General features: G+C 57.6%; 8 protein-coding genes across 18 annotated transcripts in view; 3 read left to right on the top strand and 5 right to left on the bottom strand.

Annotated features, from left to right (window-relative positions):
• LOC111154736 (potassium voltage-gated channel subfamily A regulatory beta subunit 2) overlaps positions 1-38,196 on the top strand; it is an 80,838-nt gene extending 42,642 nt beyond the window's left edge. For 4 of the 7 annotated variants that reach the window (XM_022514619.1, XM_022514618.1, XM_022514616.1 and 1 more), the window contains 13 exons: positions 12,294-12,337; positions 13,169-13,206; positions 20,094-20,173; positions 22,652-22,696; positions 24,730-24,774; positions 25,413-25,456; positions 26,581-26,667; positions 30,447-30,532; positions 32,304-32,424; positions 32,604-32,698; positions 33,541-33,661; positions 34,035-34,123; positions 35,416-38,196. In XM_022514619.1, coding sequence (XP_022370327.1) covers positions 12,294-12,337; positions 13,169-13,206; positions 20,094-20,173; positions 22,652-22,696; positions 24,730-24,774; positions 25,413-25,456; positions 26,581-26,667; positions 30,447-30,532; positions 32,304-32,424; positions 32,604-32,698; positions 33,541-33,661; positions 34,035-34,123; positions 35,416-35,505 — 985 coding nt within the window. In that variant the 3' untranslated portion in view covers positions 35,506-38,196. Of the gene's footprint in view, positions 1-6,519; positions 6,732-12,293; positions 12,338-13,168; positions 13,207-20,093; positions 20,174-22,651; positions 22,697-24,729; positions 24,775-25,412; positions 25,457-26,580; positions 26,668-27,500; positions 27,546-30,446; positions 30,533-32,303; positions 32,425-32,603; positions 32,699-33,540; positions 33,662-34,034; positions 34,124-35,415 lie in introns of those variants that run through there. The other 3 variants (XM_022514612.1, XM_022514614.1, XM_022514617.1) reach the window with 3 other exon arrangements.
• A 3,401-nt stretch (positions 38,197-41,597) lies between these two features.
• LOC111154741 (chromodomain helicase DNA binding protein 5) lies at positions 41,598-97,672 on the bottom strand. Its single transcript, XM_022514624.1, has 42 exons — positions 97,581-97,672; positions 88,696-88,823; positions 83,258-83,437; positions 80,701-80,819; positions 79,937-80,175; positions 78,215-78,339; positions 76,283-76,406; positions 75,607-75,773; positions 75,206-75,427; positions 73,885-74,091; positions 73,457-73,668; positions 70,856-70,987; positions 70,663-70,771; positions 69,473-69,664; positions 69,181-69,381; positions 66,649-66,786; positions 66,427-66,548; positions 65,426-65,599; positions 64,883-65,024; positions 63,679-63,810; positions 61,336-61,453; positions 60,149-60,273; positions 58,855-59,086; positions 58,578-58,688; positions 58,091-58,263; positions 57,306-57,480; positions 56,866-56,958; positions 56,557-56,645; positions 56,116-56,249; positions 55,576-55,720; positions 55,014-55,170; positions 53,315-53,394; positions 52,939-53,056; positions 47,588-47,677; positions 46,774-46,911; positions 46,404-46,512; positions 44,683-44,815; positions 44,070-44,265; positions 43,105-43,268; positions 42,869-42,980; positions 42,712-42,765; positions 41,598-42,165 (listed from the first exon to the last, which is right to left on the bottom strand). The coding sequence occupies exons 1-41, from the start codon at positions 97,657-97,659 to the stop codon at positions 42,758-42,760; spliced, it is 5,844 nt and encodes a 1,947-aa protein (XP_022370332.1). The 5' UTR covers positions 97,660-97,672; the 3' UTR covers positions 41,598-42,165; positions 42,712-42,757.
• A 6,448-nt stretch (positions 97,673-104,120) lies between these two features.
• Positions 104,121-112,556, bottom strand: LOC111154793 (ribosomal protein L22). Its single transcript, XM_022514707.1, has 4 exons — positions 112,501-112,556; positions 110,500-110,604; positions 107,237-107,361; positions 104,121-104,321 (listed from the first exon to the last, which is right to left on the bottom strand). Exons 1-4 carry the CDS (start codon positions 112,510-112,512, stop codon positions 104,177-104,179), a joined length of 387 nt encoding a protein of 128 aa, XP_022370415.1. The 5' UTR covers positions 112,513-112,556; the 3' UTR covers positions 104,121-104,176.
• A 4,284-nt stretch (positions 112,557-116,840) lies between these two features.
• LOC111154735 (ring finger protein 207) lies at positions 116,841-128,846 on the top strand. The gene is made up of 17 exons (XM_022514611.1): positions 116,841-117,031; positions 117,685-117,817; positions 118,937-119,081; positions 119,185-119,266; positions 119,341-119,416; positions 119,489-119,614; positions 119,976-120,022; positions 120,244-120,316; positions 120,405-120,473; positions 121,306-121,374; positions 121,458-121,555; positions 122,165-122,351; positions 122,495-122,680; positions 122,980-123,031; positions 123,354-123,471; positions 127,240-127,320; positions 128,134-128,846. The coding sequence occupies exons 1-17, from the start codon at positions 116,841-116,843 to the stop codon at positions 128,300-128,302; spliced, it is 1,902 nt and encodes a 633-aa protein (XP_022370319.1). The 3' UTR covers positions 128,303-128,846.
• Positions 128,847-129,379: 533 nt separating this feature from the next.
• On the bottom strand, positions 129,380-138,626 carry LOC111154890 (isoprenylcysteine carboxyl methyltransferase). The gene is made up of 5 exons (XM_022514835.1): positions 138,408-138,626; positions 137,477-137,565; positions 136,432-136,601; positions 135,442-135,659; positions 129,380-132,762 (listed from the first exon to the last, which is right to left on the bottom strand). Exons 1-5 carry the CDS (start codon positions 138,600-138,602, stop codon positions 132,580-132,582), a joined length of 855 nt encoding a protein of 284 aa, XP_022370543.1. The 5' UTR covers positions 138,603-138,626; the 3' UTR covers positions 129,380-132,579.
• On the top strand, positions 138,601-147,181 carry LOC111154846 (hes family bHLH transcription factor 3). The gene is given in 8 exon segments (XM_022514774.1): positions 138,601-138,763; positions 138,874-139,103; positions 139,106-139,178; positions 141,722-141,765; positions 141,767-141,820; positions 146,153-146,248; positions 146,349-146,430; positions 146,808-147,181. Coding segments are annotated over 8 exon segments (1,116 nt in total).
• A 3,435-nt stretch (positions 147,182-150,616) lies between these two features.
• On the bottom strand, positions 150,617-155,291 carry LOC111154774 (G protein-coupled receptor 153). The gene is given in 7 exon segments (XM_022514673.1): positions 150,617-150,889; positions 150,891-151,092; positions 151,094-151,476; positions 151,633-151,817; positions 152,338-152,530; positions 154,095-154,524; positions 154,881-155,291. Coding segments are annotated over 7 exon segments (1,836 nt in total). The 5' UTR covers positions 155,237-155,291; the 3' UTR covers positions 150,617-150,802.
• Positions 155,292-162,546: 7,255 nt separating this feature from the next.
• LOC111154684 (acyl-CoA thioesterase 7) lies at positions 162,547-257,581 on the bottom strand. 5 transcript variants are annotated; one of them, XM_022514512.1, is made up of 9 exons: positions 257,445-257,581; positions 227,525-227,642; positions 221,383-221,539; positions 217,137-217,228; positions 212,752-212,866; positions 208,270-208,356; positions 188,172-188,288; positions 177,985-178,169; positions 162,547-162,935 (listed from the first exon to the last, which is right to left on the bottom strand). In XM_022514512.1, exons 1-9 carry the CDS (start codon positions 257,573-257,575, stop codon positions 162,837-162,839), a joined length of 1,101 nt encoding a protein of 366 aa, XP_022370220.1. In that variant the 5' UTR covers positions 257,576-257,581; the 3' UTR covers positions 162,547-162,836. The 5 variants fall into 5 exon arrangements, with proteins under 5 accessions (XP_022370220.1, XP_022370214.1, XP_022370215.1 ...); XM_022514506.1 differs by lacking the exon at positions 257,445-257,581 and adding an exon at positions 244,063-244,196; XM_022514507.1 differs by lacking the exon at positions 257,445-257,581 and adding an exon at positions 236,718-236,800.
• Between the last annotated feature and the right edge of the window lie 20,973 nt (positions 257,582-278,554).

The raw sequence follows: 278,554 nt of genomic DNA, 5'->3' as shown, positions 1-278,554 counted from the left end.
CACAAGCCGGCTCGACCACCAGACAGCATTTGGTTTGTGGCCAGGTTCACTGAGCAGATTCTGCCTAGCCGCTGGGTTGTTCACAGGGGATCCCTTATAACTGAGGCATCAGAGAGGGCCTCCTGGAAGAGCTGAGAATCCAGGTGTGTCTCCGAGGACAGACGGGCAGGCGGATAGGTAGGCAGGAGGACAGGTGTGTCTCCGAGGACGGGTAGACAGGACAGGTGAAAGAGAACGAGCAGAGACCAGAGAGGGACGGTGTGTGGACCAGTCTCAGAGACTAAGTGGGGATAAGTCCCCCTTGTGAAAGGTCCCATATTGGTTTCCTGCAGCTGTCTGTTGAAACAACAGACACGGAATCTGTCACAGCTCTGGAGGCCCAAAGTCTGCAATCCAAGTGTGGGCAGGGCCCCATTCCCTCCGAGAGCTCTAGGGGAGGAGCATTCCCTGCCTGCCTCATCCTACTTCTGGGGGCTGCCAGCCAGCCCTGGCACCCCTCGGCTCACAGACGAGCCGCTGCAGCCTCTGCCTCCAGTTTCACGTGGCTCATTTCCCTCTATGCCTGTCTGTCCCCAAATCTCTCTCCTTATAAGGACACCAGTCATGGGATTTAGGGCCCTCTACTCCAGTCCGACCCCCCCATAGCCTGACATCATCTACAAAGACCCTCCCCTCAAGTAAGTTCACAGTCACAGATAGACGAGTCGGGACTCAACATGTCTTCTTGGGGACTCGTTTCCACCCACAGTAGGTGCCAAGGGCTCACTCCACTCCTTGAGCCTGCCCGAGCGAGGGTGAGTGCCCTGGGAGGAAGTCCGGCTCCCTGCGGTACCTGTATGACCTTTGGTGGGTCACCTGGCCTCTCTGTGTCTCCGTTTCCCCCTCTGGAAAGTGGAGACCGTGTGCACTTCCTCACGGAATTGTCCGGAGGGCTGTGTAAGGCAGTGACGTCACTCGGAGCTCCAGGCATGGCCGCTGGTGGGAGAAAAGCGTGGTCTTGAAGGCAGTCGCACTGGGAGGTGTAGCCCACGTCCCATGTGAACAAGGAGCAGGCGTGGAAGGAAGGGAGGAGGAAACAGGGAAGGAGGTTAGGTAGGCAGAGACCAGCCAGTCACTCAGGAAGAGCTGTCCTGGCAGGAACTGGGGCTGGGAGGACAGCAGGCGTGGGGTGTCTCGTGGGTCTCCGTGGAGGGCTGACCAGGACCACAGCGTCAGCAGATCAGCCCCCCATCATGGGGCAGAAGGGGCTGCAGCGATCCTAATGCCCCCACTGGTGGGTTCTCTGTAACAGGTGTTTTCCCGGTCAGCCTGGCCTCAGGAATCAGGGGCCACGTCTGTGAGCAGTACGGATCCCTAGGCCTCCACCCCAATATTTGGGGGGAACCCACCCCCAAGAGGCTCTTCTCCTTGGGCAAGGATGGGGACCAGGGTGGTTGGTTCTGTGCTGTCCATCTGGAAAGGCAGGGGTCAGCACAGCCCAATCAAATCCATACACAGCCCCAGGCAGCATCCCGGGTGGACCCCTGGCCCTTTAATCACCCTTTAATCAGAGGGTCCGAGAGCAGGAGCTCCTCTGCGGGCCAGGACCCCAACACACTGCTCCCCTCCCAGCCTGTCCCCTCTGTGAATGAGGGCGGACCCAGCGTCAGCCTTCCCTACTTGATCTCTCTGTACCTCAGTTTCCTCGAGTGTGAGTGGACCATCACGGCATCCACCCGGCGGGGTGCGGTGGGACGTAGCTTGCACCGGGAGCACAGTTTCTGTGTGAGTCGCTGGCCCAGAGGTGCTCTGGAAGGTGCCAGAAGCACTTACTCTGGGCCAGCAGAGCTGCCCCGTACCAGGTGTCAACTAAGAAGTGAAAGGAGAAAAGTTGCTGATTGGCCACTGGTTGGCCTTTTTCCCACTCTAGGGCCATTAGTGCTGGACGTGACTGGGGTGTGACATCCTGAAGGAAGCCCCCGGGAGGTCTTCAGCTCTTACCTACCAGACGACACCTCCTCCAGAAGGCCACCAGTCTGCCACCCTTTGCTTAGAAATTCAGGGGCAGGACCTCCCATTCACTGGAGAAACCCCCAACTCATCAGCATCCACCCCCCTCCCCTGCGACAGGAAGTCACCTTTGGGGGCAAAACATGCCTCATTCGGGCAGCCTTGCTGATGCAGGGGAGGCGCCCCGGCCGCTGCGGGCACAGCTGCTCATCTTCACTTTTTTTTTTTCTTTAGATTTATTTATCTTATTTTAGAGAGCGAGCAAGCATGAGCGGGAGGGGCAGAGGAAGAGGGAGAGAGAATCTCAAGCAGACTCCATCCTTAGCCTGGAGCCTGATGTGGGGTTCGATCTCATGGACCATGAGATCAGGACCCGAGCAGAAACCAAGAGTGGGGCGCTTAACCCACTGAGCTACACAGGCACCCCTTGTCCTCACTCTGGAGTGAAGACTGTAGTCTGCGCTCTTGAAAGTCATCTTTACAACTTCTACTCCAGGCCTCGAGGCTTCCAGGGGCCTCGCTGTGGATGGGAGAGTGCCCGTCGCCTCCCACCTTGAGCTTGTCCCCATCTCGGAGGAACCGGCCTGGCTGGGCCGAAGCTTTCCTGTCTCTCCGGACCTCCTGGGTGGCTGGGCCGGAAGCTTCTCTTCCAAGAAGCTCTCTGTAGCGGCATTCTGCAGACAAAGAAGAGAGCTTTAAATTGGGGTGGGCTTGTCTCTGAGGAGTCGCAGCTGGAACTAGCTGTTTTGTTGTAACAACAGCAGCTACTAGAGAGGCCGAAAACCCAGAAAACTGTTATGTGTCAAAATCCACCAGCCACACTCAATGCTTCTGCTCAAAGCCCATCTCAAGTCGACCATCGCAGGTCTGAAATTCACTCTCCTCCCCTAAACCGTCCGAAAGAGCGGCCCTTTCGGGATGACTTTTCATCATGGCCAGTTTGGTTCAAGGGATAAAGCTTCCAGCCTTTCCACTCTTGTCTAATTCCTGTGACCGCCTATGAGTATGGCAAGTCGTGAACCCTGTTTTAGGCAAGCGAAAAGTTACAGACTCTGGTCAGCCTTTAAACATCCCCCTGCCCGTCTTCTCCGCATGACAGTTCTCTGCTGAGAACAGCATCTCTTTGTCCTGGATTTCCACAGGGAGTTCTGACGTCAAATATTCACATCCGTCATTTCCGTGATACGTAACAATGGGATGGAGCAAGGACTAGCTCAGGACCAGCGCAGGACCCTGCTCAGTCCTACCAACGTCTGGGAGGGGTGCTCCTTTCCACCAGGAACCAGCAACTGGTTCCTCGCACCATGGTGTATCTCTGGGTAGAACGTAGTTGGTGGCATCTGGAGGAGGGAAAGGTTACTGGTGCTTGGGGGACTGGCTTCACCCTGCACGTGTTATCAGAGGGTGAGGAGGACTTCCGAGCCAGAGAAACAGGAAGGGCGCTCTCACAGGGAAGTACGAGAGTATGGCCCAGAGGCTTTTGAAGCAGATGACTTTTTATTTTTTTGCAACAGTTTTATTGAGATGTAATTCATATACCATACAGATGCTTAAAGTGTACAATTCAATGATTTCAGTACGTTCATAGAGTTGTACGAAAGTCAGCACAACCAATTTTAGAACATTTTAATCTCTCCAAAATGAAGCCCTACACCCACGAGTCATCCCTCCCCAACTCCCCACTCAACCTCAAAGCTACTTACTGTCTAAATGGATTTGCCTCTTCTGAACACTTCATGCAAACAGAATCCTATAACATGTAGCCTTCTGTGACTGGCTTGTCTCACTTAGCGTAACATTTTCAAGGTCCGTCCACGTCGGAGCATGTGTTGCTTATTTTTTTCCCTCATATGGCTAATAACATGCTGTTGTGTAGATGGACCATATTTTGTTTTTCCATTAACAATGGATGGACATTTTGGTTGTATCACTTCAGGGCTGTGATGAATAATGCTGCTCTGGACCTTCGTGTTTAAGATTTTTGTGTGGGCGTATGTTTTCGGTTCTCTGGGCACATACCTAGGAGTGGAATCGCTGGGTTGTACGGTGAAGCAGATGATGTTTGACACATTGTGGCGACTAAGTCTCTGTGAGTCTTACTTAACCTGGAGCTGCTTAAGGCACGCCGTCTGAGGAGGCCCTGGGGAGTAGTAAGATGCCAGATCTGATCGTTTGCCAGAGCGCAGAGAAATGAAATATCTAAGGAAGAATGAAGCAGGAGAATTCTGCCTCCGCTAGAGCAGGTGCACAGCCCCACTAGAAGCTCTTGATAAGAAAGCAAGCTTCCCAGCCCCAGCCCCACAGTTGCTGAGTCTGTAGGTCAGCATGAGACCTAGGAATCTGCAACTGTAGCAAGTCCCCCCCCACCGCCCCCCTCCCCAGCATCTGGGTCAGACAGCTGAGCGACCTTGCCCTAGACCATTAGCTCATGAGCCCTGGAAGAAGTGGAGGCAGTCTCTGTCCTCTGCAGCCTCTTTGGCAGGCCTGTGGGCTTCCTAAAGGCCAGAGCCCAACTCAGGGAAGGGCTCAGCTGCTGAGTAGGGTCAACACTGCAGACTGCCCTTCCACCTTCCGGCCCTGGCACTCGAGAGCGGCAGGGAGGGCCAGGCAGGCCTGTGCCTTTGTGGGCAGGTAAATGAAGAAGGCAGAGCTGGGCCTCTGGGTCCTGAGGCGCCCCCAGTGGCATCTGAAGGTGGTGTCTGTGACCTGCCAGGGCGCCCTTGGCAAAGGCCCCAGCTCTGTCCTTGGGTCTGGGTATCGCAGTCAGGAGGTGTCTCCTGCTGCTACAGCAGGCCCAGGGAGGACAAAAGGGGTACAGTTACCAATGAAGAGGTGGGGGTAGAGCAGGCCTATACTGACTCCCACCTCCAAAAATCCTTCATGCTGCGGGATCATGGGAGTCCGTCAGACACGGAGAACACTGAGGCCTGGAGAGGAAGGCACTTGCCCTAGGCTGCACAGCTCAGGAGCAGAGAGGCCAGGAGAGGAACAAGATTTCATTCTTAACATCCGTGTCAAAAAGGCAGGGCCAGGGCTGAGAGCAAGTTCGGGCACCCTCCGTCCTGAACATCTTTGGGTGGATTCTTTTCTGGGTCCTGTCAGAGTAGAGGGTGGACCGCCAGCTGGTGCGGAACGGCCCTATGGGTCCAGGCTGGGAGAGACAGCATCTTCTCGGACCATGCCCCTCATTTCGTCAGTGGAGGCCCAGAGAGGGCAAGCCCCCTGCCTGTCATCACACAGCAAATTAGCTGCAGAACCTGAACAAGACCCCACCACCTGCTCTCTTCCTCTCTCTCTCTGCCCCTCCCTCGTGGCAAGAAAGAAGCTGAAGAGTAGCTTTGGCCAAAGCTCACCTTGCAGGGCAAGGGCGGCACACTCAGGGTCAGGGCCCAAGCCAGCCCCTCTTGCCACTGGGGGCGTCTCCTGGGGGTTTGAAGACACCCCATGAGCTTTGTTCCAGGAGGAGAGCCTTGCTCCCAGCTTTAGCCTGAGCCCATGAGTGTGCTCGAGGAGGACAGAGTAGCAGGGGAAGGTGTCTTTCCTCATTTGCTCATTCACGCATCCACTCCAGAAGTATTTACTGCGTGTGTGCCGGGAGCTAAGGACGGGAGAGCTAGAACGTCTCCGGTCTCTGGCTCACGACCCCCAGCTTTCTCTCCTCGGGCTGTCTGCGTTACACCATCTAGACAGAGTGGTCTGTTCTCCACATTCCGGGTGATTCGGCTTCTGCTTGTGCTGAACTAGTGGAAGCCCCACATCGCTGGGTGCGAGCCACAAGCAGCTAGAGTTGGCCGCGGCCGCCTGTCGCCTGTCTGATGAGTCCCGGCTGTCAGCCTGGAGCAGCCGGAGCCAGCCTCCCAGGGATCAGCCCAGGGCAGACGGCTGTGCATCCCGTGTCATTAATAATGAATCGCTGGATGGCTCCTGCACTTCTCACCGGTCACCTAATTGACTTGGTGGGAGCCCCGACAGCCCGGGGTGCGCGGAGCCAGGAGTTGGGCTCTGGGAAGCCTGGAAAAGCAGCTGCTCCCCGGTCCCCCCGACCCCACCCTCAGTAGCAGCCTGCTCAGCCCCCAGGCTCTCACCCTGTCGGGAGGCGCCCTCCCTTCTCCCTCGGAGGACAGCGATGTCATGCAGAGGTCGGGAGTAACTGGCAGCCCCGCCGGGCCGAACGCTGGGACGCTGCTGGGCTGGGGGCTCGGACGGCCGGAGCCACGCCAGGGTGAGGGCAGGGGAAGGACCTGCCGAGCCAGAGAAAGATGTGAGGGGAGAGGAAATGCCCCCCCCCCGTCCTGGATTGCCGGGTGCCCTCCGATGAGGTCTTTGCTAGCAGGATTCTGGACATTTGATTCCCTTCCCTCGGACACCGCGCCAGGTTTTTCTATCGTTGCTTTGGGAGATCCTCGCCCCTGAAGGAACGCCTCGCAGCTTCCTGGCGTTCTGAGATAAAGTCTCGTCCTGGGAGAAGGAGGGCTTCTGGAGGCCTGGAAGGAGGGGGGCGCAGCCTGGAGCGGGGCGTCCGACATCGGCATGCAGGTGTCCTTCGTGTGCTCGGAGCACAGCCTCAAGGGCCGGGGCACCGAGGAGCGGCTGGGCCGGCCAGCAGCCAGCAGCCCCAGCCTGGGCTCCCGTGGCCGCTTCCACGCCGTGGCCATGGTGGCCCGGAGCCTGGGACATCTGTCCACGCAGAGCCTCCCGTGCGCCGGTGACGCCAGCGTGAAACAGCTGGGGATGAAATATAGGTACGGGGCCCCGGGGGGCTTCAGGGGTTCAGGCTGCCCCCCATCTCCTGCCTCAGAGAGGGCCAGGAAAATCTGCAAATCCGTGGTCAGATGTGGGCACTTGGCATCCTGAGAGGCCGGGCGGGGGTGGGGGGTCTCCTAGCGCTGCACGGACTGGTGAGAAATACTGTCAGGGCTCGGGCTCAGCCCCAAGTTTCTTTCTTCACCACCGCGGGGTGAGGGGGTTGCAGGGGGACAGGAAGGTGCTTGATGGCTTCTCTTCCTTCTGCCTGTTCGTTTCCTTTGATGGGGCTTGTGGGGGGGGGTATTGGTAACAATAACCAAGCCACCCACGGAGGACCCTGGGATGCTTTCTCTTCCTGGGAACCCCCAGCACTGGCCACAGGCCTTCTGCCCCCCTTGCCCTCCCTGGGGCACACAGGACCCCAGAAGGTGCCCCGTGGGTGGTCTTTGCAGTGAGGGTATCACGACAGGCGTTGGTGTGATACTCAGGGAGCATTGAGTGAACCATGTGATGAAATTAATTTTCCCTGCCAGACCTGAGCTAGACCCCTGGCCCGGGCTCCTCCACGGGCAGGACTATGACTCCGCAGGGCACAGAGCAGCATCGGAACGTCCCTGCTGGCAGCTGAGCCCCGGCTGTCCCATGTGCCTCTGCCTGGGCTCTGTCCACCACCAGGCTTGTATGTGCCGAGGGTGTCAGCGGCAGGGACGGTCCCCCTGCTCCCCGCATGCTCCCCTCGCCCCACCCTGGGCCTTGCTCAGATGTGCAGCAGGTGCCCCCGGCTGGAAGAGAACAGTCCCAGCTTTGTACAAAAGACCCCTGGGGGCAGGGGCATAGGGCAGCTGTCTTGGGGGTCTGGCCTTTCTCAGCCCTTCACCCTTTCTAGAAGGATGCTCCTGGGAAATGATGTTCTTAGAGCAAACAGTCCGTGTCAGCTAGACCCGGAGAGTCACACAGGCTCAGAAGGAGCCACGGAAGGTTCTAGCTGTCTCTGAGGACAGTGTCTGGGTTTCTAGCTGGTGGCGCGGCCAACTTGGAAAGTATTGAGAGGCTCACTCCGACACCCAGAGGTAGAGCTTATACCTCCCCAAACCGGTGCCCAAAGTCGGACCAGACGTGAAAGAAACGTGTGGAGTCCCAGGCCGCGTGATGGGGAATTTGGGGAAAACTCTGAGTCCTTCTGCCTCTCTGCCCATACCCTCTCCTCCCTTGGGTCCTCGGGGCGTTTGATTCTCTTGTATGGGCCTCTGGAGGAAAAGCTTGGGTTGGAGGATGCTCCAGAATGGACTTCTCTAGTCTAGAAGCCCTGCTAGCTTGTGTCTTGTGTTACGTGGGGATCCAAAGCTAAGAGTAAACACTGTATTTCAGGTTAGATACCTGTTACCTGCTGCTATTTTTAAGTCAATCCCAGAATCGTTAACGGAGCTAATGTAAGTGAGGCCATTTCTAAAAAAACCTGAAGTGCCATGTAATGGAAAGTCCGGGTATTAACATGATTTCCAGCCGAGGACCCTATGGCCCGTTAAGGAGTAAATCTTGAAGAGCCTGGGTGCTCGAGATAACGGTGTGCGCATGTGTGTCTATGTGTGTCTGTGTGTGTTTGCCTGTGGGCGCGTGTGTGCTGTGTATTTGCACAGACGTGTGCATGTGTGTGCACTTGTTTGTGCAAGAGGCCAGGAGGGTGAGACGGATGGTAAGGGGAGATGCTCCTTAGGCTGGGGGGTTTGCAGCGTGAGGAGCTGGGTTCAGATCCCAGCCTCAGCGCTCCCTAACTGGGGGACCCCATCTGTCCTTGCGTATGCCCCGCTGAGCTTTGCTCGACAGTGTGGGGGAGGAAGGCGGCTTCATACACCCGCAGGAAGTGTGGTTTCACAGAGGCTGAAGTGGGAGCCGGAATCCCAACCACTGGGTGCCCATGTGAGTACAGGCTGCCTGCCTTATAGCTGGGTGCCTGCCCCACGGGGTGCCTGCCCCACGGAGCTGCTCTGTAGTGACCATCCCAGGGCCACAGCTAGGATGCAGATGGGGGCCGCAGGGGGCCTGATTGCTCATTACCCCCCACTCTGACCGCCTCCTTAGGAAGCTGGCCAGGAGGTGCCTCCAGCCACACCCTTTGGCGTTGAGGGAACTAAAGGTGGGTGGCCAGAGTGCCACATTCTCGCTGGGGGGCCCAAGAGGGGCTCACTCGGTGTGGGAAAAGCGCAATGCCAAGTCCTGTGGATAAGGGGAGAGGCCAGCATTCCACCCCAAGGGCCTGGCGCCTATGCGAGGGCTTCTTGCCCCCCCCCCCAGTTACCCAGCAAACACCCCTGAGACCCTGCTGGCCGCTACCATCTGAGGCCGAAGACCTAGAAGCCCGGGCCTGTCGTAGGGAGCCTGGAGACTGGGCACGGGACGGACCTGTCAACGGGTCATCACACCCCCATTTTAACGGCTGCCCCGCAAACACCCCATCTCCCACACTCCTCCACCCGCTCATTAGGACCACGTTGCTCTGTCACCGGCTCAACGTGTTGTCCTCCACCACTTGACTGAATTTAAAGGCCTTGGACTCTTTTTAAAGGGTCAGTAATTCCTGGGGTCCACAGTGCAGTGTCAAGGGGTGAGGGCACCTGGTGGCTAATATCCTGGGCATCGGCGCTGTCCTCCGGCAGAGGTTAATCCCACGAGTCCTCCTTAGCATTTTTCCAGATGGCAGGAGAGACATGAGGCAATCCGTGGAGGCCAGCATCGCTTGGGTTTAGAGACTTAGCCAACTACTTTGTCATTAGGTCGACCGAATTAGGGGAGAAAACTATAGGAGATGATGTTCAATGTTCGAGTCTTGGGAGTTTCAAGGGGCAGCGTGTCCCCAGCCCCGGTCCAGAAGAGGCGGACTTGGTGGTGCTCCCCAACCCCACTGAGCAGCCGTATTTATAAAGCATTTTGCCTGGAGATATCCTGTCCCTTCTCATTCCTTCTCCTGAGGACTGCCAGCGGATGGCAGAACTAATACCGTCATTTTATTGGGGAGACAACTTGAGCGGGGTAATTACAGCATCACGCGGTGCCCTAGTTTTGTTAAATTACTCCTGTGGGCAGTGGGCGGGGAAGCAGCTGGAGAGCTGAATGCCCTGGGTCCTGGCCCACTCTGGTGGGCAAGGGGTGCCAGGCGCCCCTTTCAGCTACAGACCCAGGCGAGCTCAGTTCTGTGCTCTCATCTGTCTGTTGCTAAAGCCATTCATCCCCCTCCCCGAACACTCGGCGCATGCACGCATCTGGTTCCACACTGGTGAAAGGGATTTTCAGGAGGATGTACCTAAAATGCAGCCTTCCACAGAGCCTGGCCAGGAAACTCCTTCCCACGGTCACTAGTGGGAGTTTTGCCGAGTCGGGAGCTCAGCCTCCCTTCCAGCACCTGCATTTACGGAGACCGGCGGCCCGAGGCCCTGGGAGCGCCCAGGCATTGCACACAGGGTCCAGTGATCTTCGTGTCCTGCGCATTTCCAGGGAATTGGTCCACAGTCTTTATCGTTTCTCAAAGGGGCTGTGACCCCGAGCAGTGAGGAACTACTGATCGGAATCTTGGATCCCTTGTTTCTTCCAGGTTACTTGCAAGCAAGGCTCTGGTTTTCGGCCACAGCTACTTTCTAGCTAACGGGGGGGACAGTCACCTGCACTGTTGAGCAGGCCTGGCCCGATGCGCGGTCTATAGATGATACGGTGGCGCCTTTCTTCCTTTTATAAAAAAACACGACTTTTTAATTCCAGTTTATGTATAGACAACAAAACACAAATTAACTTTATGCTTAGAAGCAAGATCAATTCAAGTGTGATTCGAAGTTCATCCAAAAAGCTTTAAGTCATGTCTTCGACTGCTCAGCCCTTACATTTCGTGCATGGTGTATTTTAACTCTCTCATGGCAAATCGGAAGCTAAATCAGGAATGTTCTGAGTATGTTCCCACAGGCTTGTAGAGAGGCGATAGCACTGTGCGCGCTTACAACATGATAACGTGTCGCCTTCTTTTCTGGCAGCCGCAAACCCAAGTTGCTCTGGGTCGGATCATACGAGCCGTGGGCTGAGGGCACCGTCAGATTATTTCACTGATTTTTAGGGGAGAAGAACAGGGGAGGCTTCCGTTTTCTTAACTCAGTAGCTTTGCAAAGCTCTTTGATTTGTCTGTTGCTTCTCGCGTGAGGAAAAGGCAGGGTCAGCGTCCCGTGACAGCCGCTCACCTGTTACCTCGTTTCACCCTTGCGGCCGGCCCTGGGAGCCCCTTCTGCAGAGAGGTACACTGAGGCAGCAGGTGACATCACGCACCCAGGGTTTCAGCTGTGGCTTCAGAGCCTCTGCTCGAGCGGCTCCCCTCCCTGACAGGTACCAGCAGCTGTTCTGAACTTGCGTAGGGAAAATTCCATCGCTCCCTGCAGGAACAGTGGGCTGGCAGCCGGGCCGGTTTCAATGGGAAATTTGAGAAGAAACCTGGGCCTTCTAGAACTATTTTAAATTTGGTGACTCAAACCGTTTACAAGTTTGTTACATCCCCTCCCTACCCCTTGTGACCCCCTGTGACATGGGCAGGGTCCTAGGGTCTGGGAAGCAGGAAATCAAAGCTTCAGAGGGTCTGAGGGGGCCGGGTTTGGGTAGAGACACTGAGGACACAGGGAAACGCTGAAGCCCTCAGGGAAGGAGGCTGGGGTTCACCCTCTGAGTCTGTCACAACTCCCTGACTTTCCACTGCCTGGCTGGGTGTTGCACCCAGGGCTGGTCCCAGGACCGGGACGCTGGCCGCGGGGGTGCCCCGAGGGGAGCGGACTCCCACCCTGCCCATGGACCTCACCATGTGAGCAGCTCACATCCTGCATCCACCGTGAATGGGGAAAGGGGCGCGCCATCGTGGTGGGGAGCCCAGTGGACTCCTGGCCCCTCGGCTCCTGGGCAGGTCCAGTGTGCTCTTGTGTAAAATGGGAATGTGGGGAAAAGGAAGGCCCCTGACCCACAGAGCAGTGGGAGATAGAGGACGTGATGCTTGAAGACCTTCCGGCCTGTGGCTGCTCCTGCAGGCCCCAGCCAGCCTATGCCAGGACAAACAGGCCAGGACAAGTGGCCATCCCAGTCCTCAGCAGAGCACGGCCACCCTCCGTGACCTCCTAAGGACATTAGTGATGGCTGTGGCCCCTTCACGTGGACCCTGGGATCTTCATCCGGCAGGTACCGCGGCAGGCCCGTGATGACCGGGTACCACCAGGCCTCAATCAGCCCATTCCCCTGATCTCTTTCAAGGAGGCTCTCCAGGCCCCACTGTGGTCACCAGCGTGGCCTGGCCATGTGGCCATGCTCTGGCGTGGGCATGGCAGGCAGGGGGACGGACAGTTGGCTCTTTATGCCTAAAGGCCGGTGAGCCACAGGCCTCTCTCCAGACGACCCCTTGCCTTCAGAGTCTCAAAAGATACATTGAATGGAGGGGGCGTTCAAGCTGGAGGTTGGACTTTGGGAACAGCAGAGGGGGCAGGGCTGTGCTTGGCTGGCAGGTCCTGTCCCTGTACTCAAGAACTCACACCAAGTTTGTTTTCCAGGAACTTGGGCAAGTCAGGCCTGCGGGTCTCCTGCCTGGGGCTCGGTGAGTGTGGGGGCTCCCTTGGTCCAGTGCCATCCAGGGAGGCTGGGGCTTTGGGAGGGCTGAAGGGGCCAGCCCTGGGGGGAGGGTTGGGAGCCAGGATTAGGGGGATGGTGAGGCTCAGTTGCCACGGCAACCAGGAGGTTGGGGGGTGCCTCAGGAGAGGGATAGGGGAGGCGAGGGGAGCACCAGAAGCCTTGTGCACGCACAGACCCCTGCCTCACACCAGAAAATCAGAGAAGGCCCCTGGCTCCAGGTGTGTCCGGAGAGCATCTTCTCTCTTTGCGAGACTGAGTCCTCATAGAGGGCAGATGGCTTGCTCCCTTTTATCTAGGCTTTCCCCAGATGTGAGCTCTGTTCCCAGAATACACTGTCCCTCCCCCTCCCTGGTACCCACAGTATGCTCCCGACACACCCCTGAACACAGACACAGGCGCACACGCACACACACGTGCTGCCCAGGAAGCACGAGGGCGTGGCTGTCAGACTGGCCCGTTTTCAGGGGGGCATCCCTCGTCCTGCTCCCTGGGGCAGGTCACCAGAGTAGGAGCCCATCAGCTTGAGCCCCAACAAGCATTTCAAAGACCTGCAGTCCTCTGCCTGCTCCGGGCACTTCCTGTCCCCTGGTTTGGTGTCCCCAAGAGAGGGAGACTTGCCCTGAAGGCCTAGTGTCCCCACGTGCTGAGGACGTGCTCACTGCAGAGCAAGTGGCATGGTGGCCTGTGGCTGTCCCCCAGGCCCTGCAACCTGAGGGCCGAGCACCCTGGGTGTGGAGGCGGGGTGGCAAGCTCCCTGGAGAGGTTCTCTGACTTGAGCCCATGTGTCTCCTTCCAGGAACATGGGTGACCTTCGGAGGCCAGATCACCGATGAGGTAAGACGGGGCTCCCGCAGGCTGCAGGTCCCAGCAGAGGCTGGCCACGGTGGGCACCTGGTTGAGTCCGCCGCATGAACCACCGGGCCGGCGCGCACAGTGGCCGCCACTCAAGGGTGCCGTGGCCCTCTGGGGCAGCAGGAAGGGTGAGGGGAGCCACGGCAGCGTTAAAAGATGCCAAATCCGGTGCCTGCCCTTTGCAGCTGGGTGCCTTGGGGGGTCTGTGATCCCCAAAAGGCCCAGAATCTCGGGTTCCTCACCTGCATAACACCCAGTCCCCCGCTAGCCGGGAAAATCCAGGGGGCCCCTCTTCTCCCAAGTACACAGCTGCGTGTCTTTCTAAGCTGCTCAGGCAGAGTACCCCACGGGATCTGCAACTTCAGCCCCTGCTGGGGTTGTTTAGAAAGCAGAGTCTGCGAATACCCAGCCCCCCCCCCATTTCCCCTCACTGTCATTCAGCCTGTGCTCGCCAGCCCGCCAGCCCTGTGCGCTCACTGGGGCTCCTCTCTGCTCGCTGTGAGCAGGTGCCCCCAGAGTCTGTCGGGGAGGGGCCTGCGCACCCCCAGGCTGGGCGCACTTCTGGGCAGCAGAGTGATTCTCTGGGAAGGGAGGGCAGTGACGTCTGCTCCGAGAGCCCTGGACATCTGCCCGTGGAGCTGTCCTCACGTCTGCCCTGCTTACTCTCGGGAAGGTTGCATTTAAAAATTAATAAGTGCGCTCATCTGAGACCTCGTTCGCTGTGATTGCCCAGTCAAGTTTCCAAAGGAAAAGCTTTGCTTCTGTCAAAATCTAAATGTATTTCATTTGCGCTTTTATCCCTTTTTCCTTTCATGACGGCAGCCGGCTGTAGAGCGCCTTGCCCTTGTTTTGAGGCTCTAGCTCTGGACGGTCTCAGGGGAAAGGAGTTTTTGAGGTTCGGGAAATTGCTTTGCCTTTAGCCACCGGATTAGTGGCAAGCACTTAGCATAGAAGGTCGGAGCCCCAGAGCCCATGTGGTTCACCCAAAATCACTATGTCTGACTCGTCTCTTCCCCTTTTGCTGGGTGGGGGGGTGACTTCATTTCCAAATGGCATTCGCTACCCCGTGCGCGATGTCCTTGTGAGAAAGACCCAGAGAAGTGGCTGGGTGTTAAGCGTCCAGCTTAGGCGATTTTTGTCACCAAAGGATGCCTTGCACCCAAAGAGTATTGATGAATGACCCAGCGACCGCCCTGTAGGCTCCGGCCTCTGCCGTGTCTCCATCACATAGTGACTCATATGAAGATACTAGAAGTCATTTCTTGGTGACACAAAGCTGGGAGGACAGCAGCTACAATACATGACAGATTCGGGGTTCTCAGAGGTCCTGGCAGGTGAAAAGGATTGAGCGAAGGAGCAAGCAGAATTTTCGCATTAAATCCTACAGTTAGTGTCCAAAAAAATCAATACGTCAGGGAGGAGGGGCCCACCTTGCCACGGTTCAGATGAAGAATGGCCACGTCTTTTTCTTTAGCTGGCTGCCTGCCCAGTCTGAGCTAGCAGGGTTGGAACCACAGGGAATCAAGGGCCATCCTGAGCTACAGAGGAACATGTGTGCTGACCTACACTGGGGAGACCACGAGCCCCCCGGGCATCCCCGATGGGTGCACCATTGGGAGCACCATGTTCCTTGCTAAGCCCGTGTCAAGAAGAAGGTGGGTGGCCTGCTAAGGAACCCAGAAACACAGTCCTGGTTTTAGAGCAAGACACCGCGATGCCAGGGAGATGCAGAAATGAGGACTGGGTAGATTTCATGTGGCAAAGGGGGGTCCCGTGGCAGGACCCTGCAGATGTCCATGAGCAGCAACCCACAGGCCAAATCTGGCCCCCGGCCGAGCTTTTTTCTTTTATGTTTTTTGTTTTTTTACTTTTAATCAAATATTTGAGACATAAAATTGGCTATTTTCACCATTTTCGTTGTGGTTAAAATATGCGTAACATTAAATTTACCGTATTAACCATTTTTAAGTGTACAATCCTGTGGTATTCAGTACATTCTCTCTGCTGGGCAACCATCACCATGGTCTGCCTCCGGAAGTTTTCATCACTGCAAACAAAACTGTAACCGTGAGGGAAGAACTCCCCAGCCCCTGGTAACCTCTACTCTACTCTCTGCCTCTATGAATTCCACAACCCATTTTTTACAAATAAAGTTTTATTGGCAGGCAGCCACGCCCATTCATTTGCATACAGTCTGGGCCACTTTCCCGTTAGAAGTTGCTGCAGAGACTGTCCGGCCTGCAGAGATGAAAGCGTGTTCTCTCGGGTCCTTTACAGAGAAAGTCTGCCATTGCCTGTCCTCTGTCTGCAGATGTCTGTGGGGCTGTGGCCTTGGGGACAGAGTCCTTGGGGGCCGGGCAGAGCAGAGCCGGCCCTCGGAGGAAGCAGACGGTGTTAGCTAATTATGTAGCCAAGGGTGGGAGCTGGCCTGGTCAGAGTCAGGTTTCCAAGTTGTAGTCCAATGCCCTTTCTGTGACCTCACTGGCAGCTCAAGGAAAAAACTCCTTCTCGGACCATGTGCTCAGAACAGCCCGGGCATCGGAAATCCAACAAGGGTGGTAGTTACAAACTTTACATTTACTGTGACACTCAACCCTGTATCAACCCAGGGAGGCAGGTGCCGTTACCCTATTTGGAGGAATTAGAGCCCCAGAGATGAAGCAGGTGCCTGCGGTCTTACCTGGAGACTCGTGGTCGGGGAATGGCACCCGGCGCCTGCCTCAGAGCCCACGGCCAGCTCCCAGCTCGGGGGTGGGATGGCTACCCCTGGCTCCCAAGTAGGGACGGCAGGGAAGTGGCCCGCATGTCTCCTGAAGTCCCTCCTGCCTTTAGTTTCGGGACTCTGACTCTGACGTTGGAAAAATCCGGACAGTCTCAATATAAAGGCTCCGTCCCGTAAAGTAGGACTCATCCACAGAGCATAAGTCTGTGGGACTCACGTCTTACAGAATGGCATGGGGACAGACCCAGGAGCCAGCGTGTGGCAAACAGCACCAACACTGGTCTGTATGTGAGAGCCACAGTCTTACAGGGAAAAAGCATATATTCACGTAGGAAAATCTGCAAGAGAGGGCACCTGGGCGTTTCAGTCAGCTGAGCATCAGACCCTTGATTTGGGCTCCGTCACAATCTCAGGGTCGAGATATCGAGCCTCACGTTGGGCTCCGTGCTCAGCCAGGAGTCTGCTTGAGATTCTCTCTCTCCCTCTGCCCCCACTCACGCGCGTGCACGCACACACTCTCTCTCCACATCCTGCCTCTAAAATAAATAAATAAACCTTTAAAGAAAAGCATGGGAGAGGAATGATACAAAATCAGAGCAGAACAGTAAAATAAAAAACACAGCCTGGAAATTCCCTCCCCTCACTCTCTTTTCTCACTGGCCTGGTGTCGTTGGGGTGGTGTTTCCATCTTTCTGGTTAAGCGACAGGTGAGATGGGGATGGGTATCCTCTACGCCCAGCCTGCTGATCTCTCCAGCCTGGCCGGCCTCGCAGCATCAGCCGGTAGAGTCAGCCAAGGACGGTGCCGCTCAGCTCACACCTGCTCCGCCCCTGCCGAGTGCCGTCCCCGCCATGGGCTGCTGTGTCTCTGGAGTGGGGGGACAGACAGTAAGCACACCTTACCTCCAAGGGCTAGAAGTGTCCAGTGGCTGCATTAGCAAATGACCACCATCTGTGTGGTTTTAGAGCGAGAAACATTTATTTTCTCACAGGCCTGGAGGTCAGAAGTCCAAAGTCAGGACCACAGAGCTGAAATCAAGGTGTCAGTAGGGTCGCACTCCCAGGGGAGCCTCTGGGGAAGAAGACTGACTTCTCCCACGCCCCTCCAGCTTCTGGTGGCCACCTCGCTCCAGTGTCTGCCTCCCTCCTCTAAGGACACCCGTGGTAGCGTTCAGGGCCCACCTGATAATCCAGGATTGTCTCCCACCTCAAGACCCTTCATGCAGTCATATCCACAGAGATCCTTTTTCTACCCAAGAGACCGCTCACAGGTTCCAGGAGCCCTTATTTAATCAAACACAGAGAACACGGGCACAGAGAAAGGAGGCCTGAGGTGCAGACTCCCGTTTATGCAGGACGGTCAGGGAAGGGGGAGACAAGAGTGAGCACGTGATGACTCAGAGAGAGAGCAGTCCAGGCCAGAGGAGGAGGCCGCAGGAGGAGCGCCAGGTTGAGAGATGGGGGCAGAGGTGAGGGAGCAGATCTGGTGGGGACCTTGGCTTTGATCGTCTGTGCCATAGAAGTCACAGTGGAAATTTGACCTGACTTCACTCAAGAGGCTCACTCTGGCTGCTCCACGGAGGATGGCAGTCCCCCAAGGATGGGGGAGGGGTCTCCTCAGATTGGAACGTATGCACGAATCCCCTGGAAGGCCAGTTAACATGTAGGTTCTGCTGGGCCAGGCCTGCGGCAGAGCCGGGGACCCGGCATGGCTGGTGCTGGTCCGCCGACCACCCTTGGCCCCGTGCAGGGTGCTGGGGTCAAGGACAGAGCAGAGAGAGGGGCTACCACAGAAACGCCACGGAGGGCACTCTGGCTGGGACCACTTGGTGGGGGGCGGGAGGGTCCGACTCTGGGTCAGCTTCCGGGAGGAGCTGGCAGGACTGGCCAAAGGTGCCGATGCTGGAGTAGGAGAAAGACGAGTGAAGGAGGGTGCCCGGGTGCTGGACCGGAGCACAGGATGGGTGAGCACGGCGCGCCACCCTCCTCCGCACATCCCAGCCTCCCTGCCTACAACTCCTGCTCCTCCGCCTGCCCCACCACTTCCTGCCGGACAGACCCCTGCCCACCCTCCAGACCCAGCCCCGGAAACGCTCGCACACCCTCCAACATGCAGGAACCCTGAAGGCACCCCGTTCAGTTCAGCAAGTCACCCCATCACAGAAAGACAGATGCTGGAGGACGCCCCCCAGTCCTTCTAGAAGCAGATGGGCGGGCGCCGGGGGCTGGGTCAGGGAAGAGTGGAAAGCTGGTGTCTCGTGGGGACCAAGCTTCTGTTTGGGGAGGTGGGGGCGTTCTGGAGGCCAGCGCGGGTGAGGGCTGCACAACATGCCTGTCCTTCATGCCACAGAAGGGCACACATGAAAATGGTTAAAAGAGTCAATTTTAGGTATGCATGCCTTACCACACTTTTTAAATTGTATATAATTTTTTTGAAAAAGAACGAAGCAGATCTCTATGAACTAACATGGGTTGGTTTCCTAGATGTAGTGGAAGTGGGAAGAGCAAAGCTCAGATCCCCTGTAGCGCGCCGTTCTCCGGGTGAGCAAGGCGGGCGTGGGGGGAGAGATGCAGGGTCTGAATTGTGAGGCTAAAAGCCGTGGTGCTGAGTCACCTCTGCTCAGAGCCCTCCCCAGGAGGCAGTGGGCACCCCTGCGTCATCTGTATACCCTGGCTAGGGCCCCAGCGTGGGGCGCTCTCCGGGCAGAGGTCAGGGGCTTGGTGGGACACATCCCTAAAAAGTCAGGTTGAAGACAGAGATGACCTGGCGAAGGAAGCTGGTGTGCCTGGAGGTTTGGAGGGGAGGAAAGGGGCCCCAGGATGCAGAGAGACGCAGGGGAAGAGGGGAGCCGGCTCCCTGGAGGGTCATGGTTGCACCTGATACATGATTACACTTGAGCTCCACTGGAGCCAACCAGTCCTGTGGATCCAGAAAATTCCTCCACCAATGGCCTTTCTTCCGCCCTGGGCTTTCTGACTCAAATGACAGCCGCTAACTAATGGGGTGCACCCTGGCCTGCTCGGTATCAGAAATCTTTGGGGTTCATTGCCAGCATTTGAAAAATCGGGAGATTTTTACCACCTCAAATACCCTGGTCTCTAGCTTCTCTTGAAAAATCATAAGATGTAGCCACGCTGAGCCGCCTTCCCAGGGTCCGCAAATGAGCATCAGTCCCCCCCACCCCAGTGTCCCCACAGGCCAGCAGCCTCACTCTCCGTACCTGCCTGGCCCAGGGGGCTTCTGAGTTTGGTATGGAGAGAACTTTCCACGACGCCGAACAGGGCTGGTTTTTCGTCCCACCGTTTCTGAGCGTTGTTAAGTGTGACTCACCCGACCGCGGGTAGCTGGGGAGGGAGGCTTGGCGCTCTGAGCTGAGCTTTGAGAAGCGGTGGGGGTAGTTTGCATCTGTGACTCTCTCAAAGGGGCACCATCCAGAGGACAAGCAGAGATCTCTGCCGCATCCTGGAGGGGCTGTTTGTGGCGGGGACGCTTGCCCAGCCCCCGCCCCCAGCGGCTCGAGCCTCACCCCCACTAGCAGGGCGTCATTGCTGGTGGGGCACAAATGCATCTGGGGAACCAGCTAACTCTGGTGGCAGGCGCGTGCCCCTCGGGCATCGGGCGTCAGCCTCTGCCTGCCTGGCTGGACACGCAGCCAGCCGAGGCCGGAGTGCTCGCTGAGCGCGGCAGTTTCTCCATCTGCAAACAATAATCTTTTCGTCCTGGTATGGCTGCTGGGAAGGAACTGGGGGGTGGGAGTGTGGCAAACAGCCAGAGGACACTCCAGCCATAGCTTTAAGAAAGGATTCATTCTGCCGGGATCTGTTGCACCTCTGCTGGGGGCTGTGTTCAGCCCAGTATAGGGGCTAAGCTTTGTGATGACCCAAGGGACGGGGTCCCTGCTCGCAGGAAACTCACAGCCCAGGGGCTGTTCCTTCATTCATTTTGTCTTCTTTCCTCCCTGTGAGTCCGCTCCTGAGGGCTGCCTCCATGCCTGTCCCATGGCAGGAGAGGACGAGGGGAGCCCTGGAGGGCACGGCCTGCACACACAGGAGGCACCCCAGGCCACGAGATTATGACCTGGAGCTCCCCCCACCCTCGGCCTGGTGGGCCTGTGCTGCCCACAGCAGCTCTGGTTTTCTCGTTTCAGATGGCAGAGCAGCTAATGACCTTGGCCTATGACAATGGCATCAACCTCTTTGATACCGCAGAAGTCTACGCAGCTGGCAAGTACGTGTCTTTTCTCGTGGGGACGATGTGGTGCGGGCCACAGCTTCCCTGGGAAGAGCCAGTGCTTTGGTCCTCGGTCCCAAGCGCCCACAAACATGCCTCACACTCTGGCTGCTTTTTTAAACTCAGAATGGCCTTAGAAGGTGTTGTTTTCCTGGGGCCAAAATTACAGGACGCTTGGACACTGGCCACTCGCTAAACTCCCCGTGTGTCCAAACCCCGAGATGACCACAGTCCCTCTGGTGCCTCAGATGCCAGGCTGGGTGAGAGCCAGATCAGGCTGCGGTCCCGGGCTCTCCCGCAGCCAGCCCCGCGAGTCTGACATACTCATGTGTTAATGGTACCGTGAGGCCTCTCGAGCTGCAGAGAGCAGAGTCTGGCCAACCTAGCCCTGCAGGAAGCACTCCCATCTTGGCAGTGAACTTCCCTCCTCAATTATGTAAAAGCCCTCTTCAGCCAAGGCTGCTGGCTCCAATTTTAAAGACTAGCGGTAATCAAATCATCCACTCTCCGGCATCGGGTTTCCAAAAGTCAGCTTTTGTTTGTGAAGTCATTTGTTGGCTCTCTGTTCATCCTCCCTCCGGCCCCTCCTGCCTGGGCCGAGCCAAGTTCCCATCAGCTGGCTTGGCGGCAGCCCGGCTGGCTGTGCACGGTGGCCCCAGGGCTAGCACCTGCCTCGAAGGCTCTGGGTCATTACCTGCAGCCTTCGATGGGGCCCAGAGCCCTGAGAATGGGAAGCCAGCTGGACATGCTGTCCAGTCCCTACCCAGGGTCTGAGGACCTAACGGCTCTGGGGACCTCCCCTGGGAGCCCCAAGATCTCCTCCAGCCCCCGTCGGCAGCCCTCAGCCCCTCCGGATGCGCCGGCCCCTCCCCAGCGCTCCGTCCTGGCGGCCTCTTCCCAGGAAAGTGAAACGCTTTCCAGACAGATGAACTAAAGCCGGAGGATCAGAGGTAGAACAGCCCTGCCAAGCGCACAGGCGCTCCCCGGGCTCTGCACCCCAGCCCGTGCGCCAGCCCCGCTGCCCATGAGAGCGTGCAGGAAGCCACTCCGTGCCACCGCCTCTGGCCCCCAGGGGCCCAGCCCATGCGCATTGACCCCACACACTCCACACTCTCTGTGTCCCCCTGATTAACTGGACACCCAGGGCTGACTTATCAGCAATAGGCAGCCTCAGGGACTCCGAGAGCGGCTTCCCGGGGGGTGGTGTTGCCCCTGGCGCCCACGGCCCTCATCCCGCCTTCCACTCCTTCTGGGGCCCCAGCGGCTCCTTCTCAGGCCAGCCCGGAGCTGGACCGGCTACCCACCCCCAGCCATGCCTCGGTGCCAGCAGTCACCCATGGAGGAGGCTGGGTACTGTGCCCCAAGGGACGGGCAGGAAGGCTCTGGGCAGGGGGCTGTCAGGCAGCTCCAGGAGCCGGTGGGCCAGGCGCTGTGCCTCTTGCTCCCCCAAGTGCCAAGTGCCCATTCTGCTGAGCCCCCTGCTGCTGGCGCTAACGCTAATCCGGGCATTTAGCAGAGAGCCACCGGGTTCCTGTGCCCCGCTCCTCCCCCGCAGATGTCAGGCTCACCAGATTTCAGGGCCACGGGAATTCCTAGCCACAAGCCGCAGGCTGGGATTAGCTGCTCTCCTCCAGCTCCCATCACCCCCAGGACCACCACTGGCTTTTCTCCCTTCCTTCTTTTCCGATCCGTTTGTCCCGCAAACAAGGGACCGAGGAATCAAAGGAAGAGGCCCGGGGCTGAGTGAATTTCTGCACATCTTGGCCACAGACGAAGAGCGTTCACAGTGTGCGCCGAACAGCTTGCAAATTCGAGCCCATTAGTCCTGAACGCATGACTCAGGCACCTTCCTGACCGGGATGTAGCGCTGGGTACGGATCGTTCTCCGTCTGTTGCTTTTGCTCAGAGACATTGTGCTACAAGCAGAAAGTTCTTCAGAGTTAATCCAGCCCCGCAGTGCCAAGCAGGGCTAGGGCAGCCCGCCCGCCACCCCGCGAGCCCGAGCCTGGGGCAGGGCCAGAGCGACGCCAGAAAGAACAGAGAGCAGGCAGCGCGGCATCTGTCCCTCTACTGTCCAAAAGCAAGACAGAGACGCACGTGCCCACACACGTGAACGCACGCGCCCTGCAGGAAATTCAGCCCCTGGCCCCGGACACTTGGGAATGGGATGGCGCTGGCCTTGCCAAGCAGGACACCAGCTCCTTCCTTCTCTGAAGAGCGGGAGCGACTTCCACTCAGGCGCCCGAAGGGTCACCGCCCGCGGCCGCCTTCGTGGGGAACGACAGCCTCCCGCAGGCTCTCTCCTCTTTCTGGAGTGAAGTGCCCAAGCCAAGACGAGCCTTGTTAGCAGCCTGGCCCTCTGGCCTCAGTGGCATCCTCACGGAGGGGACCACGTGGCCGGTTGTCACGGTGGGGCGAGGTTGAATGTCTCTGTCACGCTCTAATGAAATCCCCACGTCTCGGTCTTTTTTGCAGGGCTGAAGTGGTATTAGGAAACATCATCAAGAAGAAGGGATGGAGGTAATTACCCTATTCTGTCTGGGTCCATGTCCGGGGTGCACAGAGGGAAAAGCCCAAAGGAGGCCGGTGGGAGGGAAGGGGGCACAGTGAGGGGCAGATGCACACCGGGTCCTGCGAGAGCGTTGGCTCGGGTCCCGCTGCCGTTCTTGCCTCTTTGGCACCAGGGGGCTCAGGACTGCCCTCGGTGACCCTTGGGCGGCCGGCCAGTCCTTCTAAAGCCTGGAAGTGTCAGGATTTTTCTCACCGGGAAGGGGAGAATGTTCCAGAAAGGAGGCAGCCCTGTGCTCCCTCCGCAGGGAGAGCGTATTCGCACCGTGTGGGGCTGTGGTGAGGTGGGAAGCTTCTGCCGGGTCCGTCAGTGGGGTGCTGCACTGAGTTCTGCAAGACCAGAGGAGTCTGTGCTGGAGAGGGAAGTCGAGCTGAGGCCCTTGTGCCCTGCTCTGCCCGCTCTGCCTCTGCCCTCCACCTCTGGTCCAGCGGGGATCCAGAGGGCCAGGGTCCTGGGTCGCACACTGACATGTGTTCAGCCAAAAGAGATGAGCACTTCCCGGGTGGCCTGGGGGAAGCAGAGGGTACAGCTGCTGAACAGAGGGACAGTCCTTCTCTGGGCTTGGAATCTACACATTCTCACTGTCCCTGACTAGAGAGGGACCACGTCTGAGCTCTCTGCAGGGCTGTCCTAGGGCTCAGGGACCCGAGTCTGTAAGACACCAGCTCAAGGCTGGACATCACACTCACCTGGGGAGGGGCAGCCCCCTGACTGGTCACCACAGCCCCCCACCAGGTCCCCCCACCAGGTCCCCCCACCGGCCCCCAAGCAGCTCAGAAGCCTGAGGTCCCTGGTCAGGCAGGATTCCCACCCTCCTTGGGACAGACTGGGCTGGGCCCTTGCCCACACTTTGGGACCCCCTGGGGCCCACGTGTCTTTATTTTCAGGGACAACAGAGGCGTTGTAAAGCTGGGCCCGTCCTCCACTCCTCAGCCCCTGGGCACAGATGACTGACACCCCTCTTCTTGCCCCAGCAAAGTACTTTGTTTCTTCTCGGCTCTAATTCATCACAGAACAAATTCCTCCTGACTCCCTAACTAACGGAAATGGCTCATGTTACTGAATGCCCCGATTCTGTCTTAGGGGAGCACACAGGGAGACACACATTAGGTCACAAGCCCCCACCCCCACCGCCTGCAGTTGCAGCCCAAGGGGAACACAGCTTCAGAGCAGCCCCCCTGCCCCCACGGGAGGAAAGCGCATTGGCAACCCCCTCTTTGGGAAGGATCTCGACCACCTGGGGCCTGGAGGGGCCATCATTATGGCCACCCATTGCACCAGGACCAGACAGATGTCACCACGTGGCTCCTGAGGGTTTCCTGCAGGAGACCTGAATCCATTCCGTTCCCTCTGGGCTTTCCATCACCCAGACCCCGACTCCCTCTCACCCAGGGTCCTGCCCCACCCAGCAGTCCTTCCCTCAGTGTCCCCCTCCAAGGCTGTGTCACACAGCGCTTTCTGGAAGCCTGTCTTTGACCTGTGGGGGGACAACCAGACTGCTCGGGCCCCTCACTGCCTCCTTCCATCCTCACCAGAGCCCCTCCGTCTGTCCGTCCCCTCTGTCCGCAGCAGCCCCTCCCCCTGACCTCCTGGCAGTGCGCTGCCTGCACCTGCTTCCTCTCAGACAAAACCCACTGGAGCCGGGGCCTGGGCGGCGGGGGCTTCCGTCCCCCAGGCCAGGTCCGTCTGTGCCTCCCCTGGTGCATCTCCTGCTGGGGCTCCCCTGCATAGACACCACCCTCTCCTGGCCCCCACTGCCGGACTCTGGGTTCCACGGTGAGTTAGTTGCATCCGTGGCTTGTCTCGGGGCTCGACGGGGAGCCCCAGGACCCTGGGCTCGCACACCCCAAACATGGAACGATTGAGAGGTACCTGCGTCCCACCCCAAGCTCCCAGAGGAGAAGGGTGCTCCAGACCTCCGAACGCTGGTGACACCCCCCACCGCGGCCGCGCCCGGTAATGCCCTTTCTCTTCTTTTCCGCAGACGGTCCAGCCTGGTCATCACCACCAAGATCTTCTGGGGAGGAAAGTAGGTGCAGTGGCAGGCGATGCTCCGGGCTGGGGGCAGGATCCGGGGGCTCCTGGGGGCAAGTGGGCAGCCATCTCCCCTGGCTGGTGCCCGTCCCTATTGAGCCCACCTTCCAGAAAAGCAGCTTTGGCTGAGTCGCCTTTTACTCAGACCTTGTTGGTTATTTTTACTTTTGTGGATTTGTTATTTTTTCTGATGACAAAGGTAACATCCTAAAAATTCTGGAAAACACAGGAAATTTACGAACTGTCTAAACTCTTCCACCCTCCCTGACCACAGACCACCCCTGCCAGTTTCCCGGGGCTGGGCCCACATTCTCTCTAGGGCTGGACAAAATCGGCTTCATAGGAATTCTAAATGGGCCTGATTCTTAATTAAAAAACAGAAAAATCCAAGGGAAACAGAAGGACAAATTGAATCACCTCCTCCTCCCCCTGTGGCGACCCTCTGCCCCGACCTCCAGGCAGCCCCGGCCCTTCTCCCAGCCTGAGCGAGCACATCCTTTGGCTAATCCCCCACGTGGAATCACACTGCACGTGGCATGCACTGACCTACTTTTTTTTTGCCTAACATTGCATCATAAACATTTTCCCCAAAACCGCTTGCAACATCACACACACTGTTGTCCTGTTTTTCAGAGCAGAGACCGAGAGAGGCCTTTCCAGGAAGCACATCATAGAAGGTGAGGGGGGGCGCTCTGGACCCACACGGCCCCCCACACCCCCGGCATCCTCCCGCCGGTGCACGAGTGAAGAAAACCAGGTGTCCCCACCCCACCGCCAATGCACCCCATGCTCGGGGGCCGACCCTCTCCTTCTACCCAGTCTCTGCAGCACGAGAGCAGGATCCCAGGCGCCCTCAGATGGGCAGTGACGCCTTGGAGAAGACAGGACAGGCCTGGGCTGCACGCGGGGCTGGGCCCTGTGCTGACTAGGGATCCTGAGCAAGGGACCTCGCTTCCCCAAGCCCCTGTGGCAACATCTGTAGAATGGGTGTGGGAAGAGTGCCCACCTCTGGGGTTTGGGAGAATTGGGAAGAACCCAGGAGGGGCATGTCCGACAGAGCCCGGCGCTCTGAACACAGGACTATTGAGAGGGAGAGGAGAGATGGGGGGGGTCTGTCATGTTGTCTGGCTTATCCTGTGATTATATTGTCTTCGTGCTTTTTCCATCTGTGCTCATTTTCATCAAGGTAATACACTCCCTCCTCTAAAAATCAAATGATAAGGGACACCTGGGGGGCTCCGTCGGTTGGGCGTCTGCCTTCGGCTCAGGTCACCATCCCAGGATCCTGGGATCGAGTCCCACATCTGGCTCCCTGCTCAGCAGGGAGCTTGCTTCTCCCTCTGCTCCTCCCCCTGCTCATGCTCTCTCTGGCTTTCTCTCTCTCAAATAAATAAGTTCTTTTTTTAAAAAATTAAATGATGAGGAGGCTGTGCTCCCCACCCCCAGCCCTAGGCCTTAACTCTGCAGCCCTGTTTTGCCCTGTTGCTAAGGGCTCACTGGTGCGGGGACACAGGCACAGCTTCCCCTCCATGTGGGATGACCCAGCTCTCCCTGTCACCCCATGGGTTACCTGGGGGACTGGGAGGCCACCCCTTATTCAGTCACAGAGCATTTGGCCGACAGACCCAACCACCACCAGCTTTGGGGTGTGGGCCCCATTCAGTCCTGGCTTTTTTTCCGCTCAGGTGGGGCACATCAGGTGCCCACACATGTCCCCACACAGTCCGACAGCTCCCGGCGCCATGGGCCTCGACTCCCCCCTCCTGCTGACGGTGATGGTCCCCTCTGTCCCCTCCCCCAGGTCTGAAGGCCTCCCTGGAGCGGCTGCAGTTGGAGTATGTGGACGTGGTGTTTGCCAACCGCCCAGACCCCAACACGCCCATGGAAGGTAGGTTCTCTGAAGGCTGCTACCGCCGGGCCCTGCGGGGCACCCAGGCTGCTGGTCGCAGGCAGCTGGTGGGGGCGGGCGGGGGCGGGGTGAGCTCAGCCGAGGTGGTGGGGGGGCCGAGGGGGGCCCTCACTGCCCAGAAGTGCGCCCTGGCGCCTCCAGGCTCACGCCCGCCCCGTCCTGGCTTTGGGTCCTGGCTTTGGGTCCGCGCCTGCTCCCCGTGCCCCCGCCTGGGTTTAGAACTGTGTGCAATGTTCTCTCCTCTCAGCTGTTCATATTCTGCAGCTAAACGAAGTCACGAGATGATGGCTCTTTGCAATGCTGTGTTCCTTTCAGTCACATTCCCGTCCTGCGGGGTCTTTCGCTCTGGGGAATAAATTGTTACTTAGAGGAGGAAAAAAAAATGTGCCGCGCTTGGAAAAGCAGTTTGGATTTCTTTGGCCCTTATTTATTCTCCCCAGTCCTGCCAGCTCCGCAGTCCCCCACGCCCCCCCCACTCCCCCCACTTCCTGCTTCAGACTCATTTGTGCTTTGCTGCTTCAGGGATTTGGAAAATTATGTTGTGTTCAAGTTATCTTTCCTTCATCTGTGTCTCTATATATACCGCGCACGCGTGCGTGTATATATACGTGTGTGCGGTGCGCGGGGTTGGTTTGGTTTGGTGTGTGTGCTTTGGTTTTGGGGGGGGTTTGTTTTGTTTTGTTTTGTTTTTGACGAAATGAGTACTCCGTGACGGAGAGTTGTGCTTCCCTCCCCGCCCTCTGTCATACCGCGCCTCTCCGTGTTCCCGCAGCTATAAACTCTGGTCTCTCTAAATCTTTCTTTATCACCAGGGGACCCATTTAGTTCCTCCAAGTCAAGGACATTCATCATAGAAGGTACACAGTGCCCTTAGCCTGAATATTGACTCCGTGTCCGACCTGCATTTTATGAGACGGTGGTTTTATTTACGCCACTCTCTTGCCCCCCCAAGACAAACTTCTCCATAAAATGCATAAAGGAAACATAAGCGCCCTATGAGAACATCTTGCAAGTGAAGGAAAAGCAAAGCGGTGTGGAGCCCCTGCCCCTGCCCCTGCCCCTGCCTGGCCCGCCTGTCATTTCATTCCTCCCCTGCCCCCCCACCCCCGTGCATGACCCGTGCCCACCCGCCCCACCCCCGCCTTGCACTGCCGTGATCCTCGGGGTGGGGGTGCGGCTGTCTGTCTGCCAGGGCTCCTCTTGATTTGGGGATGCTGTGGTCGGCGCCTGAAACCTTGACCCTGGATGGTCTGGGAGAGGGTTGGAGAGACCGGGGCCCACAGGAGCAAACATCAGGGACCCCGGAACATGTGGCTTCCAACAAGTCTTCACTTCATGGGGCACATTTGCTAAGCTCCAGCCTCAAGCAGAAGCAAAACCCACCAGAAGCAAGCTGTGCCGTCACAGCATGCCGTCTCCACCATGAGCATCGTGGCCGCGCGTGGTGCTCGCGTCCCCTGGACGGGCTGAGCCACCGGCCGCTCCCCCCGCCCTTGCCGTGCAGCCGGAGCCCTCCATCAAAATGGAGTCATTTCTTTCCTTGAACAATACGTCTGCAAGCTGCCAAAACTCCAAGACCTGGAGCAGCCCCTGGCCATGTCCGGTCTCTGCCTGCCCCAAAGCTAAGGGCCTGCCCAGGACCCCACACCATGGGCAGGCCACGGTCTCCCCGGGAGCCAGGCTACGGCCCACAGTGGACGGGCTCCTGCCTGCCAACTGGCAACTGGCACCTGACCCTCCCATGTATTATTTGTGACGAGACAGTAGGTACTGTGGGTTCTGGCAGTAGCTGGATGGATTCGGTCCCGCTTCTGTTCAACGGCATTAAATATTGAGGGGAAGACTGTTGTCCCTAGTTGTCCCTGTTCCTGGGGCCGCCGCCAAGGGCACAGCAGCACAGAGTGCCGTGCTTCGGGTGTGGGCTGCACCCCCGCCGGCCGCTGCCCTGGGGCCCCTTCTCTCTCAGGCCAGCCTCCAGCTCTCGCAGGCTCCTGCCCTGGTGGCCGGTCCCCCCAGGCCCTCGGGGGACTCCCATCTCTGCACGGGAGGGGCGGTGCAGGAGAGATCCATGCTCCCGGGACAGACAGGCAGCCGGGCTAGTGGACAGGGGAGTCCCCCACTTCCCTCTCAGGCATGTAGGCCCAAGCCTTGGCTGGAGAGAGCCATGTGATGCTGGCTGGTCACCAGCGTCCCCTCAGGGTGTTCCTAAAGAGCGTGGCAAGGACAGCCAGCAGGGAGCCTGGGATGTAGGTGGATCCCTTCCTGGGGCCCCCAAGTCTTCTGACGGGGCGGGTCTCCTTCGACTTGGGTGGTGTTGGCATTCAAACCCCCGCGGCCTGTTGGCGGTCCCCGGGCGTCAGGGCGGGTGTCCAGGCTTCCCTGCCAGCCCTCCTCCTGAGGAGAGGCAGAGAGGAGCCCAGTCCCTGATCTTGGAAGGAAGGAGAGAGCAGGACTGGCCTGCAGGCCTGGAAGCTGACGTGTGATTTTTCAGGGGTCCTGGGTGAACCCCTGACACCAGCATCCCAGAAGCCCCGGCTATCTTAGCTCTCTACTGAAAGAGGCCCTCGGCCAGAGGGGCGCCCAAGGACCCAGGGTGGGTGGGAAGTGACGCCCCCAAATAGGGGCAGCTCTCAGCAGGAGAAAGGGCCCGTGCCATGTGCTGGGGGAGCTTTGGGAACAAAGCCTGCCTTCTCCTTCCTTCCTTGGGCTCTCCCACCCCCTGCTGTCTCGGGGACCCCAGCCCCCACCCCCATCTCGGCAGATGAGGAGCCGGCCACCTGGGGAGACACGGGACTTCCAGGGGTCAAGGTTGCTGCTTCGTTTCTGGACACACTTGTTCTTCAGCCCTACTTCCCGCCCTGCCCTTGGCCGTGGGACTTGCAAGCACTGTATGGGTCAGTGAGGGATCTGACGAGTAGCCCTTCCCCCTGCAAAGCTGCGAGACAGTTCGAAATTTTTCAGCTGGAGGCCAAGTCTGTTTTAAAAACCACAACGTCTCCGTGGACGGAAACCGCCTGGCGTGGGAGTGGTGGGAAGGCTGTCACCGGCAGATTTTTATTTCTCAAAAACTTTTCCGAGTACTAGGAAGAATCGATCGTGTCGCGGGGGTGAGGCTCCCTTGCCTCACACCGGGAGGGTTTGAGAACGGGGTGGATACAAACAGGGCTTTCCGTGTCTACTTCCGGCTCTGGGGGACACGAGGGGAGCTCCCCTCCACAGCCCCCATCCTCTGGGAGCATCCAGGGCCCTGCCCTGCCCTTGGTCGTGACAGAGGCCGCTGTGACCTCTCCACTCAGTCTCAGATCCCAGTGCGGATCTGGCGTAGCCTGAATCGGAAGACTTTCTGATGCCTTTTGCCGGTCTGTTTCGTCCCCAAACGAGAGAACCCGCCCTCCCCACTCGAAGTCCAAACCCACATTCTCTGATCTCACCTTTCCCTCGTCACTCCAGTGTGCCACAGAGACGCCACAGTCCGTCTAGAACCCGCTTTTCAAAGATCCTTTACAAAGACTTGTAACTGTTTGGGGAAATTTTTTCCGAGACCAGCTTCTTGGATTGTGGTTCGCTTTTCTTCCCGGGGTCCCTGAACGGCCCCGCCACACCCAACTTTGGAGCCAGGAAGTACACTGCTTGCAAGACACCTTTGCAGCTCCCCCTCCTCCCAGTGCCCCAACTGTATTTGCAGAATGTCCCCAGGCTGCGCCCCACGCTCCTGGCCACCTGACCCCCGACCCGCAGTTTCCGTTCTCTCCCTGCAGAGACCGTGCGCGCCATGACCCATGTCATCAACCAGGGGATGGCCATGTACTGGGGCACGTCGCGCTGGAGCTCCATGGAGATCATGGTACGGTGGCGACCTCTCCGCGTGTGTGGCTCCGTGGGACGTGGGCTCCCAGCCCCCTTCTAGGGATGAATGGCAGATCTAGGGCCACTGGTCCCGATGGCACAGATAACTGGCTCCTACAGCGAGGGAGGGTTTGGTGACGTGTGGCAGCTACCTCCGCAGGCAGGGCTCTTGAATCCCAGCACTGTGTGACCTTGGGCAGATGGCTTGACCTCTCTGAGTGTGGTTTCCTCACCTGTAGAACAAGACCACTAGGACGACCTAGCTCCTCCCCTCCAGGAGGCTGTTCTGAGAGAACAGGTGTGACCCTCTGCACAGACGAGCTTGGGCTCAGCCACCGGCCCTGAGCTTCTGCGATGCTCCTGCTGCCGTTAGATTTGAGGGCTCGTGTGGACTGACTCCCATTTAATCCTCACAGCACCCTACAAGGTCAATGTTGCTGTCATCCTGTGTTTCCAATGTGGGTGTTGAGGCACAGAGAGGTTAAGTAGTACACCCAAGGTCACCCAGCACGTGCTGAGGTCAGTCTCCAAACTGCAGCTCTCTGGGCCTGGGCTGCCTCAGAACATGAGCCGCGGCTGGGAGCCCAGCTTCCGTCTCCTAATCCCTGATGTTTCCCCTCACCCACACTTTCAGGAAAGCCTCTCCTCCCCAGTCCCTTCCCTCCAGGGAGCCAGCAGAGACAGAGGCCAGCGGATGTTTCTTGGTATTTCTGGGTATCCCAGAAGGGTCAGCGGGGTGCCCCCCACCCTCAGAGGCAGGCAGCTGGGAGCCCAGGGGGTTGGAGAGCAGCAGTCTGGGTCTTGCCAGAACCGCCTCCAAGCTGACCTTCCACCCCTGCTTCCAGATGCCCTCCCAGCCTCCACCCTTCCCATGCTGCTCCTCCCAGAATTCCCCACATCCTGGGGTCCTTGGGAGGGGGTTTCGCCTCTGGTGAGTCCCAGCTTTCTGCTTGTTCAAAAATATTAAGCAGAATTTCCAAGCTAACACAATTCTAGATTCCGGCGGTTTTCATCTGCCTTTGGCACTGGCAGCATTCGTGAGCATGTGGCATTTTCCTGAGGCTGCCTGGAGCCAGCACGGAGCTCACCGAGCTGTCTGTGTCTTACCCCGATTTTACAGATGCAGTAGCTGAATCTCAAACCAAAGGGGAAAGGGCGTCTCCCGCTGGCAGGCAGGGCTTCCCGGTAGTCTGTCTGGAGACCTCAGCCCTGGCTCACGCCCATCTGGTGGAAGTGGAGGGAGAGTCTCCGGAGTCCGGGCCTTGAGCTCCAAGTCCCAGAAATGGGCTGATGCCGGCCATTCTCCCCTCCTGGCGTAGCATTTCCTGCCACGGCCACTGTCATCCCAGGGCTGGGGCTCTGGAGTCATGACCCTGATAAAAACAGTAACCGCACAGCAGGCAGGCACTGTCCTGAAGGCTGTGACCAACATCAGCACAGATGGGGAAACTGAGGCAGAGAGGGGCGAGCTCCTTGTCCAAGGCCACCCAGCCAATAAGTGCCAGAACCCGAGTCTCTCTACTGAGTTGTGCATTCCCCCCGTGCCTTCAGCTGTGGGGTTCACCCCCTTTCCCAGTAGAAGGGGTGGGGGGACAGGCTAACAGTTTCCCAGGAAAGCCATGAATCTCCCCAGAGAGGAGGGCGGGGGGGAGAGTAGGCGGGCCAGCTGCTTCCCGGGGAGGCTTTTGTGTCTCCCGCCCCTGCTCCCCCAGGCAGCCCCCAGACCTGCTGACGGACGGGGACCATCCGTGGTCTGTTTGCATCCCTAGGAGGCCTACTCCGTGGCCCGGCAATTCAACCTGACCCCGCCCATCTGCGAGCAGGCGGAGTACCACATGTTCCAGCGCGAGAAGGTGGAAGTGCAGCTGCCCGAGCTCTTCCACAAGATAGGTGGGCTCCCCCCCCCCCCCCCCCCCCCCCTTCCCCTCCCCCCCCCCCCCCCGTTCCTCCCCCCCCCCCCCCCCCCAACCCACCCCTCCTCCTCTCTCCCTTGCTCTGTCCCCTCACCCTCACCCCCGCCCCCTGCATTGGAGCCCTGGGCCTGACCTCGCCTGGCTTTCCTCTCCCAGGAGTGGGCGCCATGACCTGGTCCCCTCTGGCCTGCGGCATCGTTTCCGGAAAGTACGACAGTGGCATCCCACCCTACTCAAGAGCCTCCTTGAAGGTGAAGGAGCAGCCAGGCTGGGGGGAGGGGACGGGCAGGCAACAGGCATTCGGGGTGGACGGGACACTTCGGGGCGGAGCCAGGGCAGGGGAACCAGAGCCCGCCTCCGGAAGGGCTGCGCTCGTCACAGGATTGCCCTGGCTGAAAGCGCTTCCGCTCCCTCGTGGGCCCCACCATGCTCCCCCCCAAGGCCTGGGCCGGGTCCACACGTGCTGTTTGGGATGGCCCCTGCCGCAACAGATACCGCCCTGCGCACTCTGGGGCCCGGGCCCGGGCCTGCAGAGCTGCTTCCTTCGCTCCCCAGAGGTGATCCGGAGCAAGTCCCCCCACCCACAGACACATCTCTGCAGTGGGAACGCAGGAGGGTCTCCAAAATGCAGGGTTTGGGGGAGGAGGAGCAGGCAGAGAAAGGCCTACCCAGGTCAGGGCAGATCCAGCCCCAGAGCCCCCCTGCCTCGGGTTCGAGGATGGCCTGTCCACCCCACTCCTGCCCAGTCCACAGCAGAGTCAAGGAGTCCCCTAGAAGGCACTGCAATGCCAGGGTTGGGGGCAGCTGAGACCACAGCTCCCCAGAGCTCTGGTCTCAGGGCCAGAGGCCAAAGCGTTCCTTCCCAGGCTGCCAGGCTCCTCGTCCTGGCTCAGGGGCCCGGCCTCAGCAACCCCACAGACTCTGGGCTTCCCCTTCAATGGGCCCCGTCCTTCCAACTGCCCAGCTCTGTTCTACAGGGGGCACGGCTGGTCTGGGGGTGTGGATGCTGCCGTGGCACAGATCGTCAGCCGTCTGCAAACACGGGTCCAGGTGACCTGCCCTCACCTGTGTGCTCTCCACACCCCACCACCAGGGCTACCAGTGGCTGAAGGACAAGATCCTGAGTGAGGAGGGCCGGCGCCAGCAGGCCAAGCTGAAGGAGCTGCAGGCCATCGCCGAGCGCCTGGGCTGCACCCTCCCCCAGCTAGCCATAGGTATGAGGACTTGGGGGGTAGGTTGACTGTTGTCCCCGGAGCCATGTCAGGAGTCCCTGAGGGCCGGGGCCGCTCCCTCCATTAGCCAGCCAGAGGTAATGGGGCTCCAACTTTCATGGGGAGAGAAGCATGGGGGGTCATCCCTGAGCCCGGGGCCACCTCTCCCCCTGGAAGCAGTTGGTGCCAGGGCTCTCCCAGAAGCCTGTCCAGCCCTGTCCCGGGCAAAGCCCCCCCCCCAACATGCTGGACTCTCCCAGACACCCTCAGCGCCACGACCAAGAGGCCGGGTCTCTGTGGCCCCATCAGGGACAGGGCAGAAGGAGGGGCCCCTGCACTGGCTGTGTGTCCCTCACCTGTGGTCTTCCTGCCCCAGCCTGGTGCCTGAGGAACGAGGGGGTCAGCTCCGTGCTCCTGGGTGCTTCCAGCGCGGACCAGCTCATGGAGAACATTGGAGCCATACAGGCGAGTTGGGAAGGGGGCTGCTGGGCGTGTCCCCCACAGGCCCTGGGGCCGAACTCAGGGTCGCAGTCAGTCCTTGGTTCAGCCCGTGTTTGTTGGGCACCTCCCGTGGGCCAGTTCTGCCGTGAGCATCTGGGCTACCGCAGAGCTCCCTTAGAAGCCGCTCTGGAAGAGCAGACAGGGGGCACCGAGCACAGGACGGGAGGACATGAGACTCTGACAGGCCCTAGAGCAAGGAAGGGCAGGGCTAGGGTTAGATTTGGGGGGCGCAGGAGGGCCGTGGTGCCGTGCACCCAGGCTGAAGGGGGCCGTGGGGTAGGCTTGCTGAGAAAGTGACCTGCGGGCAAAGGCTCCAAAGGTGCGACGGTGGGGAGTGGGACCTGCAAACACCTGGAGGCGGGGTGGGGCACCGGTAGGCGGGGCCTGAGGTGGAGGGGGTGGGGCCTGGAGCGGAGGAGGCGGGGCAGTGCCCAGGGGCTCTAGGGACTTGGGTGGTTGTTGAATGAGACAAGAGCAAAGGAGGGACCCAATGCCCACCTACATTTTTTTTTAAGAATTTATTTATTTATTGGTTTCTTAAAGATTTTATTTATTTATTTGACAGACAGAGACCACAAGTAGGCAGAGAGGCAGGCAGAGAGAGGGAGGGAAGTAGGCTCCCTGCTGAGCAGAGAGCCTGATGCCGGACTCGATCCCAGGACCCTGAGATCATGACCTGAGCCGAAGGCAGAGGCTTTAACCCACTGAGCCACCCAGGCGTCCCCCACCTACATTTTAAAAGGATCCCTCTCTTCCTTTGCTGTTGAGTGGAGGAAAGGCTTTAGGGACCAGGAGGGGGCGCAGGGAGATCCTCAGGGAAGTGACCTGCGCAGAGAGGTTTGGATCCTGGATGTTCAGGAAGGTGAGACCAACAGGACAGAGGCACGGTCAGAGGCAGCCTGTGGGGTTCACCTGGACGGGCGGCCTTGCTGTTGGTTGAAGTAGGGAAGGCTAGGAAAAGTAGTTTGGGGGGGCAGAAGTCAGGTGTCTGGCCCTGGAATCTGTATTTTGGGCCTTCTAGATGGTTCTAGAGCACTCTGGAGCTTGAGGCGCAGAGATAAACCCCAGGGGGTGTTCCTCTCTGCCCCAGACCTTCTAGAACACGGAAGCAGCATAGCCCACCTCTGCTTCTGCAGAAGCACGATGTGATGAGGCAGGACAGGCTGACGGTGGCCAAAAGATTGTCACCAGCCTCCCCTGCAGGTCATACCAGTCCTGTTGGTGGGATTCTAATTAGCTCTCGTGCTTGCACACAGGTCCTTCCGAAACTGTCGTCTTCCATTATCCACGAGATTGATAGTATTTTGGGCAATAAACCCTACAGCAAAAAAGACTACCGATCCTAAGAAGCCCCCGGCCGCTCGCCTGGACACTTTCGTTCCCCCTCGTCTCTCTCGTTCGCTCGCTTAAGCTGTTTTGAAGCCAAGTCCGGGGTGTGGTTTGCCTCAAAAAGAAAACATCACGGCGAGATGTCCTTGGGGAAAAGATCTCAAAAGCTGCTGCAAGACGCCATTCGCTGCTTCGCGGACTGAATTCAGATCCGTACGGGGTGACCGCACGGACGGGGCAGGGTGCTGGAGCGCTCCCGCCCAAGCCCACCTGCAGCCTCTGCTCACCCCCCAGGAAGAAACCACTGCCGCTGCTCCCAGCCTCAGCCCTTCCCAGAGACACCTCTAGTCCAGGCCAGGCTGAGACCCAGCTGGGTCCTGGGGGCAGCAGGGCTGGCCTCTCCTCCCCTGAGAGCCCCCAGCTGGTGTCAGGGTGGGAAAGAGGAAACCAGGTCTGGCTCTTCCCGCAGTGCCCTCCGCTGGGGCACTGGACGTTAAGGCGGGGCCTCCCCGGTGGGTGTCTCCTTCACCTCCCTCTTGTTAAGGGCTCCCGGCGTTTTACGTTAGGCCTGACCCCAGATTCCTTCTGCAGCCCCTTGAGCACCACAACCTGCCCCCCACGGGTCTCCCAGGGGCCTTCCAAGCTGTACCTTGACCCCCAGCCCCCCCCTTGCTGGCAGGGGCTGAGATCCAGGGGGACCCACTACTGAGTGGGGCCCACGGGAAGTTCGGGGGTCTAACCGAGCTCATGGCTCTGCCGGCTTCCTCCCTGCCCACAGGCCATGAACCCCGTGCCCAGAGCAGCCCTGAGCAGCCCTGAGCACTGGGGAGGGGCACGACAAGCAGGCTCAGCCCAGGTCCCTCCAGGCCCCCAGCCGCCCTCCTGGCCAGGTTCTCTGTCCCACTGCCCCTCAGTCCTGGCCGCAGAAGGCCCTGAGGTCGCGGGTACATAGCTGGACTGTGGCTACCAACCACATTCAAAGGGGTGCACCTTGGCTCTACCTGGGGGTGGACTTCGGGTCTGCACAGACACCACACTCAGGCCCGTTCAAGGAGGGCGGGTCCCTGGGGGTTCCTGTGCTACGTGCCCTGGGGCTGGGGGACCTACGTCTAGCAGGAGCTCCCACAGTCTAGAAGACCCCAAGATTCTCTCCCCAGAGCCGTGCCTTCCTCAAGGCCTCCTATCCGGTCGGGGTGTGAGGGGGCTAAGTCTGGGTGCCCCCAACCTCCACACACACCCCTGTGAAGAGGTCAGGACCGCTGGAGTCAGTGGTTCCCTGCTGCGCACCACCACCCCCCACCCCACCCCAGCCTAGAACAGGCCGATGACAGGGAGTTGGGGAAGGACGGACAGAACTGACAGCCACAGGCTGGGAAGGTAGAGAACGGGAGGGGCCGGCGGCCAGGAATCCCAGTGCCCACGGCCCCAAGCTATGGGCCTCTGCTGGCCAGGTTGGGGGCTGGGGCTAGGAGCCCACGCTGCCATAGGAAGCCTGTGTGCCTCCAGTCCAGGCAGCTCCTCACCCCACCACCCCGCACACCCTCACCCACCCAGGCCTGCTTCGCCCTTAGACGGGCCACTGTCGGAAGAGCTCCTCCCTGCCATTCCCAGAGGGCCTGCTGGCCCGTCCAGGCTGGGCTGAGGCCTCAGAAAGCCACACGCACAAGCAGGGAGGCAGGGAGGGACACAACTTCCATTCCTGACATTTGTGCTGACCCTGGAGTCTAGAACCCTCCCCCCGCCTCCCGGACCAGGCCCCTGGGGGTTCACCTCCACCAAATCTACAGGCTGCACACTGTGGGTGTGGGGAGGGAGCGAGGGCACCCCTCCAGCCTGTGGCCAGAGGGACCAGGTCACCTACCCCTCATTGGGGGGAGTGGTTGGGCCCCCTTCACATGGCTGCCCCCAGCCTGCCCACTGCGGAGGATGGACCATGGGTTGCAGTGGGGCCGGAGGGAGGGACCACTGCCCCCCCTCACCAGAGCCACACCTGGGAAGGCCACATGTCTGCCAGAGGGTGGCCTTCAGGGTTTAGCAGGGCTAAGGCCGAAATGCCCATGCCAGGACCCAAGCAGCTTCCTGGCCCCGGGAGCGCCGTCCACAACCCCGTTCTGAGGGGTCCTCTCTTTTCCACGGTCACTGGCAGGGAGGACAGGGCTCTGCTTCCTGGGGGAGGGCCCCCGACTTAGAAGGGGGCTGGTGTGGGGGAGGGGGTCGGGGGCGTCCCAAGGGCAGCGAGATTCTGGAGACAGAAGGCCAGGCAGAGGCAGGCCCTGGAGTGACCCAGGCCCTACCAGGAGGGGCAGCCCCCCAGGAGCCCCAGCTGACCCCCAACCAGCCTCTGGCCCTCCCCTTGGGGCAGACCCCTGGGGAGTGCCCCACACAGGACAGGACAGAGGCCCAGGCTGAGGGCAGGGCTGGGCTCAGTCTCCTTTGCTGACACGCAGGAGCCCCCATCGTTTCTCATCCCAAACCCCGCAGGAACCCGAGGTCCCGAGGAATGAGAGAGGGGCGGATTCCGTCTTCTGTCCTCTTCCCCTCGTGTAAATAATGCGCTTTTCTTCTCTCCCCTCTTTTTTAATGACCACGGCTCCTCAGCTAACCGCACTCCCAGCTGTAGGCGGAGACCGCCTCACGCCTCCCGCTTCCAGACACAGCTGAGATACAGCCACTGTAGTTATGGAATGACAAATAAAACCCCAGCCTGTCGGGGATCTGCGGCGTTCTGCTCCTCTCGTTTCCAGGGGCCGGGCTATGGGCAGCGGGGAGGCGGGGGGAGAGCCTGGGGGGGATGCTGCCACCTGCAGGGCCCAGCAGCCTGGGCCCCCTTGAAATCCTGACCCTGGGGCAAAGGGTCCAGTTGGGGAAAAGGGCCCCAGGGGATAGGCTGAGACTGAGGACTCTGAGGCCCCCCATAGCCTCACGGGGTGATTCGGGGACAGGGGTGCCCCCCACCACCCACCACACACACATTCTGTTGCTGGGAGGCAGCCGTGCTCTCCGGGTGCAGGGAGATCAGGATCCAGGGAGGCCCACAGGTGCCACTGGGGGCTCAGGGTTTCTCAGATACCATGTTGTGTCTGCATCTGGGGGTCCAGGCAGGAAAGACAGGCACCACCCCCTCTTGGGGCTCCCCTTTCCCAGCAAGCCCCTCAACTTCATGAGGCCATGTCTTCTCAGGCGGGAGACGACTTCGGGTGACCTCCCCCATCCCCCAAAGGCCTCCTCCATCTCCAGCTCCCACCCCCATCCCAGATGAGTGAGAATCTAGGAAAACACTTGGATTGAATCCTTTCCCAAAGGATTTATTAAAACACAGAAAACCAAGACACACACACAGAGTACAAAGTAAAGGGGATTGTGTCGGCCGCCGTCCCTCCCTGTCCGGCCGCCCACGTGTCCTGCCAAGGACTGGACAGGTTGCCATTCACAGGGGCTCAGCTTCCAGCTCCAGCCCCTTGGCCGGGACCCTCCCAGCTGGGACCTTCCCAACTCACCCCAAAACCCCTAGTCCCTTTGCTGGCCTGAGGCTATACCCAGGGCCAGGGGTCTGGCCCCCTTCGCTGGCCCAGATGTCATCCGAGGGGGGGGCGGGCTTGCTCCTTCATCCCCCCACGCTCCCAATGCACAGGGGGTTAGGACCGTTCCCTCATTTCCAGCACACAGGAGCCAAGGGGGGCTGAGGCTCCCCATCTCCATGTCGGGGGTTCGGGACATACACACACACCCAACGGGCCCTTTCTGGGTTATCTCACCTAAAAAAATACTTTTGTTTAAAAAAAATCTGAAAACTAAGAAAAAAAACCCAAAACACAATGCCAATGACTTTGGGCTGATGCACCACAACCTGTAAACTTGCAGAAATATAAAATGGGGCAGGAGCCAGCTTCCTCGCCAGAGACCACGGTGGGCACAGGACAGCGACAGGCGCAGCGGGGCGGAGGGTAGGGGGACCAGAGTCCAAGGCCAGGACAAGACCTCAGCCCCCAACCCCGACAGAGCCCCGCCCTTCCCAGTTCTGGAGGCAGTCCTACCCTGAGCCCACCCTCTACATGACCGTCTCGTGCCCTGGGACCCGACACGGGAGCAAGAGCTACAGTGTCACTGCAGCACGACGTGGCCAACCAGTGTGGGCCGGGGAGGCCCCAGAGGACCCCAGAAAGGGACCCCTGAAGAGCAGGAGGGGGGCACCTGCACCAGCTGCGGGTGTCAGCAGGACCTCGGTCGCAACCTGCAGAAAGCGAAGGAGCCCCCGAAGGTGGCTTGCAAGGAGGGTCCCTTCCCGGGGAACACACTTCCAGGGCAGGCGTGTGCGAGAGCGGGGCCTTCTGGACACGCTCGGTCCAGCCCGAGCTCCCCTCGTCACCTGCGAGCCCAGCAGGTAATGCTTTCCGAAACCATGGCCCAAAGCCTACTCAGCACTGGTTTAAATAATAGGGTGGCTGGAAACTAAAACGCGGGCTGCCGCTGGAGGAGTCCGCCTGTGCACGAAGTCCCTCCTGGTGCCAGCAGCTAAAACCAAACCCAGCCCAGAGAGGCCGAAGACCGAGAACGCCCCGCTGCCCCCACCACCACTCGCGGCAGGAGGTAACTGGTAAACTAACAAGAAAACAGTCTGAGATCCATTTTCCTCTCCCAAACCAGCCGACCGGAAACCCACTCCCCAACGCCCCCAAGCCTCCCTCTTGGGCCTCCGAGTGCCGGTCGTGGAGAGCTGAGCCCTTCCCAGACCTGGCCATCGCAGACACCCAGTAGAGGAGGGGAAGGCCTGGCATGGAAGCAAAGATGGGGGGCAGAGGGAGGCTGACAGCGGGGGGACCACTGGCCCTTGGGGCAAGGCAGTGGAGATGGGGGCCTCCTGGCTGGACACTCAAGACCCAGTCACTGTGGCCGGGGGAGGCCAGCACTGTCCCCAGTGAGGCCAGCCACCGGGCTACCCAGAGGTCTGGGAGGGGAGTGTCTCAGGGCTCTGGGTTGGGAGAGGGCTCATGCGGTCACCTTGCCTGTGGCCTGAGCGAGAAGCCTGTGCAGGGAGGCACTGCAGGAACCCCAGGGGACTGGGGCAGGCCTGCCCCAGAAGGCAGGGCCAGCACTGCCGCACACACGTCCTGGAAACCTGTGGGCCATCCTCAGGACTCTGCCCACGGGGCCGGGGCCAGGCCGACTCAGCGTTAGAGGTTCTGAGACTGAAGCAAGGGGACACCAAGATGAAAAGGCTTTGGGGTCCAGCCATCAAGGGGTTTGGAGAGAGCCATTTACAGAGGACACCCGGGACCCCAGAGGGTTGGCTGATTGCCCAAGAGGCCCCCAGACAAGCCCCCGAATCTTGGCCCCTCCCGGATTTCTGTAGCCAGGACACTTCCCCAGGAACCCCCACTCCCAGAAAACCCTTCCAGTCTGAGGCAGGCAGAGGAGACATCGGACACAGGCCCAGGGCCTGGCCCACAGCTCCCCCCCAGCAGGGGCCCTCGTGGGAGACCACCAGCTGAGTGCAAGAAGGGGGCCTGTAGAGGTTCCCCAGAGTAGACAAGGCAGGAGGGCTGGACGACCATCAGGCAGTCCCCAGCCTCCAAGCCCAGATGTCCCCAGGCCCTCTGACAACACCGCTGTGACCAGATCAGGGCCTCTCCAGGAAGAGGAGGACAGGGCTAAGTCCGGGCCCCAAGGGGTGGCCCAGTTTCCTTGCATCTGTGGCCGTGAGACTGAACAGGGAGTGTGTAACTAGAGGGGGGTATGACGGGCCTCCCAGGGCACAGAGCAGGACCAGGTTTCCGGGGCCCCTTCCAACAGAGGACAAGCCCCTTCCCGCAGAGTCTGAGACTAAGGCTCTCGCAGCCGCTGTGGGACATGCGCAGGATCCTCCCCTCCCTCCCAGGAGCACAGGCCGCGTGTGACCTGCCATGCAGCACGGCAGGCGACACAGGCCCTGTGCCGCTGCTAACAAGTCCAGGGCCTGCAAGACGTGCTGGGTCAGGGACAGACACCTGCTGATGGGCGCTCCTCCCCCACCTAGATAGCACATACCTGGGGGCCTCCAGCCCCGGCAAGAAGTGGGGAGAAAACACCCCTAGCCCCGGACACCAGCCGAGATCTCTACCTGGGGGCTGGGCAGCCACTCCCCAGTCCTGACCCATCCAACACTGGAGAGCCCCGAGGGGTGGGGGGGATGGGGCAGAACACGGGCAGTCAGGCCACACAGATGGGATGGGGAGGGTGGGGGCACCCGGAGGGCTCCCCAGGCGGGCTGGGTCCGCGGGGCGGCAGCCGGGTTTCCAGGCTCTTCCCTTGCGGTCTGGAGCCCGCCGGCAGAGAGACATGAGGGCTGCAAGTGGCCCCTCCAGTACGTCCGTCACTCAACGCTTACATCAAGACAGACTCGTTCAAGTCTTCAACAGGAAAGTGCAAAAGATGTACAAGTAAATGAAATCTCCTCTAAGAAGTTTTCCAGCAAAGGTGGCCAAGGGGCACGTCCCGCTGTGGGGTGGATGTGATGCTGGGTGGGACGCGGACACGGTGGTGAGGCGGCACTTCCGGGCTCCAGCCCAGCCGGGCTGGGCCTCGTCCCCCATGTGATGGCATGACTCAGTTTCCCTTTCCGTCCCAAGGTGGCATGGCTCCTAAAAAGGCAGCAGCTGTTCTCTCCTGGGGGGGTCGGGCAGGTGACCCGGCAGGCGTGGCTGTAAGAGGCCCATGACGGTCACCCCACTGAGCGGCCGGGTCCTCGTCGGGAGACCCCACCACCTGTCCCCGCCGACTCCCGTCACAGGGCGCTCCCAACCCAACACCTCCCTGCCACACTCCGAGGGCCAGAGAGGCCGAGGAAGAGAGCATTCTGAGGGGACCATCAGCCGCGAAAGCCCCTGCGCCCACACCCCCAAGCAGCCGTTCCTACAAGGACACTCAGGGCTCAGGGGGCCGGGGGAAGAGGCCCAAGTGAACTGGCGGTTTCTCAGGTGTGAGCTCCTCTCTCCTTACCCCCTCCGACCCCGAGCCACCCCGCTTGCCTGGGCAGGGAGCTTATGTCCTGGGGTGCCCGCCACCCCGCCGGGAAGCGGAGGCCGACCCGTGCAGACCGGGTTTGGGGCCGGCTCACTGCGGTGGACACAAGTGCACACGGACACGCGGGAGCACGCCCAATGGCCTCGGGGCTGACCCTGGCCCGGCCTGACTCACCGACCCCAGGAGGGGGACAAGCAACCGCAGGCGTGCAGGCGCGGGCTTACCTCAGCTGGAAATGAGCACTGCGACAGGGGGACAGCGCGGGGACAGCTAGATATCTGTGAGAGAGACAGAGAAGCTCGGCTTGCCTGGGGTGGCGGTGGGCAGGCCGGGCCCTGAGGGGCGCCCCTGCACGTGCTGCCAGGAGCGGCGGGCACCTACCGGTCACATAGGGCCCCGGGGGCATCTGGTTGTAGTTGACGATCCGTCCCGGTCCGGGGCCCCGGACGTTGGGCCCAAAGTTGTTGTACATCTGGGAGTTGCCGAAAGCGCCCTGGAGGCAAGGACCCAGGTTTAAAGGTCGTAGTCCCACACCCCCTCCCCTCCAAGCCCCAGCCCGGGGGCACCCAGGGCTGGCGGGACAAGGGACCGGGCCGGGCGTGCGGGCCGAGCCTGACCTGCTGGATGGTGGGGTCGCCGGCCCGGTTGGTCAGGCGGCTCAGGATGCTCCGCTCGGACATCTGGAGGCGGGCGGCCACGGGGGGGATACGCGACAGCATGGAGGGCAGGCGTGTCACGTCGGCCTTCATGTCGCTCAGCAGCTCCTCCAGCTGGTTCAGGACTGCAGGAGGGAGAGGGGGACGCGGGGGCGCTGCTGACCACCGGCAGGGTGATCACACTCCGCGGGCCCCGGGCACTGAGGGCGCGTCTCACCCGGCCCGCCGGGCCCAGGAAGCGGAGATGGGCCACCAGACGGGCCACCAGGGCGAGCAGCAGGTTTCCCCAGGGGCCCAAGGGCTGCGGATGGGAGAGCCAGAAACCGGGCTTCTGCTGGGCCCTCTGCCAGCCCCCCAGCTCCCAGGGAGGCCCGCGGCCTTGGCCCAGCGCTGCCTCAGGAGACATGTCCCAGACACAGCAGGGTCCAGCAAGTCCAGGGCTCTCGTGGAGCTTGGCCTTGGCTCCCCCTGCCCCTCCAACCAGCCTGGGAGCTTCCCAGAGATCCGCAGCAAGGGGCCAAGGGTCTGAAACCCTGGAGGTCTGTGGCAATTACTCCGCCCCTGCGTGTCAACCTCCCCATCTCTCAAATGGGCTCATGAACCTCACCGCTCAAGGGTATTACGAGCGTTACAGAGATGCTGTGTTTAAAGCCTATCGTCAGGGCTTGATAAACAAGAGTGGGTGAGTGGAGCAGACGTCTGTTACCTACCCCCAGCCCAGGGCCTACAGGAGGCCGACTTTGAGAACAAGTCCAGAGGAGGTGGGGCCGAATGTCCCCGGGGCTGGATGATGGACTGTCCCACCCTGGAGGTGGCCACGCCCTCCAGCCTGACTCCCAGCCCATCGAGGGCTGCGGCGGGGGCCCAGGACCCACGGGGCAGGAGGAAGGCAGGCAGGCCGGCCTTTGGGAAGCAGGCTGGCTCACCCTTGTGCAGGACGGCGTTGGCCGGCTTGTTCCCGGCAAGGGACTCCTTGGACAGGTGCTGGTGGCTCTCGGCAAGGCACTCCACCTCAGCCAGGCGGGCATTGAGGGCCATGGCGGGGTGGTTGGGGTCCTGGGTCATGTTAAGGTATGCAGCCCTCCGGAGCTGCTCCTCGATGACCAAAGCCTGCTCCAGCAGCTGGGGGATGGAGCAGGAGGGACTGAGCGCCGCCCTGCCCCTCCTCCACCAGCACCCACCCACCCCCAGGCCCAGGATCTGGCAGATAGGGAGGAGGGAGGACGCTTCCACCCATCTGCTCTGCCTTTTCTGCTCTTAACTCCCCGCTTAGAGCTCTCACCAGTCTGGGTTCTCGGCACCATCACCCAGGGGAGGGACACTCACCCAAGGGGACCCTTGGGTCCCCTTGATCAAGGACCCAACACACTGTTTGTTGATTGACTCTATGACTGACCATGGTGGACAGCCCGGCCCACATCCAGATACGTGAGGAGGGGGCTGCTGGTCGGTCACTGCCTTGCTCCGCACCCCCCACCCCGTGTAATCTGCCTTCTTACAGCAGTTCCTCCCCTGTGGGCTCTGGCCTAGGGGACTGACCTTGAACCTGCGGGCCAGAAACTTGTTCTTCATCTCCAAGTAGTTGCCCTTGTGGATCTCGGACTTGAAGGGCTCATTGAGGATCATGTATCTCGGGTCATTCTGGATGTCTTGCCAGCGGGCATAGCCGTGCCTGGGTGGGGCACCGTCAAGGGCAAACCCGGCCATGGTGGGAGGTGGGAGGGTGAGGGGGGGACCAGCCTGGGTTCAGCAACCCGGCTTCGTGCTTTCAGACCAGATTAACCTCGACAGCAAGGTGAGCGAGGAGATGATGAAGGCATGACAGCGGACACTCACAGGTGCCCTTAGGGGCCCAGGCGGCACTGAGGCCTCAGGGGCCAAACCCTTCGTCCTAACAACCTGGAGGGCAGAAACTTCAAATCCCAACACCCACACCTGTAACCGCACCCACATTTGGAAATGGGGTCTTTGTAGATGTAGTCAAGTTAAGAAGGGGCCATCCTGGATGAGAGCAGGCACGAACCCAGTGACTCCTGTCCTTCTAAGGAGAAGAAATTTGGACCCAGACACACAGACGCCCGGGAAGAAGGCCATGTGACCATGGAGGCAGAGACTGCATGGCAGCTGACCAGAGACCCAGGGACGGACGGCCACCAGCAGAAGCTGGCAGGAGGCAAGGAAGGGCCCTCCCCGAGGGCCGGCAAGGGAACAAGGACACACAATAAAATTATCCTGCCCAGGGCCCCACAGTTAGTGAGGGGCGGGAGCAGGATTTGAACCCAGGCAGGCTGTTTCCAAACCCCTTCACCTCCTCAACGACAATCAGTACGCTATGGTCCCCAGGCCACACTGGCCCCAGCCTGTTTTCTTAAACTTTTACTGGGCCGCGGTCACACTCGCTCGCTCACTCGTTGTGCGTGGCTGCTTCTGCTACAGCAAGTGGAGTCATTACTCTGCAAAGCCTGAAAGAGTCACTCTCCGGCGCCTTCCGGAAGGGTTTGCTGACCCCTATTCTAGAACACTCTACCCCTCCTAGAATCAGGTCAGCTTTGCTGAGGGGCTTTCCATGCACAGCTGTGTGGCCCTCCCCATGCCCCTGGGAGGTCTGTGCTCAAAAATCACCTCTGACCACCTACTAGAATATGCAGGCACCGCCCCCAGCACTCCGTTTGCTCCTCGCCGGCTCCCATCCTGTTGAACACCACACTCCGCACACTTACAACACTCTCCGAATGTCCCCAGAAGGATGTGAGCCCCGGGCAGACAGGGACTGGGGGGTGCTACTCAGGGTTGTGTCCTCCATGCCTGGCAGGTGGGAGGCCAGCAATCAAGATTGAATGGATGAGTACAAGCCCCCCAGCCAAACGGCAATGCCCCCCACTTCAGACGTCCTTGCTGGGAGGAGGTGAGGTGTGTACCAGACAGGAATTAGACAGGTTTGTGGTGGACTCAGGGGGACAGGCTATGACTTTTTAGCTGTGTGTCCCTGGGCAAGTCTCGTGGCCTCTCTGAGCATCATTTCCTCCCCTGTGTAATGGGAATCACTTTGGTGCCCCTCGGAAGGCTGCTGTGTGGACAGAGCGAGCATTGGGCAGGAGGGGACGAGCCGCCACCAAGGTCACCACCACCATCTCCATCACCACCAAGATCGTCCTCAGCACCTGACTCCTGACTCCTCACCCCACACACCCCATGTCCCTCCCTGAGGTCCACAGAGGAACAGGCCGGAGTCCTGCCTGGCCAGCCTTGGCCAAGGATACGTCACGATGCCCGCCAGCAGCCAGTAGTCATGGCGCCGGTGCCAGATGTCGTAGATTTTCCCCGAGGACACAGCGGCACGTTCCTCATTCTGCCACAGTGTGTGCAACTCTGGGAAGCCAGCCAAGGGGAGCAGAATGAGGTGCCCCTAGTCCCTCAGAGAGGCAGGTAGGGAAGTCTCTTCCTCACCACCCACCATCTCCCCACCCCTGGAAGTGCAGCAATCCCAGGAAAGGTTATATAATGCACGTTTATCAGCCACTCACAATTTAGTATAAAATAGCCATCTGCCCAGACTCCCAGGACCCGCATAGTTAGGAAGCCCGTGACAGCCACCACCCCAGCTCTCTGCCCACCACCTCAGCCCAATACCTGTGAAGCCCCCGTCTGCAATATTGAACATGAATTTGAACTTCCCATTCTTGTCTTCCTTCTTCCCCTCCTCATCTTCCTCTTTGTCACCATTTTGCTGTGTTTCAATGGGCTCCTTCTCCTCCACTTTTGTGTCATCTACGGGAGGTCAGACCCATATTCATTCACCCATCCGAAAGGTGCTGCCCAGGGGGGTCTCTGCCAAGGACTGGGGACTGAGGACCCAAAGGCAAGTAGGAGCCATGTCTCCTCGTCCCCAAGGGGCTCACTGTCGAGAGGGATTTTAAACAGACAAACCAGCAGCCCCTCTCTCTGCCCTGAGCTGGGAGGATGGGCTCCAGGCTCAGGTGCTGCTACCCCACTCAATCAGGACACCCTGGAAACACGGGGCAGAGTGCTGTGAAAAGTGTACATGAAGTTCGTGGCCAGCAGTGATGTCCTGGGGGATCTGATCTGAGGATGAGTATTCCAGAACATTCCAGGATCTACAGGTACACAAAGTCTCTGACTGAGCCCCAAATGCTCAGGCCCAGCTCTGTGACCAGCTCTCCTTTCTCCCAGTGGTGGCTGGGGCCACAGGAGGGATTAGGAGAGGGGTGGCATCTCCCCCTGGCCGAGGGCTGGGGAGCCCAGGCTCCAGCCCACCAGTTCCAGTTGGTTCAGGGGTGGGAGGGGCTTAACAGATGGATAGTGGTGCCCACGGAAGCTGCAGGAGGCCCATCGGGGTCCAGATGATGCCCTCAAGAGCCCAAGGGACATAGGGCAGAGCACACACAAGAGCCCCAAACATTTAAAAGAAAAAAGAGCCCCAAACCTGGCTTGAAATCATTGCCATCCCCTCTGCTGTGAATCAAGCTCAGCTCCAGCTTGTCCAGAATCTTCTCCTTCTCGGGAAGCACTTCTTCTGCAAGACAAAGGGTGTTGGCAAAGGAGGGAGAGGTCCAGGACAGACAATGGGACCCTGGGCCAGTGGCTTTCCGACTTCCCACGGCAGCCACACACAGACTCCCACCTACCACTTCACCGAGGAGTCCGAGAGGGGCCATCAAGGATGGGTCCTCGGGGAAGGCAGGGATGGGGGGCACGGACCCCCCGACACCCTTCGGCTTGCCCCTTCCCTCTCACCACCCCCCAGCAGCACCCCACTCCCAAACTCTTCAAGGCACAGTCTCGAAATCCTCCCTACCCCAGTGATAAACAGAGGACTCCGTGTGCTGACACCACGGCAGGACCTCACTAACACGGACGCTCTATGGACACCCAGAACCGTCAGGTGGACCAGATCCCCTTGGAAGAAGACACAGCGAGCTCACAAGGAAAAAAGGAAATTGTCAGTGCCATAAAGGGAAGGGGTGAGTGGATGCCAGGAAGAGACCTGGGGGGCCTGGGGCTGCATCTCGACACCCAGACCGGGAGGATGAGACCACAAGCCCCGAAGACCAGAGACCAGAGTCCAACACCCTCCAGCCACTGTGCACTTAGCCAAAGAGAGGAAGTTCCATCCAATGCCTCACGGCCGAGCTGCCATGACCGTGACCGTGACCGTGACCGTGACCGTGACCGCAGAATCTCAACCACCCAGCAGGGAGGGTGCAGCCCGACCACCAGGGAGACTGCGTGCCCCAGGGCTTCTGGAAATAGAGCAGGGACATTCCTGCTACTCAGGTGACACGGGGTTCCCATGGATAAAACAACCCCCGATAAGCAGCCAAGCAAAATTCAGAAACCATTTACCCACGCACCAGAGAGAGAGAGAAACAAGAAAGATGAGAATCCACAGTAAGACAAGTCACACAAATAAGACACACAAAGAAAGGGAAAACTAGAAAAAGCCAGCTAAGCCTTCTAGAAATAAAACACACAATCATTAACATTTTAAACATTTTTCGCTGCCAAAATCAGAGATGTCCCCCAAGACTTCCAGGCCTCAGAGCACAAGCGGGGCATGGGATGGGGCACAGGTGACCTTCCAAGAGGGAGATTATCTGGGTGGGCCTGACCTCATCACACCAGCCTTCAAAGAGCAAGGTTTTCTCCAACCAGTCACAGAAAAGAACATCAGAGAGATTCGGAGTATGAGAGGGGTTTGGCCCACAATGGCTGCCTTGAGGCGTGAAGACCAAGTGGGAAAGGAATATGGGCCGCTTCCAGGGGCTAAGGACAACCCCCATTTGACAGCCAGCAAGGAAATGGGGCCTCGAGCCCCCACCCGAGGGAGCTGACGTCGGCCAACAGGAATGGGCTTAGAAGCAGATTTTTCCCCTTGAGCTGCCAGAGAGCTCAGCCCAGCCAGCGCCTTGAGGTCAGTCTTTCGAGACCCTCAGCAGGGAACCCAGCCGCACCAAGCCAGGCTTCCGACCCACTGAACTCTAAGCTCATAAACGGGCGTTGCTTTAAGAACGGAGATCGTAATGGTTTGTTTTGCAGCCAGAGAAAATAACACAAATGGGAAGTACGAAGAAACAAAACAGTATAAAGAAAAAAGCAGAAGCTAGATCTAAAGATGACTCAAAAAGGCTTATAGAGGGGCACCTGGGGGGCTCAATCGGTTAAGAGTCTGACTTCAGCTCTGGTCATGATCTCTGGTCCTGGGATCGAGCCCTGGGTCGGGTTCTGTGCTCAAAGGGGACTCTGCTTATCTCTCTCTCTCTCTCTGCTTCTCCCCCCTGCTCGTGCACTCATGCACATGCTCTCGCTCTCAAATAAATAAATAAAAGCTTTAAAAAAAAAAAAAAAAGGCTATGCAAGAGAGACAGACAAGAAAAAAGTAAAAGACGTGAAAGATACACCGGCCCCCACCTTTGGCTAACCCTGTACCTGCTTTCTTTTCTTCATCACATTCGGAGTCTGTTGCTGAACAAAGACATATTTCTGTTTATTGCTGATCGCCTGCCTGCCTCACTAAAAACAAACTCCATGTGAAGGCTGTGGCCATTTGGGCTCACTGCTGGTGTCCCCGGGGTAGAACCCGACACACAGCAGCCTTCAATGCAGGTTTACTGGATGATTGAAGGAATGGACGAGTAGTAGGAAGGCCCGGAGAACACAAACAAGATGGGGACAAAGACAATACTCAAAGAGGAAATGACTGAGAATTTTCTCCCAACTAATGAAAGACATAATTCTTAGCTTTACGAATCGCAGTCACAAGCAAGATAGGATAAGTAAGAGCAAGGATAAGATAAGTAAAAATTTCACTATAGTGAACCCACACATGACCAAACACAAACAGAAGGTCTTAAAAGCGGTCTTAGCGTGTCAGGCAAGATAGAAAAGGCAGATTTCCCACAAAGGAGCAACAATTACCTCGAGAGCAGCCTTCTCGGCTCGGTGGAAGCCAGAATATACAAGTAATAAGCATCTGCAAAATGCCGAGGGAAGGGGCACCTAGGTGGCTCAGTCGGTTAAGCATCCGACTCTTCTGATCTTGGTGCAGTCCTTGATCTCCGGGTCATGAGTTCAAGCCTCGTGTTGGGCTCCACAGTGGGTGTGGAGCCTACTTTAAAAAAAAAAAAATGCCGAGGGAAAACCCTTCTCCTATGTTGTGCTTTGCTAACTATTATTCAACAGTAAAGGGGAAAAAAAACACACAATGAGAGAATTCCCCACACACAGAAATTTGCTGACAGCACCACTAAAGGGTGTACTTTAGGAAGCAATGATGAACAAGGAAACAAACAAGAAACTGCTAAGAATGGTAAGATCTAAATAAGGATTAAAGATTTAGAAATAGGCACCACAACAAATTTAAGAAATGAAAACAAGTTGAAACTAAGACACTGAGCAGCAGCACATGGAAAGGGGGTGGAGCTACACACAGCCCTTCTCTTATTCAAGAGGGATACATGTTAAGAGCTTAAGAGTATAAAATAGGATTGACTATAAACTTTCTGAGGGAGTTGGGGGGGGAAAGGAAATATAAAGAAAGCCTGATCAATCCAAGAGACAGCAAGAAAGGAGGAAAAAGAAGGCAAGGGTAACATAAAGCACAAAGGAAGAGAGTAGAAATACATCCAAATATCTAGTATTACAATAAATGTAAAGAGATCAAACTTGCCAGCTAAAAGGTAAAGATTTTGTGCCTGGACTTAAAATAACAAATCCTGCTATACACTGTTTATAAGACATATACCCAAAACATAATTACACAGATTACAAGTAAAGGAATGAGTGTCAACCATACTTCAAGAAAAAGTGTTTTAAAGTAAAGGAATGGAATAAATGCTTACAGAACATATATCTGATATAGAACGTGTGTCTATAAGGAACTCCTATAACTCAGTAATAGAAAGACAAATAACCCAATTTAAAAATGGGCAAAGGACCTGAAAAGACATTTCTCCAACAGAGATAGACAAATGGGACATAAAAAGAAACTCAACATCTTTATGCATAAGGGAAACACAAATCAAAACCTTCTGAGATTCCCCTTCTCGCCCAGTAGGATGACTATAATCAAAAGACAAATGCCAGAGGCACCTGTGTGGTTCAGTCAGTTGAGTGTCTGACTCTTGGTTTTGACTCAGGTCATGATCCCAGGGTTGTGAGATTGAGCCCTGCGTGGGGCTCCTCACTCAGCAGGGGGTCTGCTTGGGATTCTCTCTCCCTCTCCCTCTGCCGCTCCCCCTACTTGTGCTCATTCTCTCTCTCTCAATTAAATAAATCTTTTTTAAAAAGAAAGAAGCACTGTCAAAGGAACGGACGAATCAGAACCCTCGTACATTGCTGATGGGAATGTGAAATGGTACAGCCACTGGAGAAAACAATCTGGCAGTTCCTCGAAATATTAAACATAGAGTTCCCATACAATCCAGAGACTTCACTCCTACGTGATACAAAAGAACTGAAACCGACATCTACACAAAAAAATGGTACATAAATGTTCATAGCAGACAAAAATTAAAAACAACCCAAATCTCCACCAACTGATGGCTGGATAAATACAATGCAGGATATTTATACAAAGGATGAGGGGATGAAGCTGAACCTGGAAAACATGATGCTAAGCGAAAGAAGCCAGACACAAAAGGAGATCTATTTTATGATTCCATTTACATGAAATCTCCAGAACACACAAATCCATAGAGACAGAAAGTAGACAAGCAATGGCTGGGGTGAAGAGGAAGAAATTGGTAATAAATGCTAATGGACATGGGGTTTCTTTTTGAAGTGATGAAACCATTCTAAAATTATTTGTGCTGATGGTTGCACAACTCAGGACCCTGGGATCCAGCCCTGTAATGGGCTCTGCGCTCAGGGGGGAGTCTGCTTGTCCCTCTGCCCCTGCCCCTCCTCCCCCTGCTGGTGCTCATGCTCTCTCTAAAATAAACAAATTAAATCTTTAAAAATAAATAAATAAAATAAAATAAATGAGTGAATTGTATCCTGCATAATTATAGAACAATAAAGTGTGTGCGTACCTGTATTTTTTTAAGTAAAAGGACAGAAAAACATACACTAAATATAAACCCAACAAAAATAAGATCCATCCAAGCAGCCTAAATAAACAAAGCAAAAAGTATCAAGAGGAATAAAAGGGTCATTATATAAGAGGCATGCTTCCCCAGAAAAATACAAAAAACCTAAACCAATATGCACCTAACAACCCAGTCTCAACGTGAGGTGCACTCTGGTCTTACAAAGAGAAAGACCCCAACCCACAATCATAGTGATAGATGCTAAGCAGGCCTCTCAGACTTGACAGATCAAAGAATACCAAAAATGAGTGAGGCTGTAAGAAACTTGAACACCACAATGATCTAAGGCGTGTATTTGGAACCTTGCATGCAGCAATTAAGAGAGTAGGCATTCTTCTTGACCACATGTGACCATTTACAAAATCTGACCATTTAAGCCAGGAAGCAGGTTTCATCGACACCATGTGTCCCAACCACAGGGCAACAGAGCTAGAAATCACTAATAAAAAGACAGCCTGATGGCCCCCCGAAATCTGCACCATAGGAAATGTTGAGATCCACTGTAGAGACCGAAGCCCCTGCCTCTCTCCTCATCCTGGGGATCCTATGGTGCTAGGACAGAGCCCGCCCCCCAGCCAGGGAGAGATGGAGGGGAACACACCCTGGCCGCCCTCCTCTCACCCAGGGCGGCCGAGGCCAGAGGCTATACAGGGCAGGGAGGGCAGGAGGTGACCATGGGAAGCCGTACCTTTTGGCAGCTGCTCTGGGGATGGCGGGGCCTTCTCCGTCTCCTCCAGCCGCTCCTTGCCATCCGAGCTCTCATGCTTGTCCTCGCCCTCCACTCTGTCCAGGGAAGCTGGCAGGGCCTGGGGAGGACAGGCTAGGCATGCTGCAGGGCCTGAGGCCTCAACAGCATGGAGGGCAGAGGACAGTCACTGGGCTGGAAACTCACTCTCCAGGTTCCCATCTGTGTTCCCAACCTGCTCCCCAAAACCCAAAGGCCCAAACGTGGAGCCAAGAGGCCTGGGTTCCAGCTACCCAAGCAAGGGCTGAGAAGGTTCCCCAGACCCAACCCCCAACCCACACCCCGCCCCCAGGGGCCTAGATACCAGCACCTTCCATACCTGGATTTCTGGGGGCTTCTTTGGCTTCTGAACCCCCAGCTCCTTCTCGTCCATGTAGCCCAGCTGGGCTTCCATTTTGTCTGAAAGGTCAAAGGACAGAGGTGAGATAGGCAGGCAGGCAGGGGGTGAAGGGCAGGAAACGAGGGTGCCAGGTGGCTCTATCTGGGCCAGGCACCTTCAGGAGAAGGACAGGTGAGCCAGACACCCCACACTAAGGCTGCAGACATGGGGTTCCTCGGAGGACCTTGGGCCCAGTGAGGCCAAAGCCACAGACTGACGGGACAGGGCCGCCCCCAGCAGGGCCCCCTTCTGAAAGCAGGAGCTAAGGTGGGGGAGGCAGGCCTGGGAGCCGCAACAGCTGGATGCGGGAACCACTTTCTGGCTGGCTGACAAGCCACGTGCCCTCCCACACTGAGCCACTTCTCAACACACCGCCGAGAGCCGGGGACTCTCGTACTCAGAGCAGCCCGGGGAGGAGGGCACTAGCTTGTCCCACATCATGGATGAGAAAGCAGGAGCCAGAGAGGGCCAGGGAGCAAACCCAGGCCCATCTAATCCCAAGGGCACACTTGAGCCCAGAAGCGGCAAGTATGTCCTTGGAGGCAAAGGCTCCCAGGACTTCACGTGTCACCCGGGCAGCAGAAGGTCAGTGCCAAGGCCTTCAAGGTTCCTCTGAGGGAAGAAGATGCTTTGCCCAAATAAACGTATGGGTCACCAAAAAGACACTCAGACAACCCACAGAGAAGACCAAATGATCTGAAAAAACATTTCACCAAAGAAAAGTCACAAGTGGCCCAGAAGCGCCTGGAAAATTCTCAACATCTTCAGCCGTCAGAGGGACACAAACCAAGACCACGGGGTGACAGCTCTTCACATCCGCAAGGACGGCTACAAGCAAAAAGTCAGATGACAAACGTCTGGTGAGGGTGAGGGAAACCGGAACCGTCCTACGTGGCCGGGGAGAACGTGAGATGGCGCGGCCCGGATGGAGAAATCCGGCAGGTCCTCCACACGTCCCGCCCGCGATCCGCACCCGCCATCCCAGCGACGCCCCAAGAGCTACGCAGGGAAGAGACGCGTCCTCGCTTGAACACGGACGTTCACAGCCATGCGCCACTCGCAGTGCCCCTCGCGTTATTCACACCGGCCAGAAAGTGGAAACCACCCCAAATCCATCAGCCGACAAACGAATAAACAAAAACAAGGTCCACGCATACAGCGGAGTAGTATTCGGCCACAGAGAGGAATGAAACCGTGACCCACCCTACAACATGGACGGACCTGGGACACACAGCCAGCCGGGCACAGAAGGCACATAGGATATAGTTCCAGAACAGGCAAAGCCACAGACCCCAAGTAGATTAGTGGCTGCCCGGGGCTGGGGGGAGGGGAGGAACCAGGAGTGACTGCTAACAGGTACACGTTTTTCTCTGGGGGATGAAAACTTTCTAGCACTGGAGGCCGTCCAACCCGCTGAGCACACTAGGAGCTCCCGGACAGTAAAGTTTTTGAAGACTGTGTTGTGATATGTGACTAGCCGTTAAAGAGAAAGTCTGAAAAGAGCAACATTTCTGCAGACAGAAGCTTGGGGGGGACAAGGAGGCGGACCATCATGGGTTATGAGGAGGACCCAGGCTCTCCAGGGACCCTGTCACCCACCATGACCCGGGTGCCCTCCCCCACTCGTGGGAGCCCAGACCTGGCAGGCCCAGTGCCGGGAGGAGGTGGGCAGGGCTGGCGGGCACTGGCGTGTTGGGGTCCGAGGAGATGACCTCGCTCGGCTTCTTGCCCTCAGGCCCTTCGGGGATCAAGTCCGGGGTGCTGTACTTCCCGTTAACATGCTCAAACTCCTGAACCTGGGGCAGGAAGCAAGGAAGGAGAGAGGGAGGTGGTCTCAGCTCAGATATCGGGACCTCAGGGCGGCTAGTGGGTCTGGGGTGTCCCAGGCTTGGGATGAACGCCAGCTCCCCACAAGGCTGAATCAAATATGCTTCTTACCACAAACCTCTGTACCAGGCCCCACCGGCACCCCCATCTCCCTGTGTGTCCTCTGCCTTGCGACCTGCCATCCCCCCCCGCCCCCGGCCCCTCGCCAGCCTCCCCACCCCCACTCAGACAGGCCTTCAAAGCCATCCCTCTAGCCTGATTCAGCATTCCGAGCTGGACACGTGCCCTCTGCCTGCCAACCCTCAGGGGGTGCACGAGAGCCATGGGGTTGGGGGCCCCGCCAGGAAAGGCCCGGGCAAGGCTTACTCACCCACCTTCTTCCTAACTAGTGACATGACCCCGATGCGGGTGAGAACGTGCTGCCTTGAAAGGCCCTCACGGGGCACGCCATCTGCGAAGGTCTCTGCGCCGTCAGCCCCCGGCTCACACAGGTGCCGCATGAAGAGGGACACATAGGCTCTGGGGTGGGGGGGTACTGGGGCTCAGGGAGTGGGGGGCCAGCAAGGACCCTCTGAGAGGGCTGGCAGGACTCCCCCCCCCAGCAGACCCCCTGGCATCCATCACCTGCCTCCCAGCCTGGCCCGCTGGGTCAGGCCCCCAGGGAGGACAGAGCGGGGCCTCCCCTGGGAAGGGAACTCCCTAGGATAGTGCTTGCCTGGGATCTGGTCTAGCAGAGGTGGCTGGTCAATGTTTTCTACAAATGAGCCCTGCCCGGGGCCTGGTCCCCGGGCACCAGAAGCCAGACAACAGCGAATCCTCCAGATAAAGGATGGCCATTGCGCAGTCTGGCCCAGGGGAGCTTGGCCACTCTGCAGTGGGCAGCTACGCCCTGAGCCGCCACTCAGCCCCTTTACCTAAATTCCTTCTCGCTCTTCCCGCGTAGGTCCCGCACCAGCCAGTGGGAGTTGAAGGCGTCCTGGGGGGGCATACCCCAGCGCATGATGGCATTCAGAAAGGCCTTCCGCTGCCGGGCATTGAAGCCCAGCACCTGGGTGGGCAGGGAGTGGGGGGGAGGAGCAGAGAATTCAGGGATGGGAAGAAAGGCCTACAGAGGGGAGGAGGCAGGGAGGAGCACGAAAAAGGCAGGGGCCTCCAGCTGGGACAGAACCCAGAGGGCAGAGCCCAGACCCAGGGCCAGTCCTGGCCCCCCCTTCTACACAGCTGCGACCCTGGGCAAGCCTCTGGCCCTCCTGCCTTCACCCCTGCTCCATACCCCAGAGGTGTAGCAGGGGTGAGCTCTTTGTTCTCAGGAAGGGGAAGGGGAGCTGGGGAAGGGGTGTGCAGGGGGGCCCCACCTCGATATTGCCACCCACACGGGCGAGAAGAGGTGGCAGGGGCTTGTCCCTGTCGCTCTTCAGCTGCCTCCGGGATTGTCGCCGTCCACCTGGGAAGTAGTCCCACCACAACACTCGCTGGAGCCCCAGGTGTCCTGACCCCACCCCCTACACCCCGACTCACCCCGGGACAGCAGGAGGATCCCTCACGACAGCCCCCAAAGGATGGATGACTGTCCTGGTGCTCCCAGGGGACCCCTGGTTGACCATCAGCCTCCTGACACGGGTCTGGGTGGGCCCCAGTCCAGCTTCACCAGCCCTGAAACTCACTCTGCCCTTCTGGCCTTTCCTCAAAGTCCTCATCCTCATCCTCAGAGCCGATGGAATATTCGGACTGGTTATCCGAGAGCTCGTCCTGCCACTCTGTGAGGGCCGCATGGACAGGCACAGAGTGAGCCCCCAACACCCGGAGCCCCTAACCCCAGCCCAGGAGGGAGTGACAATGCCAGCAGCCCCAGGGGAACTTCCTGTGAGCTCACTGAATCCCACCTGCCCTGCTCTACATCCTAAGGTACCGCACCCTGATCATCCCTCTTTCACAGGTGGGGAAACTGAGGCTGGCCCAAGGTCAGAAGCCAGTGGACCACTATCCATGCAGTTCTCCCAGACAGCCAACAGCCCACACCTGCTCCAAGCCCCCTTTCCCCAAGAAGCCCCCACACTCCCCGCTCTCGGTGTCCGCGGGCCCCCTGCCTGCGGGAGCCACGCACCCTGGTCCTCCTGGGAGGCGTCGTTGTAGTTGACCTGCTTGCGGACCCGCTTGCCCTTGCCCAGGTTGCGGGCCAGGTCCTCCTGCTGCTGCTCGTAGTGGTGCCGCAGCAGCTTCTCCCAGTAGTCGGGGTCCACGTTCTCCTCCTGCTTGATGATTTCCCGCTCTACCTCCTCCTAGAGACACGGGCACGGGCCCTTGATGGCAGGACCCACAGGCACAGGGTGCCGGGGCTCCGGGGGCTCCAGGGGCTCCGGGGCTGGGGGGCAGCAGTGGGCATCGCTGCCCCCTGGGAGCCTCGTGCTGCCTTCACCAACCTTACCCTCTGGGAACTCAAGGAGGAACCGGAAAGCCTGCCTACTCCAGGAAGCCTCCTTGATCACCCCAGCCCCAAATGGTCTTCATCCTGCCCCTGTCACAGTCGCTCGTTCATTCATTCGTTCATTTATTTGCTCAGGGCGTTTAAGTATTTTCTGGCCTTGGGCGAGGCGTCGGGGTACAGAATTGAATAAGCCCCACCCCTGCCCTCGGGAGGCTCCCGGTTTCCTGAACGATCAAACCCGAGTCTGCGTTGAGGGCGGTGGGACTAGAGGAGGACGTGGAGAGGCCACTCAGGAGAGGCCCAGAGGCTGGCCCTCAGGATATCAAGGTTTGCTGGGTGGAGGTGGCTGGAGACCGAACCGCGGCGGGGAGGGGGTGGGGCCGCTGCGGGAGGGGAGGGGCCACGGCGGGGGCGGGGCCACAGCGGGGAGGGGAGGGGCCGCTGCGGACAGGGGCGGGGCTTACCACGCCGTCCTCCTCCCGCACCACGTACTGCGCCACCTTGAAGGAGCTCAGGTACTCGTTCATATTCTGCAGCTCCGTGTCGTCCGTGGCGTCCTGGTTCCGGTCCAGCAGCTTGGAGATGGCCGCATCGTCGTAGTGGATCACGCTGCTGTCCTCCACGTCCTTGTTGTCGCCTGGGGCAGAAAGGGAGCTGAGTGAAGGAACACATGGGGGTGCCCAGGTCCGACAGTGGGGACCCCGCAGGGACAGACTCCCGACCCTGGCCCTTCTCAGCCCCCAGCAGGAGGCTGCAGCGGGCATGGTGCCCGGGGGGCATGACCTGACCACCCACCGGTCCGCGGCTACCCAAGTGGGGGCCAGTGGGGGCGGGCACGAGAGCCAGACAAAACGCAGAGAGGACGGAGCTAGGTGGGGAGAAGCCCTTCTTCTCCAGGAACAGCCACTCGAAGCACAGGAGGAGCGGGGAGCTAGCCGCGTTCGCCCCTACCTGGCGGGGTGCTGCCGTGCTTCTTCTTGGCGCTGGCAGCCAAGGCTCCCCCTTTGGAGGACTGGACATCAGGGATGGGCGTGACAGGCCTCTGGCCCTGAGACATCATGCCTGGGGGACAGAGTCAGAGGGGCTGCAGGGCTGGGGGGACGGTGCCCGGAGAGGCCGCCCTGGCCAGGAGGCAGGGAGCAGAGGAGAGAGGCCGGGGGTCCCGTGCAGGCCCTGGGAAGGGAGTGTCTGGAGCGGCCCCCACCCCCTAGGCAGCAGGGACGCCCACCCTCCACATCGTCCTTGAAGAGCTCCTCGGTGCCGAACTTGAGGATGTCGTCCAGCTCCTGCTTGGTCATGGAGCCGGACTTGGAGCCGAGGCCGGGCCGCACCACCAGGTGGGTCAGCATCATCTTCCGCTTGGCCACCTGCGTGATGCGCTCCTCCACCGAGGCCCGCGTCACAAAGCGGTAGATCATCACCTTCTTGTTCTGCCCGATGCGGTGGGCGCGGCTGAAGGCCTGGGGGCAAGCTAAGGCTCAGGGCGCGGGGCTCGGCCCAGGGCTGGGGGTGCAGGGCCGGGCACCCCAGGGGGAGAAGGTGTGTGCACACGGGTTCACAGGGACATCCCACATGGAATGAATGCCCGCGTGGCTATTCCGCATGTGACCCCACGGAAATGTGCCCGCATCTGGGCAGCCGTGCTGGCTTCCTGACTGTGGGTGGTCTCGGGTGGGCCTGGGTGCCTGCCGGGTGGAACAGGGCAGGGCTGTGGGTGGGCAGGGGGGTGTGCAAGGGGCAATGGGGACAGTGCGCTGGATGTGTGGAAGCCAAGGGGGCTCTAACGGCCGTCATGGGGAGATGCTGTGAGTGAGCCGCTGACGGGACTGCACGGCCACCTGGGGAGGACAGCGAGGCCCGGAAGCCGCCCAGGGCGTAGGACATGCCTGGGGCTCTGCACGTTAGGTATCTGCATGACATGACCCTAGTGTGCTTCTGTGTGTGTGGGTGACTGTGCCTGGTGCACACGTGTGCTGGGGACATGAGTGTGTGCGTGTGTCCATCCCTGCCCCGGGGGTGGCGGCCATGCAACAGTGTGCGTCTCTACTCCCACAACCCCTCCCCCCACAACCCTCCCATCCTTCCTCACCAGCCCCTTTTGCCCCCTCCTTCATCACTTCTCCCACAGGCTTCCCCCCACACACACTTTATTTCCCTTGCTTCCTCCCAGACGGGCTCCCTCTGGGTCCCAGGCCTCCCTCCTCCTGCCTCCTTCCATGGCCTTGGTCGTAAGAGTGATGGGACAGACCAGGGATTACCAGGCGCACAGTTCATAGTGTGTCCTTGGACACGTTGCCTGTCCTCTCTGGGCGTTTCCTCTTTGGCACAATGAGGGATCCAGAGGGGCGGGGCCAAGCTTCCGAAACTCACCCCCCAGGGTCCCCTCTCGGGGCTGGGATTCCATGAGGCTGGCCCAGGGGCAGGTGAAACGCTGAGACACAGTGGGAGGGGAGGGGTGGAGAGCCCACAGAACCAGGGGTGGCAAGAGGCTGTCTGAGGGTTGTGGTGTCAGGGCCACAGACCTGGATGTCATTGTGTGGATTCCAGTCCGAGTCGTAGATGATGACGGTGTCTGCTGTGGCCAGGTTGATGCCCAGGCCCCCCGCTCGGGTCGAGAGGAGGAAGCAGAACTGCTGTGCCCCAGGGGCTGAGGAAGAGAGGCAGGTGCCCAGGGGGGTCAGAGCGAGGAGGAAAGGGACAGGTGGATGCAGAGAGCAGGGCGGGAGGGGATACAAAAAGGAAGGGAGCTGCTGGGGACTATGACCCTATCACGGACAAGAGCCCCAGCTATGTTCAGGGAAGCTGGAGGAGGCTGGGGGCCCAGGGTGGGCACAGAGCAGCCCACCCGAGCCTCACTTAGCCCCTGGCTGTGCTCTGAGCCCTGATCCAACAGGAGGGAGCCACAGTGAGAAGGAAGTTGATTTTCAAAGCCCAGATGGGCAAAGTACAAACTTCAAATAGCCAGCAAATACGGGCAGAGGCCCTAATAAGGGTCGGCCTTGGAGAGCCCGGTCCTTCGTGCCCTCCCGGCTTTGCCTAGCCCATGGGGCTGTCAGCGTGGCAGGGGACACTCAAGATCACAGCTCCAGGGCCCCAGCCACCCTGCTGGGCAGTCCCCACTGTCGTAGGACAGCTGGTACTCAGGCCCATCTGGGCCCTTCATACGGGACCTGGGACTGCCCTGCACGCCCACGAGAGCAGCACACAGGTCCCCAATCCTCCCAGGGCCTTGGGCACTCCCACTTCCATCTAGATCCTGAAACCCTCTACTTGCTCTTCCTCCCACACAAGTGGACACGGCATCACTCCTTGGGCATCTGGGTGACGGCGTCTGTCCTGCACTGCTCATAACTGCTGGTTTACCTGGTGTCAGTGTCTATGTCCACAGGTGTCAGCCGGACCCTCTGCACCAGCATCATTTAGTAACAAAGGTGGAACTTTCCTCCCTCTCTGCCTTTCTCCTTGTCCGGTTCTCAGTTCTGAACAGATGATCCCTTCTGGGCCCCTCAGCACCCCAGCTGGCCCCCAGAAGTTCCATAAAATTAACTCCTTGTAGCCTTTAAACCTAAGGGGCAGGTGTCAGGACGTAAGGACTGGTCTGCTTTCTTCAGCCACTTGCGGGGAGCTGGGGGACCTGGCTAAGATCCTAGCCTGGGAGAAAAGGTAGACATGGGGTCCCCATCAAGAGCCCCAGGTGAGGCAGGGGTACCGTTGAATCTGTCGATCGCCTCTTGTCGGAGGCCCCCAGTGATGCCACCATCAATGCGCTCATACTTGTAGCCCTCATACTCCAGGAAGTCCTCCAGAAGGTCCAGCATCTTGGTCATCTGCAGGGGACACGGTATGCCTGAGGGGCTGCCACAGAGCTAGGAAGCCCATGGGGCTGTGGGCAGGAACCCCATGACAGTTGGGGGAAGACAGAACCACCTGCTGAGTGGCGAGACAAGCGGGGCCCAGGCGGACCTGACACGGCGCTCTCTGGAAAGCAATGCAGCCTCCAACCTCGACCCCCGGGGCCACAGCGTCCCCCATGCCAGCCCCACAGCCATCTGCCTAAAACACAGCTCTGAGCCTGAGCCTCCCTGCTCTCACCTCACAGAACAAAGTCCCGGCTTTCCAGGCTGGCAGGGCTTGGTGCCCAGTCTACCTGGGTTTCATTTCTCAACGCTTCCATCATACCCCTGTCACCCCAAATTACCTGGACTCTCCTCTGGAATGCCCACCCCCTACTGCCTGGGGAACTCAAACGGCGCCTCTTCTGTGAGGTCTTCCCCAATGTCACTGCTCCTTATGAGAAGATGAAAGCAGTCCATTCTGGGCTCCCACACCCCTGCGTTCCTCCCTTCATTCTGAGGGATAGTTCAGCTGGATATAGAACAGTCTGCCCCCACAGGGACTGGGGATTTTACACTTGCCCCTGCCCCTACTGTTGCTGCTGAGAAGTCTGAGGACAGCCTGATCGCCACTTCCCGTAGGTACCGTGTGTGAAGAGCTGTGATTTCCCTGCCACGTGCCTGGGGATCCACTGGCTTGGATCTCTCTCTCTCGCTTGGTTCTCCAGAGTGCACGTGAGACCTGAGACCCCGCATCCTTTCCCAGGTCAGCAAACACTCACAGAGTCTAGCTTCACCACCGTTTTCTCCACTTCTTCTACGGCTCATGTCAGAGGATTACGGGAGCCTCCCAAGGGGTCCTCCGGGCAGTTTCTCATTCCTGAGCTCCGTCTCCCACGGCCACATTCTGGAGACATCCCTCCAGGCCGGGTCCCTGCGTCAAGGTTGTCTTCACCAGGGTTGAGAGTTTATCCGATCGTGAGAAATATTTCATTTCAGGTCCAGGCAGACCCTTTTCCTGTCCAGTTCTTCTTGCCGTACTTCCTCCTGCTCGTGCTTCCCTGATTTCTTCTGGATTCGTGGTTGTTACTCCATTAATTTTGAGGATCCTAAACATGTTTGTCTGAAGTCCTTTTCAGGCTCTTCTATTCTTCTTTTCATCTGGATTCTGCCTATTTTGTGGAATGTCTTTCTGTCATGAGTTTTGGAGGTGGGGTTTGTTGGCTCGTTTTGGATGGGAGGGCTCTGTCTCTGGAACTTTCCCTCTGTGCACATGTCTAGGAGTCATGCAGTTGCTTCTACTTGGTCCCTTGAGGCCTCAGCCCAGAATCCTGTCTTAGGTCGGCAGGGAGTGGGGGGATCTTGGGTGGTGTCTCCAGGCCGGTCCACTGTCCCGGGCTTGGTCAGCGTTCCCCAAATCCCTCAGCTTCCCTCGGGCCCATGGTGGGACCGGGGGCCGCCAGCAGGAGCAGCTGTTACCACTTTAGTATAAGAGGGTCACATCCCCTTCGGGGGCTTCGAGCAAGGGGCCTGGCTCAGTTCCACCACACGGAAGCAGCATTTCTACCACCAGGTTCCCACAGGAACCCTGCCATGACTTCTATCACAGAGATGCCCCAGAACTACATAACCATGTCTCTTCCTCTGTCTCCCACACCGGACTGTGAGTGTCTCAAGGACAGGGACTGGCCCTGTGCCTAGCACAGAGCCTGGTGGAGGAGGACACAACCAGGCAGGTGATAGAACGAGGACACAGACCCGCTGGCCCCCAAGGCTGCACAGCGCGCCTCCGACCGCCCAAGAGGCCATTCTGCGCACACTGGAGAGGGCCTCCCGGCATGGCCCCCACAAGGGCTCCTCCCAAGCCAGCCCCGGGGCCCCTCTGTGGGACGCCAGGCTGCAGGGGTGAGGGGCAAGGGCTGTCGTGCCAGCCTGGACGCCAAGTCCGGCTCCACGCCTTCGGGAGGAGCCGGCCAGAAGCAGCAAGTGGTGAGGAAGACGCTGGTCCTCACGGCCGATGTGCCTGAGCGCCGCAAGCGTGGCGCCCGGCCAAGGCTCCTTGGCCGGGTCAGGCCAGGCCACAGAGGCGTGACTTTTGACACACGGTCCCTGTGGGAAGAGCACCAGGCCACAAGGGCTGCCGGCAGGTGGGGGTGCCCTCCGCAGGGCACAAAGGGGAGGCTGGGGGAGGCGGAGAGGTGGGCGCAGGGCCAGCTCACCTGGGAGAAGATGAGCACGCGGTGCCCTTCATCTCGCAGCTTCTTCAGCATCTTCTGCAGCAGCATGAGCTTGCCTGAGGACTTGACCAGCGAGCTGCCATCGTACGAGCCGTTGGGCAAGACGGGGGCCTCCTGGAGACACAGCAGAAGCTGGGGCGCTGGGGCACTTCCCCTCGCCCCTCGGGCTCTGCACCAGAAAGGCCCGCAGGGGAGGACAGAGGCCCAGGGATAGGCTGAGCATGAAGCCCGGGTCAGGCCAGGCTCGGCAGAGGCAGGCGGGCCCCTTCCCAGCACCGTGTTCCCAGGCAGACCGAGGACCCGCCGGCCCGCCCTCCGTCTCCCCCTGCTGGCATGCCACCAAGACACGGGGGACATCAGCGAACAGGCCGGTGACAGTCTGAAGCCAAGCCGGGCCTTCCCAGAAGAAATTGGGCCTGGTCTCTGCGGTCACTGCAAGGCGCATCCTGGTCGGGCCGGCCCTGAACCCCAGCTGGGCAGGACGTCAGTCCCAAGGCCCCTGCCATGCCAGAGTAGTGAGAGCCATCTGGGGCGGCCTCAAGTGCAGCTCGCCCGCACACAGCCCCCATGCCTCACTCTGCTGTTCGGGGAGGGGGGACGTAGTCCCTGCACAGGGTTTCGGTGAAAACCAGAATAATCGTGTGGGGGGTGACAGGACAGCCGTGCCAGGCTCTCCAGGAAGGCCCACTTCACATGCACTTCTGCATCTGGTCCTTACCCTCTCAGGCAGATGCTACTGTCCCATTTTAGAGAAGGAAAAGTAGAGGCTCAGCCGGGGCCAGCCTCTCACCCCGGGCTACCAGTCACAGTCACCTGGGGCTCCACTCAGGCCTTGCTGACTCCCTCGGGGACTGAGGGCAACCAGATCAGCCTGGGATCCCCCACTGCTGAGGCTGAAGGGTGCCCCACTGCCCCCTGAGGTCACAAGGACGGGCCAAAGGAAGGAGAGGAACTGCCTGAGCCGTGGATGGAAGTGGGTGTTCAGAAACCTGCACTAACAGGGACCACCTCTATGTCCTCCCGCCCGGGGAGGGCTGAGCACCTGCCACCACAGCCAGGGGCCCCAGGACAGCCACGCACACTCACCACGGCGGGCAAAGGGAGCCTATGATGGCAGCCTCACGCCCTGACCGTGGTGGTCATGGGTACCTGCGACGGCGGCCACGGGGCGGCCACGGGGACCTACCACGGCAGCCACGGGGAAGAGGTAGGGGTGGTTGCAACACTTCTTCAGATCCATCATGATGTTGAGCAATGACACCTGGTTCCCTCCGCCCTTGGAGTTGAGCGCTTCGAAGTTTCGTGTGAGGATGAACTTGTAGTATTTCCTGCGGCAGGGCAAGGAGGGAAGGCGGGCTGGACGCCGGGGCCACGCGGCCTCCGAGAGCGCGCTCTCTGCTCTGCGGGGAGGCCAGGGGCCACCAGTCCAGCAGCGCTCACGGAGAGACCAGGGGAGACCTACAAAGGGAAGCCACCGGCCCAGAGCCACCCCGCGAGTTCCTGGGGACTCTGCAAGGACTCGGACAGCCCCAAGCCTGGCCGCCGAACAGGTCAAAGGAAGAAGTGCGTGTAAAAGGTGAATCAAGGCCTCGAGGTGAGTCCTCCTGTCCCCACCACCCCAGGAAGCAGTGCCGGAAGGCTAGGTCAGACCATCAGGGACAAGACAAGCCCAGGGGACGGGAGGCACGCTGCTCTGCGATGGCCCCCGACGGGCGGGGTGCCCACTCACTTCTGCATCTGGCTCAGCTCCACACGAACGATCAGCTCGGTCTTGGCCGGCATGTTCTTGAACACGTCAGCCTTCAGCCGCCTCAGCATGTGCGGCCCCAGCAGGTCGTGGAGCTTCTTGATCTGGTCTTCCTTGGAGATATCGGCAAATTCCTCCAGGAAGCCCTCCAGATTGCTGCAAGAAGGAACTGGGATGAGTGCCAGGAGCAGGGGACAGAAGCAGGCCAAAGCCCTCTGCAGAGGGAGCCATGATTGGGGTGGGGGGACCAGAGGGTCACAGGGCAGGCCGGTGGGCTGGTGGGCGTGGGAGCCTTAGCCCTGCCCAAGGTGTCCATCTGAGCCCACGCTCACACCCCAACTTTCCAGCACAGCTCTCTCAGCCACATAGGATACCTTCCTCTTTCTCGAAGCTGTCCAGGGCACAAAGTCTCTAGAACTCTTTACCCATGTTACAGAAAAGGAAACTGAGGCTGATGGGGGCCCAAGGTTGTATGGTACAGCCTGCCTGCAATCTGCGTCTCCCGATTCCAAAGTCAGCACTGTCGACCCTGAACCCCCCCATTCTGAGTCGGAAAATAGGGTTGGTGAAGACAGGGAGGTCAGGGAAGGAGACCTTAGGACTCCCACCGGCCGCGGCTCCATGTTCGCCCCCGTATCCACCACCACTCCCCATCTGCTGCCCCCATCACCATCACCCACGGGGTCACTTGGGTTTCCGTGGAGAGGAAGGCACAAGCCAGGGCATGGGGGCAAGGACAGGAGCCCCAGAGGACCCCCGGGGTTCTCCTGGGGTGGAGCCAAGAACAGTCGCCATATTCGGGACCACCCATGTCCCCCTGAGCCCTCTGCACGCGCAGCCCCACAGACCCTCCCGCGCAGGTCCCTTCACCTGGGCTTTACTCATTCTACTGATGAGGAAGCCGAGTTCCCGCGAGCCATCCGGGCACCAGCCTCTATCCTGCCTGCCCGCCCGCCCCTGCGCCGTCCAGGCCCCCGACTCACTTGAACCGCTCTGGAGTCAGGAAGTTGAGGAGGTGGAAGAGCTCCTCCAGGTTGTTCTGAAGGGGGGTCCCCGTCAGCAGCAGCTTGTAGTCGATCTTGTAGCTGTTCAAGACCCTAAAGAACTTTGGGGGGCAGGAGGCCCGTCAGGGGGAGTGGGGCGGCCAGCCGGCCCCCCCACCCCACCCCGTGGCGGCTCCAGGGCCAGTGGCCGGCACTGCCCACCTTGGACTGGTTGTTCTTCAGCCGATGGGCCTCGTCCACCACGAGGCAGGCCCACTCGATGGAGCCCAGGATGGCCTGGTCGATGGTGATGAGCTCGTAGGAGGTGAGCAGGACGTGGAATTTGATCTGCACTTCTTTCTGCGGGGGAGAGGAGCATCTGGGAGGGGAGCAGGTAGGGTCTCCAAAGACAAGGAGGCATGGAGGAGGGGTGGACAGGACCCCCGAGAGCCCAGAAAGGCCCTGGGCCTGAGAGGAAGAGCAGAGGGGTCTGCTGGGGCCCAGAGCACCACCCCGCCTCTGGCGGATGGCCACGGGGGGCAATCCCGCACTGAGCTCCTCACACCCTGCTCATCCTCACAGCCACTCCCGCCACACCGTCCCTGTCCCCACGTACAGCTCGCGGGTCTCAGGCTGGGCAAGATCACCCAGGTCCCCATGGCCAGTAGCTGGCAGAGCAAAGATTCGAACAGAGAAGTGGTCCCCGCACTTGGGGTTAAATGCTCTTTCAAATGACTTGAAATTCTGAGCGTTGAATTTGTGTTTTGTAAGAGGAGGCCTGTGGGACAGTGGGGCCCTGGGCAGCCCTGCCCAGCAGACCCTAACACCTCATAGCCTCGTGGGGGCCAGGCCCGGGCATGAGGGGACACGCATCCGGGAGCAGCCCCAGGCTGAGGGAGCACGGCATTACACAGCCAACGGAAACCACCACCACAGGGAGACAAGGAGCGCGGGAGAATGGGAAAAGCTGTCCCCTGCGCTTGAGTCAAGAGCCCTGTGCCTTCACCCTTCTCTGGACCCCACAAAGGAGGGAGCCCATCCTGGCCAAACCAAGCCTGCTTCTCCCCGCGACCGGCGTCCCTTTGGGAGGGACCAGAGAGGGGCAGAGGGCGTCTCTGGGGCTGCACCCGGCCCTGTCCTTGGGAGCCAGACCTCAGTCAAGTTAAATAACCTCCCAGGCCTCAGTCTCCCTTCCGGTTAAAAAGGGCACAATCCTGTCTACATGAGCAATGCCATGAGAACCCAGAGAGCACAGGCAGATCCCACAAAATGACACGCAGAGTCCCCCCGGAATCCAACACGGCCTCTTCCGGGTACAGACCCAAAAGGCCCCAAAGAAGCAGAAGCAGGGATTTGACCAAACATCGGCACATTCACGTCTACAGCATTTTCACAAGAGCCAAATGTGGCAACAACCCCAGCATCTGTGGACAGATGAATGCACGCAGATCGCAAAGTGCGGCCTTTTCACACAGTGGGAAGTTATCCGGCCTTAAGAAGGGAGGACGCTCCGCCCCCGTGTTACCACAGGGTGAGACCAACAATGTAATGTTCAGCAAGGGAACCGGGCACCAAAAAACATATACTATACCATTTTCCCCGAACAAGGTACTGAGAGTAGTCGAAATCACAGAGGGAAAGGGTTGGGTGAGAGAGAGGGTGCCAGGGGCTGGGCAGGGGGACGGGAGTTCCTGCTTCCTGGGGGCCAAGTTTGGGTTTTGCAAGACGACAGGGTTCTGGAGGCAGAGGAAGGTGATGGTTGCCGGACAAAGCGAGCATGCTTAATACCTCCGAACGGCGTGCTTCAAAATGGTTATCACGGGAAATTTCTGTTTGCGAGTTTTACCACAATTTCTTATTTTTATTAGTTTTTTAAGATTGATTGATTGTAGAGAGAGGGAGAGAGAGAACAGGAAGTGGGGAGGGGTGGGAGGGAAAGGGAGAGAAAAACCTAAGCAGACACCACACTGAGCACGGAGCCCGACATGGGGCTCAAGCCCAAGATCCTGAGATCAGACCTGAGCTAAAAATGAGAGCTGGACGTTTAACCCGGCTGAGCCACCCAGGCTCAGAGCTGCTGTCCCCAGAGCTGCTGGATCCCAATGGGGCCCTTCAACAAGACCCCTGGAGACCCATGGACACAGTCAAGACAGGCCCTGCCTAGCTCAGTCAACCCTCCACAGCTCTGTGGGCCAGGTCTGTTAGCTCATTGGCTGAGCAGAATGTGAGGTCACTCAGACAGTGTCCTAGGTTGAATCGTGTCCCCCCAGTCCATGTCCACCCAGCAGCACGGGATGTGACCCTTCCAGGAGCAATGATCTCTGCAGGGATAATGGGTTGTGATGAGGTCATCTGGATCAGAGGGGTCCTGAATCCAATATAAGTGGCGTCTCTAAGACACACTAATACAAAGGGGAATGGCCGGGGGCCTGGACGCCGAGATGGGAGCAATGCAGCCATGAGCGCAGGAACGCCAACAGCCACCAGAAGCCCGAGAAGGCAGGACAGAGCCCCCCTAGTGCCTTCAGAGGGAGCATGGCTCTACCAACATCTAGCCTCCAGAACCAGGAGAAAGTAAGTCTCTGTTGTTTCCGGCCCTCTGGTTCATGGTATTTTGTTACATCAACCCCAGGACATTGATACAGCCGGCAATTCTGCCTGGAGAGAAGCCCGTGGTCAGCCACAGGGCCTTGTGGCCCCAGGGGCAGGCCGAGAGCTTTCCTGGGGTTCCCCTTGGGGACGAGGAGCACTCACCTTCATACGGAACACCTTCTTCCCGCTCCGAATGGCGTTGTCCTCAAAAGAAAACTCATTCTCCCGGATCACGGAGCGGCTCTCCTTGTCCCCCGTGTAGGTGACCACATAGAAGTCGGGTGCCCACATCTCAAACTCACGTTCCCAGTTGATGATGGTGGACAAGGGTGCACTGACCAGGTAGGGTCCCTTGGAGTGCCCCTGGAGACAGAGGCAGACGGATGCGGTGAACCTCCCTGCCCGCAGCCGGTGCCAGCCCCCCCTCCCGGGACTCCTGCCCCAGCCTGCGCACCTCCTTGTACAAGGAGTAGAGGAAGACGATGGTCTGCACGGTCTTGCCCAGACCCATCTCGTCGGCCAAGATGGTGTCCGTGCCCTGGGCCCAGGAGAAGCGCAGCCAGTTGAGGCCCTCCAGCTGGTACGGGTGCAGCGTGCCGCCCGTGGAGTCAATGTACCAAGGCTGCTTGTCGAACTTGACTGTGGGCTACGGAAGAGGCAGATGCTCAGACACACCCTGAGTCCTGGGCCCCAGAGCCCACCCCCGGGGTTTGGCACACACTGCCCCTCTGCCGGCAATACTATTCTCACTCCTCTCATCCCTGCCAACGTATCCATCCTTCTGGGCTTGGCTAGAACACCTCTTCCTTCAGGAAGCCCTCCCTGACTCCCAATCTGGCTTGGGTGTTTCTGTGTCCTCCTGGGGCAGCCCTGTACATTTCCAAAGGGGTCGCTTCCTGATTGTTGGACTCTCTGACTTGGAGCCCAGGCTGTGGTCATCGCACTCGTCCTGTTCACGACTTGTCCTGCTCATGACTCTGAGTCCCACATGGTACCTGGGACATGGTGGGCACTTGGTCAACATTTGTTTGCTGCCTGCCTAAGGGGCTTCCTCTCCTTGAACCCTAAACATCCCCTCTGTCTCCTTTATATCCTGCAGCTCAAGGCTGCCTCCCCCAAGAAGTCCTCCCTGACATCCCCTAGTTCCAGGCTAAGCCCCGAGGTTCTGTGTGTACCCACTACAGGCCCACGGGGAGATGGACACTTCTTGAAATGGAGACAGAGTCCTTGTTCCAACGGCTGGCAGACACCCCAGAGAAATTTGCTAAATGAATAAAGGTCAACCGTCCACACCCCGACGGGCTCGCGGCTAGGCGTTAGGGTGTCGGGGGATGTATTTTGTACGCTGAGCAGAGACCATGTGCTCCCAGTCTGTGCACAGTGCAGACTCACAGGAGGCCAAGGCCTCTGTGCCCAGGGAGCTATCCCTCCGCATCAGGCTGGGGGACCCCAACTCCAGGGTTGAGCTCTCCCCGGCAGGGAGGGCCTGGGTCTCCGTCACCTTGTGCCATCAGACGCCTGGCTGAAGTGGCCGGAACCAGAGGGGCCGTGGCACACCGCTCCCGCAGGACATGCCATCCTCCAGGGCCAGGCCTGGGGTGCCAGGACCTGGCAGCACCACCCCCCACCCTCACCCCCACTCACATCCACAATGGGTGTGTCTGGCGGTTTCTCCTGCTTATCGTCCTTCAGCTTCTTGCCCTTCTTGGCCAGTCTCTTGGGGAGCCTGGCGTCTTCACCCAGCATCAGCTCCCTGGGAAAGAGTGGGGGAGGCAGATGAGCAAAGCTGAGGCCAGCAGGAGGCGGCAGTCTGGGGACAGCCCTGTGGCCCGCGCACCTGTGGCCCCAGTAGGCCTGCTTCAGGTTGTCATAGTAGGGGATGTCGATGTCGTCGATCTCCCAGGTGCACTGGTCATAGGGCAGGTCTTTCCACTTGATCAGGTAGTGCACGTCTCCCTTCTTGTCAAAGCTGCAACACAGCACATGGGTGGTGGGGGAGGGGCGGGCCAGGCCACTGGGCCAGTGGCTGCGGGGGCAGGGGTCTGGGGGACACCTCACACGATGCAAAACCCCCACTGCCACAGGCCCTGGGGAGCTAGTGTGAGGATGAGCAGCAGAGCCGGAGAGGGACAGGGGAGAGGCCACGCTCACAGAGGAGCAAAGAGCCAGCGACAGTCCCACCCTCTGTCACCGTGATGAGTCCCATCGAGGCAGGGTGTCTGGACACTGGGATTCTGCATTTCTGAGTTGGACAGTCCTCTCCCCAGACCCTAGGCCTTTGTATTTTCACTTAAAAAATTCAAAGGCCCAGAGCCATGCCCATCCTGGTCCCACCTCTGCAAAGTAAATTAGGACAGAGTCCCACACGTGCAGGCAGGATGACCTCTTCTGGAGACCCCCCGGGGACACAGGGGCTGGATGAGGAAGCTAGCAGCCCAGAGGGGTGCTCCAGAGAAGCTGCTCGGACTTCACCTTGATTCTGGCCACGGGGAGGGTCCCTGAAGCCTCCCACCCACCCCAAGCTGAGTGCGCAACCAAGCTCAGGGAGCACGGCGGGGTCAGCAAAGCCATGGCTCCCCAAAAGGGCTGAGCCTACAGCTACCCTGGGGACCATTAAGAGGAAGATCAACCCCCCATCACCATGGAAACAGTTTTTTTAAATAAATAATTAGTCATTATTCGGACTTGGCCGAGTAATGTGGGGAAAACAAATGTGGGGAAAATTCACCCGGCCTGCCTTGAATGCAAGGGGGAAGACCAAAATGCATGTTTTTAAAATGCAATTTAAGAAAGGTTAAAAAAAACCTGTGGATCAGTTCAGTGGGGGAGGGGAGCTCAGATGTGCATAGGATCTAACCCTCTTTTCAAGAGTTGTTCTCAGGTGCGCCTGGGTGGCTCAATGGGTTAAAGCCTCTGCCTTCGGCTCAGGTCATGATCCCAGGGTCCTGGGATCAAGTCCCGCATCTGGCTCTCTGCTCAGCAGGGAGCCTGCTTCCCTGTTTCCTCCTCCTCTCTCTCTGCCTACTTGTGATCTCTCTCTGTCAAATAAATAAATAAAATCTTAAAAAAAAAAAAAAAAGAGTTCTCAGTGGGGGGGCGCCTGGGTGGCTCAGTGGGTTAAAGCCTCTGCCTTCAGCTCAGGTCATGATCGGGGGGGTCCTGGGATCCTGGGATCGAGCCCCCTCTGCTCAGCGGGAGGCCTGCTCCTCCCTCTCCCTCTCCCCCTGCTTGAGTTCTCTCTCTCACTGTGTCTCTGTCAAATAAATAAATAAAATCTTAATAAATAAAAAAATAAATAGAAAGACTTGTTCTGGGGTGGGGGGGCTGGGGACAGGCAGGGGCAGCTCTTCCAGGCACTCCTGCCCACCTCTTAGTGAGGCCAGCTCTAGCAGGGGCTGGCGTGCTCCCTCTGCCCTCGCCCTCGCCACAGCCTGGAGGGAGTTACTCCTGCGATCCCACGTCACATGAGAAACACAGAGGCACAGAGCCCAGGAAACGGGGAGCCAGGGTTGGAATCTGGGTCTGGCTCAGGTTCTTACCCTCTGCACTACCCAGCCCCTGCCACTCAGGACACCCGGGGTTGGCCGTCAGACCCTAAGCTCCTCTCAGGCAGACCCCATCAGGCCGAGACGGAAGGCAAGTGAAGACTCCGGTCCTCACCCTGTGCCCACCTGTCTGCCACTGCCGGTTCTCAAGCCCCTGAGCTCAAGAATCATCAAGAGCTCCCACTGTTCCCCAAACCAAAGCCAAATTCCAAGGACCCACAGGCTGCCCACCCTGGTCTCCGTCCAGCTTTCCGCAGCCTCTGATCACAGTCACCTGGGGCCACCAAGAGTTATCTCGGGACATGGGCGTTTGGGACAGTAGCCAAGAAAGCAAGTCCTACCACCCTAACTCACTACGTTCAAATCCCAGCTCCACCGCCGCTTGGCTGTGTGACTTGGCCAAGTAACTTAAACTCGCTCTGTCTGTTTGCACATCCATAAAAGAGACAGAACCGAAATGTCTACCTGTCAGGGTAGATAGTGTTCAGTAGCATTAGCTATTGTTCTAAAGGAGGATCAAATGTGCATACACCCCCACACTTCAGGCCACCTTGGTCCCCAGGACCCTCCCGCAGGTATCAGGCTCCTGAAGTCAGGAGCACACGCGTCCTGACCCACTGATGTCCCACTCGGTGCAAGTGTCCCAGCCTGTGTATCAAGCTGCCCCCTTACACGTATGACTCTGGACCTGCACTCCCACGAGTGAGAACACACATGTGTGCACGTGCCTATGTGCCTCAGATGACTCCCTCCAGCGGGGCAGTCCAGTCGCTGGCAGCTGGGGGCTCCCCATCTCTTCTTCCTGCCCCCACAGCTCCCACGTGCAGTCCTGCGCCTGCGCCACAGAGCGTGTCCCTGCCCCATGGCCATGGGCCCAGGCAGCAGGCACCCACCTGTGGTTCAGGATACGGTGGATCATCATCCACTCGGGCTTGATGCCGTAGCGGTAGAAACGTTCCTCCATCTTGGCGTAGAGAGGGTCCTTGTTCTTCCTTTTCTCGCTCTTGCCATCCTCATCGCCGGAGCCATAGTCAAAGGGCGGAGGCTCGTCCATGTCGTTCTTTCTTTGGTAGTTGCGATACATCACCGTGTGGTAGAGCTCCAGCTGCTTGCGCACCGGCAGAGGTTACAGGGGGCAGGTGGCCGTGGCTCCCCAGTGTCCCTGATGCAGCTCCCCCAGCCTGGGTCCCGGGCAGGACAACCTCACCGGGAGCCTCCTGCTCCCCGCCTCCCAACAATGGCCCGCACTCAGTGCTAGCCGGCACCTTTCTGGACCAGAGCCTTGGCACAGCCATACCTGCCCGGTGCCGGGGGGCCTCACCTGTAGCTCCTTCACCCAGGAGCAGTGCCAGTAGGAGAGCCCCGCCCACTTGACAAAGAACTCTCTCTCCGGAATGCCTTCCAGGGGCTTGGGTGGGGGGACACCGGGCTCCATGTCGGGCCCCGGCAGCCCCACCATGAAGGGGGCAGGGGGCTCCGTCCACCTCCAGTGTAGGATCCGCTGGACTTTGCCCTTCAGAGGGGGGCACTGTGGACACAGGAGGGTCCCCAAGTTCAGGGCTTAGCCACAGGGCCCCCCCCCCACCGAGGCCCCAGGGACATCAGGCTGTCACTAGGCTCTCTCCAACAAGCTGCCCTGCTCCCCAGGTCAGCCCCACCATAACTCCACCATGCTGCCCTGTCCTCAGGAGCCCGCACACGCAGCACACACGGGAGATGGGCAACGCAGGTGTGTGCACATGCACGCACACACACGCACACACACCAGAAGCCCAGACGCACACCGGGGAACTGGGGCATGCCACGGCACAGCCCAGGATCCGGAGGGTGGGGAATCCAGCACTGGGGGTGGGCCTGGGGGCCTTCAAACGCACTCGGCCACTGGGGGCAGGGTGTGGGGCACTCTCCTCCCCCTGACTCCTCCCCTCTCACCACCCCCAGCCCTGGGACAGCAGCCAGGTCCGGGAAGGGGCTGAGCGGGCAGTTCTGCTGCTGTGCGGCTTGAGACAAGCATTTTACCTCCCTGAGCCTGTTACGTCATCGAAAAATGGGCATAACAAACGTCTGTACTCGGAAAGACGGAAGCGGTAAAGGGATGCCCAATGGACAGCGGCTGTGTGGCTGGTGTCCCTCTCCGTTATGGTTCAGGGAAAACTGCGTCTGGGTCTCAATGGGGTCTCAATGGGATCGAGCCGCAGAGAGGGTCTTAGTGAGGCAGGTGGCGGGACTCGGGGATGGGTGGGGGCACTGTGGAGGACGGGGACTCCCGCCTTTGTTGGCGGCCGGCAGAGCGGGACCTGCAAGGAGCGGGCCTCGGCTAGCGTCTCGGGAACATCGCAGGTGCCGCCCGGGCCCGCGGAGACTGGGCCTTCGGTGGGCGGGGCTTTGTGGGTGGGCGGGGATTAGCCCTACAGAGGCGGAGCCTTTGGTGGTCGGGCGGCTCTGGTGGGGCGAGGCCTGGAGCTCAGCGGCGCACTCGTGGGTGGGCGTGGCCCGGGCAGGCGTAGCGAGGCCTTTGTGGGCAAGGCCTTCTGGGGGCGTGGCCTAGGTGGGCGGGGAAGTGCTTGCCGGGGGCGGGGTAGGGGGCGGGGCGGGTAGGGGGCGGGGCGGCGCGGGCGGCGCGGGGCGGGCGTAACACTCACAGTACAGCGCGGGCAGAGCCATTCACCGTTTGGGATCTCGGGCAGCGGCGGGTTGAGGCAGTGCAGGTGGTAGGAGGAGGGGCACGCGTCGCAGCAGAGCAGCTCGCCGCCGTCCTTGCACACGCGGCAGAACTCCATGTGGTCGTCCTCCTCCTCCTCGCAGCCGCCCTCCTCCTCGTCGTCCTCGTCGTCCTTCGGCTCCCACTGGATCCCCTCCTTCTCCTGGAGGGGAGCATCCGGGTGGAGGCACCTCGGGCCAGGGCCCCCTCCGCGCCGCACGGCTCTCTCCCTCCCGCGCGCCTCTCCCCTTCTTCACCGCCCCGCGGGCAGCGCGATCCTGCGCCATCCGGGAGCCAGGCACCGGCCGCGCCCCCGTCCCAGAGCCTCGGCCGCGGGCTTACACAGTGGGGACAGCTCCACTTGCCCTCCGGAGCCTTCTCCAGCTCTGGGTCAAGGCAGACGAGGTGGTAGGCCCGCGGACAGGTGTCACACAGGATTATCTCCCCACCCTGCTGGCACACCTCACAGTAGTCCTGGTGGTCCGTCTCGTAGCCATCCCCGTCGTCAACTGGGGAAGGGCAGAGGCGGTGGTGGAGGGCCCGGTCCCCACTCCCAAGGTGCAAGCAATCTCCACCCCAGGCAGGACCGGTACCCAGTAGGTGCTTAATATGTGTTGGATGGATGGATGGTGGATGGGCAGGAGGCATGAACCAATGTCTGAGGAAAGGCTGAGGGTGGGGAGGGGGTTGGAAGTAAAAGCGGGCGGGGAAGAGGGTGAGCTGGGGACTGGGAGGGAGGGGAGAAGGCGCAACAGGGCAGATGGCGCAGGCGGCTGCGGAGCACTTCCTTCTCTGGGGCCCCCTTTGCCAGTGCACACACACGCCCCAGGGGCCTACACCAAAAGTCCGGGATTTAGCCTCAGTGGGACAAGACCCCTCCCCTGACCCCAGAGCCCTCTGGGGTGAGGAAGCACAGGTGAACTGTGTAACGGAACACGAGGAGGCCCTCCCCTGCTGACCACGGGGCGCTCGGCACCCCGCCCCTTCTACCCGGCCGGCGGCGCCCCAGGAGTCCTACTCCTCCTCTTCTTGCGACGCCTCTTGCTCTTCTTCCCCAGGGCGGCGGAGCCCTCGGAGCGCACGGAGGAGCTGTGGATGCTGGCGCTGTCGAAGTCCGACTCCTCCCGCTCGTCCTCCTCGCTCTGTGGGGGAGGGGGGGCCGTGAGCCTAGAGCCTGCGTTGGGGGCTCATCCCAAGGGCCTCCCTGGCCTGGGCAGAGGATGGGGTAGGGCAGGGCATGGTGGAGGCTCCAAGTTCTCTCCACCTGGCTCGCAACCCCAAAGGGCCCCACGCATCAGTCTAGCCTAACGTCCTACCACCTTCCCCAAGCCCTCCTCTCCAGCCCTCAGACACAACTCACATTTTCCATACCTCTCCCCTAAGCCCTGCTCTCCACCCTGCCAAACTCCTCCACCTTCCTCAAGGAAAAGCCCTAAGGACACCTCCTCCAAGGAGCCTTCCCAGATCTCTCCTTGACTGGACCTGTTGCACAGCCTGTGTGCCAGGTCTGGTCTGTCCCATCTGCCTGTTTTTAGCTCTCCCTCTGTGTATCTCCCAGACACCCTCCAGACCATGAACATTCCCTGAGCAGGGCCCACCATGGCTGAGCCGAGAGCCTGGCACAAGAAAATGTGCTCAACAAAGACTTGCTGAGCTCAGCGGGAGCAGCAGCTGCGGGCTGGGTCACACGTGCTTCTCCGTGCTCCCCTCTAGAGCAGCTAAACTCAGATCCTGTCATCTGCCTCTACCAAGGGACAGAGGAGTGGCTTCCAACTCTGCCCCTCTACAGAGGTGGGGCAAGGTGTGGCAAACAGGTGCCCTGCGGGGGTGGGAAGGGTATGCATGCTCCCTTCAGTGCAGAAGGGAGGGCCAAAGGCTCAGACGGGGACTTAGGGTCAGTCTGAACCTGGTGCCAGAGCTGACCCTGGAAGGGCAAGGGAGGGGCAGAGCTCCAGCCCAGCCTGATCCTGCCTACTTGCCACCCCTCCTGGGGTGACCCAGGCACGCAGGCCCCATCAGGACTCTTAGGGGCCAGATGACACTCCCACCTGCTACCCAGATGCAGCAGAGCCAGAGGTAAGCCCCCAGCCCAGCGGGGTGGAGGGAGAGCTCCCCACCCGGAGTCCTGATTCAGGAGCGCAGGCTGACAGCCCTGCATCCCGACCACCCTGCCTTCGCAAGGCACACACATGCACACGCGCACTCACACATGCGGAATGCGGAAGGCTGCTCACACACCCACACACGTGGCCAAGTACATGTGGTCTCTCTGTCTCTCACACACATCCCAGTCCACCCTATCACACACCCACACATTTACACACACATTTATGTTCTCAAATACACACTCGTGTTCACACACATTCCAGTCCACTCATACATTTACACAAGCACATGCTCATGTTCACATATACACATACTCTCATTCACACTCATGCCCACACACATTCCAGTCCACTCACACATTTACACACTCATGTGCTCATGTTCACAAATATGTTCCCATTCACACACACTTGGATTCACACACATTCCAGTCCTTTCACATGCTCATGCTCACAAATACACATGCCCACACACTCATGTTCACACATTCCAGGCCACTCACACATTTATACACTCATATGTTTGTGTTCACAAACACACATGCTCCCACTCACACACTTATCCTCATACACATTCCAGTCCACTCTCACATTTGTACACGCTCATGCTCAAAAATACACACGTTTCCATTCTCACACACTTGTGCTCACACGCATTCTAGTCTGCTCACCTATTTACACACTCACACGCTCATGCTCACAGATACACGCTCATATCCATGCTCGTGCTCACGCACATTCCAGTCCGCTCACATACTTACACACACATACGCTCATGCTCACAAACCCACATTCCCATTCACACTCACACACGTCGCAGTCCACCTTCTCACACACACACTCACCGAGGAGCCTTTCTTCCTCTTGTTGCTGATCCCTCCAAAGCGGAACTTGAGCCCGGCCACCTTTCTCCCCTTGCCTTTCTTCTTGGCATCCTTGGAGCCTTTGATCTTCTTCCTCACTCCTGGCCCTGCAAAGTGACAGAGGTCATCCACACGGCTGCGGCTGGCTCACCTGGTGCCATGATTCCAGTCGGCCCCGAGGGACTCTGTTAGGGAAGGGTCACTCTGCCGCCGCCCCTTGCCAGATGAGAAGTCTGAGCGGTGATGTTCTTGCATAAAAGTGACACAGCAAGCCCCCTTCCGTCTCCGCTCCAGCCACCACTGCCCTGTTCCATGAATGGCAGAACTGCCGGCCATCTTGGGAACGGCCCTGTCCTGTCCCCTCTCCCAGAAATGAGCTGTCCCCAGTGAAGCCATGGCCCCCTGTGGCCAGCAAGGCCACCATGGGCACAACCACTCCCCTGGGGTCCAAACCTGGGCTCTGGAAGACAAGTAGCCCTTCCCCAGCCGCCAGCCTCCAGGTGGCCCCGAGGTCCAGGCCCCCCCCCGTGCCCAGTCACCCACGTCAAACACCAGCTCCCAAGCAGCCAGCAAGGTTGAGGTTGCTTCTGTGGGGCCAGCCACAGGCCAATCAGCCACCAGGGCAGTAATGGCCCCTCAACAGCCTCTCCCACTGGGCCGAGTGGGGAAGACAGAGCCCGGGCGGCAGGCGGACTTGCCCCGCGCCCTCCTTCAGCTGCATCACACCCAGATGGGGCTAGGAGCCCCGCTGTAACCTCCATGATGCCATAGAAAATCTATTTCAATTTCTCAGGCTCTGAATGGGCAGCTCCAAGAATCGATAGCTCAGTGGCTGGCACCCAGGAGGAAATGAAAAAGCGAGGCAGGCTGGGGAGGCCCAGGAAGGAGGCCAGCCGGAAGCGGGGCAGGAGCAGGTTCTAAACCCCATATCACTCTGCCCACCGGGCCCCCGCAGAGACCTGGAAAAGGGGTTCAGCATCCCAGAAACCAAAGCTCCTTGGGGCTGAAAAAATGGGTGCGCAGAACCCCCTTAGCCCCTCCATCAAAATCCAATCAGAGTACCCGGAAAGGCTGAGCTACTGGTGACCCCACCTTTGAGCACCCTGGGGAGATGCAGGTCTCTACCCCAGTGGGGACAGAAATCCTCCACCTAGGGGAGGTCCCTCCCTCGGGACTCGAAGTCACAGAGAGCCTCTGCTGTCCCTCTTCTCCCAGACACCAGATACCCACCACTGAATCCGATTATCTATCTGGACCTCCTTCCAGGCCTCCCAGGGAAGCCAGCCCGGACCACAGCCACATTCATGCACGTCCATCACCCCGAGGGCTGGGTACTCAGACAAGTGGGGTCAGGGGGCCAACCTTGGGACCCCTTCTCCTCAAACTCAAGAGCCCCCCCCAACTCCCAGCAGCAGGGACCTCCCCCTTCCCTTCTTCCACACCAAGTCAGAGGGGGCCAGGTGCAAAAGTCCCAAAGCTCTGAGCACACCGTCTCCCCTGTTTCTCTGCAGCCCCGAAAGGGGAAGCGGGACAGAAGCTACGATGCCACAATACAGCTGAGAAAGGACGAGTGGGTCCAAGGTCAACCGAGACACTAAGTCCTCGGTAAAGCCTGCCTCAGCTGTCCCAGCTGCCCGAGGCTATAGGGTCTGGAGAGAGACTCTGCCAGCAGAGCTGGGTGCCCACCCCCGCCCACAGCCTTACCCTTGCCCTCCTTGGTCTTGGCCTTGCGGATAGGTACAGGCTGGGGGGCCTGCTGGGGACTGACAGCCAGTGGAGGGGCGATGGCGACTGTCTCCACGGCCGCAGCCACGGCTGCCGCGGCGGCCGCTGCTGAGCTGCCCTTGAAAGGGTTGTTGGCGCTGAACTCCCGCCACTTGGCTCCCAGCACTGTCATCATTTTGGACATGGGGATCTTCGGGTTCTTCTTGGCGATGAGGGGCCTGTGTGGGAGGAAATCATCGCCGTGAAGGGGATGATACCCCCTGACGACCCAGGCACCCTCTTCTTCTCTCACACCTGGGGGAAGCCCCCTGTTCCAGGCTGGGCGAACCAAGCAGACAGCAAGGCAGGGCACAGGGAAGAGGACACGGCCCGGAACTCCAGTCCGTCCCCAAACATTTCTGATTCCTATTTACGTGGTTGGCTGGCGATCTTCCCATTGGGTTTCCAGACCCTGTACTACCTGAAGGACCAGAGGGAGAAGCCTCCCGTGGGCCACCAGGTGTCTAGTCCCATTTCTTCCAGAGCTGAGAGAGCCCATGAGGGCTTAAGGGGACTGACCAGGAGCACCATCCCCAGGGCTCAGGGCAAGCAAGAGAAGGCTGGACCATCTGTTAAAATGAAAGGGGTTCTGCCCAGGGCTGCTGTCAGCTGGATGGCCCCCTGCACCCCAGGAGCCTGGGGCTCTGTCCCCTAACTTGCAGTTCCCATGGACGCCTGCCACGACGGCTGGGGGTACGGCCCACCTGAGGAACTGGCTGAAGGCCTTGTAGTTGGTCAGCGTGCGGTAGTCAGCCTCCGAGAACAGGTACTCCACGTCATCCAGGCCCCACTCGGCCATCAGCTGCCCTGAGGACTTGGGCTCCTAGGGACACCCAGGCCAGAGGTGGGGTCAGAGCACGGGCCTCTGACCTGCACCCCCACCCCAGAGCCCCTACCCAGGAGGCCTAGGAATGGGCAGGGAGCCTGTGTCTGCCGTTCCTACCTGCCCTCCCCCTCCCAGCCCACCTGCCCCCTGGTCAGTGGCAAGGGCTCAGACACCAACGTGTGAGGGGGTTGCAAGGCCAAGCCTGGGGGTTTAGTGTAAGTGTTCTGGTGGGCGGATGCTCTGTGCACACCCCCTCTATGCAGAGACAGTAAGAGAGCTCATTCTCTGGGAAGAATGTGTCCTGTGAGTTTGGGCCCCAGGCCAGAACAGCAGCCTGTGGGGTTAGCCTAAAGGCTAGCTGTCCCTGGGGAGGCAGGAGGTCTGAAGGGCCGCCTGAGGCTGGGGAGAGATGAGGCGGCCTCGGGATGTCCCCCCGCAGAGTCACACATGGAGCCCATGAAATGACAGACTGCTCTTCTCCAGCTTCCAGGGCCAGGGTGGGGGATGGGGCAAGGGCCCAGCAGAAGGTGGACACATGCGAGGGCCCCTCGGCTACTGCTTCACTTTCCAGATGGGGCATGAGGCCCAAGGAGGCGTGTGACTCCCCAGGGGCACACAGCTGGGCCAGCTGGAGTCAAGTGGGGATGGGCGTGCTGGCCATGAGCCCGGGCTCTAGAGCCACACAGCCCCTGGTTCTAATCCTGGCTCTGCCCCCACACGGGCACCTGTCTGTGCCAGCTTCCCTGTCTGTAGAATGGGATAGCAGCACCTGGCTCCCAGGAGGGAACAAGTTAGCACAAGTGCTTGGAATAGGGCCACCCCTGCCCCCTGTCACACTGGTTCCAGGCAGCCCTATCCCAGCCCCACCCGTGGACCCACTCAGCCAGTCAGCACCAGCCACACCCAGGAGCGGTCACTGGCCCAGGTCACCATCGCCCCTCCACTGGCCGTCAGTCCCCAGGGCCAGGTGCCACTGGGTCTCCCATGTGGACAATGAACGAGGACTCAGGCCACTTTCCCAGCTGCTGGAGGGGCCATGGGTAGCCAGGAAGCCCAGAGCTGCAGTGACACCCACGCTCAGCCACCAGGGTGCCGGAGCTGGAGCTGACCCCCCAGAGGCAGGGTGAAGGATGTGAAGACAAAAGCCCTGGGTAACACCCCAAGCTGGAAGCCCCCTGCCCTCTCAACTCCTGGGCCACCAATCCAGCAAACCCCGTCACTGCCTAAGCCCCTCCGAGCTGGGCTGTCTGCCCCCGCAGCAGAAGACCACCCGGGAGGGCACCCAGCCTCCTGAGGTCCCGGGAGCTGGGAACAAGGCCTGCCCATGCAGAGGGGCTCCCCTGGGGGATGCCCTCCCACGGTCCACCAGCCCCACACACGCAGCCATTCCTGGAAGCCTCTGGAGCCTTGCTCCCAGCAGGAAGCAGAGTGGCAGGAGCCTGAGCCGGTGACAGTGCCGCGGGAGAACCCCGGATCGGGCCCACAAATTCATCCTGCAAGCTGTCTGCCCTCAGCCGCCATTAGTCACAGATGGTTTGCAACACACCTGCTGGCTAATGAAATCCTTCGGGTGCCGGGATGCCACAGGCTTTCTGACTTCAGGGGCCCACGGCCACCATCTCTGCCTCACCAGCGGGACTGGTATATACGGGCCCTTATCTTCGAATCCATGACTAGCCCAACCTGAGCTTGGGGCTGTGTGGACTTGCTGACACCTGTGGCTGCCCGAGAGCTGGGCCCAGGGCCCGTCCCCTCCCCAAGGAGCCCTGCCGCCGCTCCGAGACCTGTGGGGCCTAGACCTGCTTCGCATTAGGCCACATGTGCATGGAGAAGCCACTTTTCCCCCCAGGGAGACCCGCAGGCCCCTCCATGCCCGGACCTGCGCTCATGGGACACCCTCTCAGATACCCATGCGGCCAGAAATTCAGAACACACATGGAGTCACCAAGTCCCCTTCCGCGGGAAGCAGGGCCGCCTGGCCGCCTCTCGCTGGCCGGGGCTCATCCGATGGCTTGTTTCCCCAGAACGCTCCAAGGGAGAGGCTCCTGACCCACAACGTGCGTGAGAACTCCACTGTCCTCAGACAGAGCTGCGCACCCCAGCAGACAGAGGGGCAGAAAATACGTCAGCAAGTGGCCGCTCCAAGTCTCCCTGCCCCCAACTCCTAAATGTCACCCATCGTTATTGCAAATGTGTCTCCAGAACTTGGGCACAGTGTTCCTCACACACCTGCGTCCACACTCATGCCGACAGGCCCACCTGCCCCGGCAGTCGCCCCCCCCACAGACACACACACACACACACCCCCCCAGAGCGGAAGGATGCTCTGCCCCTTTGCTTGTGGGGGCTCCCAGGCCAGAAAGCAGAGGAGCGGCCCATCTAAGCCGGGCGTCCTACTCGAGCCCAGGCCCCTCCGGCCGGGACCCAGGGGTTACCTTCAGACACCCGTCGTCATTATCGTCCTCATCATCATCCTTCCTTTTTCGCTTGGCTTTTTTCTCCTTCTTGTCCTTGAGCTTTTTCTTCTTCTTTTTATTAGGGGAGTAGTCGCTGCCCTCACTCTCTGACTTCTCTTCCAGATCCTCTTCGTTCTCTGACAGCTCATCGTTGCTCCCCTGGAAGAGAAAGGAGGTTGGTGAGGGCAACAGGGGCCAGAAGAAAACCCAGAGTCCTGGGTGGCAGGACTGCCCTCCACGCGCCCCAACCCCGCCCCGGCACCCTCAGTCGCCCACGCTTCGCAGATCATTCAGCATTAGGCTGCTCACAGCCCGGCACAAGCCCAGCCTCAGGGGCTGCCCCAAGCCAGCACTGGGCCAGGGTCCTGCCCCCGGTGCCTGGGCCCCCAGTTCAGTGCAGCCGACCTGGACCCCCCCCAAGGGTGAGGCTCAGGCTCTGCTTCAGTCTGAATCAGGTTTGTATAGACTCGAGGATTTTAACCAGTGTGACGGGAGAGCACTGGGCCCCAGGAATTTGTGCAGGACGTGATGTCCAGAGCCAAAAAAACCAAAGTGCACGGGGGTGGGGGGAACCCCAGGGAGCAGGCGGGCAAAGTTGCAGGGGGTGTGAGCTAGCACCCGACCTCCCTGCAGGCGCGTGCACCCCCCTGTTGAGCAAAACCCGCAATTACTGTAGACCGCACTTCCCAGCTTCGTCTGTCTGTGGGCCCTCCAGAAGCTGCTGCGGCCCCAGCCAACCTCCTCCACCTCCCCTCCCCCGCCTTGGCTCTGGAGGAGACGAGGTAATTTGGGTGGCTCTCAAGCTTGGCTTCCTTGATTTACTTTCCCGTCTGCACAGGCACCAAATGGCCCATTTATATGGAGATAAGGGCGTTCACAGCCAGAGCACCCCCACCAGAAAGGCACTGCCCCTCCAAGGAGGCTGTATGTTTACTCTCCGCCTCTCCAGATGCAAGTGGACTGCAAAGCCCTTCCCAGCCCCCTCCTGGCCTGGGTCTGCAGGAGAGGCTGGGCAGAGGCTCTAATTACCAGCACGGGGCTTGGCATTTTCGAGTTGGCTGTTGACTGTTTTCAAGGTGAGCAAAGAGAAGTATGGAAACAACGGAGAACTCGAAAGGTGGCAGATGAGCTTGGGAAACAGCACTGGGGGTCGGGGGGGGGGGTGGGGAGAAGGCTGCAGATGAGGTGGGGAAGGGGCAGGATGGGAGAGGGGAAAGATAGAAGCAGGTGGGAGAAAGGAAGGGGAAAGCAAAGGCAGTGGGTCTGTCTGGAAGCTCTGGGGAGGGTCCCACCGGATCTCTGCCCTTTCCAGGCACTCCGTTAAGAGGTGAGAGTCTTTCCCCAGAAGGGAGGCTCTTCCCAAGATACAGCTGGGAAAGGACTCCCCCACAGGCTCCCTGCACTTCCCGACTGTCTCCCACCGGGCTCTCAGCTCCCAAACCTTTTATGCTCATTAAGCCGCTGAGTCATTGAGTCAGTGTGCTGGCTGGCCGTTGGCAGACAGCAGGGCCTCTGCGCCTTTCCGGAACTGGGTCTTTCCCGGAATACTGACTTGCTGTGCGGGGCCCCAGGGGCGAAGCCGGTCCTCGCTGCTGCTGGAACCTGCCTGGGGCAGGACAGCCTAGCAAGGGCTCCTGCTCCCAGGGCAGATGCCAATGCAAAGCCTTGGGGCCACAGCTCCCAGCTCTGCCACAGTCCTCTGGGGAGGCAGGGGTCAGACAGGGACATCTATTTTCCCGAGGGTGTAGTGTCCGGCCAGTTTCAAGAAACCACCCTTGAAGACACCTGAGAGGCAGGCTTTACCCCAGCCCTCAGCCCAGCCAAGGTAAGGATGGCAGGAGGCGGTCATGGATTTCAGCACCTCGGACAGAGGCTGTGGGGCGGCCGGAGGGAGGGGCATGGGGCCCAGCCCTCAACCTGCCCTGGGGCGGACCCCACACACCAGACTGGAAATGAGGCAGGACGACCCATGCCTGATTGCACTCGAGTAGCCCAGCTGTGGGTCCTGGGGCTCCCCAGGGAGTCTGCAGGACACAGAATGGCCTAGGACCTCTATCCCTTGCTAGCCTGGAGCCAGGCAAGTCCCTAGGGCCTGACCTCAGTGTCCTCATCTGTGAAATGGGGATTTGACCAAGGGTGGCAAGAAGCACAAAGGAGATGGGGTGAGAGGAGGCTGCACACATTCTGAAATGGGAGAGACCCAAGCACCCATGACCCAAACTGTGCCTGGAAGACAAAGACACAGGCCAGATGACAGACTTCGGGACAAGCCCAGCCTCACCCTTCTGGAGTCTGCAAGTCAGGACCTGGCTAAGCCAACTGCAGAGCCCGTCCCCGCAGCTGGGTGACACTGCGGTGCAGCTGGGCAGCCTGAGGCTGACCGAAGAGGCCGTTGTGGCAACAATGGAGGGAGGACCGACCTGGGCATCTGATGGGAAGTAGGCATTGCCATGACCCAAGCCCAGGAGAGGTGAGGAGCAGCGGGCACAGCTCCACCCGCAGGGCCCAGAGAGAGCTGGAGGGAGGGAGGGAAGGGAGGGAGGGGAGGGCATCTCCAGCACACTGTCTGTGTGTGTAGCCTGGATGCCAGGCCTGGAGAAAGGCCCCAAGCTGAGCCTGCCAGAGTGCTGGCCCAGCGTCCATTCCAGTGCTAAGTGGCAGAGCAGGGGCGCCAAGATCCCCCCCCGAGGAATGAGTGAGAGCTATCGAAGGGCACATCCACCGCTCACTGGTGCCCCAATGGCCCCATGGGTGATGGCAGTGGTTGTAGCCCCTCATTTTAGGGACAGGGAGACTTCTCCCTCCACTGGTTGCCTGCACCAGGGAAAGCCTTGTCAGAAAGAAAGCTCTGATTCCCCACTTCTCCCAACTCACCACCTTGACCCTCTCCAGCAGTGCCTTCTTCCCCCTCCACCAAATGAAGTTCACCCTGCCCGGGCCCACCCCCACCTGCACCTGCATCTCATCCAAGCCTTCCTGATTGATCAGGGTGGGGTGGGCGTGCAGGACAGGTCTTCGGAAACTGGTTTCCCACTGGCATCGTAAGCCTACACCCACAGCAAACCTCTGCATCCAGCTGTTTGGACCCTACAAGACCCGGGCCTCCTTTATTCTCCCCCCAAAATCTTTCCTTGCAGAGCAAGGGGCGAGGGGAAGGGCAGCAAGTAGTTCTACAAACAACGTGAAGAGGAGTGGCCCAGGAGCAGGACCTGGAGGGATGTAGCACTGGCCGGTGGCGAGAAGGAAAGAATGACCGAGAACCAGGGGTAGACCAGGCGGCTCAGTATCTTGGAACTTACAGAAGGGGTTTGGGGCCAAGCCATGTTCAGGGGAGGAGATACAGACACCGTCTTGGTGAAGCGTGGAACCAACCTCAGCCCTAAGCCACAACACAGGCTGTGAACCCTTCGGGGCTTTGACCTTCATACTGTCCTTTGGACTGTGGCCACCCCAGGCGTGACTGCAGGGGAGACACCTCGTGGTAGAAGAGTCTTCGTGGACCCCGAGGCCCCAGCAGAATCCATCTGCTTCATCAAACACCACGCCCAGGCTGCCTGTGCGGAGCTGGGGGTAAGCGGGAGGGCACCCTGCCCCGACCATGGCCCACTGAGGCCACCGCATGCCACCAATGTAGGCCCTGGGGACCCCAAGTGGACCGCCCCCACCCGCCCTTCCTCCTCCCCAGCTCTGCGGATGCCTTTTATCCAGGCCTCCCATCTCCCTCTCCCTCCGGTCTGCAGCCGGTGCACACATCTCCCAGCATCTCCCGATAAAGGAGGCATTTACACTCCAAAGGGAGGATTCAGAGAGTTGGTCATTCTCAATTTGGGGTCCTTCAAGATTGAGAGGGAAAAAGAAAGAATGAAATATGAGCCTTCCCATTCACGAGTGTTATAAACAGTTATAATTTCGCACTGAATAATTGGTTGCTATGGTAACCGCTGCAGCACAGGTTGAAGTCATTTCTCCCTCCTGCGCTGGGCCTGACAAGGAGCTTCATCTACATATGCTCAGGTTCTGGCCGCAGCCCGGTTGTTTTATGTAAATCACGATCCACGACTCGCTGCCGGTCCCCACGCCCCACCCCCCACTCCCCCCACCCTGCCAAAAAAAAACCTGTTGGGGCCCCTCTTCTCCCTCCACCCACCGCCTTATCTTGGGGCCACCTGGTTGGAGATGATGGGGAGCACAGTGTGAAATCCCCCACCCCATATCCTGTGGACCCAGGCAGGGGGGCGGATGGGTGGGGGGTAGAGGGTCAAGATGCTGCTCTCCAGCCACAGCCCGCTCCAGACCCTCTAGGCTAGGACAGCTGGCCGAGCCAGGCTCTCAGGAGTACAGGGGAGGGGGCAGCAATGACCTAAAGGTCACCTTGGGGGCCTGCCAGGCAGCATCCGGTCATCGGCCTGCCTCCCACCCACCTGGCCTTCCACCCTTACTGAGAAGCAGAAGGAAGGAGAGAGGGTGAGCAAATGAGGGGAGGGGAGTGGGTGGGGCTGGAAATGGGCCTGGAAATGGGGCTGGTGGGGGGGGGGAATGGAGAGGTGGAGAGGCGGAGGGGAGAGAGTGAGGGACCAAGAGGCTGAGGCCAAGCCCCTGGCCAAAACAGCAGAGCAAGACACAGAGAGGGCCAAACACATGCATCATCAGGTAGGTCCTGGGGAAGAAGGGAGGGGTGAGACCTGAGTGAGCCCAGCCCTGGGTAGGGGGAGGCCAGCTCCAGCCCCCTCAGGCTCTGGACACCACTGGTCTTCCCAGCCCCGGTCTCACCACTGTACAGACACTGCCCACCTCTAGCCTCCTGCCTGGCCAGGGCAGGGTGGGGAGGGGATGTTCCTGCTGCACTGTGTGCCCAGGAAGGAAAGGGAAAATTCAGCCCAGTCTGGGGCACCCTTGGTGGTCCTCCATCTGCATTTGGGAACTGGGCCGAATCGGCCTGAACTGGCCTGGCGTCCAGTCCAGGACCAGTGCCCGTGAAAGCTGCTGCCAGAGAGGAAATGCTGAGGAGGAGCTGGGACGCGGGCTGTGCAGGGAGCTCCTACCCTCGCACAGGGCACAGCACGGGGACCTGGGATCCCAGACTCCATGTCCTCCCACAAGGTCCACAGAGCCTCAGGTCTTGTGGCGGGGGGGAGACGACATGTCAAAGCCTCAGCCAGGAGGTCTGTGCCAGCATCGCAGGGTCCTGCCTGGCCTGAGCCGTCTATGCTCTGCGGCACAAAGACAAAGGACCCTGGAATGTCCCGCTCAGGAGGACCGGGCTTTTCCGATCTTGCCCTCCAGGGTCTGTACGTGCCCATCTCGCGCTCGAACCAGGCTCTCAGGACACCCCCTGGGCAGAGCAGCCGAGACCCCTTGGGGCCTGACCACCCCTCCCCCCCACCGCTGGCCTGACCCCAGCAGGGCCCCCCACGCACCTCTTTCTTCTTCCGCTTCCCTTTGGACCGGTTCTCCTTGAGCTTCTTGGATTTCTTCTTCTTGGGAAGGCCTACGGGCTCCTCAGGGAAGTAGTCGTCAAAGCCTCCAAGGCCACCATCTTCTTCCTCTGGAGGAGGCGGAAGTGGGGGCGGGGATGACTCTGCCGCTCCCCTCAGGGAGGCCCCCAGTGGGACAGCCAGCCCCACAGGCCTCCCCCTGCCTCCTATGCCCCACCCCTTCCCTGCACACCCTGGCCTCCCCCCAACCCCTCAGAGCCACCAGCCCAGACCCAGTGAGCCGAGTCCCAGCTCAGGAGGGCTGTGTCCCAGGTCCCCACTGCTCCGGGCCTCTCCTCCCCTCACCTGGCTCCCCAGCGGGGAAGCAGCCCCCGGAATCACCAAGCCACCTCTGGCTGGCCCCAGTGAGGGGTCGGGGCCTATTTCTGCCCTCCAGAGGCCCGCAGTGTGGCCAGGAGATGGGCCGTGAATGCCGGCGGAGGGGAACGCACGGGTCACATCACCCAGGACCACCTGGAGCCACACGGGGTTTGGAGGGAGACCAACGAGGAGGAGGCCAGGCTCCCCCTCATTGGGGATCAAAGACCCCCATCGCCTCTCCTGCCCGAACCCGCACACACGCCCACACAGCACAGCACACCCCAGTCACACACGCAGCGCGCCAAACCCTTTCCGCCTGGGCACCCGGGAAGATGTGAAATTCCACGGAGAGAAGCCACATCCGCCACATGTGGGTTTCCAAAAGCGGCCACGAGTCCCGAGCTCCCCTCCCTCCTTCGTGAATTTGAAAGGCCAAGAGGGGAACAGGACCAGCGTGAGTGTGCAGTAGGATTGTCTTGGAAGAAGCAGCTGGCTTCGAGCTTCATGCCACCGCCGCCCTCCCCCCCCAGCAAGGAGAAGGCTTGACGTGTGGCCCTGGGGCCTCGATCCCACCCAGGAAATCAGAGGTGAGAAAGGGCAGTGAGCCCTGAGTTCCCGGGGTCGCAGGGGACAGTGTTAGAGCAGGAAGAAGGGGAGAGTGGGGAGAGTGGGGAGGGTTCTCTTGGAGGCAAACAGCAGCAAGAAACAAACTCCCCAGAGTAGAGATATATCCAGAAGGAAGCCACCAGACCTCCCGAGTTCACAAAAGGGGGGGGAGGGGACAAAGAGAAGAGCCAACCAGGGTTCCACCCCCAAGGGGGTTGGGGGGACACACAACAGGGAATCTCAGCCTGACCTCGTCTGCCACCCCGTGACCCAGGAGACTTTCATCGGGAAAGGGGCAGCGTGTCCCTGCTGAGTCAAGTTCAAGGAAAGAGAGCTAGCCCCGACCGGCCTAGGAAACCCGACACAACTCACAGCAGTTGATGACCGCGTCAGCCGGACAACAGCACAGTGCAGACAGGCACACGCAGGTGCTCAGACACGCATGTGCACACCCAGGACACACCAACATCAGGCCTCCTGTCTTCCACACAGGTACCCCTCACGCCCCTCCTGGGGTCCCTGTCCCCTAGAGTCCCCAGGGTCCTGTGGCTCCCATCGCCACACTCTGGGTGCAGCTAGAGGGCGCTGGTGACAGCTGGCCAAGTAGCAGTCCTCCCTCCCGCCCCAAGGCCTACAGGGCTGGCTGCCACCTGTACCACGTCCCTACCAGGCGCACCACCATCTGGGCAGCCCTCTGCCCCGAGGCCTCCCTCCAGGGTTGGGGGCTGTTGTACAAGCCCCCCAGGAGTCCGTGGGGTCCCAGTCCCCTCCCCATCCTGCTGGACAAACACAGGTGTGGAGAGAGACTCGTGGCAGGACTGGGAGCCGCTGCCAAGGTGGCGAACTCAGCCGTCCTGGCTGGTGCAGGGCGGGGCGGGGGCGGCCGGCCCAAAGCTGAGAATAATGTGGGCCACGTCTTGAGCAGATGCAGGCTGAGCTGACCCAGTCCTGTCCTGCCCCTCTAAGCCCTGGCACGGGAAGGGCAGGGAGGGATTTTTCAGACCAGTTGAAAACCCATACGGGGTCCCCCAGAGTCATCCTGGAGTGGCGGGGTCCAGAGGTTGGGCCAGAGCTGTGCATCCACCCCTGCCCACCCCCACCCCTGCCTCCACCTCCCCCAGAGGCACAGGGAGACTGCCTGAGAGAGCCACCCCTGCACCCTGGCAATGCCCAGCCCTGGTTATATAAGAGGCAGGCTGATGCACTCGGGGGGGCCCTATCCCTCCTGCCACCTCCCCGAGTCCCCTGCTCCCCCAGAGGGGCAGCCCCCCACATGGGGAAGGCCCCTGGGCACCTGGTCACTGAAGGACCAACCTGCCAGCAGAGCTCACAAGGGGATGAGCAGGTGGCTGTGGGAGGTTATCTGCCGGGGGCGGGGGGGGAGGGCGGGGCGGAGAGGGGGTGCCCACACTCTAGCCCTAAGCCACGCCCAAAACAAGGCTCAGAGGATGAAGCCCCAGGCCCTCAGCCACGATCAGAGCCCCTCCTCCACTCCCAGAAGCCCTCCCGGTCCAGGGCCATCTGCTGGATTAAATCCCTCCTCCGGGAAGGTTCCAGAGCTGGCACACTAGGATAGGGACCCCACACCCCGCCCACTCCCCATCTCTGACAGACCGTTCTTGGCCCTGCACTGATTCTGGCAGCCTGGAGGACCCCCAGGGCCGAGCTCTGTGACACTCCCTCCCAACCCCTCATGGTCCACACCCCGACCCCTGCCATCTTCACCTTGGCCTCATCTCCCCCTCCTGCCTCTTCTGCAACAGCCTCTGAGCTTTCTAAAACCAGACCTGGGGAGTCACACCCAAGTAACCCTGCCCGGGGCCCCAGAGCAGCTCCCCAAGCCCCCAGCCCCACGGCCCCTCCTCAGAGCACACAGTCAGGGGTAAGGTGGGATCCCACTGGCCCTGGGGTGAGGGTCTCAGGAAAGAGCAACCCCAGGACTCCCTGCCACCACCACCCCCACCCCCCGCCAGTTCCCAGCCCCTCCCAGCCGTCCCCATAGCCCCCGGCCCAGCCGGCAGTGCCCTCCCGCACCAGTCCTGGCCCTCCAGGCCTGAGGCTCCATCGATCCAACCTGGGCTATAATTAGGACCCATTAGTCTTGTTATCTCTGCTACCTCCTGAGCTTCGAGGTCGGGAGCAGGCCCTGGGAGGGGGCAGGGGAAGCTGCTTTGGAGACAGAGACGGGCAGGGGGACAGAGGGGTGGAGACAGAGGGGCAAAAGAGAGATACCTCAGCTGCTTCTTCCTGAGCTCACCCACAGCCCTCTCCCTGGCTCCACCCTGGGGGACCCCCAGGCTGGCCTCATAGAGCCACTGAGAGCTGCAGCCCCCGTGCACTGGGTGGGTCCCTCTCGTGGCAGCATGCTGGCACAGTGCCAGGACCCACGGGGTCACCTGTGAGGCACTGGGAGGGGCAGGTAGATGTTGGTAACTTGTATTTATTCATCGACTCCACTCGGGAGCCCTGAGAGGTGGGACCGCCACCCCTGTTTGTGGAAGAGCAGACAGGCTCGGAAGCCTCCTGATTTACCCGCGGAGCTTCACAGCCAGCAGGCGGCAGAGCCCGGGGGGAGCCCGGACAGGTGGTCCTCCCCTCTGCCCTCTGCGGGCACCTGACCTCCCCCCAGAATTCAGGCCTCCCCGCATTTACCCAGCGGGCACTTGAACAGCGTGGCCCGTGTACCGAGCGTGGGCCTCACCCTAGGACCCCAAGGTGACTCAGGTTGGCCATTGGTCTGGAAAGTCCCACGGGGCCCCTCAGGGGATGAGGGCTAGTCCACCCCACACTCTGCCCAGCTCCTGCCCCCTCCAGTGGGAAAGAACGCAGCCCCTCGGGGAGCTTTGCAGATGCAAGGTGATCAGAGAAAAAGGACGGCACGCAATTGTGGAGGGAGAAGTTAGGTCCTCTGATCTGAGAGTGCTTGAAGGCCCAGTGCAGGGGCAAGAGCTCCATTGCCAGGTCCAGAAAGACAGGCCAATCTGCTAGCAATGGGGACCCAGCCCAATACCCGCCATCCTCTCTGGGGCCTTGGGGAGAAGGCTTCTTCTGTCCTCCACCTCCAACCCCTGACCTAACAGGGGACAAGATTGCCTGGTGGCCAGGAGGGAGGGAGGGACAGGGAGTGCAGACCTCAAACCACCACCCCTTCCTGGCCTGTTGACCCCAATCCCTTCCCAGTTGAGCCCACCTCTTCTTCATCCTTAAATGGGCCTAGCAGTGCCTGTGTCATGGGGTGATAGAGAATTAGAAGCCGTGAGATGCACAGTAAGGGCTGGGCGATGGCAGGTAGAGCTCAGGGCCCCCGGTGGGGTGGCAGAGGGTGGGGGTCTCCAGTTGGCACACTGCTGAGCCAGGGGTTCCCAAGGCCTCTCGAGGGCTAGCCTGGGGGGGGGCACCAAGATGAAGGTTCCCATCAGTCCTTGGAACACCCCTACCCCACAGGCCCTCCTGTGATAATGGGGGGGTGAGCACTCCCGCCCAAGTGAGGGTTAGTAATTTATTTATGACATTTAACAAAACCCAGACATCACCTCATTGGCGTCTCATCAAAGAAAGCATCGGTTCTGAGCACTCTGAGGCTTTTGCCCTAAGGGACTGAGGCCAGGGAGTGGGGATGAGGAGGACAGGGACCCAGGGCCAGCAAGGACAGGCCCCCCTGCAAACCCAGAGCACAGGCGGGCCGGAGGAAAGAAAATCTAGGAGGGAGGGGATGGGGAGACACGGCTGAGGGTCAGGGAGAGACAGAGGCAAGAAAGGGAAAGCAAGGGACAGCCGAAAAGAGAGAAGCAGAGGCGAGCACTCAGGGAAGACAGACTTGGAAAGAGACAGACGGAGGGACAGACATGGGGGCAGAGTGAGAAAAAGAGACAGGGAGAGAGAAATAAGGACAGAGCCAAGAAGAAGGCAGGAAGGCCTCAAATGTTTTACCTGCAAAAGCCCCAGGACGTTAGAGACCACATACTGTGCTCTGTACCTAGTTTGGAGAAGATACTGGGCAGATCTGTGTTGGGGATGTGGATGGACGGATGGATGGACAAGGGATGGAGAGCGGGCAAGATGGCTGGCTGGTGAGTGGTGGGTGCATGGTCGGTCGGATGGTTGGCTGGTTTGCTGGTCCTATGGCTGGACGGAGAGATGTTTGGTGGGAGGACAGACACATGGGTGGATGGATTCATGGGTGGTTGGTGACTCAAGGAACTGATGAAATGATAGATCAGTCTGGAATGATGTGAATATCCCACAGCCCAAGGCACTGGGCAATGCATGCTGGTCACTTTGCCTCCCTCTTCCCAGCAAACAGTATCACCTACAGGCCCCCTGGGACCCCAAAGTCCGCATTTCCCCACGGGGGGTGGGATTAGCTAAGAAGGTGTGAACCTTGGGAATCATGGCTATTACTCCCTCCTGGTTCCTGGGCTGCAGGAACCCTAAAATGCTCACATGGCTGGGGCCAGTCCTACGGGCAGGGGGGACACGGGCCAGTCAGGTGACTCTGGGACCAGAGTGGTCACACTGCCCAGCCAGGCGAGAGGCTGGGCTCACCAGCTCTGGGAAACCCAGCCCTCTGGCTCAGATGCCAAATCCCGCCAGACTGGGAACTCGAAGGAAAAGGCGGGGAGCACTGAGCCCCAGCACAGGGGTCACACTCCCAGCTCTCCTCCAGCCCAGGCTCCCACGCCCCCCAGCTTACGAGAAGAGGGCACAAGTCTCAGAAGCATCTCCTTGGGGAAGGCAGGTCAACGGCGCCCCTTGCTAGGTGCTAATTACAGCAGTCACACCTGTTATGTGCTGGGCACTGTGACCTAAATGTTCCACGTGTCTCACCAGTCCTCACAATATCCCTCTGTGAGGTAGCGGGTGCCATATCCCCATTCCACAAGTGGGGACACTGAGGCAGAGGGCTGGGGAAGCGTGCCCGGGCTCAAGCGGCAGAGCCAGGATCCGTCTGAGCCAGGAGCCCGCGCTTTGACCAGCGCCCCCAGCCCCCGCTGCACTCCCGGCGGGATTTGGCATCTGCCGGGCCCTGAACCGGGGAGGCAGGCACCCACCCCTGCCTCCTCCTCCAAGCAGGCTCGCCCACCTGCCTCAGAGCGCTGGCCGCACGGAGCCCTGTGTGGGAAAGAAGGACCCTGCCGAGGGGGAGGGGAGGAGGGGGCACAATGGAAAGCAAGATGTGACGAGCCCAGCTCCTGCAGATTTGAAAATTAGCCTGAGCGCGCTCAACACACCAGCTCCTCCAACCACACACCGAGCTCTTCTGGACCAGCTGGTCCCAGGTCCGAGCAGGTGACAGCCAAGGGCTCAGGCCGAGGGCCGCAGAGCAGCTGTGCTGGAGGGCTAGGGGGCCAGCTGGCCGGCACTCGGGGAGAGACACGAGGCCTGTGCTGAAGCTGTCACCGTGTCCAGAGGCCGGGGTGAGCTAGGGACTCCCCGCCTTCAGACACGGAGACCACAAGCACCTCTCGAGCGCCCACAGGGCCGGGTGCCAGGCAAAGGGGGTGATCAAAGGAGTCACACTGGAGGGGGGAGCCCAGAGACAGAGAAGCAAGCTGGCGGTGATATGCCAGGGTATGGGAAGAGCCGCTAAGAAAATAAAGCAGGAAAATGGTCCTGGGGCGGGCACACTTGGGCCAGGAGTTCCAGGAGGGCCGCCCCATGGAGACGTGTGGGCTGGGACCTACAGGACAGCAAGGAGGCAGCCATGAGCAGAGAGAAGAGTGGGTGAGACAGAGGTCACAGCCCGTGCTCAAGGGCGGGATGGAGTTTGGAGTTTGGGGGGGGGGGTCCAGAAGCATCAAGGAGGCCAGTGTGGTCACAGTTTAGGAGCAAGGCGGGGTGGGGTAGATGCAGGTAGAAAAGGAGTTCCGCCACCGCCCAAGCAGTGGAAGCCTAGGCCTGACTCATGCTCACAAAGGTGACCCTGCCTACTGAGTGGCGGGGGGTCAGCGAGGTCTAGTTAGGATGCTCTGAAGTGGACCAGAGCCAGAGGACAGAGCCTTGGGCTGGGGACAAGGAGAGGGAGCTGGGAGCTTGGGAAGGCTCAGGACATTGAGAAGGCCAAAGGGGCTGGGGCAGGATGGCTTCTCTGCAGGGCTTTGGGGTTGCTCCCTGAGGCCCTGGGGACCTCACCCCTCTTCCCCACCTTGCCCTGGAGCAACGGACACAAGCAGGGCAAACAGGTAGTGAGCAGGTGACTTTGACAGAGGCCCAACCCCTCTGGCCCAAATAGAGTGAGACAGGTGCCCATCGACGCTCCCCATGCTCTAAGCCCCAACACAGCCAGGAAGAACCAGAGTATGTGGGGGAAGCAGACAGGGGACCCCATCAGGGTTCAGTGAAGACCCAGAAATAAGCCTGTTAATGCATGTTCCGCTGCCCACTGCCCCATCAGTGCCACAAAGGGGCCACGCCCCAGGCACCACTGGGAATTACTGAGGAAGCCAAAGAACAGCTTAGGGAGGAGCCAGCCTCCTGGGTGGAAAACAGCCACGGGTTTCACTGCCTCTCCTGGGCCTCTGTGTTCCCTCCCAGGAAATGGGCCTAATTCCTGGCACCCAGGGTTATAACAGTCAACTATTTTCCAAGCAACCCCTCCCATAAGAGACCACCTCACCCCCACTCCCCTAACTGGAGCAGGCTCTTGGCAAACTTGGCCAGACTGTCTGAAGGGTGGAGGGAGGCCAGGCTCTGGAGGGGTCCTAGCCACAGTGTTAAAGCAAGCAAACAAGTGGGGAGTGGGGAATGGGGAGGAGGCCCCCCCAGTGGGCGGGGCCACCTGGTGGGAATCCCGTCTCCAGGAAGGCTCAGAGCAGCCCCAGGGGTCCTGCGGGGTCCTCCCCCTAGCCCCCCTCACCCGCAGGCAGGAGATGGGGGTGCCAATTTGCAGAATGTCCCATCCCGCCTCCCTCCAAGGACTCCTGCGGCCAGACAGCACAATCTTGGGCTCGGCAGGGCCCCCGGACCTCCCACAAGTCTCTCAGGAGCTCGGAAGGGGCCATAGACTTGGTGCCGGGAAGCTGAGAAGAGTCCCCCAGAAGGGAGGGAGGGAGGGAGGCGGGTGGACGGGGTGAGGCCCTGTCCTGCCGTGCGGGGAGGAAAACCGTCCCAAACAAATGGTGAGCAGTTAACTAAAGAATCATCCTGCAAGGTTACCCCTGACGCACAAGCCCTGTTTATGCTGAATTCTGAGAGGGACGGAGAGGGCCGGGGCGGCGGCCCTGGGCGCCAGGCCCGTGGCCAAAGCTGGATGGGCTGGGAGCGCCACTGCCCGGGCGATCTCGGGCTGGGGGCGCCGGCGGCCCCGGCGAAGTGTTTGGGAGCGGCGGTCGCAGCGCCCCGCGGCCGGGAAGGGGAGCGGGAGTCCGAGCCCGCGCGCCCCGGCCTGGAGCCCTGGCGGGCCCGGAGGGAAACCGCCCCAGCCAGGGCGCTCGCGGGGTCCCCCCAGCACGGCCGGTCCTCGAGCCGCTCCGAGCCCCACCCAGCGCGCCCCGGGGGCCGAGACGGGCGGGGGCCGGGTCCCGCCTTACCCCCGCGAGGCCAGGGGCGCGCGGCGCGGATCCACAGCGCGGGGTGCGCGGCGCCGGGAGCCGAGCGCGATTCCCGCCCCCTTCAAGGGCACGCGGGGCTGAGCCGGCGGCGGCGCCGCGCCCCCTCCCCGCCCCGGGCGCCCGGCGCAGCCCCCCGCGCTCCTCCGCCGGCGCCGCGGCCCGGGGGCCCCGACCGCACCCCGCCCTTGGCCTCCCGCGCGCCGCGCCCCGGTGCTCGCCCGGCCCCGCGCCCTTGGCCGCGCGGCGCCAGCAGGGCGGGAGCGCAGCCCCGCGGCCCGGGCGCCCCTCCTGCGCGCCCGGGCCCCGAGCCCGCCGCCGCCCGGCCCCGGGCGCAGCCGGAGCCCCGCTCACCTGACATCTCGTCCTCGTTCTCCATCTCGTCCGCGAACAGCCGCGGCAGCTCCTCCTCGGTGCCCAGCGGGCCCCGCATGCCCGGCGCGGGGGGGAGGGGAGGTGGGCGCCCCCCCTCCCGCCGGGCGCGGTGCCAGCCTTAACCCGTGCGCGGCCGGACGGGCGCGCGCGGCGGGCGAGGCGGCCTCGGCGAGAAGATGGCGGCCGCCTGCCCCCCCCCCCCCCCCAACCTCCACCCCCCCGTCTCGACCCCCCTCCTCTCGGCCGCCTTCGCCCCGCTCCCCGCAAAGCCCGGGCCGCTCCGCCCACCGCGCCCCGCAGCCCGAGTCCCGCAGCCGGCCGAGGGTGGCGGCGGCAGCGCCGGCGGCACGGCGGCACGGCGGGGGGGCGGCACACATGCCCGGATTGTGACGTCCAGTCTGTTGCTGTGGCAACCCCATCCCATCGTTCCGGCAGCGCGACTAGTTAACAGCCGAGAACAAGTTGGGGGGACTAGTCCTGAGCCCCGGGCGCAGGGGGGCGCACCCGGTGCCCCGGCAGGGGGAGCCGTCGAGGCGCCCGCGTGCCCGGGGACCCGACGGCCGAGCGGGCAGCGGGGACTCGAGCGAGCCCGGCCCGGGGGCAGGCGGGCAGCGCGCCCCCGCGCACCCCCGGCAGGACCCGGCGCCGCCGGCCGGGAAGGCGCCCTGCCCCGGGGTCCCTGTGCGCGCAGGGGCGGGGTCCCGTGGGCGGCGAGCAGCGAGCTCCGCACTCCGCTCACGTGCGCCGACAAGCTGGTGCACGGAGAATCCCGCAGCCGGCGCGGCCCTTCGGAAGGAAGATCAGAAGGAAATGTCGTCTGCACTTGGGGCAGGGTCGCTCTGGAGACCCGGTCTGATTCCTCCAGAAGAAAGCGCGCAGGCTGGTTCCTCCCCCACCCCATGGCACCGCGCTCCCACGGCCCACGAGCCCTCTGCCAAACGCCCCTCCAGGCGGGGTCCTGTTGAAACACAGCCAGAGCCCCCGGGGTGATGCGGATCTGCGTTCTCTGTGCCCAAAACTCCCGCTCGGAAGCGACACCTGTCGCAGAGCGGTAAGGCGCCTCCGCCACCAGCCCGCGGTTGTTAAAGGTGAAGATGGAGGCCGGAGCCCTAGGGAGCGAGGCTGGAATTGTAAATGAGGACGGCCCGTCTGGGTTGCGGGAGGTCTTACGGCTACTCTGAGAGGATCAAAGTTTCAGTGGCCCTTAGGACGGTCAGCTCTCCAACCCAAGAAGAGCCAGTAAAGGCAGGGCACCCTTACCTCTCTGCCTGGGGCCAGACACATCTGAGGGAGCCCACTGGAGACCCATGCGACTGCCTGGGACCCACAGGTTCTGCCTGACTTAGGAAGCAAGAAAGGGTCTGGGCTCTCCTCTCCAGTACCAACCCCTCTGGGCTTGGCAGAACATCTGGCTCATCCTAGCAGGCATTACCAGGACCCCCAGCACTGTGACAGCAGCACGAGGGCTCTCCCGGGGGTCTTTGGGGAACCAGGTGAGTTGTGACTGCCTGGTGAGGGCTCCCCCAAGCAAGGCCTCTGGGCAAGATGGCCATGATCCAAGCCATGATCAACCCAAGCCGTGACCAGAAGGCCACGGATGGTCTAGGGCAGTTGGAAAGATGTGAAGCAAAACTTTCCTCCCCCTTCCCATCCAAATAAATTGCCAGCAAGCCCCGAACAGAAGCTGGTCTTCATTCATTCCTGGGCACAGGCAGGTCTGTCCAGCCTCCGGGACCAAAGTGCAGGGTGCCGGGAGTCCCTTTTATCTCCCGGATCACTTTTAAACCACACCAGAGAGAGAGAGAGGTTGGAAGCATCCCAGGGAAGGCGGCCTGGCCTACAAGGGCGAAGGAAGAGGCAGCAGGGCAGTGGGCTAAGCCAGCAAAGGGCTTCTCCGGTCTAAGGCTGTATTTCACATCACTGAGCATCTAGCCGAGGGGGCACCAAATCACTGTGCTTTAGCAGGCCTGCCTTGTCCCTGGCAAGGCTGCCTTGTTCTTTCCAGACCTCCTGTCTTTCTGAATGTTAACCATCCAAGAAAAACCCCTAAGCACCAGCCAACCTGTCCACCCTCAGCAGCCCCGCCCCCGACCCCTCACCCCATCCCAGATGGCGGGGAAGACATCAGGACACTTCCAAAGGTTCTCTGTCCCTCTTGAGAGAAACATTGACTGACAGCACCTCCCATCACCAGAAAGCCCCCCCCACTCCGGCACACACCCTTAACCTTGGGTCCAACTGCCAAGGCGAGGCTGAGACAGACAGCTCGACAGCAGAGAGCGTGGGTGCCCGCAGTCCCAGCCCTCCGTGGCCGTCCCGCCTTGCCCGGGCGGCCGCTCACCCGCCCTGCTCGCTGACCAAAAGCAAAACGAAGCGAAGCCTGGAACGGCAGAAACACATGGATTTGGGACCAGGAATCCCCAGTCATATTTGAGGGAGAGCTCTGGTCGTGGTCAGACCCTGAACAGTCGTGACAACGGGCCCAGAACGTCTGATGTTGAAAGCCGTCCCTAAAAAGGTGAAAATTAAGTAAATTCTCCGATGCCGACAACAAGCCCATCCTAAGGTGTCAGTTTCAGGAGACAAGATGCTCCTGGGGACTGATCACCCAGCTTGGAATCGCGCTCCAGGGACGATTCAAAATCAAAATATATATTTTTAAATATACTGGTTATGAAAGCACCAAGGAAAAATTGCTTTTCCAAGAGCAGAGTTACAGGAAGTGGTTATCGTCCACACACGCCCCTAGCCGTCTCCGTCCCTGGGTTCCAGGAATTTCTCGGATGCCCCAAGGTCTGTTCTTTACCAACGCGCCCCATCTTGACCACCTGACGGCCCTGTGAAGTGGAGCCCCTGTCCCCACACGGCTCCCCGCAGGTCAGGACTCTGCCCCAGGGACTGCAATGCAGGCAGGATCCCAGCGTCTTCTGAGGTGAGCAGTAAACATCCCCTAGGAACCAAGGTCTCCCTTGTACGTGGGGCCTGTGTCTCAAGATGCGGGCTGCGCCCCAGCTGAACCCAAATCACTTGGGTTGCTGGGGCTTCTCAAAAGGCAGACATCTGGGCCACAGCCCTGAACCTGAGAAGGTGACTGTGTAAGCCTCAAGTCATCTTACGGGTTCTTTCTGGGTTCTAGGTGTGGGAGCCGCTAATTCAGCTGGTCAGCACAGCATTAAGACTGTTTTAGTTTGGCCAGAAATAGCCTAGAAAAAAAGAAAGTGAATTCTCAGATCCTCCCAAAGATAGGAAAGAGGAAAATGTCTAGATTACAAATTCCTAGTTTTTTGTTCCCTGCGAAAAGCAGCATGAGAGCATCACTTAAAAGGCAGCCCCCCCCCTTCCCTCAGCACCGCCTCCTTGCTGGGATGGCAAATCCCACAGACCAGGCCTCTTCCTTACCTTCCTCCCTTCCGGAAAGGGAAGTAACCTCCACAGCTCATTACCCCATAGAGACTCCTTACAGCTTAGTCCACAGCTCCAGCAGGACCCGACCCAGGCTCTCCCCAGCTTCTGACCCAGCCAAGGTTACCACAGGGAGGAGGTCTGTCCCCTTGGTACTCCGGAATCTGTCATCTCCTCCATGACCCACACCACCTAAGCGTATGCCCCTCACAGGGAAAGCCTGCATCTCACTCTGCTTCTAACACTTGATGAGCTTGGGGCAGAGTCTAGGGCAAAGTCACGGGAAAGACCACGGCACCAAGAGGAACAAGTGGAAGGCTGCCAAAGCTGATTTCCAAGCTCCCCTGAGGTTAATGTGATGACCAGGGATAGAACCCGTCATCACCTCACTGGGGTCCTGCTCACCTTCCAAGAAACCAAGTGTCCTCTAGAAAAGGCTGAGGTCTGCTTAGTCCAGAACATTCTGTAATTTTTATTTAATTTGTCTTTAAAAATATTTGACATGGGGCACCTAGGTGGCTCAGTAGTTAAGCCTCTGCCTTTAGCTTAGGTCATGGTCCCAGGGTCCTGGGACGGAGCCCCACTGTCAGGCTCCCTGCTCAGCGGGAAGCCTGCTTCTCCCTCTCCCACTCCCCCTGCTTGTGTTCCCGCTCTCACTGTCTTTCTGTCAAATAAATAAAATCTTTAAAAAAAAAAAAAGTAAAAAAAAAATCTTAGGAAGAATGTTTTATGCTCAAACTCCCCCACCGTGCTGCATCTTCCTTAGACCCAAGTGTTTCTCACACCTCAGCCCGGCGCCACTGGTGAGGACGGGATCCATGCATTTCAGCACTTGGCCCTTCCCGAAGAGTCGGGAGGATACACTACTCAGAAAAAAGCACTTTCACCACCGCAAGTCACAGGAAAAGGTGGGTGTCACTGAGGCTTTTGAAAGGAAAACAACAAATACTAAACCTTTAGCTAAGAGATGGTGTCGGTAACCAGAGCCAGCTAAGAACGAGCCAGCAGCAGCTCCCTATTCCACCACTTTTGTGAACGTGCGGCCCGGCCCGAGACCCTCCCGGACCCACCCACTCTGCCCGCACCGGGACCACTTCCCATCAGGCAGGCAGGAAGGTCCTGAGTCAGGAGCTAAAAAGGAACGTGGTCTAAATGTGGTCCGGACACAGCCGGTATAATGGATGTGAAGTAATTCGGGTTTCCCAGTACAGAGCCTCCGTCAGAAAAAGTCATGTTTGCAAAGTTGTTCTCTGGGCTCTGGATCGGAACAAATTCTACGTGGACAGTTCAGTCATGACCAACTCCAGAATCTCACCGAAGCACAACGAAAGTAAAGAAAATGGGAATAAAGGACACATTTTCCTCTCAGGCTTAACAAAGACCAAGATCACGGTTGGTACAGCGATTAGTAGGAAAAACAATGTTGCTGAACAGATTACCATGCCGATCCTTAAAACAAAACAAAACAAAAAATACCTTCCACAATAAGAGTAGCCATGTGTTAGCCACTTTAATATAAAATGTGATCAAAACTCAATTACAAGAGTTCAAAAAGGCATAGAAAAACCAGTGTTTCAGTTTTATTACAAGTTTTAAAAACCTGGAAATAATCTGGGGAAAAAAAAAACCCACACCTTCTATGATGATTTCAGCCCAGGATTAATCTTTTTACAACCAAACTAAAAATCACTACAGGTGAACATCGATGCAACAAACAAGTACAATTTGCAAGTCCGGGTCATAAACTAACAAAGTTAATGATCGAGGTGAGGGCAGGGCCAGAAACCAGCTGACGCCTCAGTTACACTGGGAAGAAACCTCTCCTTGCCCTGAGGCGGAGAAACACGCAAACAATTCTGCTTCAAGAAATTTGCATAGAAATAGAAAATGCTGGAGCCTTTAGTACAAATGAAATTGCAAAGACACGTGTTAAATTCAATCCAAGGAGCACCAAATGTCATATTGGAGCAAAGGGAGGGCTCCAACATTTAATTTCCAGCTAGGCAGCTAGCAGAGCCCAAGAATTTCCGGTGGGGAAACTAGCTGTGGACAAACCCTAAAAACACAGCTTCATACACTGCGATTTTGGACGATGCAGAGATTTCTGCAGAATTGCTTAGATTTCAGAAGGGCACCGTAAGGCATCAGGGTCTCTTTTCAAACTCGCTCCCAAGCCCTCTGGATTTCCAGTTGGTAACAATGACTTTGCAGCCCCGCAGCCTCTCCCAGATCTCTAGCCTCTGCACGCGAGGCAACGAAACCCCACTTTCATCTGGCCCTGACTAATGTCAGTTTGCAGAATGACCTGACACTAAATCCAGCCAAGGCCTAAATGGCACAGAAGTGACCGCTCCCTGGGCACGTCAACATTTTCAACTCCTCAGCACGGCCTGGCCCGCAATCGCTTCTTCCTGGCGCCCACCCGGTACAAAGGCTGCGTCCCAGGGAGATGCCCGAGGTCCATCTCCGGAAGCTCAGCTCCAGCTCCCCCTGCTGGGGGCCGAAGCGACAGTTTGTTGCCGAGTCCCAAAAAGTCGTTTACAAATTCAGTTTTGTGTGCCTTTACTTAATTTAAAACCTGGGACTTTTAGAACCACTCCCCACTCTTTTCTGGAGGGTAGGATATGCAGCGGCACCAAAGGAAATTTTATTTCTACAGGAAGAAAAGGATTAACATAGTCATTGTGTGGGAGTAATTTGTAACCCAAACTAGAAATGCCCCAGAACCCTGCTTTTTAAATTACGGACCCTGCTTTTTTCCTGCAAGAGAACCTCAGATGAGTTGCTGGTTTTGCTCAGCCAACTGGGAGTCCCGGCGTTAGTACACCTGACTCTGAGAAAAGCACGGGATAAAACTGTCCCACTTTTGGAAGTCAAACAGTGACTGACTGAAGGGCGCACATTTCCACTCTTAACCACCTGCTCAAGGTCAAATCCCTGGCAGTTCCCTTACAGGAGCTTCTCTCTACTTTGGTATTCTTACCACATAAACCTAAAACTTTCAAGCAGGAGAAAAGTCTAATTACAGATACGTGAATGGCCGCCCAAGCAAAGCTTTTACTCTGATCTCCAATTTTCTGTTTGAGCCACACTGCAGAGGTACAAGGAAAACCACCATTGTGATTCCTAGATTTTATTTAAAGATTATACAAAATATCCCAGACACAGGACTTCTAATCCTCGTCCTCCTCCTCCTCCTCGTCCTGGTTGATCTGGAAGTAGCGTAGCTCGTAGCTCTCCTTGCTGTTGGCCACCACGCGCAGCCAGTCACGGAGGTTATTCTTCTTCAAGTACTTTTTGGTCAGATATTTCAAATACCTGCAGAGAAAGGACACTTGAGACCACCGCAGGCCCTCCCAGCGCTCTCCGTCACTGCACCTTTCCTGAAACCCACGTATTCGAATCATTACAATTTAGGGCTTTTTGCCACCATTCAAAAATGGCAGAGATGGGGCACCTGGGGCTTAAGCATCTGTCTTAGGCTTGGGTCACGGTCCCAGGATCCCGGGATCGAGCCCCGCATGGAGTTCTCCGCTGAGTGGGAAGCCTGCTTCTCCCTCTCCCACTCCCCCTGCTTGTGTTCCCTTTCTCACTGTCAAATAAAATAAAATCTTAAAAAAAAATTTTTTTAAATAAACACACAGCAAAGATGAGGCCAAAAGTATCAGCCACATTTCATCTAAACCGCAATAAAAATGCGAACAGAGAAGCACCTGTAACAGCTGTCCATTAAACACAGCAATACACCTACAAAGTGATTTTGAGTGTCCACTGCAGAGTGGACACCAAAAACATGGTATTTTTAGATACCATGAGAGTCACTTAACAATTAAGCACACCATCTCGGTATCTTTTTACTGAAGAATCACTGGGTTTCTGAGCTCCAAGTCTTCCCCATACATCACACCTCATGGATTCGAACCTCCTTTTGAGGTTGTTCAGACGATCGGGACTGTTTCCCAGGGCTGCTGTGCGCACTCACTCCTACGACGGGATGCTCACTACCCACCTCCCGGGGAAAGGACGCCACCCGGCCCTGCCCTCGCTCCCGCACAGCAAGTGAGAGCCGCAGAGTTCATCTGGCTGCTGTGGCCTGGGTGACGGCCGAGCGGTCAGCACAGCAAACTGCTTAGAAAACTCGCGATTAATACACAGGCAGCAACTGGCTTCTGTGCCCGACATCCCACGACACAAAGCCAACAAGCTCTTCTTCTCTCGCTTGCTGACTCCTGAGCCCCTGGGGCATCTTCCCAAAGCCGCGAGGAAGAGGGAACAGAACCGCAAGCCAACTCACTGCTGAGCAAATTAACCTTTCCAAACCTGTCTGGAAACTCAGTTTCTCCCTCTGTGAAACGAGACTCCGGTACTTACCATCTCTCCCAACTGTTATGGGCACTAAAGGAGATGCACAGGCGAACTGACCTATTAGCAAGGACCCAAGTATCAATGAACCAACAGACTCACCATCTCCAAGAAATGAACACTGTTCAACAGTGTTACTTGTCAACAAAGCGATCTTCACAAAGATGTGAAGATCTCAGTTCAATTCTATCCTCTTTTCCCTAAGTAAAAATAAATCAATTTGGTCATTCCATCTAAAAAGTATTCTTTTCTGTCATTTACTATTTCTGCCGTCTAGTATTCAGGTAAGGTGGTTAATTTCAGGTAGTTTTAAACTTTTTCAAAATAGAAGGCTGGGAAACTAGGGAAAAAGCTACAGAAGTTTGGAGATCAGAAAAGGTCCTAGAACGCTACAAGACAGTCAAACGATCGTCACTGAGAGAGGAGAGCCATGAAGGTCAAGGCCCCAGTCCTCCCGCACTGGGGATGAACAAGCATCCGTGAGAACAGAAGTGCGGGGGGTGTTAGGAGCCATTCTTAAACCAGGTTGGCGAGTGTGGAAACAGGTCACAGAAGATCACAGCATCCCCACCATGACCTCTGTGAAAGCCCAGAGCGTTGTAGGCTTTCTACGCCCTGGAGACCCTATGGTTGCACCAGTCTCTCGTGGTATCAGATCTCCTGCTGCACAAATAAAAGAACTCGAGCCAGGCAGAACCGAAGTCACTTTTGACTGATGATAATTAAAGCTAAAAGCAAAGGCTGAACTGTACCCGATCTGTCCAAACACACCTTCACATTTCCCACCACTTGACTCAGTCTGACTCAAAGTTCCTAAGAATATGCCGGCTCTGGGCTAGGAGCCAGGTCTCAACAGGTCCGATTCCTTGTAACCACTGTGGAATACCACGGGCTAAGTGACCTGGGGTCTCCGACTTAGAAAGAAAATGGGCCCATGGGAATTAAAAGGATGGCTTCGGTCTGAACTGAGATCTCAAGGGAGTGCTCACCCAATTACACTAGCACTTACAGGGAAAGTAAGGAGAATTAAAAATGAGCACACACTGATGGTGAACACTGAATAATGTAGAGACTCGGGGTCTAGGCTGGATGCCTGAAACTAACACAACGCTGCAGGCGATGAAAACAAGAGCTCCTCACTGTGATCTAGAGGCAAAGGAAGAGATATTCTCTTTTTTTTTTTTTTTTTTAAAGATTTTTTTTTTATTTATTTGTCAGAGAGAGAGAGAGAGAGCACGAGCGAGCACAGGCAGACAGAATGGCAGGAAGAGGCAGAGGGAGAAGCAGGCTCCACACAGAACAAGGAGCCCGATGCGGGACTCGATCCCAGGACGCTGGGATCATGACCTGAGCTGAAGGCAGCTGCTTAACCAACGGAGCCACCCAGGCGTCCCGAGATATTCTCATTTTTAATACTGTCTAATCAAGTCTGAGCTCTCTACTGTTGCAATCTTTCCCTGTGGAAAACAAAATTCTAAAAAATTATCAAAAAATGAATGCTTTTGGGGCACCTGGGGGGGCTCGGTGGGTTCATTCAGCCTCTGCCTTCGGCTCAGGTCATGATCTCAGGGTCCTGGGATCGAGCCCCGCATCGGGCTCTCTGCGCACCAGGGAGCCTGCCCCCTACCCCACCACCTCTCTGCCTACTTGTGATCTCTGTCAAGTAAATAAATTAAAATCTTAAAAAAAAAAGCTGAATGCCTTTAACCCCCATAACAACATTCATTCATTCACTGCCTCCTTGCACTGGGCCCCATTCTAGGAATTAACAACTACAGCAGACACCCATGACTCCAGGGCAGCAGCACTCCTGTGGGGGGCAGCAGACTCAGCGCTAGGGTGCCCACAGGTCACACTCATCGGTCCCATACCTTTTGGAAAAAGGCACCTCGGAAGTTACAGTGATCTTGCTTTTGCTCCTTTCAATGGTTACCACCCCGCCACCGAGATTTCCAGCTTTTCCATTCACTTTGATTCTCTCCTGAAGAAACTGCTCCTGCAGAAATCATCAAGTTGATCTGTTAGTGAGGTGAGCGCCCCACCCCCTCATTAGACTACTGCACGTTTTTTATACTTTTTTTTTTTTTAAACACAGAGAGACACAGCAAGAAAGGAAACTCCCCCAAGCAGGGGAAGTGGAAGAGGGAGAAGCAGGCCTGCCGAGCAGAGCGCCCGATTTAGGGCTCGACCCCAGGACCCTGGGATCATGACCTGAGCTGAAGGCAGACGCTTAACTGAGTCACCCGTGTGCCCCTGTTTTTATACTCTTAACACTGAACACAGAATTGTTTTTCAAATGTTTAGTCTTTAAAAAAATTACAGCAAGTCCTCAGCTATTAATACAAGGTCTGAAATTGAACTTGAATTGAGAGTGGCACTCCTTGACTTTCTGTGTAACAAGCATGAACACACCTGACGGCTTCCACACAAGGTCCAATGTGCGTCTGTACAAAAGGCTTGACAGAGAAGCCCACGGTAAGACAAGACAGGAGACCTGGGGCCGAACTGTTAGAAAGTACCTTCAGCTTCTAAACCTGAGAAGTATAAAGCACTGTCCCCGGCACTGCCAGAGGAAGGACGTCTCCAACCTGGACAAGGAGCAACACGCAGAGACCCGAACAACTCTTCACTGGCTCAGGGGCCTGTGCATGCACAGCCTGAAGACAGCAGCCCCGGAGCCCAGAGACACTGGGCCCCCACGGAAGCCCACAGGTCCTCTGCCTGCATGGACTTCAGGGACTTGCTCAAAAATGAAGATTCTGGGGACGCCTGGGTCGCTCAGTTAGAGGGGCATGCCACTCCTGGTCTCGGCATTTGTGGGTTGAGCCCCACACTGGGCACAGGAGCCTACTTCTTACAAAAAGAAAACAAATAAGATAAAAATAGGAATATTTCCTTCTCTTGCTCTTGCAATGATATGAAGTCTCTCTCAGCCCCAAACCCCTACAACCCTCTATTTAAAAACTCCAACACAGGATGCCTGGGTGGCTCAGTTGGTTGAGCGGCTGCCTTCAGCTCAGGTCATGATCCCAGCGTCCTGGGATCGAGTCCCACATCAGGCTCCTTGCTCAGCAGGGAGCTTGCTTCCCTCTGTCTCTGCCTGCCTCTCTGTCTGCCTATGCGCACGCACGCACGCTCTCTCTCTCTGACAAATAAATAATAAATGAAAACTGCAACACTGAGGCACCTGGGTAGCTCAGTCGGCTAAGAATTTGACTCTTGATTCCAGCTCGGGTGATGAGATCAGGCCCCAAGTTGGGCTCTGCACTCAGCAGGGAATCGGCTTGAGGATTTGCTCTCTCCCTGTGCAACACCCCCCACCCCGCCCAAGCTCTCAGGAAAAAAATAATTAAATAAATAGGGGAGCCTGGGTGGCACACAGTCTCTTGAGCATCTGACTCTTGGTTTCTGCTCAGGTCATGATCTCAGGGTCCTGGGACAGAGCCCAGCATGGGGCTCCAGGGGCTCTAGGATCAGTGAGGAATCTGCTTACCCCTCCCCGTCTGTCCCCCTCCAGCCTGTGCTCTGACTCTCTCTCTCTCAAACTGATACATAAAGTCTTCAAAAAAAAAAAACTCTTTTTAGGGTGCCTGGTGGCTCAGTCATTATGTGTCTGCCTTCGGCTCAGGTCATGATCCCAGGGTCCTGGGGTGGAGCCCTGCACTGGGTTCCCTGCTCAGCAGGAGGCCTGCTTCTCCCTCTCCCACTCCTTGTTTGTGTTCCTGCTCTCACTGTCTCTGTCAAATAAATAAAGTCTTTAAAAATAAATAAATCTTTTCCCAAAAACTTTAAAATGAAATTTAAAGAATCTTCCAATACACTGTATGTTAAGTGAGCATGGGGTAGAGTGACTAGGTCAGAAATAATGACTTTTGCATCTGAGACTCATAAATGGCTCAAGTTTTTTATCCTCTAGAAACTTCTAGAAGGAAAAACAATCACATAAACAGGTGCGTGTAGAGAAGGGAGAGGGAAAGGACACCAGCGCAGGGCCATCACAGACACAAACTGGAAGAAGCCACAAAGGTTAGGAAGGAAAAGAGGCGCCAGAGGAAAGTAAGAGGTCACTGCACGGAGGAGAGACTACAGAGCCCATTCAGGGACTTCCTGTGGGACAGGGACACACAAGAGGTTACTGGAATTCTGCTCAGGGGCATCAGTGGCCACAGGCTGAGTTAGGTTTTCACCTGAAATCACTCCTGTTGTACTGCTACTACCTTGGCAAGGAGGAGGCTCTGCACCAGAGTCTGAGCCCCGGCGTGGCCACGGAACAGGCAGAGTCGACTGCCAATACCTCGCTTCAGCCAAAATGCGGCCGTGAGGCTAGTTTTTCTAGATGTAACTGAGATACAAGAATACCGGGGAATGAGCCCAAATATGGGGGCAAGGTACCAGTACCGGGCAGCGTGTGGAAAAACCAAGCTCCAAGGACGAGTCAGCAAGCAGGCTATTTTAACATGAACACTGCAGCTCCGATGTCCGACACGACGGGAAGCTTGAAGGAACGCTACCATCTGTCCCGCAGTCAGGCCCAGCGGAGGCACCCCTTGTCCCATGCAGATCAGGGCCCATGCTTATGCTTAAACACACCGAAGTGCGAAGTGGGCACACTGATCTAGTGCAGTTCGTGGTTTCCTAGGAACTTGTAAGTAAATCATTTTTGGAAACAAAAGGAAAGATGGAGAAGAAAACAGGTGGTTCTCTAGCACTGATGTCTCCTCCTCACCAGACACACGTGAGAGAAAGCCAGACTTCAAAACAAGTAACTAGGGGCGCCTGGGTGGCTCAGTGGGTTAAAGCCTCTGCCTTCGGCTCAGGTCATGGTCGCAGGGTCCTGGGATTGAGCCCCACATTGGGCTCCCTGCTCAGCAGGGAGCCTGCTTTCTCCTCTCTCTCTCTGCCTGCCTCTCTGCCTACTTGTGATCTCTGTCAAATAAATAAATAAAATCTCTTAAAACAAACAAACAAACAAACAAACAAACAAGTAACCAGCCCAAGTTCCAAGGTTGTGCACGGAGCCAGAACCGCAGGGCTGCCTACAAGCCTGAGACCGGAAATGTGCTCCGGAAGGTTTTCTCAGCAACATCCCAGAAGGTTCATCACTGTCCTGAGTGGCCTCAAGGGTGTCACTTACAAAATTGGCGGCATCCATGATTCCATCTTCTACAGGGTGGGTACAATCAAGGGTAAACTTCAGAACTTGCTTCTTTTTTTTGCCCCCCTTCGCCACGAGCTTTTTCTAAGAAGGTACACAAATGATAAAGAGATGAAAGCACAATCAGCCCCCCTTCCCCGACCACCAAAAAGTGAACAAAACCCAAAAACGCCTGAAATGGAAAAGCCCACACAAACGCAAAACCCGTGGAACTGTGCCCCCTTGCACGGCAGCCACCCAAAGAGACCTGCCCAGACACTCTGGGCTCTGCCCAAGAGCGGCCAAGGGCAGTACCCCAGAGGCTGCTCTACGCGCTTTGGGACCTGGACTCATGCCCTTTTGAAGGAAACCTCATTCTGGCTCTCCGGATCCATCTACACTTTCCAGCCTCCCCTGTCTGTATGGGCAGGAAGGTCTGTGATCTTACAAACCACAATAAAAGGAACGTTCCCTTTTATTTACCATAAAACTTCCAAAATGAAGTTTCAAGAAATATCACTCACTTTACTCCAGGATTAGGACAGGCGTACAAATGCCTCGCAAACATGAAACAATTCTGACCTGGAATGAATACTTGTCCTAACTCCGGACGAGGGTCCAGACCCATGTAAACTGTTCTCCCTTAATCCTCTCCCACCTACCTTCTCGGAAAAGCACAACGGGAACCACTCGTCCTAGCAACACATCTACCTCAGTTGGGAGAAGATTAGGCTAAAACTAAAAATTAGTTCTAATTCTAATCCATAACCAATAATTCATAATCCTCTAATGTAGAAGGTTCTAATCACAACACGACTGTCAACTTCTGGGTTTTGACTTAAACCATCGGTCCAAGCACATCCTACAGGGATCCAGTTCCCTGACTCTCAACAAGCTTCCATCCGTCTCCTGCCTCTACAAACTCCAACATCTGTATAACCTTACCTGCTCACGTACTCCTCCACTCTAAAACGCCCTACAGACTCTAAAAAGACTTCCAGGAACACATCTTGTCTCCCTTCCTGTTCAACAGAATTTCCGCTAAGACTTGACTGGGTCAGCTTTCCAAACATTTAGCTACTGCGAACATCACTGGCGTCTTTTCAAGACGTCTCTTCCTAGTAACCATCAAAAGGGATGCTGTAAGACCTAGCCCGGGACATGCACCACCAGCCCATGAAACACCTGCCCACGACGGGCTCCATGCCCCCGCCAAGGTTTTAAACCGAAGGCGCACAAATGCACGGACATTAAAAACCTGCACAGGCAGAAAGAGTAAGGTGAACCGAAAATGTTAACAAGGGTGTCCCAGCAGAGAAAGGGGGGCGAGAACACGACTCGCTCACGCAACCTGCACAAGGACGGCGAGCTGCAGGTGGATGACATGAGGGCGCCGCACCACCCGGTCCCCGCCCGGCTGGAACTGAATGGAGCTGGGCCTTGCCCGAGACCCAACAGGGCCCGTACAGGTGCGCCCCGAGCATCTGACTCCCCCCGCGGACGCTGCGCGGATCCTCAAACCCAAGCCTCTCTCTGAAAACAAGCCGGCCAGGCCGCCTTCCCCCTGGTCCCCGAGTCGCGGATGTGGGCCTCCCGGATGCGCGGCTCCCGAGGGGAGCAGGTCCCCTACCTCCTCCCCGCCCTCCGCCCAGGTAAGCAGGCCCAGACCCTGGACGCCTCACGCCGGCCGGGCTCCCAGGGGCCCTCGCCGGCCCAGGCCGCAGCCTGGGCGCTCCAGCTCCCCGCTGGCCGTAGCCAGAGGCCCGAGCCTGAGCCGCGGCCTCCGAGAGCTCCGGGGCTCCTCTCGCGCCCCAGGCCGCGGCCTCCTCCGCCCATAACGTGCTGGGCCCCGGGGCGGCCCTGGCCCGCTCCAGCCGGCCTGCCAGCCCAGCCCCGGCCGGACCCTGCAGAGCGTCGTCCCGTGCGAGCCGAGCAGGAGCCGGGCCAGCGAGGCCCACGTGCCTGCCTCAGAGCCGAGGCCTCACGCGGAGCCATACTAACCACGGGCGCCATGGCGGCTGCGGAGGCAGAAAGGGAGGTGGGCGGACTACGCAGACGCAAAGAGCCGGCAGCGCGCAGAGCACGCAGGGCTCAGGCCGTACCAATCGCTCTGCCACGCCCCTCGGCCGCCACCGCCTCGCCCTGTTCCGTACGATCGGGGAGCGATTGCTTTTCCCGAATGCAAGCCCGTCCTCTCGCCGGCCGGGGGAGTGGGGCGGGGAGGAAGGAGGCCGGGTGGCCTGTCCCACTGCGATCGGAGGGGGGCAGCTGGGCTGGATGAGCCCAAAGAGAAATGAAGGGGTTCGCTCTACTTTTTGAAAGTTTTGGAAAGAGAAAAGAAATAAGGAAATCACGAAACCCTGTGTCACCAGCTAGTGGAATGGTAATCGAACCCGCCAACTAGGGGACGCGAGGCCTTGCTGGTCCTGGGGTGCTAATGCCAGCGGGCACTTCGGCTTCTTCCTACCTGAAGTGCCCAGCCTTGAAGCGGGGGCCCAGGGGCCGCGTGTCCCGGGGCCAGCCCTGCTTGCTGCGCTCCGGTGCGCTCTCCGGTTGGACCCCTTCGCCCTGTCACCGCCTAGGGCTCCAGCTCGTGCCTTCCCGTTCCCGGTTCCAAAAATTCTCGTGCGGGGCTTCTCGAGCTGCCCTGTGGGCAGGAATCACCTGGGATCTCCTCAAAACGCAAACTCCAATTCCGTGGGTCTCGGTGACTTGAGATTCTGCATTTCCACAAGCTCCTCGGAGATGCTGCCGGTGGGGGGGCTCCAGGCACCCCACGTTGAGTCGCCGGGGTCTTCGCCCATTGCCTGGGCTGTTTCCCACCCACCCTCGCCCCTTCTCGTCCTTACCCGTTACGTCCTCTGTTGCAACCCGCACTCATTGCAGGTGTCCTCCGCTCACCTGGCTGCAGTGCCCTCACCTGGGGAAACACTGCACTGACTGGTCTGGGTTTAAACTCCGGCCTTTTGTGCCCGTTGACCTAGTGCCAAACCATCCTGCTCCTCTCGCCTGCAGACCACATTCCTGCTTTGCCAACGACTGCTGTTCCTCTGCCCTAGGGGGCTGGAGAGACATCATCCTGTTTGCTTCCGGATTGTTCCTCTTCTGTCAGTGTCACCCACTCTTGCTTCTACATCCTGGTAGAGGCCTTGGGTGGAACATTCCAGAAACAGTAACTGAATCCGGTTTGCAATTACTCCAACACTTATAGAACCAGTCAGTCTCCTTTCCTCGGAGACCCCAGCCCAACCCCAGCCCAACGCAGCCACATGCCCCCACTCCAAGATATCAACTCCCTGGGGCCCCTGCTTTAAGCTTCTACATTTTGATAAAACCACCCTATGAGTGGTTCCTGCATTTGCTACTGTCCTTATTTCACCTGTTCCGTTAGCTGGTTCACCAGTCTTTGTACCTACTTGACAATCCTTTACATTAAATTCTATTAAAAATTGGTGTGCTTTCTCCTGGCTGATACAGCTCCTAATCCCAGCAAGCCCTTGCGGCTGCCTGATAACCCTAATGTCCTCTCCTAAGTGACTATTCCCCACTTTGGTGAGAATGCCAGCCCGCCTTCCCCAGCCTTCCTCCTGGCTGGTGACTTCCATTGCTCTTTCTTTGGAAACACAGAAGCAATCCAAAAAGAATATTCAGATACTCCCACATCTAACCACCCAGCAGCATCAACGCACCCCCCACCCTCACCCCATCCCCTGTTACCCTGCAACAAGAGCCCTTGTTCCCACAGAAGACCAGCCAGACACTTGGGGATTAACCATTCTTTAATATCTCCCATCTTTAAAAAAAAAAAAAAAAAGGCAATCTCTTGACGTCCTAACATTCCCATGGGTTACCACCCCTTCTCCTTTCTCCCTGCTATGGTCTGAATGAATACCCCAAAAATTCATAGGGAAGCCCCAATCCCCCAAAGTGATGGTGGCTTCCACTCCCCCTGGACTCCTGACATGTACAACCAAAGGCCTCCTTGGTATCTTGAGTCTAGAATGTCAAGTGGGCCATCCCCACCCCCATGGCCTCACTCTACCCCTCACACTTCTCCCCACGCTGGGACCCATGCCCCTTACCCCACCCCTTCCATCCTCAGCACCACTCCAACCCCGAGTTCCTGCGTCTCCACACACATTGGTCTACTTTGCTTTGCTTAACATTTATTCCGGCTTCTGGGGCCTTGTGCCTGTTGCTCCCTCTGCTTTGAACTCTTCTTCGTGGCTTTTCCTGTTTCTGATTTCTTCTCATCCTGCAAGGTCTTCAGCTTGGTGCCCCTCTCTGCCCATGATTACCTAGTGTGCCCTCCCAGCTGCCCTCCTCCACATCATCCTGATGATTTTCTTTGGAGCATTTAGCACAGTCTGTCATTACCGTACTTGTCGATTTGTATACTTGGGTAACCTTGGCTGCTGTGTTCCCTCCCATGTGTATGGCCTATGGGTCTGCTCCGTAACAGATGAAGAGGGGCGCCTGGGTGGCTCAGTGGGTTAAAGCCTCTGCCTTCGGCTCTGGTCGTGGTTCCGGGGTCCTGGGATCGAGCCCTGCATCAGACTCTCTGCTTAGCGGGGAGCCTGCTTCCTTCTCTTTCTCTCTCTGCCTACTTGTGATCTCTGTCTGTCAAATAAATAAATAAAATCTTAAAAAAAAAAAAGTAACAGATGAAGACGGGAATGGACGGATTAGATAAGCCCATGTATCAAGAACGAACATCCATCTCCTACTGCCCCTCCAGAGGGAAACTACTGCATAATTTATTGATAAAGCCCCATCCAGTTTTGTATACCAGCTCTACCGCTTACTAGGGTAACGTTTTCTACTTTCTAAGGCTGTTGTCAAGATTAGGTGAATTAATACAAGTAAAAGAACTTTGAATAGTACATTGGCCCACAACATTAGCCATGTTACGGTTATTGGGTTATTGCTGCTTGGAGCACAAACGTAACCCAGGTAGGGAGGAACCTTAAGAGATCCGGTGGTTTACCCCTAGAATTCACTCCCTTTCTTCCGCTGTCAAACTCCTACTCATCCTTCAAAACCCAGCTTGAATATTAATTCCTAGCTTTTCCTAATTGATCAGTAACACTTTATGGGACGCCTTCTGTAGGTCAGGCTCTGAGCTTGACCCTGAATTCAAGAGCGGCAGAGACAGAGACTGCTTATCCCAGAACTCAGAATAACACGTGCAGAGAAGCCGGATAATGGCCCAAAGATGGAAGGCACTCTAGAAAAGAGCACTGGGATAAACAAGCACTGGCCAGGCCAAGAACAGCAGAGGGAGCCCTGCCGGAAGGGCTCAGAACCTCTTCTCCCTCCAAGCCCAGCCCTTCTTGTTGAGAACTGGGCTGGTGCTGGGCGTGGGGACCCTAATTATTTGGAAGACCAGCGGGCGCATTTCACGTCATTAAACTCGCGGGCATCACCGAGAGGCCGGCCCTGTGTCACCCGAGTTCTGAGGCTCTGAAAGGTCGGTGACTTGGCCGCTCTGAGACCCCAACCCGCCAGAGACAGGCCTGGGATTCCGGCCCCCTCCCCGCGCGATCTCTCCCGCACCCGGCTGTCTGCGGAGAGGCGGCCGCTGCTCTCTGGCGCCCCCAACCGGCCGTGGAAGAAATGGGGAGCCGCAGACCCGCTCGCGTCCTGGCCCCAGCGCGCAGAGAGCGAGCGGATCTAGCCAGGGGGCCTCCAGAGGCAGGGTCCTCGGGCCGCGCCCTGCGCAGTGCTCCTGCGGCTCCAGGCTCCGGGCTCGGTCACCCCGGGCGGGAGCCAGTCAGCCTCGGACCCTCGCCCCACGCGGTCCTTTCCAGCCTCGATGTTCCCGCCTCTGCCCTCGGGGCGACGCATGGAGTGGCTGCAGCCGGAGCCCGTCGTCGCGGTGCAGCGGCCGGCCTGGGAAGGGTGGACGGGAGCGCCGCGCCCGAGTAATGCTGCGGCCCAGCGAGGAAGGGGTGTCGCCTGCAGGTCACCCAGAGGACACCGGGAGGGGAATTCCTGGGGTGGGAGTGAGGCGAGGTGGGTAAAGTGGAAGCAGTGGAGGCTAGACCTTGGGTAGGACGCACTGCGGCCTGACCTTCCAGGGCCACCAACGGGGGGCGGGAGAGGAGGGGACCGCTCACAGACCCCTCCGCACGCCTCCAGCCCGTTCCCCATGCTCCCAGCGCTCTCAACCCCAGCGCTCCACGACCGCTGGACGCCCCGTCGGGTCCGGGTCTGGTAGAGAGGAAGGAGCCCCGCGAAGGCCGAGAGGGACTCGGGGGCTGGCGGGGGGCCGGCGCGGGTTCCGCGGCCGGGTCCCCGCACTGGGCACGCCCCGCCGCCTTCCTGAGCTCTCCCAGAAGATGTCGGGAGCTATTTTCACGCCCCTGGAGGGCCTGGGTGCCCTGGACGCTGCGAGCGGCCACCCGCTGGTGTGCCCGCTGTGCCACGCACAATTCGAGCGCCCCTGCCTGTTGGACTGCTTCCACGACTTTTGCACCGGCTGCCTGCGCGGTCGCGCCACGGATGGCCGCCTCGCCTGCCCGCTGTGCCAGTGAGTGCTTGGAAGCCCCAACAGCACCCCCCAACCCAGGCCACCGCCGGGGGGGGGGGGGGGGGATTGGCTCCTTGTAGGAGGGGAACTAGGTGTAGGGAAGGCAAGGCTCCGGCTCTACGCGGCTCCCAGCCCGCACCTCTCCGCACTGCAGTGCGCAGGCTCCGGCCCATTTTACAGAGCAGGTTAATGGAGGCCTGGAGTGACAGCCGGAGGCCTTCCATAGAAAGTCTGGAGGCAAGAGTGAGGCTAGAACATAGGTCATGTCGCCGCACAGTGCTGCTACGCAGTTCAGGGTCTCAGCGCATTGGTCATAACATTCCCAGAAATCGACTTTGGAGATCAATTGAGTCTTAGGCCAACAGAAGCAGGTTATGTTGCCCTAAGTTGCAAGTGGTGTCCCTGGTGAGGGGGGAGGTTTCCACCCTTGACATCCCAGGCTGCCACCAACCCCAAAGACCCCCAGGATTCACCCAGGAGGAGGCAGGGGGAGGGACAGGGTCAGAGTGAGCCCTGGGAGAGAGCTTTATAGCAGATGCCAAGTCCTATTTTTAGTTCCAGCCTGGAAAGTGGGGGGCGGGGATGGAGGTAGGGAGCCGCCAGGAAGGGGAGGGGGAAGGGGCATTTGGATCGTGGCTGCAGCTTCTCCACAGACGCCAGACGGTGGTGAAGGGCCCCAGCGGGCTCCCTCCGGTGGATCGGCTGCTGCAGTTCCTGGTGGACAGCTCGGGGGACGGCTCGGAGGCCGTGCATTGTGCCAACTGTGACCTGGAGTGCAACAAACAGGCAGGGAGCGCTGGGGGTGGGCTGGGACGCAGGGTGCCCGGGTTGACGGTCCTGAGCTCCCAGTGTGCGCCCAACATGTCCTTAGACCATTTGGATTCTCCAAAATCGAAGGCACCCTGAACCACAAATGTGGGCCCCCTTTTACAGGTGGGGAGACTGAGGTCCAGAGTAAGTGACTTGAAGCACTAGCAGATAGTGGCGGAGGTTAAAGTCATTTGATGTGGGGAGAGCTCACTGGTCCCAACTAAGGTGGAGTTGTGACCTCCAGGAAGGGCCGTCGGGTGCCCAGGCTTGGGTCTGCCCTTAAGGGCCCACTGCTCCCTGGGGAGCTGTCCGAAGCTACCTAGTCCCCAAGGGGAAGTGAGAACAACATGCTGTGCGGAGAGGTATTCCTGTCCCCCCCACCCCAGGCTATGAAAGACCAAGGAGCAGAAGGTAGGCTTCAGGCTGGGCTGTGAAAGGCGCATGGGACTCTTGACCTGTGAAAGCTGCATGTTGGGGGGAGGGTACCCCAAGTCCTAGGAGGACAGCCCTGCAGGAGCAAAAGCTCGGGGTGTGCTAGGCAAGTGCTGGGATAGGTGAGTTCCATCACAGAGAGATGACCAGCAGGAGGTTAGGAGCTGGAGGCAGGGAGAGCAGGGGAGGCAATGGCCTTGAATGCTAAAGTAAGGAGTTGGGGTCTGTGCTTTCATAGCCATTGCTGGGGTCAAAACCACAGCTGCAGCCTGAGACCTGGACTCTCAGCCCTGGCTCTGGCTCTGGCCCAGGGAAGGGGAACCAATAGGCTCTCATTCCCTTCCTTCTTCCGGCCACCTCGTGACTCCAGATGGCCAGGGTGGGCACTGCCATTTGGCTACTATTGAGGGTACCAAGGAGGGCTCAGAAAGCCTTCAAGCTGGAAATTTTGTTGTAGGTAACACGTTACTGCCGTGCCCCACCCCACTTCAGGTTCTCTTCTCATCCATGAACTGGGTGTGTTAGAGCATCAGGATCCCACAAAAGGGATGCCCGGAGCCACCTGCCTCCCCCACGCTGAGACTGACGCGCTCAGTGACAGCTGCGGGCTCAGGCTCCCCAGCAGGTAGGCGGGCTGAGGCTGTGCTGATCCTCCCTCCTTAGGATGCAGAGACCATGTACTTCTGCAACACGTGTGGGCAGCCGCTGTGCGCGCACTGCCGCGATGAAACGCACCGGGCACGCATGTTCGCGCGCCACGACATCGTGGCCCTGGGCCAGCGCAGCCGCGACGTGCTCCAGAAGTGCAGTGAGTGCGGCGCGCCGGGCGGGGGGCCGGGGCCGGACGGCGGGGGGCCGGGGCCGGACGGGGGCAGGCCTGCCCGGAGCCCTCACCGCTGCTCCCGCTGCAGCGCTGCACGCTGAGCCCTACATCATGTTCTCCACCGAAAAGAAGTCGCTGCTGTGCATCCGTTGTTTCCGGGACATGCAGGGGTGGGTACAGGGAATGGGAGGTGAGGGGGCTGGAGGGCGGCCCTGAGCGGGGCTCACGAGCCTGCTCCTCGCAGGGAGAGCCGGGCACACTGCGTGGACCTCGAGTCAGCCTATGTGCAGGGCTGCGAGCGGCTGGAGCAGGCGGTGCTGGTGAGTGCGGGGGGCCGGGCGCCGAGGGCGGGGATGGGCGCCCCCGCCGGGCTGAGGCCACCCTGTTCCCAGGCCGTGAAGGCCCTGCAGACGGCCACCCGGGAGGCCATCGAGCTGCTGCAGGCCATGGTGGAGGAGGTGCGGCACAGCGCCGCGGAGGAGGAGGCCGCCATCCACGCCCTCTTCGGCAGCATGCAGGTGAGGGGGGCCGTGGGCCCGGTGCCGCGCAGCCTCACCAGCCACAACCCCACGCCCACAACACCCCACCTCCCGCTACCAGGGAGTTTGCGGTGTAGCAGGGAGTGGCTTCCAGAAGTTCCTTAGTCACGTGGCCAGGAGAGATCCAGCCCCAGGCTGGTGCTGGGGGGAGGGTTGGGGAGGGAAGGCGTCCCCCAGGAGGTCCCCCAGGGCTCTCGGGCGGCCGGATGCAGGAAGGAAGGGCTAGGAGGCTGGGGAGATGCAGCCCGCCTTTCCAGCTGCGTGTCTGGGGCCGGGGCGTGGGTGAGTGCCGGGAGGTGCCAGCTGAGCAGGCCGAGTCTGAAGCCGCTGTCCGTCCCAGGACAGACTGGCGGAGAGGAAAGCGCTGTTGCTGCAGGCTGTGCAGAGGTGAGTGATGGCAGGGTCTCCGCCCCCTGCCTCTTGGCCTCACTGCTTGGACCTGGGCAGACCTGGGTGAGGAGGGCAGGGTGCCCCCGGGTGCAGGAAGTGCTGACGGGGAAGGGTGCACAACGGTGGTGGGGAGATGCCGCTTCCGGCTTCTGAGGTCCCTGCTAGGTGGGGGCGAGCAGCACTCCCCACCGGGAATGGGCTGCCTGTCCCTCCCCCAGCCAATATGAAGAGAAGGACAAAGCCTTCAAGGAGCAGCTCTCCCACCTGGCCACTCTGTTGCCCACCCTGCAGGTGAGGGGAGCTGGGGGTTCAGAGCTGGGCACCCCAGGCCAGAGGCCTCCCTCCCCTGGCCAGGTCCTGAGTAGGGTCCTTCCCGCAGGTTCACCTGGTCATCTGCTCTTCCTTCCTCAGCTTGGCCAATAAGGCTGAGTTCCTGGACCTGGGCTACGTGAGTCCCCCTAGCTCCCGAGAGAGCTCCCCCTCCCTGACAGCAGCCCACTCTGCACACTGGCCTGCCACCTCGGGGCGTGGCAGCCTGCCCCTGGGCACCTGCACCAGGGCTTTCCTGGGCTTGCCTTCCCCTCCCTCACACCATCATCGGTGAACCATTTAGCTGAGTCCCTTTTAAAAGGACAGTGAAGGGGCGCCTGGGTGGCTCAGTGGGTTAAGCCGCTGCCTTCAGCTCAGGTCATGATCTCAGGGTCCTGGGATCAAGCCCCGCATGGGGCTCTCTGCTCAGCAGGGAGCCTGCTTCCTCCTCTCTCTCTGCCTGTCTCTCTGCCTGCTTGTGATCTCTCTCTGTCAGATAAATAAATAAAATCTTTAAAAGGACAGTGAAGGGGCACTGGGTGGATCAGTGGGTTAAAAAGCCTCTGCCTTCCGCTCCGGGATCAAGCCCCCGAATAGGGGTCTCTGCTCAGCAGGGAGCCTGCTTCCTCCTCTCTCTCTATCTGCCTCTCTACCTGCTTGTGATCTCTGCCTGTCAAATAAATAAATAAAATCTTTTAAATAAAATAAAATAAAATAAAATAAAAGGACAGTGAAGCCTGGAAGGGAGCATGAGCCTCCACTGGCCCAAAGTGTAGTGTGTCTACTGGAGTCCAGCCACCCCCAACTTTCCTGTGGATTTGGGGGCTGGGGTGGTGTGGGTGTTCTGGGACAGTCCCAGGGAGGGGCTGGAGCCCCCGACACACAGCAGGTAAAATGCCAAAGACAGCCCTGCCTTCTCACTCCTCACCTCCCGCCCCTCCACGGGCCTGAGCACCCCTGTCCTGCTGCAGGAGCTGATGGAGAGGCTGCAGGCCATTGTCACCCGTCCCCAGCACCTCCAGCCAGCGCAGAACAGCAAGGTGCACAGGGCAGAGTGGGCTGGGCTGGGGTGGGGGGAACAGCAGGTACAAAGGCCGCCTCACCACCCGCTCCTGCCGCCCAGATCACTAGCGACCACCACGCGGAGTTTGCACGCTGCCTGGAGCCGCTGCTGCTGCTGGGCCCCCGACGGACAACAGGTGCTGGGCGCGGCACCAGCACGTGAGCAGCGGGGTGTGGACGGGGTGGGAGGGCGGAAGAAGGTACCCATTGCAGTGGGGTCTGGCCGCTTGCCGCCCTCCCCAGATGCCGAAACCCGGTTAGGGGAGGATGGAGAGGCCCCGGGGCTGTCCCCAGCTGCCACGGCAGCCGCCACCACCCAGGACGGGGCACGCAGGTACTGAAAGGAAGGGGCAGCTTGAGCTAAAGGCCTGATTTCCAGGTCTTAGTCTGGAGAGCCAGCAACACAGGAGGAGTTAGGAGAAATGCCCGAGCTGGACATATGTGCCAGGGACCCTGGGAACCCAGTCCGGGGACACTGGGCATCAGGCCAAATGTCCAAAGTCTCACGTGTGAGTGAACAAAGTTAACCCCGGACCAGCCCTAACACGTCCTGATGGACTCTTGTCTGTACACACACACTTCGCTGGGGAGTTTTTAAAATACCATTTGCTGATGTCCGAGTACTGGCGCGGGGGGGCTTCCTGGGGCTTTTTCAGAGCCTCTAGGTGGTTTTGGTGTGCGGTCCAGAGGGAGAGGCTGAGAGCCTGGAGAAGGGGAAGACCCTTTCACCGCCGCCCCATCTGCATTCACACTGGCTCTCTCCTTCAGGCTAGCATCGGGCTCAGGCCCCAAGGTGCTGATGGGGTCCAGCTGCCCTTCCCCAGCGGGAAGGATGTTGGGGTCTCTGGTCCGAAAGCCCACGCTGCACCGGTCCATCAGCACCAAGGTGCTGCTGGCGGAGGGGGAGGACACGCCATTCTCAGAGCACTGCCGCCGCTATGAGGACTCCTACCGGGTGAGCGGGGGCCAGGGATCTGCGGGCTGGGAAAGGCCCCACCGCTCCCTCTCACCAAAGTGCAGTGGCCAGATCTGGTCCTGGCCTCCAGGGCCCCCGCAGAGAACACAGCCGGGCAGGCGCTCACGGGTCTCCCTGCACAGCGCCTGCAGGCAGAGATGCAGAACCTGAAGGACCAGGTCCAAGAGCTGCACCGGGACCTCACCAAGCACCACTCGCTCATCAAGGCGGAGATCATGGGAGACATCCTGCGCAAGTCCCTGCAGGTGGACGCGCAGATTGCCTCGGAGTACGCTTCCCTGCAGGGGATGAGAGCAGTCTTCCAGGAGGTAGCGGACCGCCCCCCCGCCCCCCCCCCTCCAGCCCCTCACCTGACTTCCCTGCAGCCCCGCCTGTCAGCTTGAACACAGGCTACCCCAAGACCTGAAGGGGAGAGAAGGAGGACCTTGGTCTGGTCCATCATGAGGCCCTCGTGTGGCAGGCTCTGGAACTGGGGTCTTTGCTGCCTAGAATCACATGAACTAGCTGGGGGTGCCCTATGGCCCTGAGTAGCTAGAGGACAGAAATGCCGCCAGTGGAAATTCCAACTCATGGCCGTAGGCAACATCCAACTCACTTTCTCTTTCAGATTTGGGAGGAATCCTACCAGCGGGCGGCTAACGAGCAGGAGATTTACGAAGGTCACAGGCCACTGCTGCTGGGTGCACCCCTTTCCTGGAGCTAACCCACATGCTGGCAGGCGCAGGAAATCAGCTACCCACTAACCAGATACAAACTCCCATGCTCTTCCCCATAGCCCTCGACTTTGCCCCACAATTGCTAATGCCCCAAAACGATACCTGTGAGGTCAGGCTTCAGTAAGCAGAATGCCTCCACAAGTCTTACATTGCCCTTTAATTAAAGAGGCAAGCGCTGAAGTGGTTGGGATACTTAGATGGTATGAGGCCTGACAGTGAGAACCTGAAGCAGCAAGACCCAGTGCTCTGGCCTTGGCTCCCACAGCCCAGCTCCATGACCTTCTCCAGCTGAAGCAGGAGAATGCCTACCTGACCACCATCACCAAGCAGATCACGCCCTACATCCGCTCCATTTCCAAGGTGAAGGAGCGGCTGGAGCCCAGGTGAGATCAAGGGGTGTTCACAGGAGAGCCAAGACACAAGGATGTGTGTGGGAAAGGTGCCACACATTCAGAAGAGCTCTTTTCGGGAAGTCAGTGGGTCAGGATATGAGGGCTCACTGGGCATCTGGGCAGACCACGTTCTGAACATCTTGAAAAACACAGAATGAGTGGGCTGCTTTGAGTTTCTGCTTCGAGGCAAAAAATCGCTCCCTCTAGCCCTCAGGAATAATCAAAGCAAAAGATACTTCTTGAGAGTGTAATGAGGGCCCTCAGCAGATCCCGGCAGCAGGACACGGAGGAGAGACCAGAACGTTCTGACAACATGCTTAAGCCACGTCTGGACAAGACTAGGCTCTGAGCACTGCACTTGGGCATCAAAAGGTGTTACGATGGCAGAGGGATGTTGGTGGCAGGTCCTCAGTGTGCCTGTCTCTTGAGTCACCTGGCCCCAGGGTGGGCTGGTTGCCCTATAGGTCTGGAGCACAACGGCCAGTCAGCCTGAGCTTGTCCCCTACCACCTTCTTGGGGACTTCCATTCACCTCACCCCTGCCTTCGATCTGTTTCCTGTATCCCACGTTTCCTCTTTCGTGGTTTGGTGGAGTCTACCCCTCCCCACCATAGTCCTTTGAGCAAGGGTGCACGGGAGGTCTATATTTTGGAGAGCACCAGTCTGAAATGTCTTTATTCTGCCTTCGCACTTGACTGATAGTTTTGCTGGGTATAGAATTCAGACTGAAATTCTAGACTGGGGGGTGCCTGGGTGGCTCAGTGGGTTAAGGCTCTGCCTTCGGCTCAGGTCATGATCCCAGGGTCCTGGGATCGAGCCCCACTTTGGGCTCTCTGCTCAACAGGGAGCCTGCTTCCCTCTCTGTCTCTGCCTGCTTCTCTGCCTGCTTGTGATCTCTGTCAAATAAATAAATAAATAAAATCTTAAAAAAAATTCTAGATTGGAAATGATTCTCCTTTGACAGCATTGCTGTATTATTTTCTAACTTCCAAGGCTGTCTTTGAGAAGTTTGATGGCATTCTGATTCTTAATCCTTGTGACAAGACCTACTTATTCTCTTTAGAAGCTTGTGGAACTTTCTCTGGTCCCAGGGTTCTGAAACTTCCCACTGGTGAGGGTCTACTTCCATCCATCAGAAAGAACCCGGTCTTTGCAGTCTGGAAGTTCACCTCCTTCAGTTTTGACACACATCTTTTTGAACCAGTGAGTTGATTTCACGTTTTCTCTTTCTGGAATCCCTATTACTGGATATCGGCTCTTCCGGGCTGGCCCTCTGATTTGCCATCTCCGGCTTTTCTTCTATCTCTTTGTCTCTCCGCTGTGCCTTCTGTGACATGTCCTTTTTCTCCCAACCCTCGTACTGAGTTCTTCACTTTTGAAGAAAATTTCCACGAGCACTTTTAAAAGCTTCATTGTTTTCCAATTCCAAGAGCTCCTGCTTTGTACCCTAGACTTGTCTTTCTCGCAGCCTTCTGTTGTTTCTCGGTTGTGTCTTAACCCTCTGAGGCTGATAGTGTCTACTGTTTCTTTCTTCCCTAAGTCTGTTAACTCCACGTGTTGGTTTAGGCTTCCATCTTCTGTGTTAAAGGCTTCTCTCCAGCTGTCTTTGAGCACGTGCTCATAGTAGGAGCCGGGGGCAGGGGTGGACCAGGTAATCAGAGCATGTGGATGGCGCTTCAGAGCAGGGGGTCGGGCCAGGCACGGCTTTTTTGTGTTTTCCCTGGTCTCTTCCCTGGAGGCTGTCGTATTAAGCATTTGCAGGCACACGGTTCTCACCTGTGTGTGGTACCCTCCGAGACCGGCCCTTTGGTGGACTGTGGGAGGGGCAGCTGTTCTGCACTAAGGACCTTGACTGTCACCCCCCTCCCCGCTTCTGTGCCGTCCTCCCTGTTGCAGAGGCAAGGGGGCCCGCTTGGGTGTCTCCCGTCTGCTGAGGTAGTTAACCCCTGACCACGTGCCCTCCAGCTTCAAAAATCTGGGTGTTATCCTTTTCTGTTCTCGACCTGGAGAAGTTTCTTCCCCTATTGTTTTGGCCCCTTTACTAGAGTTTTAGCGACTTTGAGGAAGAAGGAAAATTAAAGTGTGTGCAACTATATGTTCACCCAAGCCGCAAGTGAGCCTCCTGATTCGGAGAGGTCAGACTCAGCACAGCTCTGCACAGTCCTGGTGGCGTCCGGGTCTACCCAGGATGAGCTGCAGCGTCTCCTCCTCAGTGGGCATTCAAAGCCGTTCACTCCACACACTGCACAATTCCATTTATAAAACCTCAGAACCAGACACACCTGCATCAGCAGTTGAGAAGCTGATGATCCCCGGGGGGGCCTCTGGGCAGAGGTGACGTTCTGGGTCCTGCCTACCCAACCTGTTCAGGCTACGCACACGTACCAAGCCTTGTTCTTATCATTTGTGCGCATTTCCTTCTGGGTGCTCTGATTCAGCGCGAAAATGGCTTCAAGTAATGTGCTCCTGGCTGCCTGGCTTTGTGGGGGAAATGGCGCCTCTGATCCGTTTTGGCAAAGGGAAAGCAGCTCAGGCTAGAGCCCAGCTCCTGGAGGTTTGGAGGGAGGAGGGAGGTTGCCTCTGTCCCTTTCCAGGGCACCATTTTCCAGGTGTCTGGTGCTGCCGCCTCTGCTTCCTCCCCTTCCACTGAGGGCAGCCCCACCCGCCCCGAGCCCGCTCCTGGGGCCGGTTGTCCTCAGGGGGCCTCTGGCTGCAGCCCTCGGTCTCTCAGTAGTGCCCACAGCTGTCCTCACCACACTCCTCTCTTTCTTCCGAGGCAGCCCACACCTGTTTCCCTCCTGCCGCTCAGGCTGTCCCTTCTTAGGCTGTCTGGCCACTCTGCCGCGTCCGCGCGGTGCCGAAGCGCCAGCTCTCCCCGCCGCCCAGTCCTGCGGCCTCCCCCCCCATCCCACACCCTATACTTAAGTGGCTTCATCCAGACCCAACTTTAAAATCCCACTATGATACAGACAACCTTCAAGCCCTCCCCAGCACAGGCCCTCCTGAGCTCCAGACCCCTCTCCAACTGCCCCTTCCTGGGGGTCTCCACTTGGACACATCACAGGTGCCTCAGATCCCCCAGTGGCAGGACTCCATACCCGCCCCCAACCCAGTGAGTGGATCACAGCACCCAGATGCCCAAGTGAGAAGTCCAGGGGCCTTCTGATTCCTTTCCTTTCCTCGCCCCATTTCCAACAACCCTGAGTCCTGCTGACATGACTGTCTCAGGCCATAGTTGTCCCCATGGCCGCCCCAGGCCAAGCCACCGTCACCGACCATCTCCGGCCCCTCTAGGGTGTTCCATAGCCAGTGGTCTTAAAGCCTAGAGTTCCCATCACTCTGGGCCTGACAGCCCTTTTGGGATCCTCCTTGTCCCCCTCCAACCAGACTAGCCCCTCACCACACTCCAGTCACAATGGCCTCTCAGTTCCCCAGACAAGTCAGACGAGTCCCCCCTTCCCATCCTCTGCCTGGAACGTTCTTGCTTCAGACTGTCCCAGAGATCCTCTCCACACGGGTCTCTGCTCCTGCCAGTCCCTGCTGCCTGGCCCTGCAGCGCCTTCTTCCCAACCTCCGCATGTCTCCTGACCGCAACACAGCTGTCCCGAGAGCGGCCCCAGCCCTAGTTAGTATCTGAGGACCAAAACCCTAGGCAGGCCCATGAGTGTCTCGCTCAGTTGGGTTGTCTAGAGAGTTGCAGGACAGGCCGTGGCCTGCTCTGCTGCCTTCAAGCCTGCTGGGAGCTGTTTCTCTCCCTCAGGCTTCAGGCGCCCGCGGACCCACAGTCGGAGCACCTACAAAACACGCACGATGACAGCGCCAGTGGAGAGACACAGGCCAGGTAAGGCGGGGCCTCCAGCCCAAGTGGCGAGCGATTCACTCTCAGAGACAAACGTGGGGCACAGAGACGGGCCCCGGCTTTTCTTTCCCATCTGGCCCAGGCTTGCTGCTGACCAGCTCTACGAGCTCAGCTGGGTCTGTTCGTAAAACACGGGGCCGGGGAGTTCAGAGGGCGGAAGCGGCCCGCGTTCTAGAATTAAAAGCGGCCGTGGCTGCGGCCTGCGGCACTCACGCCGCCCAGGGCCGCACGCACTGCAGACCGGCCCGCAGGCGCCCACCCCAAGTGCCTGAGAGTCTCTGAAATGAGAAAAAGTGACTCCACGTGAGAGCATCACTGTTCACTGGAGACGGTGTCCGCCGAAATACTTGCCAGAGAAAAAGAATGTGCTGGAACAGACACAGGCCGGGCCCAGGCTGGTCTTCCAGTATTCTGCTCTCCGTTAAGTGAGCTCGCCACGGGGCAGAGAACAGGGCAACAGAAAATCCAAGCGGGCCGAGCTCGCGGGCACGGAGCAGTCTGCCGCCGTGCAGACCAGACCCGGGTCTCACCCTCCCTGCCGCCGGGTGTAGCCCAGATGCTCCAGCGGAGCGTCTGTTTGAACCCGTTGTCCCCACAAGGCTCTGAGAAGGCCTGAACCGCACTTGTTCAGGCAACTAGAACTCAGTAACCATGAGACTCCTTCGGGAGACGATCCGGTTCTGGTTCACCCACGGGGGTCCCAGAAAGGCTTCCCGTTCCGAAAGCCTCGGCCCCCGTGGATGTTAGTGCTGGCGTGGGGGTGGCCAGTAGAACTCACATCAAGTGTCCCTTTAGGAACGACCCGGTGAGTGTCACAGAGAAGAGAGAGAAAACATCAGAAGCTAGAGGGAGCGGCCGGACTCCGAGCAGCCCCACAGAAGAGCCTCTGCTGAAGAGGAAAGACGCCCCCAGACCCAGACAGGACGGGGGTGACGTCCCCCTGTGGAGGGAGCGTCCGACTTAGCAAATGGGACTGGCCCGGAGGGGTGGGCGTTTTCCAGCCCACACATCGAGATTGGGATATCTGAGAAAAGGCTGTTCCCTTCATGAAACAAAGAGTCATCACTGAACAGCAGAGAAACCCAGAAACTCTGACAGGCCCTCATTTCAGATTCTTTCGCCTTAACTAAGCTTCACTCTTCCCGGTGTCTGCACTGCACTGCATGAAGCCCTGGTCCTCCTCAGGAGGCTGGGGACTGGGGATGGCATCCCGGACCACGTGGAAAAGCCCCTTGCTGCTCGGGCCCCTCCCAACCGTCTGTGGGCCCAGCGTGCACCACCCTGAACCTGAGATCGTGGGACTCTGGCACAGTGCAGTGCTTCCCCTGCCTCAAACAAATTCATTGTCCCTGAGCCACAGCCCCCCCGCCAGTAAGCTGTGCCCAGTACCCTGGGCACAGACTCAAAACCGTGGCTCCGGTTTTCTCCTTTCGCACAAGGACCGAGCTCACGGAGCAGAGAAGTGGCTGGCGGCGTGTGTGGCAGGAGGCGGTCACAACTTCTCTGCTTTTTCCTGCGTTTCCAGACGACGGTCACTCTCGCGTGTTCACCTTCTATCGATAGTAAAGGATGACCCCGAAGTGACTTTTCTCCAGTGGTTTCCACTCCTGCGTGGTGCCCTTTCTCTGAGATGGAATTTCACCAATGTTTGAGGAGGAAAATTAATCTGGATGACCTAAAATTTCATTTTGGAGATAAAAATGTCCACAGTCACATTTTAAGCAGATATCCAGCTTGTTCAATGGTTTCCAGCAGCAAATGGGTTCCATGTGCCAGGGAGACCAGCACGTCAGTACCTGACAGCATCACGTCCACGTCCAGAGCCTCTGCCCCTGCTGTTCTGGGGCACAGACACGCTCGTTCCACAGCCTCACAAACCCCCGGGGGCCTACAGGGCAGGAGGAACTTGTCATAAAGGACCGGCTATAGAGATCAGAATTCAGAACTGAACTGAGTGGGCAAAATACATCTGGTTTCATGCGGTAGGTCCTGGACATTTCTTAGAGGTGACGGGATGACATCCCACACAACCACGCTACGGTTCATAGTGAAATCAAGTACAGTTTTATTTAAGAATTGGAAAGAATATTCAGTATCTGTGAAAGAAAATCCAATTTAAAATATTTAAATAAACATTTCTGCATGTAAAAAGAAGAGTAGAATAATTACTCCATTAAATTACTCTCCTAGCTACGGGACGGCTTCCTGTAGAGCAAGCGCTTGGGACCACCGCCCCGACGGCTGGCGCTCCAGGCCCAGGGCAAGGCGGCAAGCTCTCACAGCAGGGCACAGAGCGCAAGCCTCCCCCACCAGCCTCATCAAGCCACTACAGAAGCCAGGTGGCGGTGGGAGATCACAACTATCTAAGGCAGTAAGAAAGTGCAGAGAAGGGACAGTGGTTAACTGTACCTGTGACGGAGGGACTGCTGCCAGAATGAGCCTGAGCTACGGCCGACCCTCCTGAGCCTAAGCTAGTAACACGAGTACGGTTTAGGAGTATTTCTCTATCATGTCAATCATTCAGAGTGTTAAATAAATGCAAGGGATTAATAAAGTTTAGTCTCTAGGCTCAAGAAGCAGTTCCTACAGATGATGGCCAGTGGGGTGCGCCGCCTTTCGCTCTCAGCCGGGCTCACGCCACTCACTTCCTCTCCTGTAAGCTGCTCTTCTCGGCCCCAGCCTGCAAATCCTCAGACGGTTTCATTTCACGCTCCTTCAGAGTAGCTTTGTTCCATGCACTGCCTTTTCTCCATTTAAGAATCTCCACTTTAAAACCCGCAATGGAAAAAGTCAGTCATCTCTTGACAGTTTCTTAATTTGAGGGAACTGGTGATGTGGCCTTTACCCAAAAAGCTTTAGGGAATACCCAAAAAGCCTGTACTTCATTAACCTGATTCTCTGCCGGGTACAACGTCACTGCTAAATTTATAAAGTTAAAAATAATCTGAGAACGTCAGTACTAGATGAAAGTCAATCACCTGCCAAGTCTTCCCCGAAGTAGCTCATCTTTTCTCCCCAAGTAACTGCTGACTTCTCCCTGGGTGTACAGGTCGGGGGCGGGGGGGGGTTTCCCTACTCCCACCCACGGGACTGCTCTTTAAAGCCAGGCGGTGCGACAGCAGCATCTCACCGCAGAAACACCAGGCCTGCCTCCTGAGCTCAAGGGCCTGGCGGCAAGGTGGGCTTCGCGAACTCCAGCAGGCGGACAAAGCTGAGATCACTTTCTGTCCACAGAGCTCGGGGCCGTCAGGAGCTGTTCTCCATCTATTAAACACAACTTCACGGCGCCCCCCACCCCGCACCCGGGGGGAGCGAAAGCTGGTCCGATCCTGTCAGATGCGGCGCAGAGCTTTCCCTCAAGAAGGTGGGGCGCCTCCCGATGCCCCAGACACGCCCTCCTGCAGTCTGCAGCCCTGAGGAGCGGCGCGGGCTTTGCTAAGTGTGGTCCGGAGAGCCGGCCAGGACAACGCGACTCGAGTTCCCAGGGTAAGAGCGCGTCGGCGCCCACTGGGCAGCGTCCGTGCCGGAGCGACTGGCTGCTGAGAGCTGCGGCAGCGGCCTCGGCCGGTCTGGCTGCAAGGCCCTCTCGAGGGCCGATGGCAGGTCCACTCACACCAGGAGAGAGTCATCCCAGGAATCAACAAACCCGTAAACCTCTTTGGTATATATAATAACGAAAAAATTAATTAGGCCATGGAATCTAGAAGTCAGTACTACTTCTGAGCTGGTAACACGCTCTTCTGAACACAGAGCTCCAGCGTCTGGTACGGCCGACTGGGTCCGCGTCTGTGCCATCTCGCACGGTGCAGATTCCATTTACGCCGTCTCTCCTAAGGATCAGAAACGTCTGACGTTGTTCTTCTAAGTTTTCACAACACCTCTGTGAGGTAGGTGGTATCGACCCCATTCTACAGATGGGGAGTCTAGGCACGGAAAGGTTAAGTGGCTCCTGAAAGCCGCCGGGCATGGCGTGGCCGCTGGGCAGCTCTCGGCTCTTGGTAACGGCCACTGCCAACTGCAGGAAGGATTTCGTGCTGAGACCAAGGCCCTCTCTTGTCCAGAATTAAACCAGGGCCTTAAAGCTGATGCAGTTAAAGCCAACCACTCTCCCCAAACTGGAAAAACAAAAATACTAATTCTCAGTTGGGATCATTTGTTCTATTTAAGACTTTTGTGAGCGGACTTGCTTGAATTGTGTAGTTATATACGCTCGAACAGTCTGTCATGGCATTAGAGTTGGTGGAATTTTGAGAACAGAATATAGAAATCAATAGTTAAGAGACTTCCATGGAAACACAAAAATATGAGCTGTGACGCGGTAAGACTAAAACCGCAAAGAAACGAGGAGAGCACTTCCCAGTGGTTAACAGGCCTTATACAGAGCGGGCGTTCAGTTAGCATTTCTTGGATAAAGGAAAAATGACACATCTTCCAACATGCCTGTCACCGATAACAGCCCCCTCTCGGGAGAAGAGCAGGAGCCAGGACCCCGGGGAAAGCCACAGGGGCCCACAGTCTGCCTGGCTTGGGGCGCCCTTGTTAACACAAAGCCACTCAGCCAAAGCATCTGGAGATGTCCATGCTGGCCTTCTGCCAAATAAAAGTTGGGGCTCGGAACACTAAGCCCCCTTGAAATTTATACCGCTATTTATAAAAATAGATATGCAAATACGATTAAATATATTAAGAGCCAAAGTGCCTTATAAAGAATTATCTTTAAAACTGTATAGATGCTCATGCACGTAAGCACAGAAATGAGAAGGTCAAAGCTGTGCTGTCTGTGTTGTTCGGTTAAGGATTCTGAATGTATTTCTAGCACTAAGCGCTGTTGCCCACGTACCCCTTCCTGCCAAAGAAGCCTCACTCAGTGATGAGCGAGCCCACCGCTCCCAAGGGGTCCTTGTTACACTAAATGCCTCGTGGGGGATGCTGCGCGGCCTGGGCTGTCACCAGGGCCCTTCTAGGGGTTCAATGTCGAATATTGCTGTTATTAGCTCCTTGTCCATCTTCAATCTGTGTCCTACCTTCATTCAGCCCAAGAACAGATTGCTCTAGGGTGTGGGTCCTTTGGTCCTAAGGCCTTCTGACCACTGGTCTTGAGTGATATTCCAGAAGAGTAATTGGTGACATATAAAATGGTTCAGAAAATCCATTCTGCAGAGCGGCTGACGCGGGGCAGCCACGGCCCAGGCCACGTGCAGTGTGAGGCCTCTGGGCCTGGCCCGGCCCGCTCCAGCTGTGTTATAGCTCGACCTTGACCCCTTTTATAAAAGGCAGCCCCGTGGGCACCCGCTTCTTATACTCCAGGTACTCCTCTCCAAAAAAGTGAATTAACGAGATCTCCTCTTCTTCTGTTCGATCTCGGAAGAACCGCCACACTGTCAGAGCGTAGCCAATGCCACAGATGGGATTACACAGCATCACCTGGCGGAGGACACGAAGGTGATCAGGGTCAGTGTCCTGACACCAAGCACTTCAGTAGCACCTGTTTCTCCTGAATATCCACATAGGACTTCCTGACAACAGCCCAAGAGACTCTCAGACTACTACTAGGGTCTTTGAGACCTGAGGCCATTCACTGAAACCTTACCACTCCTTTCACATTAGAGCTAAACAAACACTGAGCACTATAGTTTTTTTCTAGACACTTTTTGGTGGTTCCTTTTTTTTTTTTTTACATTGTTTTTATTTATTTGACAGACAGAGATCACAAGTAGGCAGACAGAGAGAGGAGGAAGCAAGCTCCCTGCGGAGCAGAGAGCCCGATGTGGGGCTCGATCCTGGGACTCTAGGATCACGACCTGAGCCGAAGGCAGAGGCTTTAACCCACTGAGCCACCCAGGCACCCCTTGGTGGTTCCTCTTATATCAGAGAGATCTAAAAATTAAAAGATCACCTTTTCACAGGATGCCTGGGTGGCTCAGTTGATTAAGCATCTGCCTTTGGCTCAGGTCATGATCCCAGGGTCCTGGGACTAATTCCCACATCGGGCTCCCTGCTCAGCGGGGAGTCTGCATCCCCGCCCCCCCCCGGCCTGTGCTCCCCCTGCTGTGCTCACTCCTGTGCTCTCTGACAAATTAATAAATAAAATCTTTAAAAAATAAAACTAATTAAAAAATACAAGGCCGGGCGCCTGGGTGGCTCAGTGGTTTAAAGCCTCTGCTTTTGGCTCAGGTCATGATCCCAGGGTCCTGGGATGGAGCCCCGCATTGGGCTCTCTGCTCAGCAGGGAGCCTGCTTCCTCCTCTCTCTATGCCTGCTTCTCTGCCTACTTGTGGTCTCCGTCTGTCAAATAAATAAAATCTTAAAAAAAAAAAAATACAAGGCCAACTTTTCAGATTTCAGTCCTCAGGGCAGGTGACAGCAGCTCCCGATCCCACCCCAGGTGTGAGTTCCTGTGGAGCTCCCAGCCTGCCCCTTCTCGTTCCATGCTCACGCACACACACACACACCCTCACACATACACACACATACCCCTCACAGCTACCTCGCCCCTCCTCCTCGCCCCCTCGCCCTAACCCTATACCATATACAGTGCTATTGTGAAATCACCAGTCTTCAAACCACTCCCTTGCCCAAACCAAGAAAAGCTGTGCCTTAGTCATTTCCTCCAGCCCCGTTCCCCTGGGCTGTACCCACTTGGACTGCCGTCACCTCCTTACTCATGTGCTTTTCCCACTTTGAGAACATCTTTCCCCACTGAGACACTGCCAAACAACCCCTCCAGGCCAAGAACATCTCCCCGCTCTCAGGAACTTCTGTGCTGTGTGGGAAACCTACCACTCCACCCCTGTCCACTCTGACGGACCCCCATGGACACATGTCCTCCCCAAGGGGGCAACTTCCACCCAGAAAGTCAGGCACATGCCCTTGACTTCTTATTCCCATCACTGCTTACTGGGTACTTAGCTGTGTTTCAAGCCCCAGCAAGCTCTTTCCAACCAAACAGCCCCCACAGCAAGCCCCTGGGGTGGCACTGCTGTGCTCAATGTGTGAGGGCAGGCAGGCTAAGCAGCCGACCCGGAAGCCAGGACTGGCCCTGTAGGCGATCTGCAGCCAGCGCGCTCACAGCCGCCACACCCTGCGGTGGGGTTTCCCAACTGCAGGCCTCAACCTGTTCCTGAGCCCTGAAACCCATTCATTGCATCATAAATAGAACTACAAATAAGACAAGGAACAGGGTATTTTGTACTCAGTAAGTACTATCCTGGGAAAGGCCTGTTCCACTTTTATACACGCATGTGTACTGGGTGACAGTGTGAAAAGATCTATGGTCACAGAGGTGGGCAAACTTCATTCCTAGAGCACTTCCGTATGTAGGCGGATTCAACTACCGTCAGCTTGTTCTCAGGGAATACGACTGCTGATGCAGTGTTAGGTTTCAGAAATGCAAGTATTAAAATAAGTCCTGTGTGCACTGTCCTGCCCCTTCTAACCACTGGGGGTCACCAGAGAGTCCCCAACAGACCATGCATTGCCAATGGAACGCTTGGGGGCCCCAGACTGGATTTTCCCAAAGAGGTGAGGAGTGTCCTAAGCTCTGGTCGCATTCTCTGGCCAAGTCTTTCTAGGACCAAGAGAACATATTTAAGAGGCAACAGGCAGGAAACAAGGCTTGGTCTGCAATCTTAGACAGAACAAACCTCCGTAGCTCACGTTAAGTCTAATCCAGACCTTGGCCTCATCAACAGCAGCTTCTAATGAAAATCAGAATCCACCTGAGCAGCAGAAGGCTCTCTCCCCGCAAAGCCCCGTCTCTGTCCTCACCCAACTGAAGTGCTCCAGATCTAAGTTAAAGAAGCAGGGAATGGGCATAGCACCTAGAATCACCAGGAGCTTACAAGTTTAGGACACCCAGATTTTAGGCATATAGTAAAAAAATGTTAAGGACTACATCAGTTCTTTTGCGTTTTATTTCGTTCTCACTCAAAACACGACAAGGGGCAGATGTACCTATTTAAAGGAGACCAACAATCTAAGAAATCCACTGAAATCCACTGAATTGGACACTCTGAAATGGTGAATTTTATGGTATGTGAGTTATGTCAATTTTAAAAAAGTAAAAGAAATTAAAGGCAACCACTGTCAATTCTGATACTATACCTGGGTTCCAATACTCCAGTAAAACCACCCAACATAGGAAGGGTGCCGGAACCAAGCGTACACTCCACTTGTCACCAGGGTGTGGGTTTCTGATTTCTCATTCTGCACCACGTGGTTGAAATTAGAGCCGGCGGTGAACATCGCCGCTTTCCTCAGACACTCTCCGAAGACCACCATGAGCAGCCCCGTTGCACTGAGCCAGGTGATCTGCTTCAGTTCTGGAGGAGAGACAGGTGAGAAACAGGAAGTGAAGACACCGGACTGTGGTGCTCACCCTGCGGATGCTTAAAATTAACCTATTTTTCCAAGGCTGCAACATGAGGAAACACGCCAGTGGGCAATCCGCATTTGTCATCACATTAAGACTTAACTATAAGCAAAACACATGCCCTAAGTTGTGCTGTTCATCCGTTCAAAGTGCCAACAAGCCAACCAGAGCATCTTGGCGAAGACCTGACGGACCCCCCATCCATGTTCCTCTGCCACATGCCCCACTGCCTCCCCTGGGGACAAGGAGAGCTAAGGGAAGCAGAGAAGGATCTAGTGTCTCCCGCCCTGGCTCTTTACTGAATCCTGGGAACCACATACATTTTACTTAATTTGCTGTGGAAAGTTCAATTTGAGAGCAGGCTTCAGATGTACAGCTTTTTGTTAATAAAATCGTCACAAGAAAAGTCTCAAGTCACAGAAAATGAACAGATGCAAGTGTCTGACTGTACGGTTAGGACTGCAGCTACCACGGGTTGGTACGTTAGGTAGTGTGGCATGTTACGGCAGGCTTCGGGCAAACGGTCAACCCGTCCTCCATTCAAAATCCAGCAGTGGAATTCACGGGCTCTGCTTGTCCTCTATAAAGAGCTTAGTGAGGATTGAGATCTGGGGAAAATCACTCCAGGAGATTATACCTGAGAGGTAAACCCAAGTCACTGTCCTCAGGCCTGCACAAAACCACCCTTCTCCCCTCTGGAAGAGAAAGTAGGACACACTGACCTGGCCAAAAGATATTTTCTAGTGTGAACTCTATCCAAGAAGAAAGAGCAGCTACTGTGTACTCCAGACTGTGGTTCAGGAGAAAGGAATCCAAGGACAGACTTTTGGGGTTATTGACTGCTGTGACTAAGTACTCCGAAAAATGGAATAGTGACAAGGAGCACATGTACCTGTTTAAAAACAAAAAGACAGAGAGGTTGGGCAAGGGAAGCTGGGGCAAGGGAATCAAGTCAGCCATAACTCAAAGTACGAATCTGGGTCTGCAGAACTGTCCCTGAATTCTAAGAGAAGACCCCGTTGCTACCTCTGTGAGAGTGGACAGCGGGCACCCACCTGTAACACGACTGCTCAGGTTTGCAGAAGGTGGGGTTTTAAAAGGACTACATGTGGGATGTAATAGACCAAACGAACATAGGTAGGGAAGGCATTATGGGCCCACAGCCTGGTAAAAATGATACTACACCCTGTAAAATATGAAAGAGGGGCATAACAAACACCAAAGCAGTGATGTATGTTGAATACAAAAGTTCAACAAAACAAGTAATTCCAGCGAAGAGGGATTAGATGGCTCAGAGTACTGACAACAGGAGATAAAGCTTTTTACCTTGAAGCCACCAGTTCATATCCAGGTCAGGGACTAGAAGGCTGAAGGGCCTGAAATCATAGTGGAGGGGACAATCCTACACTGGCCGTGGGGGAGGCACTAGAGGTGACCTAACAGAAATTAGAGCCGGAAAAGGCCTGTGAAGACGAGCCTGAGCCTTGCCCCGTCCTGTCACGGAGGACCTGGACCCTCTTCTGGGAAGGGCTCTTGATATTACTGATGAGGGCAGCAGCCGGGAGGGTGCCCGGGAGACCCGTTTCTGCCTGCAGCAGACGCAACCAGTGGGCACAAGCTCTTGGGGTTCAAGACCTAGGAGTCTAGGTGGGAGTTAGAGACCTTCCGCCACTCAGAGATGAGACAAAGGGACGAGGACACACCACGTCCGACCCTCTGATCCTCCCACCCTCGCCTCAAAACCATTATTCCCCCAAGTATTCTTACCAGCCAAAGTGATTCCAAGAAGACTGGCTGAAACTTAGCAACACGCCGCAGCCGAACACAAAGCCAAGGAAACAAGCTCGGATGGCTATCTGAAACGGACCCAAACCAGCTCAGTCACCGGGCTGCTCCGGGAGCACGCGCCGGCACTCAGGAGCACACATCCCACTTCTTGGGACAAGCAGGCTGCCGGCAACCCAGTACCGCTGCCGTGCTCGGCGATAACAGGGTGAAGCAGGGAGGTCTGGGCTCAGATGCCGCCGCCGCCGCCCCTCTCTGGCGGTGTGGCCTTGGGCAAGTTCCTCAGCCTTTCTGGCCCTCGGGCTTCCTCACACACACGATGAGGGTAACCACAGACCCAGCCCTGGGGGCTGCTGTGAGGAGCACGCACGTAACGCACCGAGAGCAGGTGCCCCCTGGATCCAGCTGCCATCGCTAGGATTGCTGCTTTCGCTATCCTGAGCCGTGGGAAAACCGCAGGAACCTCGTTTACCGGCAGGATTTTCCCAAGACCACGCAGCGAAGCTGGTCCGGGCAAGCGCGACTCCGAGTCAGTGCGGGCGCCCCTGAGCTGACACTTGGCAGCAGGTAAGTCTCCACACCTTAAATTACGTAAAAGAACTCGCGGGCCCGCTCCCTCCCCACCCCACGCGCCTCTGCCGCAGCTGCCGAGCAGCACCAACTGCGATTTCCCACCCACTCCGCCGGAGACGCGGAGGCCCGCGCCCCTTGAGCCCCGAGCCTGGCGAGGCTGCGTCCCTCCCGCCGCCTCAACTCGCGGATGAAGAACACGCCCAGGGGAAGCGGCCCCGTCCCCCGCAGGCCCAGCTCCCGACCCCGACCGGACCGAGCCGCGCGCCGTGCCCAACCCACCGGGCTCCCGCCCTCACCCCGGCCCCGGCCCGGCCCCGGCCCGCCTCCGCCCGGCCCGCACCTGGTACCGCGGCGGCCGGTAGAGCAGCAGCAGCAGCGCGTTGAGCCCGGCCACGTAGAGCGCCAGCCCGGTGCGGCCCTGCAGGCCGGCGCGCGTCAGCAGCGGCAGCGCGAGCACCGAGGCGCCCAGCAGGAAAGTGGCGAGGCTGAGGCGCGCCTCGGAGCCCGGCGGAGCCCGCGCCGCGCAGCCCGCCATGGCGCCGGGCGGCCGACGAGCTGGCGACGGCGCCGGCTGTAGCCCGGGGAAACCCGCCCGCCGCGCCTGCGCACTACGCCGCCGCCGCCGACCGGGAAGTGCGGCTGCCGGGAGCCGCCGCGCCTCCCGCGAGCTCTCGCGATACCACCGCTCCATGGGGAGTGTCCCCCAGCTTTGGCGGGAGCGCCCCGCCCACGGCCCCGCCCCGTCTGTGGCCCCGCCCTGCCAGTTCCCCGAGCCCTCTCCCTCCCCCCGGGAACTCCTGACCCAGGACGAGGGGCGAACGGCGGGCGGGGCAGCGGGGCACCCGGGTCCCGGGCCGAGAAGTGGCCGCCTGCGTCTGCCAGAAAGGAACCCCAAACTCAAGAATGCCCCCGTCCGAAGAAGTCGAAGCGACCCGGCCCTCGGCCAGCCCCGCACCGTCCCCCCGCGAAACTGACACCCTCGGGCGCGCAGGCGCGAGCTAGTCCGCGAGCTGGGAGCCCGGGCTGCTTCCGCGCTGGGACCCTGCCCCGGAGGCAGCCGGAAACCCACACCCGGACTCTGCGCGCGGGGTGACCGCCCACTTCAGTTCGCGGTGAGGGAGAATGTTGGCAGTCGTGGAAGAGCTCAGCAGACACCCGCTTTTAAAAGGCAGAGTACGGAACTTTACAGGGCGACCCTGGCTTCGCTTAGGGGAGCAAAAGCAGACGTGTGAGCCTGGAGAAACCGTGGGAGTAGAAGCCACAGTTTTTTAACGGCGGTCATCTTCGGGTGACAGAACAGTGGGTGACTTCCACTGTCTTCTGTGTATACTTTTGTATTTTCCATATTGTGCACAATCAACATACATTACTTTTTAAATCGGAATTTTTTTAAAAAAGTGTTCATGGCCTCCCCCAGGGGAGCTCACAGAGGGGTGATGAAGGGGAAAGACAAGTAGAGGAGTGACTGGAATAAACTTTGGAGGGGTGGGAGTGGGATAGGAGCCAGGGAAGAATGGAGAGGAGGGAGAGGGACACCCAGGAGGGGCCTGCAGGTGGGCAGGCAGAGGGTTAGGGGGCCGCATGGGAGGGATGCTGGAGTTAGGTCTTGGGGCACTCAGGGACTGGCAGCTTTACGCTGGAAATGAGAGCAAGGACATTGATGGAGAGGGAGGGGGGGCGGGCACCAAGTTTGCAGACTCAGGCAGGAGAAAGGAAGCCTGAGTTGGGATAGGGGACAGGCCCCCGGAGAGGCTGGAGCCCAGAGTAGTGGGTCAGAGAGTGCTGAGACCAGGCAAGGTGTGCACTGCAGTCACCCAGACCTGCATTTGAGCTGCTAGCTGCCCCATCCTCTTCTGTCCCCACAGGACCTGGCAGGAGGCCTGGTGTCTAAGCAGCTGAGCTCAGGGAAGGATGGAGAGCCTGGGATTGAATCCTCGTCTCAGCACTGCCAGGGCCCAGCTTTGTAACCTTGGACAAATCATGTCCAAATCTCAGCTTCCTATAATACAGGAATCCTCATTTCACTATCAGGTATTGATAACATTCTGCAAAGCCCAGTACCATGTTTAAATGATGCTGAGGGGCACCTGGGTGGCTCAGATGGCTGAGCGTCTGCCTTCAGCTCAGGCCATGATCTCCAGGTCCTGGGATCAAGCCAAGACCCATGTCAGGCTCCCAGCTCAGTGGGGAGTCTGCTTCTCCCTCTCCCTCTTCCTCTCCCCCTGCTTGTGTTCTCTCTCTCTAATGAATAAGTAAAATCTTAAAAAATAAAATAAATGATGCTCAGAAAACATATGCTAAGCTGGGTTCATGGGAATTGAAAAGAGACTTAATGTTTTTAAAATCCAAAGTTGCCTAGTTGTAGTACCACGTAGGAAGGAGGCATGGTGTTGCTGGAGGCTGAGAACTCACGCTCCCAGCACTGCCCCCAATTTCTGATGCTCTCACCCAAACTCAGTACCTCTCCCCCAATTCTGGGACGCCTCAGGGACCCCAGAGAATAATTGCATCTTCACTCCTGGGAGTGAGTCTCGTCCTGGGGCAGAGAACTGCTCCCAGGAAGCCCCCTTTTCTGGCTGTTGCCATCTGCTGTCCACACTGACTTAGGGCCCTGATGCACCCCAGGGACCATCCCCATTCTGGGGGCACAGGGTGACTGGAAATCCAGTTTGGTGAGCCTGAGCAACACTCTCTTCTCTATCCACGACCTCCGTGTAGACCATACCTCTCGATCAGCTCCATCTTGGAGAAGGAAGAAAGAGGGGAAACAGTCCCCTGCCAGGGATGGCCGGACCAGAGGGAAGGGGGATTTTTAGAAGTACCTGGAGTTGCTGAATCTGTCAGGGCCCACGGCTCATAGAGCAGTAACATAGGAAAGAGGCAAGTAAGCAAATATGTGCACACAGTGGCATAGACCCAGAGAAACCGAGTCACACACAGATCGACGGATACCCAGAGAAACAGTAATTCACAGGGCAATATGGACAGAAATACATACACTGAGACCCACTTTCCTACCAGAGAGGGAAGCAATCTGGTCAAAAAAATCCACTCTAGGGGCGCCTGGGTGGCTCAGTGGGTTAAGCCGCTGCCTTCGGCTCCGGTCGTGATCTCAGGGTCCTGGGATCAAGTCCCGCATCGGGCTCTCTGCTCAGCAGGGAGCCTGCTTCCCTCTCTCTCTCTCTCTCTCTCTCTCTCTCTCTCTCTCTCTGCCTGCCTCTCCGTCTACTTGTGATCTCTCTCTGTCAAATAAATAAATAAAATCTTTAAAAAAAAAAAATCCACTCTGGGTCCATTTCTCCAGCGTCCTCCCCAGGCACAAGAACAACAAGCCCATAAAAATAGAAGAACATAAAGGTAAAATACTCAGCCCTGGGATGCCTCACTTGCTTTCTTTTGTAAATAAGCATTTGAATGTGTTTTGTTCTTGGAGCCCAGAGGCATGCACAAAGGGAGCCCTTTCTCATGCAGGAAGGTCCCTCCACAGGGTCTCCCCTGTGCCCCCCTCGTCCTGCCTTTCGCCCACCAGCCGCCGTGGCTTTCCACCCTGAGCCCAAGAGGGGATTCCTCCCGTTTCGAGAGTCCTAAGAACCGCCTCGAGTCTCCCAAGTTAAACTGCAGGCTGAGATGAAATTACCCTCTTTTTCTTAAACGGGGTTCCTTGACGGAGCAAGGGAGAATGTATGGAGAGGGGATCCCCCAGAGCAAGCTGGAGGCGTCTCCAAGCCCCTCAACCCACACCAGCTTCCCAGGGTGAGAAGTTTGTTCTTGTCCAAACTCGACACCACATAAAAAGTCTGAGAACGGGCCTCTCCCTCTTCCCTGCTGGTGGGTCCCTGGTCAGTTGTTGTTAGAGGGGGCCTCCTGGGGGCTCCTTGTCACTCACAGTTCCTCTGTCCCATCCACTTCCCACGTGGAGGCCTGGGGGGGCCTGTTCAGTGTAGCTGCTGCTCTCCCCAGGAGGGAACCCTGATCCTCCAAAGCTTTTTTTCTCCCTCCTCTGGCTATTCTGGGCTCCAGGCATGAAAGTCCCCTCTCTCTAGTCTGGAAACGGGGAAATGATGCGTAATTTATGAGCCCATCAGCCCGAAGTGCATAAGTCATATGTGCACAAAAGGGCCGGGTAAATATTTAAAGATTAGAGCCAGCTGGGGAGAGACACAAAGGGCTAGGACAATAGGGGTGTCTCTGAATTCACTCTCTCTGAGCTGGGCCAGCCCGGTTCAGTGTCGAGGCACTCAACGCAGTCCCAGCCTTTGTCCCTTGGAGGGCCCTTGGCGGCCGGGCTATTCCGAGTTGCAACACAGCTAAAGAGAGTTAAACAATCGCAGCCTCTCCAACCCCATCTGGAGACAATGGGCTGAGCCATTTCAGAGTTTTGCTGTGTCCCGATAGTTAATTACATGAAGCAATCACTTCATTCCACTTTGAAATGCATCTGCAGAGACCCACAGTGCCTTTCTCTCCCCCCTCACCCTCGGTGGCCTCTGTGGCACTCACCAGTTAGTATTGCTTTCAATGTCTGGGTGCTGGAGGAAGGGAAGGGGCTCTCACCCAGGGTGAAGAGGCTACGCAGGGCCATCACCCGGGAGGGCTGGTGGAATATCCAGTCTGGTTCTTGTCCTGGGACCTGCAACTCCACTCCCTTCCTTTCCAGACCTCGGTTGCTCTGTAATGTTCTTTCTTTTGCCAAAGTTGAGAAAACCCAACGTGGGAAGGGAGGTCACTTTTTGCCTTAAATTCTCAAGTCGGAGGAAGCTGAGGGCTCTGAGTATTCTTGGAAGCCCCCAGAGGCCTCCAGAACTATAGAAGGAATTTTTTCCTTGAATGAGCAAAGGACAGCCTGGATCTCCCCAGCGCTTTGCCAGAACTTGTGCTCCTTTGCAGAGGCCCCCTAGGGATTCCAGATGCTAAAGATGGAAAGGGAGTCGGTGGCCTACATCCCAGTTTGCATAAGCTGGGGTTCTAAGTTGGTCTATGTCCTTCCCTGCAGCCCGAGAGTACTTTGCCCAGCTTGCTCTCAGATAAGGGAGTGGGGGGTGCCGCACCCCGCATCTCAGAAATCGCCTCTCCTACCTCTACGCTCCCCTCCGGAGCTCCGCCTCCCTATGAGTGCGGGTGGGAGGCTCAGGCTCAGGACCTGGAAACAGAGTGGGGGAGGGAGGAGAGGAATTGGGTCTTAGTGGGGAGGCGGCTACCCAGGAGCCCGAATTGCGGGTAAAGTGGGGGATTTCCCGGGCACGGGAAAAAGCCCGCGGCGAGGGGGAGAGGGGGGATGGAATCCGCACCGGGATCTCTCTCTGCCCTGAGTCTGCGGGACCCTCAGTCGGTTTAAGGGCTGTTCGTGGCGGCCGAGCCACGCTGGGAGTGGGAAACCGGGAAAGCAGGGAGGCCATCAGCCTAGGTGTGTGTGTGGCTGGGGGATGGGGGCGGGCGGGACGCAGCGGGGGTGGTACCTGGGTAGGGGTAGGGCGCAGCGGAGCCGGAGGCCCATTAAGTGGGCGGGGGGCGGAATTTGACGGCTGCGAGTCCAGCCTTGGCCTCCCCGCCCGCCTCGCCGCCCGCAGCCAAAGCAGAACATTGCGAATTAGCTCATTTTGCGGTCAATTTTCCACTGCTTAGGAAAACACTAAGCCACCCACGTGAGCGGCCCCACCCAGCGCGGCCGGGAGCCCTCGGCTCGGGCTCGAGAGGAGCGATGGCCCGAGGGGCTGCGGATGCCGGGATGCGGGCAGGGGCGGCCCGCGGGCCCCTTTATGGAGGCCCTAACTCTGGAGAGGGGGCTTACCGCGAGGGCTGTGCGGAGGGCCATTGGTTTGCTAATACGCGGCGCTGAAAGGCGCGGGCGGCGGTTTATGGGGAGGGATCATAATTAGAGGACAAATTGCCCCGCAGCCCGCGCGGCTCAGGAGCGGGGGCGGGGGTGAGGGAGACCCGCAGAGCGAGGCGCGCGCCCAGCTTCCGTGCAGATGTGCAGCAGCTGGAAGCCTGCGCGCGGCGGGGCGCCAGGAGTTTGGCCCCGAGGGGGCGGGCGCGGGCGGGCTTTGTGGGGCCGGCACAATGCCCTTAACACTCGGCTGCCCCCTTTGTGCCCAGCCGCGCCGCCCGCCTGCCCCGCGGCGCCTTTGTACCGAGCCGCCACCGCCCCAAGCCGGAGGAACGCACCGAGGCCAGTGGGGCCCGGCCAGCCCCGGCGCTTCAAAGCTGCCCGGCGCGTGCCAACGCCGGCCGTCCGGCCTCGGCCCCGCCGCCCAACCCCGGCCCGGCCTGGCCCGGCCCTGATCCGGCCTGCGGGTCTGACGGCCGGGGCCGAAGAGCACCTCGGGGCTGCGGGCCACGCAACCTATGCCTGAAAGGAGGGCGGGGCGCGATTCTCCACGCTGCTCGGGCTTGAGAACGCCTCTGCCCGGGCAGGGCCCTTCAATACGGCCGGAGGGGGCCGGGGGGCGGGTGTCGGGGGAGAAGACGCCAGGGCTCCACAGAGCCGGGCGGCGGGGGTGAGGGGGCCCACCCAGGCCCCAGCAATATCCCCTCCCCCTCACGCTGAGTCCCTGCAAAGGCCAATTTGTTTATTCCCCTGCCGCAGGGCTCGACTGCAGAACTTCGGCGTCCACGCTGCTTCATCACCCTCCGGAGCAGCCATGGGGGCCCGCATTGTTCGCAACCCCATTTTACAAACCCTGAACCTGAGGCCCTGCGAGCCCAGTACAGGGACACAACTCGGTATGAACCCTGGGAGTCCTCTGGACGTCAGCCCCTCAGTCACAGCTACTGGAGTCCTGCTCCCAGGGTCCACCCGGGACGCACCAGTCCTGCTGTACGCCCTAAGGGGTCCTGCGGTGGGTGCTTCCTCCACGGAGCTCCCTGGGTCTCCAACCACAGCCCGAATAATGGAAAGTGTTTGGGGGTCCCAGACCTGCAAGAGCACAGAATGGGGCTCTCCCCACATGATCAGTGTCTTTCCTACTCTCATCTTACATTAGTTGAAACCAAGAGAAGGCTGGTGAGAATAAACTCGCAGGCTGTGAGGGAAGTGTCAGAGCCCTACTTGTCCAGCCTGGAAATCAGGGACTGAGGATGGGGGTGCTGTTCTACTCGCCCAGGCTTGAGGCTGCCTGCAGCGTCCCCCCAGTTAGGAGAGGTGGATGGGGGCCTAACAGGGCCAGAGGGTACATGTGCCCAGGTTACACCTTAGCACAGGAAAGCTCCCAGTCCAAGACCACAGCCAAGAGAAGACTGGCTATAGCCCCGAGGGTGGGCTGCACGCTTTAATGGGACACATGTCTCTGCTTGGCCCCCTCGGGCCCAGCCTGTCCCCGGCTTTGAGCAGCCACAGGCAGAAAATCGCTGCATTGTCCCGACATTAGGGCGACTAATGTGGCGTTGCCAGTTCGGCCAGAGCGTGAAACCCGCAGAAAGGCATCGCTGGCGGGTCTTCCTTGCCTCCGCATCTTCATCAGACCCAGAGAGGCCCGGCACCTTGTCAGAGTCATGAGCCAGGCTCAGAGCCATGGGCCCATGGACGTTCCTCAGTGGGTGCCCCCCAGAATGCTTGGAGACAGGGGGCAGCAAGGGGCCTAGTAGTGAGGCTCAATACCTAGGGGCACTAGACACAGGGACAGGACAGGGCATGGAGGGGTATGCATGGGAGGGGACCTCAGACTCAGGGAGTGGTGGGGGTGAAAGGGATAAAGGAAAACCTGAGAAAGGGGAAGAGGGGTCCCTTGGAAAAAAAGAGGGTTCCTGGAGGTGAGGCTGAAGCCGGGGAGAAGAGAGGGAGGTGGGGAATTTCACAGTGCATCCCCCTCTCATCTCCTCCCCCTCGGGGTTCCTCGAGCCCAGGAGCGCCTCATTGACATGTAAACGAGAAGCCCTATAAAGGCGACACTGCCTCCCACAGCCACAGATAACGACACCATGGGCACTAAGCCCGGGACCCAAGCCAGCTCCAGTGGTCACTCCAGCAGCTTCCGCAAGGTCTGGGGTCCTGAGGGGCACAGAGTGGGGGCCAGGCCAAGCCGGGGGTGGCGTGGGGCAGAGGGTGAGAGGACCGTCGCCCTGCTCTAAAATACCACCCCTTCACAGATCTCCAAGCCTCTGATGGAGAAGAGGCGACGGGCACGCATCAACATGTCCCTGGAGCAGCTGAAGTCGTTGCTGGAAAAACACTACTCACACCAGGTGAGACGTGGGGCGGTGGACGGGTGAGGTGATACAATCCGCAGCCTCATCCCTTCTAAGTGGGACTGCCCAGCTAAGAGCCCTTTCCACGGATCTGCAGATCCGGAAACGGAAGCTGGAGAAGGCAGACATACTGGAGCTGAGCGTCAAGTACATGAAAAGCCTTCAGAACTCGGTGCAAGGTGGGAGGGCGTCTGGAGCTGGTGGGGTAAAGAGCTGCGGGGAGGGGCGGTGACTTCTGGGGTCAGAGCCATGGATATGACAAGGCCAGATAAAGGAAAAAGGATGGAGAAGAAAGCTCGGGGCAGTGGGCAGCTGGGTGAGGAGAAGGCCCCAGATTGCTGGAGGCAGGAGGCCGCAAAGACCCTGCTGGCTAGTGTAGTTGTAATCCGGGTAGGCGAAGATCTGGACCCTGGGAAGGAAATTCGGTTTGCGTAGCCCCTCCCCTCCCTGCCACTCTTCTGCCCTCCTTTTCCGTCTCCCCACCTCTCCTTTCCTCCTCCCCTCTCCTATTCTTCCCTGCCCTTCACATTTTTCCCGTCCGCTCCCCTCCCCCCAGGGCTCTGGCCGGTCCCCCTCGGAACTGAGTTCCCGTCGGGCTTCCGCAGCTGTCTGCCTGGCGTTGGCCAGCTTCTGCGGCGCGGAGAAGAGGGCGGCGGTGGCCTGCGCTGCCCCCTGGCGCACGAGCGCGCAGGTGACAGCACCATGGACAGCGCCGGCCCGAGCCGGGAGGCACCCGAGCCGCTCGGCCCCTGCGCCCCCGCCATTTGGGCCCCTGCTCCGGCCACCGGCGGCTCGCGGTCCCCTCCACCCCGGCTCCTCTTCCCTGGAGGTCTTCCCGGCCCGTCCTCCAGCGTCCCGGGGCCGCAGCCGGCACCTCGCCGCTGCACCGAGAGCCCGGGACCGCGTCTGGGCGTTTGGCGGCCCTGGTGAGTCCCGGCGCCGCCTCGGACTCAAGGGGGCCCCCGTCCGGCCTGGAGACGCAGAGACTGTTCAGAGCGCGCCTGCGGTGATGGCCGGGACCCCCAGTCATCCGTCCCGGTCCCGTGGCAGGGGTGACTGGGAGGCTGCCGCGCGCCTCGCGGCCGCCGGGGGACCACAATCCAGCCCTTCCAGCCCCACCTACTCAAGCCAGACCCGCTCCCTCTTCCCACCTTCTCGTGGGGCTGGGAGGGGATGTCCCAAGCTGCGCCTCTTTCCCAGGGCCCCCGGCGGGCAGCCCGCCCCCGCCCGGCGGCCACGCCGCGGTGGGAAGGTCGCCGTCCGCAGCGGCGCAGAGCGGACCCCTCGCAGCGAGGAGAATCGCTGCCCCGCCCCGGCCCATTCAGCCGGCGGCGGACGCCCGGTTCCCACCGGCACAAAGCTCGCCGGGTCCCGCCCCGCCGGCGAGGGGCCCCCAGCCCACCCCCACCTTGGACCCTCTCGGCTTCCACGGATCCCCACCCCCTCGGCTCGCGGCGCAGCCCACCCGGCAGGCGAGCTCTCCGAGGCCTTCCCCGCTCCGAGGCCCCTCCCGGAGCCCTCCTGGCCTGGCAGCCCCAAGATGCTCCGCCCACCGCTCGGTGCGCCCCACGCCCCGCCGCGCGCGGATCCTCAGGGTCCCGGCCTCCCGACCTCTGGGGCTGCTGCAGAGCCCGCGACCCTCGACCACCGCGGAGCGCTCGGCGCCCGGCTGTTCGTCCGAAAGCGAGGTCGTTGCTGTGCTCGGACTCTAGCCCGGGGTCCCGGTTCTCCAGCGGCGCCCGGGATCGGGGACGGGAAACCGCGCGGAGCCCGGGAAGAGCTCCTGGCACTTCCCGCTCGAGATTCAGAATACAGACAGGGCAGACCTGTGAAATGGGTATAAAGAGACCACGAAGGTCCACATTTCTCTCACGATGCCTGCTTGGGTGCATCTTTTGAACAACCAATAATCGACTTTCCGTAAAACAGTTCCCATTTAGGAGTGCCCCCGCTCTGCGGCGTGCCAAACCCGTTCTGATTAGAGTCAGGGGAGAGCGGCCGGCTCCCCCACTCCACCCACCAGGCTCTTTAGATCACAGGCGGGGAGGGGGTCTCCGCTGTGGGGTCGGGGGGTCAGGCCTCTTGCGTCTCCGCCTTCTAGTGCGTTGGAGGCGACTCGGCGACCGGGACGGCCGCTCTAATTCCGCCACCAGCCACTAGGTGACGATCTTACACCGCGGACCCAGGGGGCGACTCCAAATTCTCACCGGAGCCCGCGAGCAGCGGAAAGGTACCCCCCCCCCCCGCCGCCCCTAGCCCTCCTGAGCCAACCTTATGGGGGCTAGACGCCTCTGAGGCCGTCCCTGAGGCTGAGGCTGCCAGCTGCCCTTCTAGCGCTTCTCCTACTAGGGCCTTGGTGCCTACCCCACAGCTCCATCCCGTAGCTGCTCCAGGCCCGTTCTCACTCGCTGGGGGGGGGGGGGGGGGGCAGGGGGAAGCCTGCAGTAGTTGCATAGAAAAGGGGCACCGACCCAAAGGATGGCACACTAGGAGGGATTCCAAACCCAAAGGAGAGACGTTTGGGGCAGCTGGCTGAGCAGTGCTGCTGTATTCTAGAAAGGTGTTTCCATGAAAGCAGCCTAGGAATGCCAGGTGCAAATTATAGGAAGTTTTTATTGTATCCTGTACAGAAGAGAAATGCTCAGTTGTCAAAAAACTACAAACGGATCCCTGGCTCTGGGTGGGTGGTGGTGTGAAGACAGGGCTCCTGCTCCTGTGAGCCCAGGGTCACGCTGCTGATGAACACAGCCAATAGGCCTGGGAGGCTCAGGGAGTGTGAGAGGGAGCTCCAGGCTCCAGGTTCCTCCGTTTGGGGTCCTCCCTCCTTTTTATTTCTGTAAAACCCAGAACTGGAGGGACTTTGGGGTACCAAGTCTCCCTGCAAGTATTGCCATCGGATATGAAGTACACAGATTAAAAACCCAACGTGACAAATGGGTGGGCCTGAGCAGGGGTGGGCGCCACAGTGGCCAGCTGAGATCTCTGCCCCCACATGGCCCGTTGGTCTTTGAAGGCACGGCAGCACTGGCCAGAGGCGGCCCCTCCTGTGGCTTAGGCCATACCGCAGTTTCCTGCCTTGCTCACCTGTGATTAGCTCATCCCTCCCCTAACCACCCCCCACCCCCCGGTGAGGGGCCAGAGAGGCCTCAGAAGCAGAGATGGAGCCCGGTCCCCTAGGCTTGACCCTCCCAGGGGCCTCTTCTGGGGCTGAGACCGTGTCAGCTGGATGACGAAAGAGGCCTGGCAACGGGCAGGAGAGGTGGGGAGGATTGGGGAGGGGCTGCGCAAGGCAGAAAAGCTCCACGTTGGCTCTGGGATTTGCTCTGGGTTTCCCTGTGTGCTGTGTGAGGCCATTGTGTGGAGGCGAGTCTAGGAGGAGACCGCCTTTGCATTTGCCCGTCCTTTCAGCTCAAGGTCACAGCTGTTCCCAGACCTCTGCTCAGCCTGATTCTAAGGTCTCACTCCAGGGAAGACCCAGCAAGCCCCTCCCCAATGCCCATGGCAAAGCCTAGGCCAGCAAAAAGTCTGTCCAGGAGAGAGAGCAAAGAGCCCTGCCCTCAGCAGGGACCAGACCTTAAACCTGGAACCTGGGAGGCCTCTCAGCCAGGACCCCCCCCCAGGGGCATCAGGATAAGGAAGCCCATTCTCCCTTTGCTTCAGTTCTTTCCCAGCATGGACCCACGATCTTTATGGTGGGAGTCCTACAGGTGGCTGGCTTGGTGGAGAGACGGATGAGGGCAGGGACACTAACAATGGTCAAGGTGGGTGACAGTGCAAAGTGTTGTGCTTTAGCTGGGGTGTGGGTGGGGTGAGTTCCTGGGGAGGCCAGGGGCACTGAGAGTGGGAGGCCTCAGGTGCAAAGGCCACAGCAGGCCACACACTGAAGACTGACCCCCACAAAGGACCCACAGAGGGCCCTAGATGCTCTCACACCCATGCAGGGGCGGGTGCACACGGACCAGAAGACTGCTCCAAACAGTCCTGTGAGTTAATATGGTAACCTGCTCATTACAGATGGGAAACCGAGGCAGAACTGCTCAGCAGGTACACCTGCTCAGAGAGCTTGTTTGGGCTCTGTAGACCCCTGTGCTTAGAGACCCTCTGTACCCTGGCCCCCCGCGGGGGAGAGACAGTTACAGTGCAAAGTGGAAAGCCAGGTGCAGTCAGTCCCTTGGCTCCTGCAGGGCTGGACTTTGTTCTGTCTGGTGGTGGCCTTCCTCCCGGGCTCCTTGCTGCCACCCCCATCCCTCCAATGCCACTGCCCCGGGCTGGGCAGGCACATCAGGGCGTGCAGAGCCTGCCTTTACCCAAGCCCGGCCTCCCTCTGCCCCGTGATGCCGTACCCAACAGCGGTCCAGGGCAGTCACCGACCCTTGGAGCGATGCCCGTGGCTCAGTCACGCAGGGAGGGCTGGCACTTAGCCAGGCGCCGTCGGTGGGCCCCGCGTGGCGCCGCCCGGAGCCCGGCCTGGGTCAGCGTGGCATCTTTGGTGCTTTGGTCCCTGCGGGCAGCCCGGCCCGCCGGGCGCGCGTGGGGAAGCGCCCGCAGGCTCTAGGACGCGGAGCCCAGCGAGTCCGAGTGCAGCGTGACGTAGCCCGAGGACTCGGAGGGCGAGCTCAGGAAGCTGCTGGTGGCTGCCGCCGCCGCCACCCGCCGCGCGCAGGCCCCCGGGCTCGCCCCACGACGCGCTCAGGCCGGTCCTCAGGGGTCCCGCGTGCGCGTGCGCGTGCGCGTGCGCGTGCACGGCCGGGCGCGGCCCGGGGCTCCGCTGCGCGCCTCCGCCGGCAGGGGGCACCGCGTCCTCGCCCGGCCGCGCGCTGGGGACGCGGGGCCCCGGCGGCTGGCGGGCGGCGCAGGGCCTGCGGCTCGCTCTCGAAGGCGGTCAGCGCGAAGGCGTCGGGCAGCAGCGAGGCCGAGGCGGAGCGGGCGCCGGGCCCGGGGCGGAGGCGCGGGCTGCCGGGGGGCGAGTCGCGAGCGCGGCGCGGGCCGCCGTCGGGGGCCGGGGGGCGCAGCGCCAGCAGGCTCTCGGCGGAGCGGCGGCGCGGGCGGAACGGGGGCGCATCCTCTGCGAAGGCCAGCAGGCTGCCGCGGCGGCGCTCGGGCCCGGCGGGCAGCACCAGGGCCGCCAGGTCCTCGCCCGTGCCCCAGCGCGGCAGGAAGGCGCGCAGCGGCACGGCGGCCCACACCTCCGCGTCGTCGTGGGAGAAGCGTCGCGTGGGCGGGACCTGTCAGGACGGGCGGGGTTAACCCGGGCGGCCCTCCTGGAAAATGGGGACCGGCGCGGGGCTCAGCGAGGCAAGGCCTTGGGGAGGGCACGAGCCTCCCCGCTCTCCCCGCTCCCCGCGTGAGCCCGGCCGACCGCAGCCCTGCCCTGTCCCTACCTGCAGGTACTGCATCTTGTTCTCCGGCAAGGGCCGCGCCGGGTAGAACTGGGGTGCGCCCCCCTCCAGGGCCGAGAGCTCATACTTGGCCATCCTGTCCAGGGCCGCAAAGTCGCCGCCATAGCTGTAGTCGAGCGAGTGCTCCAGCACCAGGTCCGGGGGGATGCCGCCCTCCAGGCTGGGATCTGCAGGGCGGGAGCAAAAGCTTAGGGCCGTGGAAACCTCGGGGGCGTCGGACAGTGAGTTCCAGGGACCCTCAGACACACGCATAGGGCAGAGGCCTGGGTTCAAACCATAACTGTGCCACCTTTTAGCTGTGGGACTGCGGAGAGCACCTGAGCCAGGTTCCTCCTCTTCCGCCATGGGGTGTGGTTACCCGGTGAGCTCTGGGGGGACTAAATACAGGTAGGGTCTGACAGTGCCTGGTACCTCGAAGAGGCTCAGCCGAGGGTAACACTCATCACCAGGTGAGACAGCACTGGGGTCTACCGGAGCCCCCGGGAGACCTCTAAGGGTGGAAGTTCTGGGGAACGCGCTCAGTCTGGTGTCCATAGATACTGCCTGGGATAGTCAGGCCGGACAGGAGAATGTCCCACAGGACACTTAGGTCGCTTAGGGGTTCCAGCACATTAGAGAACGCAGCCATCTCGGTGATCCTGCTGCCCTCACCCCTCTCCCAGGGGCCCGCTCCCAGGCCGCCCTCACCATTGTCCGAGTCCTCATCGTTAGCCATGAGGGTCACGCACTTCTCCCAGACGGCCTTGAGGTCGGCGCGGTAGCGGTCACAGGCCCAGAGGAATATGGGCAACAGGAGGGCCTGGGCCACCGAGCACCACAGCACACACAGCGCCATCCAGGGCGCCGAGGCGTCCGCCCGAAGGCTGCTGAAGCTCACCACCTGTGGGCACACGGCTCGGCCTGGCACCTGGCAGGATCCCCGGCCACAGCCACCCACCCCTGCCCCGGCCCCCGCCTCACTTCTCCCACCTGCTGGAGGGAGAGGCAACAGACAGAGCTATAGGGTCCTGGGCAGGAAAAAGCCAGAGTTCGAGTAGAAGGGCCTGTCCACCAGGAGCTGCTGGCTGCTGGCACGAACAGCCAGAGCCCCGTGTGCGCGCGGACAGCCCTTCACGGAGTGCCTTCCCCCATGCCAGCCTCGTGACTGCCCCAGGACAGAGGTGGGGGCAGGGCTTACCAACCCCTTTTGGGGAAGAGGAAACAGGCTTGGAAGACCCGGTCTCAAATTTCCCAGTTCAGGTACTTCTTTTGCCATCCCCATGCCTCTGTGGGCACATGGCCTACCCTGGGGGCGGAGGTGGGGGCCGGGGCGGGGGGGTCTAGGTCTTGGACCTCAGAGGAGACTCAAAGGAGTCTGAGAATCAACCAGGCAGGCTTTGGGTCCCTACCCAGGGACCTCACTCCTCCTGTCCCAGGACAGTTCCTTCCCCCACCCAGAGTGACATTTAATTATTCCAACAGAGCAGAAATGGGTAGAATACACTCATCATACCAGTTCTGCTGTGTGAGCTGTGTGACCCTCTAAAAGGTGCTGAACCTCTCTGGGCTCAGTTTCTTCACCTGTGAAATGGGCCAAGAACACCCCACAGAGTGAGGTGAAGATCCCAGACACTGTGCCAGGCCCGCAGCATGGAGTGGGCTCCAGAAACTACACTCCCTCCATGCCCTGAAGAGAAGCTGGGGAGGCTCTCCTTCCACTGCTGTCCCCTTCTGGCTCTGTGTTTTATACACGCTTCTTCCCTCCATCAGCACAGGCTGGAGACGCGGGGCCCTGCTGCACACAGAACCCAGTACCTGGCAGCGGCGGTGGAGGGGTCAGGCTTACCAGGCCCTCTGAGGGTGGGGCCACCACATCCCGAGTGTGTCCCCTATGAGGCTGCCACCCCACCTGCCACCTTCTGGAGCTTGTGTCCTACAGTAACTCCAAGGACATAGCCCTGCCCAGCTGCTTGGACAGTCTCTGACTAATCCTTGCCCGGAAACCCCTCCATACCCCAGTCCAGACTTTTCAAGGGGTTGGGCTGGAGCCTTGGGTGCAAGGGCCCGGCTGCTGAATCCAGACTTCATTTTTGGGCCAAGTGGCTATGTTCCTCCACCTTCCACACCCTCTGATTCGAATGGGCCTCCCTCTGGTGAGGAAACGTCCCCTACAGTGTGCCAGAAAGATCCTGGGCTCCACATTCCCCTGACATGGGCTTTTAACTTTAGGTGGGTCATGGTACCCCTCTGAACCTCAGTTTCCAAATCTATAGAATGGACAGGGTGATAATGCCTTCCCCTCCTACCTCCAGGGACCAGATGGGAGGATTCAACCACCTGATACCTAGAGTACGCCCAGCCCCAGGGCTGCACCAGAGCCCAGTACCCCCAGAGGCTCACCCACCAGCACCCAAGCGCAACCCCAGCGCTGCCCCAGAGCCCAGTCCCCGCACAGGCTCACCCACCAGCACAGGGAAGCCCATGAGGCAGTCATAGATGATGACAATGGTGGCCACCAGCCCCGTGATCTGCAGCGAGGTTTTGGCCGGCTCAGAGCCGTCGATGGACGAGCGGCGCTTGCCCTGAGCGTCCTCCACCACGATGGTGGGCACGGTGAAGGCGCGGTGGCCGGCCCGCGGCCCCACCTGCACAGCCAGCGTCTGGAAGAGGGCGATGGCGGTGCAGACCACGCCCGTGGCCACGCTGCCGCCCACCAGCAGCAGGAAGCAGACGCCGAAGCCGAGGCCGATCTCGGCCACGATGAAGCGGCAGCCGTGGGTGTAGAAGCGCTCACTGGTGTCGTGCCAGCCGACGGCCGGCAGGGCGGACAGGATGAAGGACACCATCCAGATGCCCATGACCGTGTGTACCGCCTGCTTCTTGGCGTTGCTCAGCCTGGGATGCGGTGGGGGCAGGAGCGAGGGGTCACTCGTAGGGTCCTCCCAGAGCCCTGGGCCCCTAGTACCTCATGATCATGGAACGGCCAGCGAAGTGGGGCCTTGTCTCTTGCCCAGGGGATCCTCCCGCAGGTGGTGGCACATCCCTCCCGCCAAGCATTTCCGTGCTGGACACCGTGGACGCGCCCGCACACGCAGGCGTGCAGCCCAGAGCAGCCCCTCCCGCGCCTCCGGCCTGGCAGCACAGCACAGGGGGGCGTTTCTGCACCCCGTGCCCCAGTGGCCTCTGTGCTCCCTGCCCCCACGGCCCCCCAGGACCACCAGGCGCCGAAGTGCGAGCGCGCCCCGGCTCACCGGTAGTTGACGGGCCAGCGGACCATCCACATGCGGTGGTAGGAGAGGGAGGTGACGGAGAAGCAGGTGGCCAGGGTGAGGGTGTAGAAGGTGGAGACAAAGACCTTGCAGAGGCCCTCATTCCACTCGTAGTCCGGGCGCTGCCGCCGCAGCTGCACCACGGCGTAGGTGGCGATGGGCACCGCCACGTTGAGCATGTGGGTGGCCGCGAGCGTGCACAGCAGAAACTCCAGCGGCTTCCACTTCTTCTGCTTGGCACCCACGCTCAGGATGCCCCAGGCGTTGGCCAGGAGGGAAAGGCCGCCACATGCCAACCAGCCCACCGCACTGCCGGGCAGCCGCCGCTCATCACTCATGGTGCAGACGGGAGCTGGCCGCCAGCTGAGACATCCTCGGGGCCAGGGCTTGGCTCGGAGCAGCGGCGCTCACACGCACGGGCTCCGAGACACCAGGGACCACGAGCATCTGTGGGGGATTGGGGGAGAAGCCAATGAGTGCTCCGAGACGGTCCCTCTGGTTGTGGCATCAAAGCTCCTGGGGCTCCCCTGACCTGCGGGTCCTGGCTTGGACTGGGCTGCTCGGCCCTCCTCTCTATTCCGGGGCTTCTAGCCCATGTCCCTGGCACCCGGGGACATAGCCAGGGGTCCCTAATGAGCGCGAACATCCTCCTTTCCACCCACTCCTGGCCAAGGTATGGAATCTGGGTTTGCTCCCGGGACAGCTGCTGCCTCAGGAAAGCAACCAGGCAGGGACCCGGGGGGTGTTCTTGCCCCGGGGGCCCTAGCCCTGCAGGGAACCAGCACTCTCACCATGAGTGTCTCACATCTCACACAACCCAAACGATGTGTCTGCAGGGCACATCAGGGCCCCTTATCTTAACTTGTCCCACTTCATTTGGCCAAATGAGGACATGCCTTGGGGGTGAGCCCCCTGAACCTCCCTGTGCAGTAGGGGCGACGTGGTGACCACTTCCATGGCCATCTTGGCAACGACAGCCTACTTGGCCCAGGTCAGCCTCCTACTGGCTTTGTGGCTGGCAGCCCCTGGCGCTGCCACAGGCTGGGCTCCCATTAAGTTCCAGCATATTAGCTGTGTGGCTTAAGCAAGGTCCCGGCACCCACATCCTTTGTAACGGGGACCCAGGGGAAGGCTGGGGTGGACAGATGCCACGTCTTTAAAGCCCTGGGCCAAGCCTCGCACACAGTGGGTGCTCTGGGTGGTGGTCACGATTATGCTGTGGGTCCTGGTCTCGCACACAGTGGGTGCTCTGGGGAGGCGATCAGTGCTATGCTGGGGATGCCTGGGACAGCAGAGGGACCAGACCTTGACCCCAAGGAGGAACTGCCAATAGCGTATGGCCATGAGCCCGGGACACAGGATGTTGAGCAGAACACACATGTAGCAGAGGCCCTCCGTCTTGCCATACTGCAGGGCTCTAAGTCCCTCCCACCCCTTCCCTGCCCAGCAGCCCCAAACCCCGCCCCTGTGCAGAACCTGGGTTGGTCCCTCTGATGTGAGGCCCACAATAGGCCTCTGTGGACATAGCCTGCAAGAGGCAGCCTGGGAGCAGCACAACGCTAAGTGAAGGCCTACTGTGTGCCCTGTGACACTTGGCCCTTTTTACTCTGGACCCTGTTTAATCTCACGGGTTCCAATCCTCTTGCATCCAACACCTTATTTTTTTGTTTTTTAAAGATTTTCTTTATTTGACAGAGAGAGAGATCACAAGTAGGCAGAAAGGCAGGCACAGAGAGAGGGGGAAGCAGGCTCCCTGCCAAGCAGAGAGCCTGATGTGGGGCTCGATCCCAGAACCCTGAGATCATGACCTGAACCAAAGGCAGAGGCTTTAACCCACTGAGCCACTCCGGCGCCCCACTGCCTCCAACACATTATGAGCACCCACCGTCCCAGACACAGCCATGCGATCCCCAGGGGCTCTTACCCATCGTGGAATGGACAGGCCACAGCAGGGCCCTGGCCCTCCAGGCAGGGGAAGCAGTACTGCTTGGTCTGGGTGTCAGGCGTCCCTTCTTGTCTCATCTAGAGTTCTTTTGGTGTCTCTGTGGCCTGAACCCCATCCCCAATACTGAAGGACTTCTCAGGGATGAGTCGCATTCACCCCTGTGCCCCTGCTGCGGGCCTGCCCCGACCCCTGATGGAGGGGAGGAGTGCATTCTGGACTACACTGTGCTCCTTAAGGGCCTTCTAAGGGGTTGTGGGAGTTCTGGAGACAGGAAAATTCCTTCCCGAACATCAGGCTTCTGCTTACACAGCACCCTCCTCTTCCCCACCCAAGATCCAGTGTGGGAGGTGGGGTGGCCCCACGGGACCCTACCCCAGCCATTCCAGTGTCCTGCAAACCTCTCGGACCTCAGCATACAGAGGCCACATGGGGTTGGGTAAAGAGCTTGCTAGACTCTCGCCTGCCAGCCAGTTATGGACTCAGCTGGGCCTTGTTCTTCTCCTCTGTGAGCTGGACATGATAGGACCACCGGGAAGGTGCTGCGGGTGGTAGACAAGCTCTGCCATGGGACGGAGCCAAGTACACAGTAAGTGCTCAATGAATGCTTGCCACGTGGAAGTCTGTACTAGAGCCCTGTGAGCTCACTGAGCTCTGCCGTCCCTTAAGGGCCAAGACACTGAGCTTGAGGGTAGACACAGCCACCCCAAGCAGAACCTGGGACAGCCCAGCCTTGGGGCGAGGAAGCCTGGGGGCGGAGCAGGTTGGTTGTGGGGGCCCGTGGTGGGCAGACGCAGACACCAGTGATCTCTACGCTGTCAAACAGGAAGCTTGACTCGGCGTGCACCTGGTGGGCCAGCATCTATTTCCACCCTAGGCCCTGGGCCCACTGGGGCAGGGGGGTGGGGAAGGTGGCACCGGTTGTCACTGGCATAACCTCTGACGGTGCCAGCTCTGCCCCCTGTCTAGCCTGTGTCTCACTGCAGGCAAAGGCTCTAGGTCTGTGGGCAGGAGAACGTGCCTCGCCTGGAGATAGAGCAAGCACTGTGAACAGACACACTTCCCAGTTAGTGTCCCCAGGGATGATGTGTGGTTGATACTGACGTCCCCATTTTAAAGATAGTCCAGCAAAGACAGAGAGAGGTTAAACCATTAGCCCAAGCTATGAAGTGTCTGAACCAGGACCCAAGCCCCACTTGGCTGACATCAAACTCCTAGCCTCTCAAACCCAAGCCCAAACCCTAACCTTAACCCAAACCCAAGCAGGAACAGGCTCTTTTGGTTCCTTGAGCTGAGGTTACCTTTCTCAACTCAGAGACCCCTGCAGGCTGGGCCGTGCTGTTCCACACTGCAGGTGGGAACACTGAGGCTCAGAACCCGCACCCAGACGGGGAGGAAGTGCGAGAAGGGGTTTGGAGCCTGGGACTCCTGAGAGCGGTGGCGCTGGGATGGGGGAAGAATGTCACTGGGGAGCGAATGCCAAGGTCTCCAAATGCACGGTGAGGGGGGCTGACGTGCAGGAACTGGGAGACCCCTTCCTCCAGGCTGATGGGGCGCCCACAGTTTATTCTCCACAGGGAGCCGCAGACCCAGGAGGGCCAGACCCCTGGCTAGGCTCCAGCCTGCGGGCCACACCCAGGTGTCGCCGCCCCCCACTGGGAAGTTTCTTCCGCAACACGCTCCAAGCGTCCCCCCAGCATTTCAGGTCAGGGCTTCCCGCCTCGCCCAGATCCTGGAGCCCCTCCAGGGCCGACTGCAGGGCGTGACCCGCGTGGGACCCGGCGGGCCCAGAAGCCTCCCTCCGCAGGGCCTGCGGGCGGGGCCCCGGCGTGACGTCACGGCCCTGGGCCAATGAAGCCTCGCGGCCCCGGGGCTCTATTGCGCAACAAAGAGAACCCAGAACTTGAAAGGATTCCCCGGGTTCCAGGCGGCCTCCAGATGCACCGCCCAGCGCCCGCCGCCCCCCAGCTGCGCCCCACCCGCGCTGCCCCCCAACCGGCCGGCGAGGCCGGGCCGCGCCGCCGCCAGGGCGGGGCTCGCTGCGCGGAGCCTCCGCATCTCCGGCACGCCCCCCGCCCGCCACGCCCGCCCCCCAGTCCCCGGGTCCCTGCTCCTCTGCGCTCCGATACTCCCGCCCAACACGGCGCGTCCCAGCCTGCCGGTCCCTAGCGGGACCCCCAGCTCCACCCAGCCCCGAGGGCGCGTCCGAGCTCCCACCCGGGGGCCGGACGCCCCAACGGTTACTCTGCGTAGGGGGATGGGCCCAGTACCCCCAGACTGGCCGTCCCCGCTCCCTGCAAGCCGCGGGGCCAGACCCGGAGTTGGGGGGAGGGGCGGGGGAGAGACAGAGGGAGAGGCCGGCCCCAGGGAAGTTACCCCGAAGGTCCCCAAGTCGGGGGTGGCGATGCGCGGCGCCTCGGACAGACCACCGTGAGACCAACAGACCGCAGACAGCCCTCCCTGCCCAGAGCCTTCCCGCCGGGGGTCCTCCCTCCCGGGGTCCTCCCACCCAGCCGCGCTCGGGCTCGGGCGGCGGCGCTCACCCTGCATTCGGGCGCCCGGGGCTCCGGCTCGCTGCTCCCGCCTCCGGCTCTGGCTGCGGCTCTTGCGCTCCCCGGTCGAGCGCGGGCCGCCAGGGGCCGCGGGGGTGGCTGGCGGCGGAGCGGCCCGCGGGCCGGGGCATCCTGGCGGCGCCGCCCGGGGCTCGCGCGCTCGGCTCGGTTCAGCTCGACCCGCCGCCCCTCCCTCCACTCCCGTCGCCGCCGCCGCGCTCGGCTCCCGCCGCTCTGCTGGCTGCGCTCGGGCGGCCGGGGGCGGGGGGCGGAGCAGGGCGCATGCCTCCGCGCCGCCCCTCGGACCGCCCCGCCCCCGGAGGCGCGGCCCGGCGCCGGGCCCGTCTGTCCGCGCAACTGTCGGTCCTTGGTTCCCCCGCCCCTCGCCGCCGTGGGACTGCAGCCCCCTACGGAGGGCGGCCCTTTCGTCGCCGTCTGGGGTCGGTCCACTGCCCTGATGTCGCCTCCAAGCCAACTGGGAAAGAGAAGGCCCAGAGCTCTCGGGGCTGGCGGGCCAAGGGGGCCTGGGGCGAGAAAGGACAGAGCGAACCTAGGGCCGGGGGTGTGGGGGGCTCCTGGAGGCCTTCCCGGAGGAAGCCACATCTAAAGTGAACAATAGGGGTGGGGTGTGGAGGGGACGTGGGGCATCTGAGGATTAGCTCCTTCCAGGAACTGGGGAGTTTGTCGGGATCAGGGACTGGGGCAAGGAGGTGTTAAGTTTGGGCCAGTTAAGGATTCAGACTTATCCTGTATTGGGCAGCGGGGGTGGGGGGTCCATATCACGGGGTCCCATGTTGTTGCCCCAACCCCCATGGGCTCAGAAATGTTCTCAAGCTGGAACCAGGACAACACAGCTGGGAGAGACCAGGCCTACAACCCAGAACTCCTGGCCCCCCACCCAGGAGCAACCCACCTTAGCATTCCTGGCAGGGGCACAGGCTGCCACCCATAGACATCTAGAGGACATCCTATCAGTGTCCTTGACTGGGGGGGCCTCTGGAGACCACTGGAGTCACAAGAGAGTGATTGGTGGCATCTCGGTCTCCCATCCAGGCAGTGGACACTGCCTGTCTCCTCTCTCCTGTCTCTTCTAGATTGCCTGTGACCACACACCCTGGGCACAAGGCCTCCATCACTCTGGGCTGTTAGCACAGCCCTGCCCTTCCCATGCACCTGGGAAGCATTTACGAGCACACAACCCGGTGTCTGGAGGAAGGGGGCCTCGTCCAGACAGGACCAGACCCAGGCCAATGCTGCCTGCACCCCTCCACAGCCTGGCTCCCGCCCTGCCCACTCCCCCCATCTCCACATTCCAGGAGCCGCTGGGGAGTCAGGAGCAGCTGTTAGGAGACCCCTCGAAGGCCTTAGGATCAGTTCTCTAAGAGTAAAGGTGTTTGTATCCAAAGCCTCCACAATGAAGCGGGGCTGGTGAACAGGGCGCCTTGGGCCATGCACTCTGTGTATGTGGCTTCTGGGCAGTCAGGATCCCTAGTGAGCCCTCGGTGGAGAGGCAGCTCCCTGACCAGGCGGCCTTGGTTATAAATGGGCCACCAGCAGTGGGAAACTGGCACAAGGAGGCTGGTGATCAAGTGACATTTCTAAGGCAAACATAGGCGACCCAGTCATCCCTAGCTTTTGGCCACTCTGCCGCCCCACTAGCAGAGGGCAAACTGCCCCAGGCGTTTGGCTCCCCCAGCCCAGCTCACCCACTGCTGCTTTTACTGGTGTCCCTGCCCTGGGCTCAGCTGCCTCTGCGGGCGGGTCGGAATGGGCCTCCAGCAGCCATCCTGGGGGCCTTGCGCTAAATGCTGTCAGTCTGGGCTCCTCCCAGCTGCCTTGGGAAGTGGAATTTGGGTACCTGCCTTGCCCAAAGCCGCACAGATGAGCAGCCAAGCCATGACAGAGAAAGATGTGGATGTCCTGGTGTCCCCCTCCCCTCGGGGAACGCAAGGGCTCAGGCACTGCCATTACCAGCTCCGATTTCAAGGACCATGGTTTGGCCAGCCAGGCCTGGGCTTTCTGTGGACGGCCCCAGCCCGGGCACCACCCGTGGCCTTCAGGTCAGCGTGGGGGCTGGGTGGGGCTGGGTGGGGCTGGGACGGCTGCAGGCTCGGTGGCGGCGGCCTCCTGGGCCGTGTTTCCTCTCCCTGCTTCCAGGCAGGAAATAACCCCGTCAGCTGGGACTGAGGCCTGAGACGGATTCCGAAGCTCTTGGCGGTGTTTCTGCACATCTGCAGACGGGAGATGGAGGCGGTCTGGAGCCCCCTTCTCTCTGGGCCCGAGGGAGCCCCGTGAGAGGCTGGAGCTGCAGGGGCCAGGCTCCATCTCCAGGCTTCCAGGATGAGCCCCCACCACCAGGTGTGCTTGGTGGAGGAATCTTTCTCGGTCACGGGAGGTGAAGGACGGGCCCATGTTGTGGCCTTGGCAGCTCGGCTGCCCCAGAGGGTGCTGGTCTGGGCACGCAGCTTCCCATCTCACACAGGCACATCCGGGGCCGCAGATGTGCACGTGCACACACACGCACAGTTGTTCACTGGCACCATTCTCACACACAAACACACACACACGCTGCCCCTCAGACCCCCATCCCACAAGCCTTCCCGATAACCTGTTGGCCTGAGTGGCTGAGGGTTTCCACGACAGGCACAGGGGCCCTGGCACCAGCTGGGAGACTCCTTCTAGCAAAATCTCCGCCTTTATCCAGAAGGCCAAGGTGTCAGAGCTGCTTCCACTAAGAGGTGGAGGGAAGCCGGGGCAGGGCTCCTACATGCTGAGCGTGCTCTGGCCGGGCGGGCTCAGCTTTCTCTGCACATCAGCTTCCAGAGTCCTCGAAAGCACCTTCCACCTCCATCTACAGGAAGGCCGCGGGATGCTCAGGGCTGGCGTCTTGCACAGGCCAGAGAGAGGGCAAGTGAGGGGTTGGTGCCTCCAGGCCAGGACATGGAACTAGGGCCTTGGGAGGGAAGGAGTGTCCTCTCCAGCCAGCAAGTCATCAGGCACACCCGAGATCTGGGGTACACACAGGTATGGGCCCTCACTGGCGGGTGGGGGAGGGAGGAGAGGTGGGCCCATGGAAGCCTCTAGCCCCCGCATCTGTGCCCACCAGGAAAGCAGCGCCCCCCCGCCCAAGAAAAACGACCACCCAGGACCAAGGTCCAGCCAAAGAGCAGCTTTATTAGTGATGCTGGGTTCTACACACGCCGTAGTGTGCGCGCGTCTTCCCAAGGGACACCTCAGTGGCAGGGATAACACGGGAGCACTTACACCGGAGTCATAGAAATAAAGCTTTGGTGTGTAGGTTTCCGGGAGAGGGCACAGGTTAACACTGCAAGACGAACACTTCACACGACACCGGCTCTCAGTGTGGGTTGGGTTTTTGGCCAAGGGGGTGGATTCTACGTGACTGGACACTGGGGCCTCTCCAGGCCCAGCGCTGGGCGGCCCCTAGGGCTGGGACTCTGGCTGGCCCTGCCGTTTGGCCTTCATCTGCAGGTACCGCCCTTTGCCTTCCTCAAAGCGCTTCTTCTCGTCCTCGGTCTCGGGCTGTGGACCACACACGGAAACAGGCAGGTTAGCGAGGTCACAGAACCCTGACTGTGGGTCCGGAATCCCCCTACCCCTGCCACCCCCCAGGCTCCACCGGCCACCTGGGGCTGTCTGGGTGCTGGCCTCAGGACCAACTGGGAAGGAGTTCCTAGGGATGCAGCGTCACGGGTACCCCCACGCCACCCTTCACGGCAGGTGGGATCCCAAGCCCAGCGCCTCTTAGATAATAAAGTTCAGTGGGAGATGAGAGGTGGAAGGGAAGTCTAAACCAGGGCCGGGTGTGAGGAAGGAAAGACGGTCCCTGCTGGAGACACAGTGTTTTGTCCACTCACAGGGAATGCCAGCTGCTCAGTCCCTGCCCCAAAGGGAAGTGGGGACAAGCACTGTGCTGGCTGTGTCACCTTGGGCAGGCCATTTTATTGTAGCAGAAGCAATAGTGACTGCTTTGTGGGCAGGGAGCCCTGGACGGCGCTGATGACCAGGAAGCAGCTCCTTGGGTCCTGCTCACCCCTTCTCTGTCGTGTCCTTCCTCTAAGCAACCTAGGAAGCCATGTCCCCATACTCGGCAGCCGGGAGGCGGGGGGAGGCAGAGCCTACTGACCAGAGGGAACTGACCAAAGGCGGGTTTCTGCCTACCATCCCGGCAGGATTGTGAACCATGCCCCTATCACTTTTAAGAGTGGCCTGGTCTGGGGGCGCCCGGGGGGCTCGGTTGGTTAAGCATCCAACTCTTGGTTTGGGCTCAGGTCACGATCTCAGGGTAGTGAGATCGAGACCCACGCTGGGCTCCGTTCCCCAGCACGGAGTCTGCTCTGAGGCTTCTCACTCTCCATCTGATCCTTCCCATCCTCCCCCTCTCTCTCAAAATAAAATAAAATTAAATTTATAAAGAGTGGCCTAGCCTGGCTGCTAAGGGGTGTGGCCCAGGCACAGGTCACTCCCTGAGGCCCCATCCGTCCCACGCCCAAGTTCTCTCTGGCCCGCCCTGCTCAGGGATTCAGGCTTAAAGAGCTGCGCTGACTCCTCTGGGACATTTCCTTGCGATACTTCAAGGGTGTCTGAAAGCCAAAGAACTGGGGCAGTTGCCCTTCATCCACAAAGACACCAAGCCCCAGAGGCTACTTTCAGGCCCAAGTGTTTTACAGGCAAATGGGATATTGGCAAGAGAGCGAACAATCAGCCGGAGGATGTAATGTCAGTTTCAACCAAATATGTCCTCCCCTCAGCCTTCTCAGAAATTGTTCGCTAAATGTCACCAGGTGTAAACTGCCAAAACCTTGTGGCTCAGAGCCACAAGGGTATTTAAAGAACTTGATCACGCTCCTTCTAGTGGTTCTGGTGCCTATTTGAAGAGTCTTCGGAGCACACGTGGCCAACGGTGGCTTTCCGAGATGCTTTATTGAGGAAGGCCCTCCTGCCGTTCTGGTTCCATCCCTGGCTGACTTTTTTAAAAATGAAATTTGAGGCCATGCAATTTGACCTGAAACAGCCCAGCGAAACAAAATGTTCTCTCGGTTAGAGCGGGCCGTGCTGAGGGAGAGCGTCCTGGGGGCAGGAGGCCAGGGGCCCGTCCCTGTTGCTGAAGGCACCCTGCGAAGACAAGGCCGCGTTCTGCGGGGCCCAGCTTCTGTGCAACCCAGGCAGAGCTGCTCCCAGCTTCCGTGTGCATAAATCACCTGGGGGTCTTAAAATGCAGATCCTGAGGCAAGGGGTGTAGGGCTCAGGGCCTGAGACTCATTCCTAACAAGCATCAGATGATACGATGCTGCTGGCCTGGGGGCCGCTCTGAGCAGCAGGGCCCTGCGGCAAATGGGGGATAGCTGAGGAGGCCGAGAATGCAAGGTCAAGGGCACGAGGCCGGGACAGTGAGGCCTCTTGCTCCCTCTCCCCTGTGGAACGTGCTTGGCATGGTTGAGGGGACCTGTGGCTCCCATCCAGGTGCAGCTAAAGGCCAGGGCTCAGGAAAGTGGCATGGCTGGGCCCTTCTTCAGGGGGAAGGAGAGGCTGCAGCCCAGCTTCCCGCCTCCTCACAGAGGGGACCAGCTCATGGGGAATCAATGTGTTTGGGTCCTGGAGCTGGGAGACTGGCTGAGGGGGAGAGCACGGGCTGGGCCGCCTGCGGAGGGTCCTCCGAGCTCGAAAGGCCCAGCCCCGCCAGCTGCCGGAATTTCCATCCCTGGAGCAGGAGAAAGAACGCAAGAGGCTTGGAAAGAAAATAATTTCTCAAAACAAGAGTGTGAGCCTGGCCTGTGCGAGGCTGCGGGGTGGACTGATGGCCACCCAGGCCGTCTGCAGAGCCCACCAGAGCCAGGGCCCGATGGGAGGGGCCTTTCTGTGTCTCCAGCCCACCAGCGTCTCTGGAAACCGGCAAACATGGGACTCACATGAGCATCTTGGTCCCCAATGCCTGGGTCACCAGCCAAGGGCTCTCAGGGCTCAGAAGAGCAGGGAGGGGTCTAGAGGAGAGCAATAAATGGAACTGTCATCAGGGGTACCCTAGAAGATGGGCAGAAATGGCCCACCCAAGGGGCGCCTGGGTGGCTCAGTGGATTAAAGCCTCTGCCTTCAGCCCAGGTCGTGATCCCAGGGTCTGGGATCGAGCCCCGCATCAGGTTCCCTGCTCAGTGGGGAGTCTGTTCTCCTTCTCTCTCTGCCCCGCCTCCCTCTACTCCTGCTCTCTCTCTCTCAAATAAAGAAAATAATGTTTAAAAAAAAAAGCTGATCCTGACAGTTCTAGGAGGTGCCTAGACTTTGGCCAGCGCCACCCACCCTCTGGAATGGGCTGGCCTGCCTTGGGTCCCCACCTCACTGCGTGACCTTCCTGGACAGGCCTCTTCATTCTGCCCCTACACCAGCCCAGCCTCCCCTCTGGAGCCAGGGCAGGGGGACAAGCCAGGCTGGTTTGAACCGGGCTCCTCTGCTTACCATTGTAAGGCTCGCAGACTCTCATATATTCTACTCTATAAGATTGCAGGAGAGTCCCAAAGTCCTCTCAACTGTCCCCAACAAGACAGAGAAAGAAGACCCCCCCAGCCTCAAGTCAGAGTCTATTTAAACCAAACACGCAGAGTAAGCACGTCCACGGAGACAGCACAGGTTACTGGTGCCAGGGGCTGGGGGCGGGCGGACGACTAAGGGGTGCGTGGCTTCTTTTTGGGAGGATGCAATGTTCCACAATGGACCGTGGCGATGGTCGCACAATGGTGTGAACACTTGAACCCCCGCCGGCTTGGACACTGTGAACGGGGGGACTCTACAGTCCGTCATTATATCTCAAACCCACCCGAGGTGACACACCTCCTCACGTTTACAGAAAGCCAGAAAGAAGGTTCAGCATGGCGAGAGGCCTCCCACCCCAGTCCTGGCACACAGGGAGTGGCAGGGCAGAGGCAACGCTCCCCGAACCCCGCCCAGGACTTTCTCTCCAGCGGCCTCACGGGAGCCACTCTGGGCCTGGCACAGGGACCTGTCCCCGGAGCTGACGCTCCAGCCGGCAAGACGGAGGGCGACAGGCAGATCACGCGCGGTGAGAAAGTGACAATGACGCGGCCCCAGCACAAGGTCAAACCGAGCCAGGGGTCTCGCGGGACAGGTGCCAGGGAGGCTCCACAGTGGGGAGAGCAGCCGGGTGGGCTCCAAGGGACACAGAGGTCTGCCAGTCACTTGCCACCAGCAACAGCTGCTGTCCTCCCGTCAGGTCAGGCAAGTGGTGGAGCCAGGCCCGTTGGGCAGAGCGAGCCACCTCGGGAACGGCCTCCCTGGGAAGGAGCAGAGGGCGGAGTCCCAGGATCATTGCAGATACCTCCTCTGTGCAGTGGGAGGCCGATCTCCTGGGTCCGTGTGGATATGAGGAGCAGACAGAGCGCCAGGCCATCTCCGGCCCCAGGCCTCAACACAGGGGCTCCACGCCGTTGGGGCGGGCAACGATCTGGATGACCTTACGAGCCCTTCTCTCTCCGACCAATGCCGTGTTTACGAATAGGAGCCGGACGCTGGGTCATTGGTCCTGTAGTGGCTGTGAAGACAGTGGGGCCCCGGGCCAGGCCTCTACGGGGCAAGGAGCTGCCCAGAGTCTAGCCCAGCGGAAAGAACAGTCAGCAACAAAGAAGGCCGCGCCCTGCGCTCCTTGAGAAGCACACTGAGCCGTTCGCAGGTGATGATGAGATCTGAGCTCTGCTTCCAGCGGCCCGGCGGTGGGGTGGGCAGGGCACCTGTGAGCAAGACTGGGCCCGTGTGGCTAACTACAAGGGGTTCTTTCTTCTCTTTACTTTTGCATATAGTTGAACTTTTCCATCATTCAAAGGTAAAAAAAGAAAAACCAACTAGACCCATCAGGGCAGCTGCTGGGACCCCTTCTCCCTTCCCGGATCACAAAGGGCTTCCAGTCACACGCAGTCAGTCGAGGGGCTAAGTCCGGGGTTGGAGAAGACCTGCTCCCCCAACACCGGGCTCTAGTGCCCATCTAGCACCTTCCTCCCGGCCAGAACAACCGCCATGTCCTGGGCTCACCCACACGCCTGTGACGAGATCCCCCCAACTGCCCAGGTAAACCTCCTGCAAGGACCAAGCCCAGAGCCTCCTGCGCCTTCTCCCACGTGGGCTGTGCCCAAGGCATGGACGTGGGGTTAGGGACGAGGAAGTTCTCTGGGCAACAGCTCGAAGGGAGTGGCCTGATGCGTGCCAGGACCACATCCGCCCGTCGGAGTCTACACGACAACCCAGGAGGAGCTCTGAAGTCACCACTGTTTCCCTTCTCCCGGTGAGGACGTGAGGCGCAGACACAGCCAGGGACTTGCCCAAGTGGCAGCTGGTCAGCAGCAGGGCCTCGACTCGGGCCTGGGCGCTGCTGCTGGCCCGACTCATTCCATGCTAATGGGCTCTGGCCGGCAGGCTCAGCAGTAGGCAGAGGGGGTGACGGCGACCCTGCGGGGTGGCCCTGGTGAACGGGCTGGGCCTGCCCTCCCAGAACAAGCCTGGAGCCCACCTGGACTTGCAACGGCTCAGCCCCTGGGCCCTAGCCCCTGGGAATGAAGGTGTCCCCTCCTGTTGGCGTCAGCCTGCCAGGGGCCCAGGGTCAGGGGTGCTCTCCTATCCCAGCCCCTCACTCTGGCCTTGGAGCTAGCCACCTCCCCAAGGAGCTTCTCGAGTCCTAGCGGAGAAGGGCAGATGTGCCCGGCCTCTCCCCTGTGTGGCTCTGGTGCCGACGCTTGGTCGCTCCCGTGAACGTGACACCCGGGGCTGTTGGAGCCTGGTTTACGGAGACCCCGCCAGCAGTCGGGTGTCCTCCAGGTTCCACAGACTTGAGCAGACATGCCCCCCCGCCTTCTGTTACATTTTGGGGAAGTCAGTGTTGGGGCCCCATCAGCCCCAGGCTTTCCCCTGATGCATGAGACACGCTCTTGCTAGCCTAGCCTGTCAAGGTCAGGAGAGAGCGGTGGGCAGGAGGGTTCGTCTGCGCAGCACGTCAGAGTCTGGGAGCCGGCGCCGCCGGGTCCTGCTCAGGGCCAGGCCTCAGGTGGCGAGCAAGGCGCCCGCACCAGTCCTAAGGAGGCGCTCCCCCAGCCCCGGGGCCGTGCGTGTGCAGGTCACACCTAGCGGGCCACCCCTCGTCCCACGTGGCTGTGACAGTTCCGTCCAGCATGGCTTTCTGGGGCTCATCCTCCAGTCAGGCCTGAGGCCCGGCCTCCACCAGGTTACCCCCAGACAACTGCAGCCATTCGCCCCACAGTGGCCAACAGGCCACCAGGGGTTCTAGAAGCTTCTCACTGGCTCAGTCCATGCGTGAGCTGAGGGGGGGCTGAGGCCAAAGTGCAGGTGATTCTGGTCTACGCTGGCAGCACAGAGCACAGTAAATTCTAGCGGCGCTCGGCGGAGGGAGAAGCCACGCCCAGCGCCAACGTTTGTTCGAGATTCTGCAACTAGCTCCGCAGACAAGAGCTCACACCGCCTCATGCCGGACGTGGAGGCAGCCGGCCAGCCGCGGGAGGACAAGGCCCTTGCAAGGCCTCAGAGGAAGGAGCCAGCCGAGGGCTCATTTTTCCGGTCTCGGGATGACGGCTCGTGCTGAATGTTCTGGGCTCCACGAGCCCCGCCAGGCCCAGGAACGGGGTTTGGTGGACACCGGGGCCACTGAGCACCCCCCCGGGGAGCACCGCGTGGCCCGCACCTGGTTGCCCTGGGAGATAGTCAAGGGCTCGTCGATGCTCCCTGCAGACGGCAGCGGGCAGGGCAGCGTCTCGGCCTCCGCGGGAACAGTCCCCGCCCTGCGGGCTGCAGGACACTGTGAGTTCCGACCAACGGCCCTCCCCGCCGAGTGACTACGCGGGGCCACCCCTTCCCTGCCGGGTGTGCAGCTGACGGAGCCAGACAGATGGCCGCCTGCACACGGTCCCCACCCACGGCCCAGCTGCTGCCTCCGCGCCGCCCGTCTCCCTCCACCGGCTAAGTAAATAAAGACAGAAGTTGTTGGCTGTGGCTGTTTTTAGTGGAGGGCTGAGGGTGTTGGGGGGAAGGAAAAAGCTCTTCCATGGGAAATCACATATGCGTTCGGGTGCCCAGGGCTGTTGGCAGGACAGGGGGCTCTGGACCACAGGCCAGTGTCTTTGGATGGCCTGAGCACTCGCTCGCACCCTTTGTGGGGCGGGGGTGGGGACTCGGACCCTGGCGCACCGCTTCCCACGGGCAAGAGGAAGGGACGTGGAGGGGTGGCAAGGAACCCAGGCTCTGGGCCGCAGCCATGTGGCCTCAGGGCTGGCCCCCCCTTCCCAGGGCAAGGCGTTTTCTGATGTGCACAGCAGTCAGGCCACGTGTGCACGCGTGTGTACCCATGACATCTTCATGTCACACACAACCTCAGAGACAGACTCCGGTCTGCCCACCCGCTGTGCGGCCCAGGGAGGAGGGCTTCCCCGGGGGTCCTTGTCAGGGAGCTGGGCCTCTGCCACCTCTCCCCCAGCCACAGAGACCCAGGGGGTCAGAAGCGCCCCCGCCCCCTCTGCTCTGGCAGCTGCTGGGGCCTCAGATCGGCCTCTCCCTCCCTCCTCCGGCTCCCCCTGCCAGCTGCTGTCTCCCGGGCTCCCTGCCCCTGGAGGGAAGCCTGTGGCTCGCAGAGCCCACAGTACAGACAAGATGTTTCCCAGTTTGCATTTTCTGTGCTCCGAAAACACACATTTGGAACTTGGCACAGAGGGCGAGTGACTAAGTACCACCCTCAAGAGAATCAATAGCTTGTCCTTTTTGTAATTAACGAATGGCTGGTGCGAAGAGGGTTTCCCGTCGTGACAGAACAGCTTCCTACGGGCCAGAGGGACACAGACATTCTTAATTAGGAAACCACGCACACACCCTCTCCAGTCTTCATAATGTGAGACAGGAGGGACCTTGGGACAATTGTGCCAGCAATTAGAATGTCTTCTGATGACTGGGGCCATTCAACACGGCCCGGCAGGGACAAGCTTGGCATCCGGGAGCCCTAGCCTGGCAAGCAGCTGTGTCCCCAGAGCAGGGCTCCACTGGTGACCGCGACCTTGGTGGGTGGGGCCGGGCACCTGGGAAGCCGCTCACCACCCTGCCCGAGGCACACACCAGGGGGCTCATCGCGGCGGCTCCAACAGTGAGATCGCTGTGGAACTGATCTGCTGTGTGGCCGTGGACCCCCCTAGGAGAGGCCCGCAGGAGGCTGAGGGGGCGGCAGGGAGCACGGGGCCGGGGAAAGGCAGCGCAGGGTGACAGTCTCCGGTAGAGAAGGTGAAACAGGACTCGGCCCTGCAGGGTGGCCTCTCAGCAGCTTCTCCCAAGGCGTAGGGGGTGAGGGTGGGGTGGGGGTGGGTCACAGCACGTGCTCCTGGGAGCAACCCCCTTCCCCCCCCCCCATACAGGGCTAAAGATCGTAACTGCCATTTGCTGAGGGCCGGCCTGGCCCAGGACCTGCGCCCTCACTTGAGCCCTCCACCCTGTGTGGGGGCGCACTGTGCGTCGAGTCCGTCTTTCCTGACCTGGGTCTGAAGCCAGCACTGTGCCTGGGACACAGCGAGGACCCAGGGGACATTTGCTGAATTAACGGATAATCAAACCAATGGAAGATCAAACCAAAAAAGCAAATAACAAATTGGTGGGGTCTTTGTGCTAAAGCTTCAAAACCAGTAGTTTTGCTCAACGGACACACGGTTAGGCATCACCTGTCCCCAGCCGAGTCCAGAGCTCAGCCCATTCGGGGTCTCCCCAGGAGCCTGCCCCGGTGACAAAGGCACGGCTGGGAGCATCCAGCACACCGAGGCATGGATAAAGCCCCAGAAGAAGCACTTCCTGTCCTGTTGGCAGAGCGGACACGCTCCCGTCTGCATCCACATATGCGTGCGTGTGTGGGGAGGCTCTTCCGCATCCTTCTGGTCACTGTGGGGGTTCCCGGGGCCTGTTTCTTCCCTGCACTTTTGACTACATTTTGAGTACCGTGTCCCTGCATTCACAGGGTCTCTGCCATGGGACTTTGCAGAGAAAGCACAGTGCCACCGAGCAGCGGTGTTTTCGTCCGTGCTCAGGGTAGGCGGCGCCGCCTTCTGCCCCAGCACAGCCCGGGCAGGAGGGTGCCCGGCTGCGAGCCCCGGGCTGGGTCCCCACAACCTGCACAGGCCTCTCCCCTATGACAGTGCAGGATGGCCACCGTGGAACCGGGGCGCCCTGACCAGCTGGGATCCCCCGTTCCGCTGCACCTTCTGCAAGTGTCAGCCACGGGCCTCCCTCCTGCAGCCGCCTTCCAGGCACCACACGGGGTCAGGCCTAGCAGGGCCCTCGGAGCGCCTGCCGCTGGGTTGTCCCGCTTTACAGAAATCAGGATAGCAAGGGCACACCAGGGTCCGAAAACGTGGCAACGAAGCAACCAGACAGGTCGTTCATGAGTAGAAGCTACCAGTGTTTTAACAGGAAAATGTGTATCGTTGGTGCCATGGGCCTTCTGCCTTTGGACGTGAACTGGGTGGGGTCTCCAGAGCACGGGCTGTACCAGCGAGAGAGGCCATTACCGAGCGATCAGGGACACAGCCGAGTGTCCAGGGACACGTGCAGGCGGGGCTGCACCCCGTCACCCACGTCCCCTGGGGCACCCACACCCCCGATTCTCACCAGACACTAAAGTTCCCAGCATGAACCACTCAGCTGACAGGAGCATTTTCCATCACGAGACAGACTTTCTGTGAAGCACCCAGAACTGAGGGAGAGAATGGAACACTGGGTCAAGAAGCTTCACGAACAGTCTCATCCCGGACGCCCCCCTGTGCAGGACGGCAAGGAGGGGTGGCAGGGAGCATGGCTCCCATCGGTCATGCGGCTTCTCACACCCTTCCAGGAACAGCATCAACCGTGTCGCACCACAGCGCATCTGAGTTTCTCAAGTTAGGAAACCATTCTGGCCCGCTGATGCACCTCCCCATGCCGGGGACCCGGGCCACGACAAGCCCTGTGTAGGGACACGCTGTCTTACAAGCTGGGGGCGTGGCTCCTCTTGCCACGGTGGGCTGTGCAGAGCAGGCCTGGCCATGGTCAGCAGAGTGGCAGTCTCCTTGGTGGCTGAGGAACGGGGCCATCTCGAGGACTCTAGCCTCTGCCATGCCACATGCCTGGGCTCAGGCATGGGTCTGGAGAAGCGGGGGGCTGGTGGCTGGTGAGAGGCCCGGGATGGCTCCAGTGGGGAAACTGAGGCTCAGGGTCCTGCCATCTGGTTGCCTGTCTGTGGGATGGGCACCCTCTCCCCTGCTTCCCCGGGCCGGATCCAATAGCACAGGGGAAGTAGGTCAGCATTCCATGGACACCCCAGCTCCTTAGGACCAGACTGTGGTCACTATGGGTACGTGGGACACCCACCCCACCCGTCCCTTCCCAGGTGACAGGGAATGGCCATGCCTATGCATGGGCCTAGGCGGGCACCCCTGGGCATCTCAAGTGGGTGCTCAGTAAGCGTGAAAATGACGTGCCTTCCACACACGCGTTTTCACAGTGCTCCGTGTGGCGCTCACGGGCTGAGGTGAGCCTCGCACGGAAAGGACAGAGGGACGGCTACACCCCTCATTTCCTCACCACCTCCCATTTTAACCTAGAAAATACTTCCAGGCCATTTCACTGGCTGAGACGGGTCCGGCCCGGGTCTAGCAAGAGGTGTGTGTCTACAAGCCTGGCCAAGACACTCTGTGACCAAGACCCTTCATGATGGGGCTCACTGTGGTCTGGGCTTCCTGGGAGCAGAGCACTCCTGCTTCGGCGACACTGCCCCCGCTGCTGCCCCCACGTGGGCCTCAGTTCACAGGGGCAAACATTCCTTTTCCAAAAGATCCACAAAGTAATGAAGGGCTAAACCCTGTACCGCCTACAAGCCTGGGATGGGCTCCAGGCTTCCCCCTCAGCCCATGGGGCCCTGTGTGGACCCACATCGCCCTCACAGCAGGCCAGGACCCCTGCACTGCTGGTGCCTCCGTCCTCACACATCCCTGGGTGGACCTCAGGGGCAGTGGCACCCAGGACTCAGCCAGGGCATGGGAAGCAGGGGGGCGCCCAGAACAGTGCCGACTCCGTCTTTAACACACACAATGTGGTCCTCACACCCCTGGACACAAAAAAGGGCTAGAAAAAGTCACCCACAAGGCGTTCCAGGACCAACCTGAGACCCTGGAGGTGTCCACCCTGTCTCTGCACTGGCCCCCTTTTGAGCCGAGCTCAGCGAAATCCAGGGCGTGTCTCCACCCCCCAGGTCAGAGGTCATGGCCGCAGAGAGGCCTTCAGAGAGAGGCAGGGCAGCCGGGGGGCCTGGGCCTGCTGTCCGGACCAGTAGCCTGGCTCCATGCTCCGCACTTGCTTCTTTACTGATTAGCCTGGAAAGCGCCAGCAGCTGCTGGCCTCGGCGCAGCCTCCCCGACATAAAATATTCATCAAGAAAAACTCCAAACAGCACCGCTGCCTTCCGTGTCAGCCAGGCCCTGGGGATGGAAGCTAAAAATAGGCAGGAGGTAGAAGAATTGCTGACAACGGGGGGCGGGGAGGGGAGGAGGGCCGAGTGCCCCCCATGGGCACAGGCACGCTGGCGGCGGGGAGCCCATGTGTGCTTCGGGGGGACAGATGGTGTCACACGGGCGTCCTCAAGGGAGTCTATGCGCAGGATGAGCCAAAAACCTCTCTGGGGAGCTGCCCACCCTCCCTGCCAGAGGCTGGGCCCCAGGCCACCTCCATGAAGAATCAAAGACCATCTTTAATTAGCAAGCCGGAACAGCCTGGATCAGCTGCAGCCGGCCGTGGTCGCTAACGGCCAGCCCTCAAACCTAGGGATTCAGCCAGTGTCCCCTTCATTCAGGCGGGTGTCTTGCCCCACCTGCTGGGCACCAGCACCCCTTCCTCTGGGCTGGCCCTCTACCCGTGGCCCACAACAGGGGTTTCTAGAAAGAGGACAGGCACATAGACTGGCCCAGACCCAGGACTGCTTTCTGCCTCTGTGAAGGTCATGGGTACCCGCACTAAGGGCTCCTGGCCCGCAGGCACTGTCCACAGGAGGCCGGACCCCCGGGCTCCTGGCCCGCAGGCACTGTCCACAGGAGGCCGGACCCCCGGCTCCTGGCCCGCAGGCACTGTCCACAGGAGGCCGGACCCCCGGGGTGCATGATGGCCGGGGGCAGCCCACAGCAGCTGCTGGGCTCCTGGGCGGGCGAGCCTACAGCTCAGCTACGGCGAGCACTTTGGACCTGGCCAGAAGACCCTATCAGTTTACAGTTACTCAGAACGAGCCTTTGCGAAATGAAGACGGTCTGACTCCTCGGCTGTGCTTACTCTCGTACCCACGTGGGGAGCCCTGTAGGCCGCTGAGCCCCCTCAGCTGACAGCAGAGGAAAGGCCCCGTGTGGTCAGGAGGCTGGGTCCCGGGGCTGGGCCTGGCCAGGATCAGCGGGGTGGCCTCTGGTGTGTTCTTGCCCCTCTTCTCCCCTTTCAGGCGGCCAGCTCCAGCCCCAGACCTCCGAGTCCCTGGTTCCTCCGACCCAGATAGTCTCTGGGAAATGGCTCCCCTGCCCCCAACACCAGGCCCCACTCGAGCCAGCGGTCTGTGCGGTCCTCCTCGAAGGAACCTCCTTAGGCAGCAACAACTCTCCCAGGGGTGCCGATCCCCACCTCCTGCTTCTTCCCTCAGGACTCTCCCCAGCGTCTCACACGGTCCCTTGCCCCACTTGCTTACTGGCTCCCTCCAGGAGGGCGTCAGCTCCAGCGGGAGGGCTCCCCAAAGCACAGCAAACAGCAGCGGACGAGTGTGGCGCTCCCAGACACGTAAAGTAGCCCACAGAGCCCTCACCACCCTTCGCAGCAGGCACTACACTAGGGCTGTCCCCGTGGTACAGATGAGGAAACAGAGGCACACCCAAGAAGAGTGAGCCTGGGACCACAGTCGTGCACCAGCGCCCTGACCAGACCGCAGGCAGCAGACGACAGCGTGTGTGCGTGTGACAGTGGGGGTTGTGTTAGGATCAGAGCCCCTGGGGTGCTCAGGGACATGCAGTTGCCGACTGTCCAGCAGCAGGACACTGGGCAGTGTGGGGGAGGCATGTGGCTGGAGAGGCCAGCAAGCCCATCAGCCACCCACGGGCATTTTTCTGAGCCCCACTCTGTGCCGGGTATCCTGGAATCACATGATGGGCCGGATGTACCAGAGGATCGGAGATGGTGCTGGCTGCCGGGAGATGATATGGGGACGGAGTCGCTGGGCAGTGGTAGGAGTCAGGCTTTATTTATCTCCAGTGTGGAGGGAAGATCATCTAAGGACGAGCTAGCTGAGAAACAGTGAAAGGACCTGGCTCCACAACAGTCTGAGGGAAGGCGTCCAGGCAGACAGACAGTGTGTGCAAAGGTCCTGAGGCAGGAACGAGTCTGGGACCTGAGGCCAGAGAAGCCAGTGTCACTGGACCCTGTGCTGAGGGCACAGAGGCTACTGAGCAGATCAGGCAGGAGAGGGAGAAAACCTGATTCAGTTTTAACAAGCTCCCTGGGCTCCAGTGTGGTGTCAGGTAGAGGGCAGCTGGCCTGGGGCCATACCAGTTGGGGCTGAGCAGTGACCCAGGCAGCCATGGGGCATAGGGACAGTGGGTGTGCGGGCTGAGCACGAGAGGGGAGAGAGGAGCCAGGCACGTTCCCAGGCTCACTGAGAGAGGGAACCCATGAGGACCAGTGGGATTTTCTGGGGAAAGACAACAAGTTCAACTCAGGACAAATCACGTTTGAGATGCGTGCTGGGACCCCACGGGGAGAGGCAGAGCTGGCAAAGCTGATCGGGGCCTGAACAGTGAATGCAGAACAAAGCTCATGGCATGAGGCCTGGACCCAACCAAGGAGGAGGGAAGGGCACAGCAGGCAGCCATCAGGGCCTGGTGTTTTGGGGGTCATGGATTGACCATCTGGACACTGCGGTCCTATGCCAAGGGAGCACAGGCTCCACCGAGGCCTGGGGCATCACGCCAGGCTGGTGAGGCAAAGGCACAGAGCGTGCTTGGATCGGGCCGCGCTGCTGGAGCCCAAAGGCCAACGAGAACAGGGAGCAAGTATTTGCCTGTGTGAGACAGAATTCAGCATTCGGGATGGGGCACTGTGACAATATGGAAGATGGGACAAGGGTCCAGGAGAGAAGTGGGGAAAGCCTGTGTTTGAGGACCACGAGAAGCAGGCGAGGTTCTGAGAAGTGGCCCAAGACCCAGCGACAGGTGGCCGCAAAGGTCAAGGCCTGGGGCGGTCAGGGGGAACAGACACACATCGGCCAAGGGGACAGGGTGGGGGCGGAGCCATGCTGCCAAGGCTGTGGGGCTGCAGGGCAGCGTATGGGAGGCACACCCCATCCTGGTCCTCACACTCAGGCAAGGCAGGTCGGAGGGCTGTGTGGGGCTCCCCACCTCGGGGGCGGCGGGGGGTACAGCTCTGACGGGGTCGCTGCGGGGCTGGGGGAAGGGGCACGTGGGAAAGAAGTGAGGTCTTCCCTGCGGCCTGTCTGTCGCAGGTTCTCGGTGCCTGCTCTCCTCCTGCTGGAGGCTCAGGCTCTCCCTGGGGGGCAGCAGCAGGGGCCACAAAGCGCCAGCTGCTTGAGAGAGGCGCCCCCGGCCCCAGCCACTCTGCCCGTTCCCCCTCACCCCAGGGAGGGCAGGGAGCTCTGACTGCAGGCCCAGGAGAGCTGCCTCTAGCGACAGGCTCGGGAGCAATCAGGAGCGGCCCGAGCCGCCCCAGCTCATGTGCTGAATCCGAACCTGGGCTCCCAGGATGGGGTGCACGACCCTCCACAGGGGCCTCGGCCTTGTTGACCTGAGGGGTCCTCGCCGGGTGACAGGCGAGCCAGCAGAACCGGGGTGGCTCTGGGGAGTGGCAAGCAGCAGGAGGCAGGCTGCTAGTGTCTGGACGTGGTCCAGGAGGGACACCTCTGCGACCGGCACTGGTAAGGGATGTGCGAGGCTTCCGGTAGAACCATCACTGGCCTCGAGGGAGACCTTAAGCAGCGAGCAGACACGCATACGTGCGTTCCTTCCGCAGTCCCCGAGTACCTTCCAGCCAAGCACCCTCCCCACCCACCCCCCCTTCCCCATCCCCACTCTGAACCTCGGCTGCCTCTGGCTCCCTGACTCTCCTCGACTCTCCCAACGTCCAGCACTTGTCAGGTTGCTGGGATTCCAGGTCTGGGACACTGCGGTGGCAGCAGCCACTGGGTCCCCAATGCCCAGCCCCATGCTGTTGGGGTCTGGCTCAGTCCCCATCAGGCAGGACACTCAGGCCAAGGCTTCTTGAGAACCCAGCCCTCGGGAGGGTCCTCAGCCCCATTTTAGCTTTTACACACAGCGCCAGGAGTCCCTGGGCCCTGTACTCAGCCTTGAGAGAGAAGCCCCAGAGCAAGGAGCCGGTGAGGAGGGCCCTCTTGTGCTGTTGGCCCGGTCTGACCTCACAGCCCCCAGGGGAAGGCCCTCCCGTTTGAGGGGCAGGACAGCCAAGGTCACCGGGGCAGGGAGCGGCCAGGCCGGGGCCTTGTTCCCCAGAAGGGCGGGCGCTCACTCACCACGAGCTGCGGCACAGGCAGCGACCTGCCCTCCTGGCTCAGGGACACGTAGGTGAAGAAGGCACTGGCCGCCCGGTACCGCTTCTGCGAGTTGTCCACCACGGGGTCGGCGTCCACCAGGACCTCGATCTCCATGGACTTGTTGCTCGTGAAGGTCATGCGGCCAGAGATGGTGATGACACAGCCTGCGGAGCACGCGCAGCCGGTTAGCGGGGCACGAGGGAGGGGCGGGGAAGGGCACAGGCAGCAGCGTCCCGGAGAGCGTTAGAGACACCAGGTTAGGCAGCATCTAACAACTACGGGACGTGGAAATGGCGAGCTCTCGCCACGCCTCGTTACGGCGCCTGAAGGCTCACCTGCCTCGGGAGCAGGTGTTTGCTTTCAGCGTTCACGTGGTCACTCGGAGTGGTGGCCGTCACCGGCCCTGCCTCCTGGGAGAGGCGGCCCCCAGCCCGCTTTCAGGCGGCCGCAGGGCGGGCTGGCTCCGTCCCTCTGAAATCACGTTAAGGCCACACCAGCCCCCACGGTCCACCCTGTGACCTTACTTGTGCCCGGTGCCTTCCCCGCTCCCTGGCTGTTCCTGATGCTGGTCTGACGCTTGGGCACCAGGCGGGGCTGGGGGTCCCGCTGACCGTGGTCCCACGTCCCCCGGGGCCACTGCGTGCACTTCAGCCCACATCCTCCCACCCTTGTGTCCTATGAGACTGCGTCTGTGCCGTCAGGCTCTCTGTCTCTGCAGCGGCTTGCTCACGGGACCAGAGCTGTCCTGGGAGCTGCCCCGCCACACAGCCGAGGCCCTGACCTTGGTCGAGCCCCCAGGTGCTCACCACCTGCCTAGACTGGCATGATTCCCTTGTTGACCACGATTCAGAGTCCTACATTCCCACACCACTGTCCCAGCTGTCCCTCCCCCTCTCAACCTCAACCCAACCCCCCTGTCCTCCCCGTGGCCCTTGGGTCAGGACTACCCACCCTGGAAGCTGCTTCCCAACCTAGAGCCCCCCCCACCCCCGGGCTCACGGGCTCTCGTCTGCCAGCCAGCCTTGGCGCTTCCTTGCCTTGCTGCCTTTATGTCACGGAGCCCAGTGTTTTCCTATACAGACTGGACTTGCCTCCCAGGGTGACCACGGGGAAGACACAAGATGAGCCAGGTGCTAGCACGGGGCCCACTGGAGGAAGGCGCTCAGCACGGTCATTATCGTCACCCATGGGTTGGTTCCGGACCACAAGGCAGCACCGAGCCTCAGGACTTCCGGGGTGAGGGGCTGACACCCGGCTGCACCCCCAACAACGAGTGGCCAGAATGGCTCCCCCAGCCCCGTCCGCAGCATGGCCTCATTCCAGGCTGGGTTCAAGGCCATCCCTGTCCAAGCCTGGCACACGATGCTGAGTCCCACTCCCCGGAACCAGGGCTGGCTGTGGGGACCTTTTAACAATCCTGGGAACCCTGACGTCCCAGCTCCAAGGACACAGGCACAAGACACGTTTAAAGACCCAGGAGGACAGAAAGTCAAGACAGCATGGGGACTGTTAGGGGTGAGTGTGTGGGCAGGCCAGAAGCAGGGGTGGTTATTCCATGTTACAGAGTTCCAGAACGTTCCATGCCACATTCAATTTCATACTTACAGGGAGTGCTTCAAGTCCTGCACAGCCACTTCCAGGAGGGAAGGCCACGCGGTCAGTGCCGGGGGCATTATGGGAGCTCTATGAGGACAGAGTCACGTACAAAGCACCCAGCACACATGAGTGTGTCCCGAGTCCTGCTGCCCCGTGAGACTCTGCCTCCGTGACCCACAGGAGCAGCCCCTCACGGGCTCACCAGCCTCTGCCGGAGTTATTATAAGCGGCTCGGCACCCGGGGCAGGATGAGGATGCGCAAACCCATCTCCCTGCGTCCTTCCCATCATTGTGTCTCCTCTACCCCCGGAGAACCTGTGATGGCCACGGGGGCTCTCCTAGAGGACGAGATCACATCAATGCTGCTTCTGGTTCAGCGGGTCAGGACACCCCTGAAGTGCTCTGTGGTCCCCAAGTTGAAGGCTCCATTTGGAATGACCCCGTGGGCACACCTACGTTTGGAAGCGAGGTCACACCCCACGTGTGAGGATGCCTCGCCGGAAGGCAGCACAGGCCCGGCCATCCTAGTCATCCCACCCAGCCGGGCGGCGGGACGGCTGATGAGAGAACGAGCGGCTTCGGGCTCCACCTGCTCACGGCCTGTGACCACCGCTCCGATCTCACAAGCCCGGGGGTGAGCAGGGGCAGGTGCTCACCGCCCAGAGGGTGGTGAGGACAGCGGCCAACACATGCGCGGTTCCAGTGGACAGAACCTGCTCCAAGGCTCGGCTGGGGCTGGCTCCCCCTTCCTGCCACTTCCTTGAGGCTCGGGCGGTGATTTCTCCGGGGACTAAAGCCTAAACCAGATGCCAGCAGGCCCCTTCCCCACGCAGGGATGGGGCAAGGCCGTCAACATGGCTCACCGGGGAGCATAGGGCTTGGACACAAGGCCAGAGGCAGGATGCCCAGATATCTCATGGGGATGGGGTGTCAGGCTCCTTCCCACAAAGTCTGGCTCATTCCACCCCAGGTATAGGGGCAGAACCACAGGAAGGGCGTGCCAGGCCTACCCCAACCCTCGCCTGGGACACTGGGACGTCACGTGAGACAGGGAAGGACCGCAGCCAGGACCGTTCACTTCCATTTCCCTGAGGAACTGCAGGCGGGGGAACAGGAACTGCGGGGCACAGTCCCCTTTGTGGGGGACAGAGGAGGCAGAGCGGTCCAAAGTGCTGAGACACTGCCTGGGGACTTTCCCACTAGGTCACATGTCCAAATCCACTCAGAGGACCAGGCATGACCAGTTTAAGGGGGGAAAATGGCCCCTGTCATCGGCGCTAGGAGCCACAAGCCCGCCAGGACAGGCTCCGGGTGTCAGGCCACCCTTCCGGCCAGGGGTGGTGGGGGAGTTCAGGAGGGGGCACCAGTTCTCTGAGGTGCTAAAGTGGGAACAGACAGCCATTCCCCACCGAGTGTCTCCATGAAAGGCAGGCTCTTGGAGCGGCCCCGAGATGGCCCGCAGCCCGGGCTACAGGGCTCTGAGGAGGACCTCGGGTTCCGCAGGTTCCGGGGCGCACTGGGCAGGTGGCCAGCCAGGACCCACACTGGGCTTTGGCTTCCTCACCTGCAAATAGGCACAGGAAGTAGCTCAGGGATGTTGTGAGGAACGGTGAGCCTCCAAATTTGGCCACATGGAGGTCACTCGCCCACATTAATTTTGTTACGTGGACGTGAAGTCCAGGACAGAAATTTCTGGTAAGGTCTGAGTGCCTTTCTGTTTAATAGCCCTCCAGGAAAAGCCCCCTTAAGCTAAGGGCAGACTGAGCCCACACAATGCTTTTGGGGGTCTCTGGGTGCAGAATTGCACCAACACGGTAATAAGTAACGTTTAAAGCAGATCATATTTTCCTTCTTCTGTAGCGAGCGTGTATACGCTGGCCAGGAGTCTGCTTCTAGTGCCGTCTACATGACTCAGAAGGGCTACAGCATGCACGAGGGAGACTTTATGTTTTCAGCTTGTGAGGAACACCGGGTAGCAAAGCATTAAAAACCTTGCCCTCTCTCCCTGGGTCCCAGGAGATCAGCACCTGTGCCAGATTGGACGCCGAGACGTGACCACAGCGGTCATGGTCCCCGCTCGGGGAGGCCAGGGCTGCAGCTCAGCTTGCCCAGCATGTGAGCGAGGTCTGAGAGGCCGGGACTCAGGACTCCAGGACCTAAGTACCCTCTGGACCCGACCCCCAGCGCTCACCACCCCGCGGCCTCGCTGTGAATCCCCCGGGGCCTAGAGGTGCTGGGTTCGAGCAGCTGAGGGGCTTCAGGCAGACTGAGCGGCGTCTCCTCGCCACGTCTCCCTGAAGCCCGCCAGGGTTAAGCTACTTCTTGCTCTCCTGTGCTCTCTGCGAGGGTCCTGTCTACAGAGCGTTAGGAGAAGACACAGGGCCGGGAGAAGGCAGCGCTCAGAACTGGTCTGGAGCGCTAGCTGCCTGTGTCGAGCGGAATTAACACACCACGACGGCAGGGGGAGCAACAGCTACCAGGGCTGTCCGTGTCCTAATCCCCTGCCCCTAGGGGTTTTGTGGCCTTGCGTGGCAAAGGCGCTTTACGATGTGGTTCTAAGGGGGCGACCAGCCTGGACTATCCAAGCGGGCCCAGCGTCGTCGCGAGGGTCAGAGAGACACCATCCCGCGACTCTGGAGACGGAGGAGGGCGCGCGAGCCGAGAGGGCAGGCGGCCTCTAGAAGGCGGGACAGGCGAGCAGGGATTCTTCCCTACGGTCTCCAGAACGGCCTCCGACTTCAGTCCAGTGAGACCCGGGTCAGACTTCCAACCTCCAGAACTGAGACAGCAAATCCGTGTCGTTTCCACCGTGAAGTTTCCGGTAAACTGTCACGGCAGCCCTAGAAAATCCACACACCCACGAGGGCTGCTGCAGCGGCGGGTGCCTTTGACGCGGTCCTGTGGGGGCTGCGGCCAACACTACCTCGTAAGTGACCGCAGAGTCGGGAGAACGCTACTTTCCAAACCTTTATGTGGGTTCGTCATATGTTTCTATCGCTTCATGGGACAGTCCCGTGTTTCAAGCAGGGACTCTATGACAGTATGAGGAATCTAGAAATTTGATGCAGCTCCAAGAACCAACAAACAAACCCCAAAGGCAACTGGGCCAGGGTCCCGGCCTGCCGGGTTTCCAGTGGGAAGGGTGGTCGGTGGTTCACTGTTCTATCAGGCCTGGAAATTAAAACTTGCAGTTCTCTTGCCACAAAGTATCCAACTGAGATGAAAGGAGGCTACTGTAGAGTCTGGTATCTTGTAAGCTCTGTCAGTATCCTGTCTGGGGGCTCCAACCGCTGGGCGCCTAACTGAATTTGGAGCTGGAGCTTCTGTCAAATTCCTCTTGTGAATTCCAGAAAAAAAGCAGAGCCCCGTGGGTACCAGCAAGAAGCCAAGAAGTAGGCCTGTCTAGTGAACGCCATCTGGAGCCCCGAGCTTGGAGCGGGGTGCCCTGCGGCCTCGTGGGACGGCTCTGTGCCCAGCGCTGCAGTGAGCTGGGTGGTGCTGGGACCCCACTGAAGGGGGCGCTGGGGCACTAGGCTTTGTGCTGAGTGTCCACAGGACCTCTAGGGTCTATGGAAACCCCTCCCAGAGCACCAGGCGCTGGGGATGGAGTCCAGACCGTCCAGAGACCAGCGCCGCCCGGCAGACTTCCTGCGATGGTGGGAAGGTCCTCTCTCTGTGCCGTGTAATACAGCAGCCACCAGCCACGTGTGGCCACTGAGTACTGGAAATGCAGGAGGTGCCACGGAGGGGCAGCATCTGCCATTCTGCTTACCTTTAATTGTGGCCGGCAACTGGTGTGGGGAACAGCCTGGTGGGGGCCCCCAGGCAAAGCTGACGAGATGGAGGGCACAGCCGGAGGTAGGACTAAGTAACCTCAGTGGGAAAAGGGCCCTGGGCCAAGGCCAGTGCCAGAGACACGGATGGAGCGGGGCCTTCCTTGGGGCTGAACTCCCATATCTGTGAGAACTCTTAGCCGTGCTTTGCACGAGGCTCGAGAAAGCCAGGAGAGTTTCGAACCCAACCAGGTGGGCCAGCCGCCGCTCCGGCAGGTGCGTAAGGGTCAAGGGTGAATGGCGCTGCATTTGACGTCCAGGCTACGAGCTCGTCACCCGAATGGCAAGGCCCGGGCCATGGCAGTGGATGCCCGTGTCAATTGAGCCCGGTGGTGAGGAGCCGGCTGTGCGGCCCAGGGAGGTTCCAGTCCGGAGAAGTGGGGATGAGCAGGCTTCCTGCGGCTCAGGGCAGGTGCGCCGTGTGTCCCTGGAGTGGGCCGGATGGCTCGGCACTGCTCTTCCCACAGTGGCCGCGCTGCCAAGGGTTCCAGACGTTAGGGACAGCTCAGTGTTGGAGCTGCAGAGAGAGCAGCAGCAGCGAGTGCTCCTCAGAAAAGCACAGAGCTAATGAAGTAGCCTGGTGTGTCTTACATAACACAGCCGGGAGCATTTTCTAAAAGATTCCTCACTTCCCACCCAGTCTGGGGAGAATGGCTTCTCCACACACAGGTCCAGCTTTAAGTGTTCCCGCCTGGGCTTCCCGAACCATGACAGCGACAGCAACCACATGCCACCATTATTGTCTTCAGCCGCTGCCTGGGCGTTTTCATTCCTCATCCTGAAGGAAAATGGTCAGCAACGGGGCAAACGGCCTATGAAAGTAAGTTCAGTCTTCAGGCTTCACCAGCTTGTCCTGAGTGACACTGGGGGTCCCGGGACAGCCCAGCCCACCTCGCAGGGCTGGCCACCCCTGCTGTACCCTGCCCAGTCAGGCCCCTGTCAGGAATGCCGCCCCGTTTGCCTCTCTGAGACGCCTGGCCTCCAGAGCCATGAGACAGGGCGTCTGGGGTCCGTGAAGCCCCTGGTTTTGTGGGAAGTCATTAGAGCAGCCACGGCGAACTCACAGGGATGTGGTACGTGTGCTGGCCACGCACCTGCCTTTCTGGACTTTTCCCCACCCTGTGAGATCAGCTGTCAGAGGGTGGGGGGACCCTCCCAAGAGGGGCAGTGGCCTCTTACGGTGGCACCGTCCAGGGTGGTGTGACTGAGGAGGCCGGACACTGGCTGTGGGCCACTGCCGCCCTGTGACCGCAGCCCTGGGGTGCTCACTTGCTCAGCCGCCTGTGTGTGCCTTTCCCGTGAAAATATCATTACTTCAGAAACAGTCCTTATGCTGGTCCCATTCTACAGTCAACTTTGGGACGAGTTAGTTCGATGCCCAACGAAAAGGAGGGCAGCTCCATGTGCTGTGCTGTTTATCCGTGTCCCGGGGCTGGGCCTGTCTCCTGCCCTGTGGAGGAACATCACTGCTCCCTCATCAGAGAAGCCAGAGAAGCAAGGGGCTTCTCAGCTCTGCTCCAGCGGGGCTGCTCCTGGGAGTCAGGGCCTGGGGCTGTCCCCCAACCCTGACTACATGACTGTCCTTCTCAAAACCGGGGGTCCTCCCTCCTGAGCCCCTCAGAGTAACCCCTTCTCCGAGCTGGGTGCTGACCTTACCGTTGGCCCTCACGGGGGAAGGACTCACACCTGTGTGGGGAAAGGGGCGACTGGGGGCAGAGAAGAGATTTTATCCACCTCACCCTTCTGCAAAAGAGAAAGTGAGCTAGTGTCGGCCAGAAGCAAGCTGTAAGGAGAGACAGCACGTGTGGTGGGCGGAGCAGTGCCCCACACCCCCATGTGAGTCCAGTCAGAGCCTCTGGATGTGACCTTACTGGGAATAAGGATCTTTGCACATGCCGCTGATTTAAGGCTCTCTAGATGAAATCCTCCCGGATTATCTGGGTGGGCCCTAAATCCTGTGACCAATGTCCTTACAAGAGGCAAAAGAACAGAGAGAAGGGAGAGGCCACATGAAGGTGGAGGGAGGATGGAGTGATGGGACCACGAGCCAGGAAATCCGCCCCCAGAGGCTGGAAGAGGCAGGAAGGGGGGCTCCCCTAGCACCTCCAAGCGGTTCTGCCCACACCTGGATTTGGGACCTGGGGCCTCCAGACCGTGGCAGTGCAAAGGTCTGCTGTTTGAAGCTCCCAGTCTGTGGTCCCCTGTGGTGCAGCCCCAGGACACAAACACCCTCTCCAGGGCTCTCCACTTTGCCACTGCCCCACTGCGGCACAGTGTGCAGGGGTCCCACCTGGCCTCCAGGCCCCTTCCTGCTGGATCAGGGATGGCAGGAGTGTGGAGGCTGCATGAGAGCCCCCAGGATGGGGTTTCACGGGATCTCGACAGGTTTGCGCCAGAAAACCGAAGCAGAACAAGCTGGTATGTGGGTGGGCACAGTTTTGGGCACACTCGGATCGCCGGCTGTCCAGAGGCCCCAGTGGGCAGGGTCACCCCAGCCTCACACTGCATGTCCCCAGAAAGGAGCAAAGCATGGGGAAGGGGGAGGAAAGGAGCCACGCCTGCAGAGCCCTGGGGCCCCCAGAACTGGGGACACGATGGGCCCATCCTGTTTCTGCAGCAGGTGTGGCCAGTGCACTGCCAGACCCGAGACCCAACCTGGGACACCGGTGCCGGCTCCCCAGCAGAGCCATGGCCCAGAGGAGTCCCCAGCTTCACACAGGGATACTTCTCTGGAAAACAACAAATAACGTGTGATAGTGTCTAACAGCGCCTGGGGGACACTGGGACAGAAATAGACCAGACTCCATAGCTGTTAGTGTGGTCCACATTCCTTTATGTACAAAGCAAGAAGTGATCCGAGAAAGCAGAAACCCTCTCTCTGCTCACCAGGGGCTGCTGGTGAGGGGTCCGGGGCAACACAGACTCCAGGCCGGGGCTGGGATGCCGGCGAGGGGCCTGGGCAGGGACTGTGTGGGTGCAGCGGGCAGGTCTCATCGCCCACCCCTCAATCTGCCTGTTGGAGGAAACCCTCCAGAGTAGGACGTTCTGCCAGAACTACGCCTTCTGAAAATGAAGATCCTTTCTCTGTATTTTGGAGTAAGAGGAACGTTTTAGAAACCGACAGTATCTGTCAAGGACAGCTGCACACACGTTGCCCCAGTGACTTTCATGTTGCTAAATGGGTCCTAGAAAGGGCCCTGTCCTCCAGGAGAGTTCATGGTCTTGCCTGCAAATCAGTAATTCACACGGACCAGGAACCAACCATTCTCCTTCCTCAGCTCCCCCTTGGAAGTTAATTCTGGTCGTACAAAGGATTGGGGTGAAGACTCTGGTCATTCTCTGAGAGCTTCCCTGAGCCACACAGCACATCTGCTGAGCCGGCCGACGCGGACACTGGCTCTCCAGGAAAGTCTGTCTCTTTTCCTAGTTGGCGCTTCTCAAAGGGCACTTGGGAGATACGGAACAGAGCAAGGTCCTGGAATGTGAATGCCTTTTCCACTATGGATTTGAAGTTGTGTTTGACAATGAAGTTGTGATCGCAGGGACTTGTCCGGGGAGTGGTTCTAGAAAAACAGAGGCAGGGAATCCTGGCACGGGATTCTGCCTTTCCCGAATGTTCGTGCCACCATGGCACTCGATACCACAGGCCCATGGAGGACAATCCAGGACAACAAGACCCACCTTCCGTGGACCAGTTCTAAAATGGCATTGAGGTCTGTGTGGCAAACATCCACCAGGTACGAAGGGATTGTGCGAAGCAGACAGAGTGGAGCCAAACACCTTTTCCGCACCCTAAGATCGCCCAGACCCTACTAGGGCATGCCAGACTTGCTCTCGATGGCCCCGGGCAGGCAGGCAGGCCTCTACCCTTCCAACGCCAGGACCCTTCCGGCCCCGTGCTGGAGGGCTACCCCACTAGTGTGTTCAAGAGAGAACGTGCTGGCATTGCTGGCCCCGCCGGCTTCAAGGGTCGGGAAGGCCTTGGGGGGCTCAGGACAGACCAGTGTCACCACCACCACCCCAGCCAGGGACTGGTCTGACCCGACGGCTTTCCCAGCGAAGCTGCTTGCGAACAATGCCAGGCTTCCGCCGCAGTGACGTCACCCGAGCCCAAAGCAAGCGCTCCTTGTCCAGGGCACCAAGCCTTACCGCAGAAGACACAACACACGTGGAAATCACCCTGCGTCGGGAGGGGACGTTCACTCACTTCACACCCTCAGCAGTCCCATGGGGTGGGCGTGAGGAGCTGGCCCTCTCTCCCGGAAGGCTGCCAAGTCTCCGGGACAGGGGGAGTCCCAAACCCCAGGGCTGCCTGGCTGCTGGCCCGTGGGCTTCTCTGCTCGGATCCCACCGATGCTTATATCATGGCTTCTCTGTTCCTCCCCCAGAGGAAACGTGGAAGGTCTGGGGCACCGGTCACCGGAGCCATGCTCGTAAGCTCTTTAGAGGGCTCCGTTCGTGGAGCATTTTAAGAGGGTCTGGTGGCGTTCCCCAGCAGCATAAAGGCCCCAGACACATCTGAACTGTGCGTGTTACAAGTCTGAAAAACCCAGCCCACCAATCCTAGCCTCACGGAGGCGTCAACAAGGACAAAGCGCTAGGCCGGCTTCCCGGTCCTCTGGGGAGATGGGCAGACACGGGCTGCGGGCGCGCAGGGCGCGGACCACCAGCAAGCTGCCCGAGGGAGCCGGAGCACCAACGACCACCCGGCTTCTCTCTGTCCGCAGAGCCCGTTACCTTTTCTGATCTTGTCGTGAAAGTTGATGGCGTCCACGGAGGCAGTGACTATGTTGGTCTTGCAATGACGCGCAGCCACGATTCCTGCCACCTCGTCCATGAGCTTCATGGTGACGCCTGCACGGAGAAGGGGCACACGGCAGGTCAGACACGGGGAGGCCACCTCCCACCCTGGAGCCCAGTCGTAAAAGACAAAGCCCTCCCAGTCCCCAGCAGCCGGGGGCGTTGGGGGGTGACCGGACATGGCTGACGCTCCTGCGGGAACCTGTGCGGGAACCTGGCTTCCTTAGCAGAGTCTGCGGACAACGGACCGCAGCTGACGGACTAGGCCACTCACGAAACGATGGTCCTTTTCCTACCCCCTCCAGGTACCTACTCCCTCAGGAAGTGAGCTACAAACCCTGCCGCATGGCCGCATCCGAAGTCAGGTCGCAAGCGTCAGCGAGAGCGCGGAGATCAGAGCCCGCACACACGGCCGGAGGGGATGGAAACGGTGCGGCCGCTTTGGAAAGAGGCGGGAGTTTTTCAAAAGCCTGAACAGAGAGTTACCTACGCCCCGGCGGTTCCTCTCCTACATGTGCACCCACGACAACTAAAAACTCATGGTCACACAAAAACTTGTACACGGATTTCATGACCGCATCACTCACGATGGCCAAACAGGGGACATGAGCCACACGCGCGTCAACTGATGAGCAGACGGGGAAGTGCGGCCCCTCCGTACAGTGGGATATGATCCAGCAACGAAAATGAGCAAAGCCCTGACCCACGCTGCAACACAGAACAGCCCCGAAAACACGCTGCTCAGGAAAGAAGCCAGGTCCTAAAGACCAGACGTTGTAGGATTCCCTTTATAAGAAAGGTCTAGAACAGGCAGAACCGTAGAAAACAGATTAACGGTTGCCAGGGCTGGGGGATCGGGGGGAGATGGGGAGTGAGAACTGGTGGGTGTGGAGCTTCTCTTTGGGGGGACGAAACTGTTCTAACATTGACTGTGGTGATGGCCGTGAACCGGAATACACCGGAAATCAAGCACTTGTGACAGCGCGCGAATCGTCTTGGTAAAGCCGTTACATAAAACAAACACACCAGAAAAGCCGGCTCACGGCAGGCCAAGGTGATCTTAAAACATCAGGCTGCAGGCGTTGGCTTTTGCTCAACTGTCCCCCTATTTTGACGGGCTCACAACTGCACACCTGCTGGTCCCCCCCCAAAACACTGCCGCCCCAGGAAAACACTTGCTACTTACTTCGTATTCAAACATTAAACCATGTTTCTTATTAGGCTGAACTACACGAAATTGCCAATATTCAACCATGTTTGACCTATAAAAGGAGCAGAGTGAGATGAACCAACCTAATGGCTATCAAAAGTCTTAGAGGGCACATGGGCGCTCAGTAACTTAAGCGTCTGACTCTTGATTTCTGCTCGGGTCATGATCTCAGGGCCGAGACTGGCATCTGCCTCTGAGCTCCGCCGGGGGGTCTGCTAGAGATTCTCACCCTCCTTCTCACTCTGCCCACCCAATGCTTTTCTTGTGTTCAATCAATCAGTCAGTCAATCATCTCAGAAACTAACGTTCATTCACCCCAGGATCCAGAATGCTGTCTAAACATCCAGAACAAGGCGGGAAAACAGACGTCATCCCACTCGTGAGAGCCCACGAGGAAGCATGTTTAGATGAGGCTTGCAGAGCCAAATGTCTGCAGGGCCAGGGGGGCGATTGGGGGCGGTAAGCAGGGCTGCTGCCTGGCCCTGCCCGTGGCCTCCCACCCGAGGAACACCGACCTCCTGCTACCAGCCTTGCGATGATTCCAGACAAGACTGGAACCTACACGTTTATAAGGCATCTACCAATGTTTAAACATTGGTGACTAATTAAAACCCTCTTACTGTGTGGGAAAAACAAAATCCAATAAACCGAGAACAGCAGAGCTCCCCTCCGGCTGGACTGGGGGAGCAGAGATGCCGCTTACAAGACACCTGGGACACAGAGGGACACCTGGGGTCCAGTACACTCTTCCCTCCATTCTGTGCATATCTGAGCATTCCAGAACAGAAGGTTTTAAAAAACACATTCCTGTTCTTGATTTTAAAATGATGCTTTTATTACCGTGACTTTTTTCACGGAAGATGCTGCTGTGTGGTGGAAATGGCAGATGACCGGACGGGGACGGAGACGCAGCTGCTGCCGCCGTCTTAGGAGAGACTGGCACAGGGATTCGCTTCAGCCAAGACGGAAGGGATCGGTATCCCCGGTTTTCAAACTATCGCAGGCTCTGACCCATACGGGTCTGAGTCTAAAGACTGTGCCGACGGCATGCTGGGGAAACAGCGCTTTTGAGAGGAAAGAATCGCAGGTGCCAGGTTTCATCTTCAGGTGACTGAGGCCAGGGCGGGGGGAGGCCTCTGGCCTCAAGCAGCTTGGCTCAGAGCTGACACAAGGGGTCACACTGCGCTCCATTAGGAGACTATGCGGGGTGACGCTGTTACTGGAAACGGACACAGGCAGCCTAGCCTCCCTGAGCCTACCACGAGGCCCTCTGGGTCTTTACCAGCAGCAGAGAGTCTCGGCCAAGGCAGGGCAAAGTGCAGGCCTGGTGGGCCACATCCCCAGCCCTGCACTCCAAGGAGGGAAAAACACCAAACAGCGCCGGGGTTGCTCACTGAGCCTGTCAGTGTGGACTGCCTTGCTGGAGGGACCCCAAGGCTCTGGACAGGGCGCACTGCAGTGTGAATGTGGCGCCGCCCTCATGGCGGTGCAGACTTGGAGTCCAAGGTCACTGCCTGGCTGGGGACCCTGGGCAGGCAGAGACGGCCCTTGGGGATGGGCAAGCCCCATGCCGCCCCATAGCGGCACCTCCCACAGACCACCTCCTGACACCGTGTGGGTTCACGTGTGCGTGAGTGTGCGGACGGTGAGGGGCGTGCGTGCGTGCGTGTGCATGTGTGGGTGTGTGTACGTGTGTGGGGTGTGTGCACACGCATGTGCGCACGTGTGGGGTGTATGTGCACACACGTGGGCACGTGTGTGCATGCCCGTTCAGTTTTGCAAAGGGAGCGAGAGCCCACAGATTGAGTTCTCCTGGGTCGGTCTGCCTCACAGAGAACTGAGCTGCTCCAGCAGCTGGCCAGGCGGGCCCTGCTCGCTTGACCTGAATTCAGAAGGCCTTTTCCCAGACTTACTCTGAGTACGATAAGCAAACCTCCTCGGGCAGCCAACAAAAGCTCGTTCAGTCCCAGGAGGGTCAGAAGAGGCTGCGTTTGCCATGAGACACCCCCACGCCAGCAATAACGTACGTTAAGGAAACGCTGGTCCAGAATCTAGGAACGGTTGAAACCAAGAATGGCGAAGAGACAGGATTCCGGGAGTAATTATAGAGGGTGTCCACCTGCAAGACTCGGTGAAAATCCTTCCTCTTCCAACGTTCAGGGGAGTGTTCAGGGCATTTTAACTGGAAAATTTTAGACGTTTGTAACAGTATTAGGTGTAGCTGTCCTTTTCTTAGATGGAGCTACCATCAGGGTCCTTCTGATGAGACAGAGACGAGGAGGGTTTTTTGAGAGAAAATGGAGGAGACCGAGAAGTCCGGCCCAGGATATGGGAACCAAGTGGACGCGTGGTAGAGAAGCAGCAGTGTCACGGGGAGTGGGGAGCTGGTTGGGAACGAGAGTTTGGTTTCCAGCAGGGCCAGTGGCCGCCGCGGCTGCAGCACATGGGACTAGCATTGTGCCAGGTCTGCCCTGGAGAGCAAGGACCATTTTTTTTTTTTTTAAAGATTTTATTTATTTATTTGGCAGACAGAGATCACAAGTAGGCAGAGAGGCAGACAGAGGGAGAGGAAGCAGGCTCCCTGCTGAGCAGAGAGCCTGATGCGGGGCTCGATCCCAGGACCCTGGGATCATGACCTGAGCCGAAGGCAGAGGCTTTAACCCACTGAGCCACCCAAGCACCCCACAAGGACCATGTTTTGCTCACAGATGTATCCCGGAGTGTCTGCTCCGCGGGAGCCTCTCTATGAACAGTGAATGCAGGAATGAGGGAAGGACGGAGTGACTGGACAGCAGCCCTGGGAGGGAGGCACGTTATGGTCTCCACTTTCCAAAGCAGGAAATGGCACAGAGACATGCGTCCAAAGGCACAACAGTCACTCGGGGTAGAGGGGGACCAGCCTATAGAGCGGGAACCAACGCAGCCATGCCGCATCGCCTGCCTCTCGATCCAGGACCTGCAGCACGGAAACGAGAGGTGGAATTCCTGCCCAAGACGGGATACAAAGGAGAGAGTGCAAGACCACGGCGACAGGTGGGGGTGGCAGCAAAATTAGCGTGTGTGGGCGTGGAAGGGCAGGAGACCAGAGCTGCCAGTGTGAGCCGTCAGGCTCTGCCATCCGCTTCGGGGTCTGGGGGGCGGGGAGGAAGGTAAGGAGGTGGAGAAGGTAGAGTCTGAATTGCAAGTAGTGCTCGGGACGCAGGAAGTACCTACAATGAACCCCTCGTTTGTGGGTCCTGAAAAGCAGAAGCCATCAAGAGTGGAAGAATAAATACAAGAAGGGCTTCTTCCCCATTTATCCAAAATGCAGGCAGATTTCACAACTGGGGGCGCCTGGGTGGCTCAGTGGGTTAAAGCTTCTGCCTTCGGCTCAGGTCGTGATCCCAGGGTCCTGGGATCGAGCCCCACATCGGGCTCTCTGCCCAGCAGGGAGCCTGCTTCCCACCCCCACCGCCTCTGCCTGCCTCTCTGCCTACTTGTGATCTCTGTCTGTCAAATAAATAAATAAAATCTTTTAAAAAAAAGAGATTCCACAAGCGACTTCATTGTTTAAAATTGCTAAAAAATATCACATGACCCCAGCGTGTGCTGACCCCGATCAGCTCTGAGCCCAGGGCAGACCCCAGGGAAAGACACCCTCCAGTGCTGCAACCCAGACCATCTGTGGTACCCGTGGCACAGAAGCCAGCACCAGGCGGTGACACACTGTATTGTCTGTGCCCCACCCAAGTCAGAACCTGGCAGAGCGCGCTCAGGAAACAGTTGTGCTGAATGAATGAGCAACTAAACGAGGAAACTAATGAAAGGTCACCCACTACAGAGCACATTCAACCCAAGGAAGCAGCCCCACGAGCGGGTGGTCAGCCCCATGCTTGGGTAACAATCTGGTTCGTGATCAGCTACAGCTGGAGCTGGGGAAGACACTCGTGTCTGATCAAGAGCCAGGTGAACTGGGTGACTTGTCACGGAACAAAACTGGTGCTCACAGTACAATTACCTTTTTCTATGCCTGTTAGAGAGCAACAAATGAGAAGACAGTCTCCTCACAAAAACAGACACACAGATCAATGGAACAGAATAGAGAGCCCAGAAACGGACCCTCACTCTACGTCAGCTAATCTTCAACAGAGCAGGAACGTCCAATGGAAACAAGTCTCTTCAACAAATGGTGTTGGGGAAATTGGACAGCCACATGCAGAAGAACGAAACTGAACCATTTCCTTACACCACACACAAAAATAGACTCAAAATGGATGAAAGACCTCAATGTGAGACAGGAATCCATCAAAATCCTAAAAGAACACAGGCAGCAACTTCTGTGACCTCGGCCACAGCAAATTCTTGCTAAACACGTCCCCAGAGGTGAGGGAAACAAAAGCAAAAATGAACTCTTAGGACTTCATCAGGATAAAAACCTCTGCACAGCAAAGGAAACAGCCCGCAAAACCAAAAGACAACGGCAGAATGGGAAAAGATGTTTGCAAATGTCTTATCAGATAAAGGACTAATATCTAAAATCTATTAAGAACTTATCGAACTCAACACCCAAAGAACAAATAATCCAATCAAGAAATGGGCAGAAGACATGAACAGACACTTCTGCAAAGAAGACATCCAGATGGCCAACAGACACATGAGAAAGTGCTCCACATCATCGGCATCAGGGAAATGAACATCAAAACCACAGTGAGACACCACCTCACACCAGTCAGAATGGCTAAAATCAGCAAGCCAGGAAACGACAGGTGTCGGTGAGGATGTAGAGAGAGGGGACTGTTGGTGGGAACGCAAGCTGGTGCAGCCACTCTGGAAAACAGCATGCAGGTGCCTCAGAAAGTTGAAAATAGAGCTACCCTATGACCCTGCACTTGCACTACTGGCATCTACCCCAAAGATACAAACGTAGTGATCTGAAGGGGCATGTGCACCCCAGTGTTTATAGCAGCAACGTCCACAACAGCCAAACTATGGAAAGAGGCCAGATGTCCATCAACAGATAAATGGATAAAGATGTGGGATATCTACAAAGGAATATCACACAGCCATCAAAAATGAAATCTTGCCGTTTGTAGTGACATGGATAGAACTAGAGGGTATTATGCTAAGCAAGACAAGTCAATCAGAGAAAGAACTGTCATGTAATTTCACTCATATGTGGTATTTGAGAAACAAGACAGAGGATCATAGGGGAGGGGAGCGGAAAATAAAACAAGATGCAATCAGAGCGGGAGAAAAATCATAAGAGACTCTTTAACTCTAGGAAACCAACTGAGGGCTGCTGGAAGGGAGAGGCGTGGGGGATGGGGTAACTGGGGGAGAGGCATTAAGGAGGGCATATGATGTAATGAGCACTGGGTGTTATAAGCAGTATATGAATCACTGAACTCTACCTCTGAAACTGATAATACATTATGTTAATTTAATTTAAATTTTAAAAATTAAAAAAAGATAGCCTCCTCCAGACCCTAACAGCCAGCATACAAATCTGAGTTGGGACAGGGGAGAGAACCGTGATTAGCTACAAACCTTACAAAGAAAAAAAAAAATCAGCATTTTATGGCAAAGGCCACTCATGGACTGAACCCACAGACTTCTACTGCCCAGAGATGGGATAGGCTGGTCGCACCATGGGTGTCTATTACGAGACTGTGCCCCAACTTGGGGATTTATCCTAGGTACCAGAAACAGTGATGAATGTGGGCAGTGCGCAATGTGGCTGGGCGGCAATCTCACACGGCCACACACGGAGGCCTGGGAAGAGGTCAGGGTCTGCTCCACCGGGGACAGCCTAGGGACACAGGGTCCAAGCTGCAGGAAGGCTCTCACTACGTCCATTAATCTGAACCTCCCACGGAGGCCACGGCCGGTTCGACAGGAAGTGACAGCAAGGCAGTCTTCAGGGTTCACTACATGGAAAATCTCTGTCCAGAACTCAAGTGTTTGGCCTTGAATCGGGGAAGTCTCTTTGAGGGCCCCCAGGTGACTCATGAAGAGTATGACTCTTAAATTCGGCTCAGGTCATGATCTCAGGGTTGTGAGATAGAGCTGTGTGTCGGGCTCTGTGCTGGGCGTGGAGCCTGCTTGGAATTCTCCCTCTCCTTCTCCCTCTGCCCCTCCTCCCGAAAAAAAGAAAGAAAAAGGAGGTGTCCTGGGGCTTTCGGAGCTGGAGGCACTGGTCCCCTGGGGTCCTGCGTGTCAAGGGACGTCTGGTGCCTGCTTAGAGGGAAGAGAGTGGATCTAAAGTTGAGATTATAATAATATGTTAATTCAAGCTGTCTTCTCCATCTTCATGGTACGGAGAGGACCCACGAGGGACGCATTGCTGCATGGGGCTGGTTCTGAGATGCTCCTGTCATCTGCGGCTGGGAGACAACCACGAGGTCACGTGACCCAGGTGGAAGTAAGACCATGAAAAATCTCATCCCGTCCTGCCATATTTGTAAGGACAATTACCGCAAAGCGGCAGACGCAGTGCGCTATGGCCTGTCCACAGAGAGAGATAAACTCTGTCAAACGCAAACACCCCCCGCCCTGCGGAAAGCCCCCTGCCCTCCTCGACACTGAACTCCCCACCTCCTGCTCCCTTTTCTACACTTGCATGTGAAACATCGAGTACCCAAGCCTTCCAAAACGTGCCTGCGCCCGGGGTCCCGCCGAAAAAGCGTGTCAGTTTCTCCCCGTGCCGGCACAATGGGGGCTGCCCGTGATGGGGACATCACTTTGGCAAATTACAGTCTGTCGTGTGCTGTCCTCATTACCCGGGACTCGCCATTTTAAAAATGACAACAAAATTGTAGATTTGCTGTCCTTAGATGCTGCATCCATTTCAGGAATTATGGGAAGGAAGAAAACGAGACCTGCTCGGCCACGAGCTCGCAGATAAACAGTGGGCACCAGAGATATTTTTGAATCTAACATTTAACTGCTCATAGGTTTTTTAAGTATCGACAACATGTTGGCTGGCTTAAAAATAGAGGCTTAAATTTATTCTCAGGCCCGACTGGCTGCCTGGGTCACGCTTGCCTACAAACCCAGAGCGGCAGTTAGCAGCTCTGAGCCCAGCGCCGCCGCTGCCCGCCCCGTGGGTGGCGATTTGAGATGCCCCCGTTTCTATATTTAATCCTAGCTGACGGAGTGTGGGTGCCAGGCTCCTATGTTAAGGAAACAATAGTAAGTTCATCCTATTTTAACTAGCCCACCCCTCCGCAATGGCAACGGCTTATTCTGGGAGCCGGATGAGTGACAGCTTCCCCAGACAGTCAGGCGTCTCCCTGCCAGGTTCCAGAAGCACCTGTGGGCAGTTCTGTGAAAAGCGACTGAGCTGGGAGGGGTCAGGGGAGTATTAGGTAAGGTAATTAGTAAGGATTATTTGTGGCAATTCATACACAGAGTAATAAAGACGATGGGTTTCTAACATTAGAATATCAAAAGCAGGAACTTGGGCAGAGGCCTCAGGCACGGCAGGACCGTGGCTCCCACACGCCCCGGGGCCAGGGAAAGGGGCTGCCTGGCCGTATTTCACTGCTGTTTGAGAATCGATGCTTCCCTCTTGCGAACAAGGCAGCAGGGAAAGTAGGGCAGGCGGCTTCCTGTCCTAACCGCCAAGGAGATTAGGGATCAGCGGGCCCTGTACGCTCAGCCCCCTCCCCGATACCCACTCTGGGAAGGGCGGACTGAGTCCCGGGGGTCACACAGGGCTGGGTCGCGTCTCTGAAGGCCGAGAACCACTCCGGGGGGGGCGTCAGTTTCCTCAGAGGAAAGACTGGAGTCAGGGTGAAGGGTAATATTTAGGAATCCCATGCTCGTGATCCTAAATGGGAAACACACTGTTAGGGGACATCAGTGGCCCTAACGATGCAGCTAAATGGGCAGCAAAAGCTTATTAATCTGGTACCAAAGATGAAAGATCCCAGGACACCCACAGAGGAGGACATTCTGGTGCCGTATAGCTGACTGGGGTTCTCAAGCAAAACACACACATTTCTGGGTGAAGACATCCCTGGCTGGAGAGGCCACCGAGACGGCCAGCGGGCAGGAGGAAACCAGTCCGTGGGATAGGCGTGAGCAGGGTGGTCAGACCCGGCGGCACACACCCCGCTGTCAGCCTGGAGGGGAGGAGGGGAGCAGCCGGCTGGTCCACTCACTGGCCCCGCATCCTGGAACCACCTGGGTGGTCATGAAGCTGTTCTGTGGAGCTTTAGCTACAAAGAACATTTTCAAAACCAAAGATTCTTAGAAAGTGGGAAGCGGGAGGAGCGCTCAGCGGCACCACGAAGGGACTGGGCCCTGAACCAGCATTTGCTTGCTCACCTCAGGAGCCCCCAGACCCGTTCCTCAAAAGGCAGAAACATGCCTCACCCCGTTTTCTCCCTCCTCCCCGACCGAGGGCTTGGCACCCTGTCTACCACACAGCAGGGGCCCCAGCTAAACGAGGCCACAAAACTGGAAAGGAGCATCTGTGCCTTGTTCTGTATTTTGCGTGAAATCAATTCCTCCCACGGGTGCAAAACACTGCTCGTTCCCAACCGCCCCACGGAACCCGAGCGCACAAGAGCCTCTGGGAGGGAGGCCCCTTCTGCCCCTTGTCTCCCAGACGGGCTCTGCTTGGGCCACCAGGCTTGTCTCTGCCTGTGAACCACCTGTCTCCCTGCCGCCTTCTCCTTCAGGTCCCCGCTAAGCCAAGCAGTCCCCCAGCCTCAGGACCCCCGGGAGCCACATGAGGCCCCGTGGCTGCTGGGTGTTTTGGGGCCGTGGTGTCTGTGTCAGGCTCTGCTGCACGCCTGCGCCTCACAGCCCTGCACAGGCTCCTCCGTGGGGCTGATTCGGCCGCCGTGCCGCAGCCCCGCACTCTCTCCAGGTCATCCGCTCGGCGCCCTGCATGTCTGCCCAGCTCCAGGCCCTGCATTCAGGGCTGAGGATGCTGCAGTGAGCCCATGAGACCAAGGCCCCCAGCCATGAGCCTGGGGTCTGTGTGGGGCAGGGAGCCAACAGGCAGGTGTTCGCTAGGGCGTGGTAAACGCTTGGGCACCCCGTGAGCACATCAGGGAGGGGTCCACCTTTCACAGGGGGCCCAGGAAGACCCGCCTTTCCTCCAGTGACCTGCAGAGAAAGGTAGCAGCTGGGCAGCTGTCCGGGCAGCAGAAACTCAGCAGAGGAAACAATGGCAGCCCGGGAAGAGGGAGCAGCAGTGGCAGAGCCTGCAGCTGGAAAGGCCCCAGGCTTCTTGGGAAGGCGAGGGACCAGAGGAGGGCAAGAGGGGTACAAGATGGGGAGGACTGGGAGGCATAAGGGAAGGCCCTCCTGGAGGGAGGCCGCGTAAGGACAGACGCAGCACAAATAAGTGGCACAAATAAGATCGGACTTTGGGACGCCTGGTGGCTCAGTCGGTTGAGCGAGTCTTGGTCTCGGCTCAGGTCATGGACTCAAGGTTGTGGGATCCAGCCTTGTGTGTGGCTTGCGCTGAGCCTGGAGCCTACTTAACATTCTCTCTCTTCCCCCCACCTCTTAAAAAAAAAGGAAGGAAAGACAGATCTGGCTTCTGCTGGGAGCGAGACAGGAGCCGCTGCGGAGCCTGGAACAGGGCAGGCTGGACTGTGCTTCTGCTCTGAAGGGACAGATGAGGCCACCGTGCAGAGAAGAGACGCTCGAGGGGGTCAGGCAAGAGGCCACTTCAGTGGAAGTGGGGAGCAGGAGGGGACAGTGTTGGTGGGGAGAGCTCCCATTCTGATCTGTTTGGCGGGTAGAGCCCAAAGGACTTGCCAATAGATGGGGAGCAGAGCCCGAGAAAGAGCCGGCTGAGTCCGGGGAGGTTGTGGGAATTCTGGCCAGACGACCGAGGGGGTGGCCTGGCCACTGCTGCAGAGGGAGTGCTGGGGGAGCCCATCAGCGATCCCAGAGGAGGTCCTGGGGACTCAGCTGCAGTGATAAACCTGGGAGCCGAGGGCCCAGGGCAGCATGAGGCCAGATGAGTCCCCGAAGGAGGGAGCAAGCACGAGGCCCCAAGGCCACGGGCGCGAGGAGGGGAGGGAAGGGGCCTAGGGAGGGAGGCTGAGAGGAGGGGCTGCATGAGCTGTGCGTGCCAAGACCTGCTCTCGGGCTTTGGCAATGGCGGGCCAGAGGGCTCCTTGACAGGAGGGAAGTGTTGGGAGCAGGTTCCAGAAAGGATGATGAGAGAGACAGGAGGACGGAGGGCAGACAGCTCACCAAGGCACCAAGATGAAAGGGGGAGGGGAGGCATGGCAGGGGGCACAGGTGGCCCGGGGAGACCGCTCTGCCAGGGAAGAGATGATTGGCCTCCCCAGCTGGCTTGAGGGCGCCGAGGACACTGTGACAAGTGGCACCCCAGTAACTCCAACTGATAAAGGTTTTATGACAGTCACGATTTCATTATTCTTTTTCCAAAGCAAGTCAGCTGCAGACCTGGGAGCCCCGTCGGGTCAGCAAGGTCACCCCAGAAATCGGGGGCCCCAGCACAGACCGTCAGAGTGTCTTAGAGGCAGGGATCCCCATGGATAAACTTATTTGCAGACTCACGGGGACAGCACAGGCTAGAAAACGACTCACCTCGGCCCCTTATTTTCTGAAACCGGGGCATTCTTTCCCAGGGCCAATCAATGCTCACGCTCCCTGTGTCACGCGTCCATTCCCGGCTGACGGGCTCCGTGGCCGGGGCGCAGTCATGGCTGAAACCGACCAGACCCCTGGCCTCGGCAACAGAGGCAGAATGGGTCCAGTTAAGGGGTCGGTGGCCATCCCACACTCTAGCCGAGTGCCAGGCAGGATCAGGCATACGGGTGTGGGCTCCCCTGCAGCACGCCGCCGCCTCAGCGTGCCGGAAAGCCCGGCCTGTCCTACAAGTGCCCGCTGACTGGGGCCCAGTCTGGAGCTTGATCTAAGGATGCTGGAGCACCACACTCAGCTGGATTTACGAGCTGTGATTCTGAGACAAACCGCTAATGGCTCAGGACACAGCCAGTGGGCAGCATCAACTCCAACCACCTTTCCGAATGACGTCTTTCGCTCAATCAGCGGACACCCCAAGTTCCCTCCATGCATAAGGTTCTCTGCAAAGCGGCTGGGAAGGGAGGAAGTCAGAACAAGATAGCTTGCCACCTCCAGGAAATAAACACCTGAGAATATCGCCACCATCAGAAGTGACAGAAAGACCGAAATGTGTAAGAAGAAACACACGTGCGAGGAGGCATAAGGAGGAAGGGGAGGTTGCTACTTCCTGGGGAGAGGGGGGCTCCTGGAGCACCAGGGAGGAGACGGGATGAAGGCTGGGCACACAGAATGGGTGCAGGTGGGAAGAGGATGAGCAAAGATATGGAGAAAGAAAAGCAAGAGGTGCGCTTAGGGAAAGACTGTCTCGAGGGCAGTGACGAGGCTGGACGGCGTCCTGCAGGCAGCGGCGAGACCTGCACCAGGAGAGCTGCAGCTGCCACGGGCAGAGTCAGGCTTTGCCGAGAGTGATGTGCTGCCTGGGGTAGGTCAGGGAGGGGAGATGCCGGAGGTGTGGGGCCCCAGGACCCTGCAACCTGAGGAGGACAGGAAGGGGGCAGGGCTCTGACAGCCCAACATTCACAGGTCCCGTGGCCGGGAGGTGGGACCAGGGCGGGGACGGAGTAAAGACGAGGGACAGCAGCGGGCCGGTGGGGGGGGGGGTCCTAAGACAGGCGCGCACAGCCAGGCCTGCTGCTGCCCCTGTCCCCCTCCTTCCTGGGGGTGGATCTGCTGCTCTTTTTCCAATTCCAGCACTCAGTTATTTTTAATTTTTCTTTTTAGGTAGCACAAGTTCCAAGTGACCCACTCTCTCCTCTGAGAATATCTTTAGCCAAACCCGATTTTTGACAGGAAACGCTCTCCTTTCTGCTATTTGTGGTTCTGGACTGTCCAGAAGCCCGGACTTGACTCTTCCATTTAGAGGACGGGCTTGACTCGCAGGTGGCTACGTTCCCGTTACGGAAGCTAAGGCGGGTCTCACCGTTAAGATATGCTTTGTGCTCACATAAACGATATTTTACAAACACCTCCTGGGATGGGAGAAAAGAGCATGTGCTCTCCGTGTTTCCTCTGCGTCTGTACTAAAGCTAGTAAACCAAATAAATATTACAGTTGGCCTTGGAACAACACGGTGGGGTTACGTGCCGATCCCCTCACAAACCCGCCCGTGACTTTCGACTCCCCCCAAACATAACCACTAGCAGCGCACTGCGGAGCACGTGCCTCCCCCAACAGGACCCGCTGAGCACGCGCCTCCCCCAACAGGACCCTCGGATTAACACAGACTGCGCGCATCAAGTGCACCGTATGCGGTGTTGGGCGGTAAAGTCAGCAAAGGGGAAGAAAATGACATGAAAATCACAAGGAAGAGATAATACACATACAGGCTGTCCTGTCTTTGTTGAAAAAAATCCAGACATAGGAGGACCCGTGCAGTTCAAACCCGCGCTGCTCAAGGGCCTGCGGTTCGTAACCACCACCAACCTTTACTAAGTGTTCCTTACGTGCCAGCTGTTTGCTCCCTATTATCTCATTTAATCCACCCTCTCCAAACCCCTGTACAGAAAGGGAGGCTATAAGGCCCGGGGTAGGGGCCAGGTGAGGACAGCCACACTGTTCTAGGGGGTGTCACCGTCATCCACTCCACAGAAGTGATGAAAAGAACAGCAGAGTGGAGAAAGGAAGAGAAAGACCAGGTCCACGGGGCCACTGTCCCGGGGGAGACATTGAGACCACTCAAGCAGGGAAGAACAAATTTATCAGAGGCCACTTGGATAAGGTCACAGAGGCCACGGGGCCGGGTGAGGCACAAGGAGAAAAGATGGAGAGGGAGGAGAAGGTCCGGGACTGATATGGGGGAGCAAAGACACCCAGGCCTCAGGCGACAGGGCAACCCGCAATTCAGGAAGGCCCCCAGAAGCCCTCACTGTTGGCATGGGGAGAGTCATCTGGGAAGCGCTTGACTATGCAGATGCTGGGGCCCGCCCCGGACTTATTGGAGGCTTCTCGGGGTGGGGCCTGGCCTCTGTCCATACTCGAGCACTCTGGCCCCAGCACAGATTTGGTGTGGGGAGACATGAACCCAGGAGGGACTTGGAGGGGGGTGGGCGTCCAATGTTCTTGAGAGGTTGGGAGAATGGGGTGAGAGGGCATAGTCGCTGGGTGCATTGAGACAAAAGGCCCCTCACTGGGAGCTTCTGGGAGCCCTGAATCACAAGAACCACTAGGCCATTTGTGTCAAAATGCAGGTCCCCAGGCCAGGGCCCAGACCAGCTCATCACACCCTCCTGGAGAAGGCCCAGGAATCTGTGTTCCTGACAGGCACCAAGATGACTGCTGACGGACAGACAAGTTTAGGAAACCGGGTCAGCCCCAGTTCACCGCCACGTTGCTGCCTTCTCGTCTTGGAGCAGAGGCAGTTTTTACTCAGAACCAGATGTGACTGTGAACACAAGAGCCCTACCACAGACAACTCCACGCCCCCTCCTCTGATGCTCTAGAGGTCCGGGACAGGCACCGGAGAGGCGACTGGCATCACCCAGGTCAGCCCCTGGGTCGAGGGCCCCGCAGGTCCACCCCTCACGGAAGCTCTGGAAGGTGCGGTCGGGGCTGACCATCCAGAACGGAGCTCTGGCTGCCCCCGACACCCTTCCCTGAGAGTCTGTAAACTTCCTTCCTTTCCCTGTTTCTGGGGTTTTCCACAGGGTTATTAAGAGGACAACAATAGTTAACTTTAAGAACAAGGTTCTCTGTCATCTAGTTTGTAAGTCGTTAGCCTGGCACGGCGCTGGCTGCTCATTTGAGGACGCCGGGGAGCAGTGGGGACCGCTGGGAACAGTGTTCCGAGGCAGGAAACACTCTGGGCGCTGGGTCTGAGCACGGTTCACTGTTCCCAGCTGTGGCCTCTTCCCCAGGGCCGCACGTTCCCAGCAGCTGCTGGTAACTCAGGCTGACCCGTCTGTCAGAATCACCGGGACCCCAGCACTCGGCCTCCGCATGGCACCTGGTTCAACTGGGGGACAGGGGGCTGAGGCGGGCATCTGCATTTTTAAGGGCCCTGGCGATCCCGGCAGGCGGCGAGGATGAGACCACAATCCACGACCTCTCGGGAAAGTGGACAGACGGACACCATGGGAAGGATGAGCCGGCCACTGGGGCAGACACCCGCAAGTGGGTGAGAAGAGAGTCCGAAGCCCGAAAGGAGCGCGGACTCTGAGGAAAAGGCGGAAAAGGCAGAAGGAGACGCACCAGAGGGGGGGCGCGCTGAGGTGTAAGAGGCCGTGGAAAGCTGGTGGCTGGCTGGAGCTGCAGGGATGGAGCCGGAGCCGGGACTCACCAGCTCAGTCCCCAGACTCCAGACAGCTGGGCTGCTCTGAACCCCCGGCGGGGCCTGGCCGTTCAGAGCAGGCTCCAGGGGAGGGTCTGAGAAGCGCAGCGTGGGTTGGGGTGGGGCACCGCAAAGGAGAGGAGCCCAGGAAACGCGGACCACTCAATTCCATGTTATTCGGGAAAGCAGTCCGCGGGAAGCTTGTGGATGGGCCCAGGGCAGAGGCCAGAGCGAGCCGTGAGGCTCAGGGAAGAGGGACAGGCTGAGGTGCGGCCAGAGAGCAGAGGGAGAGAACCACAGACTCCCCACATCTCTGAACAGGGACCTTGGCTGCCGGAAGGGGACATACCAACGCCTCCAAGTCCTGGGGAGACAATGCTACACCCAGCCAGGAAACGCTCGACACACGCCAAATCCAGAAAACTACTCCTGAGCCCCCATAGAGGCCGCCCCCCGTGACTCCTCCCTCTCGCCCACAGCAGCCCTGCAGTTTCACTGACATGTCAAGCCAGCTGGACCCACCAGCAGAAGCGAGCGGTGGGTGCCGCTTCCTGGGAGCCCCCCCAGCCTTCCACATGCCGCCCACCACCCAAATGGGGCCACCCCAGGGATGGCAGACTGGGCAGAGGGAGCCTGGGTCGCCAACACCAGCGAGCTTCCCGAGGAGCCCTAGACATCTTACAGCTTCGTCATCCCACAGGGCGCAGCTGTTGTCTGTCTGGTGGAAGCCACTGTGTGGGGCCTTCCGCACAGCCGCTGAGCCTTTCATCCGGCTGACATACGCCTTCCTAGGAAGCCACCAGAAAACAAACTCTGTGAGGATGACCAGCACAGGGCAGTGCAGGGAACGAGCAGTCCGGCTCGCAGGGGGCGGAGGGCGGCCCTCTCCAAGGAAATGCATCCCGCACGGCTGTCCGGCAGGTGTAACTGCACTGAGAGGCATTCCACAGGGGACCGGGGGCTGGGTGTTCGGAGTGGGTGGGAGACGCGGCGATGAGACGAGTCTGCGGCCGGCCCACCAAGTGACCCCCAGAGAGACAGAGCCACAAGCCAGGAGCACAGCCAGAGCCGTGGCCCTGACGAAGTGAGGATGGAGCAGCTGCATTTTGGCAAAAGCCATTTTGGACCCTCCCGTAGGATACCTTGGTTTAAACTAGTTAATAAGGTTTGTTAAAGTGCCAAAGAAACATCTAAGGCCACCAGAGGTTCAGAAGTGAAGAATTCACGGTGGAGACACTTCCTCCAGCCTGCCCTGAGTGATGCTGGGTGACCCCCAGGGAGCCCCCCTGCCATCGTCGTGTGCGGGCCATGCTGAGCAGCGACTCCCCTTCCAGCCCGCGTGGGAGAGCCGACAGAGCACCAGGCAGGGAGCGTCCCAGAGGAAGAAAGCAGCAGTGATCGTCTCTGGAACCAACGGAAGACGAGAACAAGACCTTGAAGAAGACGAATCAAACAGAAAAAACTGGTCCTACACCTTTCCACCAAATTACTGAAAAGTGTTATTTCGTGATATAAATAAAATTCAACCCAAAACACACCTGGGACAACAGACATGCCTACAAACAGAAACAACGAAAAGTCGTTTTTCTATTTCGGGCAAGTATCGGTCATTTTAGATACTGCTGCTTCCCTAAATTCTTTAATGACCTGAGTTATCTTCATCGCGGAATCTCTGGGGTCACCCAGGTATGTCACTGTGCCAGCTGCAAAGACAGAGCCTTCCCTCCTTTCTGTCAGTGCCGGGGCCTCCGAGTGTCCCTCTGGTTTAACGCCAGCAGCTCCAGTCCCCGAAGCCATAGGAACACGCATGACGGCGCGGCCCTCGCCACAGTCCTGGCCTCGGAGGAAGATGCTCACTTTGGGGCTCAGACGCCTGCACTTTAGTATGTTCGGGAAGGACCATCAATTCCTCTTCTTACTGTTTATCAAGGATGGGCGTCTGGATGAGTTTATAATCAGGTCTTCACTGTGGCATGAACCTAAACACCCCCCAAGTACCCACCAGGTCACCGCTTCGGGGATAAAACCAACAGCGGGGAGCGGAGGGGATGGGAGGCCAGAAGAGGAGGAAGGGACCCGCGTGGCTTCACTCAGGACTCAGGGCAGGCAGAAGCCCAAAGCCAGGCTGGAACTAGTGCCGAGACCCTGAAACCACAACCACAGGGACGCAGACGGCCCTCCTTCCTGGCACAGGGGACCAACATCCTCTGTGTCCTCCGGCTTTCTGCCCTCAGCTCCTGCTTCCCTCTGTGAATCCCTGGACAGCTTGTCCATGCACCCAGGACAGGACAAAAGACCGGGCACCGGACTGCAGTCCTGCCTCCCACCTGGGGCCGCCCCCCCGCCCCAGTTCAGCATGGTCAGCGTCTGAGTCGTGCTCTCTTAAGTGCAGGGACGGAGCCGGGCTGCAAGGCTGACACTGTCCGGTGTGTGAAAGGCACAGAAAATGGGACAGGGCGAGAGTTTTTCAGAGACATATACATGGCCCAGAATTACTGGATAAAAGACGAATTAGCCTCCATCTCAGCTCACGATTTTCTGCGCTTGGCATGACTGAGCTACAGGTTAGAGAGGACGTTGACGGAGACGCGTTCAGACACTCCTCGCATCGCCAGCTTCCTCTCCGTAGGAAAACGCCATGAAATCCCAGGTCTTCGCAGGTGATTTCAGCGTGGCGTTTATTTCATTCACGCGCTCCTGGTGAGTTACTAGGCGCTATTTAGAGATGACTGCGCTTGGGGACAATACTTGGCTTTTTTTTTTTTTTTTTTTTTTTAACGTGTGGGCACAAAAACCTCTACTAAAATAGGCATTAAATACCGCAAAGCCAACATAAATGTTCCTTAAACGCGCTTCTTAAAGAAATGTGCCTACCTCGAAGGAAGCAGCTCAGGCTCTGTGACAGAGCACGGGTCCTAGATCTGCAGCAATTCCCTCACTCACGCCGTCCAGCACGTGTGGATGGAGACCGGGCTTGTCAACCAGAGATGGCAAAATGTGGAGATGCCGCCTCTCCCAAAATTCCAACATACGGACAAGACAAGCAAAAATTCCGGTGCGGCTTCGCTGATTTTAGGCAGAAGGGAGCTCAGTGAGGCTGAAAGTGATGGGGTCTGGGCTCCAGATGGGGAGCTCAGAAGAGGGGCTGCCTCCCACTTCCAGGAGGCAGGCAAGGGCTGGTGAGGAAACGGAGACAAGCAAGCTTAGGGGGTCACACTTGTCCTTGGGGTACAAAGACGCTCTGACCACCACCGCAGGCATGGGCCTGGGCAGTACCAGTGTCATGGTTAGGATCTAAGTTAGTCAGATTAAAGGACACTGCAGCCAACGTTTAGTTGGAAGGAGGAAAACAATTGTGAAATTAAATAAAAAAAAAAAAAAGACAATAACACCAAAGAGGATTAGCTTAAAAACAAAAAAAAAGAAGCAAACTTTAAAAGTATTTCTCAGGGGCGCCTGGGTGGCTCAGTGAGTTAAAGCCTCTGCCTTCAGCTCAGGTCATGATCCCAGGGTCCTGGGATCAAGCCCCACATCGGGCTCCCTGCTCAGCAGAGAGCCTGCTTCCTCCTCCCTCTCTGCCTGTCTCTCTGCCTACTAGTAATCTCTGTCAAATAAATAAATAAAATCTTTAAAAAAAAAAAAAAGTATTTCTCAAATCAGGGCGCACTCTCTGACTCCGACAGGCCCAGGACATGTTATCCCGTATTCCTCAATGTGGATGTGATCTGTGCCCCTCACTCATGGAACGCGCCTCAGGAGAGCACCTGCTCGACGCTGTATGAAGTCCTAGAGCCTACACAAAGTAAAATCGAGCCCTGCCCTGAGCCGCCCTGGGTAGAAATAGCAACATAACCCTGCACAGAGTGGTACCATTTGAGCTGGGTTTTGAAGGATGAATAGGAGTTTTCTGAGAGGAAAAGAAAAGAGAGCTTGGTACTCCCGGCCTTGGAGGCAAGAGCTTAAGTGAATGGCACTGTGCCCATGCTTACTATTTTCTCTAAATTACAATCAATCAATCAATTCTCCATTAAAGTAAAAAGTGTCCCGCTATGAACCTGGGGCTAAGTCCCCTATATTTCCCGAGCCAGGAACTTCAAGGTCTACGTCGTTTAAGGTAGAATCTGACCAGAGGAAGAAATAAACGAGAACGTCAGAGCCAAAAACATGCTGTGGCAGCCCTGCTTCAGTAACGGGTCACACTGTTACTCTCTGGTGACATCACTGCCCCAAAAGGCCCTGCCCCAACCCGAGGCCACTACACACCCTGTGGTTCTCAGCTTCCAGGGTTGCGTGTGACCCACTGTCAGGAGAGCGAGCCACCTGACTTTCGTTTCCATTTTAAAAACCGGCGCCGGCTGTATTTCGGCAATTTATCATGCAGCCTCTTAAAAGTTTAAACTTCTGCTTCATCAAACACCAGAGCCTAAACCAGGTCTGACGGCCGCCTGGCTCCCGGAGACAGAGACGCGAGCGAGCAGCAGCTGCTGACTCCTTACCTCCGTGCACGAAGCCGTGCAGGGTACAGTCGGAAGGCCCCACCAGGTGAATCAGGCTGGACTGGCTGTAGCTGACCGTGTTGGGCTCTGGAATGGCAAAGGAGAGGGGTTAGGCCATGGGACAGCTCGATGCCCGCGACCGAGCACCATGACGTCTGCGCGGGCACTGAGCGCGTCCAGGTGCCGGCCGCTCAGGTGAGAGTTCTCCAAGGACAACTGCAGTCTCCACGTGCTTTGGTCCGTGAAAGGAAAGGCTTCCAGGGGCTCGTCAGCCCCTCTGTTAGCGGGTCATGGTGCTTATTCCTGGGGACACCAGTGTGCCCAGTGAGGCCCGCTCCCGAGGTATAGGCAGCCAGTCAACACCTCGGAGCTACACGCCCCCAGGGCTGCGGTGACCCTCCATCTGGACAGTCTTCTGACTTTCACTCCCAACTTTGTAAACAATCACGGACACAGCACCCCCCACCAGCACACGAGCCCCGGGAACACAGTATGGACACAGTGCTGGCAGGAGACCCACGGTTTGCTCTCCGGCCACTGACCCACAAGGTACCACCGCTAAACCCAATGGGAACCACATGCAATCCGAGACCCTGATCCCTGAGGTCAGGCAGTGGCTGGACAGGTTCGGGGTGAAATGCCCCATGTGGGCGTGGGAAGGAAACAGGACGTGGTGGTCAGCCGGCAGCACCGGGCAGCCCCTTCTCCTTGCCTTCTCCACGCACACCAGGCCACGCTGCCCGGCCTCCTCGGCACGCCGCCTTCCCGCCAGAGAGGCGCGAGCGGAACGCTGCCTGCTTTCAGCCCGAACCACGCGAACCCCGGATGGGGGAGCCCCTGACCTTTCCCCTTCCGAGGTAACCCCAAAGGCTACCTGTTCAAGACGCACAGCTACGAGTCCGCCCCACCTGCAGGACACCCCCTGATCAGGAACAGCCGGTTTGGACTTCACGAGAAATAAACCTCTATGAGGTCGGGCACTGGGGTCCCAGGGTTCCGCAGCGGGGGCGGCTGCCATGACAACTGGCTGGCAGGGCACCTAGCGTTTGGATCTCAAGATCATGGCAGCACCCGGAATGTGAGTGATGTCCCCAGGGCAGCAACGGGAGAGTGTCGACACGGCTATAAAATACCCAGAATTCCCCCTCTCCTGTGTTAATAGCCGGGGAACAGTGGCAGAGGTTAAGTCCCCATGGAGGCGCAGGTAGGACTCAGACCCGGGCAGCCCAAGTCTCCACAACGTGTCCCTCACTGCCCTGCCCCTGCCTCCTCACGCCTCACTCTCTCCCCAGAACAAATGCTGATGGGCGCAGGAAGATGGGGCCTGGTCAGATCCTGGGAGACCCCAGATGCACACCAAGCACTCAGGGGCGGCTGGGGTTGGGCTGACACGCGGGGGCAGAGCCTGGGCCCAGCCCAGCAGCCGGAGCTGGGTTCTTTGTCATCAACCCGACTGCCCCCAAACGGCTCCGATGGCCACACAGTCCCTCCACGGTCAGGGCTGGACCTCTGACGGTTGTAGATCAAACAGTTCAAGGCAATTGTATTTTCTCTTGTCGGATGGAGAAAACAAAACAAAACAAAACAAAACAAAACAAAACAAAACAAAAAGCTGGGTTTCGAAGAACGCCCAGACTCTCTGAAAGGACACCTGAAGGATAAGGTCAAGCCTGCGAGGGAGTGCCTAGGCAACAGCGTGCCCAAATCGGGTTCTGGTGTCAACCCTGAGAGAGGGCTACAGATACGGGGGGGTCCTCCCCCAGGGAGGGGCTGCAGTGTTCCAAAGACCCCAGTGCCGACCCCACACTCTGCCCTTCTTGCTGGGCACCTGCCCCGCTGGCGGGTCCTGGGGACCCCATCCCGCCCTCCTCTGGGCCCCGGGAGGCTGGCTGCAGAGGCCCAGCTCCGCCCTGCCAGGGTGAGGCCAGTTCTACCGGGACACTGAGGTCAGAAATGCAGGGCACATTCAAAAACAGCAAGGAATGGGCATATGGCTTCCTTAAGAAGCATTTAAAAGCCAGTCCCTAAACTAATCATCTGAGAAAGATGCATTCTTATTGGAACACAGAAAAATAAAAATAAAAGTTTGTAAAAATCTATCAAGAAATGAGATTTTGGAGACGCCTGAGTGGCTCAGTGGGTTAAGCTTGCCTTTGGCTCAGGTCGTGATCCCAGGGTCCTGGGATGGAGCCCCACATCGGGCTCCCTGCTCAGCGGGGAGCCCGCTTCTCCCTCTGCCTGATGCTCTCCCTGCTTGTGCTCGCTCACTCTCTCTCTCTGACAAATAAATAAAATATTTTTAAAAAAGGGAAAAAAAGGAGATTCTGGGGCGTTTGGGTGGCTTTGTTGGATAAGCATCTGCCTTTAGTTCAGGTCATGATCTCAGGGTCCTGGAATCGAGCCTACTTTGGGCTCCCAGCTCAGTGAGGGGCCCGCTTCTCCCTCCCCCCAGCTCGTGTGTGTTCTCGTTCATTCTCTCTCTCTCTCTCAAATAAATAAAATCTTTAAAAAAAAGAAAAAGAAATCTTGAGAGGCAGAGTGTCTCCTTTGACTAAAGCATTGGAGAGTAATAGATTCTGAGAATCGTTATGTATCCGATGCACAGTCAGACGGGAGAGCAAACAGGAAATAACCCCTGCATGAGGGGACTTAGGCTGGAAACCATGAGTGTCATATTGTTTCCCAGACAGTCAGAAGAGGCATCCAGGACTGGCTCCCACCCAAGCACTCGCCAGAAAGGGCCCCCAGAGAGGAGTGCCCCAGCAGCCCCCACCTGGTGCCCAGACTTCCGCCCAGTCCATCCCTGCTGCCACTGGGTTGACACCGTCTCTCCCCTCCTGTCTAATGAGAACAGTCACTGGTCCCTGCATTAGGGACCCAACTGGGTAATGCAGAATGACCTCGTCCTAAGATCCTTAACTTAATCATATCAACAAACACCCTTTCTGCAAATAAGAGTCCAGAATGGGGGATGGACGGGATGGACAGGTCTTTAGGGGGAGGGCTGCCGTTCAGCCCCTCCAGCTTCTCTGTTCCAGAATACCTTCAGCACCAATTTTGTACCTTTCCTAAGACATCGCCTCTCCCTTCGTCACTTGGCAGTCTCCCATGTCTTTGCCTGACCAGCACGCTTGCCTGCCCCCGCCCCCTGAGAGCAGAGCCTGAATCTGGCATCGTCGCTGCCCTCCGTCATCAGGAGTGACCCCAGGCCCATCTTGTGGGTGACTATGTTAGAAACCGATCATCTATTCCAGCAACATTCTGTCTTATGAATACTAACAAGTAATTTACCATCTTGGCGTCTGCTGAGAAGCAGATGTGAAGACAGTGAAGACACTCCCCCACTCACAGGCCACTGGCCTTTGCCGTGGGCAGGTTGAAGCTGGGAGAGTGAGAAGGATAAGGGGGAGATGTGCGTGAGAGGACAGAAAGATTTGCAGAGTCCTGTGCGAACTACACAGGCGCTGCAGACAAACCCAGGAGGTTCCATCCTCACTCGCACAGCTGCTGGGTGGTCACCAGCCCCCCTGCCTTGATGCTGGATGTGGCCTGAAGCCTGAGCAGGCAGGTGGGGGGACCAGAAACCCAGTCCAGTCTGTGTCCTGGAGTCCACCGTTGTCCTGGTTAGCGGGAGCTGGGGCATAGCGTGGGGGGAGGGGAGCCCAGGGCACACAGGGGCACATCAGCGAGGAAAGGGTTACTCGGGACAGGTCCTCGGCTGTCAAGGACCAAAACGTGGAACTCAAACACACCTGTGTCCGGGGCACCCTGAGGGGTCACCCCGTGGAGCCCCACACAGAACACAACATGTTCTTGAATCCTCTCCCCTCGGATGACGTGTGTTCGTGTGTGTGCGGTGGAGACACACAACCCAGTGGTTCACGGTGGCCTTGAGGGGGACAGACCTCCTGAGATCCTGCCCTGCACCGTCTGAGCCCCAGGGCAGCGGCCTGCTAAGGACTGGGGAGGAAAGTCCCATCTGGAAGGAAACCAGCCTGGACCTCTCTGTGTGGGTTCTGGGCGGACACTTGGCTGATGCTGGCCATGGGAGGGAACGACCTGGAGGCCCCGGCCTGAGGGGAAGCTGCGGGCCCACAGATGTGAGGGCCAGGCTGCTGAGGAGAAACGTGGAAAGAGCTGCTGCCATTTGCCTGTTTTTTATGAGCTGGAAATCCCATAAAAAATGTGCTCCTGAGCTACCTTGCAGGACGGGCACAACGGCACAGGCTCGCTCCTGTGTGCCCACGCAGTGGGGTCTCTGCCTCATACTCCAACGGCCTGCCGGGACCCCCAGAGCTGTCCCATCCCCTCAGCACTGACGGCGCTACTGGGAACGGGTTTGCAGGGACAGGGGACAGGGTTGTGAGGACCACATGCACAGTGAGGGGCTGCACCGACCCCAAGAGGAGAAGGCTCAGGAGCCTGCCGCATCCGGCACCTGCCAGCAGAAGTGAACCCCCCACCCTGCACCCCAGATTTTACCTGGGTTCAGGACAGGCTGGACGATGTCCCCGTTCCTCCACTTGGTCTCCATGCGCGCCAGCTTCTGGGCCTCATACCGCTTCCGGCCCTCTTCCTCCTGCTCCTGCCGGGAGTACTGCCAAGAGGGGTGCGCAGACGGTCAGGCCAGCAGCAGCGAGCCTGGCCTCCTGCCCCTTGCCCTCCCTGCGCAGGCGTGGCTCGGCCTCCCAGCCTCAAGTCTCTCCTGGCATGGTCTCCAGGCATGCAACCGGAGCCATCCATCCCTGTCCTGGGAAGACTTAATATAATCAATAAAAACTGGGGCGCCTGGGGGTGCTCAGTGGGTTGGGCCTCTGCCTTCGGCTCAGGTCATGATCTCAGGGTCCCGGGATCAAGCCCCGCATCGGGCTCTCTGCTCGGCCAGGAGCCTGCTTCCCTCTCTCTCTCTCTGCCTGCCTCTCTGCCTACTGGTGATCTCGCTGCCAAATAAATAAATAAAATCTTTTAAAAAAATAAATAAATATAAAAATATAAACATAGAGAAGGTGAAAATCTCATGTATCCAGAGATAAGCGGACTCAAACGTTTACTTTGTGTTTCCTCCATTGTTTTCATCTCCACATGTAGATAAAAGTTCTCCCGTGCCATGTGCCACGTTTCCAAGGAGCCGTATTTCCCCCTCTGACTGCATTAGCCCAACTTCTCAGCCTAACAGGACTTGGGGGATGGACCCAGTACTGAACGCATCAGGCCTGCTCCCAGCCCTTCGCTGTTCAAACAACATCCCGTCAACAACCTCTGTCACATTTTACACGTGCCCCTTCCTTCCTAGGACTTGTCCCCGGACACAGAACTACAAAATCGCAGGAACCCGACAGGGCGAGGGGAGAGCAGGGTTCCCGCGTGCCCTCAACACGCCCTGCCCCTGTGGACCTCCCAGCCTGTCCGACAGGCTGCACACTTGCGGGAACGCACACCAAAGCTACGACAGTCCCACTGACGCTGTCATCATGAATCACAGGTGTTCGGACCCAAGAAGTTAAGAATAAACATGAATATAAAACTTGGCACAAAAATGGGTTCCCAAGGGCACAGTGGGAGACGCTGGGTTTCTCTGATGTGACAGCAAGGGCCCTGTCCCCAAGCCCAGTGTAGGACACATACACATGCCCTCTGTGTGGGACCCCTTGGGAAAGCCGCAGGCCCAGTCTTCGGTGGCCAGCTTCCCGAGAACCCTCTCCCTTCCTGCCGACCACGGCCCAGCCAGCCCCCGCTCAGTTAGCTCTGACATCTGCCCTTGCCTTCCCTCAGGTGGCATTTCCAGCAGACCCGATGGAGAAGCTTCTGCACGAAGGGCCCCATGGGCCCCTCTCCACGGCCCACTACAGCCTCTCCAACTTGGGCAAGTTCACTTTAGACAACAATTTTGGACCTTCTTTCAAAAGCCCGTTTTAAACATCCTGATTTTCCTGCTTATGGCTCTGCTCCAAATCGCACAGGGTTGGAACACCAGTCTGCAGCTTAATTACCATTATCTGAGGCTTGAGAACCTGTCTCCCAAGGAGGCCAAGAAAGGAGCTGAGGAGTCTGTTCAAAAGAAACAAACCCCAAGTGTTTAAGTTACGGTGGATAATTCAACCTTTTCCTCCATAGATAAACCGCGGCCTCCTGTCCCACCGTCCACAGTAAAGAGCGTACAAGCAGAGTCTGTGCTGTACCTATCCGTGAAATTCATGGCTGCACTCAAGTGTCCTCCAGAAGTGCCTTTTAAAGAGATATTTTTTAAGAAACAGCCAACCTCCCGAGCCTCGTAAATCCTGGCCGTGTGAGCCCGCTACTTGGGCCTGGGCCCTCGCACGCGGCTGGCGCGGCCCCAGCCGGACACGAGCCAAGAAGACAGAGGAAACACAGCCTCCTCCCAACGCTGGCCTCTGGCTCTGACTCTGGGGATAAAGCCACTGCAAGTCCCAACGTGAGGTCCAAGAGCCTGGGCGGACTTTGAACTTGAGCGCACATTCTGACACCGGGAAAAAGAAAAAAACCCACAACCCAAGTCTGCTCTCGGATGCCTCCAGCCTCTCCCGGGTCACCGCAGAGACACTGAGGTCCCTGTTCCCTGGAGAAGAGGGTGAAGCCAAGTGGCCGCACCTGACACCAGACACCGCCATGGGGGGTCGGCCGCCGGCGACTTCAGGGAGACACACACAGGGCCCCTCTACACACATGTGAGTGTGTGCTATGTGTGGCATACGTGTCCGTGGCACACACACACCTGAGAGACGGGTGTCACACACACACACCTGGACAGAGAGATGTGTGTGTTCTCAAAGAAAGGGCAGTGGTCTGTAAAAGGTCGATGGCGGGATTTGGGGGTGGGGGGGATGAGAAAGCCTGTGGCCACGCTGCCTGCGATGCATAAATGCCACCGGAGCCTTCCAGGATGGATCAGTGTCCTTGTCAGGCAAACAGCAGACCTGTATCTCATACCCACTGAAGGCCTCTCTGCGGGGCTGCCCGTGTTGGGGGATGAGCTCTCGTGAGTACCGGGGCTCCCCACAGCTGGGAGCTGCGCGGTTTCTCCCATCTGGGACCCTCTCCGCGGCCGCCTCCGCAGGGCAGAGTCGGTGTCTCTGTCTTATCGGAGCCGGCTCAGCAAAGGGGCTGGGAAAGCTCCGGGCCCCCCGGGGATGTGGGGGTCAGTGCTCCCTGGGGAGGACGGGAAGACCCAAAGCTCTCAGCCCCCCATTCCCCTGGCCCCGAGGGGCCAGAGGAAGCAAAGGCTCATGGGTTCAGCCCCGGAAGCTTCCTTCAGCATCAACCCCCGAACGTGTAGCATCAGGTGCCGAAGCCAGAGAAGGGCCCGTGGGAGACTTCCAATCCGCGGTGTCCGAAAATGCAAACAGCTCGATAATCAGGTCGTGTTTCCCTGCGATGCGACAGACCGAGTACCCAGGGCTCGGGCGCAGAAGATGAAAGTGGGGGTGGGTATGCTTGTAATTTCCGGAGAGAACAGTCACTCACTCCTGAGTGTAGGGTCCTGCCCCCAGCCCCCTGCAGGGAGGGGAGAGAGCGGGAGGGAGGGAGGGGGTGGGGCGGGGCAGCAAGGAAGGGCAGTGTTCTGGGGAGAACAGTATGTCCAAACTGAAGCCGTGCACGTGACCTCGACAGAACTGGGGTCTGGATGAGGCAAGGCTGCAACAGAACGGACCCCTCGCTCGTGCAAGGAGGGTGGCGCCAGCGCCGTCATCAGGTGGCAGCACTATGTCCCTCTTTCGTGGGGCCAAAGGACAGCCACCCATCCAACTCAGGCCAAGGTCCAAGCACCCTTTCCCCTTCAACATGGAAAGGGCTCCCCTGTCTCCAGAGAGTTTTTTAAATATTTAGACTTTGAGGCAACTAGAGCCATCCCGACCTGGGGAGACGTGCCACCCGGGCCTCGCCTGCCCCCAGGGGCCCAGGCAGGGTGTGGGGTCAGACCCTGGACTGCCATGGGCAGAGGTGTGGCTGGTGGGGAGTTCCAGGGAGCACCCCCGGTAGGGTCACACTTGCAGGGGTGCAGGGAGTGGAAAGGTGGGCCGCAGAGTCAGAGCAGGCCTCCTCCAAGCAGGAAGGGCCTGCACCCAGCGTCCCTGTGAGGAGGAGGACGGGACCCAGCTTCTCTGTGAGCTCAGTGTGAAAAGAGCAGGCGCCAGTGCCCACGGCTGTGGTTCCCAGTTACACGGTTTTAAAAAAAAATCTGTTCTTTGCATGAGCACAGGAAAATGCTCGTGGCAAGGCAGCCACGGTCCGAGCCACGGGATGGCTCCTCTAGAACAGCTTAGGTGTGAGAACAGAGCCACAGGCCTCCACCGAGGAGCTGTCACACATGTCTTGGAAACATGAAGGGACTTGGGCACCACGGGGGTGGGGGGCGGGTAACATTAAGGAAGGAACTAAATCCTTATATCGGCTCGACTTTCACCCTCCAACACCCTGCCCACCCAAGCGCGCCCAGCAGGCTGGGAATGAATACAACAGGCTCCCTTCGTGCAAAGATGGTTCTGTCTGCAGCAAACCACAGTGAAGGGACCAAGGACAGCAGAGGACGAGGCGGAAACAGAAATATCTTAGCCTCTGTTTCGTTAGGGGCTGAGATGAGGAGCGGCTGGCCTGGGCCACACAGCTGGGAGGTCCTGGTTCTCTCAGAAAGACCCGTGACCTGGCACGGTCCCAACCCACTCTGGTCGGGACATGAGGAAGGGCCCTCCGGGAGGGGCGTCCACGAGCGAAACCTGCACGAAGATCCCACCAGGGACAGCCCCCTCCACCAGCAGCGCCGGTCCCCAGCTCCCGCTGTTGCTGTCCTGGGACACCTGGGTAGCCTCTGCCATCTGCCCCTGAGAGAAGCGGAAGGGGGGTCTCCTTACCACGACTGGAGGCACCTCCAGGACCTTGTCCACGTTCTTCAGTGACAGGGGCACATACCACAGGGTGGCCTTATTGGTCAGTTTTTTAGTACCTTCAGAGAAAAAAACCACGTGAATGATGGCACGAGCCTAGGGCAGGTGGGGCTGAGACACAAGGTGGGAGCCAGGGCCCAGGGCATGGGGAGCTGCCCCAGCCCACCCCAGTGCTGCCCCCTGGAGGCTGCTGGAAAGACGTCCTATCACACACTGGGGAACCGGCTTTCCAGCCTTTTCTAACCCAGAGGCTCCTCCCCTACATGGGTCTTTGACAGGAGGGGAGTTTGGCCTTCGACTTGCCCGGAAGCCTGAGGGGTCTCATGGGGCCCTCACCAGCCACCTCCCAGAGAAGAGGGGCAGAGCCAGGGCATTCAGGCTCCGCTGAGCTCGTGTCTGCAACCAGACCCCGCAGACCTGTGCTCGGCGAGGGAATGTCCACCTCCTGAACAGGCTAACAGCTCCTGCCAGAGGGGGCCAAAAGGACAGCGGCCCACGGACGTGAGAGGCTCGGGGACACATGGAGCCAGAGCCCGCATGGGTAGCACCGGGAGCAGCGGCGGCCGGGCCCCTGGGCAAGGCCCGTCCCGCAAGGTGGGAGGCTTCACCCCAGACTCTCGGATTTGTGGCCACCGGCCACCGACTCAGAACTCCAATTTGGGTGGAGTGCTGACAGATGGGCGGTGGGCTGCTCAGCCCCACTGTGGGCCAAGTGACAGGAAACAGAACCTTCCTTAGGCCTACCAGGGAGGCCTGCCTGGGCTGAGAACCACGCGCCAGAAAAGTCCAGGGATCGCATGGTCCCTCGCCTCCCCACTTGTGTAGGAGGAGCCTGAAGCTCAGAGAGGTCAAGGGGTCTACCTAGGGTCACACAGCAACTCGGTGCTATTGTGTGCATAGACCTACACCTCCGGGGTCCCAGTAGTTTCAGGGAAATGTCTGTAAAGATGCCTTAAAATGTAGCTTCCTCAACACAGAAGATCCTCCGTGTGGTGAACAGCAGAACTGCAGGACGTGAAGGACGCAAGTGGGGAGGGTGGACAGCAGCCAGGTGTCCTCTCCAAAGCCCGTCGTGGGGCTCCCCTCCTCGCAGTGCTTTCTCTCCTGGTGCCTTCCCAAAGGGCCTCTCGCTTCTGCCCCTGAACACAGCCCCAAGGCCCGAGCTGAGCCCTGTGGTCACGTAGGAGGATGAGCCCCCGGCACCCGGCCTGCACTGCCGGCCCCATCGGGACAGGCTCTCCGTGCTTGGGAACCACAGGCCAGTAACAAGGAAAATATTTTCACTGCACTTTGACTGAGAGTGAATCTGACAACCTGCTTTTGGGAATAAAGATTTCCTGTTTGACTCTGCCAGAGCCAGTCTGACAAGCTGGTTTCCATGGAAACCCAGAGTGGCCCTCCTTTAGACCCAGATGGGCGCCACGGGCCAAATGAGGCAAAACATGCTAATTGTACTTTCTCCATCATTTAATAAAACCATCAAAAGACAATTGCGGCATTAAAAACACCTCTTTTAAAATCTTAAGCGCTCCCAGCTATTTTCTGGAGCAATTGGTAACAATCAGGTCCCAGTTAGCTTAATATTTTGACAGTTGCCGCAGAGGAATGAGCGTACTGGAAGGCAGAGGTTTGCCGGCTGTCTGCCTCGGTACGTGTTCGCTTGGCTGCCTCTGGGCAGGCAGCACAGCCCCAGAGGAGGGGGACACACCAGACAGGGGACCCCTGCCTCCTGGGGTCTCAGTTTCCTCCCCGTCCCCTGTCAGAGTCACCCTGGGTCCGAGGGGCCAGGCACTGTTGTAGGCAGGGGGGGACCGCAGGGGACAAGGCAGCCACCAGCCCTGTCCTCGTGTTCTAGACATGTGGACAGAAAGACACACGTCAGGACAGAGAGGGGGCCTCGAGAGATGTGGGGTCCCAGAATAAGAGCGATCTGCACAGATCCAAACTCAGAAAGACAGAGGGAGGATAACCAAGACGCGGATGCCCAGACGTGGCGATGACAGAAAGAGACGCAGAGATGAGAGAGAGACGGACATGTGGTGGGGGAAGGAGAGAGGTGGCTCCTGGCCCTTCAGCTGGAGGTATGGGGCAAGAGAACCCACACACGGAGAACGGCCACGGCCCTCAGGGCTCCAAGAGTGGCCGCCCGCTTCGTGTAATAGGGAGGCCTGAGGGTCAGGAGGCCCCGTCTGGAGAAGCAGAGCACAGTGGGGTCACAGAGCCCACACCCATCCCGTGAGGCTGGACACCCGCAGCCCCTCTCCTCACCACCCGTTCTCTCCCCCGCAGGGCCCGTCAGCTCTGCGTGCCCACCCTGCAGGGAAGGAGCGAAGCCAAGGCCGAGCGACCAGGTGCTGGGGGGCGGGGGGCATCCATTCGGGCGGGGTAGAGGGCTGCCATCTCACCACCTCGGCCCCGGGCGAGAAGCCCCTGCCCCACAGTGGGAGCAATCCCTTTAGAGGTCAGGCGGAGTGTGTCCTTCTAGACAAAACCGTCCATCAGCTTTCCGTCTCTGGACAGAAACCCAAATCTCCCTGACAGCCTCCGTTCACTCCATCACTCATTTGCCTGCATTACCAGCTCTCCATCGGCTGTGGACCAAGAGACGCTGCTGGGAAGCGGAAAGCGTGACTCCTTCCCTGCGGAGTTCACGGTGGAGGACAGGGCTTCTCAGCCTCGTCCGGCACAAGGACACGTTGGACTGGGTCCCCCTTCGCGGTGGGGACCCCTGGCCCCAGTGCGTGCAGTCTGTGCGGCTGCATCCCTGCCCTCCCCGCCCCGCATGCCAGCCCCTCTGCCCAGATGGTGACAACCAAAAATGTCCCCTTGAGAGTCACCGTGCTGGGGGCCCAATGCTGCGGGGCTGAGCTCCGCTTTGCAAGTCAAGAACGCCCGTCTCCGGGCCTCTTCCCCTTTCGCCACAGGGAGATGCTACTCAGTTCCTCAGGGTTTCTGCAGCCAGAAATCTGGAAGGCGGACCCGCCCCCATCGGAAGTCCCTGGCATCCTGCTGCTGACCACCATGAGAAAGCCCCACTGCTGGGACGGCCATCAGAGGGAGAAGACGTCTGGAGACGGACAGCAGCTGAGACAATGAGTTCCCCTCGATCCCCGAGGCCTGGGCCACAGGGACTCCAAGGCGCCGTGGTATCCCTTTCTGGGCCGCGGCATGCGACATCCATGGTCGCTTAGATGCCAGAGCTACGGTCTCCCCCAGGGCCTGGACACAAACACAGGGCACAGGGAGGCTGAGTGCTCCAGGGGCACGGGCCCCCGTTCAGCTAAACCGTTCACCACGCTGTGGCCAGGCCTGCTGAGGACACCGGATATTCCAGATGGACAACTGGGCTCCAGGCCCGGGGAGGGGAGAAGCCTGAGCCCCTGTAAGCTCTCCCAGCAGGGTAGCTGCAGGCCACCACTGCCAAGGAAGGAGGAGGGGCACGAGGAAGAAGACCCAAGGACCCAGGCAGCTCCCGCCTCCAGAAGCAGCGTGGACTGTCCCCTGCGTGGGACAATGTGGGAGGACAGGGTGGCCTGGGGCAGGGAGGGTGGCAGCAAGGGGACAAAGGGGCCTGCGTTCCTCATCAGCAGCCCAGTTATAAAAAGCCGTAGCGAGTGCAAAGCAGAGCCCCACTCCCCTGCAGAGCCCAGTGGGAGGATGAAAAGGGGTTTCCATGGTTACCACTGGGAGAAGGAGAATATTCAGATCAAACCAGAGTCAAAGGTTCGCAGGAGCTTCAGCCTAAGCCTGGAATGCAGGGCCCCAGTGCAGGGAAAAGGGCGGGACAGCGACCGACTCCCCCACCCCCACGCAGCCAGTGGCCCCCATCCAGGGAACAGCAAAGAGGGTAGAGGGTGGGGGTTGGGGGGGAGACAGCAGGGGGCTGAAGGGTGGCTTGTGCCCTCCCAGCCCACTGCCACCCCTCTGCCTCTGAGGAGCTGGTCATGGGGCCTCCTCCCGGGGAAGGCAGGAGGGGAAGGTCTGCGCACCGGGAGCCCAAGTCCCACTGGGGAAGCTCGCTGTCACACTCATTGCCTAACCTGTCCCTGTCTGCAGAACAAGGATGGCAGGAGCGTCTGCTCAGGGGTGGAGCTGGGAGCAGAGGGACTGTCACTCACAGAGGGCGTCAGGGCCAGGCCCCCTGTCAGCGCGAGCTGTGGCTGCTGCTGGCGGGGACCCAGAGCTGGCTTGGTGAGACGCGTGCGGAAGTTACCTGTGAGGATGTTTTCCGACATCACGTGGACCTGGACCTCCACGGAGTGCTTAGAGGTGTAGGTGATCTCCGCGCTGACGTGCGCCACCTCGCCAATGCACATGGGGGACAGGAAGTCCGTGCGCTCGACGCGGGCCAGGGCGGCCACACAGCGCTCCTGTGGAGACCAGAGACAGGTGAGCCCCAGCCCTGGCCGCACTCCTCAAAAGCGGCCCTTCTTCCCCCCGCTGTGAAAGTCACGCCATTTCTCGACATCACACATTCCTAATTGCAAAACCGCGGGACACACAGCAAGGCCTCACGGGACACCCTAAAGCAATCAACAGCGGATTCTCTGAGCAGTGAGGGTGCGAGTGGCTTCTTTTTTCTAATTTTTCTACAAAAGACGTGTATCACTTCCATAATGAAAAGTAAAAAAAGACATACTCATCATGGAAAATTTGGGAAGTACACAGAGAAGTAGACTGAGGAGGGAAAATCACTCCTCCCTTCGGAAGAGAACCCAGCTTTCTATTTCGGGATCTTCCTTCCCAGGCTCTTCTCCCCAAGAACGGGATCTCCCGGCTCCTCTGCAGTTACTCAGGCTCATGTGGCCGTGCAAACATCAACAGATGAGTCCACAGCCTGCTTCCTCCTCCACTCGAAACAAGGAAACATAACCTGCCTGTGTTACAAACGATGCTTTGCAATCAGTGTTCCTTTGTTTAACTGTTATTTATCCTTCAAATAGTGCAGGACTCAAAACTCAAAAGAAGAAAAGGGTACAGGGTACGAGGTGTGTGTTTGTCACTGGTCCCCAGCCACCCAGAACCCCCTTGGTAAGGGATCGACGTGGCCACGGAGTACACCACGTCTGGAGGGCCATCTGGAGGGCACGCGACAGTCTACACTGGGGCTTGTTCTCTAGTGAACCTGACTTCCTCGTTCTTCTGCATGGCCGTTTCCATCACAGACGTCACTGTCACTTTCCACAATGGACACACCCTCTGTTGCAAAAGTGTGTTTAATGGCCAAATAGAATGGAATATTCCATTATCACAGTCTTGGGTCCAGCTGGGTCCGTTTGCTTCTTACTATAAGCAACCCTGTGATGGGTATCCTTTCACGTAAATCATTTTCAGTATGGGGGCTGTTTCCCAGACTGAAGGGACATTTTGGTGTATGTTCTCGAAAGTACTTCTCAACAGGGGGACCTCAGACCCTCACTGCCAAACAGAGCACTTGGCCCGTCTATCGCTTTCTCCTGGAAAACAGCCCTCTTCTCCAGGAGGCTGGGCGCACCCAAGCTGGATGGGGAGCTGGGGGTAGGAGCCTGTCCATCCGGCCCTGCCCGCTCTGGTATTCGCCTTCTCAGTTAGTCCTCGCAGTACCCCTCATCCAAGGTTTGGCGACACCGAGCTTGTAGTAATAGTCACTCCGAGCCCCGGTGGCACCTCCTGCGGTTATCTGTGCAAGAGCCCACCTGCTGCCTCATGGACGCGCCAATGCCCTGGGGCCCCTCAAGCCGACCGGACCTGCTTCTCTGGAGGGACAGTCAGAGAACTTGTACCTTCACCCCTCTTGGGTGAGTCAAGAACATGGGGTGGGGGTTCCTCCAGTTTCTGTTCCTATAAACGTGCCAGAGCCAGATCTCAGCAAGCAAGGGAGCAGAGCGGCTGGGAAAGCTTCCAGGGCTAGGCTGCGGCTTCTCTAATCTGTACCGACTCCCCGCACCACAACTTGCCCCCTAATCTGCCCTTGCTTCCCCCCAACCACGACTTGCCCCCTAAGTCACACAGACACTAAAACAAAGTGCACCCCTAAGTAGACGTCTGTGGTTACGGCGCCACCCACCGGCAGAAAGTGGGAAAGGCACGTGCTGAGCGCAGCAGGACAGGAACCGAAGCCCCACTTCTGGGCCGCTTGGTGGAATTACGCAAGCGCTGTTACCCCAAACAGCGCAGAACCAGGTGTCGTCACTGGAGAGTGGCTAAATTTTGGTATGGCTACACTCACACATGGGTAACATACGTGCGTGTGTGTGTGAATAATTTTTAATGGGATTGCAGCTTAGTCTTTGAGGGACCTGAGCTCCCTCTTAGTGTCCTTCTTTCTGCAAGGAGGAGAAGATAAGATGCCTGCATGCTGAGATGAAGGAGGCGAACGGTGTGGGCAGGTGACCCAACGTGAGGTGACTGCTGACCCTCGGACACTCCGTCATGGGGAGGGTCATCAGCTTCCGGGCCGCAGCGGAGTGCCAGTACACCAGGGGACCGGAGGCCAGTCAGGAGGTCAGGAGGCAGCTACTGGCATGGAGCCAGGCACTGGGCCTGGTGCGGCGTGCAGGGTAGCGAGTCGGATCGCCTGCCCTCAGTTTGGGCTCGGACAGGGGGACGGATGATAAACAGGCAAACAGGACACGGCCACGTGGTGGCAGGTGCTCTGACAGGACCTTGTGGGAAGCGCTGGGGCCGGGGGCAGCCTCTGAGCTGAGGCGTGAGTGGAAAGGTGGAGGCAGGTAGGGACCGTGTGCACCCTCTCCAGCAGAGGGGAGAGCAGGAGGGACTGCGCAGGGCGGAGGCTGTGCAGGGGCGGGGAGGGGAGCACAGCAGGAGGGGTGAGCTAAGGGCCCTGAGGGACCAGGACTCTGCGGGTAGGGCAGGGACCCCGAGCAGACCAGCTGACTTTCTAGTCCCCGCACTTCAGAGTGGCGTGAACTCTGAGCAGCTGGCGGTGCTGTTCCCTTCCATGACCCGGAACACGGACACGGTGACCCAGGAGGAGACAGAGCTGCTCTCCACACTGTCCCAGGGAAAGCTGTCAGCACACACCTGCCACAGGAAGCCCTCAGGCCTGGCACAGGACGCCTGGCAGAGGCTTCACCCCTGCTCTTCTGGGTTGGAAGCCGCTTGTTAGGAATCTTCGGCTGGCTTCCAAAGGAGAGAAGGAATGTCTACAGGGCAGCTGCTCCAGAGACCTTTGCACACGGGGCAGCCTAAGAGAGACGGGTGGGCTGCCTGGGGGCTCTCCACCAGACCAGGGTGCAGACAGCACGGGCCCGGACCCAGGGCAGAGGCAACTTGACCATAAGCCGCTGCCCAAGGGCTCAGCAGGGCACTGGGCCCGCCTCAGGCATTCTGTAAAGAGCAGGTGCGACCCGAAGATTCAAAACACGAGCCAGCAAACACCTGCACGCAGGAGGAGGGCCTCCAGGCTGAGCACACCTCTGACTGCGTGTGCCTCTGACACAGCCCCGGGCCTCCCTGCTTCTGGGGCTTAAAGCAGGGGGCAGCCCCACACCGGGAGCACTCTCAGGAGTCTACCCCAGGAAGGGCCCTCCGCCATGCTCCCAGAGGTGACCAGTATCACAGTGCTCGCTGGACTCCGGAGCAGCCACGGGGCATGAAGTCAGGACAGCGGCTTCAGGAGCAGAGCGAGAAGGAACAGCGCAGGGCCCTGGGCTCAGCTCCCAGCTCTGCCACTCACTAGTGGGGCCGGCGGGCTGCTGCCAGGATCCAAGAGGGTGACCCCCGGAGAAAGGGGTGCGCCGCCCCTCTCACAGACACGTGGGCATCAAACGTGAGAGCGAGCGGGTCCAGAAGTTTCCCTCTCCCTACGATGACTGTTTGGGCTGCACCTGCCCTACTCCCACACAGGCCGCCTTCAGCAGATGCCACCATAGAGAGGGCCACTCTGGGGGACCTTCAGGAAGTCGTGTAACTTCTCTAGGCCCCTGCGCCTCGCCTACAATGTGGGGTTAAGACGACAGTTGGGAAGATTCCAGAGAGAAAAGGTCGAGCACACGGTGTGGTCGCTGGTACACCCTAAGCGCCTACTCAACGCTCCATAAGACGGCGATTCCACACACGCCCTTCTGGCAATGAGCAGATCGCCAGAGCGAGTCCACCGAGCTCCAGGCCTCTACTCAGATGCTGAGCATCCGGCAGGGACCTGAAAGACAAAGTCCCTGCCTTTGTTGGGTTTACATTCTAACGGGGTGGAGGGGGTGGGCAGACCAAAGATAAATGAGCAAAGTACATAATGTTCCAGGAGCAACAGTGCTGTGGAGTACAGCTGGGAGCAAGGAGGGAGCTGGTCATCGGGAAAGGCCTCAGTGGAGGTCATACGTACCAGACTGGAACCAGGTGAGGGGGAGCCATGCAGATTCTGGGGGAAGAGCAGCCCAGGCAGAGGGAAGAGGCAGTGCAAAGGCCCTGGGGTAGGAACACCAGCCAGTCACACAGAAGCAAGAGAGCCAGTGTGGCCCAAGAGAGTATAAAGGGGAAGGCACAGGAGATGAGGTCTGGGAGCAGGACGGTGCTCAGATCCGGAACTACCGAGCAGGTGGAGCCAATAGGACTGTTTGCCAGTGCCCTCAACAGAAGAGGAAGAATGGGGTCACTGAAGGTCCCCAGTTTTCAGTGTGGGTAACCAAATGCTTATAGAGGTCATGTACAGAGGAGAGGGAGTCTGGGAGGAGCAGCCTGGGGTCAGGTCCAGGGTGTCTTTTGGGGCCCATCAAGGTCAAGGGGCCAGTTCAGCATCCAGAAGGTGCCAACCAAGAGGTCCCAGCTGACAACAGAACCCTGGGGCCACATGACATACTAAAGACAGAAAGCGGATGAGACCTGCAGGGGAGCGGGGTGGGGGTCTCAGGGGGTGGGGGTGCCCCTGCCTGACCCAGAGACCCAGCGAGGCCCTCAGAGGTCAGCATTGGCCCCCATGCCAGGGTCTAACCACTTGGAGCTGCCTGGGGCTCACAAACCCTCCTGAGCCTGGAACTTCTACGCCCCCCTCCTGGGCCCACCAATCCAGAGACATCGCCAAGCCAACACATCAGAACGATCCCTCTTGTACCCCCAGGCTCCCTCCAGGGATGGGATGGGGAGGAGCAGGGGCTCAAAGCACAGGTTCAAGGCCTGGATTCATGGCCCAGACCTACCCCCTGTTTCCCCACGGCCTCGGGCAAGCATGCAGGCTCTCTGTACCTCCACTGCCTCCCCTGTGCAACAGGGGGTAACGGGGGAGAGGATTATATGAGCAGAACCACTTCAGAGCTTTGCAAAATGCTAAGCACTCACTACCCAGCAGCAGTTACGTGGGTCCCCACCATGCAACCCTCCCCCAATTCTCTCACTCCCCATCCTAACGTTCTCCTTCCCGGGTCCAGCCTCTCCTGCCAGGACCCTCACTGTTGGTCTCAGCAGGCCGCCAGGTGCTGGGTCCTCACGCAGGCCCTGCCCCACAGCGGCCACCAGAGGGCGCACTCTGAAAACGGCCTGGTTTGTCCCGCAACTCCAAGGGCACCTGAACAAATCCGGACTCCTAGCCGGGCCGGTGAGCCCCTCCTTCGCAGTGTGCTGAGGCCCCCTCGCCCATGTCCACCCATGAAAACGTTCACTCTGGCTTGGTTCCCACACCCGCGCACCCACACACCTGTGCAGGGCTCTCTCTCCTTCCCCCCTCCAGCCGGGGTACTGGAGCGTGCATTCCTCCCCTCGCGGTGGGTGGCTGGCCCAGGCCCAGGGAGACACAGGACACCAGGACGCAGAAGCCAGTGGTACTGCATCTCGACTGGCCCCCAGGTGGCAGTGTGGAGCAAGACAGACCCCCTCCCCCGAGCAAAGGTGCTGGGCCACCTCCAGAGGAAAGGTCACGAGGCAGGGCAGGAGAAGATGGGCCAAATGCCCCCCAGCTGCCCAAGCCGCAAAAGCAGAAAAGCTAACCCTCCTGCCGGGCGCTCTGGCCGGGCTTTGGTGGGCTTCCCCGGCAAGAGTGCCAGTGCTTGCCCAGGCTCCTCCCCGTTGAAGGGACAGGGGAGGGCTTAGGCCCAGGGCAGCAGAGCTGGGGGAGGGCATTCTAGAAACCAAGACTCTTCTGGATGGAGGGGGAGGAACTTAAATGCAGCTCTCAGCTGGCTCCCGCTTACTCTCTGGCTGCCCCCATCCCTCCTTGATGAATCCCCAGACCAGCACCATTCCAACGGGTGCGCCCCAGGGTTCCAGAAGCTCCCAAGGCCCAGGGATGAAGGAGGGGAGAAGCGCATGCAAACTCTCGTCCCGACCGGGAGTGGCTCGATGTGGCACACGTCGGGACGAGGGGCTGCTGGGCCTGGAATCTTCGGGGATCCCACGCGGGCTGGGCGGCGGCCCGCAGGCCTTACCCCGTTCCAGCTGTTGCAGTGCCGGGTGCTGATGATGGCTCCTGCCTCCTCGATCATCTTCAGGATGGTCCCACCGTGGACGTTGCCAGCCACATTGGCATCATCTGGCCGCATGATCCTGGGTGGAGGAGAGAGAAGCAGCGGGATGAGGCCACTGGGAAGGGTGTCACGCATGAACAGCAACAGCCAGAGGTCGTCCCAAGAGACCAAAGCCTCCTGAAGAAGGAAAAGGAACGTTCCGGGGGAGTTTGGTCAGAGAGGGCCGCTGCTCTGACAGCCCCAGACAAGGGTCCTGTCTCATGGGAAGGAGGGAAGGAGGCAGACAGCAGGACTGTGTCCCTGGGGCCGCAGGCACCCAGCAGGGAAGGGGTGAGAGCAGGGGCCTTCGGCAAAGGCAGCAAGACCACAGCACGGCTATTGGGGTTCCCAGCACACCTGCCCCTCCTGGTTCGCAGGCTCCCCAGCCACCTACAGGGCTGAATGAGCACCAGGACATAGGCTGTGACCCCGTGGAAGGCCACCATCGGAGTCCCAGAGGGGAAAACACACCCAGCCTCGGCTGCTCTGAGAAGTGGAAACGGGCCACGGCTCTGAGACTCCTGTCAGCAGGGAAACATCCGCCACCACCTGCCCCTGGCCTGCTGAGCTCTTAGGGGTGTCTGAGGGGGGCTGGGTGCCTCGGATCGAGAGCTGGGAGCCCTCCAGGGTTGGGGGGAACTGAAATGCCACCTCAGTGGCCCAAAGAGGAAAAATGTTCACATCCCTGCTGTCGGCAGCCAGTGATGGGGAAACTCCAAGAAATCTCTGGAATCCCAAGAAGCCAGCTTGGTGCCCCTACAGTGGGCAACCCCAGTCTAGCTGGCACTTTCCTAAACCACAACCAGGCTAATGAAATCTGCCTTCACCAGCCTCACGCCTGGAGAGAGGATCCGCAGAGCACAGGCCACAGTCCCAGCACGCTCACCAACTCCCGGGGCTCCCCCAGCGCAGCCCCCCGGACCAGCACCCTCCACTCGGGTCCAGAGAGCTCCGCCACCCTCTGGGGCTATGACCTCCTGACAGCTCCGCTCAGCAGCTCAGTCTAGCCAATCAGACCCCAAGATCATTCCTGGCTCCCACTCTTACTAGACCTGGGTGCGCCGGGCAGCAGACCAAACTCTCACTCCTCCACTTCCCTGTCTTTAAAATAGGCATAATAACTGAGCCACTGCACTTGACCATGGGAGGACAGAATCACACAAGATAATGCAGTTAACAGGCCCAGCCACGGTGCCTGGCACGTGACCAATACAAGCTCATCAGCGGTACCCTACCCTCTAGGTGAATGTTTACCCAACCGACCGCAAGAAGTTTGGAAGCCCCAAGACAGAGCTGGAAGGTGTTACCTTCTCAGCAAATGAGCATGGACATCTTGGGGTAACTGACAGCAGACTGTTGCCCACCCGCAGGCGCTACCACTTCATCCTGCGGGAGAGCTGGCTATGAGAACCAAGAACCACTCCGGTCGTGGGGCTGTCCCCCCCGCCTCACTGGCTCGGGGCAACAGTCATGGGAACCTGACCAGAGGCCAGGGGAACCCCAGAGAACCGGGAAGAAGCTTCACTTGGCTTCTCAAATGTTCACTTAAAAATATTTCTTGAGTCAACTCAACATGGATAAAGACTTGAATGTAAGACTGGAAACCATGAAACTCCCAGCTGAAAACACAGGCTTACAGTAAGCTCCTTGACCATCAGTCTTGGCAATGGTTTTTTGGATCTGACTCCAAAAGCAAAGGCAACAAAAGCAAAAATAAACAAATGGGACTTTACCAAAGTAAAAAGCTTCTGCAGAGCAAAGTAAACCATCAACGAAATGAAAACACACGGGCGCCTGGGTGGCTCAGTCAGTTAGGCCGCTGCCTTCAGCTAAGGTCATGACCCAGGGTCCTGGGATCAAGTCCCGTATCCGGCTCCCTGCTCTGTGGGGAGCCTGTTTCTCCCTCTCCCTCTGCTCTTCCCTGCTGGTGCTCTCTCTATCAAACAAATAAAATCCTAAAAAAAAAAGAAAAAGAAGAAAGAAAGAAAAGGCAACCTACCAAATGGGAGAAAATATCTGCAAATCATGTATCTGATAAGTGGTTAATATCCCAAACATGTATAAAGAGTTCACACAGCTCAACAGTGAAAAAAAATCTGATTTTAAAATGGGCAAAGAAGGGGCACTTGGGTAGCAGTTGGGTAAGCGTCTGCCTTCGGCTCAGGTCGTGATCTCGGGCTCATGGGACTGAGTCACGCAGCAGGCGGGGAGCCTGCTTCTCCCTCTCTTCCCAGCTCATACTGTCACTTTCTCTGTCTCTCTCAAATTAATAAGTAAAGTCTTTATTAAATAAAGAAATAAATAAAAGGGACAAAGTGAGGTGCTTGGTTGGCTCAGTCGGTGGAACATCCGACTCCTGATCCCAGGTCTTGAGTTCAAACCCATGTTGGGTGTGGAACCTACTTTAAAAAAAATTTTTTTTAAACAAAACGGGCAAAGAAACTGACTAGACATTTTTCTAAAGAAGAGAGATATGACCAACAGGTACACGGAAAAACGTTTCACACCACTCATCATTGTGGAAATGAAATTAAAACCATGGTGAGCTTTCCCCTCACACCTGTTAGAACAGCTATTATCAAAATGATAAAAGAGATCTGGTGTTGGTAAGGCTGTAGAGAGGAAGGGATCCTCATGCACTGTTGCTGGGGATGCACACTGGTTTAGGCACCATGGAGAACAGCATGGAGGTTCCAAAAAAATGAAAGCCCGAACCACAACATGATCCAGCCATTCCCCTTCTGTGCATTTACCCAGAGGAAACGTAAGATGCCGCAGTGGTATTTGGAGCCTCCTGGGCGCTCATCAATGGCTGAGGGGATAAAGCTCAAAAAAGGAGGGAATCCGGTCAATCCTGACAACGCGGATGGACCCTGAGAGCATCATGCTGAGTGGAGTAAGTCGGAGACAGAAAGACAACTCTACCTGATCTCACATGCGGAATCCAAATCAGGGAGCTCAGGGAGAGAGAGCCAGCGGTTTGCTGGCTCCCTGGGGCCAGGCAGGGGGGCGGCGGGGCGAAGGTGCAAACTCCCAGCACGCGGGAAACCAGTCCCGAGGGCGTCAGGGCAGCAGGAGGCTCTAGTTAGCCGTATGGCACCAGACATGGGAAAGGTGCTGAGAAAAGTGGCAGCCAACACTTCTACCCCCGGGAAAACTCTGCAGCCCTGTCAGGTGAGAGGTTAACGGTGGGAGGGGTGAGCCTCCTGCCACACGCGTGCCAAACCACCACCCTGCACACCTAAAACTGACACCACGGTCAGCGCCAATGACATCACGATAAAGCTGGAAAAATAAAATAGTAAAAAAATTTTTCAAATATTTTCAAGTTTTAGGGGTGCCTGGGTGGCTCAGTGGGTTAAGCATCTGTCTTCGGTTCAGGTTATGATCTCAGGGTCCTGGGATCGAGCCCCGCATTGGGATCTCTGGTCAATAGGGAGCCTGCTTCCCCCTCTCTGTCTGCCTCTCTGCCTACTTGTGGTCTCTGTCAAAAAAATAAATAAAATCTTTAAAAATATATATGTATATATTTTCAAGTTTCAAAAATTCAGGCTTAAAAATAAAATAGAAATTCAAGTCTATACTAAGGGTTTTGTTTGTTTGTTTGTTTGTTTTTTAAGTCTGAGTGAAGACGCAGCCAATTTAAATAACCAAACTAGAAGCACCTGGGTGACTCAGTCAAGGTTAAACAAGTGGCCTTCAGCTCAGGTCATGATCCCGGGGCTCCCTGCTGGGTGCCACTGCCCCTGCTTCTGCTCTCCCCCCTCCTCTGATAAATAAATAAATAACAAAACTGCTGTTATCAGCCTCTTTCCTTTGTATCTGTTTTCAACTTAGTAAAGGACAGATGGTCATTTCTGCCCAGAGGCTGGTTGTCCTAGGGCTGCAAGGGGTCAGGGGGCTGGCCAGGAAGAGCAGAGCCCCTGGGTTCTAGAGCATCAGGGAAACTTGAGTCCAGCCTTTCCTAGAAACACCAGAGCCTGCCTCTGGGGGAGCCCGATTCCCCCCTCGGGCCTCACTTGGCCTGTGGAGCTGTGCCCCCCACGGTTGGCCCACAGCAATGCGGCGTGGTCTGGGAGGAAGGCAGACTCGGGGCCACAGGGCAGACGAGGAAGTGCTCACATCCGGCGGGGCACTGAGGAAGAGACTGATAAGGAGGCAGCCTTTGAGATAGTGTCTGGGGCCATCGTGGGACACTCAAGGGTCCCCAGAAACCCCACATCATCCACACCTGGCTGCCCCCAGGAGCCCCCAAGGACACCCTGGGAATAAATGCCAGGAGCTCCACACTGCACATCGTCGGACTTGAAAGCTCACTGGGACACTTGCCAATCCCCACACTCCTGGGTCACCCAGGTCCTGCATAAATAGTCTTAATTCCCCAGGCCACCTGGCCACTCAGGCAGCCCTGAGCCTCTGTCCACGGGACCTGCAGAGGCAGGGAGACCAGAGCCCGGGTCCCCACTCCCCTTGGCCCCAAACGGCTCAGGAGCTGTTGGGCAGGGCTGTCCTGAAACACCGGTCACTCCGTCGGGGACTTTCCCACCCATCTCACTTCCCTAGAGTCCTGCGCCGCTGGCCTGGGCCTCTCCAGGCAGGCAGGTGACTGAGGGGTGAGGACAGCCAGGAGAACATGTGGTCCCTTGTCCAAGCTTTTGTTTTCCCATTTTTAATGAAGATGTGGATATGAAAAGTGCTTCGCTTTCCTCTTCACTAATAAGAATGAGAAAAGTAAGCCCAGAGAAGCAGGCACAAAGCCAAGGGAGGCTTCTACACCTGCCTCTCACCTCCTGGACCTAACTGGCCACTTAGCCCGCTGCCTCAAGGGTCACCAGCCCCCAGGGCTATCAGTTGGGGAGGGCGGTCCGGCATTGCCCGTCGACACTCCAGCTGGGCTGGTGTGCTCCGATCCAGAGCTCCGCTCATCCGAGCTCGTCCTACGGACGTCGCCAAACGTGATTAAACCTGTTCCCCCTGAGCTCCATGTACCTGGCCTCACAGCAGACACCTTGAGGACAGGCCCTGTCCCCCTGTTGCTTGGCCCCACACAGAGCTTTTATACTGGGTTGAACTGTGTCCCCCAAAAGATATGCCCACACTCTAGCTCCCAGAACCTGTGAACGGGACTTCTTCAGAAATGAGTCTTTGCAGGCATGATCAGGTTCAGCGAGGTCATCGGGGGCACTCCGATCCAGAACGACTATTGTCTTTTTGAAAAGAGGGAAATGTGGACACACCAGGGAGGAGGCAGAGACCAGAGTGACGTGTCTACAGGCCAAGAAATTCAAGGGTGCCAGGAGCCACATGAAGCTGGAGGAGGCGAGGAAGGATCCCCCCACAGGGCCCTCAGGGGAAGCGAGGCCCGGCGGACACCAGGATTCGGGGCCTGGGACCTCCAGGCTGTGAGAACAGACATTTCTGTTGTTTAAACCACCCAGTTTGTGGTCACTGGCTATGGCAGCCAGAGGACACTCGCACTTGGGGTGGGGGGACTGTGCTCCACCCACAGAAGACAGCATCGAGGGACAGGTGAGCCCCACGGGACCTGCAGCGGTGGCTACAGCCGGAGCCTGACACTCAACTCCTGCGTCCCGAGCCCAGCCAGCCCAGGCCAGGCCCCAGCACAGGGGGTTGGCCACTCCCCCCACCTCCACATCCCCCCAGCACTCTCTGATTCTGACACCACAACGTCCCTGCTAAAATACAATACTGCAGGGGCGCCCAGGTGGCTCAGTTGGTTAGATGTCGGCCTTCGGCTCAGGTCATGATCTTGGGGTCCTGGGATCGAGTCCTGCGTGGGGCTCCCTGCTCAGTGGGGAGTCTGTTTCTCTCTCTCCCTCTGCCCCTCCCCCTGCTCCTTCTCTCTCTCTCTCTCTCTCTCTCTCTCTCTCAAATGAATAAAATCTTTAAAAAAATAAAAGAAAATACAACATTGCAGCGTGAGTTCCATGGTAAGTGGGGAGGGAGGTGGTTTCCTCGATTCAACGGGGAAAGCTGAAATAGCTCTCTGAGGTAGAAGGTAGTAGGCAGCACAACACACAGCCAGACTCCCGGGACAGATAAAGTCCTCTCGGGTTTTCCACCTGTCCCAAAGATGGGCAGAGCCATCGGGGCCACAGCTGTGGTCCAGGTGGGGGCCTGCAGGGCGGCCAGTGCCAAGGACACCACAGAGACAGTGCCAAAGGTCCCCGGACCTGTCCCTGTGGGGCAGCGGTGGGTGTCCCGAGCACGGACAACCCCAGGGTGCTTCTGCCCTGACCTAACCCGCAGCAGTAGCGGCCGAGCTGCAAGCTTCGAGCTCCGTGCGAGGAGCTACCGCCTTGGCAGGGAGCCAAGGACGAGCAGGTGCAGTCACTCCTGGCCAGACAGGAGCTGGGGGGACGACCGCAGGGTGTGCACGTGCCAGGAGGACCATGTAGGCTGGGGGATGGGACAGGTTCAACCAGGCAGCCCCGACCATGGCCATGTGAACACCCCACCTTTCTACAGGAGACCCCGCCAATCAGAAGCCCAAGTGACCCTGTTTCTCCTCTCCAACATGCTGTCCAAGAATGTTCCAGCAATGTGCCTTCAACCCCAGAGCCCCCACCAGTCCCTAGAAGAGGCAGGGATAGAGAAATGGCTGGACCAGGAGAAAGTCCCTGGGGCTCTTCCAGGCCCCAGGGCAGGAGTGGGAGGCACCGATCTCACCCAAAGGCCCAGGCTCACACTTCGGCCAGGACCGGGGAATGAACCAGAGAAAGCTCCAGGTGCAGCTGGCTGCCCAGCACCCACGGATCCCAAGACCCCAGAGCACCGGGCGGCTGGGCAGGCAGGAAGCCAGCAGCGCCCCACACAACCACAGGACCCTGCTGGCAAGAGAAAGGGGAGAACCGGAAGCAGCACGGCCGCAGAGAGAAGCGGCTGCCAACCCGGGGCCATGCTTCCCCGCCCTCAGGCTGTGGTCCTGCCGAGGGGGCGACGTGGGGGCTGGACCTCCTGTCCCAGCTTCAGCCCCACCTGACGTCCGGAGCAGCAGACCCGGAGCAGGCACAGCTGTCCTTGGCCACAGGGAGCCAGCCAGCCCCCACACAGGACACGGGGGACGCATCCCCTCTACCACCTGACCCTGTGAAAGTGCCCCGAGACAGACCATCTGCGACAGTAGCCCCGCAAGAGGAGAGGGGGAGCACGAGACTGATGGTACCTGCTCAGCTGGGAAGCCATGCCCGCTGGGGCTCGTCCTGGGTCCCGAGAGAAGCCGGGGGCTAGTGGCAGCCAAGTCACCCGCCTCCTACTCCAAAAGCACCGTCCCAAGTCCCCGCCACCAGGCTGCCCAATCTAACCAGGAAGAGGATGCCTCACCAATCCGGAGAGTCTACCAAAAGCCGGTGTCATAGAAACCTCGCTTTGTAAATAATGACAGTGGAGGAGAAAACATCTCCGAGCCCTTCCGCTGCTGTACGTGGGATCGAGAAGTCACACAGAGATGGCCGCCATCTCTGAGAAGCCTCTGGGGGGCCCGAGACGGGGCAAACGCCCACCCAGGGTCCCGGGAAAGGCTGGGCTCTGGGCCCAGAGCCACCGCACGCCTTCTGAGCTTCCCCAGATGCACACAGGGGAGCAGGGTCCCAGGCCAGAGTGAGACTCACAGCAAGGGTCGCATCAGGGGCAGAGCCCAGCATCCTGCCCAGAGGGGCTGGCATCCGACATCTGTCCCCAGGCTACCTCCAGGGTTCTAGGGGCCGGGTGAGCCGCTGGAAGGGAAGTGGGGAGAGGAAGCAGCCAGCTCTGCCAGCCCCCGCTCTCCCATGGCCGCCACCGCACAGACCTGCCTCCTCCCTTCTCCGGGGCCAGGCGGCCAGGGGCAGACCTTCTGTCCCCCAGGGGGCCTGCCCTTCTCCCCTCCCACTGGGTGTTGGGAAGAAGGAAAGCAAGCCATCAGAGTGGCTGAGGAGCTGGTGTGACGTTGGCAGCCCCAGGAGAGGAGGCTGGGTGTGTAATTACCGTCCCCGCCCCCCAGGGCCACCCCCACGTGGGGCCGCCGTGATGGCGGCTGTGAATGAATGAACCGGCCTGCAAGCCCCGTGAGGGACCTTTCCTGGACTGTCCACCCGGCTTGGCTCCTGGGCATGGGTCCACCTCGCCGGGGGGGCGACTCCAGCAGGTACCGTGCTCAAGAGGTAAACTTGGGCCAGAGCCCCAGAGGGGTCCAGGCCAACTCAGCCCATGGCCGCTCTCACTACCAGAGCCCCGGCGTGCTCCTGGCTGCCTCCCTAAAACACGATGATCTGCTCCTGAAGGCACAGCTACCATTGTCCCACGGCCTCTCACCTTCATGTGAAAAGAAACAGAGGCAAAATTCCAGACTGACCAGCAGCACAGCGGCGCACTCCGCAGGGAGGCCGGCTGGGGCAGGACGGAGTTCAGACGGGCCCACGCACCACACCTGAAATGTCTACCTGGAAGGGGAGTCAGGGCAGAGTCTGGGCGGAAAACCTTCCCCAAGCCTTCCCCTACCCTCACAGTCCGAGGGGGGCCCTGGCAGGACGACGGACCTCCTTCAGCCCCTCAGCTGTCCGTGACGTGGCTTCAACCTGAATAGAAATGACCCCATTTGCCAGCAGCCCCGAGGACTACTCCTGTAGGGCAGGGACTGGGGCCATCCTGCTCACTGCGATGTCCCCAGCACCTGGCACCACGCGGGACACAAAGCAAAGTGCCATGAACAGGTGTCAAATCAAAGAGTGATCCAGTCCTTGAGAGACACAGGTGGACAGAGCCACCACCCCACCCACCCTAGGTCCCCTCCGGTCATCCGGGTGCTCCGGTCCCGTGCGCACCCGGCCAACAGCCTGCGCCTCCCCCTGCCCTCCTTGCCCAGAGAAGCCTGGCCACACTCTCCTTCCCTAGAAAAGGCCAAGAGCGCTGTCCCCACAGGCCACCACAGTGGGCCGTGTTCTGGGTCCGGTCAAGCCCATCTATCACCCGCGGGCCACAGAAAAGGCCCCCAAGGCCACGGGTGTCCACTCCAGCCAGGGGGCATCCCAGAGCCATGTGTCCAGACACCCCACCATCACAACCAGGGCCCCCTCTGGCCCCACCCCCACCCCCAGCCATCCCACAGTTGTCTTACAACTTGGCCTTCCCCCTGAGACAGGCCTCGCCAGCTCCCTTCCTCAACACTTTCAGGGACACGCCCCTCCGAAGCCCGAGCATGGTCTCTGCATGTCTTTTCCAGAGCCCCGGCCAGATGGGACCCGGAGGGGTGTGTCAGCCTGCCTGCTGTGCCCTCTGGACTCGGCTGCATTCCTCTGGGCGGGCATCGCTGCCTCCCTAAGCAACGCTGGCTTCTCTCTCTGCCCTGGTCTCGACCCTGGGTGCGCTGGGCACGCGGCCTACCCCAGGTAGGAAGCAGCCACCCCACCACTCCCAGCACTGTGTGTGCCCGTGACCTTCTCAGATCCCTTAAAATCACAGGAAATTGGAGTTGAAAAGAATGCTGGAAATTACTCTCTTCGAGCCCCAGCTTCTACCAGTGGGGAAAGCAGGCCCTCGGAGGCGATGGGGGCGGCCCCCGTGTCACGCACATCTGGAGGCGGCATCGGGCACCTTCGAGGGAATATCCGGGAGGCGCTGGGCCTCGGAGAGACGCAGCGTCCCACACACCGCAAAGACCTGCCGTCCCTGACGGCCAAACACCGCCCAGGTGATGGGGTGATGACTCACAGACGGATGAGAGGCCACAACCTGCCCCACCAGTTCCTTCCCAATTATGGAAAGATCATAAAAATGCTCCAAGACCGGCTTCAAGGGAAGCTGTCCTTGCCGGAGCACACAGGGGATCCCCCGTCCGCCTAGAGGGAAGCGTCGAGGCAAGCCACAGAGTTCAGACCCAAATGAGGCTCTCTCCCCATTTTCGTCATTAGAAGGAAGAATGTGTCAGTTCCAGAATGATCCACGGAGTGACAGGCAGGCCCAATGACTTAACACCTGCGTACATGGACACACCCTGAACCAGGAGAACTAAGACTTAGAAAACTCAAACAAAGCTCACGGGGAAGTGCAATGAGGGAACCCTGCAGGAGACGACACCGGGGGACACCCGCAGGTCGTCCCACAGCTCCAGCGGAGCAGCGGGGCCGTGTCACCTCCACTGGCCGCACAGCCACTCCGACTCTCCGCGGAGCGGGCTCGTCCGTCGTCAGCCTTCTGAGCAAATCACTGTGAGACAACCAGCAAACCAAATGAAATGACCAGGAGGTGGTTTCTGAATTAACCAGATGCCTGGAAAGGTTCCCGGCAAGATGATCGGAACGGCCAAAAGACAGGGAACAGCACAGGGAACAGCCCAGGAGCCCTTCACGCAGGAACCGGCAAGTCAAACGCCCTCCGTGCGCATGACAGGACAGGATCTGACTAAGGAGGAAGCGGGGGCTGATGCCCGCTACCGCGCGGAAGAGTCCCCAAAACATGATGCGGAGGGCAAGCAGCCGTCCCAAAAGGCACGGTTCTGTGGACACGAAACGTCCAAGCAGGCCGGTCCAGAGAAGGAGAGCAGACCGACTGATGGCCGCCAGGGCTGGGGCGGGGTGGGGGCAAATGGGGAGTGACAGCTAAAGACCACAGCGCTTCCTTCGGGGTGAAGACAAATGTTCCGGACTTAAACCACAGTGATGGTCGCCCAAGCCTGTGCACATACCAGAGCACACCGAGGGGCACTCGAGTGAACGGGATACAACTTACGACCCAACAGAGCCGTCGCCACAACACCTGCTGCAGGCCGCTGGGGGACACAGGCCCCCCTGCCTCCAAACACTCGGCCCAGGAGAGAGCTCCCAGACTTGGGCCCAAAGAGCACCACGCACAGCTGGTCAGGGCAGCGGCTTTGAGGCTTCTGAGACCCACAGGCCACCAGCTCCGCTCACGAGCAAGGCTGCGCTCCGCTGAGACATCGGTGGCAGCCGTTTTCTTCAGCTTTCAAGTAGAAATACCACACAAGGGGCACCTGGGTGGCTCAGTCGGTTAGATGTCGGCCTTCAGCTCAGGCAATGATCGCAGGGTCCTGCTTCTCCCTCTGCCTGCCGCTTGCTCTCTCTCCCTTTCTCTCTCTGGCAAATAAATAAATAAAATCTTAGGAAGGAAGGAAGGAGGGAGGGAGGGAGGGAAGGAAGGATGGAAAGAGGGAAGGAATACCACACAATCTAGCGATTCCACTTCTGCATATTTACCAGAAGAAAATGAAAACACTAATTCAAAGAGATATGTGCACCTTGATGTTCAATTCAGCATTTTTCACAACAGCCAAGATTCAGAAGCAAGTGATCGTCGACAGAGAAATGGATAAAGAAGATGTGTTACACAAGCCCCATACGCACACACACAAAGGAATATTACTCAGCCATTGATAAAAAGGAAAAAATCTTGCCATTTGTGACATGGGTGGACCTGGATAGAGGGTATCATGCTAAGTGAAATAAATCAAAGACAAACACTGTGTTTTACTTTTATGTGGATCTAAAGAACCAAACCAAACCAAATAGAACAGACTGGTAAATACAGAGAACTAAGTAGTGGGGGGGGCAGGTAAGGGAGGAAGAGGTACAAACGTCCATTTATAAACGAAGCCAGTCACAGGGGCGTAAAGTACCGCACAGGGGATACGGCCAAAACATCGTGATGACTGCAGGTGACGGACGGCACCTACACTTCCGGCGAGCACTGCGTGAGGCACGTGAATGTCCACTCACTCGCCGCCCATCGGAAACTAATTTAATACTCCGCGTCCACTGTACCTCAATTAAAAGGAAGAGTATTAGCAACGGGTGTCAGACGCCACAGGTTATTCAGGCGACTCCAGGCTGGCCTGTGGGTGTCCCCATCTCTCAGGTCCTGATGTTTATCAGGCACACAACATGACGGGGCACGGGGGAGTGTCAGCCTGTCATTCAGGGAGACTGAGTATTGACCCAACAGGATCTGGTTTCCTGAGACACTGCCAGGCTCCAGAAAGCGTTTCAGCCATTAAAGCTCTGGATTCCAAAGGCACACCTGAGTACAGCCAAGGAGCACAGACCAAGCGTGGCATTTATGGAAAATGACGGCCACCCGCCCTCGCTCACCCTGATCAGTTACAAGGCTGAAGGTCCCACCTGCCAAGGGCCCAGAGGGTCATGAAATATTTAGGCGGCTCGAGAAGAGACTGGAATTGGAAGCCCGGGGACCTTCAACCTGTGGAGAGTGGGGCCAGTGACCATGTCACACTGACCTGCAGACGGCTGGGGTGTGCCAAGGGAGGCCAGGACACAGGCTGAGAAATCAGAAAACACCTCTGAAGCATTCCCCAGCACCCCATTCCCTGAGTGGCCGCACGGCACATACACCAGAAGCCCTTCTCAGACCCCCCAGACAAATCTTCGGAGGGCAGGTACTTCAGCTAAGGCTTCTCCCTTTCCCAGGGTGAGCAACACCCTGGCCTTTGTGCCATGAGCCGCACATTTCCCTGAGGCTAAGAGAACCTCTCAGTCTTGTGCTGAGTTTGGGAGGAGACAAATCCTGCCTTTGACTTTTAATCCTACCCATTCATAAACCAAAGTCGGGGCACCAGGCCGTGTCTGGGCAGCTGGCGGATCAGAGCTCTCCCCATCACCTCCCTTGAGCAGGTGATGAGACACACCAGCTCGGTGTCAAGAGACCTGAGTTCCAGTGTTCACTGTGCTGACCGCAGACAGGTCACTCCTGCCCTCAGTTTCCCTATTTGTAAAACAGGGAGCCCCTCTGCCCCCCGGGGCTGAGGGCTGAGTGGGCATGAAGGGTGCAGACGGGAGCCAGGGCAGCGGCTCAGACTGAGGGTGCGGCTCCCCCTCTGTCAGCTATTAGGAGGCTCTGCTCCACATCCAGAGGGTGGGAAAACTAGTTGTACAATTCTTTGTACAGAGAAAGCAATTCTTTCTCCCTGTACTTCACCTCCCAGTGCAAACATGACCTCCCCCATTTGGATTAAAATTCTGATTTCCCTGATGCACCTGATGCCCCATTAAACGTTCTTGCTGGGCCATGGGGCACATTCAAGGTCACGACTACTACAGACAACCTCCCGCCTTGCAGGGTTTTAAGCACACTTACGATGGCCCATCGTGCCCGCTGGGCCTGGCTATGCAAGTCCGAGCCTCATGGAGCACGTGTAAGGGCACCGAGGGGTTCTGGCAGTCTGGCATGGCCGTGGACGGTTTCCAGTGGGGACCTGCCTCATGGGAGGCCTGCACAACCAGCCTGCCACCTGCCCTGGGATAGTTGGGGACAGCACACCGCTGCAGGGACAGCACACCGCCGCGGGGACAGGAGGGTGGAGGAGTAGGAAGGGCGGAAAGACCAGAAGGGGGCCTGTTGGTGTTCTGGGAGGTGAAGTGGGAAACAGATGCAGAAACAGAGGCCCGGACCACTGCTGAAATGAAACCACGTGGGTGACCAACACCCCACCTTCTGTAGGGCACTTTTACCTGGTGCCCCTCTGCTTCTGTCCTCAGGGTCGGGGAGAGCCGAGGGTGTGGGGCAGGTTTGTGGCTTCCCCCTGGGATGCCGACAAGGACCTGGGACTCACAGAGACTGTCCCCATCTGGAGAAAGAGGTGTGTCCACATCAAAAGAACAAAGCTGGACCCTTACCTCACACCATCTATGAGGAAGAACTCAAAACAGGTAAAGCCCTAAAAGAGCAGAGACTGCGGAAATCTTGAGAGGACACACGGGTAACCTCCTGACCCTGGACCTGACACCGTTTGCTGGATCCAACAGCGAAAAGCACAAGCAGAGTCAGAAAATAAAAAACATGAATTGGATTACATCAAAATCCAAAACTTCTGTGCTTGAAAGCATAGCATCCAAAGTGGCGAGACAACCCACTAGACGGACGAAATCTTTGCAAACCATGCATCTGAGAAGGGACTTGTATCTAGAATCTGGAAGGAACTCTCACCACTCAAGAATAAGACAAAGAAGCCCAATGAAAAATGAGGAAAGAAACTGAACAGACCAAAATGTACACTGTATGGGAAGCACACAAAATCAGTACAAAAAGTTATGCATCATCAGTCATCAGAGAAACCAAATCAAGGCCACGGGAGATGCCACATCACTCCCACTTGGCCAGGGCAGCTGTAACCCAAGAGGCAGCTCCCTAGCACTGAGGAGGAGGCAGGGACCCCCCCACCCCTGCACTGCTGGAGGAGGGGACAAAACAGTGAGGCAGCCACGCTGGAAAACACACTAGTGGCTCGTTGGAAGTTTCCGCGTAGAGAAACCCTATGACCCAGCAACCCCACTCCCAGACGGGCTGGTTTCCTCACACCACCTCTGACAACCGGTGTGAGGGAGCTGTTTTCCCGGCTGGGGGGCCTACGATTCAGGGCAGTTCTGATGCGAACAGCCTGGGGTTAGCTCAAGCCCCAGGTTCAAGGGCTCAGATCTGTCCCCACTTCGATGCCAACGACGAGCCCCAGGCCACCTATACTTCTGACAAAATGGCTCTAGAAATCGGGGTTCCCACAAAAACCTCCTCCAGTTGGATAATTTACTGGAGCAGCTCACAGAACTCGGGCAAAAGCTATATTCACGTTTACTGGTTTGTTATAAAGGATACAGCTGAGGCACAGCCTAATGAAAGAGACACACAGGTCAAGGCATGGGGTGGGACTCAGCCACACCACCCTTTCTGCGCATCCAGGTGTCCAGCAACCCGGGAGATCTCCGAACTCCACTGTTGGGGATTTTTATGAAGGTCCCATTATGGAGACACTGGTGATTAACTCAACTTCCAGCCCTCCCTTCCCTGGCTCCAGGCAGGAGGTGGGGCAGAAAGTTCCAACCGTCTAACCCTGCCTGGGTCATCCTGGCTACCAGCCCCCATCCTGAAGCTCTCTAATAGACTCCCAGCCCGCTAACCACCTCATTCGCATACCAAAGACACACTGTCACACAGGAAATTTCAAGTGTTTTAGGAAGTCTGTGCCAGGACTCAGGGACAAAGACCAAATATGTATTTCTTATTAAGCCACACTAGGTATACACTCTAGAAAAAATAACATATGCCCACACAAAAACTCACAGTAAGTTATACATGGTAGCCAAACGGTGGGAGCCCAGCAAATGTCCATCAACTGATGAATGGATACACAAATGCGGTATGGACCCTGCAGTGAGTTACGGAGGCAGCACGGACACCTGCTACAGCCCAGGTGACCCCTGAAAACAGGATGCTCCCTGAGAGCAGCCAGACAGAAAACAGCATATTGCATGATTCTGCTTATTTGGAATGTCCAGAAGAGACAAACTGATAGAGAAAGAATAGAGATTGGGCAGATTAATAAATTAATAAAAAATAAAAGCCTCATTGCGAACAGAGTCGGGAGGGCAGCAGGGGGTGCTCTCACACCTTACAACTGGTCCCTTACAGCCCCACCAGGAAGAGAGATCCTGGCAGGTCCCCACTGTACCTCTCCCGCTGGACCACCCCAGCAGGAGGAAGGAAGGCGCTCCTGCTCCAGCAAGGGCCCGGCCAGCGAGAGGCGATGCAGCCAATGAGAAGCCACGACACTTCCAACTCCCAGTTTGCTCCAACAGGCTTCTAGTTTACAACAGCCCTCCCGGCTCCCCCTTACCTCTATAAAAGCAACCTCTTTGTTCTCCAGACTTGCGGAGGGTTCACAGTAGCTCGCTTGTCCCAAGCTGTAATTCTCTGGTTTTCCCCAGTAACCCCATTTTTGCTGGTGAAATTGTGCACTCCGGTGACGAGTCATACGGAACCCAGGTTATGTGCCAGTAAAGCTGGTACAAACCGGGGCGGGGGGGAGCGGTACACCCACTGCACCCACCCAACAAAGTTCCTATAAAGTTTGAAATAAACAAGGGAAGGCCATGGACAGCAGCACAGGGTCACGCTGCTGAAGAGGAGCCCAGCACGTGAGGACAGCTCCCCCTGCCCCGTACAAGCCTGCGGGTCCAAAATCACAGCTTGACCGCCCTGCCCCAGGGGACAGCAGGAGGCACATGTGCCCCGACTCCTTGGCAGCGTGTGCCCGGGGGTGAGGAGCCGGCACAGCTGTCAGTAGGAGTGGTGCTTTACTCTCCACAGCACAGAAGGCTTTCCGCCTCAAGCCTTCAAATTTGTCAGCCACCCAGAACCCGGAGCCCACAGCCTGCCGTTCCTGAAAGCCTCCGCCTCCGACAAAGCCCGACGGGTTTCGACAGGTTCCTGGCCGAGAAACCTGCTAGGTCTCCCCTTCAGACGGCCGCACAAGTGGGTGCGCTCCACCAGGCACCTCGCTGAACACCAGCTCTCCGTCTATAACAATAAATCCCGAGTCATGTGGCCAAGGCTCAGTCTGCCCTACGCGCTGACAACAGAGTGGTGCCATCACTGTGGGCACAGAGATGTCCCTGTCATCCTACCTTGCGGTGACACAGGGTCGAGACAGCAGATCAGACCTGGTTTCAACAGCCTTCGTGGAAGCCCAGCATCTCTCCCCGGGACTGGGGGTGCTCCTGGGCCCCAGACGCTCCCAGGTGGCCGCCGGCCTGGCGAGTGCTCGGAGGCGGACAGCACAGACAAGCCCCTTCATCTAGCAGAACGTCTGCCCCGATGCCGGCAGCAGGCGCATTAGCAGCCTCCGGTCCTGGCTCCCCAGTGGGCCTGCCCCCCAGAGCCCTCCCTACAGGACGGCAGGGCCCCCTCTCCCAGCAGCCTCCTCCTGGGGCTGCCCCTCCTCCAGCCACACTCAAACTGCCGGTTATCCCTCCGGAAGCGTCTCACACAATGCTTCCCTGTAACCCCAGTGACGCAAGGAATTCATGGCTCTGCCTGAAGTCACCGGCTTGGCTCTTCCCTGAGCAAAAGAGGGAGGGCGACAACGGGCAGGCAGTGTGCCCATTCCTGAGGAAGAACGCATTAGGTGGGGCCAGGAGGCGGAGGGGAAGCGGCCCCACGTCAGTTACAGACGCCAGCGGAACCACCCCCCCGGTGCGGCCGCGGCGGGGGGGGGGGGGGGGGGGGGGGGTTCCACGGAGCAAGATGCGCTCAGCATCTTCAGGGACGATGAGGTGACCCGCCCCCGCACCTCAGCCAATGAGAAACTGTCATCACTCCGAGCTCTCGCTCACCAACTGGCTTCCCCCCTTCCCGGGAGGTCCCGCTCCTCTCCTGTTTGTGGGGCTTGCCCCTGGCTTTGTCACAGCTTGCTTGTCCCAAATGACAATTCTCTGCTTTCCCAAATAAACCCACATATGCTCACAAAACAAGTGAATTTTTGATTTTCATTTGTTTTTTTAAAAGAATTTATTTATTTGACAGAGAGATCACAAGTAGGCAGAGAGGCAGGTGGCCGGGGCGGGGGGGGGGGGGGGGGGGGGCGCAGACTTCCTGCTGAGCAAAGAGCTCGGATGTGGGGCTCGATCCCAGGGCTCCATCCCAGGACCCTGAGATCATGACCTGAGCTGAAGGCAGAGGCTTTAACCCACTGAGCCACCCGGGCGCCCTGACTTTTTTATTTTTAAGGTTACCCTTACTTGGTGATCAGAAGTGGGATCCCGGGGGACCCCCAACAACTCCGAGGCTGGTGGACACACAGGCAGCGACACCCTCAAGGCCTCCTGGGCTCACTGCTTTCTTGCTGACCGGGGACTGCGAGGGCAAGTTTTCTCCTGCATCTTGGGCTCCACCAACCTTGGGTCTGAGCTCCCCCGGCTTTATCCAAGATCTATTTTAGGATTTTGGCCTTTCCCTGAGAACTCACTCATTTGCCCTCTGGTCTGACTTCTGTTTGGAACCGGGCTGTTCCTGCTGAAAGAGTGCTGGGGAGGAATTTTTCCTTCCGCTCTAGAGACAAACCTCTAAGAAATGGGATCCCAGTCATCAAAACTGGGGCACTGTCCCCCATCTCTGGGACCATAGTTGGCTTTATGTTTAAAAACTATGGTCAGTGGCCATGATGGAGAACTCTTTGATCTCCCCAAACTTACTTTCTCAAAACTAAACTGGACAGCCAGGGCTCTGAGACTGTCAAAACTGAATGGGACGCCTCTCTAGATTGCTGTTCTTGTCCAGGACCTGCGAACAACAAACAGCATGGTCATCTCTCGGCATCCTGTTGCCCCTGGCCCTGTGCGTCACCGACATCCATCCCCAGAGAAGGCAAGTTTCTTCACTGCCCTTGACCTACGCAGTGTCTCTTCAGTATTCCAGGCAATAAGGAAAGCTGATTGTCCTTTTGCTTTCACTTGGGAAGAATGTAAGTACGTCTGAATCGCTCAGGGTTTTACAGATGGTCCTTTTCACAAATCTTAAAAGCTAATTTGGATGATATAAAAATTGTCTGTGGCCTCTACTTATAACATGTGGATGACTTGCTTTTCCGCTGCTCTTCCCAAACCTCTTCACAAGGAGATGGCATCCGCCTCTTAATGCTTTTGGCCTTAAAGGGACATAAATTCCTCAAAGAAAAATTGCAGTTTGCTCAAATCCGGTTTTTTTTTTTAAAGATTTTATTTATTTATTTGACAGACAGAGATCACAAGCAGGCAGAGAGGCAGGCAGAGAGAGAGAGAGAGGAGGAAGCAGGCTCCCTGCTGAGCAGAGAGCCCGATGCGATGTGGGGCTCGATCCCAGGACCCTGAGATCATGACCTGAGCCGAAGGCAGAGGCTTTAACCCACTGATCCACCCAGGCGCCCTCAAATCCAGTTTGATACTAGAAAACCTGATCTCAGAACAAGAACTGCATTAGAACCCAGGTAGCGTTCCTAAACTCCCCAAAATCGAAAACCAATTACAAGGTTTTCTTGAATTCAAGGCTGGCCAGTCTTGTGGTTCAATGTCTACATGCTTTAGTAAGAAAAGGAAAACTCCAGGGCTCCTGGCTGGCTGAGTCAGCAGAATGTGTGGCTCTTGATCTTGGGGACATGAGTTCAAGCCCTATGTTGGGCACATAGAGCTACTGTAAATATACAAATAAAAATTGTAAAAGTGAAAGAGCAGGAAGATACAACTTTGGGGACTTTAAGGAAGAGCCTAGGGGTGCCTGGGTGGCTAGGTGGGTTGGGCCTCTGCCTTTGGCTTGGGTCATGATCTCCGGGTCCTGGGATTGAGCCCCGGGTCAGGCTCTCTGCTCGGCGGGGAGCCTGCTTCCTCCTCTCTTTCTCTCTGCCTGCCTCTCTGCCTACTTGTGATCTCTCTGTCAAATAAATAAATAAAAATCTTAAAAAAAAAAAAGAAAAAGAAAAAAAAGGAAGAGCCTAATAAGACCCCGGCCTCAGACATCTTAATTATGAATTTCGTTTTCTCCTCTGTGTAAATGAGAGTGAAGGGAACATCTTAAGAGTACACAACCACAAAAACACGGGGACCAGCATGGCCCCACGGGGTATTATAGCCAACAACCAGATCCTGTGGCCCAGGAAAATCCCCCTTGCCTCACAGCCATTCCTGCCACCAACTGCCCTGTTAGTGCGGAGCGCTGAGGAGATGTTCGCAGGGTCCCCTCTAATATCCCGCATGGTGACGCCAGACCAGGGTAAAACCACGTGTATTTATACCAACAGCCCACACGCCACGGCTCATGACCTTGGAATGCTGGTTAGCAGTCTGGTTTCCTTACCTGCAATGGGAATAGAATTAAAAATGGCTCCCATTGCTAAAACTTATCAGATGCCACACTTTCGCTGGCTGTTCTAGCTACAATTTAAGGCTCGTGGACATTCAGATGCAATTCCTTGGAGACCAAAGGAAACCACCTCACTGACATTTCTGCCAAAAATGAGGCTGTCAAGGAAACCCAGAAACAAATCCCTGTTGTGGTCCGAAATGATGTTGTTCCAAATGATAATATGGAAAAACCGACAGGAGATAACCCAATAATTGGCCCCAGAGAAGGAAAAACAGTATTGGAAATCTAATCATTGTTGGCTCAATGAAAAGAGAGAACTCTGGTTTGGACCCAAAAACAAACTGAGCCTACCGGAAGTTCTAAAATTCCTACTACTTACCTCTGTACACGGGTTTACTGACAAAATTATAGTGTTCATGAACAATTAGCAGAGAAATTTGGTGGGGGGGAGAAATATTAACAAGAAATATTAACACACCTGTCCGAAGTACAATCTGTGGAAACCCCTTCACACGTATGGGTTGTACAAACACAACAAGATGTGGTAGTCACAATTCGTGTATTTTCTCACTGGCTTGAGCCTTTCCCTTATAGGCAGGCCACTGCTGCTTCTGTGGTTAAAATTCTGTTCAATAGGACGCCTGGAGGGGCTCAGTCCGTTGTCTGCCTTCGGCTCAGGTCACCATCCCGGGGTCCTGGGATCGAGTCCCGCGTTGGGCTCCCTGCTCTACGGGGTCTGCTTCTCCCTCTACCCCTCCCCCTGCTTGTGCTCTCTCAAATAAACAAAATCTTAAAAAGAAAAATTCTGTTCAAAAGGATGCCCCCACCTGAGTAACTCCTGTCAAACTTCACAGTGATCAGGAAACCCATTTTAACGGTCAGGCGCCTCGACGAGTCTGTGCTATTTGGCTAGTTTTAGAATACTATGCACACTCCTCAAGGTCAATCCTCAAGGTCAGTGAAACACACGAAAGGCATTGTGAAGATTCAATTGGCAAAAGTTGCAGAGACCTTCCAGACACCGTGGCCGAAAGCACTGCTCTTGGTTCTTCCAAATCTCTGACTGACCCCCTTTGGAACTTGTAGCCTCTCAGCCGTGGAGCTAAGTCGCAGGACATCCGGTGCCCTTGGCCCCTGCCTCCTCTGATCTGTAGTTGACAAAAGGAGATGCTTTCCAATATTTTAAAGTCCTAACTGCATCTGTTAAAAAAATCCAGGCTTTGGTACAGGGCACCCGGCTGGCTCAGTCGGTGGTGTGTGTAACTCTTGATCTCAGGGTTGTGGGTTCAAGCCCCCACCGGGTGTAGAGATTACTTTTAAAAATAATATATTTTTAAGAATTTAAAATAGGGGTGCCTGGGTGGCTCAGTCATTTGAGTGTCTGCCTGTGGCTCACGTCGAGGCCCCCGGAGAGTCTGCTTTTCCCTCTGCCCCTCACCCCACTCATGCTCTCTCACTCTTTCTCTAATAAATGAACAAAATCTTTTTAGTAGATAAAAATAAAAAATAACCATGTTTTGTAGACCAACCTTTTCACCACTCATTCCCAGGAGACATAGACCTTGTAACCCGAGATTTCGTCTGTTGGAAGACACGCCTCCACAAAGACTCATCAGCCTTACTGGAAATGCCCTTCCCAGGCACTGCTCACCGGCCCTTGTGCCATCAAACTCCAACAGGACACATCTAGGTGAAGCACCTAACCCTGACCAGCTGGTGAACAACAGCACAGGCTTCCGGGCCACGAAGTCGATGACATCTGACGACACAGCTTTCCTGAGCAGTCCAAACCAGGCCTGGAAGCCTTCTCCGCGCTGTCTGCCGCTACTCTTACTTTCATGGAAAGAAAATGCCCTCATCCACATCTCCCCAGGCTCTTGGAAAAGGGGGAAAACTTTTTTTTTTTTTTTATGGCCTTTTTCAGAAACAGCCTCATCATGATCCCGTGACAAAGTAGTTTTTCACTTGCATTTTCTGAAGGATTAGAAGGTTCAGGAGTCACAAAAGTCTTTCATCTGAACGATTATTTGACTCTGAGTTCTTATCCAAATTCACGGTCTCTGATTTTGCAACCTTACAGGCTGTCTTATTGGATAACATTTGTTTTTGCAAACTGTTCTTTTAGATAATAATAGTGGGTTTTTTGGTTTTGTTTTTGTTTTTAAAGATTTTATTTTATTTATTTGACAGAGAGAGAGAGAGACAGCGAGAGAAGGAACACGAGCCGGGTGGTGGGGGGAGAGAAGCAGGCTTCCCTCTGAGCAGGGAGCCCGATGCGGAGCTCCATCCCTGGACCCCGGGATCATGACTTGAGCCGAAAGCAGAGGCTTAACCCACTAAGCCACCCAGGCGCCCCAACAGTACTATTTTAATACACCTTTGAAGTTTTACTATTTTGGCAGAAAGCTCGTGTGCTATTTTGCTTCGCGCTGCACTGTGTCTTCCCCAGCGTCCTGGGTTCCTTCAGCCTGTCCCGGTGCTGTGCACCAACCTGCTCTCCTCACCTGTCTCAGCGGGGACTTCCAGGAGGCACTTTTGGACCTCGAGTCCTGGTACAGAACCACCACACAATCTGGAATTGTTATGTTACTTCTTCTGTTGCATAAATATTTCCAGTTGTGTGGTTTGGTTGTGGGTCAGACTTTCATAAAAATGACGTACCCAGGAAGGAGATGATCTCCAACACTACGATCTTGATAAGATGTAGTACAGATAGGAAGTGCCTGAGAGTCCACGCTCCTAACCTTCCTTGTTACTCAAATGTGGCCTTAAGTGGTTTCCAACTGCCATGTGCTTCCCCTCCAATGTAGGACATGACAACCAGGAATAGTCCTTCCTGGCACTGAGAGATGAAACCACTGAATGAGGGAGGGCACACCTGGGGGGTTCAGTAGGGTAAGTATCTGCCTTCAGCTCAGGTCATGGTCCCAGAGTCCTGGGACGGAGCCCTGTGTCAGGCTCCCTGCTCAGCGGGAAGCCTGCTTCTCCATCTCCCTCTGTCTTTCCCCTGCTTGTGCACTCTCTCACTCTCTGTGAAATAAATAAATAAAATCTTAAATAAGGAGACCTGACTCTTCATCAGAGCTTGACCAGAAACAAAACAAAACAAAAGAGGGGTGCTGGGTGGCTCAGTCAGTTAAGCATCTGACTTGATTTCAGCTCATGTCAAGATCTTAGGGTCCTGGGATCAAGCCCTGAATTGGGCTCTGCACTGTGCAGAGACTCTGTCTGAGGATTCTCTCCCTCTGCTCCTCCCCTGCTCAAGCACTTTCTCTTGCTCTCTCTTTTTCTAATAACTACATAAATAAATAAACCTCTTTTAAAAACAATGGGGGTGCATGGGTGGCTCAGTCAGTTAGCGATCAATTCCTAATTTCAGCTCAGGTCATGATCTCAGGATTGTGAGACAGACGCCTGCATCAGGCTCTGCACTGGGTGTGAAGCCCACATGAGATTCTCTCTCCCTCTCACTCTGCCCCTGCCCCACAAACAAAACAAAACAAAAGCGGCATGAAAATTAATAAGGTAAAACCAAGTGGAGTTAGCAGGCTAGAAGGGGGACCATGCCATTCAACGTCAGTTCCAGGAAACACTGCCAATTACAGACTCCCAGACAAGAATCGTCAATAGGAAAGAATCATCAGCTAAAGGACCCCAACAGGAAAAGATGTACATTGAATTTTCTACAAAAAATCAACTATTCCTGTGGCTCAGCCAATGAGAAACTGTCACCACTTAGCTCTCATTCAGTACCACCCCTCCAGACTTCCGCCTTCTTCTCCATGAAATAACGTTCCTCTCCTTTGTCTGTTGGACTTATGGTCTTTCCATAGCTTGTGTGTCCTGAATTGCAATTCTCTGATTTTCCTGAATAAACCCAGTTTTGCTGATAAAATAACTTTCCTTTTTAAAGTTAACAGGAGGACATGGGTGGGACTGTGAGCAACATGGCCCAGATTCTCATCTCCGGGACTGGAAGCCTCTACCACCCATCAGGCTAGAACCGATCTCCGGCAGGGGCGAGCAGCTCCACTGGGCGGTAAGGGTCCCTGCATGGCAGGTGTCAGGAGGGCTGGGAGGCTGCCAACTAGCACACGGGTTCTGGCAGCGGGGTGGCTGAGGAAAGTGGACACAAGAACAACAGTGGAAAATTCCCATCCCTACTTCAGACAGTGGCTCGCCAGCTCTGATGGAGCACTGAGGAAATGCAGATTCCTGGGCCCCAGGTCCCCAAGATGCAAAACCAGTAGGTCTGGAGTAGAGACTCAAGAGGCTGTTGGTCTTTTCATTCCTTTTCTTTTTTTAAAGATTTTATTTACTGGGGACCTGCGTGGCTCAGTCGGTTAAGTGTCTGCCTTCGGCTCAGGTCATGATCCCGGGGTCCTGGGACTGAGTCCCAAATCGGGCTATCTGCCCGGCGGGGAGCCTGCTTCTCCCTCTCCCCGTTTGTGCTCTCTCAAATAAAATCTTTTCAAATTTTTTAACATTTATTTTAGAGAGAGAAGGAGTGCAAGCAGGGGAGAGGGAGATAATCGCCAGCAGACCGCCCGCTGAGCACAGAGCCCGACTGAGGGCTCCATCCCGGGACCCTGACATTACCGCCTGAGCCGAAACCAAGAGTCGGACATTTAGCCAACTGAGTCACCCAGGTGCCCCCATCTTTTTATTCTTTATTGTGGAAAACATCACTTACAAGAGCAGAGAGAAGGAAATGAACCCGAGTCCCCACTAAACAGCCCCACTGGTCAACTCTGGTTTCAGATGATCAGTTTCCTCTCTGTTCCCACCCACTCCCCAGTTCCAGAGGAGTTTAAACAAATCTCAGACATCACAAGCTTAGCATTTGTAAATATCTCAGCATTCCCTCTAAACCAGAAAGACTCCTTCTAAAAATAGAACCACAGGGGTGCCTGGGTGCCTCAGTCTTAAGCCTCTGCCTTTGGCTCAGGTCATGATCCCAGGGTCCTGGGATCAAGCCCCACATCGGGTCCTCTGCTCAGCAGGAAGCCTGCTTCTCCCTCTCCCACTCCCCCTGCTTGTGTTCCCTCTCTCGCTGTCTCTCTCTGTCAAATAAATAAATTTTTAAAAAGTAGAACCACAAAACAATGATCTCACCTAAAATATAACATCAAATACCAAGTGAGTGTTCAGGTTTCCCCAGTGGCATCCTAAAAGTTTTGAGATCCGCATGTGTGAACTGTCTTCACAATCACCAACAGCTGGAAAGACCCCAGGTGTTCCCAGACTGGCGGGAAACAAAGTGCAGGTAACACAAGTGGGCAGTGAGAAGAAAGGAGGACGACACGCACTTGGCAGGTGGCGCTCACAAGCAGAGTGCCAGGTGCATGACTGCACCCATGCGAAATTCTAGAAAAGGCAGAAACCAGAGTGATAGAAAGCAGACCTGTTTACCAGGGTTCGGGGCTGGGACAGCCGCTGGGGGTGATGGAAACGCTCTGTGTCACAGTGGTGGTGGTAGTTCTGGGGGCGCATCTCGAATCCTGTGAGCAGTTCATTGTGTACATCATACCTTATAAGGTCATTTTTCAAAAAAAACAGAACTACAGCGACCTCACCTTAAAAACCCTGGAAATTCCTTAGTATCTTTTAAGTTTCAAAGGACTAGCCAAGTTCCCCCCAAGTATCTCGTTAAGGTTTTAAAATCTGCATTTTGTTGATTTTCAACTTAAGTGTAATGTGCATGCAGAATACGCGCATTTGTAAGAGGCTTCCTCAGTTACTGGGATGTAGGTGGTCCGTGGGGGCGGGTGACCTTCTAATGCATCCCCCTCCCCAGGACATCTCTGGCAGGGAGAGGGCCGCGGGGAAGGCAGCTCCGCAGGGCACCGGCTTTAGCTCTGCTGCGCCCGCCCCAGCACGAGGAAGCAAGCTTTCCCCTTCCCCTGGCAACAGCCCAGCCAGTGGGGGACTGTCACACGTCGGCCAATGAGAAGCCACTATACTCTGGACTCCCGGTTCGCTCCAATGGTTCGCTCCAATAGACTTCTTGTTCCTAAGGGCTCGGGAACGCCCCCTCTCCCATATAAAACAGCGTCCAATTCCTTTGTTCCCAGGCTTGCCCGTGCTTTTGCCGTAAGCCTCCTTGCCTGGCAGCTCCTGAATAACCTCCCCCTTTTTCTTTCTGGTGAAACAACTGGCAGCTTTCTTTTTAAGGTTAACAGGAGAAAGTAACTTCCGGCCCGACCGAAGCCAGGGAGCTGGTAGCCTGTGGTGCCAAATCCTGGGCGATGCCAGGTTGCCTGGCCCACTTGCAGGGGGAGGCTGGGCGGTGGGGTGAGCAACGGCCTACCCAACCAGAGGCTCCTTGGGCTGCAATGGCTGCACCTTTTTCCAGAGCCTCCCTGTCCTAGCAAGAAGGGAGTCAGCACTGTGCATTGTTCTATAGAATGTTCCAGAACATTAGCTCAGGGTATGGTTTCTGTAAATCGGATTCGATGTTTTTATTAATTCCACTATAAACCCAAAGACTGAGTCCAAGGGGAAAAAATGTTAACCGGTTAACACACTAGAATTCAGGTCCTTTCCACTAACATTTTGGCGACTTGATGCGGGATCTACCAGAAGTTCTATCTCCTAGACGCCAGGCACTACTCAAGGCATTCTCGGCCCAACAGTGAACAACAGTGAACAACGTCAATCCCTAACCTCATGACGTTTCCGGGCAGATTTGCATCTAAGAGCATGCAAACAAAAAACGCCATGCAGACCTCACACACTTACCTGCAAATAAATGACTCCTAGACCACCTGCCCCGGGCAAAGTCCGAACCAAGGTCCGCCCACATTAGCTATGGGGTTTGGGAGCCAACTGCAGTCAGTCCCCAAGGAGCTTCTGAAGCCTTAGGACATCCTTCCTCTCCCAGGCCTGCCATCATTCCCAGTTTCTACATGCCTCCACAACACTACACTGTCCCATAATGCAGCCACCAGTCACAGGACTATGTAGGTTTATATTTAAATAAACTTAAGTGAATGCAATTAAAAATGCAGTTCCTCCCCGTGTGGCCACATTTCAGGCACTCAAGTGGCCAGTGACTATGGCTACCATATTGGACAGTGCAGACATGGAGGATTTCCATCAGCGTCCCACAAAGCCCTATTCTCCCACAACCTGTTATATGACATGTCCTTCAACTTTATCTCAACACACACACGAGGGCTTCTGCTAGGGGCCCACACTGATGCCATGAATAAGCCTGACAACCAAATATAAACTTCAGCTTGGAAGGCAGGAGGAAAACCACAGCAACAGGAACACCGGCAAGGAATAATCTGCCAATAGCCTTCAGCTCCTGGTCAAGGTCCAAGGTCGGCCCTTGGCCAAGTCCTTAACCTCTAAGGGCCCCATTTCCCCTGTCACATGACAGAGCTGGACTGGGGGGCCTCTAAGGGTCCTTCCAGATCTGACCTTCTAGAACTCTGAGTCCCAACAAGGAAAAATGTAAATGGCTAACTAAACATTAACATTACTTAAGCCAAAGGAAATAAACCAAAATAACCAAAGGAAACATGCTCTTCTAAGATTTTAAACGCTGTCCCGGCACCTGCATCATAGGGCTGGATCGGAAAGAGGAGGAGACAGCACCCCACAGTGGTCTGACTCTCCAAAGTTCAGGTTCTCAAAGGTAAACTGTTCTCTTTGTGAGCTCACATTCCCCTTGTGAGCTCACTTTTATAACTGCCCAGGACTGCCCCAAGGATTTTAATCCCTAGAACAGGCATTATCGGCTCCTGTTCGCAAAGAAGAGAGCTGAGGCCCAGCGAGGTTAAGGAACATGCCTAAGGCCACTCGCCTATAAGAGGCCGAGCTAGGATTCAAATTCAGGCCCCTCAGCCTCCTGAGCCAGTGTCCCACTTTGGGACAAAAAGAGCTTCCATTTACTTACAAGGTGCCAGCCATTCCAACAGGCACTAGATACACTTTAACACTCAGAACCACCCAGGAGAAAAATGGGACACTGGAAGGTCAGGCGGCTTCCAAACGGGGTGGAGGCAGCCTTCACTTAAGTAATGCTAATGTTTAGTTGGCAGATTACATTTTTTCCTCATTGGGCTGCAGAGTTGGTTCTAACCATTGCCCTCCCCAACCTTTAGCGCCCCATCCCTTCAACACCGCCTTCCAAACCGAGAGCATGTGACCACTCTTAAGATCTACTATAGTGGGGGTTCTGGCATCCTTCCCTGCTGGACTGTGAACCCCTGAAGCTGGGACCAAATGTTCCGTGTCGGTCAGTGTCCCTCCGTGCCACTTTGCTCCCTGGAGGTGTCCAGTGAAACTCGTTAAATTCACAGGCTTGGCTGTCCCAGGCCAGGAGGCTCCTCTTTCAACGCAGGGTATCAGCTCAGATGTCCTTAAAGGGCTCCCTGCCCTGGTATGTCCACTCTCCAGTGTCCTGGAGCTTCTCTGGGCCAAACCCTTGTGACCATGGCCCTCTTCACAGCCCCGCCCCAACTCCCTTTGGCAGCTGAGCTGGGCACGGGCCACTCACCTCAGCCAGGCAGTCTGCCCACCTGTCCCAAGGCCATTCCAAGAAAATACGCAATTGTAAATATGCCAGAGCCGGCGCGGTACACATCCAAGGTAACAGAAAACACACACACAGATGTGTAGATTGAAATCGGTATCTTCTTTTATGGTGGGGGGGTGGTGTAGTGGAAAATCCACGGGTCTGGACACATACAACCTGGCAGGGGCTGCCCTCAGGCTCTTGTGGCTGGATGACCTTACCGAGACATTGGGGCTCCCAGAGCCTCAATATCCTACTCCAATTTCCTTCCTCTCTTCACAGTGGTGAGACCCCTGCCATCCTCCCTCCCAGGGAAGTTGGGCAAACCGAATGAGTCCAGAGATACACAAGCCCTCTGCAAATGCTGAATACCAAGGTCACTTGGCCAATACAAGGCAGAGCCTGATCCAGGGCCCTGACGCCAGGCCCGTCCTTTACCCAACTCAGTTGCTTCTATTATTTTTGCCCTGGAACTCGGGAGTTGGTGCGGCCATGACCGCCACACAGCCAGTAACAAAGGGAGCACAGCAAGGTTCTCCTTAAAAGTCTCCTCTCCCTAGAAAACGCAAAACTGACCTTGAAGTCAGAAAAGGCTTCTGACTGGGTCAGAAGTGAGATGGAATCAAGGCACCGCGTGAATGCAGCACTTACTGAACACACCCAGCCACTGCCTTTTCCAGAGAGATGTCAACATCCACAGGAAACCGATCTGGCTGGGACCCAAGTTCAGTGTGATGCCCAGCCTCCAAGCCTCAGGAACCAGCCCCATACCAGGAAGCAGCTCGCTCCTAGCGCGCACCAGGCAGGACAGCCCCGCTGCAGGCCCGGTCCTAGCGCGGCCTTCCCAGACTTCTTGCCCTTAACTCAGCTCCTCCCCAAATACCAGGGCGCTTGCTTCTGATTCTGCCCAAAGGGATGGAGAGTAACCTTGAGGCTGCCCTCCGCGCTCCGGCGGGAAATAAGCCAGCTCATGGTCTCCGTCTTCTCTGAGGGCTGCTATCTACCTCGGGCCCGTGGAGGAAGGTAGGGGTGGTCCGCTGCGAAGAACAACCCCGCGCCCCATTGTGTGAGATGCTTCCAGGCTCCACGGAGCAGTAAACCGTCATCAGGGAAGGGGATTTTCCGCTCTTCCAGTTAACACCGGCTTTCCGCGAAACCCGAGGCATCACACTGAAGGGAATGCTCTCCTGCAGCCCCCGCCCACTCGGGTACCCACCCGGGGACTCGCCGGGCGAGCTGGTTATCTGCGCCCCACCTCTGGGGGGATCCGGTGGGCGAGGCGCCACCGCCCGGAGAACGCCCTCGAATTAGGGGGGGCTCAACGGGAGCCGGGTAGGGGCTCCAGCGCGCTCCGGCACGGGCGGGGCGCGCGGCACGCGGCGCGGGGGTTGCGCACCGACTCCGCCCGGAAGGGCGCCGCGCGGATTCCTCCCGCAAACGGCCTGCGTGGTCGCCGCGCCGCGCCGTCCCCGGGATACGCCAGGGGCCGCCGGCGCTGCGGAGTCCGAGGCGCATCCCGGCCGCGGCGGGCGGGCGGCGAGCCGGAGAAGCAGGGCCCGGCACCCGGCTGGGTTGGGGGCGATGGGGGGAGGCCGCGGAGGGGCGCTGGCCGGGGCGGGCCGGAGCGGGCCCGGGCGCTGACTCAGCGACCTGGCCGCCCATCGCGCCGCGCGCCCCGCTTACCGGCAGATCTGGATGGCGGACGGGGTCTCGGCGGTGGGGCCTGACATGCCGGCGGCGACCGCGAGCGGCTGAAGGAGAACGCAGGTGTCTGGCAGGCCTGGCGCGGAATGAATGAGCCCGGGCGGCGCCATGGAGGGGGAGGGAGGGGAGGGGCCATGGCGCCGGGGGCGGGGCCTAGGCGCCGGCGACGAATCGAACGCGGCCTCCTGCGCCGGCCCGGCCCCCCAAGCGCCCCGCCCCCCCAGCCGCCGCCGGCTCCCCCGGCGTCCGGTTCTGGCTGCGGCTGGGCGCCGTGGGGCGCCGCTTCCAGAAGGTTCGGCGGCTGTTGGGCGGCGCCGAGGGGGGGCGGCTGCGTGGATCAGCGTAGCCCCACGCGGCGCGTGTTCGTGGGGGGCGTTCCAGTCGCCCGCGCCCGGCCGTTGCGGGTCACAGCGCCCCGCGAGGCGGCCGGCGTGCGGCAGAGAGGCCTGGGGGGTCCGCGTCCGGGTGTCGCCTTCTCGAATCAGCCATGACAGGAAACTGGAGGCGGTTTCCCGTAAAGGAGCCTTTACGGCCGAGCTACCGTGTGCGGTGCAGCGAGGCACGTGCGTGCGCGGAACCCGGAGCCCGGAGCTGGGCATCTGTCTACACCGCCCGCTGCAAACCGCCGCGGGGACCCTGCAGGAGGACCTCCCGGGGCGCGGAGCTTTGGCCTGGGGGCGTGCATGCTGCAGTAGGAACCCTAGAGATGCTGATCTGTGACGTTGCACGCCCTATGCTCCGCTGTGGGGTCCAGGTCAAGTCGGGGTCACAAAATACGCCCAAAATCCCCCAAGGAGGGGAAGGGTGATTGCCTTGCCAGAATTACGGAGAGCTTTTTACCCCATGTGAGATTCGCCTTTCTCCAGATTTGTTACAATGAACATAAATTGCTTTTGTAGTCAGATTTTTAGAAATCAAATGAAACCCACAGAACTCGAGCTCTTCGGTGAAATTTGAAAACCCATTTCATTTATTCCAAACTAAATAGCTCCGAAGGACTCGTGCCTCATCCTGGTCAGTCTGGCCTTCCCAGACCATGGAGGGAGCCCAGACCCCATCTGTGATCTAAGATTATTGCACTAGAGGGCGGGGCCCGGGGCGGGGAGTGGGGGTGATTATTGCACTAGAAATTTTGTTTTTAACCCTAGTTAACCACCACCTCTTCCCGTGATGGGTCCCAAACGGGATGGATTTCTTAGGTTGGGAACCTAGGAGCAATAGCCAGCTTTAGGGTCTTAGCCAAAGCAATTTCCTTATCTATTAATTGGGAGTAATACCTTTCTGACCTTCCGCATGAGAAATGAGGTAATGAAAGTAAGGGGCCTACCTCGTTAATAATCAGGGCCTTTCTTCCTCTTTTGTTCTCACCTTTCCTGCTCAAATGTTGTTTCTCCAGACAGCTCTTCCCAGGCCCTCAATGCAATAGAACAAGGATTTACAGGGGCCCTGCCCTGTGTGTACAGGTGGGAGCATTCCCACGAGGTTGGATACATTTTTGTTCTTCAAAAAGCTCCATATCTGATCGGGAGACAAATGGGACACAAAAAGCCTGGTTGTGACCACATGCTGAGCTGAACGGAATTCCTAGACCAGGGAATGGGGCTGAATGGTTCAGGATTAAAGAGCCGCATCCTTCCCAGAGGGGGACGGGAAGATCTGGGGCAACATCTGTACCTTTGGGAAAGGGTGCGGCTCTGCTTTGGCCCAAGACAGTGTCTGTCAACCTTCTCCATGTGACAGCTCGTCCAGTAACAGAGGGAGCCAAGGAACATAGTCTGTGTCCCGGTTCTGCAGAGCAGACTGCTCTGGGATTAACCACTTGTCAATGATTGCCAATTGTTTATGCACTTGGCCAGTGTTCAAGGTCAGGGGGTGGGGGATGGGATGTTCAAGGTCAGGGGGTGGGGGACAGTCCCGCAGCAAAAGCATCACGGATTGGCTTTACTACAGCGCCGATGGATTTCCACTGCGCCCTCAACCGTACAGTCCCCACCTTGCCACTCTGGGATTTTCTTTCTCCTGAAGCTGCTGGGCCATTTCTGTCCCTTTAAGCAAAACTTCTCAGAAGAACTGTTTATATATACATCCTCCGTCCTCTACTCCCGGTCCCATTCTCTTTTGAACCCATTCCATCCTGGGTTTTGTCTCTACAGCTCAATTTATCAAGGTCACTAATTCCTTCCAAGTTGTTAAACCCAGTAATCCGTTGTCAGAAGTCTCTTGAAACGCTTATTCCTTGCCTTCCAAGACGCCATTCGCTGTTATATTTCTGGCCACTTTGTTTGGTCTGCTCTGCTGGTCCTGCCCCAGCGGAGGCCCAGACCTCTCCCCTGAATTCTGGACACATGTGTCCTCTTGCCTGGACCACACGTTGCTGCAGGTGTGTGGTAAGCATCTCACATTCCCCCCGAAATTGCTGCTCTAGTCTTCCGCGGCAGTTTCTTCCTTCTTACTGCCTAAGCTAACAACTGAGGAGTCACCCAGGCCTCGTTTCTCACCCAGGCCTCATCCAGCCTACCAGCAAATCCTGCCAGCTCTGCATTCAAAGTAAGTCTAGAATGTGCCCCGTCTCCCCATGGCATTCGAGAATCCACCCACACCTCCATCCACATGGCCTCATCTCTGCCCTCCCCATTGCTCGCTTAATCTCCACCCCTGTGACCCCTCAAAGGGTCCTTGACCACACCCTACCCCTCTTTCTTTATGCACCCCCCAAGACCCAGCCCTCACTTCCTTGGGTCTTTACTAAAATACCACCTATGAACGGGGCTTCCTCGGCCACCTGTCTAAAACTGTGGTTTTTCAGTCTCCCTACCTCTCTTCCTGACTTCTTTTTCCCATTAACTTTTTTTTTTTAAGATTGTATTTATTTATTTGACACAGAGTGGTAGAAAGAAAGAGCACAAGCAGGGGGAGGGGCAGGGAGAGGGAGAGGGAGAAGCAGGCTCTCCGCTGAGCAGGGAGCCCAATGCAGGTCTCCATTCCAAAACCCCAGGATCCTGCCTGACTCAAAGGCAGAAGTGCTTAATCAACTGAGCCTCCCAGGCGCCCCTACCCTTAGCTCTTAATGCCACTTAGCATGGATTTTACTCATCTATTTATTGTGTCTCCCCGAACCAGAATCCAGAATGCCTGTTCCATGAGGGCAGGATTTTTTTTTTTTTTTTTTTTTTACTATTTTGTTCATTGCTGTATGCCAAGCCCCTAGAAGAGTGCCTCACCTGTAACAGGTGCTCAGGAAATATTTTACCAATGATCGACTCAACAGAGGTTTACAGCAATATACTGGACCACAGCAATTTGATTCATTTGCCTTAATTTCCCCATTCATTCTTTGGACTAGAAATGGTATCCAGGGTGCCTGGGTGGCTCAGTGGGTTAAGCCACTGCCTTCGGCTCAGGTCATGATCTCAGGGTCCTGGGATCGAGTTCCGCATCGGGCTCTCTGCTCAGCAGGGAGCTTGCTTCCCTCTCTCTCTCTCTGCCTGCCTCTGTCTACTGTGATCTCTCTCTGTCAAATAAATAAATAAAATCTTTAAAAAAAAAAAAAAGAAATGGTATCCACAAATCGTCATTTTAAAAGCTTACGTATAAAAAGTAATAATAATTGGGGCACCTGGGTGGCTCAGTGGGTTAAAGCATCTGCCCTCGGCTCAGGTCATGATCCCAGGGTCCTGGGATCGAGCTCCATGTCGGGCTCTCTGCTCAGCGGGGAGGCTGCTTCCCCCCACCCCTCTCTGCCTGCCTCTCTGCCTACTTGTGATCTCTGGCAAGTAAATAAATAAAATCTTTAAATAATAATAATTATAATAAAATAGGGACGACTGGATGGCTCAGTTGGTTAAGCGGCTGCCTTCAGCTCAGGTCATGATCTCGGGGTCCTGGAATCGAGTCCCGCACGGGGAGCCTGCTTCTGCCTCTTCCACTCTCCCTACTTGTGCTTTCTCTCTCTCTGTCAAATAAGTAAGTAAAATCTTTAAAAATAATATTAAAATAAAAATTAAAAGCTTGCATATATTATTTAAATGTCTACAAATTTTTATGGAAAGTACTTATTTTTAAGATTTTATTTATTAGAGTGTGCGCAAGAGAGTGAGTGAGCAGGAACAGGGACAGAGGGAGAGTGAAAAGCAGACTCCCCACTGAATTAGTGAGCCCGACACAGGGCTTGATCCCAGGACCCCAGGATCACGTCCTGAGCTGAAGGCAGACGGCTAACCAACTGAACCACCCAAGCACCCCCATGTAAAGACAATTAAGAAACGATTGACACTGGTAACCTTTGTGGAAAAGGGGTGAGACCTTTGCTTTCTATATACATATATATATATACTTTTAAAAGATTTATTAATTTATTTGAGGGGGAGGGCAGATGGAGAGAGATAATACTGAGACAGACTCCCTGCTGAGGATCCTGACTCGGGGTTCGACCCCACGCCCTTGAGATCATGACCTGAGCTGAAATCAAGAGTTGGCCGCTTGGGGTGCCTGGATGGCTCAGTGGGTGAAAGCCTCTGCCTTCGGCTCAGGTCATGATCCCAGGGTCCTGGGGTCGAGCCCCGCATCAGGCTTTCTGCTCAGCAGGGAGCCTGCTTCCTCCTCTCTCTCTGCCTGCCTCTCTGCCTACTTGTGACCTCTATCTGTCAAATAAATAAATAAAATCTTAAAAAAAAAAAAAAGAGTTGGCCACTTACCCAACTGAGCCACCCAGGTGTCCCTCACTTAAATATTTTTGCACTGTTACCACCTAACCTCTTGACTATTTTTTTTAAGATTTTATTTATTTGACAGACAGAGATCACAAGTAGGCAGAGAGGCAGGCAGAGAGAGAGGAGGAAGCAGGCTCCCCACTGAGCAGAGAGCCCGACGAGGGGCTCGATCCCAGGATCGAGATCATGACCTGAGCCGAAGGCAGAGGCTTAACCTACTGACTCACCCAGGGGTCCCTAACCTCTTGACTATTTTATTATTCTTTTCAAGTCATCTTGGAGTATCAGACATGAAGCGATAGGGGCTCCCATACACTCTGATGGTGGAGACAGAAGCTGGGGCAGCCTCTTTGGAAAATAGCTGAAGATCATTGTTCAAGTTGGAAAGAGCTATAGCCTGTGACCCAGAAATCCTACTCCCGGGTGCCTTGCCAATATGTTGAACGTGAGGTCACCCAGATGGGCTTCAAAGAAGGTCACAGCAGCACTGTGATAACCCCGAACTGGACTCCAGTGTCGCGGGTGCGTGACAAGCCCGTGCCATACTGACTAGTACAGCTAATGCCATTAAGCATAATAAATGTCATTCCTTAAACTGAAGATGTGGCTCTTGCGTACACTTGAATATATAACCTAGAGCGACGCAAGAGAAGAGGCCTAATAAACGCGGGGCATGGGGCCCCCGAAACTGCTGGTGTGCGGATGAGCACCATTCACGTGCCCCGTGCCTGGAAAGGGGCAAGGCAGAGACAGGGCAACAGGCGGCCCTGGATGGGCAGAGAAGGTCTCCCAGGAAGTACACTCCGAGCCCCAAGTGTCCCCGTTGTTGCCTCCTTCACGTGGGAGAGCAGGGCCTCTGCGTAAATGCGGAGACTTTTCTGTAATCCTTTGCCCAGAAGTCAGACTAAGCTCACCCTGGGGAGTCTCAGCAGGCTGGCAGGGTCGAGAGAGCTTCTGAGCCTGGATGGACATGAGCTGCAGGCAGAGGAGGGAGGCGAATCAGGACACACATCGTAGGGTCGTCAGCCCGGGGCCTCAGGCCCTTGTTGGCTTCTGCCTTACCTTGGCTCATCACACACCTGGGCCTTGGCTCTCTTATTAAGAAACACGGGCAGGGGCTCCTGGGTGGCTCAGTGGGTTGGGCCTCTGCCTTCGGCTCAGGTCATGATCTCAGGGTCCTGGGATTGAGTCCTGCATCGGGCTCTCTGCTCGGCGGGAAGCCTGCTTCCTCCCTTCTCTCTCTCTCCCTGCCTCTCTGCCTACTTGTGATCTCTCTACCTCTCTGTCAAATAAATAAAATCTTAAAAAAAAAAAAGAAAAGAAAAGAAACACGGGCAAACAGTAGTACCTGCCCCATCTGTTGTTGGAAGGAATAAATAAGTTGACTTATTGAGGCACTTGGAATAGTGCCTGGCATGGAGGAAGGTCAACGTAAGGTTTCGTGAAGCCGCCGGGGAGGCCGTGTCACCCTGAGGTCCTGGGGGGCTGCAAGGATGGTCTGACTGGATGGGATTCAGTCTGCCTTGAGCCGGAGAACTCCAGCTGGTGTCCAGAAAGAAGACTCCAGCTAGTTCAAGCAGGGGTCAGCGCAAGAGAAAGTTCCACGGGGCGCCTGGGTGGCTCAGTGGGTTAAAGCCTCTGCCTTCGGCTCAGGTCATGGTCCCAGGGTCCTGGGATCGAGCCCCGCATCGGGCTCCCTGCTTGGTGGGGAGCCTGCTTCCCCCCCTCTCTCTGCGCACTTGTGATCTTTGTCTGTTAAATGAATAAATAAAATCTTAAAAAAAAAAAGAGGATGCAGAGAAAGGGGAATCTCCTACACTGTCAGTGGGAATGCAAGCTGATGCAGCCGCTCTGGAAAACAGCATGGAGGGTCCTCAAAAAGTTGAAAATAGAGCTACCGTACGACCCAGCAATTGCACTACTGGGTATTTACCCTAAAGATCCAAATGTAGTGATCCGAAGGGGCACGTGCACCCGAATGTTCATAGCAACAATGTCCACAATAGCCAAACTATGGAAAAAACCTGGATGTCCATCAACAGATGAATGGATAAAGAAGATGTGGTATATATACACAATGGAATACTATGCAGCCATCAAAAGAAATGAAATCTTGCCATTTGCGACGACATGGATGGAACTAGAGGGTATTATGCTTAGCGAATTAAGTCAGTTGGAGAAAGACAACTGTCATATGATCTCCCTGATATGAGGAAGTGGAGATGCAACATGGGGGGTTTGAGGGGTAGGAAAAGAATAAATGAAACAAGATGGGATCGGGAGGGAGACAAACCATAAGAGACTCTAAATGTCACAAAACAAAATGAGGGGGGCCGGGGGGGAGGGGAGGAGGGAGAGGGTGGGGTGGTGGGGTTATGGACATTGGGGAGGGTATGTGCTATGGTGAGTGCTGTGAAGTGTGTAAACCTGGTGATTCACAGACCTGTACCCCTGGGGCTAAATATACATTATATATTTATTAAAAAATTAAGAATTAAAAAAAAAAGAGGGGCACCTCGGTGGCTCAGTGGGTTAAGCCTCTGCCTTCAGCTCAGGTCATGATCTCAGGGTCCTGGGATTGAGCCCTGCATCGGGCTCTCTGCTCAGCAGGGAGCCTGCTTCCTCCTCTCTCCGCCTGCCTCTCTGCCTACTGGTGGTCTCTCTCTGTCAAATAAATAAAATCTTAAAAAAGAAAGAAAGAAAGAAAGAAAGAAAGAAAGAAAGAAAGGGGCTGCCTTCGGCTCAGGTCATGATCCCGGGGTCCTGGGATTGAATCCCACATCGGGTTCCCTGCTCAGCAGGAAGTTTGCTTCTCCCTCTGACCCTCCCCCATCTCATGTTGTCTCTCTCATTCTCTCTCTTCCAAATAAATAAATACAATCTTTTTAAAAAGAGAGAGAGAGAAGGAGACCGGAGGATTCTCTAGGGCCTGCCGTGTCCTCCTGGTGTCGGGCACTGGGGACATGCAGCCTGGAGGGGAGGCTCTGGCTCCTCTGTGCCCTCCATCTTCTTCTCCAAATGTCAGTACCGTCTAACTGTTTTACTAAAGATTTGTTTTTCCTGCTAGGAGATGCTGGACATTTCATGATTATGCAAACTGTCCACCGCAGGGCGTGAACAAGCCCTGTCTGTGGCCAGCGGGAAACATGCAGATATGGAAGTGTAGCCTCCATTCACAAAGGGAGGACCGGCATGTCAGGGAGGACGGCAGAGGCTGCTTAGAGACCTCAGTGGCACCCCCCACCCCCAACACCTGCAAGATCAAGCCCAGAGTGAACAAGGCAGAAGTAATCAACCAGGCGTTTGAAAGCAGGAACCATAATGCAGGAGGGCCACCAGGAACAAATGAGTCATTCTATGGAGAAGACCCATGGACATTCATCTTCCAAATGAAGCATTTAGATATCATCTCTACAACTTCAAGCAGGTCGCGCTGTCAACCTACAACCCCAGCCGTGGCCCGGAGCCTGCAGGTTTGTGTGTAAGTGAGAGGCGGTCTTCAAAGCTCCTTTAGCCTCTGGGAGTTCCACTCCCTCCGGAGCCCGCCCGCCCGCCCGCCCTTGGTGCCCCGGTCCAAAGCTCTGTGGCTCCACCTAGGGGCCGAGTCCCCAAGCGCAGCCTCCTTCCCTCCGCCAGACCCCAGCCTGGGTCCACTTGCCTGCTGATCCTGCTCAAAATCAGAATAAACTCCCCCTTACTAAGACGTAGGCCGGGGAGCCCTGGGATGACAACAAAAGCCGCTCAGCATGTAAGAAATTCCATTTTAGTTGCACACATGATAATAAAAAACTAGTGTATAATTACAGTTTCTCAAAGGCCCTGGAGGAAAACGATGCCGGCTTCACACGTCAAGTAACTGCCCTGGGAAGAACCAAAGGGCCCTAATTAGCTAGAGATGCTCAAGCGGGGTGGGGGGAGTTGGGGGGTGAGGAATCAGGGAGGGGGCAGCTCCCCAGCTCCCAGCCCCAACCCCGCAGATGCTGCTCTCTGCCGGGGAGCCTGCACCCCAGAGAAAGGACTGATTTCTAACCGAGCTCTCGACTGCTGAGAAATGTAGGGGACCCCTCCAAATGCTCATTTAAATGCCCAGGTTACAGAACCACTCTGATTCCTCGGTGGTGCAGGGACACGGTTGGATTTGGTGTCCGTGTGAGTGTCCTGACGGGGGTCATTTCATCACTGGTGAATGACATAACCAGTTTGGTGAATGAAGGGACCCGGAGCCCCGCAGCACGAACGCACCTGCAGGCACCTACTAGCTCTGTGGCTTTAGAGAGGCTCCGTGACCCCTCTGGGCTTTGGTTCCTCATCTATGCAATGAAGATAACAGGATACACCCCGGAAGCCTTGTATGAGGGTTTAATGAGTTAGTATGTAAAAATCATTTAGAACAGTGCCTGGTGCCTAGGAAGTGTTCAATAAATGGTAGTCGACAGTATGACTAATTAATGACGATTATTCTCATGCACCCAACAGCTACTTATTGAGCACCTTATGCATACCAAGCCATGGGCTAGGCAGTACCATCACACCGATGATACCGCACAATAAAGAAACCATTTAGATATTGATAAGTAAAGCACACGTGCAAAGTGCACAAATCTTTTTTTTTTATTAAAGACTTTATTTATTTATTTGACAGGCAGAGATCACAAGTAGGTGGAGAGGCAGGCAGAGAGAGAGGAGGAAACAGGCTCCCTGCTGAACAGAGAGCCCAACTCGGGGCTCGACCTCGGACCCTGAGATCATGACCTGAGCCGAAGGCAGAGTCCTTAACCCACTGAGCCACCCAGGTGCCCCAAAATGCACAAATCTTAATTGTACAGTTGGTTAATTATCAACTTATAATTACAAAATATAATTTTATGTAGGGGCACCCGGGTTGCTCCATTGGTTAAGCGTCTGTCTTCAGCTCAGGTCATGATCCCGGAGTCCTGGGATTGAGCCCCGAGTCAGGCTCCCCGCTCACCAGGGAGTCTGCTTCTCTCTCTCCCTCTGCTCCTCCCCTAGCTTGTACTCTCTCTCTCTCAAATAAATAAAATCTTAAATATATATATAGTATAATTTTATATGATTTATATAACAAACAATTATAATTTACAATAAATAATTATAATATAATTGTAATAATAATTGATTGTTATAATTTATGTTAATTATAAAAGAAGTACACCCATCAACACCCCAGACCGTGAATAACAACCACTCCAGCACGAGGAAGGCTCCCACTTGTCCTCTCCTCCTGGGTAAAGGTGATCGTTGTGCACAACCATCAGTGTGGGGGGTGGCTGTGGTTACTTCCGGGAGAAGTAGTCGGCTTGCGTTTGTCAATCTGTGATAACTATGACCCCAGCCAAAGGCATATGCTTAATGAGTAAGCCACCCAGGCGACCCTTTTATTTTCATTCTTTAACATACACAGGGTGGGACGCCTGGGTGGTGATGGGTCATGATCAGCTCTGGGTCATGATCCCAGAGTTCTAAGATTGAGCCCCGGGTCCGGCTCCTTGCTCAGCAGGGAGCCTCCTTCTCCCTCTGCCTGACGCTCCCCCTGCTTGTGCTCTCTCTGACAAATAAGTAAAATCTTTAAAATATATACATACATACGGGGTTTTTCGAGAGGCTACCTGATGTGTGATGAAACTATGTAATGAAATCAGTCAACATTTGGAAGATCTGCATGACTTGGAGGACTGATATTTTTCAGAAGGCTAATGTGTGTCTTTACATAATCACACGTGGGTAAAAGGCCAGTTCAAAATGCCAGATAGGGGCGCCTGGCTGGCTCAGCCGGGGAACCTGTGACTCTTGATCTCAAGGGTATGAGTTCAAGCCACACACTGGATGTAACACTTATTTAAAAAAAAAATGTCAGGTCAGTGGAGTTGGGTGTAACAGAGCATGAAAAAGTGGTATGTCAATATGGATTCAGACCCTACGTTGTCTAAGCTTCAAGGAGATAGCACACGTTCAGGTGCAGTAGCAAAGAAAAATATCCACAATTTTCCTCTTTTTTTTTTTTTAAGATTTTATTTATTTATTTGACAGAGGGAGAGATTACAAGTAGGCGGAGAGGCAGGCAGAAAGAGAGAGGAGGAAGCAGGCTCCACGCTGAGCAGATAGCCTGATCCCAGGGTCCTGAGATCACGACCTGAGCCAAAGGCAGAGGCTTTAACCCACTGAGCCATACAGGCACCCCTCTTTTTTTTTTTTTTTTTGAGATTTTATTTATTTATTTGAGAGAGACAGAGAGCGTGAGAGAGAAAACAGTGAGCGGCAGTGGGGGACAGGGAGGCCAGAGGAAGAGGAAGAAGCAGGCTCCACACTGAGCAGGGAGCCCACTGTGGGGCTCAATCCCAGGACCCTAGGACCATGACCTGAGCCAAAAGCAGAGGCTTAACCAACTGAGCCACCCAGGCGCCCCTATCCACAATTTTCTGAAAACACTGTTAAAATATTAAAATACTCCTTCTTTTTCCAACTATGTATTTATGCATGTTTCCACAAGCTTCCACAGGAAAAAATGTATCAAAACATATTGAGAGCAGAAGGAGCTAGGAGAATCCAGCTGTCTCCTGTTAATAGCCACAGCACAGAGATTTACAAAGCCACAAAACAGTGTCACTCTTATCCCCAAAATTTTTTTCCAAAAATATAGTTCTTACTGAAAATAAGTTGTATATGCTAACATATAATGCATGTATTGTTTTTTGTGAGTTGATACATAGTTTTTAAATTTCTTTTTAATTTCTAGTAGAGTAAATATCAATAGATATAATCCACATAAAGCTGATTTTATAGATTTCTTTTTTTCTAAGATTTTATTTATTTATTTGACGGAGATCACAAGGAGGCAGAGAAGTAGGCAGAGAGAGAGGGGGAAGCAGGCTCCCCGCTGAGCAGAGAACCCCCCCCGATGTGGGGCTCGATCCCAGGACCCTGAGATCATGACGTGAGCCGAAGGCAGAGGCTTAACCCGGTGAGCCACCCAGGCGCCCTGTAAAGCTGATTTTAAAACATTTCTTCCAGGGGCACCTGGGTAGCTCAGTTGGTTAAGTGTCCAACTTGGTTTCGCCTCAGGTCATGATCTCAGGGTCCTGAGATTGAGCCCCTCTTGCTCTCTCTCTGTCAAATAAATAAATAAAATCTTTTCTTAAAAAAGATTTTATTTAAAAAGATTTTATCGGGGGGAGGAGTCAAGATGGCGGAGAAGTAGCAGCTGAGACTACTTCAGGTAGCGGGAGATCAGCTAGATAGCTTATCTAAAGATTGCAAACACCTACAGATCCAACGGGAGATCGAAGAGAAGAAGAACAGCAACTCTAGAAACAGAAAATCAACCACTTTCTGAAAGGCAGGACTGGCGGAGAAGTGAATCCAAAGCGACGGGAAGATAGACCGCGGGGGGAGGGGCCGGCTCCCGGCAAGCGGCGGAGCAACGGAGCACAAAATCGGGACTTTTAAAAGTCTGTTCCGCTGAGGGACATCGCTCCAGAGGCTTAACCGGGGGGAAGCCCACGCGGGGTCAGCGTGGCCTCAGGTCCCGCAGGGTCACAGAAGGATCGGGGGTGTCTGAGTGTCGCAGAGCTTACAGGTATTAGAACGGGGAAGCCAGCTACAGAGACAGAGCCGAGGAGTGACTCTCAGCTCGGGGTTACCTTGAACCGGTCGCAGGCTCGGTCAGCTCGGAGCGCGGCCGGAGGCAGGGTGACGGGAGTAATTGGGCGCTGTTCTCTGAGGGCGCACTGAGGAGTGGGGCCCCGGGCTCTCGGCTCCTCCGGGCCGGACACCGGGAGGCCGCCGTCTTCATTCCCGCCCTCCGGACTCTACGGAAAGCGCTCAGGGGACAAAAGCTCCCGAAAGCGAACCCGAGCGGATTACTCAGCCCGGCCCCGGGTAAGGGCGGTGCAACTCCGCCCGGGGCAAAGACGCTTGAGAATCACTACAACAGGCCCCTCCCCCAGAAGATCAACAAGAAGCCCAGCCAGGACCAGGTTCACCTACCAAGGAGTGCAGGTTCAATACCAAGGACAGCAGCGGAATTCCAGAGGAGGAGAAAGCAAAGCACGGAACTCATGGCTTTCTCCCCATGATTCTTTAGCCTTGCAGTTAATTTAATTTTTTTTCTTTTTCAATTTATTTTTCTTCTTCTGCTAAATTTTTTTAACCTTTACCCTTTCCCTTTTTAACGTTTTTTAACTAGTTTATCTAATATATATATATTTTTTTCCTTTTTATATTTTTCCTTTATTGGTTTTCTTTTTTTAATTGTTTCTTTCTTTCTTTTTCTTTTTTCTTCTTTCTGAACCTCTTTTTATCCCCTGTCTCCCCCCTCATGATTTGGGATCTCTTCTGATTTGGCTAAAGCATATTTTCCTGGGGTTGTTGCCACCCTTTTAGTATTTTACTTGCTCCTTCATCTACTCTTATCTGGACAAAATGACAAGGCGGAAAAATTCACCACAAAAAAAAAGAACAAGAGGCAGTACCAAAGGCTAGGGACCTAATCAATACAGACATTGGTAATATGTCAGATCTAGAGTTCAGAATGACGATTCTCAAGATTCTAGCCGGGCTCGAAAAAGGCATGGAAGATATTAGAGAAACGCTCTCGGGAGATATAAAAGCCCTTTCTGGAGAAATAAAAGAACTAAAATCTAACCAAGTTGAAATAAAAAAAGCTATTAATGAGGTGCAATCAAAAATGGAGGCTCTCACTGCTAGGATAAATGAGGCAGAAGAAAGAATTAGCGATATAGAAGACCAAATGACAGAGAATAAAGAAGCTGAGCAAAAGAGGGACAAACAGCTACTGGACCATGAGGGGAGAATTCGAGAGATAAGTGACACCATAAGACGAAACAACATTAGAATAATTGGGATTCCAGAAGAAGAGGAAACAGAGAGGGGAGCAGAAGGTATACTGGAGAGAATTATTGGGGAGAATTTCCCCAATATGGCAAAGGGAACAAGCATCAAAATCCAGGAGGTTCAGAGAACCCCCCTCAAAATCAATAATAATAGGTCCACACCCCGTCACCTAATAGTCAAATTTACAAGTCTTAGTGACAAAGAGAAGATCCTGAAAGCAGCCCGGGAAAAGAAGTCTGTAACGTACAATGGTAAAAATATTAGATTGGCAGCAGACTTATCCACAGAGACCTGGCAGGCCAGAAAGAGCTGGCATGATATATTCAGAGTACTAAACGAGAAAAACATGCAGCCAAGAATACTATATCTAGCTAGGCTATCATTGAAAATAGAAGGAGAGATTAGAAGCTTCCAGGACAAACAAAAACTGAAAGAATTTGCAAATACCAAACCAGCTCTACAGGAAATATTGAAAGGGGTCCTCTAAGCAAAGAGAGACCCTAAAAGTAGTAGATCAGAAAGAAACAGAGACAATATACAATAACAGTCACCTTACAGGCAATACAATGGCACTAAATTCATTTCTCTCAATACTTACCCTGAATGTTAATGGGCTAAATGCCCCAATTAAAAGACACAGCGTATCAGAATGGATAAAAAAAAACAAAACCCATCTATATGTTGCCTACAAGAAACTCATCTTAAACCTGAAGACACCTTCAGATTTAAAGTGAGGGGGTGGAAAAGAATTTACCATGCTAATGGACATCAGAAAAAAGCAGGAGTGGCAATCCTTATATCAGATCAATTAGATTTTAAGCCAAAGACTATAATAAGAGATGAGGAAGGACACTATATCATACTCAAAGGAACTGTCCAACAAGAAGATCTAACAATTTTAAATATCTATGCCCCTAACGTGGGAGCAGCCAACTATATAAACCAATTAATAACAAAATCAAAGAAACACATCGACAATAATACAATAATCGTAGGGGACTTTAACACTCCCCTCACTGAAATGGACAGATCATCCAAGCAAAAGATCAACAAGGAAATCAAGGCCTTAAATGACACACTGGACCAGATGGACATCACAGATATATTCAGAACATTTCATCCCAAAGCAACAGAATACACATTCTTCTCTAGTGCACATGGAACATTCTCCAGAATAGATCATATTCTCGGTCCTAAATCAGGTCTCAACCATTATCAAAAGATTGGAATCATTCCCTGCATATTTTCAGACCACAATGCTCTGAAGCTAGAACTCAATCACAAGAGGAAATTTGGGAAGAACCCAAATACATGGAGACTAAACAGCATCCTTCTAAAGAATGAATGGGTCAACCAGGAAATTAAAGAAGAATTGAAAAAATTCATGGAAACAAATGATAATGAAAACACAACGGTTCAAAATCTGTGGGACACAACAAAGGCAGTCCTGAGAGGAAAATATATAGCGGTACAAGCCTTTCTCAAGAAACAAGAAATGTCTCAGGTACACAACCTAACCCTACACCTAAAAGAGCTAGAGAAAGAACAAGAAAGAAACCCTAAACCCAGCAGGAGAAGAGAAATCATAAAGATCAGAGCAGAAATCAATGAAATAGAAACCAAAAAAACAATAGAACAAATCAACGAAACTAGGAGCTGGTTCTTTGAAAGAATTAATAAGATCGATAAACCCCTGGCCAGACTTATCAAAAAGAAAAGAGAAAGGACCCAAATAAATCAAATCATGAATGAAAGAGGAGAGATCACAACGAACACCAAAGAAATACAGACAATTATAAGAACATACTATGAGCAACTCTACGCCAACAAATTTGACAATCTGGAAGAAATGGATGCATTCCTAGAGACATATAAACTACCACAACTGAACCAGGAAGAAATAGAAAGCCTGAACAGACCCATAACCAGTAAGGAGATTGAAACAGTCATCAAAAATCTCCAAACAAACAAAAGCCCAGGGCCAGATGGCTTCCCGGGGGAATTCTACCAAACATTTAAAGAAGAACTAATTCCTATTCTCCTGAAACTGTTCCAAAAAATAGAAATGGAAGGAAAACTTCCAAACTCATTTTATGAGGCCAGCATCACCTTGATCCCCAAACCAGACAAGGATCCCATCAAAAAAGAGAACTACAGACCAATATCCTTGATGAACACAGATGCAAAAATTCTCGCCAAAATACTAGCCAATAGGATTCAACAGTACATTAAAAGGATTATTCACCACGACCAAGTGGGATTTATTCCAGGGCTGCAAGGTTGGTTCAACATCCGCAAATCAATCAATGTGATACAACACATTAATAAAAGAAAGAACAAGAACCATATGATACTCTCCATAGATGCTGAAAAAGCATTTGACAAAGTACAGCATCCCTTCCTGATCAAAACTCTTCAAAGTGTAGGGATAGAGGGCACATACCTCAATATTATCAAAGCCATCTAGGAAAAACCCACCGCAAATATCATTCTCAATGGAGAAAAACTGAAAGCTTTTCCGCTAAGGTCAGGAACACGGCAGGGATGTCCGTTATCACCACTGCTATTCAACATAGTACTAGAAGTCCTAGCCTCAGCAATCAGACAACAAAAGGAAATTAAAGGCATCCAAATTGGCAAAGAAGAAGTCAAACTATCACTCTTCGCAGATGATATGATACTATATGTGGAAAACCCAAAAGACTCCACTCCAAAACTGCTAGAACTTGTACAGGAATTCAGTAAAGTGTCAGGATATAAAATCAATGCACAGAAAGCAGTTGCATTTCTCTACACCAACAACAAGACAGAAGAAAGAGAAATTAAGGAGTCAATCCCATTTACAATTGCACCCAAAACTATAAGATACCTAGGAATAAATCTAACCAAAGAGACTAAGAATCTATACACAGAAAACTATAAAGTACTCATGAAAGAAATTGAGGAAGACACAAAGAAATGGAAAAATGTTCCATGCTCCTGGATTGGAAGAATAAATATTGTGAAAATGTCTATGCTACCTAAAGCAATCTACACATTTAATGCAATTCCTATCAAAGTACCATCCATTTTTTTCAAAGAAATGGAACAAATAATCCTAAAATTTATATGGAACCAGAAAAGACCTCGAATAGCCAAAGCAATATTGAAAAAGAAAGCCAAAGTTGGTGGCATCACAATTCTGGACTTCAAGCTCTATTACAAAGCTGTCATCATCAAGACAGCATGGTACTGGCACAAAAACAGACACATAGATCAATGGAACAGAATAGAGAGCCCAGAAATAGACCCTCAACTCTATGGTCAACTAATCTTCGACAAAGCAGGAAAGAATATCCAATGGAAAAAAGACAGCCTCTTCAACAAATGGTGTTGGGAAAATTGGATAGCCACATGCAGAAAAATGAAATTGGATCATTTCCTTACACCACACACGAAAATAGACTCAAAATGGATGAAGGATCTCAATGTGAGAAAGGAATCCATCAAAATCCTTGAGGAGAACACAGGCAGCAACCTCTTCGACCTCAGCCGCAGCAACATCTTCCTAGGAACATCGCCAAAGGCAAGGGAAGCAAGGGCAAAAATGAACTATTGGGATTTTATCAAGATCAAAAGCTTTTGCACAGCAAAGGAAACAGTTAACAAAACCAAAAGACAACTGACAGAATGGGAGAAGATATTTGCAAATGACATATCAGATAAAGGGCTAGTGTCCAAAATCTATAAAGAACTTAGCAAACTCAACACCCAAAGAACAAATAATCCAATCAAGAAATGGGCAGAAGACATGAACAGACATTTCTGCAGAGAAGACATCCAGATGGCCAACAGACACATGAAAAAGTGCTCCACATCACTCGGCATCAGGGAAATACAAATCAAAACCACAATGAGATATCACCTCACACCAGTCAGAATGGCTAAAATTAACAAGTCAGGAAATGACAGATGCTGGCGAGGATGTGGAGAAAGGGGAACCCTCCTACACTGTTGGTGGGATTGCAAGCTGGTGCAACCACTCTGGAAAACAGCATGGAGGTTCCTCAAAATGTTGAAAATAGAACTACCCTATGACCCAGCAATTGCACTGCTGGGTATTTACCCTAAAGATATAAACGTAGTGATCCGAAGGGGCACGTGCACCCGAATGTTTATAGCAGCAATGTCTACAATAGCCAAACTATGGAAAGAACCTAGATGTCCATCAACAGACGAATGGATAAAGAAGATGTGGTATATATACACAATGGAATACTATGCAGCCATCGAAAGAAATGAAATCTTGCCATTTGCGACGACGTGGATGGAACTAGAGGGTATCATGCTTAGCGAAATAAGTCAATCGGAGAAAGACAACTATCATATGATCTCCCTGATATGAGGGAGAGGAGATGCAACATGGGGGGTTAAGGGGGTAGGAGAAGAGTAACTGAAACACGATGGGATTGGGAGGGAGACAAACCATAAGTGACTCTTAATCTCACAAAACAAACTGAGGGTTGATGGGGGGAGGGGGGTTGGGGGGGTGGGATTATGGACATTGGGGAGGGTATGTGCTATGATGAGTGCTGTGAAGTGTGTAAACCTGGCGATTCACAGACCTGTACCCCTGGGGATAAAAATATATTATCTGTTTATAAAAAATAAAATAAAAAAAAAAAGATTTTATCAGGCGCCTGGGTAGCTCAGTGGGTTAAAGCCTCTGCCTTCGGCTCAGATCATGATCCCAGGGTCCTGGGGTCGAGCCCCACATCGGGTCCTCTGCTCAGCAGGGACCCTGCTTCCCCCCTCTCTCTCTCTGCCTACTGTGATCCCTGTCTTTCAAATAAATAAATAAAATCGTAAAAAAAAAAGATTTTATTTATTTATTTGACAGAGACACAGCGAGAGAGGGAACACAGGGAGTGGGAGAAGGAGAAGCGGGCTCCCCACTGAGCAGGGAGCCCAACTCGGGGCTCAATCCCAGGACCCCAGGATCATGACCTGAGGCCAAGGCAGATGCTTAAGGACTGAGCCACCCAGGCGCCCCAATAAATAAAATCTTTAAAAAAAAAAAAAAGTAAAACATCTTCCAACAACGGTTTGAGTCAACGATGGTATACCACGTGGACCAGCTGCCTAGGGCTGCCGTAACAAAGTACCATGCACTGCATGGCTTAAAACAACAGAAATTTATTTTCTCACAGTTCGGAAGCCAGCAGTCCCCGATCAAGGTGTCAGCAGGGCCACACTCCCTCTGAAGGCTAGGGAAGAACGCTCCTGGTGTCTTCTGGCTTCTGGTGGCCCCACTTTAACTTCAGGCCGCACCACTGCAGCCTCTGCCCCGTCTCCGCATGGCCACCTTCTCTCTGTGTCCCTGCGGTCCTCACTCTCATCCGGACACGAATCACTGGATTTAGAGCCCACCTTAATCCAGTGTGACCCGCCTTTACTTAATTACACCAGGAAAGATCCTATTTCCAAATAAGGTCACATCCCGAAGTTTCTGGAAGCAGGAGTTTTTAGGGGGACACAACTGAGGCCACTGCAATTGGTACGTTACTGGAAAGAAGCGCCCTCAACGGTGTGATCTTTCAGGAAGTAAAGTAATGTGTTGGGAGCAGGAGCGAGGGAATGCGGGACTGGCCTTGTCCCTGTAGGACATGAGCTTTGTAGGACCTGCCCTGCCTCCTGTCCTGGCCATGAGGTTCATAACTGAGATTAAATTACCCCAGAGCCTGGCTGGGCCGTGCTGGACCTGGTGATGAGGACAGGGACCACAAGCCAAGGAGCTACAGGTTCTGGAGAGAAGACACGGAGGGAGATTGCAAGGATCCTCAAAGGGGGTAGAAAACAGAGTCGCTAAAGGGAGCCGGTATTGCTCTGACAGCGTCAACCCGGGACCCGGGCTCTATCACAGTGGCATTCATCTGTTGAGATGGTGCAGTCGTGTGGCTAAGGTGGCTCTTAGAGGCATAATCACGTGATGACTCACTCTCAGAGAGGCTGGGCGCGCCTAAAGCGCTCAGAGAAGGGGCGGAGCTGCTATGGACGTGTTAGCTGTGTAAGGCTAGAAAAAGCCCCAGATGACTTGGGGGATAGACATTTACCAAACCAGGAAGGAAGGCATGGCAAAGGGACACCAGCATCCCTATGAAGCGGATGCTATCGCAGGAACAAGGTCACTGTCATCCCGGGATGACAGACTCCCAGACTACAGAGGCCTGATGGCAGCACTGACCTGTGAGACGTCAGGAGATCAGAATGATTGTAATGAGGGACAGAGACAAGGTGGCACCCAGGGAGGCCTGATCCACCAAGAGTTACGGGGACAGCTGTGAAAACTCAGCCTCCTGGGGGGCAAAACAGACAGGCAGCCAATGAGGGGACTGCTCAGTCTGTACAAACAGAAGAAATAAAAGATGGTCACCAGGAACTATGGCAGTGGCCCCGATACAAAGTAATGAGTCCTTGCCTGTGTTCCGTGAACCTGAGACAATGTTTAGATCTGGAACCCACTGACCAAAGCAAGGCAGGGACCCCGGGACCTCGAGACACAAAGCAAATGTATGGAGTCATGATTCCTCCCAGACTCCCACCAGGGAACCTATGGCACTTACATGAGTAACTGTGCCCTAGGCAAGGTGTAATGTGCGAACATTTCCTGGACACAGGAACATAGGACACTGGACACAGAGTCCAAGTTCACATGGGTCCTCAAAGATCCAAAATGTCATTTTATGTCCCTCTTTGGGTGGGGATGTCAGTGGAGTCTTGGTCCTATCTGGCTCACGATGGGTCCATTAAGTGTGTGAACACTGTGGTCATTTCTCTGGTCCTCCAAAGTATAATTGGAATATAGAAACTTTTATTTGGCACAACCCTTAGCTCTGTGGCCTGTGGAGTAAGACCTATCCTAGTGGGAAAGGTCAAGTGTAAACCCATAAATCAGCAATCTCCTGGGGTTTCAACACTTGCATCTAAACTATGGGGAAGCAGTATTATGACGTGTGGGTTATGAGACTACAGAAGAGTGAGACATGGGACAGTCTGCCACTTTGGTTCTGTTTGCACGACTCTACACACATTATAGAATCCTTTCATACCTGAGCCAAATGTGATAGAGTCATATCACTGAGGTCGGGGAAGGGGGCTCAGTACAATATGCTTTTAGGCAGGAATTGAAGAAAAATCAGAGGTAAATTAAAAAGATGCAGAAAGATGAATGAAAGCATTAGTGGGGAAAATACTGTCTCTTTTTTTTTTTTTTTGAAAATACTGTCTCTTAATTGACTGCCCTCCCAGGTTATTCTGCGTCTAGAAGTGAAGCACTGTCACACATATCTATCCATGCATATCATTTTCTTTCTTTTTTTTAATATTTTATTTATTTATTTGACAGAGATTACAGGAGATCACAGGTAGGCAGAGAGGCAGGCAGAGAGAGAGGGAAGCAGGCTCCCCACCGAGCAGAGAGCCCGATCCCAGGACCCCGAGATCATGACTGGAGCAAAAGGCAGAGGCTTA

The sequence above is a fragment of the Enhydra lutris genome, unplaced genomic scaffold (genome assembly GCF_002288905.1).
Source record: "Enhydra lutris kenyoni isolate GAN:26980312 unplaced genomic scaffold, ASM228890v2 scaffoldscaffold38, whole genome shotgun sequence".
Classification (NCBI taxonomy): Eukaryota; Metazoa; Chordata; class Mammalia; order Carnivora; family Mustelidae; genus Enhydra; species Enhydra lutris.
The sequence above is the reverse complement of the archived record's forward strand: the minus strand, read 5'-3'. Positions and strand labels throughout refer to the sequence as shown.

Bases quoted from the DNA above. Each gene is read 5' to 3' on its own strand.
- LOC111154684 (XM_022514506.1), bottom strand. From the start codon at position 244,196: ATGAAGGGGCTTGTCTGTGCTGTCCGCCTCCGAGCACTCGCCAGGCCG. The intron at 227,643-244,062 runs GTCTGATCTGCT...TCCTCCACCCAG, and splicing joins ACGAAGGCTGTTGAAACCAG to GATCATGCGGCCAGATGATG. The intron at 208,357-212,751 runs GTAAAATCTGGG...TTGCCATTCCAG, and splicing joins CCAGCCTGTCCTGAACCCAG to AGCCCAACACGGTCAGCTAC.
- LOC111154890 (XM_022514835.1), bottom strand. From the start codon at position 138,602: ATGGCGGGCTGCGCGGCGCGGGCTCCGCCGGGCTCCGAGGCGCGCCTC. The intron at 135,660-136,431 runs GTCAGTGTGTCC...TCTCTCCTCCAG, and splicing joins AGAAAATATCTTTTGGCCAG to AACTGAAGCAGATCACCTGG. The intron at 132,763-135,441 runs GTATAGTATCAG...GTCCTCCGCCAG, and splicing joins ACTGGAGTATTGGAACCCAG to GTGATGCTGTGTAATCCCAT.
- LOC111154735 (XM_022514611.1), top strand. From the start codon at position 116,841: ATGTCGGGAGCTATTTTCACGCCCCTGGAGGGCCTGGGTGCCCTGGAC. The intron at 119,615-119,975 runs GTGAGGGGGGCC...TGTCCGTCCCAG, and splicing joins CCCTCTTCGGCAGCATGCAG to GACAGACTGGCGGAGAGGAA. The intron at 123,472-127,239 runs GTGAGATCAAGG...TCTCTCCCTCAG, and splicing joins AAGGAGCGGCTGGAGCCCAG to GCTTCAGGCGCCCGCGGACC.
- LOC111154793 (XM_022514707.1), bottom strand. The intron at 107,362-110,499 runs GTAAGTGACACC...TGATTTCTGCAG, and splicing joins TCATGGATGCCGCCAATTTT to GAGCAGTTTCTTCAGGAGAG. The intron at 104,322-107,236 runs GTATGGGACCGA...CTTTCTCTGCAG, and splicing joins GAGGTGCCTTTTTCCAAAAG to GTATTTGAAATATCTGACCA.
- LOC111154741 (XM_022514624.1), bottom strand. From the start codon at position 97,659: ATGCGGGGCCCGCTGGGCACCGAGGAGGAGCTGCCGCGGCTGTTCGCG. The intron at 80,176-80,700 runs GTGGGCCGTACC...CCTCCCACACAG, and splicing joins GCCTTCAGCCAGTTCCTCAG to GCCCCTCATCGCCAAGAAGA. The intron at 65,025-65,425 runs GTGAGTGGGCAC...GCCCTGCCGCAG, and splicing joins GAGCTGAGCCAGATGCAGAA to GAAATACTACAAGTTCATCC.